General features: G+C 53.0%; 6 protein-coding genes and 1 long non-coding RNA gene across 17 annotated transcripts; 2 read left to right on the forward strand and 5 right to left on the reverse strand.

Annotated features, from left to right (window-relative positions):
* Nucleotides 1-12944: 12944 nt before the first annotated feature.
* Nucleotides 12945-31791, forward strand: SOX13 (SRY-box transcription factor 13). Of its 3 annotated transcripts, none has more exons than XM_065938200.1 (14): nucleotides 12945-13091; nucleotides 17947-18145; nucleotides 19293-19434; nucleotides 19520-19606; nucleotides 23047-23219; nucleotides 23833-23901; nucleotides 24282-24396; nucleotides 26806-26891; nucleotides 26992-27154; nucleotides 27491-27600; nucleotides 27722-27818; nucleotides 29087-29230; nucleotides 30041-30257; nucleotides 31370-31791. In XM_065938200.1, exons 1-14 carry the CDS (start codon nucleotides 13084-13086, stop codon nucleotides 31644-31646), a joined length of 1887 nt encoding a protein of 628 aa, XP_065794272.1. In that variant the 5' UTR covers nucleotides 12945-13083; the 3' UTR covers nucleotides 31647-31791. The 3 variants fall into 3 exon arrangements, with proteins under 3 accessions (XP_065794272.1, XP_065794273.1, XP_065794274.1); XM_065938201.1 differs by having other exon boundaries at nucleotides 24285-24396; XM_065938202.1 differs by having other exon boundaries at nucleotides 30041-30296; nucleotides 31370-31486.
* A 4460-nt stretch (nucleotides 31792-36251) lies between these two features.
* Nucleotides 36252-54386, reverse strand: ETNK2 (ethanolamine kinase 2). Its single transcript, XM_065936681.1, has 8 exons — nucleotides 54142-54386; nucleotides 52210-52469; nucleotides 49237-49359; nucleotides 44627-44769; nucleotides 43999-44082; nucleotides 41434-41579; nucleotides 39825-39898; nucleotides 36252-37945 (listed from the first exon to the last, which is right to left on the reverse strand). The coding sequence occupies exons 1-8, from the start codon at nucleotides 54307-54309 to the stop codon at nucleotides 37873-37875; spliced, it is 1071 nt and encodes a 356-aa protein (XP_065792753.1). The 5' UTR covers nucleotides 54310-54386; the 3' UTR covers nucleotides 36252-37872.
* A 1883-nt stretch (nucleotides 54387-56269) lies between these two features.
* Nucleotides 56270-67128, reverse strand: REN (renin). Of its 2 annotated transcripts, XM_065936740.1 has the most exons (10): nucleotides 67007-67128; nucleotides 62583-62733; nucleotides 61975-62098; nucleotides 61366-61484; nucleotides 60477-60673; nucleotides 58729-58737; nucleotides 58088-58207; nucleotides 57569-57713; nucleotides 57182-57280; nucleotides 56270-56591 (listed from the first exon to the last, which is right to left on the reverse strand). In XM_065936740.1, the coding sequence occupies exons 1-10, from the start codon at nucleotides 67084-67086 to the stop codon at nucleotides 56430-56432; spliced, it is 1206 nt and encodes a 401-aa protein (XP_065792812.1). In that variant the 5' UTR covers nucleotides 67087-67128; the 3' UTR covers nucleotides 56270-56429. The 2 variants fall into 2 exon arrangements, with proteins under 2 accessions (XP_065792812.1, XP_065792814.1); XM_065936742.1 differs by lacking the exon at nucleotides 58729-58737.
* An 11411-nt stretch (nucleotides 67129-78539) lies between these two features.
* On the reverse strand, nucleotides 78540-81153 carry KISS1 (KiSS-1 metastasis suppressor). The gene is made up of 2 exons (XM_065937427.1): nucleotides 81051-81153; nucleotides 78540-78844 (listed from the first exon to the last, which is right to left on the reverse strand). The coding sequence occupies exons 1-2, from the start codon at nucleotides 81151-81153 to the stop codon at nucleotides 78540-78542; spliced, it is 408 nt and encodes a 135-aa protein (XP_065793499.1).
* A 4199-nt stretch (nucleotides 81154-85352) lies between these two features.
* GOLT1A (golgi transport 1A) lies at nucleotides 85353-97191 on the reverse strand. The gene is made up of 5 exons (XM_065937001.1): nucleotides 97078-97191; nucleotides 88420-88511; nucleotides 87569-87747; nucleotides 86322-86385; nucleotides 85353-85735 (listed from the first exon to the last, which is right to left on the reverse strand). The coding sequence occupies exons 1-5, from the start codon at nucleotides 97100-97102 to the stop codon at nucleotides 85697-85699; spliced, it is 399 nt and encodes a 132-aa protein (XP_065793073.1). The 5' UTR covers nucleotides 97103-97191; the 3' UTR covers nucleotides 85353-85696.
* Nucleotides 97192-104841: 7650 nt separating this feature from the next.
* PLEKHA6 (pleckstrin homology domain containing A6) lies at nucleotides 104842-237959 on the reverse strand. Of its 7 annotated transcripts, XM_065938203.1 has the most exons (28): nucleotides 237515-237959; nucleotides 231886-231962; nucleotides 228560-228617; nucleotides 148618-148698; nucleotides 147847-147961; nucleotides 143204-143308; nucleotides 142463-142535; nucleotides 140020-140120; nucleotides 135974-136179; nucleotides 134138-134629; nucleotides 132095-132611; nucleotides 131546-131632; nucleotides 126496-126576; nucleotides 125649-125717; nucleotides 124359-124439; nucleotides 123927-124076; nucleotides 123076-123171; nucleotides 121463-121574; nucleotides 120190-120329; nucleotides 118914-119063; nucleotides 117627-117756; nucleotides 117250-117356; nucleotides 116216-116392; nucleotides 114631-114798; nucleotides 114406-114539; nucleotides 113768-113913; nucleotides 109287-109410; nucleotides 104842-108658 (listed from the first exon to the last, which is right to left on the reverse strand). In XM_065938203.1, the coding sequence occupies exons 1-27, from the start codon at nucleotides 237595-237597 to the stop codon at nucleotides 109295-109297; spliced, it is 3852 nt and encodes a 1283-aa protein (XP_065794275.1). In that variant the 5' UTR covers nucleotides 237598-237959; the 3' UTR covers nucleotides 104842-108658; nucleotides 109287-109294. The 7 variants fall into 7 exon arrangements, with proteins under 7 accessions (XP_065794275.1, XP_065794276.1, XP_065794277.1 ...); XM_065938204.1 differs by lacking the exon at nucleotides 126496-126576; XM_065938205.1 differs by lacking the exons at nucleotides 126496-126576; nucleotides 131546-131632.
* Nucleotides 237960-238137: 178 nt separating this feature from the next.
* LOC136169932 (uncharacterized) lies at nucleotides 238138-241200 on the forward strand. 2 transcript variants are annotated; one of them, XR_010663469.1, is made up of 4 exons: nucleotides 238138-238342; nucleotides 239441-239549; nucleotides 239855-240172; nucleotides 241001-241200. It is a non-coding gene; the product is annotated as an uncharacterized lncRNA (long non-coding RNA). The 2 variants fall into 2 exon arrangements; XR_010663470.1 differs by lacking the exon at nucleotides 239441-239549.
* Nucleotides 241201-243793: the final 2593 nt, after the last annotated feature.

Here is a 243793-nt window from a genome sequence, read left to right on the forward strand (position 1 = left end):
CAGACTCCTCGGGGCCCAGCTTTTGTGCCTGAAGACAGGTGGATGGGGAGAAGCGAGCCTGTGGGGAGCAGCTTTCTCCCCTGTGGCCAGAGGAGACATCTCTTTCTCTTCTTGGTCTTGCGGAAATAGTGGTGTGGATGCTGCTGCTGCTGCTAAGTCACTTCAGTCGTGTCCGACTCTGTGCGACCCCATAGACGGCAGCCCACCAGGCTCCGCCATCCCTGGGATTCTCTAGGCAAGAACACTGGAGTGGGTTGCCATTTCCTTCTCCAATGCATGAAAGTGAAAAGTGAAAGTGAAGTCGCTCAGTCATGTCTGACTCCTAGCGACCCCATGGACTGCAGCCCACCAGGCTCCTCCGTCCATGGGATTTTCCAGGCAAGAGTACTCGAGTGGGTTGCCATTGCCTTCTCCATGGTGTGGATGAGAGGAGCAGAAAAGAAGGACTAGGCCTTCTGTGATTTTGTTTTTCAGATTGAGAGTCTGTTATTAGCAATTTATGATGGCCAGGTCTGCAGCCAAGCACATTCTGTTCTCATTGTTGGGGGGAGACTTGCAGGGCCTTAGCAAGAGGCTTGACAGGAAAAACACCCAGGTCGCTAATTTCAGGACTGACCATGCAGGGCCTCAGCCTGTGCTGGCGGCAACTTTAGCGCGCAGCAAGTTTGAGCCCAGCCCTGTGTGGGGAGATGCCCTTCTGAATGGCACGGCCTCCCCATGGGACCCCAAATGGCTCCTGTAAGTGGAAGGAGCCCCCTCCCACGTCAGCCCACTGGGTCTCGGGTTGCTGATTGCTTTCTGTGAAATGGGGTCAGGACAGTGATTAGAGCAGAGTCACTGTAGTTTCTTGAGACGGCAGGGCCTGGGAACACTCCTACAGAGAAAGACGAGCGGCTGTGTGAGAGAAGACCCCGGAAGACGGGCAGCGGGCATGACCACCCTTGTGGAGAGAATGGTGCACAAGCAAAACAACCCCCTTTCTGCAAAAGAGCTGAGCTGGTGGAATCTAGCTCAGCGGCCGCGAGATCGGGGCAGCAGATAGAGCTCTGCGGGCGCCAGGGCCGTGTGTGTGCAGGTTGTTGTGTGGCGTCCCGGAAGACCATGGAGAGGGCAGGAGCAGCACCTGCAGCGCCCCCTCCTCCAGGCTGGCCTCCACGCTTCCCTGGATTCCTCACTGGTCCCCGTTCCTGGAAGCAAGCCCCCTTTCTCCATCCATTCCTCATGTAAGTCGGTTTCATTCTTTCTGTGATTTCCCTTCATTCTGTTCCCAACTGTTTGGCTTTGACTAGAAGTAGCCACATTAGCCATTCTTCAAGGGGTCTGCATCCCCCAGGAGGCCAAGGTGCCAAAGGACAGAGAGCTTTGGTCGGCGGGGGGCTTCTCAGGGTCAGGTACAGTGTTGCCTGATCCCCGGCCTCTGCTTCATGGCTGGGAGGAGCCCAGTCTGCTTCCGGAAAAGCAAATCTCTCAAGTAGCCATTTCTCACATCCCATGCATGTCTCCAAGCTTGCTGCCGTCGGATGGTTGTTGAAAAGGCAGACTCACTGGAAGGATAAGAAGCTTTTGTGGGACTCCGGAAAGTGCCACGGGTGAGAATATAATGCACTGGATAGTGGGGGAGAGAGATGCTGGGCAGTGAGAGAACCGGCCTGGTTTCCAGCTGTGAGGATTCACTGTTATCTTACTATTATCCTCACACAGCTGACGGCCACTCAGTCCTGAGGCGGATTCCCTGTCCTCTCTTCTGTGGGTTGACATCCTCTTCTCCTACTAGCTCAACGCTCTTGCCAGGGGTCCATGCCAGGGTGAACTCAGCTCTGATCCAGCATGGACAGGTTTGTTAGATGTGGAACACGCGCTCTGGGCCCGGCATGAGTCTCGGGGCCCACTAGCAGCCCCGTCGCCTGCTAAGACAGATGTTAGTAGGGCCCCTCTCTGCCGGGTGCCCTGGAACAACGGTCACTAAGCTACCAGCCAAGAGGCTGAGGAGCCCTGCTGCGGTAGAAACAGGGTGGGGGGTGTTAGCTTAGAGAGCATTTGGGAAGAGATCTTCAAGGTCAGAAGGAGTCTTGAACGCAGGCCAAGGAGCCGAGACTTGGTTGACAGTGAGGAACTAGACAATGTCTCAAAGAACTTTCAGAATGGGTGGCTCATTCATTGAAGCCGAAACTTCTCTCTGTTTTGCAGCAAAATTCCAGCAGAAGCCTGTACTTTTTCTTTCCATTCAAAGACATTTTTGCTGCCTTCAAATTGTGCTGAACCGTCTGGTAATAGAGACAACTTTCCTGCCTCCGCAGGGCTTTGGGCTTCCAGGATTGGGACCAAGCCTGGCAGCCTGCGAAGGGAATGTTCCTTTTCTTGGTCTGCCCTGACCACACTCACCCGGGCTTTAGTCTTATGGGAGCTCAAGTGAGTGAGTGTAGCCAACTTCTGAGATGTGCCATTTCTTGATAAATGAGCAAACTTATTTTGTTCAGGCTTGATGAACGTTAATCTCTAGATGTCTTTTTTAAAGGCAATGGTTTGATATACTTTTTAACAACTAAGATACTCAGAGAATGGATAAGTTTTCAATTCAGTTCAGTCGCTCAGTCATGTGGCTTCCCTGCCCATTACCAACTCCCAGAGCTTGCTCAAACTCATGTCCATCAAGTCAGTGATGCCATCCAACCATCTCATCCTCTGTCATCCGCTTCTCCTCTCACCTTCAACCTTTCCTAGCATCAGGGTCTTTTTAAATGAGTCAGTTCTTCATATCAGATGGCCAGAGTATTGGAGCTTCAGCTTCAGCATCAGTCCTTCCAATGAATATTCAGGACTGATTTCCTTTAGGATTGACTGGTTGGATCTCCTTGTCATCCAAGGGACTCTCAAGAGCCTTCTCCAACACCATAATTCAAAATTATCAATTCTTCAGGCTCTTAGCTTTCTTTATGGTCCAACTTTCACATCCATACATGACTACTGGAAAAACCGTAGCTTTGACTAGACGGACCTTTGTTGGCAAAGTAATGTCTCTGCTTTTTAATATGTTGTCTAGGTTGTCCATAGCTTTCCTTCCAAGGAACAAGCATCTTTTATTTTTTTTATTTTTTATTTTTTTTTACAAGCGTCTTTTAATTTCATGGCTGCAGTCACCATCTGCAGTGGTTTTGGAGCCCAAGAAAATAAAGTCTGTCACTGTTTCCATTGGTTCCTCATCTATTTGCCATGGGGACCTGATGCCATGATCTTAGTTTTTTGAATGTGAGTCTTAAGCCAGCTTTTTCACTCTCCTCTTTCACTTTCATCAAGCGGCTCTTTAGTTCCTCTTCGCTTTCTGCCATAAGGGTGGTGTCATCTGCATATCAGAGGTTATTGATATTCCTCCCGGCAATCTTGATTCCAGTTTGTGCTTCATCCAGTCTGGCATTTCACATGATGTACTCTGCGTATAAGTTAAATAAGCAAGGTGACAATATACAGCCTTGACATACTCCTTTCCCAATTTGGAGCCAGTCTGTTGTTCCATGTCCGGTTCTAACTCTTGCTTCTTGACCTGCATAAGCTTCACCCATACCTCATTATGTGAAGGCACTGGGTGGGGGTGGGGAGGAGACCAAACCCTGCCCGCAGGGAAGCAGTAATCTGTCTGAGAAGTTTTGACAGGATCATCGGAACCAGCTGCGTTGTGAGAACAGAGCCTTTTAGCTGAGTGGACCAGGGCACCAGAACTGGTTTTTTTTTTTTTCTTTTTTAATATTTGTTTTAAAATTTTATTTACTTATTTATTTATGTGGCTACTCTGGGTCTTAGTTGTGGCATGTGGGATCTAGTTTCCTGACCAATAATCGAACTTGGGCCCCCTGCATTGGGAGCTCGGAGTCTTAGCCACCGGATAACCAGAGAAGTCCCATGTCAGGACTTTTGAAGACATTTTTGTCTCCATGGGCTTGGTTTCAGAGGCTGGGTGCAAGGTGGAGCTAGACAGATCCCTCTTTGCATCCTAGCTCTGCTTCTTCTGAGCTGGGAGATATCTGGCAAATACTAGAACTTTCTTTGAGCTTAGTTTTTTCACCTACAAAGTGGGAAAAGAATAACACCTAACACCTACCTCCCAGGTTTAAACGGATTCAATGAAGTGATGTATATATTACAGTGTCTGGAGTATACTAGATTCCAGTTAGTGGGAGCTGATGTTAGTATCATGGCCGTGGTGGTGCTTGTGGGGACGATGGTGCAGCTCTCCTGGGGCCTGTCTGGATGTGGGGGCAGTTCCTCCCTTGAGTCGTGAGCACGGCTTGTATGGGATTTAGGAAAGGGAGTGCGGTGGGCAGACTCCATCAGCTGTAACACCTCTCTCAGCCTCCCATCAAATTCTTCCTTCAGATGTGTACAGATGTGCTGCGTGATCCTGGCCAGGCTACTTAGCCAATCTGTGCTTCAGCCTTGGGAATTATAAATTGCTGCTGACAATCATACCTGGTACTAAGAAGATTAAATAAAAAGGGTTACCTGGAAAATTCAGACAATGTCTGCCATGGGGGGCGGTGGGGGAAGTTCTTATCCAGGCATTTGCTGCTGTTACTATTGCTATGGATTGACCCATGCACTCAAAGAAACAAGGGCAAGAGCTGCTGCCCCAAGCGTTCCCGGAGCTTGGAGCAGGGGCAGGGTGTGGGGTGGAGGAGGGCTGGGGTGTGGACCCCAGTGTGTTGGACCTCACTGCTGGCGCTGGAGGGCAACCCAGAAAAGACGGTGAACTTTCTCACCCACCAGCTGCAGCCAGTGTGTCGCCAGGTGGAACATAAGCGGTAGTTTGCCTCAGAGTGTACTGCCTCTTGTCCTTTACACAGTGTTGTCCCTTAATCGGGTCACTAAGGGGGACAGTTCTATACCAAGTAGAATGGATTTTTGCAAAACTGGTGAAGCTCACTTGTAAGCTGGGATTGCTTGAAAGCATGAAACCACTGCATTCACCAAACCCAACTGCTGGTGAATTTTTATAATTCACAGTAACAGACAGCCTTTAACTAACCTTTGGACTCTGGGAGCTCCGGAGCTGCCTGCAGGAACCCAGCAGAAGTGGAGCCTGTTCTCCAGGGTCCTTGTGCTGTGGTTTTGGAATTGGAGGCAGGTGGACCTTCTGTGGGGTTTTGCTTCCGCCCTTTAGCTTCAGGTGCCTCAATTATAAAATGGGTTTTGTTGCTACCAAAAATGACTGTGAGGTGCTTAGCTGGTCGCGCTCACTCAGAACATGGCAGGTACTGTCACTGTCTTTCTGCTGATGTGGGCCGCGGCCTGACGGTGGAAACCAGGGCCTTAGCAGCACTTGTATTTCTGCAGCATCAAAGACCTTGGAGCCCTCCCTGACTTAAAATTTTATCTCTGAGAGAAGAAATAATAATATATCCCACGAGCAAATGGAAAAACTGAGACCCTGGTGTGTCCCAGGCCCCACAGTGAGTTCCAGGTGTCCAAACCCCTAACAGTTGTAGGGGGTTTTCTAAACCATCAAGCGTGTGAAGCATTTTGACATTTAGAAAATCACTAGGCTGAGGCTCCAAGCAATTTGGTGGTGGGTATTTTGACTCCCAATTTACAGATGGGAAAACTGAGGCTCGGAAAATTAGGACGTAATTACCTAGGATTGTACCTTGGTTTTGTGGCAGAGCTGGGGCTCCAACTTAGAGCCTTAGGCTGAAGCCTCCAAATCCAGGGTTCACTGCCACTGTGCACTCAGAGTTATCACGTGGGTCTGTGTGGTCCTCTCTGCAGTAACCTTTCCCCTCCAAGCAGGTTAGGGTGACTAGTCATGAGCCAGCAGGGAGACGGTTAAATTCCTTCCTGAGCGAGGGCAGGCTTTGAGCTGGGCGCAGGCTGTGGGGGAAGGGAAGGAGAGCGGCTCTAAGGGCCCCGGGAGGGGTGGGCGCCTGGAGCAGCAAGGAGGGGGGCGCTCATCTCCCTTCTTCCCTGGACAAAGACGGACAGAGGTGCCAGTGGCTTTTCAGTCTCCATAAACAGTTCCTAAGGTTCCCCTGTGGTGGACGGCCATCAGCAGGGCCTGCCCTCTCAATCTGGCCCTGGGACCCCGGCAGCGCTTAGAGACATTGGAAGCCCTGTGATGTGTTCTTGGGTAAGTGGGAGCTGGGCTAGTTTTTTACCAGTAAAGGCACCAGTAATAGAGAATGGAACTATCAAGTGACCCTTCTGGCTGGATGGGACTTTGGTCCCAGCCTGTCATTCATTGAAGAGGAGAAGGAAGATCTGGGTGACCCACAGAGGCCAGCATCTCTGAAATAAGGGGTGACTCTGAACACTGGGAAGGCTTCTCCATTCCCTCTCCCCAGGGGGCCCCCACCCCAGTCACCCCTTCTGTTAGCTCAGACCTACTTGAAAGCGTTTGTTTGGATTTTTGTCCCTGTGTCCTCCCTAGATGGACCTCAGGAGGTCCAGAGCTGTAGAGTGGACTGCCCAGGGCTGCTCAGCAAGTCGGGGATGGGGAGAGCCGTTCTGGAAGCCAGGTATCACCCAGCGCTTTCCTTGAGACTGCCACCCCAAGAAGGACAATTGAGGAAAGGATTTCCAGGAAAGCAAGAAGCTGACTTAAAGGAATTGAGCAAAATCTCTTCCTGCATCCCTGCCTTCCTGCCCCCAGACCCTCCCCCTCCCCACAGAGGAATCCTAAATACACCTGTCTCTGAGTGACAGGGAAAAGCCTTTAGTTGTACCTAGAGTTGAGGGAGGCACTGAAGGGAAAGCCTGCTAACCGGTGGGGCAGGTCTTGCTCTGTCTGGCTCTGGCCTTTTTAGACACTTCGATTAGCGATGTTAATGATGGCTCTGTGCACGGGGTGGGGGGGGGGGCGCGGTGAGGCTCGGCAAGGCAGCTGGTCTCCAGGCTGCACGCCCCCATACCTGGCCAGACCTGAGTCTCCAGCCTGTGAGTCTGTGTTTTCCCTGTCTGCAAGATTAAAGGTGCCATGAAACTGTAAATTATTAGCAGTTTCATGTTCTTCGTCTTTTTTGTGTGGTAACATACATAATAATGAAATTGATCGTTTTAATAATTTTTAATTGCATAGTTTGGAGCCGTTAAGTACATTTGTGTTGTGCAACTGCCCCTGCTGTCTATCTCCAGAAGCTTGCCTCACCCCAAACTAAAACTCTGTACTTGTTAAATAATAACTCCCCCTTAGCCCCTCTCCCCAGCCCCTAATAACCTCCATTTTACTTTCTGTCTCTATAAATTTAACTATTGTAAGTACCTCATACAAGCAGAATCAAGAAATATTAGTCTTTTTGTTATTTCACTTAGGCTTATTACATTTAACATTTTCAAGTTTCCTCCACATTGTACCATGTGTCAGATCTCCTTTTTAAGGGTGATGATATTCTGTTCATATCTGTGCCACGTTTTATTTTTTCCATTCACTCTTCCACAGACACATGGGTCATTTCCACCTTTTGGCTGTTGTGAATAGTGTTGTAAAAGCACGGGTGAGCAGCATCCCTTCATGGCCCTGCCTCACATGCTTTGGTTATACACCCAGGAGGAGAATTGCTGGATCACATGGTTATTCTGTGCTTCAGTTCGTGAGAAACCACCATATTGTTTCCCATAGCAGCTGTAAAATTTTACATTCCCACCAGCAACTGTCTGCATCCTTGCCCACACTTCTTTTTTCTTTTTTTAAAATAGTAGCCATCATAGTGGGTGTGATGTGGCATCTCACTGTGCTTGTCCATCTTTTTAAGGGGAAGCCAGGCCCCAGGAAGCACTGAGACATGTCCTCCGCATTGCAGAAGCAGCTAGGCCCCGGGCCCACGTTTCTGGTCTCTGTCACAGCCTCCATCCTCTACTTTTGCTGCATGCTTGTCCTGGCAAGAGGAGGCAGACAGGGGAGAGTTTATAGATTAGAAAGTTGGGATTAACGGATACATTCAACTGTATATAAAATAGATAGCCAGTAAGAACCACAGAGAACTCTTCTCAGAGAACCTATAAGTGAAAAGAATCTGAAAAAGAATATATATGTACATGTATAACTGGATCACGTCACTGAACACCGGGAACTGACACAACGTTCTAAATCAACTCTACTTCAGTACAAAAAAATTAAAGAAAAAGAGGAAGCAGGTGAGGCCCTTCTCCTACCTCGCTCTTTCTGCTGATTGCCAGGGCCTTTTCCTTGCCTCTGTCATAGGAGCAGAATGACCCTGGCCCATCAGAAGTGTCTGGAGGGTGAATGACCTTCAGGGGGAGAAGGGGGTTTCAGTAATATTGAGATTTAAAGAGTTGGATTGTTATAACCCTGGGCGTTGGGCAAATTATGGTACAGCCACTTTAGAGATGTGCAGCAATTACAAATGACTTCATAATGAATTTTCTTTCTTTTTTGCTATACCGCTTGTGGGATTTTAGTTCCCCAACCAGGGATCTAACCCAGGTCCTCGACAGTCAAAGTGCAGAGTCCTAAACACTGGACTGCCATGCAATTTCCTGAAGAATTTTAAATAATTTCCAGTTTTTAGTAACATGAAAACTTTTTCTGATATGCTATTACATGTATATGGAGGGGAATAATGTAAAACTTGTTTATGAGCTTAATGATGAAAAAGAAAACTAGGCATAGGAAAAAGATTTAATGGAAATATGCCAAAGTGTTATCAGTTGCCACCTCTAGATTAATGTGAAGTGGGTGACTTTAATTTTTTTGTCTTTATGTTATTCTAAATTTTTCAGATTATCTATTATACAATGAGTACATATTCCTTTTATAGTCAGAAAAAGATTGATAACAAGGTGACTGCCACTATTCATTTGGCACATGTGTTGAGAGGTCTGAAGTGTACAGCGCTGCTCAGGCTGATGGTGGGATGCTAAGGTGTGGAGCTGTGGGGACAGAGGGCAAGGAAGGATGCTCAGGACCCTGGCGAAGTGATAGCTGCCGGAGGTTGGGGGGTGGGCATCTCTGCGCCCTCCGATGCTGCCCTGAACTCACAACATTAGGACCCTGGTTTTGAATCATTTGATGTCTACATGTGGCATTTGCCTGTGACTTTTCTCACTTCAGCTGAGCTAGGACCTGCCTGGATCCCGTGACCCCTGTCATGAGAGCAGCAGTGACCCTGCAGAGGTTAAGATTGAGGGGCAGGTGATTCAGCCTCCAGTAGATGATTTTCCATGGCTCTTAGGACCTCAGACAAGTGGAAGAGAAACCAGGATAATCCAGTGCTTTAAAGAAAGTGCTCGACAGCCAGTCTCTGGGCCAGTGTTTTGCTCACCACTCATTGACCATGACCTTTGGCAGTTGTTTAGCCTCCTTAAGGCTTCGTGTCCTCAGTAGTAAAACAGAGATGATAGTAACTGTTTCACAGGGCTCAGGAAAGTATTAAAAGAGCTAATGCCTATTGATGGCCCTTAGCTTATTGTGTGCCTGATTCCTATTGTCTGGTTGAGAGGAAGATTCTGATGCTAGACCTCCTGGATGCAAATCACCTCTGTGCCTCAGTTTCTCCATCTGTAAAATGGAGATCGTAACAACTATCTCAGATGGTTATTGTGAAAATGAAATGCTGCTGCTGCTGCTAAGTCACTTCAGTCGTGTCCGACTCTGTGCGATCCCATAGACGGCAGCCCATCGGGCGCTCCTGTCCCTGGGATTCTCCAGGCAAGAACACTGGAGTGGGTTGCCATTTCCTTCTCCAATGCATGAAAGTGAAAGTGAAGTCGCTCAGTCGTGTCCGACTCCTAGCGACCCCATGGGCTGCAGCCTATCGGGCTCCTCCCTCCATGGGATTTTCCAGGCAAGAGTACTGGAGTGGGGTGCCATTGCCTTCTCCATGAAAATGAAATAAATTATTATAAATAAAAGTGATTCAAATAATACTCAGCACATAGTAAATACTTAGGAAATGTTAACTATGATCAGAGGCGTACACACCAGAGTGGCAACCAGTTGTGTGTGGTGGGGGGGCATCCGCCAACTCATCTGATTGTCCACCCCAACTCACAGGTTAGTACCCGCCATTCAGTTGTTAAATACTTTGAGTGTCACCATTGTTATTATTACCATTTTGGGCTCCGGATGTCAAGATCCCTATCTCATCCCACCCCTTTACCAGATTTCTCTCTTTTCTTAGTTGAAATGGTCCTGCTCAGTTTCCAAAGGGTGCGGGTGCTGGAAGTTGGGGTCTCAGGCAGACTGGGGTGCAGGCTGGCTGCTTTGGGGATTGCTTGATGAGCATTTTAGATGAAATCAGAGACTTGAAGCTGATCTCCTCCCCTTGCTCCCCTGCCCTTTTGAAAAGGAGCCAAAGCCAAGAAAAAGCAACGACTCACAAATATAAAGGGGACCATGAACATAACGGACAGGAGAAATCTTCCGCGGCAGTCTTGGCTGCCGGTGGGCCGATGGGGTAGATAATGGGAGAGGAAACACGGCCTTTGCAGAGAAATAGAACGGAACACTTTGTTCACTGGAAGAATGAACGCTGCTTGAGTAAGAGCCGCTCAGTCGGGGTTTCCGATGATGAGCTTGTCTTTGGGGAGATGATGGTGATTAGGTTTTCTCAAGGCGCAGGTGGCGTCCCACCCAGAAACCCTGGGGTGGGGGAAGTGAAGGTGCCGGGAAGCCGCAGCCCTGAGCAGGGCGCCCAAAGGTGCGGCCAATGCGTCCCAGGGCTGCTCGTGGGTCCTGGCCGCTGAGCGCAGGGCCGCCAGCCACCGTGTCTCTCCGCTGTCTGCCCACGCGGAGGAGCGGGGTGTGCAAACCCCTCTGGAAGCCGCCAAACCGTTTCTCAAAGTGTATGTTTTTATGGAGCCTTAGGGAGGCATAGAGGCTTCCCTGGGGGCTCAAATGGCAAAGACTCTGCCTGCACTGCAGGAGACTCCGGTTCGATCCCTGGGTTGGGAAGGTCCCCTGGAGTAGGAAATGGCACCCACTCTAGTACTTTTGCCTGGAGAATCCCATGGACAGAGGAGCTTGTTGGGCTCTATTGTCCACCGGTCTCAAAGAGACTGAGCGACTTTCAGTTTTTTCACAGGGAGGAGAGGATGAGGCCAGGTGTATTTTCTGATTATTTGCACACCAACTTTCTGGGTCAAGACGGTATCCTGTCAACACTTCCCTGGACATATATTCTGTACCAGATTCTCTAAGCTTGTGATTACCTTCTAATCACAACGTAGGTATTGGAATCTCTGTTTTATGTGTGAAGAAACTAAAGTTTTGAATCTTTCCCCCAAGTTTCCAAAGTGACTTTGGTTTTTTTAATTAATTCTTCCTTGGCATGACTCAAGTCAGAAATGAGTGGAATCCTGTACGGGGCAAAGACAGTGGCACCTCGATCTTTGCTGGACTGGATCCTGTTACCTGGGTTAGAGGGAGCCAGGGCACAGCCAGCAGATGAGAAAACGTGAATCCAGGTGTTAGTGATGGCTGAGTTCAGATGCCTCCGCTGGGCCTTGGGTGGGTCAGGAAAAGGAGAGGCGAGCCCCTGCCCAGCGCCCTCAGCCAGGTGGTGTTCCGGCACTGCTTGCTCCTTCTCCTCCTGTCCCATGGTGAACGCTCTGGGCTACCCCCAAAGGCAGGTCTCTGACAAGGCCGGTCAGCCCAGGCTGCGCCATTTCTGCCGCGCGGGCCCTGGGCGGGACCCGGCTTGTGCCAAGGAGCAGACGTGCCCTCATCCAGGCCGTGGGCCTGGGCCTGCTGCTGGGAGGGGAGGGCAGGACTGCAGCTGCCCCAGCCCTGTGGCCGGGCTGCTGACGGGGCTCAGCCTCAGGTCCTGAAGCAGGAGGGCCCTGGACGAGGGGCTCCAGGAAACGCTGTCTACCTCCTCGGCTTTACCCAGGCCGGTGGGGCAGGCCCCTTCCTCCTGGGAATCTCAGCAGCCCTTCCATGCTGCCTGTTCTGTCTCTACTGGATTCTCCAGGAAGAGGAGACTCAGACGAGGCTCTGGGTGGGAATGGCACAGCTCGTTTCTCCCAGCTTTTTAAGTCTTTTGAGGGTCAGCTGAATTTTGGCAGCTGCCAAAGCTCTGTCTGGAGCTGGGTTTCTGTGCCGGCGATGCAGGGGGCTGCGTCCTCTTACAGGCTAAGACAGGGGCTCCCGGGGGCTCAGCACGCCTCGGTCTAACTAGTCTTGGCCGTTGTGCTGGGTGATGTATTACCTTGGTCAACCCAGAAACAGCCCAGGGACAGGGCGTGTTGGCCATTGTCTCCACCTGAGCTGGGCTAGACGGGGCCACACCATGGAACTGTTCACCCCCAGGGCCCACAGAGGCCGAAGAGAGGGAGAGAGCCTCGCAGGAAAGCTTTGTTCCAAGCCTGTGGCCAGCCCAGCTCCCAGCTCTGAGTAAACAGCAGAGATAGGATCGGGCGTAGCCAGGAAGGGTGGCAGGGTGCGGCCTGGGAGAAGAATGGCAGGATGTGGCACCGGGCACCGTGCTGGGCACCCACGCCTCAGGCCATTGTTCAGGGCTGCCCGAGGTTCTCAACTCTCAGGGGCCCTGAAAGGAAGCGGTGTTCCCCTGGGACCCGTCCCCCTGGCCCTGCCCCTCCCGGCCACATGCTTCCTCCCTGGCAGTGCCCTCTGCACCACCCACGCAGAGCCAGCCCGGGGGCGGGGGTCTCAGTAGAGGGTCAGGTGTGTGCCCAGCGGGGAAGTGTCGTCACTGGCCCTCCTAGGAGGGTCTGCCTTCCTGTAGCCCTGGGTCTGAGTCACCCGTCATGCTCCGATGACTGGAATTTATCTCTATCTTTATCTGTATCTAGATTTTGGGGGGGAGGGCTGTTGTTATGGAGGGAGGAAGGTCTGAGAGTAAAAAGTCCTTTGATTCCAATCTGGCTGGGCTGGTTGTTTTCTGATTGGGAGAGGAAGTGGCTGGTGATTTGTTTAGGGGTAGAAAGGGGCTTAGTTTGTGTGCCCCTGGGATGGGAGGGGGGCAGAGGGGCTGGGAGAGGGTTGACTGTAGGCAGGAGAAAAAGGAGCTTAGCACCTGGAGTCTGCTTGGTTGCAGTCAGCTCGGAGACTCAAGACTGTGCGGCATCCAGGGTGGGGCTGGCCGGAGCCCTCTCCCCTAGGGGCCTTCACTTCTCGAGATGCTCAGGTGAGGTTAAACCCAGGAGAAGGCGGCGGAGGGCCTGTGGGGTGGGTCCCCCGGAAGGGAAGGGAAGGGAAGGCAGAGCAGGAACGCTGCTCCATGCCCCAGCTGGTTGAAGGTCCTCTGACTCTATTCCTAAATCAGTACGCCCAAACAAGCCAGGTGAACCTGAACTTTCTGGGCCTCAGTTTCTCTGTTTATAAAATATGAGTAAGACTGGGTGAGAGGGAGGAGACTGGGTACATGGAAGCACTTCTACCCAAGTGAGAGCCCCACCAGTGTGGCCTCTGACCAGGACCTGGGTGGGAACTGGGGGAGGCCCGTAATTCACATCTCCTGAGCACCAGAAGAGTCTGACTTCTGGGCATCTGGGGAGAGGGGAGGATGTGACTGCTGACCTTAAAACCTCCTGAAAAATCATGTATATATGATTGAAGCATGGAGCATGCTTTGTAGGGAAGGGGTAATAAGAGAATTTTTTTTTTTAAATCTCTGAAAAAGACTTAAGGGAAGACTCCACAGGGTCTTTATAAATTCATAACGTTTGGAAAATGTTTCTTACAGTCCCAAGGTAGGAACAAAAGGAAATGGATTTGCCTTGCTACTGGGCGATTTGGGTCATTCATAGGAAGAGCTTAGATGCAAGGAAGATGTGGCTGAGGATAACTGGGTGTCGGAGGTGGGGGTGTGGGAAATTAGCCCCAGAGAGCAACAGCCATCTGATGATGATTATTATAATAGTTGTCACTTAGGCATTCAGATCTGCCTTGTCCTGTGCTGCTGAACTATATTACAAATGTTTATTGAGCACCTATATGTACCAGGCACTGTGCTAGACTCTGGGGCTATAATGATGAGGAAAACTAAGCTTATTTTCACAGTGTGGGGTTGGATGGGTTCTCAGGCTACTGGGCCAGTCAGAAATAAAACATGTGAAAGTATCATTACCAATTGTGAAAAGTACTTTGAAGTCGCAAGTTCAGGGTACCAAGAGAATGTAAAACAGGCACATTTTATAGGGCCTGAAGTGTTAATGGAAGGCTAATGTCTTCATCTTTGGTCTTCCCTTGTGGCTCAGCTGGTAAAGAATCTGCCTGCAATGCGGGAGCCCTAGGTTCGATCCCTGGTTGGGAAGGTCCCCTGAAGAAGGGAAAGGCTGCCCACTCCAGTATTCTGGCCTGGAGAATTCCATGGACTACAGTCCATGGGGTTGCAGCGTGGAACAGCATTCCCGCTCTGCCTTCCCTTCCCGGTTGCAAAGTCACAACTGAGTGACTTTCACTTCAATCTCTGCATATTGGGAGTTTTATTCCCATTTCACTGAAGAGGAAATTGAGATTTAGAGAGGTTATGTCAGTTGCCCATGGTACACAGCAATCAATTAAGCAAAGTTAGGATTCAAATGGACTCAGATCTTCTGACCCAGAGACTTCTCTCTCAACCACCTGACTCTAGGAGCTTCCTGGGCTATATGGCAACCTAATGGATGCTCACCCTGTATTATTTAATTTCCAAGGACACCTGTGAGAGATGGATTATTATACCCATTATATGGGTTAGGAGGTGGAGGCTCAGAGTTCATTAGTTTCCCAAGGTAATAACATAAGTCAGTTGGTGGCAGGGCAGAGATTTGAATCCAGATTGTTAAACCCTGAAGGCTGCACTCTGCATCAACCCTGGGCTATTGCGTCTCCATAAACCAGTGAATCCAGGGAGGGGACCAGTGGAGAGCCAGGGTTTTGCCTGCAGTGGAGACAGACGCCTGTGGGAATGAAGGGCCCTTTTCTGGGCTGCTAGCAGGATCTGGCAGGTTATCTGGGGGAGTACCTCCCCCTGGTGAACAGACTGACACCTCCAAGCTAACTTGACTGGTCGCCAAGAGCCATTTGCTTTGTTACCAGGCGCTGTGTCAGAAGCTGGGATGCACTGTTGGGAGCCCCCCCAAATATAGCTAATCTCACTACCCAGTTGGGTGTACTCTTAGGAGTTAGGAGTGGGTAGAAAAGGCCATCGAGGTTAAAGGGAAGAGATGTCTTAGTGCCGCACGGTCCAACAGAAATATAATGTGAGCCACACTTACACACGTTTTTTCCTAGCTACAATAAGAAGTGCGAAAAGAAACAGGTGAAACAAATTTTAACGATATGTTTTATTTAACCCCAAAATGTCCAAACTGTTACAATTTCAAAGAGTAATCAATAGCCAATCATTAATGAGCTGTTTTATGTTTTCGTCCTAATGCTTCCAAAACGGGGGTGTAATTTGCACGTTTCCACTGGGACCAGACGCGATTCAGGTGCTCAGCAGGGGGGTGGCTGGGGTACCGGGCCGTGCGACCCTGGGGTTCTGTAGGACCGAGCATCACCTCCTCCGCCTCGGCCTTCAGCGGCGGGGCGCGGGGTGGGGGGCACAGCGGGACCGAGCTCTCGGGGGCGGCGGGCGCTGGGGGCCCCCCGGGTGCCGCCGGGGCGCTGGGCCGCGTGGGGAGCGCCCTGAGGGTGCCCGGAGGAGAAAGCCCCTGGACCTCGGCCCGGGCGGGGCGCGCGGGGCGCGGAGCCGGCCGGGGATCAGAAGCCCGCGGCCCTGCATTGTTCGCCCGTCACACTTCCTTTGGCTTTATTGCCTTTGTCCAACACCCTATTGTCTGATTTCCTTTTGTCCCCCTTTCAGCGCTGCTGTCTTTTATTTTCCAGCCAGCCTGGTTGTTTTCATTTCTTTTGTCTGAAGTTCCTGAGAGGAAGGTTTTATTTTCAGCGGTTTGATTAATTCACAGCTTGAGCCCCGGGTTGTTTGTTATGTAATTGCGGCCCTCGGCTGCAGGATCGCGCCCCTCCCCCGCGGCCCCCGCCCCCGCGCCCCTCCCCGCCCGGGTGGGCCGCGCGCCGGCTTCCTGGCCGCTGGCCCGCCCGCGCGGGGCGGGACCCGGGCGCACCCCAGAGCCGGGCTGGACCGCGCGGGGGTCTCTTCTCCTCTCCTCTCTCCTCACCCTGCAGTGCCCCTCCTGGACCCCACACCAAGCCCCCAGGGCACCTTGCTCTTTGAAAGTGGCAGGAGAGTCTGGTCTGGTCTGGTCTGGTCTGGTCTGCAGGACGGTATCAAACCGAGCAGATACACCTTATTCGACTGGAATGCTTTCAGTTATTTCATGTGAAATTCTGTGCATGTATACAGTTGTGTACATCTATCGTGTGTAGCACATCGCATCATTCCTTATAAGAAGTATTTTGTTATACAGAGGTGATGTAATATACAAATATACTTCACCTGCAGTTTAATTTGAAGGATGTTTTACTATATATAATTCTTGCCTTACATTCCCCTCCTAAAAATGTAATGCCCGTGTAAACAAAAATTTTTTAAAGTTTTATTTAACAAAGCTTTTCAAACTACCATGTATCAGAATCACCAGGAGGGCTTGTTAAAACAGATTCATGGCCTCACCCACAGAAATCCTGATTTGTGCCTGACCCATGACTTCACCTTTCAAACAAGCCCCCAGGCTATGCCGGCTGCGTCGCTGCGCTGCATTCCAACCGGCTGTGCTTTAACAAAGGCTCGGAGCACTCTTCTGAACACCTTGTAAATGTCAATTCATCACTTCATACTGTCCATTTTACAGATGAGAAAACAGTATGGGAAGGTTAAGTAACTTGCCCAAGATTACAAAGCAGCTCGTGGAGTAGCTGAGGCAAGACCCATGCCTTCTTGGAACCTGCTGTGTGTCCCAACTGGGCTTGTCTCTGTGACTTTGGAGGGGGAGCAGGACATCTGCTGCTCTGGCCTTGAGCCTGGCGTGACCACCAAAAACGACTCCCAGGACCCTGCTCAGCTACTTGGTGATCCCACACGGCATGGTGTCAGCAACAGAAGTAGGAGATTCGGTCTCTGCTTTCATTACACCGGGGATTGCAGAGACCCAGAGGGGGCCAGACTCTAATTGAGAGACTCTAACCAGATAGAATAAAATATTTCTCGGAAAGCTACTCATCTCTTAGGTCACTTCAACTCACCTCACTTTTGGTAGATAGATAGATGGATGCAAGGAATAGTTGGAAATAGTTCACTTTTATCTTGCCTCTACTATAAGGAAAACAAAGAATAAGTGTATAGGGTAGTCAATACTTGGTTTCTGTTTGGGGGAGTAGGAGGGATTGTGAAAGTGAAAGTCCCTCAGTCGTGTCCGACTCTCTGCGACCCCATGGACTTGTAGCTCTCCAGGCTCCTTTGTCCATGGGATTCTCCAGGCAAGAATACTGGAGTGGGTAGCCTTTCCCTTCTCCAGGGGAACTTCCCAACCCAGGGATTGAATGCAGGTCTCCTGCATTGCAGGTGGATTCTTTACCAGCTGAGCCACCGGGGCAGCCCTGGTGAGTGGTGGAGAGGGAAACAATCTGGCCTCTTCATAAAGAGTAACTGCTACTCAACCCCAGCCAGTTATTGCCACAGACTAGCTTCAGGAGAGTTCAAGCCCAGATTTTTATGTGCTATCTCTTGATTTTTAAATTTGGTAACTAATTACAAATATGTACTTACACATACACAGACACATACTGTATTATATGATCTTGGTTTTACTGGACTCAGAAAGAGCCACTTAAGTTTCTAGCCTTCTTGGTGGAACCCATCAGCCCACTAGTCCCAGCGCTGCAACAGGCAGGGTACGACAGAAGGCGGCCCAGTCTCCTCTAGACCTTTCTATTTAAAAAGGTGGGGGTGGGGGGGGAGACAAGAATCTTTTCCAGTCACAGTGAGTTCCAAGTGGAGCTTGTCTTTTGCATGAGTGTACCTGTTTGGGGCTGGAACAGCAATCACTGCCCGGGGGCTCAGAACCCCCTCCCTGACTCTGCCCTTCCTCCCCCAGGATGTCTATGAGGAGCCCCGGCTCTGCCCAGCTGGTCCTGGATGAAGTTGGCACCATGGTGAACTGTACTGTCAAGGCAGAGGGAAAGAAGGAGCCTTGTTACGAGGCCCCCCAAGGCTCAGCCTCTGCAGATGAACTGCAGCCTGGAGACCCAGCCCGCCCCCCCCAGGATGGTGCTGACCAGCAAGCTCCAGCCCAGGTGCCGAGCACTCTCTTGGGGCTCCTGAGTCAGGGTCCCCAGCCCACCTCTGCAGCTCCTGTGCATGTGCCCTTTCCCCCAGTGGGTGGAACGGGCACCCACCGGCCTAGCAGGGGAGAGGGGCAGGTAGACAGGTGGGTGGGTGGGTCAGGCTACCTGTTTGAGCAGGACATGGACTCACTCCTGCCCTCACTCACCTGATGTTAACTGTTTACCTATGTGTGACCAGTCCTTACCCTTGAGAATTAGTTGAGAAATAAGATACACACGTTTATAGTCTAGCTTAATCTACTAGCTTTGTCTAGTAGTAGAAATCTACTACTTTTGAATCTACTGCTGATTAGAGAAAATCAGTCTAATTACCCAAGCCAGAGTTTAAATCACTATTAAAGGCAATACAATTCCTCATCCTTAAAATGAAGGAGCTGAACTATATGAGCAGTGACGATTCTTTCAGCTCTTAAAAATTCCATGATTCCATTTAAGAGATGTAAAAGAAATATGTAATCAAAAGCCAAATGAGTGAAAATGAGGAGAGTTTTAGGGCTCTGAGGAGGGATCTAGCCAGGTGTAGGTGAAAGGGGGCTAGAAGTAGGCGTAGTGAATCAAGGAGGATTTCCTGGAGGAGTAAGACTTTAAGCTGAGCCTTAAAGAATGGAGAAGACTGAGATGAGAAGAGGAGAGAGGGAACAATGGCTGAAAGAGGGTAGGAATGGGGACCCTGAGAGTAATTGGCCAGGCTGGAGTGGTAGGTGCATGCAAGGGAGTAATAATTAATAGCTGACTTTTGGGCTTTGGCTCTGCAATGGCAAACCTCATTCACATGCATTAACTCCTTTGATCCCAGCTACAATCCTATGGCAAAAGGAGGTTTAAGTATTTCCATTTTCAGAAGAGGGAGGTCAGGTTCATAGAAGTTCAGGGACTCATATGGGATTAAGTACATTGTGAGTCAGTGAGCCCAGATCTCTTGTCTTAAAACCTTTTGTTCTTTTCACGAAATCTATTAAGCCAAGTCAGAGCAAAGGTCAGGAGGTGGGGAGAGAGGGCCCCCGTGAAGGCTGGGAGCTGGGTAGATTCTGGGGCTCCCCAGGGCAAGCATCCTTGGGGTGCTCAGCACCACCCCCACCTGTCCCTCTGCTCTTAGGGTGACAGGGACGTCCAGTCTGTCTTGCAGGACGGCAGCCCCCTGGAGAACAGTGAATCCCCAGAACCCAGGAGACCACGAGGTTCCGAGGCTGCTTCTGGAAGCCAGGAGAAGCTGGACTTCAACAGAAATTTAAAAGACGGTGAGACATCTGCCCTAGTTAGAGATGGGGGCCTGGGTGGGGCGGTGTTAGGATGGTTGCTTCTCAGTCTTCTGGTATCTTCCAGTTGTGCCGGCCATCGAGAAGCTGCTGTCCAGTGACTGGAAGGAGAAGTTCCTGGGAAGGAGCTCTGTGGAAACCAAAGATGTCAAAGGTGAAGGCCCATGTGGGTGGCAAGGGGGAGATACCTGAACCCCCTTCCCTTCTCCAGGCTTGGCCATGCAGTCTAGGCCTGCATGGCAGTTTCTGGGATTCTTGGCTCCCTCACACCTGACCTGTGCCTCTCTGGCTTCTGCCTGGCCCTAGGGGTCAGCACCATTCTTCACCCGGGGGACCCAAGTGCTGGGCTTATTCCCGTGCAACAGAGGCCTGGTGGGAATCAAGTCCCCTGGAACCCTTGTGACCTTGGGCATGTCATTGCCACTTCCCATATCTCACTATAAAATGAATGTTCCCTCTCACCGCTGGAAATTAATTCTAGGCCATCAGGATTCAGTCAGTACATTAAAGTGTGTTTGCTTAGGTTCACTCCCAGTGTGGTTATTTAATTTTCCGAGTTCAGTTCACTTCAGTTGCTCAGTCATGTCCGACTCTTTGCGACCCCATGAACTGCAGCACATCAGGCCTCCCTGTCCATCACCAACTCCCGGAGTTTACCCAAACTCGTGTCCATTGAGTCGGTAATGCCATCCAACCATCTCATCCTCTGTCATCCCCTTCTCCTCCTGCCTTCAGTCTTTCCCATCAGGGTCTTTTCAAAAGAGTCAGCTCTTCACATCAGGTGGCCAAAGTACTGGAGTTTCAGCTTCAGCATCACTCCTTCCAATGAACACCCAGGACTGGTCTCCTTTAGGATGGACTGGTTGGATCTCCTTGCAGTCCAAGGGACTCTCAAGAGTCTTCTCCAACACCACAGTTCAAAAAGCATCAGTTCTTCTGCACTCAACTTTCTTTATAGTCCAACACTCACATCCATACATGACCACTGGAAAAACCATAGCCTTCACTAGGTGGACCTTTTTTGGCAAAGTAATGTCTCTGCTTTTTAATATGCTGTCTAGGTTGGTCATAACTTTCCTTCCAAGGAGTAAGTGTCTTTTAATTTCATGGCTGCAATCACCATCTGCAGTGATTTTGGAGCCCAAAAAAATAGCCACTGTTTCCACTGTTTCCTCATCTATTTTCCATGAAGTGATGGGACCGGATGCCGTGATCTTAGTTTTCTGAATGTTGAGCTTTAAGCCAACTTTTTCACTCTCCTCTTTCACTTTCATCAAGAGGCTCTTTAGTTCTTCTTCACTTTCTGCCATCAGGGTGGTGTCATCTGCATATCTGAGGTTATTGATACTTCTCCCGGCAATCTTGATACCAGCTTGTGCTTCTTCCAGCCCAGCGTTCTCATGATGTACTCTGCATATAAGTTAAATAAGCAGGATGACATTATATAGCCTTGATGTACTCCTTTTCCTATCTGGAAACAGTCTGTTGTTCCACGTCCAGTTCTAACTGTTGCTTCCTGACCTGCATACAGGTTTCTCAAGAGGCAGGTCAGGTGGTCTGGTATCCCCATCTCTTTAAGAATTTTCCACAGTTTATTGTGATACACACAGTCAAAGGCTTTGGCATAGTCAGTAAAGCAGAAACAGATGTTTTTCTGGAACTCTCTTGCTTTTTCGATGATCCAACAGATGTTGGCAATTTGATCTCTGGTTCCTCTGCCTTTTCTAAAACCAGCTTGAACATCTGGAAGTTCACAGTCCACATTTTGCTGAAGCCTGGCTAGGAGAATTTTAAGCATTACTTTACTAGCGTGTGAGATGAGTGCAATTGTGCAGTAGTTTGAGCAGTCTTTGGCATTGCCTTTCTATGGGATTGGAATGAAAACTGACCTTTTCCAGTCCTGTGACCACTGCTGAGTTTTCCAAATTTGCTGGCATATTGAGTGCAGCACTTTCACAGCATCATCTTTCAGGATTTGAAATGGCTCACCTGAAATTCCATCACCTCCACTAGCTTTGTTTGTAGTGATGCTTCCTAAGGCCCACTTGACTTCACATTCCAGAATGTCTGGTTCTAGGTGAGTGATCACACCATCATGATTATCTGGGTTGTGAAGATCTTTTTTGTATAGTTCGTCTGTGTATTCTTGCCACCTCTTCTTGATATCTTCTGCTTCTCTTAGGTCCATACCATTTCTGTCCTTTATTGAGCCCATCCTTGCATGAAATGTTCCCTTGGTATCTCTAATTTTCTTGAAGAGATCTCTAGTCTTTCCTATTCTATTGTTTTCCTCTATTTCTTTGCATTGATCGCTGAGGAAGGCTTTCTTATCTCTCCTTGCTATTCTTTGGAACTCTGCATTCAAATGGGTATATCTTTCCTTTTCTCCTTTGCTTTTTGTGTCTCTTCTTTTCACAGCTTTTCCTAAGGCCTCCTCAGACAGCCATTTTGCTTTTTTGCATTTCTTAATTTTTGAGGGATGGTATTAATCCCTATCTCCTGTACAATGTCAGGAACCTCTGTCCATAGTTCATCAGGCACTCTGTCTATTAGATCTAGTCCCTTAAATCTGTTTCTCACTTCCACTGTATAATCATAGGGGATTTGATTTAGGTCATACCTGAATGGTCTGGTGGTTTTCCCCACTTTCTTCAATTTAAGTCTGAGTTTGGCAATAAGGAGTTCATGATCTGAGCCAGTCAGCTCCCCATGTTGTTTTTGCTGACTGTATAGAGCTTCTCCATCTTTGGCTACAAAGAATATAATCAATCTGATTTTTCTCAGAGGAAACTTTAAAATAACACAGATCCCCAGGTTCAACCCCCACCTACTGACTGAGACCCATAGAGGATAGGGGCCTAGACATCTGTATATTTCAGTGGCTCCCTGAGTAATTCTGATGCAAATGGTCTGTATCATGGCACTTAGGAGTAACTGCTGCACCTGATATGAGCTGCATTGGAGACAAGTTAGACATGGCTAGTTGAGGACCATGTACCAGATCCGCTAAGCTGGTACCATGATCCAGATCCGGACTAAGCTTTACATTCAGTTCCTGTTACCATCACAGCAGCACTCTGAGGTGACGATCACGGTGCTCATTTATAGATTCAAAAATTATAAAGTGCAGAGAAGTTGGTCGCTTGCCCAACAGCTCCCGGGAGGAATGTGTTAATAGGGGAATTTGAACTGAGATCTATCTTGCTGCAAAGCCTGCATGTGTCCCCCTGGACTCTCCCATGAGACAGTTATCCATCTAGCTCGGTGGCACTGGGCTCTTGAGGATACCCCAGGGGTGGGCAAGGCCTGAGACGTCCCACCATCAGCATTTCCAGGGCCTGGAAGAGCAGCTGATGGTGGGGAGCTTCCAGAGCGGCTAGTGGTCAGCTGACTGGATGAGGAGCCTGCTTCGGGGCAAGGATCATGCTCCAGCCTTCTCTGCAGTCCAGTCCCTGGATCATGCTCCAGTCTTCTCTGCGGTCCAGTCCATGGCAGGGGCCTGGGGGATAGCAATTGCTCAGTGTCCTACAGGTGAACTGGTGGACAGATGAACAGACAAAAATTGTCAACAGTGGCTGTTTCCCTGTGGAGCAGGGACCAAGGAGAGCCTGGCAGAGAAGGAGCTGCAGCTTCTGGTCATGATCCACCAGCTGTCCGCTCTGCGGGACCAGCTCCTGACTGCGCACTCGGAGCAGAAGAACATGGCTGCGATGCTCCTGGAGAAGCAGCAGCAGCAGATGGAGCTGGCCCGTCAGCAGCAGGAGCAGGTGGGCCCTGCTCCTCGGGGCAGGCACCTTCAGGCACAGCGGGGAGTGTGGGGGGCCCTGCTCCTTGGGGTAGGCACCTTCAGGCACAGCGGGGAGTTGTGGGGGGGGCCCTGCTCCCTGGGGCGGGCACCTTCAGGCACAGTGGGGAGTGTGGGGGGCCCTGCTCCTCGGGGCAGGTACCTTCAGAGTACAGCAGGGAGTGTAGGGCGCCCTGCTCCCTGGGGCGGGCACCATGGGGAGCATGGGGCAGGCCTGGCTGGCGCAGGCCGAGGCCACAGGTGGGTGGGGAGGGGGCCACAGGAAGGGGCTGGGATTCCCACCTCTGGGAGTGCATCAGTCCTTGCAAGAGGGCCAGGGTGGAGGGTGCTGGGGGGCTCTGAGTGAAAGCAACCAGCTGCTTCCTGGTCTCTAAGAGCAGGGCGAGCTCTCTGCAAAGGGAGAGTAAATCGGGAGAGCTGGCCGGCTGGCTGGCTTCTTATCCTGTCTAGCTATCCTGCCTATCCGTCCACTGGTGTGGAAGGCAGGCTGTGGATGGGGCTGCAAAGGCTTATGGGAAGTGGGATCCTGGGGCCTAATGTCCACGCTCCCATTGCCTACTCTTTCCTTCTGCCAGATTGCTAAGCAGCAGCAACAGCTGATTCAACAGCAGCATAAGATCAACCTCCTTCAGCAGCAGATCCAGGTAAAAGGGGGAAGGGCTGGGCTCTGGGAGAGCTGGAGGTTGCGGGGTGGACGCCAGTGTGCAGACGTGCTGTGAACGGGGAAAGACAGCGGCTGTGGATGAAGCAGAACCACTCAGGCATGGCCCCAAGCAGGGAGGCCCATGTCTGCTCTGCCCCTTCCCTTGTATCTGTCCCCGTGTCAAGGGCAGGGCCCAGAATACCTTCCTCCCAGCTGGGATCTGAGGGCGCAGACAGGGGCCCATGGAGCGGGTGCGGGGTCCGATGGAGCCTTTTGAAAACTGCCCTCTCTTCCCGGGCCCACCCTCTGTGTCCAGGGCTGACCACAGCTGGGTAACTGGTTGGGACCCCCAGGACTTTCCCAGTGTTTCTTTGCCCTCAGCAGGTCAACATGCCTTACGTCATGATTCCAGCCTTCCCCCCAAGCCACCAACCTCTGCCTGTTACCCCTGACTCCCAGCTGGCTCTGCCCATTCAGCCCATCCCCTGCAAGCCAGGTGAGTGTGGGAAGGAGCCCAGGAACCGCTGTCATCTGTCAATTTGCAGTGTCACCTTTCTGGGTCTCAGTTTGGGATCTGTCTAGTTGAAAAATAATCCCTTCTTTCTGAATTTCACTGGGGGAATGAAAAGAAACAGCACATAACCATAAAGTGCTTTACAGACTAAGAATGTTGCCAATCTAGGTCTAGTCTCCAGTTCTGGGACACTTCCTATACCAGAATATCAGTACTTGAACATTAACCGATTTACACATCTCCCGAATTCACACTCCTGCTCTGCTCTGCCCTGTCACGGGACTCGGTGACCGCAGAGCAGAGCGCCAGCCGTGTGTCCGGTGCTGACAAGTAGCTAGGCAGCCATGAGGTGATAAAATGTGGACTCTGAGCTGAGACAGCAGAGTACCAACAGCCAGGAAATCTGGGAGGGCTTCTTGCGGTGCTCACTTGGGTCCTGGGGGTGCGGACTTGTGAGGATGAAGCTGGGAACTGAGGGTGGAGGCCCGGGGCCTGGATCCTGGGGCCAGAAGCCCAGTGGGGTGTCGGAGTGGGCCGGCGGCAGGGCTGAGCGTGGACTCTGGAGTTTATCTGTAGGATGTGGGATGTGCCCGGACGTTTCAGTAGAGGCTGCGTTGTCACACTGGCTGTGGGTGGTGGGGAACAGGGCGGGTACCAGGTGGAGTTGAGACTGGGTCGGGGGCTGTTGGGGGGATGCTTGAGATGAGGGTGACAGCCCAAATGAAGCAGCAAGTGTGGGATGGAGGCAGCGAGGGAGCTGTGAGCACGGAGTCCTTGTGAGCGACCCTGGGGGCAGGCGGAGGCGCTGCCATCCCTGGTCCAGGAGGGGATCGGGTTTTAGTCAGCTGGAGAACAGCTCCCTTTGGTGATGTTCCCGTTCCACGTGAGAGACAGCAGAGGAAATCCAGCGTGGGTCCAGCAGCAAGGCCTCTGGGCTGTGGCCACAGTTCCTGGGTCAGCCCCCCTGACTCTGGGTGGAGGCAGGGAAAACATAAAGGCCTGGAAAGTTAGATCCTGCTTTGAGGGCAGCTTCCTGGGGTGAAGGCATGGGAACTGGGGGTGGTATGGGGTGAAGGGGAGGGCGGGTTGCACAAAACCACAGCACCTCCAGGTGTTCACGGGGCCGAGCTGCAGGGCTGAGGAGGGCAGACACCTGGGGATGGGTCCACAGCCTCGAGGGCAAGGGCGACAGGAAATAAGTTTTGGGAGACCTGTGCTGGTCAGGCTATCACCTGCTTTATCTGCTCCCAGATCCTAGTGGGCAGGGAGCCCTGTGGCCGCCAGCTGCGCCGCCAGGTTGCGAGCGTTAGTGGTGCCTACAGCCCATAGGACAGGGTCCAAACTCCCAGGCTCGGCCGTCACAGGCCGCGAGCCCCGCTGGTCCATGGCATGCCGCCCTCACTTCCCACCTTCTGCTTTGGCACCCGCCTGCATCCACTGCACCTGCCCACCCACTGACACCTCCCCTCCCCCTGGGAGGCCTGCTCCGGTCCCCCCAGCTGAGCAGAGTTCTCTGGCACGCCACACACAGCCCGTATCACCACCGATCTTGTCGGCAGTGGCTTATCTTCATGGCTCATCACTCCATCTCAATTGTCAAGTCAGTGAGGCTGGGCCTCCTTGGGGGAGAATGAGCCCAGCTACGTAGAAGAGAGCTCGAGCCTGTACAGGGGAAGGTCTGGGTGCAGATCTCAGTGCTCCCATTCATTAGCTGTATGGGCACCCGTGCCATTTCTCCCGGTCTCCTTATCTGTAAAATGGGATGATGTAAACTGAGTACCTATTCATATGCCACACACTAGGGATTATCTTGACAATGCACATAAGACAGACTACAAACCAGGTAGCTGCTTTTGTACCCTGCATGTGTATGCATGTATGCTAAATCACTTCAGTCGTGTCCAGCTCTGCGACCCTGTGGACTATAGCTCGCCAGGCTCCTCTCTCCATGGGATTCCAGGCAAGAACACTGGAGTGGGTTGCCATGCCCTTGTCCAGGGGATCTGCCCAATCCAGGGATTGTACCTGCCACTCTTAAGTCTCCTGCACTGGCAGGCAGGCTCTTTACCACTATCGCCACCTGGGAAACCCACCCTGCCTGTAATAGGTACAAAATCCGTAGAAGGAGTAGAGCTCATCTTGCCTTTGGGTGGGAGCTCTATAGTCAGTGGGTTGGGAAGGGCAAGAACAGGGTGAAGATACAGGGGGCGGGGTGGGGGTGGGTGGGGTGGCCAGGAGGCCTCAGCAGCACTCGGGCTGGGAGGCAGCAGTTGGAAGCCAGCTGGGCCGCTCTGAGCCTCCGCCCACTTTGCGCTGCTGGGGCCTCGTCAAGCAGGGTGTCTGCTGTTCTGTGCTCATCCAGGGCTTTTCTCCTTGCCGCCTTTTCCATAGTGGAGTATCCGCTGCAGCTACTGCACAGCCCCCCCGCCCCAGTGGTGAAGAGGCCTGGGGCCTTGTCAGCCCACCACCCCCTGCAGGTATCGCCCCCCACCGGCCGGCGCCTTGGCCCTCGGGGGGCTTCTGTGGCCCACGTGCCCCTGGCCCCTTGGTGTTGCTGACTCTCAGCGTCTCCCTCAGGAACCCTCCCAACCGCTGAACCTCACGGCCAAGCCCAAGGCTTCGGAGCTGCCTAATTCCTCCAGCTCCCCCAACCTGAAGCTGAGCAACTGTGTACCACGTCCCCCAAGCCACGGGGCCCCCACGCTGGACCTGCAGGCCAACCCCCCTAGCCTGCCTTTGGGTAAGCCCCCCACGCCTTTCCCTGCTAAGGGAGAGCAGGATCTGAACAGGTCCGTGAGAGCCTCTATGACCAGAGGTTAGACTCGCTCCTTTCAGCCCCTTTGAGTTTCAGCACTCGGCATCCCGGAGACCCTTCCTGCTCTGCCCGCCGGATCTGACTGGGCAGCAACCGCCCCACCATCAGGGATCTAGGCTTTTCTCCTGTCCGTCTGTGGGCACCAGGGCTCCCTGTCAGCACTGCCGGCCAGCAGAAAGGAGGAGGGTGCATCACCCCAGGGGTGGCAGGACACGACCTCACTCACGCACCCCTCTGTTCCTCTCCCCGCCATCTCCCCAGGCTTCCTCGGTGAAGGGGACGCTGTCACCAAAGCCATCCAGGATGCCCGGCAGCTGCTGCACAGCCACAGCGGAGCCTTAGACGCTTCGCCCAGCGCCCCGTTCCGCAAGGTACGGACCCTGCCCTGCAGCTGGGGTCCGGGGAGACACAGAGGCTGAGGCTACCGCAGGAAAGCAGGGCAGGGAGTCGGGTGAGCAGAGGGGGCTGATTACGAGTTCCCTGTCTCCGCAGGACCTCATTGGCGTGGACACATCGCCAGCCAAGGAGCGGCTGGAGGACAGCTGTGTGCACCCGCTGGAAGAAGCCATGCTGGGCTGTGACATGGACGGTGAGGATCTGTGGCCGCTCCTGCTCCCCGCCAGGGCCAGGGCGGGTCAGGGGAGTCTCTCTGCAACCCTTCTCCCCTAGGCGGTCTGTGGACTTCCCTTACGGGTCCCTCCCTTGCCTGCCTCCTCCCGGTGGCCCTGCTGGTCTTCCTTGCCTGCTGCAGGAGGCTCCAGTGACCCCTGGTGGTGATGGAAGGGAAGCCCTTCTGCCAGCCCTGGAGGACGCTCCTTACTCCAAACTGCCCTGGGGGATACTTCTTACCCCAGGCTGCCCTGGGGGACTCTCCTGACCCCTGGCTGCCCTTGGGGACTCTCCTGACCCCACGCTGGCTGCCCTGGGGGACTCTCCTGACCCCACGCTGGCTGCCCTGGGGGGCTCTCCTGACCCCACGCTAGCTGCCCTGGGGGACTCTCCTGACCCCACACTAGCTGCCCTGGGGGACTCTCCCGACCCCTGGCTGCCCTGGGGGACTCTCCCGACCCCACGCTGGCTGCCCTGGGGGGCTCTCCTGACCCCACGCTGGCTGCCCTGGGGGACTCTCCTGACCCCACGCTGGCTGCCCTGGGGGGCTCTCCTGACCCCACGCTGGCTGCCCTGGGGGGCTCTCCTGACCCCACGCTGGCTGCCCTGGGGGACTCTCCTGACCCCTGGCTGCCCTGGGGGGCTCTCCTGACCCCTGGCTGCCCTGGGGGACTCTCCTGACCCCTGGCTGCCCTGGGGGGCTCTCCTGACCCCACGCTAGCTGCCCTGGGGGACTCTCCTGACCCCTGGCTGCCCTGGGGGACTCTCCCGACCCCACGCTGGCTGCCCTGGGGGGCTCTCCCGACCCCACGCTGGCTGCCCTGGGGGACTCTCCTGACCCCACGCTGGCTGCCCTGGGGGGCTCTCCTGACCCCACGCTGGCTGCCCTGCGGGGCTCTCCTGACCCCACGCTGGCTGCCCTGGGGGGCTCTCCTGACCCCACGCTGGCTGCCCTGGGGGGCTCTCCTGACCCCACGCTGGCTGCCCTGGGGGGCTCTCCTGACCCCACGCTGGCTGCCCTGGGGGGCTCTCCTGACCCCACGCTGGCTGCCCTGGGGGGCTCTCCTGACCCCAGGCTGGCTGCCCTGGGGGGCTCTCCTGACCCCACTCTGGCTGCCCTGGGGGGCTCTCCTGACCCCACGCTGGCTGCCCTGGGGGACTCTCCTGACCCCATGCTGGCTGCCCTGGGGGACTCTCCTGACCCCAGGCTGGCTGCCCGCCCAGGCTGATTCCTCCCCTGCTCCCCAGGCTCCCGCCACTTCCCTGAGTCCCGGAACAGCAGTCACATCAAGCGACCCATGAATGCCTTCATGGTGTGGGCCAAGGATGAGAGAAGGAAGATCCTCCAAGCTTTCCCAGACATGCATAACTCCAGCATCAGCAAGATCCTTGGTGAGGGCCAGTGGGGTCTCGGGGCTGGGATGGAGAGGGTATGGGGCCTCTCGGAGCCGTAGTCCAGCAGGATCTGGCTGCAGAAGTCAGCTGGGTCTAACCAGGGCTTACTGGATGAGGGCCCAGGCCATGGTGAACTCCATGGAATCTGCCAGTGTTTGGGAATCAGGCAGGAAGCTAGCCCAGTGGGTCCTAGAGTCGTGTCACACAGTGGGGCTCTTCTGCACCCACGAACTTGGGGGGAGAGAGTGTGTGTGTGTGCACATTGTCTAGCTCCCCCTCTCCTATCTCTCCCTAGCCTATCCTTCTCTTTGCCCAGACCCTTGGAGCTGGCTCTGGCAGGAAACAAGAGAGACATATTCTTGAGTTGTCAGTAGAAAGGGTTTTGAAAGTATACCTCCTCATTGGGGGCCAAGGAGAAGTGGAGGGTTGCGCAGATGGGGCTAGAAAAAGCAGTTGTTTTCAAGCATCAGCTCCTCCAGTTTAGGCCTCTGGTCATTGTTGAGGGCCTGGGGGCCTACTCTTTTATTTATGCAAATCATGCAGACCAGAGGCTTCCCAGAGTTGCCAGGTAGTTTGGTATGTGGGTGGGTGCTGTCTTAAGCTAGCAGTTGGGTATCCTTCTACCTGTCAACCTCATTCATTTGCTCAGTATCCATGGAGCACCCACACTGGGCCAGGCCCTTGCTGTGTATATATGATTGCACATGAGTCTGGGACCCGAAACCTTGGTGGGGTCTCCAGCACCCACAGAGGGCGGGCTGTGTCAGCAGAGCCCAGCGCTGACCACCTGCCCTGGGGCTGGGCCAGGCTCCCGCTGGAAGTCCATGAGCAACCAGGAGAAGCAACCTTACTATGAGGAGCAGGCCAGACTGAGCAGGCAGCACCTGGAGAAGTACCCCGACTACAAGTACAAGCCACGGCCCAAGCGCACCTGCATCGTGGAGGGCAAGCGGCTGCGGGTGGGCGAGTACAAGGCTCTGATGAGGACCCGGCGCCAGGATGCCCGCCAGAGCTACGCGACCCCGTGAGCGGGCCTGCCTGGCGGCCGGGGCTGCGCGCGTGTGTGCGTGTGAGGGACAGGGCTTAGCGTGGGCTCCCAGGGGAGGGGTGTGTGTGTGTGTGTGTGTGTGTGTGTGTGTGTGAAGCTCCTGTGAGTGACGGGGCTTAGTGTGGGCTTCCAGGGGAGGGGTGTGTGTGTGTGTGTGTGTGTGTGTGTGTGTGTGTGTGTGTGTGAAGCTCCTGTGAGTGACGGGGCTTAGTGTGGGCTTCCAGGGGAGGGGTGTGTGTGTGTGTGTGTGTGTGTGTGTGTGTGTGTGTGTGTGTGAAGCTCCTGTGAGTGACGGGGCTTAGCGTGGGCTCCCAGGGGAGGGGTGTGTGTGTGTGTGTGTGTGTGTGTGTGTGTGTGTGTGTGTGTGTGTGTGAAGCTCCTGTGAGTGACGGGGCTTAGTGTGGGCTTCCAGGGGAGGGGTGTGTGTGTGTGTGTGTGTGTGTGTGTGTGTGTGTGTGTGTGAAGCTCCTGTGAGTGACGGGGCTTAGTGTGGGCTTCCAGGGCAGCTGTGTGTGTGTGTGTGTGTGTGTGTGTGTGTGTGAGAAGCTCCTGTGAGTGACAGGGCTTAGTGTGGGCTTCCAGGGCAGCTGTGTGTGGCTGTGTGCGTGTGGCCACAGGGATGACTGTGACTATGGTGAGTCCCTGGTGGTTCAGGATATAGATTTGTGACTGGGGACTAGCAGGTGTCTAGACAAGTGTGCCTGTGGATCCCCTTGTTGACAAACTCATATTCAGGGTTACTAAAGATCATACAGAGGATTCATGACTTGACCAAAGCAGGCATCCCAGTGGTTCCTTTAAATAGGAAACTCCCTGGCACTTACGAAATATACAACTTCCCCAAACTGAATTTACACACGATCCTCTAGGAATATCTGAACATGTGACCCTGGGGCTGCATGGGGCGGGCAGGGCAGGTCTGTAGCCCACAGTAAATTTGCCATCAGCAAAGCGCCAGGGAGCAGGTATGTGTGTCTTGGAGCCAGAAGGGTGGGGGTTGGAGGACGTGCCCCGCGGAGGCCCAGAGGACAGTGGGCCGGGGGTCGGAGTCGGGAACACCTGTAACCGCACCTGTCCCCTGCCCGCAGCCAGCAGACCGGCCAGGTGCAGACGAGCCCCTCAGAAGTCCTGTACCCGCGGGTGGCAGGCCTGCCCCTGGCACAGCCCCTGGTGGAGCACTACGTGCCCCGCGGCCTGGACCCAAACATGCCCGTCATCGTCAACACCTGCAGCCTCAGGGAGGAGGGCGAGGGCCCGGAGGACAGGCACTCGGTGGCTGATGGTGAGATGTTCCGGTTCAGCGAGGACGAGGACTCGGAGGGTGAGGAGAAGAGCGACGGCGAGCTGGTGGTGCTCACGGACTGATCCCGGCGGCCCGAGCCTGGCCCTCCTCCCCGCGGAGACCTGGGCACAGCCGCCCTGCCCACTGGTACTTGGACTCGGGCCTGCCGGAAGATGGGCACAGCTGTGCGTGTGTAGACGCACTCGCGATGGGAGGTGACCGCTCTGCACACCTCCTGTGGGCACACGCAGGCGCTGGTGGCCTCGGCGGCTCCTGCTCAGTGGCGATGGGCTGGGCTCGCCGGGCTCCTCTGGGGCTCTTGGGGCCCATGGCCAGGGGGCACTGTGTGACCCTCCCCCCCCCCCCGCAGGTCTGCCCGTCCTGGGGGTATGGCAGCTACAGACCTGTTCCTCTAGGGCCACAGTTTTGTTATTTCCATTCTTGTTCTGGCTGGACCAGCTGCCGCGGGACCAACATGCGCCCCGCCATCGCCACCACAGTGCCCCAGATGGCTGCTTTAACCAGCAGGCTCTTTGTGCACAGAGGTCTGGCTGTCTTTGCTGTCCCTCCCTTCCGCCAAGCCTCTCATGTCTCTGGCTGCTGTGTGCACCTGTGTTTTCGTCTGTTCTTGCATCGCATAAGGTATTTATTGAGTGCCAGGGGCCCTTGCTGAGCTCCCGCGGCTGTGTCTCCTGGCGCCATTCTTGCTTCTCTGGGGGGCTCTCTGCGCCTCTGTCTGTCCCCGAATTGCTACCTCTCCATGTCAGTCTGGGCGTCTCAGGTTCTGTGTGTCCGTAATGCATTTCTGTCCTTGCCTCTCTGCAGGGCCTGTTTGTGTCTCTCCCTTCCTCAATGCCTGCCCTTGCCCCTCTGACACCCACTGGGTTTCTGCAGGCCCCAATCTGCCCCGGGTCCCCGGGTATCCCGGCCACTCCTGCCCACTCCGTCACTGCCTCCCTGACTCCCCTGTAAGCTCCCCGGGAGTCACTTTCACTTCCAGCTCCCGCGGCCGGGGACGTGCTGGCCTCCAGAGGGCCCTGTGCTGGCGCCTCAGCCCCCTCCCGACCTGAGTGCCGGGAGCAGGGCAGAGCACTGGCAGTGCCCCTTCTGTAAGAGGCAGGAGCGTGGGAGGGCTTTCGAGGCCACGGGGCTCCACAGCCTCTGGAGCCGGAGGTGGGCAGGCTCCGTGTTCTGGGGGGCTTCATCCTCTCCCCCTGCCCCTGCCTGCCACTCCCCTCCCCTCCCCCACGCCACACCGGGAGCTTGCCCGGGTCCTGGTCCCTATCACTGAGTCTTTCCCCAAGAAAATCAAATCCTGCTGGCACCTGACTCCAAAGATCCGGAACAGCCCTGGGCAGGGTGGGACAGAGTGGAGTTTGTGTCTGTTCCCCCATCTTCCCCCTTCTCCTGCCCCACACCCAGCTTTTCTCCAGCTGTTTCTTTTTTTTATGACTGTAAACATAGATAGTGCTTTATTTTGTTAATAATAAGATAATGATTAGTAACTTAACCAGCACATTTCTCCTGTTTACACTTGGGGGGGATTTTTTGTTTTTGTTGATATAATAAAGACAGACCGTTTCAGAATCTGGCCCTCGCCGGGAGGGGTGGGGAGGCAGGCGGGCCTAAGGCCACAGTCCCTCAGTGCGCCCCAGCCCGGCACTGCTGCCCCTGGTGGCAGCCCCGTGGAGCCAAGGGGGAGACATCCCTGGCCAAGGAGGCCAGGTTAGACGGCCCCCAGGGCCCACATGCGACAGCCACCTGCTCCAAGGAGGGGAGCCCAGCCTCACCACAGCACCCCCTCAGGTCCGAAGAAGAGAACACAGTGTTAAGAGCACCATGGTAGTAAGAGTCAGGAACTCAGCAAGTTCTTCGCAGGACTGGCCGTGTGGTCCTGTGCGTGAGTTGGGGGGATGTCGTCTCCCCTTTGTGCCTCATTACCCTCATCTGAGAAACAAGGTATGTTATCCTCTCTCAGAGAAGGAGCCCTTTGAAAATCTAATGACTCTCATTCCACAAAAGGGCTCATGCAGACCCCATGAGCCCCCCAGGATACTGATGAATGAAGCAGGGTCGCTATTTCTGTATTTCAGGGCTCTGTGACCTTACACTTTGAAATGAGGATTTCAAATATCTGTGTATCACAGAAGGGAAGTAACAGTCCCTAAGAGCTGGATGACTGAAACTCTCAAAGTGCAAGAAGAGCTGATAAAAAGACCAGCTCTTGTAGCTGAAATAATCCCATGAATATGAAATTGGGGCAGCAGAGCTAACGGTGCTGTGTCAGTTAGACTTGGGGTGGATTAACAGAAGTGTGTGCTGACCAGGGAGGTGAGGAGCCAATGTGCGCCACACATTCCTAACCTCAGGTGCGTCATGCCAGCCCAACGCAGAAAAGGCCATTCTCACACTGGAGGGGCCCAGAGGCAGGCATCCTGTTCAGAGGGTTGCAGGGAGTCCGGTGGATGGACGTGACTTTCAAGGAGTGGTTGGGAGGGCCAGGGGTGTTTGGTCCAGAAAAGAGGAGGTTAGGGTAGGCAGGAAGAACAAGACTGTTTTGTTTAAAGCTGTCAAGTGGGCAACACAGGTATTTGATGTAGCTCATAAGGCAGCAGTAGCCTGGCCTTTTGATGAAAGTCTCAAGGGTCAACGTTTTTGACTTAACATAAACTTTATGACAAAGATGGCCAGAAGTGGTAGTGAGCTTCCCCAAACAGGAAGTATTTGAGGAGAAATTCTTGAATGCTGGAAAATGGATTTCTAAGTTAGAGATGGCTAGTGGTAAGAGAAGGTAGGTATGGTTGATTCCAGGGCCACAAACCCAAGAATTAGGGTCCCAGTCTTTTGATCTAGGGAGTGTCCTGGCTGCCAGCCTTCGCTGGTTTTGCCCAGCCCAGCCTCCCAGAGCTTGGAGCCTCCTCTCTCCTGCCTTCCCGCCCCAAGTCACCAGCAGGGCAGGGGCAGGCAGATCTTGGGGAAGGAAAACTCGGCTGACTGTGGCGCCCGCCCCCTAGTGGCCACACAGGAGAGTCGCTCATTTCCTTGTCACTGTCGGTCCCCACCGCTGCCCCCCACTGTTCCAACCCAAACTGGGCAGTCTGGTCGGCACACGCCTAGCAAGGCTCACCCTCACCCGCAGCCAATCCTGAGCTCCCCTCACTTCCCTACTCCCAGGCCCCCTGTAGTCTCCGGAGCCTGAGGCCAATACTACCCAGCTCCCACGCCAGCAACCCTTGTCCTTCCTCCCAATGCAGGGCAGTCGCATGCCCGCATCCTTTAAGGGCAGGAAAACTGCCCGGGAACCTGTGGTTGGGGCCCTGGAGCCCCACCTCCTGGCCCCAGGAGAGGCAACACAGGATCAGATGGGTGGAAAGGTCAGGTGGGTGGAGAGTGCCTGGACACCGCTAGGAAGCTGGGGCACGACCTTGTTCTTTGCGCCCTGGGTATCTCTCTGGAGGGTAAGGGGCAGGGCAGAGCAGAGCAGAGATGAACGTGTGCCCAGGAGTGCTTTGCCTAGAACACCTGCTCAGTGTCAGGAAGGGGCCTGAGGGAGCATCCCAGGCCACCCCAGAGTCTGGGAGGCCTGGTGCTAAGGCCTGTGGGCAGGGGTGCTGGTTAGTGCTGGGGGCAGTGGAAGGAGACACGGTGAGACTCCAGGTTTTGTTTGGGAGTGGCGTGCCCAAACCTCCCAGCACCCAACCCGCCCCTCCCTGCCCACCCCCTGGGGAACTGGAGGGATGAGAATCATTTCTCAAAGGCTGTAGTGGATGGAGACTCATGAACTCTGCTGCAGGTGGTGGCCAAGCCACGGGGACTCAGGAAACTGGGGCCCAATACCAGCTGCTGCCTGCTCACCACTGTGCCACCGTTTCAGTGCATCAGGGTGCGCTCACTCACTCACTCAGTTGTGCCCAACTCCTTGTGGACCCGTGGGCTGCAGGCTCCTCTGTCAAAGGGATTTCCCAGGCAAGAATACTGGAGTGGGTTGCCATTTCCTGCTGAGGATCTTCCCCACCCAGGGATCAAACCCACATTTCCTGCATCTCCTGCATTGGCAGGCGGATTCTTTACCGCTGAGCCACCTGGGAAGTGGACATCAAGGCCCCAGGCGTCTGGGAACAAAGCTGCCTTCACAGTGGCTCCCTCAGCTCCAGAGGTGGATGGTCTCTGGGGAATACTGCCTTACAGCCCCCAGGAAGGCAGTGCCCATGACCCCTGACCCCAGAGATGATCCCCAGGGGTCCGAGGTGCCCAGCCCTGGCACCCGCCCTACGCTGGGGCAGCCCTTTGCCCACGTCCTCCTGACATCCCTCCTAGGCGTGATACTGCTGCCTGCCAGGGGCCTGGCCACGCTGGGTCACCAGGACCTTGAACAAGGTCCCAGCTTCCAGCGCCAGCTCGACTGCAGAGGTTGCCGCGGCTCACAGGTACTTCTGCAAGCACAAGCCAAGCAGGGTTCACCTGGCAGGCGGCCACTGCTGCTGCGGGTTCTACTCCTAAGGGCACCGGGCACCTTCCTGGGGCCCCGAGGCTGACCCTCGGAGTGCAGCCGGGGCTGCTGGGAGGCGCCTGCCCAGCTCTGAGCTTCTCTTCTCTGGCCTACCGAGGCCACAGTGTGGGTCCAGAAATAATCACCCTGGCCTGCTCTCAGCCACTCCCCGCTCAACTCAACAGCTAGGGGTGAGCGAGCACCAAGGAAGTCCTGAGCATGTGCGTGTGGGTCTCCCTGGCCCATCACCTGGACAGGCATCCACGGCCTTGTTCCCTGTAGGCTCTGCCCTCTCAGGGTCAACTTCAAAAGCAGTAGAACTGTGAGACCATCAATTCTGCCCCAAGCCGGGACCCCAGAGAGGAGGGGCCACACCCCCTCCACACCACCACAGAGCATATCACAGGATCCAGGTCAAATCCTCACTAGTGGCTCTCAGGGGTGGTCCATACATGACCATTTTAATGCAGAAAATGATGATCATTTACAAATGAGTAATTTTATAGGCCAGAGCCAGGAGGACCCGAAAGGCGGTGTGGGCAGGAAGGAGGTGGAGGCCATTGAGTCGGGGAAGCACCATCACCGCCAATCCCACCCAGGACCCTGCACGCTGGGTGAGCCCTGGCCGTCTGTGGCCCCTGCCCTTCGACTCCCACTAGTTACTCCACAGGGGAAGACCGTGGGTCAACTTCAGGACAGAAGACTGTTCCTGGGATGTGGAGACACTGTTCCTGGGAAGTGAGGGCCGGGAGGGCAAGGAGGGAGGGGAGAGGATGCCGGCCTCCGTGCAGCTGCCAGCTCTGGGCTGCAGCCCCTCCAGCCAGGCAGCCTGAAGCCGAGCCAGCCTTCAGGCCCTTGCCCTCCCTTCCCTTCTGGCCGGCGGCAGAGGGACTGAGCACAGGCCCGGGGCAGAAGGGGCACTGAGGGATGGGAAGGGCTTATCTGGCTGGATCTGCTTTGGAGAAAGGGAGGGATCTCAGGAGGCGGCAGCTGGGGGAGCCATCAAACCTGACTCTAGATGCCTCCCCCAGCATCTATACATCCATCGGTCAGAGTTGCAGGATACTCGTCTGGACCCAGCACCTCCCACCTGGGGCACGCAGGGGTAGACAGGCTGGAGGCTCAGGGCCCTGGAGGTAGAAAGGAGCCCCCCTACCCTCCCCCTCTCCCAGGCCAGGAAGGTCAAAGACACGAAGTTAGCCCAGGCTCCAGGATGGCCCAGATGGGAAGGCTGGGCTTGCTAGGGTGGTTGAGATCTGAGCCCAGACTCAGGCTGGCCAGGATGGGAAGGCTGGGCCTCTCAGGGTGGTCGAGTCCCAGCCCAGACTCAGGATGGCGGGGGTGGGAATGCTGGGCCTCCCAGGGTGGTTGAGTCCCAGCCCAGACTCAGGATGGCCGGGATGGGAAGGGTGGGCCTCCCAGGGTGGTTGAGGTCTGAGCCCAGACTCAGGATGGCCGGGATGGGAAGGCTGGGCCTCCCAGGGTGGTTGAGGTATGAGCCCAGACTCAGGATGGCCAGGATGGGAAGGCTGGGCTTCCCAGGGCGGCTACGGTCCCAGTCCCACCTGGTTTCAGGCACTCCCCGTCACCAAGTCTGGCAAGGTGGAGAGGACCCCCAGAGCTGGGTCCTATCAGCCCCTCCAAACAAAAACAGTCACCAGAAGCATCTCTCAGGGCTGGGAACAGGGGCAGAGCGCTCTTCAGGGACGCCCCCCTGGCCCCTTGCCCACCTTGTCCAAGGTGCAGACCCCAGAGCAGAGCCGGGCCCTGGAGAACAAGCAGGTCTGGCCAGGCAGATGGGGGAGGGCTGGGAAGGGTGGTCACTTTGGCATCTCCAGGGCCGACACCTGAGGCTTCACCTTGAAATACTGGTTGAATCGGATCACCGCATACCTGCCAGAACGCAGGAAGGGAAACGGGGTGAGAAGGGAAGCCCGGTGAGCCCTGTTGGGGGCATTCACACCATGAGGAAAATTTCTCACCAGCTCAGCCCATCTAGATCTGGACAAATGAACCCCAGCCCAGGCTGGGGTTTTTTGTTCATTTTGTTTTGACTTCAACTATAGTTTTTACTTTTCTTCTTAGATCAGACTGGAGCGACTTCTCCCCAAACGTGTTTGTCTGTCGATTCTTACAGCTCAGTGATCAGTAAGTTCACCTTGTTGAGTAACAGATCTCCAGGACTTTCCGTTATGTAAACCTGGACTCTCCCGACACAGCAAGAGCCCAGCCCCCAGCACCCACCGTCCTACTTCCGTCCCCACGGATTTGACTACTTTAGCTCCGCCATCTAAGTGGGATCACACAGCATTCGTCTTCTTGTAACTGGCTTATTTCCCTTAGCACAATGTTCCTAAGGTTCATCTGTGTTGTATTATGTGACATAATTTCCTTCCTCTTTGGAGGTGGGATAACATTCCTTGTGTGCATAGACCACATTTTGTTTTATCCATTCACCCATCAGTGGACCCTTGGGGTTGCTTTCACTTCCTGGCTCTTGTGAATAATGCTACTATGAACATGTTTCTGCAAATATCTGTTTGAGACCCTGCTTTCAATTCTTTTGAGTATACAGACCCAGCAGTAAGACTGCTGGATCATACAGTAATTCTATGTTCACTCTTGGAGGAAGGACTGTATTCTTCCCCACAGACGTTATACCATTTCACTTTCCCAACAGCAGAGCCCAGGGTTCCCGTGCCTCCACATCCTCACCAACACATGTTGTTTTCTGTGTATTTAAAAGCAGCCATCCTAGTGGGTGTAAAGTGGGGGTAACTGAGGGTTTGACTTGCATTTTTCCAATTTTTGTGAACACTTTGAAGCCCGCATTGTGATTCCTTTTCAGCTGAGGGTGGGTAGGAGGATAAAGACAGAGAGTGGACCAGGATGGAAGGCAAAATGATTCCTGGTCCTTTGGGGCCACGTCTCACAGGACAGGGCCACCTGAGTGGTCAGTACTCATCTACACTCTTGGTACAGCCCCCGATGGGTCACTAGGGGCCCGTAAAGGAGCACTTGGGCCCGGGGCCCATGCACAGAGGCAGTGTGGTCAGCACCAGGCACTGAGCAGCTTCGCCAGCCATCCACCCTCTGGACAACTGTCCCTTCTGCCATCAAATGAGGGTTGCACTCATGATCTTTACACTGCTGCTGCTAAGTCGCTTCAGTCGTGTGCGACCCCACAGACGGAAGCCCACCAGACTCCTCCATCGCTGGGATTCTCCACGCAAGAATACTGGAGTGGGTTGCCATTTCCTTCTCCAATACATGAAAGTGAACAGTGAAAGGGAAGTCGCTCAGTCGTGTCCGACTCTTAGCAACCCCATGGACTGCCGCCCACCAGGCTCCTCCGTCCATAGGATTTTCCAGACAAGAGTACTGGAGTAGGGGATCTTTACACTAGTTTCCAGCAATTCCCATCAGCGCCAGGCTGTGTGGGTAAGAGCCAGCCAGTGGAGCAGACAGCAGGCTACAACAGAGGAGGAGGAAGCAGCTCGGCAGGAGGCGGGGTGAGAGGCTTCTGACCCCCTTAGAGAGGGGTCCTGGGCACTCGTACTCCGTACTCCGTAGGCGTCTGGGGAGCAGCAGCCCTCCTCGTGTGGGCTGGCAGGGACGTGGGCAGTGAACAGCACAGAGGCATGCATCCTGGCCGGCCTATTTGGGGTGTCCTTCACCCCCATGCCCTGGGCTCAAGGCTCTTCCTCCCCTTCACCCCGTTCTGCCCCCCACAACCCCCCCACATGACTCCCAGCTTGCTCCCTGCACTCACCTGAGGAAATCAAAGTCGATGGTGGAGAACTGGTTCTGGATGAGGGCCCAGAGTGCCCAGAGGAAGTGAGACGCCTGAAAACAGGTCAGAAAATCAGTGTGGTGAGCCTGACAGCTGGAAGGACACGGTCATTGTGAAAGACACACAGAACTAGGACGCTGGCAGAAACACACGGGTGGGGGTAGTGCAGGGGTCACTGCATGGCCTCCACTCCTGCTACGGAAGGCAAGCAGGGTAGGTTCTCTTTGCCCTCAGGCTTAAGCAGACCTTCAGCTTGTTCCCCAGCTTAAGCTGGACCTGAACTCCAGCCCTGGCCTCCCGGCTACCCAGGAAAACCCCTAGGAAGAGAAATCCTGCAGGCAGAGCTCAGGCCGGCCCGCCGGTGGGGGGCTGGCACCCCGTCCACAGCGCCCCAGCAACAAGGGCATCAGAGAGCGAGTCACGGGAAGGCCTCTAAACTGCCCTCGCTCCTGTCATGAGGTGGGCGAGGTGAGAAAACAAGCCCAGACAGGGGCCAGGCCACCGACCTGGGGCCCATCTGCCGCCCAGGCCGCCCCAGGCGCCAGAAGCCAGGGCGCGGGGTCCCTGCTGCCCGGCGACCCAGGCCGGGCCCCGCTCCCGCGGAGTTCCCTCTCCACCCCAAGGCCGGCCCGCTCTGCGGTCGGCTCTGCAGTACCTCTCCCATTTTCCTCCCTTGTCGTGACTTAGAAGGGGCAGAGATCAATTAGCAAGTAGGAATGGTTACTAAAAATTTAGCTAAAGGAAGGCATGGACGAAGAACCTTAAAAAGAACCACTTGGTTGTATAGCAGAAATTAACATAACACTGTAAATCAACTATGCGTCAATAAAATAAATATTTTTAAAGAGAAGGAAGAACCTGATGAGAATCAGTCTTATACCAATAAGGAAAATAGAATAGGCAATTCCAAATTACATGTGATTAAAGATTTTATTTAAGCTCTATAATGCATTGTGAAATTCACGTCAGCTGATTTGTCTTCTTGCTTATGCATGACTGACATCAGAAAGACTAGCTAGCAATCCCCTTGGCACATATCAGTGAAGACCTGGCATGAAGCATGTACCTTGGATAAACAGCGCTCAAAACTGAGAACTGACAGCATAGTAATTTCAGAAGAAAGAGCCTGATGGGAAAGGCTGACACACAGTTCTGAGTAAGTCAGTGGGAACAGTCAACAAGGAGGAGTTTTTAGAACTGACATTCTCTACTTTTTCCAAAGGCTAAAACAAAAAACAAAGGATGCATTTAACTGTAGCATGAAAGGCTAAGGTTAGACACTGGAAAGAACTTGTCCAAATGAGAATTGCTAAAACAGGAAGTGGGGATCTTCCTGGAAATAGTTCTCCAGGAAGGAGAGAGAACCTGAACTTGATGGAATGGGAGGAAAGCAGAGAAGAGGGCATCTTAGTATTAAGAAGTCCAAGATGGCTCTTCCCAGACTCCACCCCAAGGCTGGGACTCCCTGGACCTCAGCCCTGACCCTGGGCTCTGCTTCTGACCACAGGGCTGTGAGGGGACAGGAGCTGGGGGTGAGCCCTCCTGCCAGCTCCTCCCTCCCTGCCCCCTTCCAGCCCCCAGCACTCACCAGAGCAAACTTGTTGACTTGCACGTAGAGCCTCTCCACCTCTCTGGAGGTCACAGCCGTCCCCTTCTGCGCCTGCAGGTAGTAGCGCAGCCACTGCAGCTGGGTCTCCCGCGCCGGGTACTGCGAGTAATCGACCTCGTTCACACCTGAGGGGGATGCAGCCGCTCAGAAGCTGCTGGGAGCCGGGCCCACCTGGGGGGGTCTCCTCCAGCTCAGCAGGTGCTCCCTGATGCCCTCAAAACCACCATCTCCTTTGCCCTGGGGGGCTGTGCCAAAGAAACCAGCTTCTTTGACCACCAAGCTCTAACGTATGGAGAGCCGACCCCCATCCCAGCTGAGGGCACTGCTTTCAGCTGAGCTGGAGGAAACAACAGAGGGAGGCAGACTTGTTGAGAGGCAAGGCACTGTCCTGCAGGTGATGGGGGTTCCCCTAAGACAGCACCACTGCACCCCTGAACCCTACACAAAACCACAGCACGCAGGAGGCGCTGGGTCAAAGCCCCGAATCAGGAGTCTAGTTGTCTTAGATCTGACACTAGCCTCCAGTTAACTTTGAAAAAGCCCTTTCTTTTCAGCGGCCTGGATGCAATATATCAATATCTCAAACACTGCTTCCTTTTTAGGTAACCAGTGTTGAACTTACCTGAAAACATCACCTGGAGTGCTTGGCAAAGAAACAGACTGCCAGGCACCCCACCCTGTCCAACTCTCCAGATGATTTGGACACACAACCATGCTTGGAAGCCCTGAGCTAAGTGGCCTCAATGCCTTCTAGTCCTGCCCTTTCTTGAGTCCTCAAGCTGCCAGCCTGATACACACGAGCCACATCCCGGGCACGGTGGCAGACAGACTGGCTCAGAGCTGGCACAGGAAGAAGCGATTTGTTAGATGGGACCAGGCCTGGGCCTCCTTCCCTTGTCTCTTCCTCCCTCTCTTTTCTCTCTGTCTTTCCCAAGCTTCCCTATGTTCCTGGAGAAACACAAGAATGCGACTGGAAAAGAAGCTGTTGGCACGGAGCTACACTCGGAGGCCCAGAGAGAAGACAGTTGTTCAAGGTCACACAGCCAGTTAGAGACGGATTCTTAGCTCCCCTTCCTATCAGGGTCTCCCTGCTCCTGGGAACCCAGGAGGTGCCTCTCTCTTCCACTGCCCTTCCCATCCCCCCATCCTAGGTTCCTGGCCTTCATTCTCAACTTGGAAGCAGGATACGACCTTGGCCCCTTGGAGAAAGTCCAGCTGGACTCTGCTCTGTGTGGTGGGTGAGAAGGACTTAAGATGCTTCACAGTTACCCACTTCGGAAAGGCCGGTGCGTCTGGCAACCAAGCAATCCCAGCCCCAGTGCTCAGCAGTGCCAGCCTCTGCTCCAGGCCACACCCCATAGCTCAGCTGCTCTGCACAGCTGAGGCCCCACCACCCCGTGGGTTTCTGGGTGCCGCTGGTGGCCACCCCAGGGAGTCACACCCTCACGTACAGAGCTTGACAGCCCTGGTCACCTGGGATTCCAGAAGGGGAAGAGTTGGCCCGGCTGGCTGGGGTGTGCCCGAGGCTGGGGCGGGTGCCTTCCCTTTCCGAAGCCACGGGGACTGGTTACATCCCTCCCAGCACCCCACACTGCCGGCCTGGGGATGTCCCTCCCACCCCGGTGCCCACCTTCAACCACCAGTTGCCTCTTTAGCCCCATCACATTGTTTAACAATTAAGCCCTCAAGCTGGAAAAACCTGCCCTGCTTCCTCTACACAAATGATTCCATTGTACGTACCCGCCTTTATGGAAGGCCAGCCTATACCAGGACATACCCCTCATCCAACCCTTCCAAGGTGCTCCAGCCTCCCTTGAATGATCCCCTGAATGATGCCAGCAGGCTTGGGGCTTAGTGTGTGCCATGCTGGTGTGTGTATCACGTATCAAAACTATGAGGTAGGCGCTATCTTCTCCATCTTACAGAGGCCAGAAAATGTAAGGAACTTGCCCCAAGGATCATACAGCTAGTCAGCAACAAAGCCAAAAGGTGAACTTGGGGAGTCAAGTTGTGGGGCACACACTTTGAACTAGTTCCACCACAATTAAGCTCATCAGGCCACCAGGCCAATAGCTACTTGCTGCTTGTTCTGCCCTTTCTCTGCCTGCAGGGACCCCATTTACACGGGCTGTACTGGGCCAAAAGCAGCCCAGACGGGGGCGAGTGGCAGCTGACATCAAGCTACGCTGGAGCCGCGGGTGGGCCGTGTCTGCCCAGAGGAAGGGATCTCTTTCTACCTTACCTGTCAAGCTGAGTGTCCTCAGGGATCCCACAGAGGGCACGTTTTCTGAGTGTGTACCACATGGGCTGGCAGGGGCTCATGCTGTGTATATGGGTCCACCCGCTCCCCACCCCACCTTGAGACCTGAGGCTTCCTCAAGCAGGCTGTGCCCACCCCTCCGCTGAGCTGTGATATCTTGAGGACAGGTGTGTCCAGCCTCCCTTCCCCATAAACCGAACCCCCTCCCCCAGTTCCCCTGGACCTGGCCCCCCATCACAAGGAGGGTGTCTTGGACATAGGCCGAACAGTAACACCCTTCTCACCTGCAAACTCATTGAAATGGTTGCCAATGTCAAAAGCTTGGTAGTTGTAGCCAGCATATTCATAGTCGATGAACCGCACATGACCTGTGAGGCAGAGGAGAGGCAGGGAGGGTTGGCCCCAGAGTTGGACCCAGGGCTTGGTCAGGCTCTCACAGCCTCAGGAGTGCCCCCGCCGACTCTCGGGGGCTCTGCAGCAACCCAGCCTAACCCAGCGTCTCAGTGGCCATCTTCTAAGCTGCTTCCTTCCGTCTGTCCATTTGCCCAGCTCCAGCTCCCCACCTCACCCAGCTGGGCCCTTGGCTGAGGACCAGAAAATAAGGCTAAGGCCTCTGTTGGGGTGAAGCTGGTCAGGAACTCAGGGAGGTCGCTCTCTGTGAAGGCTCAGGGTTAGCTGGGACGTCCTCACTGTCAGGGAGAATGGCTCCACAAACCATAATTTTGAGTTCTTTTGTGGTAAAGGTTTTCTAACCAGGAATTTGTTTCTTTTTCACTTCTCTCCTACAGATCAACTTGAGACCTACACCAGACGGTCTCCCTTCGCTTGCCCAGCACCAGCCTGAGGAGTGACACCCCAAAGCCGCTGACAGAGCCGCCAGAGGCCTGCTCCCCCCAGGCCGGGCTGCGGTACCTTTGCTGCTGTCGTAGATGATGTTCTTGCAGAGCAGGTCGTTGTGACAAAACACCACCGGGGAATCCAGCGGAAGCAGGTGCTCCTTCAGCCAGGCCAGCTCCTGCTCCAGCACGCCGACCTCAGGGACGTCCGCGGACAAGCTGCGTGGCGGCAAGGCGGCCGGTGAGGGGCTGAGAGCGGGCGGGAGGCTCAGACGCCCCGGCCCCGGCCCCGTCACCGCCCTCACTGCACAGGGACCCTGGACAAACGGCCGGCCTTTCAAGCCCTCACTTTGGCTGCATGTAAAAGGACATTAATGTTTTCCTGTCCTTCTGACTTCCTGTGGTTACTCTGAGAAGCTGCTCAACACATGGGCACGGAAGCACTTTGCAAAGCATACAAGTCCCTGACTGATCAGCGTCCTGCTTCTTCATGAAAGGGAGCAGGAGATAGGATGGAGGCTCAAGAGGCGTCAGGGAGGAGAGAATGAGCATCCAAATTCGGTTATCCCAGAAAGGAGAAGGGCGGCAGGGGAGGGATGCAAATAGACCTTCTCAGAGCAGTTCTCAAGGGGAGATGTAGCTCTCTTTAAAGATGAACCCAGAACTCCTCCAGTGGGTGAGGGACAGAGCCCTGGAAGTGACTGAAGCACCGGGGCCCTCTTGAGTAGGCAGAGGGACGTCCGGGTGTGTCTCCCTCCTGCCCTGGCAGCTGGTGACATGGTCGGGAAGGATCTGAGACCATTTTGACTAGCTTCCCATTGCACAGAAAGACCACTCGGGTCCACACAAGAAAGCCAAAAAAAAAAAAAATTTAGCCCCACGTCTACAAGGCCAAGGGAATACCAGGGCCTTTCGATAGAAAAACACTTCTCTTGCATCTCAGTAACGCACCTCCCCCTTGAACTGTGGGTGTGTCTCCCCGCCCCGTGTGTGTGAGGACAAGTCCAGAGCAGGAGCGAAGATGCGTATCTATGGATGCACGCCCCAGCTGTCCCTCAGCCCACCCGACCCTGTGGCCCACGGGAGGCACTTCTGCTAAAGGCACATGTCCATGAATGAACGGACGGGCCAGTCAACGATGCTCTCAGAGGCCATGGGGAAGCTGATGAGGGTGTTCTGTGCGCCAGTGCCCTGAACTTTGGTCCTGCGAAGCGCACAGGTCTGTGTACACTGAAAAACCAAATAGCGGAGCCTTTAAACACCTAGCCTCCTCCCCTCCACCCACTGGTGGTTCTGGGGTTTTATCTCCATTCATGTGACTCCTATTTGCTTTCTTGTCCAGGGCAGCGGGGATACATGCAGGAGGCTGAGAAGGAGATGTGTCCTCGTTGACTCTCCTGAAGGATGCCCCATGGGCCCTCACCCAGTCCAGAAGCCAGAACGCAGGGTACAGGATTCAGCGGCTGAGGCAGCTTCACCGGCCCTGTAAGAGGACGAGCCGGAGGCTCCTCCCAGGCTTTGAGAGGGTCAAAGCTAAAGAGCATCTGAGGCCTCCAGTCCAGCTCCAGGGGGAAACAGAGGCTCAGGGCAGAGGCTTCCTCCCACCTCCAGAGCCTTACACACCTGGACACTCTACTCCCTCACCTAAGGAGAGCAGTCCTTGGCGGGTCCAAGAACCCAAACCCAAGCTGAGCCTCTGCTCTGCAGGGGTGTCAGTGCCCCTCGGAGGCTCTGCACCGCCCACCCTGAGCCTGCGGGTCTAAGGGGCCGGGTGGGGGAGGCTGCCCCTCACTCACAGGAATGTCTCTGTGTCCACATCTTGGCTTTTCTTAACAGGCTCCCTTTTCTTTCAAGATTCCTTCCCGCCTCCCCCCTTGAACTGACCATCCAAAGATAAGAATTAGGAGGCTTCCTTTGGTTTGCCCAGGTCTTAGCGTCTCTGCCATCCAAGATGCCAGGCGCCCAGGCCCTGACCCCTCTCTGACCCCTACACTAGCCACCCCAAGGCCATGCTGCTCGTTATACGTGGGAACAATCCAGACCTTCTGCCTCCTCCTTGGGCTGCCCTGCTTCCCACCCCTGAGCTCCAGAAACATTGCCAGTTTTGCTGCCTTCAGCCCTGACGTCTCTCAAGGCTGAGCGGATGGCAGAGCAGTAACCACTGCCGCATCACAGAAACTCCTGCAGCTCCTCGACTCCTCCGTCCCTCGGAGGCAGCGGGAGCGGGTGAAGCGGCTGGGGGCCCCCTCAGGGAAACCTGGGCGTGTCCACCTGGCTCTCAGATCCAGGTGCGCTGGTGGGGGGGGCACCGTCTCCCTGGACAAAGGACTTTCTAAGTGTTCACACGTACATAGAGTCAACCCGTGCACACCTCCCCCTGATGCCCCTGAGCAGTGATCAGCCCATGTCCCCGCTGTGCTGGGCCCCTCCAGGGCCCCACCCAGCATCAGACCACACGCCCATCCCGCCAGGCCTCCCTCATCCCCGTCCTCCATCTCCCCGGGAAGCTGCCACGGCAATGTTCCTCGGAATGCGGCTCCCTGATCCTGCACCCAGATCACCTGGGGAGCCTGTCAGCATGCAGATTCCTAGGGTCTCATGTAAGACCTCCCAATCGACCTCCAAGGTTAGGCTCGGAATCTGCCCATGGCAAGCACCCAGGGGGACCTCATACTCCAGTTTAGGGACCCTAGGCTTAGATGTTGCCCATCAGATTATAACACTCCCCCCACCCCCTCTGGCCTCCCTGCCTCAAAGTCCCCAGCTCCCACCCAAGTCTGCCCTTTACAATGAGCTCCTTACAAGGTGAAGGTGTCTAACACCTTCACAACGACTCTCCACTGCCTGCTAAATTAATCTGGGCTCCTTTACCTGCCATGAAGGCCCCTCACAATCTAGCTCCAACTCCCCTCTGCAGTCCCATCTCCCACAACCTGCCCTCCTAAGACTGGCTCCAGCCACCTCATCCACTCATCATCCATAAACAAGCCTCTCCTCCAGCCGGAGGCCTCCCTTCTCATCTCTGCCATCTGAGTCTGCCGAGAAGACGTTTCCTGGTGCCCCCTCTCATGCAAACACCGCATACCCTGCACAGGCGGGTCCTATTTACATGGATGCTTTCTAAGCTCCTTGAGGGCAGGGCCACTTCACCCTCAAGTATTTTTATTGTTTCAAAGTCCAATCAGTGTTTGTGAGATGAACCCTAAATCAGGGTTATTAGGCAATGACGGGAACTCAAGTGCTTCGTCTCATCCAAGTGATTGCTCATCGCTGTCCTGCTTGCTGCAGGTTAGACAGCTTAGGGCAGGATCCATCCCCTCAAGAGGCTCAACTTAAGCAGCTTGATTCGCCCAAGGTCAAAGGTGTGATGAGAGAAAAGGAAGTCAGCCAGCTCTTCTTCAAAGAGCATGCCCCTCTCAAAAACGTCACCCTCTTAAGATTACACAGTGACAGTACAGTCAAAAGAAGCTGCAGGAACAAGAGTGATGCCTGAGCATCGAGCCTAGACTCCAGTCCTTGGACTGCCATTGATCAGGTGGGCAAGCCCATCTCTCCTCTGGGCCTCGGTTTCATCGTCTGTCAAGTGAAACTGGGAGGCTGGCTGATCAGAGGGTCTTGCTCTCTGTGTGCTGTTCAAGTCTTAGAATAAGTCCTAGTCCTGGTTCCAGTCCTAGTCCCTTCCTGGGGGAAGGCAGTCCTTGTCGCAGACACATTGACATGGAAGGTCTCAACACCGGCCGTCTAAGACAAACAGTCCCTAAGTGGTGCTTCCCAATCAGTGGGAGGGAGGATCCCGATAAAGTCATGAGTGACGCGTGTGACAGGGACGCATCCTCGCGATGGTTAATTACTGTCTTATCCTAGAGGGGGACAAGACGCCCTTCCATCAGACCTCTCCTGTACCCTGCTCCCGTGAACATTTGGAAAAGAGTGACACTCAAGCCCAGTGGGGAACGTGGAGAGATCAGAGACACACTATGGCCTTTTGGGGGGGCAGGGGTAACTTCAGTCTTTTCTCCACCCTTTTCTCAGCACTCAAGTAGGCTGGGGAGTCAGGTATCTGAAGGCTAGAAGGATCTCAGGTTGCTGGCCAGAGAGCATAAGAAAAGGCCCAGGGAATTGCATCTTACCCGGGGAAAGGCAATGTCAGGAGGGCCAGAGCGCACCCTCCCTGGGGAGAGCAGTGAGGTAGCAGCAGCTGTCAGTTTGAACAAAGTGGGGGACCGGGGCCCCGGAGCCCTGTGGGGGCAAGAGGCATCCGGGCAAGTAGACATCCCCAGGGCTTGTCAGCTGGTGAGCTGAGCCCCACACTGCTCTCAAGAGGGCCAAACCATCCCTTCCCAGGGCTCAGAGCCAGCTCAGGGAGAAAGGGCCCTGCAGAAATAAGAGCCCTGGGACCCCAGGAAAAGCCTCATCTCTGAGCTCAGTATCCTGCAAGTGAAACGGGGAAATGTTGTCCTCAACCCTAGTACCTGCCCTAACCAAAAAAATGAAGGAGAAATAAGCACGTAAGGACAAAACTGCAGGAACAAGTTCCTGAGATTTCACAAACTGACCGAACTCTGCATGGAGAGAGAGGCCCGGGAATCGGTACTGAAGCTAAACCTTCTGTCGGGCAGGCTGGGCCAGGGGCCGTGCTAAGGCGTAGGGGCAGCGGAAGCCTCGGGCTCTCTGAGATCCTTGTACCTGGGGTTAATCTCGTTCTTCACGAGGGTGAAGTAATTGTGCATCTTGTGCCAGAGGGTGGGCTTAGGCAGGCTGCCGTTGGCGTGGATGGTGTGAATCTTGGCCATTTCTAAGGCGATCAGCCTGCAGCAGAAAACAGGGAGAGCAGAGTCTGAGACGGGGACCAGTGTGGGACTATCACAAGTCAGGAGCCCTCGGGCCCGCAGAAGGAAGGTCTCAGGACCTTCAGGACGTGGAAACGGTATGGCCTTCAGCCCAGCAGCTGCCCTTTCCGAACAGAGCTGGGAAAGCGCCAGGAAGCAAAAGGGCAAAGCAGTGGGCTGTTGCCACAGGTCAGGGACCTTGCCCCACCACAGGGTTGAGTAACCATGGCAAACCCTGAGCAGAGAGGGGTCACCTGGGCGTGGGGGCGGAACCCCTCCCACCGCCCCGCCCCATCTGGACTCAGACCCACGCCATCAGAGTGAGGTAGATGCCGGGCCCCAAGGAATCGGGGGTGGTGATGCCAGGCAGAGGAGCAATGCGCGTCTCTTATCAGCCTGGCCAAGGTGGGGAGGGAAGCAGGCTGGATCTGGGCAGCCCCTTCCTCTGTAGCAAGGAGGCGATGCTGGCGGCTGGGTGCCAAGGACGCAAAACAAACCAGCGTTCTATTTTCAAGTTCTCTCGTGGACATTATCCAAGGTCCCGGGAGGGAGGCAGGGGGTGGTGGGATGGGAGAAAGCAGAGCTGGGGAGGCTGCTGGGAGAGGGGGGGAGTGGGCAGAGGACGGGCGCTCAGAGAGGGAAGGCCCTGATAAGGAGCCCAGCGTCTGAGGCCCGCGCCCCCGCGGGCTCCCCCACCCCCTGCCAGCTCCCCTCCTGCAGCCCCACCCCCACCCAGCTGCGAGCCTCCAACATTCAAGCTTCCTTCACCCTTGCCTGCTGCTCAAATAATAATCACTGGGAAAGACAAGGGCATTGGCTGTTGAAACCTTGTTACTAGGTTGTTCTAGGGACAACCCCTCCACTCGGCAGGTCCTGGGAAGGAGCAGCCATCACCCACCAGGAGAGTCAGGCAGAATAGGGGCTCCCCCAGAAGCCCCCAAGGCTCTCACCTTTAAAGGGTGGAGGGGCAGGAGGCATCGTAGCAGCCAAGTGGGTGAGAGAGGAAGGCTGTCTTCTCGGGGTGAGAGGCCCTGGGGCAGGAGTGAGCCTGCCAGAGCTTGGGCAAGGCGGGGACAGACCTGAAACCCGGGGCTCCCCTACTCGAAGGAAGATTCCGAAGCAAAGAGCCTAAACAGAGTGTTTCCTTGAGTATCAACAGGGTTGTTGTCTGGAATAGCAGAGAAAGTAACCTCAACACAGCATCTTTATGCCGCAGAGCATGAAGGCATCACACGGAGGTTGGGAGGTGAGGTTCAGGGAACCTGGGGAGGTAGCTCCCGGGGCTCTCCCCTGCCTTTCCCCCAGAGACCCACCTCTGCCTAAAGGACAGTGGTCTGTCCTGGGAATCATCAAGGAAGCATCTGCCTCCTGCCTCTACCCCAAGTTCTGACTCTCCCCCAAGTGTAAAGTTCTTATCAAACTTAAATCCACCTGCAGTATTCCTGACAGTGATAACTGTTTCCATGGGAGGATGCTGGGCAGCATCCATGGGAGAGCGGGGGTGGGAAGGACCCGCTCATCTGTGAGCTTCTTGGCACAAGGCTGAGGGGGAGCTGGGGGGGACTGTGGGAGGAGTCGGGATGGGGTCCACCCCGCCTCAGCCCACTCTGACCTCACGTCTCCAGCTGGGTGCGTATGGACCTGTCACCCGCAGCCTGAGAAGACCCTCTCACAGGGGTGCAGATTCCATCCTCACCCCCACCCCCCCTCCCCCCGGCCACACACACAACTGCACGTGAATATCCTGGGGCCCAACCAGCCCAAAAGGCAGTGCTCTCAGAGTCCCTTCTTCCAAGTCCCCAGAGGGCCTGCTAGGGTTTCACTGCACATAGGTCAGGGGCACTAACCAACTTGGGGTTAGCTGGGTAGCAGATGACAGAGCAAAGATGCTTCTTGGTCTGCTCCCTAAGTGGGCTTTCCTGTTTCCCTCGAGAGCTGAAAAGCTTCTTCCCCTTAGGTGGGACAGGACAGGTCCCACAGATCTCAAGCAGACCCCTGTGCTGCTGTCGGGGGCATCTGGGTAAATTTTGGCCTGCCTCAAGCCTCACTGTGGTCTGAGCGCCCTGCCCGTGGGCATGGCAGGAAGGAGGATCCTGCCTGACCTCCCTGCTCAGCATGATAAGAAGAGAGCATCAGATGGCTCTTCTTTTATTCTCCTCCTTCCAGACCCCCAACAGAGGCATCCACAGCTTAAGTCTAGTTCCTGGGTCCTACACATCCAGGCATTTAATAGGAGGTGATCCCTAAGGGGTGTAGGTCCTTAGGAGTCTCTGGAAGGAAGCCTCAGCAGTCTCCCAAACCTGGGCTCCCACCTTGTTAGGAAGGATAGAAAGAGCTCGTATGGGGAGAGGGCTGGCACCAACTGGGCAGGTACAGCCATGCTCAGCCCGGGTAAGGCCCATTCTCCAGGAGTCCCTGGGCTCTTGGCAGGAGGGGAGAAGCAGGAAACCTTGAGTGCTCTGGGGATTTGGCTCAGATTTCACTTCCAAGGCTACGAGATGTTTCCAGGTCAGATGTGGGGTGGGCGGAGGGCTGAGGCATGGACCAGGAAGCAGATCCCCCTTTGGTTTCATGTTCAGCAAAATTCTCACTTGCCTCCCCAAGAACACATCCTTTTAGCAGACCTCACGAATATCGAGACAAAACGACAGCTGCTCTCCACAGAGCAAGGAATATAAGCACACACACACTTTCCATGCAATTTCAAGGATTTCAGAGATCTTAAGACTCTTTCATGGACTCCACTCCACCAGGGAAGCAGGCCAATGACTTCAAAGCCCAAGGCCTGTGGAATCCCGGAGCTAAACGGTACCCCGGGTGCCCTCCTTACCTGAAGAGCCGGGGTTCACGGATGTGCTCTGGCCCCAGGGCCACGCCCCTCATGTACTCATAGCACAGACCGTTCTGGAAGGTGCAGTAGAGTTTCGGGGCACAGCCGTGAGCCCGCAGCAGCTGGAAGTTCCGAACCTCACTCTCACGGTCCACCAGCAGCTCCGTCCGCTCCCCGTAGACTCGGACCAGCACACAGTCCCGCATGTCCTCCTCCACGTAGCACGCCACCAGCTTGTTGGTGATGCCGTCAGTGAAGCGCTGGCACAGGGGAGAGGGCGGCGCAGGGATGTGTGGGGTGGGCGAGGGGTCCTGTGCTGCCCCAGCTCCAGCACGTGTTGCTGGTTTGAATGCTGAGCACAATCACGCAGCACCTGCATCCTTCAGCCCTCTCATTGAGAGAAGAGCTCTCTAACCCTCCACCCTTTCCCAGTGCTTGAGACAGACCAGAGGTCAGGAAGCAGGAGCTTGGGCTCAGCCCAGGCTCACTTCTCCTGGTTCTGCCTCGGGGGAATGGGATTTGGCCGCTGAAAAATTCTCACACCACTTGGTGGGTAGAAGCCTGCCCCCCCCCACCCCCTATTCCCAGGTCCCACCAGGCCCTAAAAGAAACCTCCATGGACCAGAGTGCCACAGAGGGGGCGGGGGGTTGCCTAGGACGGGTACGGCCTGACCTAAGTGGCCTCTCATCTCTCTGCCTACCAGGCAGAGGGCCCCTTGCCATCCCTCTTACCCCACCCAGCGGCAGAGATACAGGAGGGTACTGAGATTGGCACCCACCCCAGGGCCAGGTGGTCACAGCTCCTTATGGCCAGGAGAGGCAGACAGAAGATCCTGCGCTGGGAGAGCAGGTTCTCCAAGCAGGGTGACAAGGAGGAGTGAACCATGGAGTTTATGGGATACAGAGTGAAAGGGCAGGAAGGGGCCTTAAGGGACAACCGAAGCAAGAAAAGGTGGGGGAACTGAGACGCAGAGAGTGGAGGGACTGGAAGGCAGCAGGTTAGGCCAGTGCTGGAATTAACCTCAGGCCTGCTTGATGGCCTGAAAGTTTTACACCAAGGCCCTCTTTTACTGTGAAAAGGTTACCCACTCCCCCTCTCCCGAAAGGGTCTGTAAGCCTTCCCAGGTCCTGAACCTCCCTCTCCCCACCAGCAGCCCCACCAGCGGGGAGCCCCTGCTGCTCCAGCACAAGCCGCAGGTGCCCACTCAAGGCAGCAGCCCCCACAGGCAGCTCCTGGAGGGACTGGGGCAGCTGAGGAGCCTCTACCGAGGTCTGCTGGGGAGTCAGCCTGAGGCTGCTCAGGGAGAGGCTCTGCTCGCGGCTGTGTCCCTGTGCCTGTGCCCAGGGGAGCAGGGAGGTGTCCTGTGCAGGGGGTGCTGAGCCAGAGTTCAAGGCAGGAGAGAGGCTCTCCACCCGGCGCGGGGCTGGGGGCTAGCTCGAGGTCCACAGGGTGGCTCCAGGACCAGCAGGAGAGGCTCAGAGCCCGGAGACTCTGCTCCCACCCTAGGCTGCAACGGGGGCACTGATGCGTGCGTGACAGTGTGGGGGGCGCCCTTAAAAGTTCCTGCCTCCGCAGCTTTCAGAGCCGGGTGGGCACCGGCTTCTGGGCAGCGGGGGGCACGCGCGCACAGCTCCCGGGGGTGGGGCCCGCACGCGCGGCGCGCTGACAGTGGGCAGGTGGCCCTCGCGGCGCGCCCGGGCCGGAGAGGAGGGGTGCGTGTGCAGGGCCGAGAAGAGAGCAGGGAGCCTGTCTGTGCTCAGGGACCGAGACAGAGAAAGAAGGACCGAGGCACGCCGCCGGCGCACCCCCTCGCGTGCAGCAGCGGCGCGCACCCCTGAGACCCACACCCGGAGGGATGCCCAGCCAGACGCGCGCAGCCCAGCTGCAGCCCCGCGGGGCCGCCTCCCCGGCCGTCCGCCCGCTCGGCTTACCTTGGTCAGGACTCGTTCGGGCTTCCAGCGCGGCCGCAGCTCCCGGATGAGGCGCAGGGCGCCCGGGAGGATGTCGTCCTGGTCCACCGATATGCCGAAGCACGGGACGGCGGCGGCTCTCGGGGGCCCAGGGAGCGCCCCGCGGCCCACGCCGGCCGCCGCCTCCATGCCCCATGCGCGCCGCGGGGGTGGCCCCGGCCCTCAGGTAGGAGGGCGGGCCGGGCAGCCGGGGCACAGCCGGCCCCTGCAGCCCCGCCCCCGGAGCACGGCGCGGACGGGGGCGCGGCGGGGGCGGGGCCGGGGCGCGGCGCGGGCGGGATCGGAGCGCGGCGCGGGCGGGGGCGCTGCGGGGGCGGGGCCGGGCCTGCCGCGACGTCACGGGCTGCCCGCCGGGGCGGCGCATACGCCTGCAGCTTCTGCGGCCACCGCCGGGGATCCGCGCGCGGGGCTGCCCGCGGGAGCCGGGGCGCGGGGCCGGGACGGGGAGGGGGCAGCCCCGGTTCGCTCCCCGGCTTCCGAGGCCGCGAGGGGCCTCCTCCCTCCCGCGCCGCCAGAGGCCGCGACCCTGGGTAACCGGGGCGGGGCCGGGGGAAAGCTCCCCGCGCTCCCGGAGTCCGCCCTGAGGTGTGGAGGTTCCGCCGCCCCCAGGTGGTCAGCTTGGGCGGCACCACCTGAGCCCGCAGTCCCTGGATTCCTGCAAGAGGCTCTGCGGGAGTAGGCCTTTGGGGATGACGAGGGGACTGGGGAGATGCATTTTGGGGGCGGGCTTGCCGGTGGGGACCTCAGTCACCAGCCGGCTTGGGAGAGAGCTCGCGGCGCCACCCAGGAAAGTGCCTGTTTCCCACGTTGCCCCTTTCACCTCTTCGGGAACCTCCCAACCTCAAGGCCCCTGTCCTCATCACTGCCCAGAATCCCGCTCTGCCCCTCAAAACATCTGGGCTGATGAGTGTTCTGTTTATGTGTTGTCCAGGGCTGTGGCCATCAGCCTCGTGTAACTGTCCAGCGACTGAAATGGGGCTAGTGCGACATTTAATTCAATTTTATGTTTAATGTAAGCAGTCTATATGACTGTCTTATAGAATAGGATAGAAGATGTTGGGGGTGGGGGCTGCTTAAGGTCACGGAGCCCAGGATGTTGGGAAAGGACTCTGACTCCAAACCTTCCTGCAGCGAGGAAATACAGCTAAGCAGGCAAGAAGACTCAGAGAGTCATGCTCCTGGCTCTGCACAGGGGTGTCACAGATGTGGGAATGCTGCCCAGGAGAGGTCCTGGGGCTCCATACAATCCCAACAGGCGGTAATTCTTGAGTATGAGGTTTGCTGGGGCCTGGGTGAGCCCCTCAGTGCCTCACTTCTTTCAGTCAGAAGAGGGGTGAGCAGCTGTCATGAACAGGGACAGTGTCAGTGGCTTCATTCGGGCAGATACGGTCTCTTACTCCCCAAGCTACACGGCTCCCACAGACCGTCCAAGGCGTCAGAGTGGGAGAAGACCTCGGCCTGAGCCCCAGGTCTTGTGATATGGAAGAGCTCAGTGCATAGATCTATGTGCTCGTACACCTGGGCCCGTACCTGAAGCTCTGAACCTGTGACGGTTCACCTATATGTGGGAAGGTGGGAAGATCCCAAGGTCTGAGTCAGATGGGCAGCCTTCTAGTTGTGTTTTCACTGAGCAATCCTGGCCGAATGCTTTCACTCTCTGAGGCTCAGTTTCTCCTTATGTACAAAGGGAATATCAGACAGACCTCTGGGGTTCTATGCGTTTAGGTGTTAGTGCCTTAGATGGCATGTTAAAGGGCTACGTGGGGAGGCACGGAGCCTGAGCTAGCGGCTGACCTCCATGAGCTTGGAGCATCTTTCTGTCTACAGTCCACTGCCACAGCGTTAGCTTTGGTTCTCCAGGGGCTGGCTCTCTGCAAACTTCCCGCCCAGGGTATTGTAAACAGCTCCATCTGAACCCTGCTGACGTTGAACGTGTGGCATCAGCCCTGCATGCAGGAACGTGTGCTTGTGAGCGATTGTATAGTTTGTCTTTCTGTCACGTTCCTGTCAGCACAAGATCACACACTGTACTTCCCTGTTTCAAATCCTTGAGAACCCAGGTGCAGTGGGGTTGGGAACATGAAGTCTTTATTCTGTGATTCTCAAAGAAGGGAAGAGCCAGTGCTGGGGGCAGGGCACATGTCCAGGAGGAGCTCCACCCCCTGAGTGAGGGTGCAGGCGGGGGTTGGGGGGTGGTCCCAGAGAGTACTCTAGGTCTGGGCCAGGCCAGGCCAGGGCAGCAGAGGGCCTCAGCGGGCAAGGGCAAAGCCGATGCGATTGTTACGCCGATCAAACTCCGTGTAGAACTTGCGGATGAAGGTGGCACCCAGGACCCAGACTGGTCCAGTGGGTGGTGGGATGTCCATACCGTGCAGGGCCAGTGTGCACAGATCATCACTATTGTAGGGGTCCTGGCAGGAAGCAAAAGGGTTTCTCCACCACCTGGCACGTAACCACTGTGCCAGACTCCTCAGCAGCATCTGCCCACCTGTGCCCCATCCACACTGGGCCTCCATCACATCCTGGCCCTTTCAACTATCATGGACCACACCCCTCCTAGAGGCAGGCACTAAGCAGATGCTGCTAACAACGCATCCGACACAGTGCTGCCTTCAGGAGCTCACAGTCTGGGAGAGCTTCTGGTCCTAGACAAGTTATTAATACCTCTAAACGTACTGAGTATAAAAAGCAGATAGCATTAATGGGGACATATGATCAGGATGGAGATCAGGAGATGAGCACAGTGATTTTCAAATTTGGCTGCACGCTGCAATTACCTGGGGAGTTTTGTAAACATTGTTGTCCAGTTACCCCCGGAGGTATCAGTCGGTATGGGATGTGGCTTGTTACTGGGATTTGTAAAAGCTCCCAGGTAACCCTAGTGTGCAGCCAAGTTTGAGAACTGCTGGTCTAGCAGGTAATCTGTGCATAATGACATGTCTGTTTTGGGGCCCCTGCCCCCCCTTCCTCCCTGTCACCGAGGAGCAGACTGGAGCCTCACCCGTAACACATAGTCCGCGCTGGTGAGTGTGTAGGCTTTGCCTCCAAGGTGGAAGGAGATGTCGGGGAGTGTGGGCATCTGGTTACAGTTCACGACATACTGCAGTGGGTAGGGTCACAGGAGCCCCTTTGAGCGTGGGAGATCCCCCAGGAGACGCAGCCCTGTGCTTGTGGCCTGGCCCCTCTGCCGGAGAGGGGTGGACACAGCTCCCAGCTTCCCAATCCCCCCTCCCAGGGCCCAGGCCACATGTGGGAGAGTGTGAGAGGCAGGAGAGGAAGGCCGGAGATGGTCCCCTTCAGAACCAAAGCATTCTGGGGTGATCTGGGGGCCTGGGCTGGGTGGTGCACCCTCCTCCCTGGTGCCCGCCACCACCCTCCCGCTCCTTACTTCATCCGTGCTCAGCTCCTTGGCCCCCAAGGCCTCCATGAGCAGTCTCAGGGAGCTGGTGGGGCCCGAGATGTAAGATGCACCAGTATCCACTACGACCATGCAGCCCTCCTCACAGAGTAAGGTGGTCGACCGCACAGACACCCTGGGGGAGGCCACAGCGTCAGACAGACAGACAGCTGGACAGGAGGCTGCGGGGCGCCACCAAGCGGCACAGTTCTCCCGAGCGTGGGCAGGTGACGGAGGCCATGCCGGGGGTCCGGGGACGCGGTGAGGGAGGCGTGACACGCGAGCTGGAAGGGGAGGGTGCTTCCCACCCAGCACGTGGCTCAGTGACCCTCCGCCTCTTCTCGTCGCCCCCTCCCCCCGACCCATCATCTCTGTGTCCCCTCCCCGGACCAGGCAGGCAGAGAGCAAGGGCTGCACTCGGAGAGAGGGCGGGACGGCAGCCCGGCCCTCTCCCAGGCCCACCCCAGCAGCAGCAGCACTTTCAGAGGGAAGAGGGTTGAGGGTCCCGACCCTTTCATTCTGATCTGCCAGGAGCCAGGCTTGCTGATGCTCACGTAGTGGAAGTTCTCTTGGTAATACTGGGGGTCACTGCCTCCCAGCACGATCTCGCCCCCTAGCAAGTGGGAATTCCTAAAGGGAAGATTAGAGTGTTGTGGACACCGACGGCCTCCAGGACTCAGTAACCCCAGCAACCAGGGAGGCTGGGCCCAGGCTCAGGGTCGGCAGAGGCAGCAGGGTCGGGCAGCAAGGCTGAGACGTGGCATGGCAGGCCATTTCTCCACCTCTGCCTGTCCCCAAAGCTCAGTCAGAGGGTTCCAGGGTGGTCCAGCGGCACCCCAGTAAAGCCTCCCCAGAGAGGTCACGGGAGGAGCAGACTCAGGACAGGGCAGAATGCGTGCAAGACGCAGATCGCCCCCACCTCATTGGGGCCTGAGCAGGTGCGTGGGGCCTGAGCAGGTGCTTGGCACCTGGGACGGGCCCCGGGGAGCTGCTGGGGTGGTGGGCAGGGTGAGGAGGGCGGGGGTGGGCAGAGGGCTTGGGCATCAGTGGGGCCTGGCCCGCTGCAGTGAGTCTGTGGCGGGTGACATGTGTGATTCTGGGCCAGGCGCTCTGGAGGGTCAGGGCCAAGTGGGGGCTTTCCGTCTCCTTACTTGGAATCTCTGCAGAGAAAGAGACAGCAGAAAGGGCGCTTTTGTTTCAGGTGAGCCCCACCAGCCCGTTGTTTAGCAGGGTGGCATCACACACTCTTTTTACCCTACAGGCAGTGGAGTCACCAGGAGGTAAGTCGCTGAAGTCACCCCGGCAGTGAGTGGGGGACTGGAGCCAGGGCCTCTGGTGCCCCATCCGAAGCTGATGCCCCTTGGTTTCCTCTCCTCCAGGTGGCATGATGCCTCCCACAGGTCAGGGTCTGCCTTCGGGATGGTTTCCTATGTGTGTGTATGTGTGTGTGTGTGTGTGTGTGTGTGTGTGTGTAAGAGAGAGAGATGGGGTTTTCCAGCACTCTTAGTAGGAGGCAAGTGTGTGTGCACGTGGAAGCGCGTGGGTCACACATGTTATTGGTGCAAGTGCATTAATTGCATCATCATAAATCCAGTACATGTGCACCTGTGCTAGACAAGTTCCCCTTACCCCTCTCCCAGCATTTCACCATCTCTCTGGACATTTCTTCCTTCTCATCCCAAAGCAAAGGAAGAGGCAAGGCCTCTTCTCAACAAGGCCTCTTTGCTGGGATTCTCCATCCCGTGGCCTCTCAGCTCCTCCCCTCAATTATCTCCTCTTTTCTCATCTTTTCAGTTTCTCACCTTCTGCTGGCTGCTTCTCCCACCTGCAGGCCTACTCAGGCATCCTCCAGCATTTATAGACACCCACACGTCTCTCCCTGCCTCTCTGCACAGCTGTGTCTGCGCCCCTTCCCGGGCAGACTTCTCAGGACAGGCCTTTCCCTCCCTGAGACCCGCACCTGCCTCTGCACAGCCTGCCCGCCTGCTCTTGCCTGGCCTCGGAAGCAGCTCCTCCTGAGATTGCACCTGACCGCCAGTTGGTGGCCTTTTCTCAGTCACTGTCTTTCTCTCGCCAAACCAGACACTCCTTTCCATTTTGTCCTTGTGATGTTTCTGGGTGCTGGCCTTCCCCTCTATCCTCACTGCTACTGGCCTGCAGTTCTCACACCTATGATCCCTTGTCTCCAGCTCGTACCCAGCAGCTCAGGGCAGATCACAGCTCTGCTCCACAGCTGGTGGTAGCTTCCCCAAGCCTGGCTGTGCTGCACGTACGCTTGACCTGGGTTTCAACCTCATGTGCCCTGTTTTGCTCATCATATTGTAATGTTTCTTGTCTTCCCTGCTGGACTATGAGCTCTGTGAGGGCAGGGACTCTGTCTTATACACTGTGTTCATGGCTGTACCCCCTTGAGCCTTGCACAGTGCTTGTCAAATCAGTGTCCAATGTTGTGGAGTCAAGGACTGAGCAGACAAGTGAAGGGACTCATGAATGAAGTCAGCAGTGCACATGAGGAGCCAGGCCCTCACGGGGAGGCCCAGCGGTCATGGCAATGCCCCACTCTGCATTCTTCTCTTGCTCTAGAGCAGTGCTGAACTAAACTGTAAGTAAAAGGATCTTCTGCCAAGATGGAAATGTGCTGTACTTGTATAGTCCGATGTGGTAGCTGGTAGTCCCTGCGGCTACTGAGTAGTTGAAAGGTACAGTATGACTGAGGATTTGAATGCCTGATTTTATTTCCTTTTCATTTAAGCATCTGCTTCCACATTGGATCGTATAGCTCTGGATATGGAGTGAGCACCACCTGATCCTGAACACGGCACAGTCCTGGCTCAGACACTCTGCCTATCCCCCGGCTCTGCCCTGTCCCTGCCTCCCCGGCCCCGCGGGCCCAGCCTACCTGCTGTAGTAGACAGAGAAGACGTCCTCCGTCAGCACCCGCTGGGCGAGGATGTGGTCAAAGACAGGGGTGACGCCGCCGACGGCCTGGGCGGGGAAGCCCATGCCCAGGACGCCGTCAAATTTGGCCAGCATGAAGGGCATCAGGGGCAGCTCCGTGACCTCGCCAAAGGTCTGTGTGACTGTGATCCCACCCACCTGTGGGAGGAAGCACCAGGGGAGACCAAGCTCGCGGGCCACCCCTGGCCAGAACCCGGTCCAGGCCTGCCCATGTGGGGCCCCAGGGTGTGACCACTTCATCAGCCCCACGTACACAGCAGCCCTCCTAACACGCATCTGGGCTGGGGCGTCCAGAGGGACTAGGAGGGCAGAGGCTGAGAAGGCGGCACCACAGTCAGGCCTGCCCTTCACGCTCCTGGAATGGAGAATCCTAGAGATGGAGGCGGGTCAGACACAGACCAAGCGACCGTGAGAACCAGGACTGACCCTAACTCCACACTCTGAATTCAGCCATGACCTTACAACCTATGCCTAACTCCAAAAGTGCTCCTGGCCACAAGGCTGACAGTACCCTTGACCCTGACCCTGACTCGGGATCTCAGTCTAGGGGCTGGCTAAGAGCCCAGTCAGAGCCAGATGACCCCAAGCAGCTTCCTCGATTGGAGACTGGACTCAGGACAAGCTCCACGAATGCCTTAGCTGCAGAGGCCCTCACAGGTCGTGCCCAGAATTCAGGTCTGTCTGCTCTGCCCCGGGTGCTAGCAGCTCCAGGGAGCAGTGGCAGAGGAGGGTGCTCCTCCAAGGTGGGCTGGACTGCACCGTCCCCAACCGCGGGCGCTAGGAAGATCTGGGGACAAGGAGGGCAGATGAGCTGAGACAGCCTCACTCACAGTCACCAGGTCCTGGCTCAGGAAACCTTTGACCTTCCCGGATCCGTAGTGGATGGTGAACTCCGTCCCATTCTCCACATAGCTGGAGGATTCCAGGGAGTTGTAGAGGCTGTGGATCTCTGGTGGGGAGACATAGGCTCAGGGCCAAGAGGCCCAGGGAAGGGTTTGAAGGCAGGCGCTGGGTGGGGCCCGTGTGTTGAGGCCTGAGTGCAAAGACGGGGTGGCCCTGAGCTGGGAGGGTTGAAACATGTGCTTAATCAATCAATGACTGTATTTCTTGGGCCCCTGTAATGTGCTCGTGTCTCTGAGAATTTTGTCTCAGATGAAGTATTTTAAAGTAGTTGCTAACCCCAGGATGGCGAGAGGACTCTGGTTCCCGGAAGCACTCGCTAGCTCCCTGAGGTTAAGGAGTCAGAGCCCACTCTCTGAATAGGTCTGAGAACTCAGTCCTTCTGGAGCCCGCTTTTTACTCGGTGGTCATGTCAGAACAGTGGGAGACATTCTCTTCCCTCCTCTCAGGGGCAGGGGGCCCAGAGGCAGGCAGGAGGTGCCCAGCTGGGCCCAAGGCCCGGCGGGCGCGGCGGGGGAGGCACCGGGCCCTGGTCTCACCACAGGCTGTGTACAGGGGGCTGCACTTGGTGGAAGGCACCCAGAGGTTGGCGGAGCCCGTGTCAAAGATGACTTTGAAGGTCTGTGGTGGGGTGCCGATGCCGATCTCACCGTAGTACTGGGCCTGCAGGGCGAAGGAGAGAGGTGGCCTGAGGGGCTTGGGGGGCCTTGGGGTCTTCCTGATACGCTCTTTGGAACTTGGGGTGAGATGAGGCAGACCATGTAGCCTCCCTGTGCTTCCATTTTCAGCAGGGATGGAGTTGGAGGCTTAGCAGTATCTCATGACCTGCCAGGAAGTGGGAGGCTCAGTAAGACAGGAGGGCAAATTAAATGTACTGCCGGTGAAGCAGGGAGATGCCCCATGCCCCATGGAAACCCTGATGCTTCACTGAGCCCCTGCCACCCCAACACCTGTACTTGGGGGCCCAGGGCCTGGATTCCTGGATTCCAAACGTGAGCCCACCTCTGGGCTCCTTCCAGTCCTCTGTGCCTCAGTCTTTTCAGCTGTGAAATGGGAATTTTGTGAGGTGCTCAAAAAGGGCAAAGAAAGCCTTAGGCCCGAAAGAAGGAGAGAGTGAAGCAGGCAAGGGACCGAGCTGGGCACTCACGTCCAGGTAGTTGGTGAGGACCACAGGGGAGGTGCGGTTGCCAAAGGAGAGAGTCTTGCTGAGCTGGCTCCACTCAGCACCCAGCCGGGCCATGTCCACGCCTCGCTCCTTCAGGCTTTCCCAGACCGAGGGCATCTTCTTGAGGAAGATCCTGGCCCATGATGGAGTAAGGAAAAGTAGAAGAGCTCTGTCCCCTCCCATAGTAATGGTAGAGTTCTAGAAGTTTCTAACAAAACTACCCCAACCTTAGCCCAGGCACCTAGGTATCACTCTTGAGTCCTTAAGTCTCTGAAGGAGATTTTATAGACCTCCGTGGTTACCTGCGCTGGTATTAAATGACCCTCAATTAACTCGCTCCTGTTGTTTAAATTTACTCCTTATAATTTTAAGGTCATTTGTTCATTCATTCACTCCACAATCACAGGTTGGACACCTATTCTGTGCTTGCACCATGCTGGATACTAGAGATACAAAGATCATCACCACCTTCGACAGGCTCCAGCGGGCGGGAAGAGGGAGGAGGAAACAGCACTGACTTCCCCTCTAGACTGGTTCCAAATAGGACAAGGAATACGTCAAGGTTGTATGTTGTCACCCTGCTTATTTAACTTATATGCAGAGTACATAATGAGAAACACTGGGCTGGAGGAAGCACAGGCTGGAATCAAGATTGCTGGGAGAAATATCAATAACCTCAGATATGCAGATGACACCACCCTGATGGCAGAAAGTGAAGAAGAACTAAAAAGCTTCTTGATGAAGGTGAAAGAGGAAAGTGAAAAAGTTGGCTTAAAGCTCAACAATCAGAAAACTAAGATCATGGCATCCAGTCCCATCACTTCATGGCAAATAGATGGGGAAACAGTGGCTGACTTTATGTTTTGGGCTCCAAAATCACTGCAGATGGTGATTGCAGCCATGAAATTAAAAGACGCTTACTCCTTGGAAGGAAAGTTATGACGAACCTAGACAGCATATTGAAAAGCAGAGACATTACTTTGTCAACAAAGGTCCATCTAGTCAAGGCTATGGATTTTCCAGTGGTCTTGTATGGATGTGAGAGTTGGACTATGAAGAAAGCTGAGCACCGAAGAGTTGATGCTTTTGAACTGTGGTGTTGGAGAAGACTCTTAAGAGTCCCTTGAACTACAAGGAGATTCAACCAGTCAATCCTAAAGGAAATCAGTCCTGAATATTCATTGGAAGGACTGATGCTGAAGCTGAAACTCCAATACTCTGGCCACCTGATGCGAAGAGCTGACTCATCTGAAAAGACCCTGATGCTGGGAGAGATTGAGGGCAGGAGGAGAAGGGGACGACAGAGGATGAGACGGTTGGATGGCATCACCAACTCGATGGACATGGCTTTGGGTGAACTCCGGGAGTTGGTGATGGACAGAGAGGCCTGGCGTGCTGCAGTTCATGGGGTCGCAAAGAGTCGGACACGACTGAGCGGCTGAACTGAACTGGAGGAGGTGAAGGCTGGGTGTGCCGCCTCACGGCTGGATGGGTGAGGCAGTGCCATGCAGGACCTGCAGGTGGCAGCACATGCCCATGCGGCCGGCGCCCGGGCTCCAGGAAGCAGCAGGCCGCACCCGGCCAGGGCCCTGGGGCTGGACTGGGTGGGATGGGGAGAGGCAGGCGTCTCCAGAGTGCCTGTGCAGCCTATCCTCCGGAAGAAGCGCTTTCCTGAGCCTGGGTCCCAGGCCCCCCGCTTCTTTTCCTGACGGCTTCCTGTCTCCTTTAGGAGGCAGAGTTAAAGAGAACTGGGAAAGTCACGTCGCCCTGAGCTGCCACCATACGGGTGCCCAGCACTGTGCAGGCCACCCTCACCATGTGACCTCGTTCCCATTCTGCAGGCTGGCTGTCCTCACTCTGGGGTGAGGGATGAGTGACTCAGGAGTAGGTGCAGCAGGGATTCAAGGTGCCCTGACTGGCCCATCTCCCAAGAGGGGTCCCCGGACTCCAACGTGAAGGCTGTATGCCACAACCTGAGCTGTTGTTGAGGGTCCCGGGTTTGCAGCCCAGTGTTTGGAGGGTCCCTGTTTCTTCTTCTGTACTTGCACTAGCCTTTCCTTCTCAGGCCCCATGCATTTTGCCCACAAACATGAATGCAACTTTCATGCCTGTTGGTTTTAATATTGTAACAGAAATGACTTGCCACATTCATAACATGGTCTGTTCTTCCACAAAGTATTTTCACGACTTTGATCTATTTGATTCTCAGCCATCACCTGAGGTGTGTACCTTTAGTATTCTCATTTTACAGATGGGAAATGGAGGAACAGAGAAGGCTTGGCCCCAGAGAGGGCTCCTTTCCCACTGTTTACTCTGGACCTCTTTTACCCTCTCCTTTTAGAGAATCCCTTCCTTCTCCCCTTTCTCTCCCCCTCTCCCCCAGGCCAGCACTTTGCAGCATTTTCCAGCCCTCGAGGCTAGCGTGTGCCCCCACGCTGGCCTCCCCTTTGCCTGGGCGCCCGTCCCATTTTCCCGGGTGTCCATAACCAGCACTCCACAGCCTCATGCCGTCTGTGATGAGGGTGTAGTCGTCGTGGGAATGTGCTCGAATCCCCTCCTACCTGCCTGATTCTGAGCAACTTACCTGACCTCTCTGGGTCTCTGTAACACTGGACTTAACGGTAGTACCTACCACTGAGAGTAAGCACTTTGCAGACTGAGTTGCCCAGTGCTCAGTACATGTAAAAGGCCTCTATGTATAAAAGGCAGTGATAGCACCTTGAGAATGGGATCTGCCGTTCGGAACGCCAAAGAGCCTTGCATGGGAAGTTCATGTCAGCTAGCAAAACTCCTCTAAGTACATTTGGAAAGCCTGATTCCCTCTTCACCGTGGTCCAGTTCCATTCTTCTTCTCATTCTGAAGAGACGAGGGAGAATGCTTTTTTCCTTTCCCTGCCTTTATCCTGGGGGTGGGGGCCACTGGGAAACGCCCCGTCTCGCACACCGCCCCCCAGCCCAGCAGCTACTCTCCCTGGAGCAGAGGAAAGAGGCTTTGGAAACACGTGGCGCAGTGCGTGCCCAGGCTGAGCCTCCTGCATCTGACCTCCCTGAACCTCAGTGTCCCCAGCTATAAAATGGGACTGGTGGAGGATGATTTGAGCTGAGACACAGGAAGACAGGAGACACTATGAAGTCCTCAGCACTTTACAGGCCTAGCAACTACCACTGTTATGAAAGCCTGCCCCTTAACTTCACGTCTTCTGGTCCCATCTGCTTCCCCAGCGTGAAACCCTTTCTCTGGGAGGCTCTCTCCCACCTGCCTCTGAGCTCCTGCAGCCTTGAAGAATTGCTTGTTCCCTCAGGGAACAGTGAAAGTGAAAGTCGTCAGTCATGTCCGACTCTTTGCGACCCCATGGACTATACAGTCCATGGAATTCTCTAGGCCAGAATACTGGAGTGGGTAGCCCTTCCTTCTCCAGAGGATCTTCCTAACCCAGGGATCGAACCCAGGTCTCCTGCACTGTGGGCGGATTCTTTACCAGCTGAGCCGTCAGGGTCCCCTCAGGGCCTGTCACCAAACATGGATGTTAGGTCTTTATCTTCCTCCTTTGTGGGCAGCCTTAAACCTCTCTTTTAATATTCGTGATAATCCCCCTGGAGATGGTAACAGCTGGGTTTTTACAGCATGCCTGCGCCAGGCTGAGGCATTTACAGGCAATATCTCATTCAGTCTTCAGAGCAGCTCTGTAAAATAGGTATTTTATTATCCCTGTTTTAAAAATGGTAAACTGGAATTTCCCTGGTGGTCCAGTGGCCAAGACTCCATGCTCCCAATGCCGGGGGCCTGGGTTCAGTCCCCAGTCAGGGAACTAAACCCCATATACTGCAACTAAGAGTTCTCACACCACAACTAAAAGATCCTGCCTGCTGCCATGAAGATCCAAGCAGGCAGTGTAGCTAAATAAATGAATATTAAAAAAATTAAAGTGGCAAACTTGGACCCGGCCAGGTTCAGGGTCTTGCCCCTGGTTCCAGAGTTAGTTGGCACTGCTAGTGGAACAGAATTTAAGCCAGGACTATTTGGCTCTGGAAGCCTTGAATCTAACCACTGTGTTGCCCTGCTTCCCTGGTAGATTTAACCATACCACACCCTTCTTAGCAAGTAGTCTGTGAGCTCCCGCAGGGCAGAGAACATGTCTCAGTCATCTCCGAGTCCCCTCAAAGTGCCTAGAGTGGTAATCTGTGCAGAAACTGAAAACTCTGGGCCAGGATCAAAAGGCCCAGCTAGTGCCTCTGCTGGCTGTGTGACATCGGGCAAGTCACCTGACCTCTCTGAATGGGATGAAACTCTCCCTGCCCGGCTGCTTGTGAGGACAGGGTGACGGGGGTGGCATCACTTGTTTGAACCCCCACCCCCATGTCAGGAAAGTGACGACCCCTCCTCCCCGACCCTTTCTCCCAGTTACCGTCTGAAGGCAGCAGTGTCTGCAGGGAGACTGAAGGTGTAGGAGCCCCAGAGCACCAGCAGGAGTCCCCAGAGAGGCATCTTGCTGCGCTGGTCCACGCTTCGCCTGGGTGACAAGCTCGCTCTGGGGTCCCCTGAAGCACCCTCTCCTTTTATACACTGCACACTCGGGATGGCTGCAATTCTGCTCTGCCCTGATTTATTACCACGGGGCAGATGGCGGGGCAGCCAGTAATAAATCCCTCCATGGGACTGAGCTAAGTGGGTGAAGGGTGACCAGGTTTCTGACGTGGAGCAGGGGTCTAGAAGGAGGGCTGTGGGAAAGGAAGGCTGCACCGTGACGCCAGCAGCCCGGTCTCAGCCTGGCCCTGTGACCCCTCGGGGAAGACAGAGGCCGGTGAGGAACAGCACTGCCTGGGAACCAGGACAGGGCTGGGACCAGCACAGGACCCCGGTTTCCAGCCCCCAAGCCCGTCTCCCCGACCCCTTGCCTCTGTGTTAACCTTGGCTGTGCCCCTGACTGGCGTCTCCCAGGCTGCATCTCAGTGTTGCCATCTGGAACGTGGGTGATCCCTCCAGCTCACTCCCTGACAGAGCCAGACCCAGGGAGCCCCAACGCGGCCTCCCCCCAGGTCTCTGTTAGCAGCGGCTGTTTATGGGGAAGTGCAGCACAGACCTCCTCTGAAGTAAGGAGCTGGGGCGGGGACGTGTGTCCATCCTCAGACAACCTGTGTTGGTGGAAGGGAAAGGAAGGCCCCAGGACTGGGGGAGGCTGCTTTCTGCCCAAGAGCGAGGTGGAGCAGCTGGCCTTTGCACTCCTCTCCCTCTCTCTGCTTCTCCCTGACTCCTCTCTGGGGCACGTCTCTGCCTCCTTCCCTTGCCCTTGTGGCTTACCAGCGGTCTGGAGCCGCTCACACACATCCACCTGGCCCCTGAATCCCAGGGTGGAGGCTGTTTATGCAGCCTAGGACCGCCTCTCCTGGCTCCTCCCTGCTCACTCTTTGGGGCCCACTTCCAGGATCTCTGTCTCCTCTAGGAAGCAGGCATGGATCCAGCCTGGAACTGACTATCTCGGCTGGGGCTCCCACAGTGCAGACGCGCGCCTTCTGTGAGTGCATAGGCCTTGACTGTCCTCTCGGAATCATTTCCATGTGTGTGCCTCTGCCTCTCACCCAGAGTGGTGCTAACCACTCATCAGATGGGCGTCCAGTGAACCGTGATGGGCAGGGCCAGGGGCCTGGCGTCCAGTTCTGACCATACTCCCAACTTGCTGTGTGACGTGGGGGCGTCCTCCCCTCTCTGGGCCGTAGTCCCCAGGGGGTGTGAGGAAGCAGGCGCTGGGTGACCCCAGGCTGCCCGCCTGTGTAGACACTCTAGTAGCCAAGTCCTGTGTCTTCAGGGTGCTGCTCTCTGCACCTGTGGGCAGAAAGAACTTAACCAGAGGAGCTAAACTCTGTTGCCAGTGTGCAGACTACTTAATGCGCCGGGATCTCTGAAATTATAACACCCTTGCCGAGGGATGGGAGAAGCTGGTGCTTCTTGGTACAAACTCTCACTGGAGAATTTTCAAGCGTTGTGGTTGGCACTGGGGAAAGCATTTGAGGGCCCAGGAGAACCTTTTAGTGGGAACTTCTGTCTTATCAGACTGAATAAATATTTATTAAACATCCCTGTAGGTCTCAGTGCTTTCATTCATTAGCAAATATCACTGAGCATTTCTTATGTATCAGACACTTTTCCAGATGCGAGAGTTACAAAGACAGAAGCACTCTTCTTTGTCTGCAGCCCTGTAAGGGGGACCCTCAGCCCCCCTGCTCAGACGGGAGGCTGAGGCCTCAGAGGACTCAGGGAAGGGCAACCTGAGCAGTGTGCCCGGGACTCCAGGCTCCTCTCTGGGGCTGTGTGCCCGCCCAAGCCCACAGGATGCAGTGGAGAGGGTGGTCGGCTGGGGCTGAGTCTGCCAGCCCGCAGAGCTCTCTGTGGGCAGAGCTCTTCAGAGGCGTGGCCTTGCTGCAGCGTGGACGCCCGGCGCAGCGTGACCCGCAGCTGTGTCCTCCATCCGGACTCTGGACTCTTCTACGGCAAAGGCAGGGCTGGGGTCCCCCCAGCCGGTCAGGCGTCTGTGGCCCCAGGCGCTGTCCCGCCCACCTCCCTGTGTCTGGCCGGTGTGCGCAGCTCCTGAGTGCTGGCCCTGTGAAGCAGGGTCAACAGAAGAGGGAGTGACCTCCAGGAGAGACACGTTTGTCAGACTGCAGACCAGGGTCGCAGGCCCAGCGGGGAGGCAGGGAGCCAGCTTCCGAGGGGTGACGCGGCCCGGACACCATCGGCTCTAGTTTCTCCGGACCCTGGCCGCGGCTGGAGTGGCAGCCTTTCTCACCAGCTCCTCTCAGCCCACCCGCCTCACCCTTGTGGGACCCGGATCCTGAGGCCAGACACTGGGTCCCACATCCCAGCGAGACTGTGGTCCGGAGTCAGAACCAGCAGGAATCCAGGAACCAAGACCTAGAGGTCCATGGACGGCTCGGCAGAAGCTTCACTGGGAGCAAGAGGCCTCAGGGGTCACAGAGCCCTTCTCCCGCAGGTTCTTCCACAGAAACTGGAACTAGAGCTGTTTGTGCAGCCTCATTGCACAGAGCCGAGGTCTGTGATGGCAGGGAGAAAGAATCTGGTTTCAGCTCCACTCTAAGGAGGAGTGCCGAGCAGTCAGTGCCATCCAGTGACCACAAATGCCCTGCCTGGGGTCGCCCCAGACCCTGGGACAGGCAGTCGGTGTTTTAGGATTCTGTGGTCCTGCCTGCCTGCCCAGTGGCCAGCCTATTACCCTCCTGTCTCCAGTGTTGAGTGGGGACGGTCATGATGGCGGGTGGGTCTCCCTCCGAGCTGGGGCCCACCAGTGCCCCGGGCTGTGGGAGGGAAGGAGCGTGGGTTGGTAGGGACCTTTCTCAGGTTATCGCGCGGCCCCATCAGCCCGGGTCCAGGGTTTCCCACGGAAGCCCCTGCGGAGTCCCCGGCGAGGCTCCAGGCTGCGTCACCTGGAGGTCGGGAAGCGGCCGGGGCAGAGGCAGGGGCTGGGCGGCACCTGCCCTCTCCCCTGGGGCAGGCCTGTGACGCCAGTGGCCTCCGGAAAAGCGTAAATCCCTCCAGCCTCTCTGCTCTCTCATCAGATCCGCCAGGCGTGCAGGCTGGGGGAAGGGACTTTTGCAGGGGACTGGGGTGCTGCAAATCTCTCAGGAAACAGTGGGACTCACGGTTTCTCTAAAAGTGGTCCCAAATCCCCTTTGCTCTAGTACAGTGATTCCGAGGAGATTCAGGATTGTGAACAAGGATGGAGGGGCTAGCAGGGGTGAAGGGTAGAGGGGGAGAAGGCTGACTGGCACAGGGAACCTGGTTTTTACTGCTTTGAAAGGTTCATGGATTTATTTCCACCAGTATTAATTTAGTGGAAAGCTCTTGCCAAATCTATAGCCCTGGGGAAGGTGGAAAGAGGAGGAATTCACTGAGGCTTGGAATCGGGGAGTTAAATATCTCTGGACTGGTCCTGCTTCTGTGCGTAGAAAGCAAATGGGGAAGCAGGAGCAAAGATAAAAATGGACACATCTTTTCTTTACCTGTCTTCCTCCCCACGTCACACTTAACCCCCATCCCCAGATGGCCCAGCTGCCTCCTCGGAGGAATTTTTCAATCAGATGGGAGCACTGAGCTTGCAGAGATGAGCAGCTGGGGCCTTGAATGAGAAAAAAAGACCCAGAGTGGAGTTTAATAGCCAGCCAGGGCTGCTTGTGTGGGTAGGCCCTCCGGAGGGGTGACTGCTGGGGAGGCGTTGGGGCTGGGGCCAGGAGTGCCTTGAAGTGGGGGCGGGGATGCAGAGAACCACGAGTCCTCAACCAGTTGTTCTGCGGACCTTGAAGGAACAGAAACCCAGTCACAGGGTTGGGGTGATCCCAACTCGAGGCCTGCTCAAGTGATGACCCAGGAAATTGAAGGCAGGTCACCCAGGCCTCGGGAGGAGCAGGGGCCTGAGGGGGATGATAGGATCTGCAGGGAGGCTGAGGGCTTTGTGGGAGAGCCTGGTCAAAGGAGAATTTCTGAAATGAGACGCACCAGTGTAGTGGGACCAGACCCCATATCCTGAGGCATGGAAGCTGGAAGCATAATACACTGCTTCCCCAGATGGCACTGGGGGTCGGGTCCATTATCAGAGAAAGCTTAAACCAGAAGATTCCTTTTCTGAAAGAGGGGTACCAGTGGAGCAGCTCGGTGAAGGGCGTGTGTGTGCATGCATGTGTGCGTGTGCATGTGTGTGCGTGTGTGCGGGTGCGGGTGTGTGCATGCGTGTGTGTGTGCGTGTGTGTGTGTGTGTGCTGGGCGGGGGTGGTGACTCGGGGCAGTGGTTCTGATGGGAAGGTGCTCGGCTTTGTGTGCTAGTCTCACCAGGGAAGTAGAGGGAAGTGGTTGTATCCCAAGAACATTTCCTAGAAAATGGAGCCTTTCCTCTGTTTCTTCTCTCTTTCCTTTCTTTATCAGGGAAATAAAAGCTCTAGTTTTAAAACCCAATAGAACCCAAAGGCTTTTAAGGGTAACCAGTACCTCCAGCCCTGCGTCCAATCCACCTGACAAGTCCTGCTCTACCGTGATAAAACCCTTCATCTCTCTCGGCTATTTTGCTATTGTTGGTCATACATATCCCTAAAGGTTATGTTTAAACTGCCACTTCTAGATTTTTCAGTTTTATTCATTATTATTTCTTTTATGACAATTGAGGGTTTCTCTTATACTGTGTCCCTCTTGATTTGGCAAAATCAAAAGTCAGTACTTAGATTATTATAATTAAACTAACATTCACGTGTATTAAAATTACATTTCTTTGTGTAATTTTCTGCTCTTCATTAAGTTCGTCATCTCCCCCCTCCTTTCCCACTCCTTGTTTTTCTGTGCCCAGCTGTTCCAGACCACCCTCCACCTGGAGGGATGCCCAGCTAACGCACCAGTGGGGTTTTCTCCTGGGGGCTCAGGAGAGCACGTCCTTGTCCGGGGGACCTCTTTGCTGCTCCCCTCTGTGGCTTCCTGTGTTCAGGCTCTGGGGCTTTCTTCTTTCTCAGCTGTCACGTGTTTAAGTGGAAGATGTATTCCAAAGTTTGCAGAGAAAAAGTACAGGAGAAGTAAACACTTCCAGTACTGGCATGTCTAAAAATGTTTCCATTACTCCTTACTCTTTAAAGTGTGAGCAGAATTCTAGGTTGAAGCTTATTTCCCATCTGAAATTGGAAGTTATTTTCCAGTATCTTCTGGTGTTAACAAATCTGGTACAACTCTGATTCCAGACTCTTCTATGGTTTGATCTTTAGGGGGTCTCACCACCTTCCCCACCCCTGGCATGAATGTTTTCCCATTCGTGTGCTGAGCACTCAGTGGATGCCCTCAACCTGGACATTCTTGTCCTTCCCTTCTGGAAATCATCCTGCATTAATTCTTTGGTCATTTCTTTCTTTCCATTTCCTCCTTTCTGACTTCTGGAACTCACATTATTAGGATATTGCAACTTCTGTTTGATTCCTAAGTTTCTTATATTTTATCTCCTGATTTCTTTTTGTTCTACCTTCTATGAGATTTTTTTAAACTTGATGTTCCTTGTGTCCTTTAATTTTAACTTCTGAAAGATCTTTCTGATTCTTCTTTATTCCTACTTTATTGCATTCATTATTTGTTTTATAGGTGCAAAATTTTCTCTTATACCCTCTGAGGACATTAATTACAGACTAATTTTTTCACGATGTTTCTGGTTTCTCTGTGTTTGTCTGTTTTGGCCTTCTCTTCCAAGCAGAGGTTTTACTCAAGCTCCTGGACAACTTGGTTCTTCACTCATGGTTAACACAGACAGGTGGAAGCGTCTAGAAACTTGGTGTGCCCGGGCAAGTTTCACAGCTGGTGTACCCCACTCTAGATGAGGGCTTTCAGCAGACATTTCCCTGGAGCACCGCTATAGATGAGTGTTTGTGTCCCCCCAAATCATATGTTGAAATCTTAACTGTCAGTGTGATGATGTTAGGAGGTGGGGTCTTCATGGGTGACTAGGTCATGAGGATAGAGCCCCTATGAAAGGGATTAGTGCCCTTATATAAGAGACCCCCCAAGAGCTCCCTGCTCCTTTCTGCCATGTGAGGACACAACAAAAGCACAGTCATCTATGAACGGGAAAGTGGGCCCTCACCAGGCAAAATCAGGGGTCCCTTGATTTTGAACTTCCCAGCCTCCAGAACTGTGAAAAATAAACTTCTGTTGTTTATTAGCCACTCGATTTGTGGTAGGTAGTTAAAACAGCCCAAGTGGACTAACGTGCATACCCTTCAGTGTCAGAATCTTTCGGTCTTTCCTCTGGGGCTTTCTCTCTCCCGTTTGGGGGGTGGTCTTTGCTGCCGACTTTCTAAGAAGAGGCTGCAAAAGGGCTGGGGACTCCGCAGGAAGATTTTCACACAGTCCACTCTCTTTTTTCCCCTTTTCAGCCACTCTCTTTATCCCCATCCTCACTGCACTTGTGACCCCCTGACTAGAGTCTACAGAATCCTTGAGAGAAAGCCTCTAGCTTCTTCCCGTTGGGGAAGCAGGGGACATAGCTGTGCTGGCTGGATCGAGGGGATTCAGTCTGACCTCTCCACATAGAGATTTCCAGCCAGCGCCCTGTTTTCAGTCTAGAATTTGTCCCAAGTGCCTCCAAGCACCAAGAGCTGGCTCTGGGAGTCAGTCAGTTAGGGCCCTTCAGGCCCCTTTTGCTGGCTTTGAGGTTGTAGCTTCCTTCATTCTGCCGAGTCCTTCATCTAATTTCCACCTTTAACATTTGCTGTCATTTCTCACCTGCTGTGGTTTCCCATCCCTTCTCTTTGTCCTTGGGGGTTTGTTCCTTTCTTGTTCCTTTAATATCTTTTAACGGGATTAAGGAGTGAACAGACATGAACGAGTCAAAAGTGGTACTGTGAAACGTTTTGTGAAGGTAACGTGTGGACAAGATAGTTGTTAAGACTATATTGTGACCAGCAGCCCCACTACTGGGCATATGCCCCTGTGTGTGCTTGTCTGTGCTCAGTTGCTCAGTCGCGTCCGACTCTCGGCAATCCCACGGACTGTAGCCCGCCAGGCTCCTCCTGAGAAAACCACAATTCTAAAAGACGCATATAACCCTGTGTTCATTGCAGCAGTATTTTCGATAACCAGGACATGGAAGCAACCTAGATGTCCATCAACAGATGAATGGATAAAGAAGTTGTACTACCTATATACTGTGGAATATTACTCAGCCATAAAAAGGAACAAATTTGAGTCAGTTCTAGTGAGGTGGATGAACCTAGAGCTTCTAATACAGAGTGAAGAAGTCAGAAAGAGAAAAACAAATGTATATTAATGCACTTATATGGAATCTAGAAAAATTGTACTGATAAACCTATTTTGGGGGCAGGAATAGAGACACCTTGGACATGGGGTGGGGAAGAAGCGGGTGGGACGAGTTGAGAGAGTAGCATTGACACATATGCATACCACATGTGAGACAGATGGCCAGTGGGAATTTGCTGTCTGATGCAAGCAGCTCAACCCGGTGCTCTGTGACCACCTACAGGGGTGGGATGGGGTGGGAGGTGGGAGTGAGGTTCAAGAGGAAGGGGACGTATGTATGCCTGTGGCCAATTCATACTGATGTATGCCAGAGACCAACACAACGTTGTAAAGCAATTAGCCTTCAATTGAAAATAAATAAAATTTTTGAAAAGGCTATATTGGACAGATAATGAATAAAATATAGGTAAACAAAATCCAAGAAGAGGATTAAATTGGCAGCTCTTTGTTATAATCTGGCTCTCTCCCGATGACCAAAATCAGCACTGCTAGCCTCCAGGCTCCCTGCTCCGAGCTGGTTGGGCTCTGATGTTTAAAATGGAAGGATGCACCAAAGGTAAGGAAGGGCACACTAGCTCCCCTGGGACTTGACATCTTCGCCTCCCTATGACCAAGTCTGGACCTGAGGAAGCTGCTTCCAGAGAAAGGAGAAGACAGACGGGGCAAAATCAGTTGCCTGACCCCTAATAGGAGGTTTGAAGGGAGGAGGCTTGCTCTGGGGATTGGTGACCTCACCTGTGTTGTTATTAAAGAAGTCAAAGAGGGATTAGGATACAGTTACATTGACTGCCAGAGACCTGCTACCCAAAACAAACCGTTCAGGAAGAAGGCTGACTCTGCCACACAGCAGTGCAGAGAAAGGAAAGTTTGTAGTGTGTAGGAAGATGATGATACTTGGAATTAGAATATCAGAGTCTCACTCTGGCTGTCTAACTTGCCAGCTATGTGACCTTGGGCACATCACTTAAGCTTTCTGAGAATACTGTCCATTTCATGAAGTTGTGAGGTTGAAGTGGGGTAGCCCTGTGCTTGGCACAGTGTAGTTTCTGAAAAAATTGCTTGTTAATATATTAAGAGTGATACTAGAGGCAGAAATTCCCCTGGATCCCTCCACTCCTACCCCCATATGCTTTGGGCCATGAGACCAACTCTCCTAGTGCAGCAGACCTACCAAAAGGGGAGGAACACGGAAAGAGGTCCTCCCATTTCCCCTTCCCCAGGGAAAGACGCCAGGCTGCCTGGGTTCTTGGCCCCTGGGGACTGTCCGGAGTCCTAAGGAAGGAGTGTGTTTGAGAGCCTCTAGGCAGCCCTGCCCCCAAGTCTCTGGGCTCTGTGGCCCTAGCTCCCTGAGCCCACCCAGAGGTCTTGGGAGTCCCTGGGAGTCCCTGGGGCACCTCACTGCCTGCAGTGTGCTCCGTACATTCCCTCAATCTGTTCAGAGTCAGTCTGGGACCCTCATGAAACCAAAGACCCCTTCATCCCATGGAGACCAACATTCCTACACAGTACATGGGGCCAAGAACTGCAAGACTTGGAGTCTCATAGGCACAGTCCTGGGAGAGAAGATAGGATTGGCAGACCAAGTTCTCCTCCTGCTGCCCACTGAAGCAGCTAGAGCAGAGATCCTGGAGAGCATCTGGGTGGCAGAGGGAGCTAACAAGGCCTGAAATGCAGTTAGAGGGGCCATACCACAGACAGAGTCACACAAACACGTGTGTGCTTCTCACATTTACCCCTCTCTTACACATACCTTCTCACACACAGACCTGCTTCTTATACTAGAGAACACATTTCACAGTTTCACCCCTGAAGTCACACACACACACACACACACACACACACACACACACACACACACCTGTCTCCTATCTGCTTAAACTTAAGGTCATGAGGAGAGTTAGAGGGGATCACAGGAAATTTTGTAAAAGCAGGCTGGTTAAGAGCAGATTTCAGAGACTCGTTAACTTCTCCCTACCCATAGACTTCATCAGAGAAAGGACTAGTCCTGGAATAGGAGAAAAACTCACCTAACAGAATAGGTGTTGAGTTTATGATTGCTCTCCTAGAAGTACAGAGACACACTCCAGGCTGTTTGGGAGATGATATTTCAGCAGCATAAGCCTGTCACACCACACTAGGACCTGAGCTCACAGCAGTTTCGAAAATATGAGAGATCCTTGAGGACAGTTTCAGGGTAGAGATGAGGGTGGGGCAGGTTGTCATGTTTCCATGGCAGCCTATCTCATTGCCATAGCAACAAGATTCTGCCTCTAATCTGCAGAGCCCGGTTTCTGTAATGGGTGGAACACTGGTGTTTCATGGAATGGTGGTGAACCCCACAACCCTTCCAAGAAAGAGCATTTCCATTCTAGACCAAGCAGAGTAGTGGTAGCCTGAGGCTGTCAAATAGGGCTGGGTTTCTCTGTGGGCAGAAGCCTCGATTTCTGAGAGTTTCCTAACTACTCTCTCCTTCCTACAGCAATTTAAACTCCCCAGCCATTGGGGACCCCCAGGAATGTCCCCACAAGGCAGATTGAGCTTTTCTGATGTCCACCACAGCTTACTCTAATGTCATGTTATGTCAGAGAAGTGTGACATTGCAATGGGGAAGCCAGGCTCTGGAGTCAGGAGCCTGAAATGGCTTGCCACTCATTGGCTGTGTGCCTTGAGTGAGTTATTTTTCTTTTTAAACCTTAGGGTATTCACTGTGAAAATGGGGTCAATACATGCTAAGCCCCCTGGGTGCCTCCAAGGATGTAGAGAAATGATGCACATAAATCCATCCAGGGTTTCCAGGGGGTGTGGTGGTGGATGCATGGCCCAGTCCCTGCTGACACTCCTTGCAGATGCAGTGGGGCTTTGGGGTCTGCGGCCAAGCACCCCCGTGGAGGTCTGACTGTGGAATTCGGGTGATATTTATACCTCAGTGGATGGGGCAGTGGTCAGTATCATCTCCCAGATCAGGCTGTTCTGAAGAAGGAATTCATAGGGCCTGGACTCCATCTCAGGCCTGTACGTGCTGATCGTGCGCCTCTGAACTCTGTGCTTAGCGCCTGTGGGAATGACAATGGAAGGATAAGACCCCCCTCTGGGCAGGGGAATCTTGAAGAAGAGAAAACAGACACTAATCACCCCTGGACAGTATCTATCGAAATGTAATCACAGGCTTATCGGTTATTAACTGGTTGGAATGTAACTGCGGGCTTATTGATTATTGACTGTTTGAACACATAACACGTGAATGATGGGGTTATTGTAGTTGTATTTACCCTACCTTTGTTTATGTAAGTCTCAAGGGAATTGAAGTGGTGGGTTTGGACACGTACACATGGGGTAGGTGGTGGGTTTGGACACGTATACATGGGGTATAAAAGATTTTCACAAATGCTGGACGGGGTCCTTGGCTAAGAGGAGACTCTGCCTTGGGCCTGCCGGTGTAATAAACTGCACTCCACTATCTGCATTGTCCTTCTGAGTGAGTTTGTTTCCCAGAAAGCATGGCTCTAACAGTTCCACTGGCTGAAAACTTCCCTGGGAAAAGGGGAAGTACTTAAGCCAGCTGCCTTCCCCGTCCTAGATCAGAGCTACTCAAAGTGTGGGCGCCTGGCTCAGTGCCCTCTGCAAAACGCTTGCTACCCGTCTGCACTGACATAAGTCTAGGAACTGAGAGAACATCTTCAGAAATTTTTATAGTAATTTGATGTTGCCGTAATACCACCCAAGCAGCATCCAACTGGGGCTTCTTTCTGGTTGTTTTTTAAAGTCTTAGAGAGATTGTGTGTATGTGCGCGCGCGCGCGCGCGCGTGTGTGTGTGTGTGTGTGTGTGTGTGTGTGTGTGTGTGTGTGTAGAAGTACTGATCTGCCCCACTGAGGGGAAAACAAGCTGGTCCTTCACCATCTCTAGTCTGAAAAGCACTGACCTTGGTAAGATAATAAAGCCTCCACCTTAAAACCAGCCAGAGATGCAGTTAGGAGACAAGGGGAACAATCTCATCCGGGCCACCTGCAAAAATGAGCCCCAGGTCACACGCAGGTGAGTCGGCAGTATTTCCTTTATTGCTTCGGGACACAAACTGCAGGTCGACAGCCCTGCCCTGCCCGCCCGGCTCCGGCCCGGGTGGGCCTGGAGGTGAAGGCCCCAACTCCGCGCTCAGCCCCGCGCGGCGCCGCGGCCCCCGGGCAGCGCCGCCTGCCGCCTGCCGTAGCGCAGGCCGAAGGAGTTCCAGTTGTAGGCGGACACGTCCTTCTCCCGCTGCACCAGCACCGCGCCCCTCGGGGCCTGGATCAGGCGGCTGCGGGGGGCGCACGGGCCCGGCCGCTGGGGGCCAGCGGAGCTCTCAGGAGGGCACAGCGCGGCCCCCCGAGGCCGAGGCCCGGCTGCTGCGGGCTTCTCCGCCGCGCACCGCGGGCTCTGCTCCCAGGGTGCCCGGAGCGTCGCGGGTCCGAGCTGCAAGCCTAGATAGAGCCACAGGGAGAGGCTGAGTGAGGCGGGGGCCCGGAGAGAGGCTTTGGACCACCTCCACATCCGCATCTTCGGCTTCCCTTTTGTCCCTTGACCCCCAGGAAGCTCAGCGCTCCACGCTGGGCACCAGCAGCATCTTAGCTTGGGTGGCTCGTCCATTTGCTCTCTCTCCTTCAACATAGCTATGGTTTCAGATATTTCACAGGATTTTCTTGAGCGTCTTTTACATTGAATTCATTTTTTTTTTTTTTTAAGGAAGCAAGCAGGATAGAGCTTCGAAATAATCAGCTTCACTTCTCTTCGCGGGTGGCTGGCTGGCCCTCTACCCCTGCTTTTCATCAGTCTGCTACTAGACCAAGCTCCTTGGGGTGGTCGGGGCCATGTCCACTCATCTGAGTCTCAGAGTCTTGAAAACAGTGCCTTGCTCATAGCAGGGCCTCAAAACGTCTTGTTAAATGTATAAAAGCTAATGAAAGGCTTGCAGTTAAACAAATGAAGAAAGTGAAGCAAAGACCACTATGCTCCCACACTTTCAACAAATGTGACCCCTAATAAGCTATATCAGGACTTCAGCAAAGAAGGGAAATTGGGTCGCCTCAACCAGCACGCCTCCCCTACGCCACATGTAATCTCTCCCCTTCATACTGAGGGCTAATGAGGCTAACTTGGAAGGCTCTTCACATGCAAGGCTCATTAAGTTCATTAAATTTTTAGCAGTAAGATAGTGCAGCTAGCTCCCGGGAGACAATGGCCCAGCCAGTTGTAGCAAGGGAGAGGTGGAAATGCGGTCTGGGGTGAGTGGGTGTGTGTTGGGTGGAGGGGGAGAGTTGACTCTGAGTCCTGCTCTTCAGTGCCCTGGCACGCTCTGGAGAAGAGGAGCGTGGGTGAGTCTGGCCCAGGGTGAGTGAGAATCTTTCCAGGAGGGCCCTGGGCCTGGCTGGGATGGGAGGGACGCTGACCTCTTTTCCAGCTGCAGCCATCATCCCAGCAGGTGGATCACTGCTTAGGCATCACTGTTTTTAGCATCACCTAAAAGCTTTTGCCAGAAAGAGCCAAGAGCTCAGTGTCCCCAGGGCGGTGATGACCTTGTTCTCTGGGGGATCCTCCCTCACCCAGAAAGAGCACCTGATCCCAGGAGAGACGTTCTTGGCAAAGGATACCCGGGTCCATGACCTCTTTGCACTGGGATATCTTTTTTTAAAATTTATTTTATTTTTGGCAGCACAGGATCTTCTGCACGTGGGTTTTCTCTTGTTCCAGCGAGCAGGGGCCACTCTCTAGTTGTGGTAGGGGGGCTACTCATAGCAGTGGCTTCTCTTGTGAAGTCCAGGCTCTCAAGTGTGTGGGTTTCGGTAGTTGTGGTTCTTGGGCTCTAAAGCGCAGGCTCAATAGCTGTGGTGCTTGGGCTTAGTTGCTCCTTCCCAAGTCAGGAATCAAACCCGTGTCTCCTGCACTGGCAGGCAGATTCTTGACCACTGAGTCACCAGGGAAGCCCACTTTGGGGTATCTTATGGGCACAATGACATCTTGTGTGTGGAAAGAATGCTGCAAGTTCCATAGCTGGAGAGGAACAGAGGTCCTAAGAGGCCAGGCTGACCACCCAGCAGTGTTAAACCTTGATTCCTGACTTGGGGACGAGCACTGTCCTAGCTCACGCTCTGTAGAGGGCACTCTTGGGGGAGATCAGCACCTGCTGGGTTTCTGCAGCCTTGGATTGAGTGACTTTGGAAAGGTTTCTTTACCTCTTTGGGCCTCAGTTTCTCCAGGTCTTCAATTCCACAATGAACTCATAAGATTGAGAGGTATTAAGGATCTATCCTTTTGTGTAGGTTTTTTATTTTTTCAAATTCCCCATAAAGGAACTGATGTGACTGATAAGATGGACTTGCATAGTAAATGCCTTCCCAGCAGATCTGCACAGAAGTGGTTGGCACAGAGCAGAGAAGACCATGAAGGCGCTCGGTGGTTAGCAAGCACATGAGCTTGGATGAGCCTCCTGATGTCTACAACAGCAGAAATCCCTCTCTTGCTTGCAAGGTTAGTGGGGCCCCTATCTGTGCTGCATGGGCCAGTCTTAGGTTTCCATTGTGCAGCTTTAAATTCACATCAATGGATTAGCCATATCTGAAAAATATGGCAACTCTCATTTTGCATCAACTCACCTCCTCCCTCCCAACCTTCTTCCCAGACAACTCATACCTGTGGTTCTAGGATTCTCCATGGGCACCACCTTTTCTAATGTCTCCATGAAGGAGGTGGCACAAAGGAGAAGCATCAGCTGCCAGGAAAGCAGCAGGTTCATCCTGGTGAGAAGATGCAGGCCCTGGAAGTGCCCTGAGGCCAAGACAGAGAGAGGGAGGAGGAACAGGGTTAGGCTTGCTGTCTGGGCTAGGCACTGGGGTAGGGCCCCGCGCGAAGCAGGCGCCTGGAAGGGAGGGGACGACCCTGCCCTCGGAAGCCCCCCGTGCAGGGATGAGCCTGAACCGACACAGCATGGAAATAGGACTGAGACCCCTTGCGCCATATAGTTCAAGCTAAACTCATGCTAGGTGAGGATCGTCAGGAAGGGCTTCCTGCCGGGTGAGGCCAGTAGAGTTAGGAAGGAAAGAAGGGAGGGAGGATCCATACTGGAGGAAGGGGCAGGACTGCTCAGGTTGGGAGATGGCCAGGGTTCTGAACTTCAGGTTTGCTTGAGAGGAATGCTGGGAAACGAGGAGTGAGATGCAGGTGACAGTGAGCAGGGAGGGGCTGAGTGAAGTGGGGCACGGAGTTGCCCTGAGTGGGGGATGCTGAGGCCCCAGCCGTGTCCCTGAAGCCTGGGAGCAGGCGCTTCTGCCTGCATGCTAGGCTCTGCGTAAATCACAGCTCTCTGTGCTCCGCTCTCCCAGCTAGAACGTGCCTTTCTGAACCCGGCCCAGTCCCTCTTGCTGTCATAGGGGCTTCTTTTTTTTTCCATTTTCAAGATAAAAGGAAGAGGTAATCATCTTGCTTGCTCTCATAACCCTTCATAGCCTTGAAAACCATCATTAAATTGTCTTATTGCCTATAATTCAGGAAAGAGAAAAAGGCTTTCCCTGATGTATCAGGTCAATTGTCTCCATATTCTCTTCTCCGTGGGCCCTGAGAGGGTATGGATTTAATTGACTGTATGATCTTGGCTATTGAGGTGGGAGCTGTAGATTCTGACCCCCTTTTCACCCCCTTCCCTTCTCATCCTCCACCACCCCCCTCCAGCTCTTCCAGCTCCCAAGGCTGATTTCTTTTTGAAAAAGTCATCAGGCACTTTGAGATTGTCCAACAAACATAATGAAGACAAATTGGTGGAGAGCCAGGCAGCACTGCAGGCTGAGCAGAACGGGTGTTGGTGCCAGATCTAAGGCCGGAACCTCCCTCTGCGGCCAAGGGGCAAGTGGGTGGGGGGGACTCCCGTTTGTGCCCGTCAGCTGCCAATGGTTGCTCAGCCCACCTGTCCCTCTGTTCTTGCTCCTACGCCCTGGTCCCCTCCTGCTCCCTCTGAGATGCAAGCATGGGGTAGAATACAAATGGTATCAGAAGGACTCAAATCTGGCTGCAGCTCCTCCCTCCCTCCTGTGAGATTAGAGCAAGTCCACCCCCCCCCAACTCTGGATCTTATTGTTACATGTGAAAAATAAGAGCATTGGATCAGACTGGCCACCAACTGTCCCCTCAGATGGTCACTTTCCTTGTACACTTTAACTCTGTTATACCCTGAAACCCAGATCATGGCTTTCTGCACCGGCCTTAAGGCCTGGGGCAGGGCGTGGAGTGGAGACAGGTTCAGTCCACTAGAGAGAACAGTGTAAAGCTGTTTCTTTTGTGGCTTTAGACGCCGGGTGCACAGGGTCCAGGTCAGCTCAGAAATCATTCTTGATAACAACATCCAGGTGGTGCACACCTTCCCCTGGGCCTCCCCCTGAGGTCTAGCACAAGAAATTGAGTCATAAGCAGACCGTCTCAAGGTAACATGGCCAGTGATAGACCGGAGGCTTGTGAGTACATGGGTGGGGTGGGGGAGACTCTCACCCCCTTTTCACCCCCTTCCCTTCTCATCCTCCACTGCGCCCCTCTAGCTCTTCCAGCTCCCAAGTCTGATTTCTCTTTGAAAAAGTCATCAGGCACTTTGAGGTTGTCCAACAAACATAAGGAAAGACACGTTGGTGGTGAGCCAGGCAGCACCACAGACTTCCCCGGGGGTGTTTCAGAGCCCTTGGGAACCTGACCTGGAGAGGTCAGGCAGGTTTTCTGCAGGGGTGGCACCTGAGCTGTCTCTGAGCACAGATCAGCCTGGTGAGTAAAGGTTCATCGACGGCAGTCCCAGCAAGGAGGCCGAAGCCAGGTGTAGAGGGAGGTGCCGCCCTCCAGCCTGCCAGGGGGTGGGCCTTTGCTGGGGAGAGATGCGGCTGGGAAAGGGGCCGCCAGGGGCTTCATCCCGGAGCAGTGTGAGCCAGACTGGAGTGGGTGTAGATGAGCGTTTTGGATGGAGAATTCAGGCTGCTCTCCAGAAGCAGGATGGTGCGTGAGGAAGGGGGCAGTGGGCAAGCTGTGTGGTTAGAAGGTGGTGATCCTCCTTCGTGCTCCTCTCACTTGTATTGCTTCCTCCCCATCCCAGCAGAGGTAGCGCCTGCCATGGGCGCCATGTGAGAACCTTGGTTTTTCCCTACTGCCTGTCCCCAACACACACACACACACACACACACACACACACACACACACCTCTTGGTTCCTGCCCAGCACAGGGGCTTTTAACATGTGGTAGGACTGAATTGTTTGGAAAAGCACCATCAGCTTCCAACGGCCACAAGTGGCAATTTTGTGGTCCCTCTGTCCCAGGAGTTTTGTACCTAGAGAGTAACAGAAATTCCAGGCTTGCTTAGAAAGCTCTGGGGGGCGGGGGGGCTCCCTTCTGAGGTGACCCCATCTCCTAGTGCCGGGGCCGGCAGGGCACTCAGGAGCTGTTTACGTCTGTGTTTGCCATCTATGCAACGGGGAACTGCCCAGAGGAGCCCCCGGTGTTCCCCAGGTCCCTCCAGATGCCTCTCTGACCCCTCATCCCAGCCATGGGGAGCTCATTCACTGCATTCACTTCCCAGAAAGTAACCCCAAGGTCCTGGTTTCATAAAGTGCAAGTCAGTGTATTTACCCTGACATTCCAGTCAAGAGGAAGGACCACCACCCCTTTTGCCTGCCTGGACACATGCCTGCTCCCACGTTGGGAGCCTCCCTGGGTCCAGCCAGACCCCTCCACTGGTGTGGGGGCTGCAGGCCACCTACCTTGCCTTGGCTGTGTCCTGACGGGTCTCCGAGTGATGGCTCCGCTTGGGCAGTAAGCCACCTGGAGGGAGGCGAGCTGGGCTCCTGGGCTCGCGCTCACCGGCGCCCTGATCACAGCCCTTTTAAAGCCCAGGGTGACGTCTCCAGGCACACACCCACCTCTGCACCCCCCCATCCCCTCGGAGAGTGCAGCCCTCCCGCTCCCTGCTGCTGGCTCCTGCCTCCTGGTGCCTGTGGCTAAAATCAGCCTTTCCCTCCCTCTCCAGGAGTCTTCCAGGGCTGGCTTTCTGATTCCTAACAGTTCTTTCCAGCCTCCTCACCTGCTTCTCCCGAGGCCCACTCACAGATCCACTCTGCCCCCAAACAACATGGAAAGGGACTGTTTGAGGGCTGGGGGAGGCTCAGCACACCTTGTCCCCCGTGTCCCCCAGCCCTGGCAGCTCAGCTGGGGTCTCTGACCAGACGGCGGCTCCTGGGTTGGGGGCTGGGGTCCGGGGCTTGGTAGGGGGATTGTCTCTTTTCTTCTCTGCTCCCTTCTTTCCCCAAGCAATTCCTGAGCTCAGGCCAGTGTTTGGAGACGAACGTGCCGTGGTCAGATTGTCGAGACAGGCATGTGAGCAGCCAGCTAGGAAGGCAGCACGAAACGGCAGTTCTAGAAGGCGGGTGTCCCTGGGAAGTGCTGGGGGAACTGAGGAGAGCCCTCCAGGTGAGTGTGGTGTGTGTGAGATGCGGCTCCTGCAGCCCCTCGGTCCCATCCTGTGACGCCACAGTCTCGCCATTCTGAAATCACCGTGAACCTCTCTTTGAAGTGGGGGGAGGTCTGCTTTCCTTTGCACCCTCATCACCTGCTCCCTTGTTCTGCACAGACATAGGGGCCCTCACAGAAACGCATTAAATGTACTCGTTGCAGGGGATTCCTGACTCTTTCTTGAGAAAGAGTGTGCTTTACCCTTAGACGGGGGCTTCCCAGGACGGACTGGGGCTCTTGGAAGTAGGGGCGGAGCACTCTACCCCAGCACAGAAGCTACCTGGTGAGTGTGCCGTGCAGACATCCACCTAGTCAATAGTTGGGAAGCACTTCCCACCATCCTGGGGATTAATGCTCATTTCTTGTTTAACAGCTGCCGCTAACAGGGGCCTGCAAACATCTTATCTCCCTCATTAGGGCTGGTAAACAGGGTTTAATGATGAGCCGTAAGGGCTGGCCTGACCCTCCTCAGGTAGAATGATGTCTGTGGGCCCACCCTGAGTCAGAGAGTGGGCTTAATGGGCTAGAGACACTGAGTCTCAGGCACATTCACAGCTTGGGGATTTAATCTTTGCTTTTCCTCTCGTGGGCCCTGGGTCTCTGTTCCCAGCAGTCCTGATGGCTTCCTGCATTGACTTGGGGATCAAGGTCAGTCCCTCGGCTCTGTCCGTCCTTCTGGACCTGGAGAAGTCCGGATGCGTCAGGGGGGTGAGTCAGTGCTGGGTGGGCGCCTGTGAGATGTCTCCCATTTCCTTTCCAGCCCCCTCGCCCAGTGATCCAAATTCAAGGAGTGCATCTCTGCTGTTCAGACCATTGAACTGGTGCCTTGAAGCCTCTGGAACAGCTGTGGGAGGCAAGAATCATTACTGCAGACAAAGAGTGGGGAGCAGACTCAATATCCAGGTTATTATGAAGCTGGCCTTGAGAGCCAGGAGCACCAGGTGCAGGTATGGAGGAGGGCCATGGGGGCGTGCCGGGGCAGGCGTGCCGAGGGGTGGCCCAGGGCCTTCCTGGGCTTCTAGGGGGCTTGTGTTCTACCAGGTGCCTCAGAGAGGGGAGGGCCGGGGGCCAGGGACCCCCGCCCCAAGAAGAGGACAGAGGCACCACCGATTCTGTTCTCACGGGATGTCACACATCCTCTCTACCTGGAGCCCAGAGTCAGCCAGTTCTCCAGGGGTCATCAAGACCCCCAAGGCTCCTTTTCTTTGACTCTAACAGGGAGCTGTTGACCAACGCCCACACCTTTGGCACAACTGCTCACAGAGCCCTCATCCGCCCTTGTCGGGAAGAGGGGCTGAGACGGGCCAGCCGGGGAGGGGTTTGGGGGGAGATGGGAAAGGATGCTTTGCACTTGGGGAGCAGCTTCACCAAGTCCGTGTGCTTGCCCCTCCCCAAGGACCACCACCAAGCCATGCACATGATTCACTTACCGCACTCAGGAAGGGGATGTTGTAGGTACTCCCCAAGAAGCCAAAGGCGACAGGGAAAAAGCTCCTAGGAGCAGAGAGGCAGAGAGGGGATCAGGGATGCACCGGAGGGGAAGTTGAGGTCCCGATACAGGCTCCAGCTTTGGCTCCGGGGAGAGCAGGGCCTTGGACCCTGGGCAGGCATGGCTCTGCACCACTGCTTTTCAAGAGGCAGTAGGTGGACTAGTTACGAATGTCCCATCTGCGCTCCACCTCTCACTGGCCCTGTGCAAACTTGGGCAAATTCCTTAACATCCCTGAATCTGTTTCCAGTTGTAAAATGGGGTTAATAATAATAGCACCCACATCTCCACAAAGAAATGCTTGGAAAGTGTTTATTTTGTTAGTCGTCTCTCCCTAGACCGGCTGTGAACCGCCTGCCGCAGGTTTCCCGGCCCCGGGCACGGATCACCATTGGAGGCTGTGCTGTTTATTCTCCCCGACACCTGGCACCCCTCCCCTACCATACCCTCCCCTGGCAAGAATGGTGACCCTCCAAAGGAGTTGGGGGCACAGAGGCTGGTGTGGGGAGGGAACAGAGATCTGAATTCTGGCTGACTACTTCCTCTCCTTGAACCTCTGTTCCCTGAGGTCCCCTTGCATTTCTGAGGTCTCTGATAGCTGTGATTTTCTTCCCCCTTCAATGCTGCTGCAAGCTGTCTTTGTCTAGGTTTACTTTTGGCTAGAATTACTGCGTCTGCAGAGGCCCCACTCGCACTTTTGATCCACACCTGGATCAAGTTCAGATCCTCTGCATGCTCCTTGTGAGAGTTCAGGCAGGGGCAGGCTCTCTGGGCCTTGGTTTTCTCATCTACAAGAGGACAGCCCTACAGTGGGCGGTGGAGATGCCAGAATGAGAGGGAACTGCGAGCTGCTTGGTGCGTGTGAGGGCTTCGCGGATGCGCGTTCACCGTCCCCGCCCCCTGTCTGGCTGCTCGGCTTGCGCAGCCCTGGGCCGCCGGCTGGTGCCGGGCAGGGCGCCGGGCGCAGGCAGGCGCTCCGTGTTTGCCGGTGGGTGTGCCGGCCCCTCCAGCTCGCAGTGTCCACCAGGTGCCGCCCCCGTCTCCAGCCCTTCTGAGTCTCCCGCCTCTCTCGGGATAAAGTCCGGCAACGTATGCACTGCCCACACGTTGCCCACGCCCGCTGGAGCCTGAGCTCAGCTGCTCAGAGGCCCTGGAGTGCCGATCGCGAGGCCCGGGGCCTGTTCTCACCTGAAGAGGCTGAAGAAGCCATAGGTTTCCAGGATCATGCCCAGGAGAGGCCAGCGCAGCAGGACGACGGCCACGCCCCCCAGGAAGAAGCTGGTGCCCTTGAGTTTGTGCCTCTGGAAGAAGAAGGAGAACGTCCTCCTCAGGCCGATGATGAGGGAGAGGCCAGTCAGGAACAGCAGCTGTGGGGGGCGAGAGCGGTGGGCCGGTGAGAGCGAGCACGCTGGCTCCGCAGGAGCCGCATCGGCCGCGGGGCGGGACCTGCTCCTTCTTCACAGGCCGACGGTATCTGCGAGGCCGAGCCGGCGGGAGCCCCGAGTGGCTGGCGCTCGTGAGGGGCAGAAGGGCCCAGAGGCAGGTGGCCAGGGGCGTTGCAGGCCTCTAGCTTGTCACCCAGCTCAGCCTGGTTTCTTGGGTCCCAAGCACTTCCTCACGTATGATATTTTTCGTCATACCTCCCAAGTAACGGAAAAGACTCTCCATCTTACAGAGGCTGAAAGCCAGGCCTCAGTAGGTTGGGCAGCCACACCCGAGTCCCAGGGAGCTGGCGGAGCCCCAGGCCTCCACTCCGAGGCCCTGTGAGTGCCTCGGGCTCCTGTCAGACTGGGTCTCCAATCATCTGAGTTCCCACCCCCCACCCCCAACCCAGGGCCTCGCCTGGAGCTTAGCATGAGAATCCAGGTCCTCAGGTTCTCTGTGCCCAGGAGGCCTTATTGTCCATCCCCAGCCTCCACCCCTTGCCTGCCCAACACAGGTGGCACACGATGCCTGGCTGGACCCGATCTGAGTAAACTCGGGGCTGACCCTCCTGGCAGTGGAGACCTCAGGTTGGTTCACAGGGCTGGAAGACTCACATTTCCGAAGGCCAGGAGCACCGAATCAAAGTACAGGAGTGTTCCAAAGAGGATGAAGAAGATGCCGAAGCCAGCAGTGCCCACGCCAATCTCTGCAATGGGCAAGGAAGTTGTGGTGGGATGGGTTTGGGGAGCAAGCTGGGATGCTGCAGCTCCCCCATCGCCCCTGGACAGGTGCCCTCTGGGGGTGGGAGGTGGGGTGGCTCTGTTGTCATCCGGGAGTCTTGGCTTCCATGCTCTTAGAGAAGGATGGGAAGGAAGGGGAGGGTGGGCACAAACCTCCGTTTGTGCCTGGAAACTGCTGTTCGGTTCTACCCACATCCTGCCCTCACCACCGCTCCACAGGTAGCTAGTGCTGCCCTCACTACTTTTTCTATTTTCAGTTTCCTCTTCAAGATCTTCAAGATTTCTTTTTGTCTGCTAGATCATTATCAGGGCTGTGACCCTGGCTGAACAAAACCCATCGCCTGCTCTGTTCCTGTTTCCTTATAACTGGAAGCCACTTGATGCCAACTCACACCTGCGTCAAAGAGTACCACCAAAGACTCATAGCCACAGCGCCATAGTATCTCAGACCTGCCCAGCTGGCCTGCCCTATTTCTCAGGAGGCCTGTCCTCCTGATAATTCTCACAGCCTCTCCTTTCTTCTCTAAACTGCTCTGGTCCCCGGCTTTCCAGTGACGACCCATCACACTTGAAAGGGAAAGAGAAGTCATGGACCAGAAACGCGCTCGTCACCTGGAAGTCTGTGCCGCAGCCAGCAAAGCGATTGCCCCACCACACAGCTCCCAGGCCCTAACTTCATGCCCTAACGGTGGCCAGGCTGTTTGCGCCAGGTGGGCCCCAGTAGCGGTGTGTCTTTTACTTTGCTTTCCTTGTTCTTTGAACTGTAGCAGTTGGCTTAGGGCCAACACAGGGAGCCCAACACAGTTGTGCAGGATGTTTAGGATACGAAGTTTATTTTCTCTTAAACCTTCATTTTACTTTATCTGTGCCTCTCTGGTAGTCAACAAATGATAATTCATTGTGTTGCTTCATTTTGAAATTGAATCAAGTTGAAAATTTCACGTTAAATTACAACAAAATACACATAAAGTTTCCACCTTAACATCTTTAGGTGTTCAGTTCAGGGGTATTAAGTACATTCACCTTGGTACACTCTCACCACCACCCACATCTAGAACTCTTTTCATCTCACAACACCGAGACTCTCCCCACTGGAAGACTCTTTGGCTGCACCTGACCCCGCCCCCGCCTTTGGCAACCACCACTGTGTACACTTTCTGTTTCTGTGATTCTGAGGCTAGGTGCCTCATATGATTGCAGTCATACAGTACTTGCCTTTGTGTGACTGGTGTATTTCACTCAGCACAATGTCTTCACTGTTGATCCATTTTATGGCATGTGTCAGAAATCCTTCCTTTTTAAGGCTGAATAATATTCTATTGTGTGCATACTACATTTCATTTATCCATCTGTGGATGGACTTGGGATGCTTCTACCTTTTGGCTATTATACATAATGCTGCTGTGAGCAATGGTGAACAAATCCCTCTCTGAGACTCTACTTTCACTTTTGGGTTTATATCCACAGGTGGAATTGCTGGGTCATATGGTAGTTCTATTTTTAATTTTTTGAGAGACCACCATACTATTTCCCACGGAAGTTATGCCATTTTACGTTCCTAGTAGTGATGCACAAGGGATTCCAACTTCTCTGCAACCTCACCAACACTTGTTATTCTGCTTTTTGCTTTGTTTTGTTTCTGATAGCATCTGCCCCGAAGGGTGTGAAGTGGCATCTCACTGAAGCTGCGGTTGGCATCTCTTTGATGGTTACTAATGTTGAGAATCTTTCATGCCCTTATTGGTCATTTGTATATCTGTTTTGGACAAGTGTCTATTTAAGGCCTTTGCTCATTTTTAAAATAGGTTGTTTGGATGTTTTTGTTCAGTTATAGGAGTACTTTGTATATTTTGAATAGTAACCCCTTATCAGATATATGATCTGCTAATATTTTCTCCTATTCTATAGGTTGCCTTTTCACTCTCTTGTATCTTTTGATGCATAGGAGTTTTAAATTTTTATATAGTCCAATGTTTCTATTTTCTCTGTAGTTGCCTGAGCTTTTGGTATCACACCCAAGAAATAATTGCCAATTCTAGCATTGTGAAGCTTTTCTGTTTTCTTCTAAGAACTGTTTTAGATCTTACTTAGAGCTAAAATGAACTTTAATTTTTACATGTGGTGTAAGATAAGGGTCCAGCTTCATTCTTTTGCCTGTGAATATCCAGTTTTCCCAATATCATTTGTTGAAAAGACTGTCCTCTCTCCACTGTATGGTCTTGGTACCCTTGTTGAAAACCATGTGCCCATATATGCCAGGGTTTATTTCTGGGCTCTCTCTTATATTCCATTGGTCTCTATGTTTGTCTTCATGCCAGTCTCACTGTTTTGATTACTGTAGCTTTGTAATAAGTTTTGAAATCAAGAAGTTTGAAACCTCCAACTTTGTTCTTTTTCAAGATTGCTTTGGCTATTCAAGATTCCTTGAGTTTCCATGTGAATTTAAGAATGAATTTTTCTATTTCTACAAAAAATGTCATTGGGATTTTGCTAGATTGCATTGAATCTGTAGACTGCTTTGGGTAGTATTGATAGCTTAACAATATTGTCTGCCAATCCACAAATATGGGTCTTTCTACACATTAGTGTCTTTTAAAATTTCTTTTAGCAACATTTTTTAGTTTTCAGGGTACAAGACTTTTGCCTCTTTAGTTAAGTTTATTCCTAAGGATTTTATTCTTTTTGATGCTATGGTAAATGGAATCACGTTGCTTCCTTTTTAAAAATCACTGATGAGGTACAACTTAAAGTTTATATTTTATTGTTTATATTGTTTTGCAACTTGCTTTATTTACTTAATATAGCTAAAATGCCTTATTTTCTTTTTGTTGTAAATTATGATGACTAGAGAAAGGGCAAGAGTGTCTTTTTCAACTACAACGTGTATAACTTTGTTAAAAATAGCTTAATTTTAAAAAAGAAAACACATAGGTAAATTTTAAAGAGAAAGTTTTTACTGGATTTGTTAGCTAACATCTTAGAATTGATCCTTAGCATCTCTGTGAAATTGGTATTATTGGCATGTTTCTACGCGTGTGTGTGCTCAGTCAGTCCGTCGCGTCCGACTCTTTGTGACCCCATGAACTGAAGCTCACCAGACTCCTCTGTACATGGAGTTTTCCAGGCAAGAATACCATAGTGGGTTGCCATTTTCTACTCCAGGGGATCTTCCTGACCCAGGGATTGAACCTGCCATGTCTCCACAGAGAGTTGTAAAAAGTTGCTGAAAGCTTGGTTGTTAAGGGGCAAAACTAAGAAAACAAAACAGAAACAGAATTATGAAGACAAGGCAACTGAAAGAGAAGGAAACACGATTGTCTTTCAGGTAATTAATCTTTCCTAATCTGTGCCTGTGGCTCAGTGGGTAAAGAATCTGCTTGAAATGCAGGAGATACAGGTTTAATCCCTGGGTTGAAAAGACCCCTGGAGAAGGAAATAACAACCTACCCCAGTATTCTTGCCTGGAAGTCCCATGGACAGAGGAGCCTGGTGGGCTACAGTCCATGGGGTCATAAAAGAGTTGGACACGACTTAGTGACTAAACAGAAACAACTTGTTATCATACAGATCTTAGGAGGAGAATAATACAAGTTCCAGTATAGAAATAAGGCGAAAGGCTTTCCTTAAAAGAATCATTAAAAATACAGAAATGAGATTTGGACTGAAACCTCATTCAACTCATATTAAAAAAAGAAAAAAAAAAAAAAACTAGCCTAATTAGTTCTCCCTTTTGGCAGAGTTGGATTTGCTAGGAACCAGCACAGCATCATTTCTCTCAACATATTGCCCCACCACCAGAATCCATCTGCAACTAAGGGCAATTCCTCCTGTTTCTGACAAATCTCCTTAATCTATTCAGGCTTCCTATTTCTACCTTCTAGAATGCCTGCCTGAATTAAATCTCTTAGAGTCCAAGACACTGAAAAATACAACCTCTTTGGTCACTATGAAGGTTGTGTTCTTTCCATGTTGCATGATCTTTCTGCCCTCAGAGACAATAAGGGCTTCCCCAATGGCTCAACAGTAAAGAATCTGCCTACAATGCAGGAGACACAGGAGAGGTGGGTTTGATCCCTGGAACAGAAAGATCCCCTGGAGGAGGGCATGGCAACCCACTCCAATATTCTTGCCAGGAAAATCCCACAGAGAGAGGGGCCTGGCAGGCTACGGTCCATGGGTTTGCGAAGAGTTGGACATGACTGAAGTGACTGAGCGTGCATGCATGAAGAGACAATAAATTGAGGATCAAGAAGTATTTCTACCTTGTTGTGATTATTTTACATGGGCCAGGATATTGTGGAGGAAGACCACAATCTGAATGACAAAAATATTTTAAGTTTTTATGACGGCTATCAAAACCTCTTACGAGAGGTCAGGAGATCACCACTGATACATGACTACCATCCGGCGCTCAGGCCCCATTCACGTTTCCTCAGTTGCCCCTGTGATGTCATTCAGAGCAAAAAGGTCCAGTTCAGAGTCACATGTGGTGTGTGCTTGCCATGTCTCTTCAGACTGCCATGTCTAGAACAGTTCTTCAGTCTCTCCTTGACATGACCTTGACACTTGGAAGATCTGAGCCGGTCTTCCAGTAGCAGGCCCTCTATTTAGGTCTGTCTGATGTCTCCGCATGACTGTATTCGGGTTATGCAGATATATCCACAAGAGGTGATGCGTGTTCTCCTCCTGCCACTGTTAGGTGACGCACGATTCCAGTTTGACTGTTACTGAGGACGTTTCTTCAAGTCAGAGTCTACAGGACCTTCCACATAAAGTGACTCTCCAGCCCCCACCCCGACCCTGCCAGATGCCCCCCTCCTCCTGGCCAGCTGAACCCCACCCAGCATGAACCCTCCAACCTGGGGCGCACTCTGACACCCGCCCTGGGCACTGCCCCCCTTCCGCAGTACGGTTTTAGGACTGAATTGTTCAGGAAGGAGGGAAAGGGGAAAAGAAAGAGCCCGTTTCTCTTTACAGAATTAACAGCGGTGACTGACAGTAGTCATTGTTAACACTGGTGAGCACACGGTGTCAGGCAGTTTAAGCACTCTGTATTAACTCATTTTGTCTTCATACCTGCCTATGCAGTAGGTATGTTTTCAGCCCATTTCACAGACAAAACTGGAACATGAATGGTCATAACGTGTGCCCAAGGGTGCACAGCCAGCAGAACCAGGATGTGAACCCAGTAGACCGACTCTAGAGAAATGACTTTAACCAGCCCTGTCCAACCCACTCCTGCCCCCACCCCCTCTGCAGGAACTGCTCTGGCCCAGAGCTCCCGACATCCCAAACGCAAAGCACGGGGTCGGGCCTCCTCTGTCAGCAGCTGGCCACCCCCTTCTTGCAGCATCCTCTAGTGAGCTCCGTGACACCATATTCTCGATTTCTTCCTGCTCTTCTGGCCACTCCTTCCAGGCTGCTTTGCCAGCTCCCTCTTCTCTCTCTCCCTCTTGGGGTCTGAATTACTCAGGGCTCCAGTTCCAGCTCATTTCTCTTCTCATTCTAGTTGCACATGGACTCCCACTTCTTTAAGTATCTCCTGTGTACTGACGATGTTGATATTTATCTTTCTAGTTCGTGCCGCCTCTGAGCTTCCAAACTCCCATCCAGCTGCCTACTTGGCATATCTGCACGTTTTTCTCTCTTCAGGATATCTTGAACTCAACAGGTCCAAACTGAACTATTGGTTTCCTTCCTTAAAGCTGTACTTGGCTCAGTTTTACCCAAATGAATAAAATGTCATCACCATCCACCCAGCAGCTTGAGGCAGAAGCCCAGTGGCCCCATGGCTCCGCCACCCGCTCTGCATTCGATCCACAGGTGAGTGTTATTGCTTCTTCCTCCCAAATGCATCTTGAAAGCTGTCCATTTCTCTCCACACTTACTACTTAGTTCTAAACCACCATTTTCTCTTTCCCGTACTCTGCGACATTCCCCAGTTAGTCTCCGGCTGTGTTCCTGCCCCCGTTATGCCTTCTCCATACGGTCGTCAGGGCTCTTGGAAAACATACAGTCTACTCGTGTTAGTGCAGCGGACAATCTGTCATGGCTTCCCGTGGGCTTAGAAGGAAAGAGTCCTCCCAGCCTGCCTTGGCTCCCAGGCCCGTCAAGGGGCCTTGGCCTGCTTGCCCGACTGCATCTCCTGGAGCAGGGCAGGCGAGAGTAGATCCTTGCCCGCACACTCCAAGCACATCCTTGCTCCCAGGACGGACCTTCCCGCCTTAGGGTCTCTGTACAAACGGTTTCTTCCCGCTTGTCGTCTGGCTGACACACACACGCCGCCTCCAGGTCTCACCGTGAATGGCAGTTTTCCCCGGGGAAGTCTGGTCCACTCTCCATTCCTGACTTAATCTGGTTGCCTCATTTTTCTCTCTTGCAGGACTGACTTAGCACATTCTTCTTAGAACTTAGCACATTTTGGTTTAATAAAATGTAGGCTTGTCCATGGGCTCAGGCCTGAGCCCTCTTCTCTCTATTTTTCCCCCAGGTCAGTGTTTCTCACCTTGGCAAGTAGGGGGAGGGCTGATAGGTGGTGGGTTGGCAATTCCGTTCCCCGGGGGACGTTTGGGGATGTATAGACCGGCTGGCTGATGGTCACAGTTGGTAGTGAGAGTGTGCTCCTGCCATCTAGTGGGGAGAGGCCAGGGATGCTGCTAAAATCCTGTAATAGAAAGGACAGACCTCCTAAAGCAAAGAACTGTAAGTCACATCTGACTCTGTGTGACCCCACGGACTAGTCCATGTAGTTCTCCAGGCCAGAATACTGGAGTGGGTAGCAGTTCCCTTCTCCAGGGGATCTTCCTAACCCAGGGGTGGAACCCGGGTTCTTTACCAGCTGAGCTACCAGGGGAGCCCACGAGGGAAGAGTACTCAAGTGGGCAATCTATCTCTTTTCCAGGGGAACTTCCCCACCCAGGAAGCAAACCGGGGTCTCCTGCCTTGCAAAGAACTACCCTGCCCACAAATGTCAGTAGTGGGGAGGCTGAGAAATTGTGCGCCAATCTCATGGTTTTAAATACTATCTGTATGCTGGCAATTCCCAAATTTCTCTCCATTCCAGACTCATGTACCTGACTACCTGCTTGACCACAAACTCAACATGTCTAAAACCCAACTCCTGCTTTCCTTCTCAACCCTTCTAATTGCTCAGGCTGGAAATATTGGAGGCATTCCAGGGTTCTTTCTCTCACACCCCACGTCCAATCCACCAGCAAACCCTTTCAGCAGTTTGCTCAGCGCACATCTAGCACTATTTCCCCCCAGTACAATGCTACCACCCTGGTCTCCCCATCTCTCACCTCAGAACTGGTCTTCCCCTCACCATCTCCTGCCTCTTAACCAGTCTCTCTGTTGCTGTCCTTCCAGTCTGTCTACCCTCAATCCAGTACTCAGAATGATCTTTTAGAAACATAAGCAGATCACATCACTCCTCTGCACAACATCTCCTAACGGTTTCCCACCTTCTGCAGATAAAGCCAGAGTCCGGATGCAGCCTGGCTGCTGGGCGATCTCCTGACCAGCCTGCTGCCGCTCTCCCCCACCCTCAGTAGGCTTCGGCCACACCAGCCTCCTCGTGTCCCTACGTAACGCCTCAGGGCCTTGGCACTGGTGGTCCTCTCTCCCGAGATTTCTCCTTCCAGACAGCTACATGGCTTTGCCCCCTCAATTCCCATGCACCGCTGTAAGAAGCACTTTCCCCGGGTAGCTTAGTGGCCACTGTACACAGAGCAGTAACCCCTCCCACTCGGCACTCCCACGCCTCTTTACCCTGTTTTATTTTTGTCCAGAGGGTGTTCAGTATGTCCAGAGGACATACTACGTACTGACCTCTTCATCTGCTAGTTACCTGTTTCCTCATCCTGGAGTATAAGCAGGGTATATATCTGTTTCATCCATTGGTGCATACTGTGCCCACCTCAGTGCTTGGCACATAGAGGAGACAGTGAATGGATGGATACTATCTCCAGTTTACAGATGAGACACTGGCTTAAAGTAACTCACCCAAGCGAAACTCATAGAGCCACAGTTCTCATCACTTTTCCCAGCCCTGGGGACTACCTCCCTGCCCTCTCTCAGGAAGAAATGAGCAAGATATTTAGGAGTGAAGACAGGGTGATTTAGGGAGAGGATTTGAGTTTAGTTTCTGATCAGAGCATGCCAGGGCTACAGGAGACTTTAAGAGTTTGTGGGGGGAAGAGTCTGAATAGGCAGAGGCCTTCCAGGTTCACCCTGGCAGTACCCCCGGTTTCAGAACCCTGAATGGGGACGGGATCAAAGTGGTGAGCCTGCCAGTTCCTCCAGGCAGCAGCCTCTGGCTACCTGGGAGCCCTGAGCAGCCCCGGCTCGGACAGCAGGGATCCCAGCTGGCCCCAGCCCTGAGGCCTGGGGGAGGCCAACGTGGCAGCTCCCAGCCACTGGCTCCGGAGGTCACCTTGCAGGTTACCCAGGGCCAGCCAGGCTGAGAGGGGCCGCACCTCCCCCGCCCCAGCCCACCGCCCTCAGCAGCGCAGCCCAGCCCCCGGCACTCACTCTGCCATTCGGTGATGGAGATCATGTCGAGGGCTGCCTGGGGGACACTCCAGGAGGAAGCTGGCCAGGGGCAAGGAGCCCTGAGGACCGAACCTGTACATGCTCAAGGGAAGCTGACCCTTGGTAAGTTGTGAAATGAGCCTCTGGCAAATCATTAACTCCCCAACAGATCCACACACCTACACGCACACGTACACACGCAGTCACCCACATACACTCACATACAGGGCTGCTTAAAGTCACAGTCTCTCTCCTGGTTTCTCCCAGAGGGCACTGCTCCCTCCCGCGGGGAAGTCCACGCCTGTCTGACTCTTGTAATTCCCCCCAACCCATCCCCTGAGCAGAGAAGGCAATGGCACTACACTCCAGTACTCATGCCTGGAAAATCCCATGGGTGGAGGAGCCTGGTGGGCTGCAGTCCATGGGGTCTCGAAGAGTCAGACACGACTGAGCGACTTCACTTTCACTTTTCACTTTAATGCACTGAAGAAGGAAATGGCAACCCACTCCAGTGTTCTTGCCTGGAGAATTCCAGGGACGGGGGAGCCTGGTGGGCTGCCGTCTATGGGGTTGCACAAAGTCAGACACGACTGAAGCGACTTAGCAGCAGCAGCAGCCCCTGAGGCTGAGTTCAACTGTCACCATCTCTTTGGCAAATCTTGGACTGTTTAGGGAAGAACTGAGAGTAGCAGTATCTGGGTTCCTTACATGGTTTGGTGGACGGTGTGGGAAGAGTTGGGATCTGTTTCTCTTCACAAAAGTATTATTAATAAATTCATTTATTGATTAAATTCATTAATAAATTCAGTATGAAGTCAGCAGTGAAGTTAGAAGCAGTATTACCGTAGTACTTCCAGCCAGTATTAAGGGATGCATAACACCACCCTTTGGAGAAGGAAATGGCAAGTATTCTTGCCTGGAAAATCCCATGGATGGAGGAGCCTGGTAGGCTATAGTCAGTCCGTGGGGTCACAAAGAGTTGGACACGACTGAGCAACTTCATTTTCAACACCACCCTTATGGCAGAAAGTGAAGGGGAACTAAAAAGCCTCTTGATGAAAGTGAAGGAGGAGAGTGAAAAAGTTGGCTTAAAGCTTAACATTTGAAAACTAAGATCATGGCATCTGGTCCCATCACCTCATGGGAAATAGATGGGGAGACAGTGGAAACAGTGTCAGACTTTATTTTTTTGCGCTCCAAAATCACTGCAGATGGTGACTGCAGCCATGAAATTAAAAGATGCTTACTCCTTGGAAGGAAAGTTATGACCAACTTAGATAGCATATTAAAAAGCAGAGACATTACTTTGTCAACAAAGGTCCGTCTAGTCAAGGCTATGGTTTTTCCAGTGGTCATGTATGGATGTGAGAGTTGGACTGTGAAGAAAGCTGAGCACCAAAAAATTGATGCTTTTGAAGTGTGGTGTTGGAGAAGACTCTTGAGAGTCCCTTGGACTGCAAGGAGATCCAACCAGTCCATCCTAAAGGAGATCAGTCCTGGGTGTTCATTGGAAGGACTGATGCTGAAGCTGAAACTCCAGTACTCTGGCCACCTCATGCGAAGAGTTGACTCATTGGAAAAAACCCTGATGCTGGGAGAGATTGAGGGCAGGAGGAGAAGGGGACAACAGAGGAGGAGATGGCTGGATGGCATCACCGACTCGATGGGCATGAGTCTGAGTAAACTCCGGGAGTTGGTGATGGACAGGGAGGCCTGGCGTGCTGCGATTCATGGGGTTGCAAAGAGTCGGACACGACTGAGCGACTTAACTGAACTGAATGCAAATTCAAGTTGGAACCCACCAAAAGAGATAGCCCACAACCAAAGGCAAAGGAGAAGCCACAACACGATGGTAAGAGGGGTGCAATCATGTTTAAGATCAAACCTCATACCCGCCAGAGGTGCTTGGAGGGCACAGACAAAACCTTGCGTGCATGAGGACCGAGGGAGAGGAGCAGTGACCCCACGAGGGGCGGGCAGGCCTGCCGTGGTGTCCAAGGGCCCTGCAGCAGCCTGCAGGGACAGGGGCTCCGGCAGCAGCAGTCCTGGGAGGGGTGGCCTGTGGCCCAAGTCCTCTGGGAGGAGGTTGCCATGAGCCCCACTGTCGGGCCACCAGGCGAGCAACTCACAAGCTGGAGGACAATTATACCAAAGAAGTTCCCACTGCTCTGAAGGTTCCAGGCCCCACCAGACTACCCAAGCAAAGGGACTCAGTATCCGCAGGGAACCTGACTTTGAAGAGAAGTGAGATTTGATAGCAGAGCTTCCACAGTGGTGGTGAAACAGAGGCTCTTGGCGGGCAGAAACAAAACCTTGTGCACACCAGGACCCAGGAGAAAGGAGCAGAGACCCCACAAGAGACTGAGCCAGACTGGCCTGTGTGTGGGGGAGTCTCTGGTGGGGCGTGGGGCTACAATGCGGGTCGGGGCACTGGCTCCAGCAGTCCTGGGAGGCTCAGCGTGCTGGCGCAAGCCCTGTTGAAGGAGGTTGCCATTACAGCCATCAGCCACCACAGTTTGGCCTCAGGCCAAACTACAGGGAGGGAACACAGCCCCACCCATTAGCAGAAATTTGGATTAGAGATTTACTGAGCATGGCCCTGCCCACCAGAGCAAGACCTACTTTTCCCCATAGCCAGTCCCTCTCATCAGGAAAGGTCCACAAGCCTCTTATCCTCATCCATCAGAGAGCAGACAGAATGAAAACCACAATCACAGGAAACTAACCAAATTGATCACATGGATCACAGCCTCACCTAACTCAATGAAACTATGAGCCATGCCCTGTAGGGCCACCCAAGACAGACGGGTCATGGTGGAGAGTTCTGACAAAATGTGGTCCACGGGAGAAGGGAATGGCAAACCACTTCAGCATCCTTGCCTTGAGAACCTCATGGACAGGATGAGCTGGTTGGATGGCATCACTGACTCGATGGACATGAGTTTGAGCAGACTCCAGGAAATAGTGAAGGACACGGAAGCCTGGCATGCTGCAGTCTATGGGGTTGCCAAGAGTCAGACATGATTGAGAGACTGAACAACATTAATAGATTCATCTTGGAAGCAGTGTGATTGCTTTGTGCTGGTACCCATGCTAGATGCTAGGCGGCAACAAGCAACTTACTGAGGCCTGCTGCTGACCGTCTAGGAGAGCACCAGATTCAGTTGACTCTAGGGCAGAAATGTCCCAAGGGCGTTAGACACACAGCTTCCCCCCTTTCCCCCCGCGTTGTCCAGCTCTGGACTGTGAGACTGAGCTGTGGAAACAAGAATCCAGGCTTGGGGTAGGACTGGACGAGTCAGGACGCTTGGTTCTAGCCCACCCACCTGCTGTGTACACGCGGCTGCATCCCTCCTCCCTCTGTGGGCCTGGAAAAGGAGAAGCTGGCTGGTTCCTATCCTCCTCTCTCTCGTTGGAGATCAGTGGTTCTCAATTCCATTAGAGTCAGCATCCCCTTTGCAACATCCCCGCTATCCTGCAGTGCAGTTTCATAGATGATATGACCAGTCTACAGCCACCATTTAAACACCTCAAAGGTAATTATAACAAAGAAGAAAATATTATGATAGGACACAATATCTCAGTATATAAGTGTTAGACAAGACTTAAAGAAGGCATAATGTAGGCAGATTGCTTGCACCTAATTGTAATAAGTTTGAATTTAAGAGAAATAGAAGACTTGGGCCACACTTCCAAAAAAACCAAATAAGCCCTCTCTCTATACAAAAAAATCAAAAAGCATTACGGAGTGAACACTAGAATAAAAACTGTTAGGTAGGTAAAAACAGACTAGAGGTCTTTGCATATATATATATTAAAAAAAAGAGGGAAATAACCTTCATTGAAGTAGAGATAACACAGCAAAGCAAGTTAAAGATGACACAGTGAGAAAATGAGGAAATACAATGTGAGAGCAAACAGACTGAGTCTGAGGGAGTTCCCTGGAGGTCTGGTGGTTAGGATTTGGCTCTTTCACTGCTGTGGCCCATGTTCCCTGGTCAGGCAACTGAAATCCCGCAAGCCACACTGTGCAGTCAAAACCCCCCCAAAACCACAAACCAAAAACTGGATTTGATGTGTGCTGTTAAAAATAGCTCCCTGTGTTACCATATGGGATGGGGTAATGGAAACATGTCACAGGCACATAGATCTGTGTTTTACTTTTCTTTTTCTAAGATTTTTTTTTTTTGATGTGGACTATTTTTAGTCTTTATTGAATTTGTTACAATATGCTTCTTCTTCTTTTTTTAAAATATTTTTTGGCATTTTGGGTGCGGGGCATGTGGGATCTCAGCTCCCGAACAGGGATTAAACTCACACCCCCTGCATTGGAAGGTGAAGCCGTAACCACTGGACCACCAGGGAAGTCCCCACAGATCTGTGTTTTGAAATACCATCTTGTGTTCAGGCAAACTTCAGTCTGGGGGATCTTAAGAGGCCTTGGAGATCATATATTTCCGATGGGCAATATAAGATGGATTGGAAAGAGAAGTGGTGATACAAGTTGTTTAAAGCAATTGAATGTGCACCCTCAGAAAAACAGCAGGCAATTCCCTCAAACATTTCCATGTGCAATTGTTACAACATAGATGTTCATCTCTGGGCTGTAAAAACTTAAAAAATATGAAGGAGGCAATACTGTAATATGAAATAATTTCTAAAAACAGGTATTAAGGAGATCCAAGGAGACCTTGCATCTCAAGAATCTTTGCTTTAATGATATTTGGTTCTCTCAGAGCGTCTCTGTTAACTGTTTGCAATCAGCCTCTTTGCTTTTTCAGTAAGACTACTGCATTTGAACTAAATATACAGTAGTTGCAGTGTTAGAATCCGTTGTGTAGACAATGATTGGAGTAGATTATTCAGTAATTCTGAGACAATGTATTTTTTCCATTTAAGTGCCTTCTCCGTAATAAGCATCTCTTAACTTACTGAGCTATTCAGAAAACTAATTTTTTAAAAAATTAAAAGTATACAAAAACTTTTTAGAACTATTATGAATTGTAATATGACTGACTTACACTGGTAGTGGATTTAGTCTATTTGTACATTTTAAAGTTATACAGGACAGAAGGCAATTAATTATTTTGGAAAACTCTCCTGTGCATTGGAGCCACTAAACTCCAGTAAGAGTTTTGCCTCCTTAACACTGAGACAACTTAAGACCTCCTGAAAATTTTCAAAATCACCGTTAGGGGGCCATATAATTCCCATTGAAACTGGTAGGTAAAGAGCTCAGGCTATGAAATCAGAGTGCCCTGGGCTTCACTCTAGCTTCATAAGACCTTTAGATATTCTATTCACTTTTTTTTTCTATTCACTCTTTTTGTGCCTCAGTTTCTTGGATAATAATCACATAAAGATAAGAATTAGTGAGTAAATGCATGTGAAGTGCATAGAACTGGGTACCTGGCTCATAGTAAATACTTAATGAGTCACTGTTATTACTATTATCATATAGTTATAATAATTACACTGTTATTAATATTACTATTATTAGTCTACTGTCCAGTGCTGCTATATGAAAGACTTGGATTTCAGTTATGGTTTCAAACTGCTCCCATAGGAGTGAAAGTGAAAGTTGCTCAGTTGTGTCTGAATCTTTGCGACCCATGGACTATACAGTCCATGTAATTCTCTAGGCCAGAATACTGGAGTAGGTAGCCATTCCTTCTCCAGGGGATCTTCCTAACCCAGGGATTGAACCCAGGTCTCCCTTATTGCAGGCGAATTCTTTACCGTCTGAGTCACTAGGAGTAACAGCTAGGAATACATTATCTCTCAGCCATGGAGCCCACCTGTAAGCTAGGAACTGAACTCTCCTGAAACTGGACCATCTTCAGCTGATCCTCGATGACAGCACTGGGTACCAGAGTTGGGCCCGAGGGGTTTGTCTACAGCCCACCATCCTGAAGAGGGGCCCCTTCATGGGGGCAACCCCAGAGAGGAGGACGCAGACCCTGGGATGCCTGTTCTGGTCCTGTGGGGAAGGGCTGGGAGAGTGCTCCCCAGGGCTGCAGGGATGGAAGCGGGCAGGGGGAGGACCCCCGATGGCTGAAGGGCAGGGGTCCTTCCGAAGTCCTCCAGCGAAGACCGTGGGGTCAGCCAAGGATCTCTGAGGAAACAGTCTCCTGCGTCCTTCATCCTGACCCTAAAAACACTCAAAGGGCCAACACAGGGTCACTCCCGGCCCCTCACATTTGTGAATGAATTTGCATTTTCAAAGTGTTTTCTATCCTTTTTTCTTTCATTTTATTTTCTCGAGAGCTCCTTGTGGATGATAGTTAATATCCCCATTTCACAGATAAGAAAACTGAGACTCAAGAATTTTAGTGACTTGTCCAAATCTTTATGCAGCTAGCAAGGAGCGGGGCGAGGAATTGAGCACAACGTCTCCTTTCCTGCACCAGGCTCGCAGTGGGTGAGCCAGTTCTGCACTGCAGGCTTGGGGGTGAGGGGGCGCACGGCATGGCCCCCCTTCCCTGCAGCAGCAGGTCTGAAGTCTGGCTGCTTGCCGGCCCCCAAGAGTGAAGACAGAGCCATGCAGTGACAGCCTGCTTCTTAAAGGGCCTTCTCCGAGCTGCTTTTCAATATGTGGTTCCTGACTGCCGACCCCTTTTGCACCCCCAGCCTGGCTTGATGGAAGGACTGATCTGGGCCAGAGGGTGGAGCAGTCAGGGCCTGTGAGCATCCTGCCTAGAGGGAACCTGGGCCATCACATCCCACCTCCTCTCCTTGCCCCTGGCTCTGGCCTGGATGGGGAGCTGCGGACAGATGAGTAGTTCCGGCAAGTGGACAATTTCTCCAGTATACCTCCTCCAGCTCTACAGGCTTCTGCGTGAGCCTGTATCTGGTCCCAGTTCTCCTTGATTCACAAAGGACATCAAGGTTTATAACTCTCTTGGATGTTACAAAATCCAAAATCCAGTCATTTCACTTATTTTACAAAGTGTAAAATAATATTATATATATATATATATATATATATATATATGTAAAAATAAATAATACACATGCTACTAGCCCTTTAGGGATGAGAAGAGGTGTCCAGAATTCAAAACCAGCCATTAGAACCAAGCTAATCAAGCTTGCTTTCCTGTATCCTTTCTTGAAACATGAATGCTGCCTTCTCTCCCCAGACGCCTTGCGGAAGCCCAGCAAATTCTGCTGCTGTCCTGGGTTCATGTTCACTCTCCAGCCGCTTCCCTATAGAATTCTTACTCTTAATTCTCACTCCTCACAAACAGATTTCAAATTGAGCAGCTCTGCTGAAGTCCTTCACACTGAGTGTCAATAAAGGATAACCACTGAATACCTGCCAAGAGATGTGGCCCCAAATCTCTGAAGCTAGATGAAAAGAATTCAGGCAGCCTTTCTGATACCACCCCCAACCCTCACGTCAGCAGAAGGTTCCAGGGCCTAAAGCATCTGATACTTCCATTGTTCAGGTTCTTGGGACTAGTCTTGATCTGGGATCACATGGGTCAAAAAGATGACAGTGGTGTTGACAACAAACCATCATCCCCAGTTTGTAGGGAGGTCCCATGCTTCTGAGAATTCTGAGATTCCTGCCTGGGAGGGAGGCCAAGGTGGGCAGCCCACAGCTTAGGGGGAACGGGTGGTATGTGCTTCCCAGGTTGCTTAGGGAAGGTCTGGTCCCAGGCCTCCTCCCCCTTTTTCTGCCAAGCGCGTAAACTGCCATGGACCCCAAGGCCAGGCACCGGCAGACATGGACACAGTGCCAGAGACACGCCACTTGTACGAACCATTTATTTCCCGTGTTGGGTTTATACAAACTTGCAAGATACAAATGCAGGGTTCACTGAGTGCTTCAGTACCTGTATCTACAGAAAGAATGCTGCTGAGAAGGACGTAAGCTCTCACCTGTCATCACGATGGCCCCTCCCTGGGGAGGGCCTTGTTGGCTAGAAAGATGCTAAGGGGCTGCTACAGAGCCCTGGCAGGCACTCACTGTTTATCTAACCTTAACTCTTCTCCTAAGGTCACTTTTATACTAAATAAAGACACCAAGATCATAAATTTCCTTGTATAGTTTATTGTCTAATACTAGCAAATCAAATTGGCCCCAATATGTGCATAAATAGATATATGTATATATACGTATATTTCTTATTTTCCTTAGTTTTAAGAGCTGCCAGGTGAGGGGCTGCCTAAAGGGAAGGGAATTACTTCTGTCTTGCTATAGTCAGCCCTGCTCCAAGAGCATCCCTCTCACCAATGCAGGTGAGCAAGCACGCACAGCCTTCAACCTCAGAAAATCTCTAAAGTGACAACATTAGTACTTGATTACAGCCTCCTGGTTATTGTTGAGGGAGGTAATGTGTTCATTGGGAAGGCCCTAGATTAGTAACCAGGACTTTCCCCAGGTGGGTAACTTAGCTCTGGGCCCCCACCCAGGCCCCCTTCATTCCTAGCAAGATGCTTTAGGCTGGGAATAGGGTGCCAGCAAAGGTCAAAGGGGCAGGCCAGGCTTCAAATGCTGGCCAGGAGCCCTGTGCTAGGTTCCAAAACCTTTGATTCCAGATCTGGACAAAAGACTTCCATTCTGCCCAAATCCTTGCAAAGCAAGAGCCCCTTGCCCACTTCAGTAGCAATAAGCAGTTTGGAAGGCTGAGCTGGCTTAGTTCAGGGCCCCAGCAGCAGGAAAGTCCTGGGCAAGGCTGAGACGCACCTTGTCCTTCGGACCCTCAGGGCTGATTTCACAGTCTGGATGCCAGACTGGGGTACCATCCCCTTAACAACGGGCCCCAGAAGAAAGGTCACAGAGGGAGGCAGGTGCCGTAGGTGTCACCCAGACCAGAGAGGGACCAAGTGAAGAGGAATGTGAGAAGTCCAAGGAACTTGAATGTGTCTGCCGCGAAGGACCAGAGACGTCAAACTGCTTCCACTGGCCGTTGCACCGTGTCCTGGGTCCATCAAACAACAGACCGACATTCTCAGTGCTGTTTGGCATATTCCAGCAGGGTGATAAAGGTGGTGGTCCAGGAGCACATCTGGGGTGTGTATGCCTGCAAGGGTCTGCTTTTGTGCACACAACTGTAAACATTTCCTCAAAAAGGTTCACATTCAATAACCCTAGAGAGTCATCAAAAGTTGACAGTGTAATCAAATCCTTAGACCAGGACTGCAAGAGAATGTCCCACCCTGGAAAGATCCTCTCCGGCTGAGTCCTGGAGACCAGCCCTTGGCAGACTGGGAATGGGAAGAAGGAAGCTGCTGAGGAGGAGGGAAGGGTGAAGGCCTGGACCTACAGGCAGCCCCCCAGTCCCTCACATCGTCTGCCAATTCCATTCAGACATTGCACATTTTGAAAATAGATTTGCTTTTATAACAAAAACATAAAATAGATCGTCTTAAAATAACTCCTCTCCCCTTCTTTGGATCAAAAGGCATGGGGTATGGCCGCAGTATGCTTGGAATGATGTGGAAAGGAAAAGAAGGAAAACAGGCCTGGGCAGGAGTTCCAGGAAAGGATCAGATGTCCAAACAAATATATATGTATATATATATATTACATATACATCTATAATATGATAATCTTCACAAAACATATATTAAGGCATGTAAAGCAACATAAAGAGCCAGCTTTATGAAAAAGAGGTGAAAGAGAGGTCGCAGAGGGGCAGACATTAATCCTTGGTATTTCACATGTATTTCTAAAAATATCACTTAAAAAAAAGAGACACAAAGAAAGGGGAAGGCATGGAAGGACCCTGGTAATCTGCTTTTTATGGATGGACAAGGTGTGGGAGAAGATGGAGAAGGGGAGGAGGGTTACCTGGGAGCTGATCCCACCTGTCAGTCTATGGGGCAGAAAGGACAAGTTTGGGGTGCTTGAGCTTTGCTGAAGATGGGAGATGCAGCCAAGGGTCACGTTTACAAAAACCTGCTAGACGTGAGGGTAAGTGGAAGCCTCCTGTCTGTAAACCCTCAGATACACGAGAATATCCTAAGCACCTAGAACAGTGCCTGGCACATAAAAGGTGCTCAATAAATATTTGTTGAATGAATTGTCAGTTTTACTTGCATATGAACCATAACTGTCCCAGCCATGAAGGAGTGGAGAGGAATTGCTAGAAGATGAAGTAGTGGAGAGGAATTGCTAGAAGATGAAGTAATCATTCTCAGGGTTGCTGGAGGTCAGGTTGAAGTCTCATGGAAGCAACCCTGGCAAAGGGGCCAAGGGTTTTCCCTCTATCTCCTCCCTCCTCTCTGGCTACATTCATCTGAAGGTGGTAGAGCAGAGGGACAACAGGCTTTGCTCCTGTCTCTCCACTACTGGCCCCCTGGCAAGGTAGGGTGTGAATGAGCCACGCGAGAAGGGAGACCCTCCAACAGCTTCAACCTGTCCCACTGTGGGACACCTGGGATTCCGAGTAGGGCTCCAGAATCTGTCCTACCAGGTTCAGGCCACATCTGCTCTCCCGGGGCACACACTCAGCTGGCCCACAGCACATTCCAGGGGGAAAGAGATAAGATGGTGTCACAGAAATGTTTAGGGATGGCCCCCTGGCTGACCACACGCTCCACACTCTGACCACCCCACACCTTCTGGTCTTCCAGAAGGACCAAGACAGGTCCTCGTCTCTGCTCCTGACACCAGGACGTGGAGGTTGACATCAGGCCCAGACTCAGCCTAGCGCTCCCTGGGCCCTCAGCTCACATCTCCACCCCCCAGCAGCGTGCTCCATGGCGGGTCCTTGAGCTGGCAGCCCCTGACCCCAGCACAAGGTGGGGAGAGTGGAGCTGACACCTGGCACTGTGCCTGGCACTAACCTAAGGCTCCACCCCGGGGAAACCGACCCCATTCCCTTCTCATCTCTGTCCTCCCCCTCCTCCTCGCGCATGAGCCCTGCCGTTCCCTTTCCTCCTGCCCTCCCGAGACCTCTCCCCTTCTCTCCTCTACCGCTTCTCAACCTGCCCTCAGACGCTGCACACACCTGCCGCTTCCCACCCACGGCCAGCGCTTCCCTCTGGGAGCCGAGGAGCCTCTCCCATCTCTCGTCAGCTTGTCTTTGGCTCAGGCAGGGTGGTCAGTCTCCACTGGACCCCAAAGGAGCACCCAATAAACAGGGATGTGCCAAGACCCTGGGCACCGCTGGACAGCAGGGCGGGGCTGATGGAAGGGGATGATGGCTGGTCTTGCTCTTGGCATCGAGAGACGAGTGCTAACCTAAGAGGGCCCAGGGTGCATTCCCCACCAGGGCATCTTCTCCACCAAGGAATGTTCCAGTAGGGCTGTCACAACCCCAGCCAGGGCCAAAGCGAGGCTCCCTCTGCCGAGGGTGGCAGACAGGATGGCGCTCCTCACCCCGCGGCCTGACACCCTGGCCTAGGGTGACTGTCTGAGTAGCGAGGATCTCGGGGCCGGAGTCCCAGGGATGTGGACACCGCTGTGTCCGCGCTGCTGTCGGCGGCGACCCCAGCCCCTGGCCTGGCTCCCCACAGCATTCCTGCGGGAACGCAGAGGCGGGGGGCCAGGGTGGGCAGCTGGGCAGAGGCGGGCTTCAGAACGTGGCTCTCTGGAGCTTCACGGCGTTGGCTTCAGCCAGGGCTTGCACTGGAGGAGAGAGACACGGGTGAGAAGGTGCTGCACGGGGGCGGACTCTCCAGCCCAGCCGCCCAGAAAGAAGTCTCTCCTGCAAAAAACCACCCCTCGACCCTGAGAGAGGGGGACAGAGGAACAGAAGTCAGTTCTTGTTCAGCTGCCTGATACTGAGGGGCTATGTGTTAGGGGGAAGGGACACAGCCTTTGCCTAGAGCTGTCTGGGGCCACTTTAATTTACAGAAGACCTGGGCCCGATCTGGGAGAGATAAGATCTGGGAGAAGCAGCTTCTAGAGGCTTCTGAGGCAGGGAGGCTGTGAATCTCAGCAGGTGGCAGGCTCGCGGGCTGACAGGAGGTGCAGGGGTGGGCAGCTGGGGCGGCCCTCTGACAGCGGACAGGAGCGGCCTCTGTCCCCTCTGCTCCTGGAGATGCAAAGCCACTGGCACTGCAGCTTCCCAGGAGCAGCCCTGCCAGCCGGCTCCAGCCCAGCACCGCGCGGGACGGGCAGAGGGGAAGAGCGGCAAGGCGCGCGGGCGCGGGGAGAAGCGATGGCGGGCGGGATGGAGGGTGCAGGCGGCTCGCGGGGGAGGGCAGGGGTCCCGCTCCCGGGGCTAGATGAAATACGGTAGAAAGGTGCTTACGTCAGAGCTCAGACCCGCATGACATGGCTGCTGTCGGTGCCCCGCGGGGGTTCAGACGGTAGGGGGTTGGCTGGTGGAGTCGGGGAGGCAGGGGAGGTGGGAGGGCTTGGGGTGGCACATTGCACTGGAAACAGAAATGAACAGGGCAGTGAATAGGGGCTGCGGGGGGAGGAAGGCAGAGGCGGGAGGCCGGATGCCCAGAGCAAGCGAGGCCCTCCTCCACGCAGGGAGCAAGGCAGGAGGCAAGCAGAGAGGAGCGCTGAGCTTGGGCATCTGTTCAAGCTGAGCAGAGCTGGTTCCAGGGTTGCCATGAAGGAGAACATGGGGCCCCAGAGGAGACCTGGCCCAATCCAAGCTCTGCTGAGAACCAGGGTGACTGGGGGTGAGGCCGGCCCCTCTGAGCCTAAGGCTCCCCTTCCATTTGTGCAGCGGGGAGACGCTCACACCTCCCCACGACTGTGGACAGGGTGAGGGGTGCACCTCAGAGGCAGTGATATCACTGATGACCATGATTAATAGTGCAGTAAAATCACACTAATCCAAATCACCAGGCCCTCATTAAATGACTCAAAGGGATCCCAGTGTTTATCAGTTCCATAAGGATGGAGGCTCCTGATGGGCTTCAAACCAGTTTGTTAACTTCGACTGGAGGGTTCAAAAGAGATTTCTCACTGTCACTTGAGATCTCTTTTCATCCATCCAAGAAAGGCCAACTTCAATCCACCTCTAAACAGATCATTTAAGCCCCAAAGTGGTGACATTTGAATTAATGAGATTTTACTCTATTATCATTCTCTTCCATGCTGAGAACAGCAAACTGAAGGACAAGGAAGGAGGAGTCGTAGTGTTAGGAACAAGCTCTGCAAGTCTCTAGACCCTGGTGCAGCTGTGGGAGAACGGCCTCACTCAGGCTCAGAGAAGAACCAGACCTGGGCCAGGGTCACACTGTTCCCCCAGGAGGGGGACCCTGGCACCGGACTTCCCAGACCCTTGCTCCCGCCCTACTTGGGCCCTCGTCACCTTCCCTGGCCTCTGCACAGGAGAAGGCCCATGCAGCCCCGCGGCACATCTGTACACGCCACACAGATACAGAAGACACAGCGCCCTCCCTGACAGGAAGTGACCCAGTCTGCACAGGTCCAGCATCCCCACACCTTTCTACTCAGCGCATACAACTCATGTGTGTGTGGGCATGACTGAACCTGCGCCTGTACACAACCCAACACGGTTGTCACTTTTAATACAAATACATCCGCAAACACCTTTGGAACACACATTCATGTGCACACCCGTATCACACATCCAACAGTTAGTTGTGTGGTAACTTCAATCCCTAAGAGTCAAGAAACCAAAACCTAAGCAAGGAAGGGATCAAGGATGTCAAATAGACGTTACAATGTACATGCAATAAAGCTCTTACAATTTATTCATTGAAGAGCTCCTTGAAGTCAAGATACTCTTATTTAAACACAATTATGGTAGGTGTTGACTTGCTGGGTTTCTAGCCCACGAGAGATTAGAAACAGGAAAATTAGGAGAGGGAGAGAGAAAGAGGAATTGAGAGGCCCACTGAGGTGCAACTGAAAGAGAGAAAAGTAGACATATTAACTTTAAAACCGTCACAGTCTGGGAGCATTCAGCAGGGCCACAAACAGATATGTACGGATTAGAGACCCCAAGGGCATCTCTTCCACAGAGGTCAGCAAAATAGGGACATTTATAATGATACTCTGGTGGTAAAGAACCCGCCTGCCAATACGGGAGATGTCGGTTTGATCCCAGGTCGGGAACATCCTCTGGAGGAGGGCATGGCAACCCACTCCAGTATTCTTGCCTGGGGAATCCCCATGGACAGAGGAGCCTGGTGGGCTGCAGTCTGTGGGGGCGCAAAGGGTTGGACACGACTGAAGTGACTTAGCACACGTACATGCATAATGATACTAAATGAGCTAGAACAAGAAAGATTAATTATATTAAATACAACCTCTTAAAGAAATCAGAAAAATACTAAACACAGATTATGAATATGTCCATCAAAATAAGTTCACATACGTAGCAGATAGGCCTTGTACAATGTGCGCCTTCAGTTGTGTGTTCACAAGTACTACCACACCTGCACATGTAGGTAATCAGTCACACGCATTCCATCCATGAGGCTGTGTTCTCTCCATCCTGCACACCTCGGCGTGCCTTCACAGAGTTCCCACACACACTGCGCACAACATACACACAAACAGCCCTGATCATCCATCACACTGCAAAGAAAGCCCATCGCATGTAAACGTGTGCATTTTTAAGCACCACCTATATACTATACTCTCATAGCAAGTTTCCCAAACACCACCTGAACTGCTGCTGTCTCTGCACAACACCCATAGAAATTTTACACACACAGACACTCTCCTATATTTGCAAACACTCCCTCCACCCATACATCACATATGTGAATACACACACATACATATGCACCTACAGCCATTACCTAGTACAGACACTGATGACATCATGCCACACAGACAAACTTAAGGTCGCCACATCTTCCGTGTACTGCACACCAGGAACACCGACCGCGGCTACAAGCTCGCCGCCCACCCTAGCACCCACGTCACATGCTGCACCCAGGCCCTAACTGCACCCCCTGCCCACTGCACCAGCCCACGGGCACCCTCCCCACACAGCGTCTGCCGTGCCTGGCAGAGCCGGGCTCTGGGAACGTGGGCCACAGGCCAGGGCAGTGGGGACGGGGTAAGTCTGAGGTCTGGCCGGGCCGCGGCCATGTTTTAAATAGTTGGGGTTTTGGCAAAAGCAGGGTGACCACTGGCTTTCCGCACACAGACTCTGGAATGTAAGCCCGTGTGTATCAAGGGAGAATCTGAAAAGCCAGAGTAAGCTTTGTTGTCACGACGCCTTCAGCAGGGGAGCTGTAGCAGGGAGAGCCAGGGGCTGGGGAGGGGCAGAGGGAAGTTAGAATAGCACCGTATGTTCTAACTCCTGAAACAGGAAGTTGCCTTTTGCCCAGAGCATGCGGAATTTGATCTTTGGAAGGTCTGGGTTCATTTTGTAGCTAAACTACAGGGCGGCTGACAGAAGCTTCCTTGTAGCCAAACTGGTTCTGCTGCCTTTTGGCTGCAGGATGGGGCTCTCTGAAGCCTATCACTTCTCTTGCTCTCCACTCCTGCCACCTGAAAGCTTGTTTCTGAAAGATCTCCAAAGACTTTCCCGGCCACCCATTCTAAAGTCCACTTACACCCCCACTGCTAGTAGGTTTTTCCTTAAAGCTTACCTAGATCCCCTTTGCTGTATCTCAAAACCCTTTGGTTTCTGAAAATATCCACATTTAAAATAGCTAGAAAAACCACAAACGGCTCCTGTTTCTACTTTAGCTGCTGCTATTTCAACTAATACGACCACCAGCGCTGGGACTACTGCTCCTACAGGGGAGCCTTTACTGAGCAGTTACTGAGTGCCGGGCACGGTGCTAGGTGCTGAGCACACCCTGCTTCCACCCTCACAGCCCTAGGCAGGTATCTTGATTTAAACTTTACAGATGCAGAAAAGAGCCAGAACTGAAACCCTCCTGTGTCACTCACATGAAAAGCCTTTCCTTCCTCTGTGCGTCTAGCCACGATCCTAATCTGACACTCACCCAGGGCATTAGAACTGTGGCCAGCACAGCTAAAGTCATCACAAGCCTGGCATCTCTCTAGGGCATTCATCTTGACTGGCCTTTGGAGCCTTCCCCCTCTCCATCCGAAGCACCTTTCGTGCTGAGGAAGAGGGAATATTCTGTCTCCAAGGCTTCGTGACTTGACCACTTCCTCCATCACAAAGCCTCCCATTCACAGAGTCTTTTCCATTCTTCCCAATTACATTCTCCTCTTTTCCAGGTGCTTCCTTTCTGGCTGAAGAGAAGTTAATTCTACTGACTACAACCCCATAGTGTCCACTAAGACCCACTAGCCTTTGTATCAGTGTGAAGTCAGCTCCTTACACGCACCTTTTCTTAGCAAGAAAGTGGGTTTGGGTCAACAGCCAAGGTGGTGACTGCACTGGCTACTGGTACCATCGCCCCTTTTCATTCCTGCTATTTGCCTGCAGCACGAATGGGAAGCCGGACAATGCCCAGGAACACTGGCCCTCACTCCGCCACCGGCACACCCTTGCATATCTCCCTATCAAGCTCAGTCATCACCCCACCTCTGGGCCTTTCCTGGACCTGCGCAGCTCCCTGCATTCCCCACACGGCCTCTGGCCATTCCTCCAACCAGCAGTCAGGCGGGTCATCATGACTCCGAGCTCCCAGATGTCAGCGACTCTGGTCCCTTCTCACCCCGGGAGCCTAGCACAGTCCCTGGTGCTCAATAAGTGCTCATCCTGGCCTCAAGGAACACCACCCTGCTCTACGCTCGCCCCTGCCACACTGCCTCCCCTACTCCTGGGCAGCCGGTCTCCCTGGCAGAGCGAGGCCCAGCCCCTCTCACCAGACAGCATGCGGCCTCTGCGGGAGGCCTCGGTCGCCAGGGCACAGGAGATTTCAATCCGCTTCTCCTGCTCCTGCAGCTGGCTCTCTGAGTCCTGGGGCACGTCCACAAAGTCCCCCTCGCCGACGGGCACCACGTTCTGCATACTGAAGAGGCACAGACACACAGACATGGAGGGGGCAGGATGGTCCAGCTGGCTTGGGGGACCTGTGGGCTGAGGGTGGTGGGGGTCCAGGGGCCTGTGAGTGTCCAAGTCTGTCCCCTGGGGTGAGTAGGACCCTGGCAAAATGCATGTCGGGACCCCTGCCCGCAACATTTGAAGATGAACTAGAAGGTTTAAGAGAACATTCAGGGCAGCCTTGATGGGGAAGTGAAGTCAGCAGAAGGCAACTCATCCATTTGTCTTGATGAGAGCACGTGCATGAACCCAGGAGGTCTTTGTGGCACCAAGGGCTGTGTCACTGACCCGGCCACGTGTCTCGGCCCAGTCTGCCGCCTCGAACCACTTCTTCCACGGTGGGAGGCGTGGGAGACCCAACCACATATGTCCGGGCACTGGATTCAGTAGCACTAGTGCCCTCGAAGTCGTGGGTGCCAAGGTGGGCGGAGGAAGTAGAGGTTCACCCGAGGCCTGTTACCTGGACTTGGCAATGAGCGTCTTGATCCTCTCCACCTTCTTCTGCTTCTCCTTCAGCTCCTCTGGGCTCAGGGGCATGTCGGGCTCCAGGTCAATGTACCGCTCAGGGATGAGGACTTTGTCCGGGGTGGAGAGCTGTGGAGAAACACGGTCACTGCCTGCACTCCCTTCTGCGGTTCCCCCCCGCCCCCCGCCCCCGGCATTGCCCTTGCTGGACTCCAGGCACCTCCTTGTTGATATCCACGTCATAATGCTGGGGCTCCAGCTCCATCTTGCGCAGCCGGGCGATCTCCTCCCGCGGCGTCTCGTAGGCCTGTCCGCCGGGCTCCTCGGCTCGCAGCGCTGCCTCCAGGTTGGAGATGTCTACCTCGTGGATGCTGCGGTGGCGGCGCACCTGGGGGAGGCAGAGTCAGGACCACGCGGGGCCTGTGTCCCGCTGCCTCCTGGCGGCCCCGCCCAGCACACCTGACCTGGCCACCACCCCACCGCGCGCACTGCAAAGCTACCCTCCTTCCGTGGTACTTGTCCAGAGCCTGCTCACCTACAAGGGTGCAGAGGAGACACCTCATCACTGCCACCTGTCAGGACTTGTCTCTTTCCACCCGTCTCACCTGTGCTCACATCCTGGGCCATATATTTTGAGTAACGGAATCAGTGTGTCTTACATGGATCTCTAGCCTTATCACATGAAAGAAGGGCAGGATTTATGGGTTATAATTTTCTGTATTTTTGAAATTTAGTGGAAAGAGAAGTTAGGCCCATAGTTTGGGCTACTCTTAGCTCTGCACTTAGGAACTGTGTGGCCCAGAGCTCCTTAATTTCTCATGACTTCTTTCCCTGTCTCTAAAATGGGGACAAAAGCCCGTCTAGTCAAAGCTATGGTTTCTCCAGTGGTCATGCATGGACGTGAAAGTGGGGCCATAAAGAAGGTTGAGTGCCAAAGAATTCATGCTTTTGAATTGTGGTGCTGAAGACTCTTGAGAGTCCCTTGAACTACAAGGAGATCAAACCAGTCAATTCTCAAGGAAATCAATCCTGAATATTCATTGGAAGGACTGATGCTGAAGCTCTAATACTCTGGCCACCTCATTTGAAGAGCCAACTCATTGGAAATGATCCTGGTGATGGGAAAGACTATAGGCAAAAGGAGAAGGGGATGACAGAGGATGAGACAGTTAGATAGCATCAGCAACTCAATGGACATACATTTGAGCAAGCTCCAGGAGACAGCGAAGGATGGGGAAGCCTGGAGTGCTGCAGTCCATGGGGTCGTAAAGAGTCTGACACAACTTAGTAACTGAACCACAACAATAGGGGTAATACTTCCTAGTCCAGTATCCTTGAAACGACTAAATGAGACGGAAGGGGTTGTGACTTGTATCGCACCATGTGTTGGTGAACTATGATGATTACCTTCAGTCACCCCCAGCCCAATGTTAAGCACATAGGAAATGCTCCAGAAACATGGACAAGTGATGGCTACTTCTAGGTTGTGGGTTCTGTGCTATTCTCTATTCAATGAATTTTGTATAATTCACTTCAACTAAAATAATCAAGGCATTTCTTTTTGTGAGTGATTTTTCTTAAAACACAATAGAGGCAAACACTAGTTGCAATATGTCTTCTGTCCAGTGTGGGAGACGCTTCCCCCAGGTCTCCCAGTTGTCCAGCTTGGGTCCGTCTTGGCCCCTCCCTGCTGAAACTTCCTCCTCCCCTGGGCCCCCCCCATCCCCGGCTCAGGGTGACCACGCCTGGTGGTGGGCAGTGCTGGCAGACGCCAGGCCGTGTTTGTGGGGCCGGGAGGACATTACCACTTTGTAGGCAGGCCGGGCGGCGGGGTCGGGGGCGGGGCTGGCTGGGAGCTGCAGGCTCCTCCGCTTGTCCCTTGCGGAGCTGCTCTGGCGCCGCCGCATGCGGTCCATCTGCTCCTCCACACTCATTTTGGCCTTGCCTTCGCCAGGGAACACAGCGCTCTTGGGGCGCTCCTGCTGCGGGCGGAGGACAGGGCTCGGACTGGTGCCCTCCTCTGCCCCCGGAATTTTTATCTGCCCAAATCCCTTAAAATTTCCCTTCTCTGGGAAGCCTGCCTGTAATGGGTTACATAGTGAACCCCAAAGGGTACATCTAAGTCCTAACCGCAGTATCTGTGCATGTGACCTTATTTGGAAATGGAGTTTTTGCAGGTGTAATTAAGCTACGGAGCCCAAGATGAGATCACTTTCAATTGCGGTGAGTTCTAAATTGAATAATGGATGCCTTTATAAGCAACAGGAACAAGGAGACATACAGAGTAGAAGGTGATGTGAAGGTGGGGCAGAGTTGGGGTGGCGTGTCTACAAGCCAAAGAATGTGTCTACAAGCCAAATGTTGCCAGCAACAGCCAGAAGGCAGAAGGGAGGCAAGGAATGGGTGCTCCCTCAGCCTGCACACACAGTCCACCTGCGGACACCTTGATTCTGGACGTTGGCCTCTGTAATGGTGAGGGAATAACTTCTCTTGTTTTCAGTCACCACATTCCTGGCATTTTGCTAACTTCCTGGGAAACTAACACGGTGCCTCTGGCCAGCACATGTGACTCTGACCACTGACTTTTGCATTTGTGTTTCATCAGTGGCACATTATAATAATGTTGTTCAATATAAAATCTCTATTATGCACAGCTTCCTCGTCTCATGACGTGTCTTCTTGAAGAACTCCCCCGCTTCCCTTCTTCCTTCTTGTTCTACTTTCCTCCTCTAGCCCCGGGCTTCCTGAACTGTGACAGTCAGGTGGGCACACGGAGGCTGTGGACTCCCAGCCTAGCTCGGGCCTGCCAAACTCTTGGGGCCCGCGGGCGTGCACTCACCCGGGAGGAGAGGCCATTGGTGAGCCCGTTGGCACTCCTCCTCACCACCCTCGATGGGGTCACTTCTTCATCGGTGGGTGACTTGGTCCGCGGGGGTACGATGCCCACTGCAGGGAGACAAAGTGGCCAGTGGGTCCCACAAAAAGGGACACAGGGCAGCCCGTTGCTCGCAGAGGTTCGCCCCTTCTCAGAGGGGCTCGGCCCCGCCCCTTCCCAGGGAGGCTCGGCCCCGCCCCTTCTCGAGGAGGCTTGGCTCCGCCCGCTGCAGAGGTGGAGGCCCAGGTGGGGAAGCGCTTCCTTGGGTGTGGGCGAGCACCTCTCTGGGCTCCCCTCCAGTGCGAAGCCTCGCTTCTAGGGGACAGCGGGGCAGGGGGTACCTTTGTTGAGAGCCGCCTGCTTCTCTGCCTCAACCTCTTGCCTGGTGGACACAAGGCTAATGTCTCTAGAGGTGTCCAGGGGGGATGTCTGCTGGGGGTCTCTCTTGCTTTGCTCGTAGTTTGCCTTGGGCTAGGGAGAAAGGATGAGAAGATGGATGGATGGATGGTGCTAGAGTAACCACCGAGAACTTGGCCCCTGGTGGTGATTCTTTGTTTTGTAATGGTTGGAGTGCCAACCTTTGATAGAAACATGGAGCCTGGAAAGTGTGCACTCGCTGGCAAGTGGGCAAGGATGCACTTGAGCCTCCCACCCATGCCAATGTGGGCCTTCTTGTGGAATGAGGGCTCAGGGTCTCCAGAAGGCCCCCAGTTGAGGCTCATCAGAGAAATTCCCTTCTGGCAAACAGGAAAGGTACAGACTTGCTGTGAGCCAGAGGAGGAACGACTGGAAGAGGGGGCCAGAAAGCCAAAGATCTCTGAGGAGTCTATCGGGTTTTTCAACAAGAAAACCTGATGAGTTTTGTGGGAAGGAAAAAGGCATGGGGTTGTGGACCCCCAGAACCATGAGACTAGACCAGAGGTCAGAAACTAGCTCTGGCCCAACTGGAGAGCTTGGGGGAGTCCTACCACCTGTTTTTGTGTGTAAAACTGAGGTAATGATGCCTGTTCTGCCCACCTCACCGGGCAGACCCTCGAGGGTTGTGCATATTACCAGTAAATGGCTGTTTTACGACTTCCTACTCACCACGCAACCTCTTCCCAGCCTAACTGCACATTTCTCCTGAACCTTGGCTAGCAATTCAGGTGAGAGAAGGACCAGAACAGGGGAGAAAGTGTATGTATCCTTACATTCCGGGTGCTGGTGAGGCCCAGAGGACACAGACAAGGCAGAGACACAGGCAAGGGGAGAGGGAGAGCGTGGGAGGCCGGGGGCTGAGGTGGACCAAGGCAGGAGGAGACGGAAGGGCGCTGGTGGGGATGGGGCGTCACGGGGTCTCCATCGTCAGGCACGCTGGCAGGGAGCGGGGCCCAACCCACCGCCCACAGCCATGGGCTGCCACGGGGCAGGGCAGCAATGCAGTTTTCCATTGTCCACAGGAAGCAAAAGGGGAAAGAGGGCCGGCACGAGGGCCTCAGCCATCCCTTTGCTCATCCCAGAGTCTGACTAGACAGAGGCCAGGAACGCTGAGCCGTGGGAAAGTCAACCCTGGAATGGGGTCAGTGACTCGGTCTCCTGCGGGCCCATTCCCTCCATCCCTGCCCTAGGGGCCCGAGGGCGCTGGGTACCTGACCCCTGGCTGTCTCACCACCGCGGTGCCAGGAAGGGGAGTTGGGGTGTGGCCAGAAGCGGCTCTCGCTAGGGAGTGGAGGCACAGTGGGAGGAGACTCCAGGGGGACGTAGGCTTTGGGGAGGGGGGGCCGCGGCGGGCCGGGCTCCTGAGGCAGAGAGAAGCCAGAGCGTTAGGAGGAAAGAGAGCAGCCGCTGTGAGAGCAGAAGAGGAAAACGTTAGCAGAGGCAGACGTGAGCTGCGGGAACCCTGGGCGGCTGGACTCCTCACCCCCACCCAAGCCGAGGCGGGCTGGGACACCCTCACCCCCACCCGAGCCGGGGCAGGCTGGACCGCCTCACCCCCACCCAAGCCGGGGCGGACCGGGACCCCCTCGTCCCCACCCAAGCCGGGGCGGGCCGGGGCCCCCTCACTCCCACCCGAGCCGGGGCGGGCCGGGGCCCCCTCACTCCCACCCGAGCCGGGGCGGGCTGGACCGCCACACCCCCACCCGAGCCTGGGCGGGCCGGACCGCCTCACCCCCACCTGAGCTGGGGTGGACTCCACCTGCAGAGTGAGCCCTGCCTGCCGGCGAGGCCCTCCTGTACAGACGAGGCCCCAGCATGTTCTTCAGAGCTGTCTCCTCATCACTGCCCCCATCACTCTGGGCACACCCTCCCTTCTACCCCTGTTCTGCCATCTCTCCTAACTAATGCCTTCTGCCTGTTCCTCTACCTGCCCCAATGCTTCATGGCCCAGTTTAGATTCCACCTTCTCTTTGGAACATTGGAGCTTCTGCAGTCTGAACCGTGTGACTCTATATTGAGACATACTCCACCATGTTCCAGAGGAGGGTTGTTCACTGTGAATGGGGTAAAGCCCCGCAGGCATCTCTCTGAGAGGGCCTCATACCATCCCTTGCCCAGTCTCAGAAAAGACTTGCTGATTTACTGACAGAAAATGCTCCCCACACTGACCCTCAGCTCTCCCGTCCCTGAAACAATCCCAGATTTAAATTTCTATTAAGTGTTTGGTATCTCTGCTAACCATCATGGCGCTCTCAGGAAGACTGTCCTAAAAGGCAGCTAAAAATGACAGCTGGGGATAAGAACAGGTAAGGAAGAAATCTGGAGGGAAGTTCACAAACTGGGTGTGAGAATGACTATCTTAGAGAGACGGAGCCCCAGAGAGGGGCCTATGGGGAAGAGATAAGCACAGAATTTGTACCGTTTCAAGCAAATGAGGACTGGGTCCTCCCTCCCCCACCTACCTTCTACCCCACAACCTCAGCTTACCTCACTGAAGCCAGGTTTGGTGGGGGACCCCTGAGAGCCAGACACCAGAGAGAAGGGGCTCAGCGGGCTGGTGAGGCTGGCGGAGCTCAGAGGGCTGGCGGGGCTGTTGGAGCTGTAGGTGCCCGAGGGGCCAAGTGCTCCTTGGGGAAACAGAAGAGGAGAGAGGTGAGGCCAGGGGCAGGGGTATGGCCTGGAGTGTGGCTGGGCTCTGTAGGTGGAGAAGGCAGGGGTGGTTTAGGGCGCCAGGGCCACCTGGCCTGCTGAAGGGACTGAGGCTGGGTCGCAGGCTGGCTGTCAAGCAGGCAAGAGGCAAGCTGGGCAGGAAAAGATAAGGGATGGAAATGACACCACTGCCTCCAAGAGTCACAGAAAGCCAGACCAAAGTCCCTGGGCTGAAGGAAGACACTAAGCTAGTGGTTTCAGATCGCCAGTTAGCCCATGGCTCCAAAATCACTGCAGATGGTGATTGCACCCATGAAATTAAAAGACACTTACTCCTTGGAAGGAAGGTTATGGCCAACCTAGATAGCATACTGAAAAGCAGAGACATTACTTTGCCTCCAAAGGTCTTTCTAGTCAAGGCTATGGTTCTTCCAGTTGTCATGTATGGATGCGAGAGTTAGACTATAAAGAAAGCTGAGCACCAAAGAATTGATGTTTTTGAACTGTGGAGTTGGAGAAGACTCTTGAGAGTCCCTTGGACTACGAGGAGATCCAGCCAGTCCATCCTAAAGGAGATCAGTCCTGGGTGTTCATTGGAAGGACTGATGTTGAAGATGAAACTCCAATACTTTGACCACCTGATGTGAAGAGCTGACTCATTGGAAAAGACCCTGATGCTGGGAAAGATTGAGAGCGGGAGGAGGAGACAATAGAGGAAGAGATGGTTGGATGGCATCACTGACTCAATGGACATGAGTTTGGGTAAACTCTGGGAGTTGGTGATAGACAGGGAGGCCTGGCAGCTGCGGTTCATGGGGTCACAAAGAGTTGGACACAACTGAGCGACTGAACTGAACTGAGGGCCAGGAAAACACAGGTGCTCTTTGCCCTGTTCCAGGGAGGAATCAAGAGGATTAAGGCAACAGCCTCATTGGTGTATCTGGTCTGTTCTGGTGGGGGGATGTTTCTGGAGCCTGAGAAGGCCCGGGCTGGCTCTGAGCACAGTGTGAAGGCCTGGAGAGGTACGAGTTGGCAGCTATGGGATGGAGACCAGAGACATGCTTTTTCCGCTGAGGCCAGGAGCCAGGAGGCTGCTGGAGAGAGCACCCACCTCTGTGCTTGGCTGTGTCTGTGCCCCGGGATGGGTTATTCTTCCTCAGCCCCTCCATTACATCCTGGATCCTCCAGATCTCCTTCTGGATTTGCCGGTTGAGCACCTCATTCTGAAACAAAGAGCAGGTCAAAGGAAGTCGCTACCAAGGAGTGTCCCGGCGGGAGCATTCCCACACTCACGCGTGCACACACACATCCCTCCAGCACACGCTTCCTCACGGGCAGCCTCTGTCTCTTCAGCTTCCCAAACTGTGGGAGACGAGGGCTCTGTCGTCACAGCAAAGAGCCCTCTTAAGTAAACGTGTGACTTCAGAACCAAGAGCAAGGACCTGTCCCTCTGATCCCGCCCCCGCCCAGGGGCGCTCAGGATGCTCTTGGAGTGACCGCCCCTTTAGGTGGACACATGGTGGTGGCCTGTTTTCCCAGGGCAAGAGCTTCAGGTTTACTGTCTTGTTTCACAGCCAAATAGCCCTTCTGTAATGTTCGTACCCAACTTACGCCTAATTACCACGAATTCCACTCAATTACAGTGTCCACTCTTTGAAAAACAATAGCTCCCTTTTATTTAGCATTCCCTGCGCCCCCTACCCCTACCAGGTGCTGTGCTGAGTGCTTTGCACACGCGAACTCGCTGAGGCTGCCCAGCACCTCTCTGAGGCAAGGACAGCAGTTGTCCCCACTTCAGAGGTGGAGAGGCTCACGCCCAAGACCATCTGCCTGTAAGCAGCGTGGCCACCATTTGAATCTGGGTCTACTTGTCTCAAGAGCCGGCGCCTTCACCATGATGCTCTCCTGTCTCCCAAAATGTGCATGTTGAACTGAGGCCTTGCCTCTGGCCCTCACCTCACCCACCTAAACAGCTGTGAGGCTGGGTGGTAAGCTTTGTTACCAGGGGGAAAAAGGGGGGAAGCAGGGCATTAACTGCCTCAGAGAGACAGGGCGTACAAAGCAAGCTAAAGAAGGAGTGGAGCTCGGGGAGAGAGGAGACAAGAGGGAGGAAAAGAGAATGCTCCAAGAGCATCCATCCTCCTGCCTCCAAGCAGGCGCTCCTGACCCACCCCAGCAAGGAAGGCCTCTTTCCCATCTAAAAACTCGCCATTGTTTACATCTGTATGTCTGTTAAAGTCTCCCACACTTCAGCTTCTCTTTGTCCCCCATGATTTGACAGAACTAAAGAATGTTCCCACATTATCTTCACCCTGAAACTCAGAATCTGTTTTAAGAGGCCCTGAATTCCAATACTTTGGCCACCTGATGCAAAGAACTGACTCATTTGAAAAGACACTGATGCTGGGAAAGATTGAGGGCAGGAGGAGAAGGGGACAACAGAGGATGAGATGGTTGGATGGCATCACCGACTCAATGGACATGAGTTTAGGTAAGCTCCGGGAGTTGGTGATGGACAGGGAGGCCTGGTGTGCTGTAGTCCATGGGGTCGGAAAGAGTAGGACATGACTGAGCGACTGAACTGAACTGAACTGAACCTTGTCTTTCATTCCAGGACCAACTCCCGGTTTTAAATCTCTGAAATCTCTAAAGCATGAAAGGAAGATACTGTGGTCTCTCTTGGACCAAAGGACAGGGGCCCCGCCTGCCCGGAAGCCCCTTCACCTGGAGGTCCAAGCTGAGCTGCTCCCAGAGCTCGTCGTGCAGGGCAGAGACCTCTGCCTCCAGGCTCTCATACTCCAGAGTGCTGTTCGCCAGGGCCTGCAAGGGGAGGGCTCACTGAGAAGTCGCAAGTGCCAAATCTCCCCTCCTCGTCCTGCCTCAGGGCCAGGGCACCTGGTGTCTGGCAGGTCGGGGAGGAGGACCCGGAGGGATGGGAGAAGGCACAGGGCTGAGACAGTGATGACAACCAAACCTGGGCCTTAGAGGAGGTGCAACCGCCCAGCCTGCCGCACGCCCAAATAGAGAGAAAACAGCATCCCCTCCAGATGGGCTGAAAGCAGCTGATCTCACTCCTATGCCCCTTGTGTTCTCCCCAGGTTGGGTGACAGAGACTAAAGGAGGGCCAGAGGCATCCACTCTCTGGAGGCTAGACACCTTCCTCCCTTCGAGCTTCAGTTTTCCGGGGCTTTTGCTGCTGCTGTCTGCGTTGGAGGGCCCACCTGGTGTCTACTAGGAAGTAACCAGGGTGGCATGTTGCCAATGTCCTGGTTCTCCGGAGAGGGGAGAGAAGGGGTGTGCAGCAAAGCTGTTAAAGCAGCCGAGGAAGTAAGTGGCCCTCGACTTCACTTTGTCGTGAACAAATCCTGGCGCAGATGTGACTTGTGGGAAAGAAGCCAAGCTCCTGGGTGGAGACTTGATGGGATGAGGAGGCTTGCTGCCATTTTGCAAGACAGCATTAAGGGCTTCGTTTACAGCCCCCCAGACAGCTTGCTCTTGCCCTCTGGGAGAGTGGGACTAGGGAAGCCCAGGCTGGGAGGGGCGGTTCTTCTGAGCAGGTAGGAGCACAGGGTTACCGTGGTTGCCTGAGACAGCTCCACCCGGATGTTGATGAGCTGGTTCTGCAGTGACTCCTTCTTGTGCAGCAGCTTCTCTGGGTAGGCGGGCTGGCTTCCAAACATCTCCAGTTCCTGGTGGGTCCCCATCAAGGCACTTTCCAGGCTCTCCTGAAGAAAGGCAGGGGAATGCTATGAGGAGCCCTCATAGCTCCTCTCTGGGGCTCTCAGCAGCAAGGGCTGGAGCCACAGGAGTTCAGACAGGCAGCTTAGCGGAGGTTCCCTCACACTGGCCAAGGTCCCCAGAGGAGCTTCAGCAGGGCTAAGTAAGGGCAGGACAGAGGTTTGGGGAGGGACGAAACTTCACCAGCTGAGTGAGGATGGAGGAGCCACCTGCCCCTTCTCTGGGTCAGCCCCCCGTGTGCCCACTCAGGACCACCCCACGGCTCTCACCTTCTCAGCTCGCAGCTGCTGCACCAGCCGCTCCTGCTCGCGCACCGCCTTGTTCTGCTCACACAACTTGCCCAGCAGCTTCTAGGGTCCCCAGGAGGAAGGGAGGGAGAGGGAAGGAAGTCAAGGACACAGCCTGATGGGGGCCTGGGAACTGGATGAGCAGGACCGGGCTTCTGGATACCACCTCCTTTCCCCTGCCTAGGAACCCTGGACCTTCACCTTCACCTTGGAGGCTCCTGGGAACAGGAAGTTGTCTTCACCCTGGGTGACTCCCCAAAGACCCACTGAGGGAGGAGATGGGCTTATTCTCTGAGGAAGCGAGTCAGCTTGAGAGGGGAGCGGGCTGAGAGCTAAACGTCAAGTTCCTGCTTGCCCCTCCTCTTGGGGGTCCCAGTTCACAAGGGGCTGAGGAGATCGCACGGCCTCGCCTCCCAGGCCTCCAGGTATGTATGGATTGGAGGGGTATGCCAGTTTCCAAACAAGTCTTAGCAAAACCAGTGAACAACAGAAACTGGTCCTGAGTCCCACAGGACCCCGAACTCCCCTCCTCCTTCCAGAGTCTCAGGACGGCTGACGCTGGGGTCTCTCTGAGGTCTGGCCCTGGCCCGCACGGAGCCTGTGCCCCGCCTGCTGGGCAGATCCACCACCCACGCAAGGCCAGTGGGAAGAGGCAGGAGAAGCCACACTTGTTCCCTGGGAAGATGTGTGCTTTCCCGTGTCCACACCTGTGTTCACGCCACTCCTCAAACACCCCCTTGGCTCCTTTCTATGGACCAAGAATCTTGTCCAATCTATCTTGTCCCCTAGGTCCTTTACTTCAAGACTGGCTCATATGCCACCTCCTCATGTTCCAGGCCCACCAGCTCACATGGCGCCCAGCCCTGCCCTCCTGCAGGCCCTGGGACAGGTCTGCTGAGACCCAGGCCTCCCGCTGCCCAGAAGCTTCCTGAGGAGGGTCAGGGCCGTGCTCTTCTTTCCAGGCACCCGGGGCTACTTCCTACCAGAGTCTGTGTGCCTGAAATAAGCACGGGCCATTGCTATAGACGAGGGCCTCGCACTCAGTGGAGAAACACGCAGCCATGAGGCCAGGTAGGGTGAGCGGTGAGGGTGAGAAGGGGATGGGGAGGCTCGGGCAGAGCACGCTGTCTCTGCAGGGAGACGGGACAGGGACCAGATGTGTGAGGGGCCACAGCGGATGAGAGGGGCACAGGAAAAGCCCCCACAGGGCGAGTGGGAATGAGGGGCGGCGGCAGGGCCGGAGGGGCAGAGGAAGCAGTCAGCTGCTCTTACGTCTGTGCCTTGCTCGTTCAGCTTGTAGGTGTGGAGGCTGTCCTGGAACACTTCTGGGTATGGAGGGACCTGCAGGAACAGGAGACTGGTTACCACGGCAGAGGGCAGGGCGTGGGGGCACAGGAGAGTGGACGGCCCCACCCTGATCCTGCCATCGGCCACAGCCTTCCAGCTCAGGCAGCATCCACTCCAGAACCCGAGCTGAGTCGGCGCTCTGCCTGCTGGAGAGCAGGGGGTGGCCTGGCCGAAGCCCGTCCCAGTGGTTCTGGGTCGGTTCTGGAGGGGCTCCGGCGCCAGGTAGCTCCCAAAGAGCTCACGCGTAACAACCATGCAAACAACAGTTAAGTCTTGGCTGGTTTTGAGGATAAGATCTGGGAGAAGGAATGAGCATCAGAAGCATCTGAAAACGACTGCCCTAGTAGATGACGTGCCAGTCCCAGGGACTGGGCCTAAACCGGAGGCATCTCTTGGTCCGGCAAAGGTGCCTCCCACTGGTGACACATGCAGCAGCCACAGCCATTCCATACAACAACTTACCAGAAGGCTCCACATCACACCCCCATGCTCTCCACCCCAGCGACTGGCAAGCAGATACCGAACACAAGAAAGAAGTCCTGGACACTCTGTGATCCCTGGCACGGCACGAGATGTCAGGGCTGGCTATGCTGATGGTTTGGGGAATGAGCCTGGTTCACCCATGAACATGAAGAATGGAGGCGACCCCGGGAATGAAAGGAGGAAGGCCGGGCTGAGCCCAGGGCTAAGGCCTGGCAGAGGAGCGGGCTCGACCATGCACGAGCGGCGGGAATGACGCTGACGGGAGCGTGCTGCCAGGCAGAGGCCTTACTTGCATGAAGAGCTGGGCGCTGGGGGAGGAGCTCTCCACCATGCGGTTCACCACACTGATCAGAGCCTCGCTCTCACTCATCTGCGGCAGAGGGAGGAACGGGCGGCTCAGGTGCAGCCCTCGCGGGGTCTTCCCCATGCCCCCTGGGCTCCAGGAGCAGTGGAGGGCGGATCCTCCTGGGGCCTCCAGCACCCTCTCTGCTCTCGCCCGTCACTCACCCGCTGTGAACTCTGGTTTGGGACCCGCACTGAAACTGCCCACGAGGAACGGCCATGGCAGGGAGGCGGGAGGTCGCCGTGGCCTCGCCCGGGCCCAGGGACACCTCCCCGGGCACCTGAGCGTTGCGGGCCTCGCCCCCCGGGCCCAGCCCTCGTTTCTCACTCTGGTTTGGTCAAGGACCACACAAGCAGTGGGAAAGGTCGAGCTCCCCAAACGGGAACTAAGAAAACCTTAAAGAAAGTGCGGCCTGCTCTGTGGATGGGTCAGGCACAGGCCTCTCTCCCCAAGCCCTGCCCACCTCTGCTCTAGAGTAGAGAGGATTGTAAAATTTGGTTTCCAGAGCTGGGCTGATAGCATCCATGCTGACCTGGGATGATGCCAGGGAGCAAATAAGGAGGTCAAAGCAAGCAAGCCATGTCAGAGAGACGCCAGAGATTGGGACACCGCTCCCCCAACATGTCATCTTTATGCGTCAGAGATCTTCAGGAACATGGAGGGGGAAAGACTATGTGCCAAATGAAAGAGAAAGAGTGGGAGGAAGGGTGAGGGAGAATGGGGGTGGGAGGGAGGACTGGGCAAGCAAACCAACCAGGAAGGCTGTCACCCCCGGCTCCAGGGTGGCAGCGTCAAGTGTAAACACAGGAGGGAGTGTCTGCGGGAGAAGGTGGCAGAACACAGCGGGGTTGTGCAGAAAAAGCTTCTTGGGGAGGGGAAGTGAGTGAGGGAAGAGGCAGAGCCACCTTAGGGCAGATCTCCTGGGGTCACAATTCAGGGGACCCCCACATTTTTTACCCTTGTCTTCCCAGTCTATGCTGGACCCACACGTATTTCCCTCCTAGCTGGTTTAGGCGGTCGCCCAAAGGCAACCTTGCTTCTGCACTCTGCAGGCAGGGCAAGGGACACCCTTCCAACTCCATCCACAGGCTCTAGAGTGTGTTAAAGCGCTTTCCTAGGATCTGATTCTTCTACTTTTTTAGCCCACTTGGGAGTTTTTTTTCTATGATATAAAGTGTGATTTAAAAGGCTTCTAAAAGAACAACTATAATATGAGGTTGAGTGTTTGTTAATGGTTTAAAATCAACAGGACATAAACCACATTTTCTGAAGGGCCTAAGCTCAATTCCTGTCTTCTCAGAGCCTGTGCACGTGTGAGCATGCGTGTTGTGTGTGTGAATACGGCTGTTCGCTGTGTTTAGGGTGTGCCCGTGTGGTCCACGTGTGACTGTACATGGCGTCTGTATGTTTACGCTTGCTGCCTGTGCGCCGGGCCTGTGTCCCATGTGTCGGGCACACGCTCATGCGTGCAGAACAAGGCACACCCACCAGCACATCAGGCTCTGCGAGGGCAGGGGAGGCCCAGGCTCTTCCTGGCCCCCCAGCGGTCTCACTCCTCCCCAACCCGGGATCTAAAACAACAGGGAAGCAGCAGGACTCTCACGCTGCCCCACCCCGCCCGTGCTGTGACTTCTGGGGTGGTTCAGCCGTGTGGATCTTGCCTCTAGGGGATTTCTTTCTGCCACCTTCTGTCTCTCCAAAACGTGAGAGAAATGTGGTGAGAAGACACCTAACCCAGTACCTTATATTAATACACAGCGCTGGGGTCACGGGTGGCCAACTTAGTATTTTTCACTTTTGGAAGAAAACGAAAAACTGATCATCTTAGCAATCACTACCTGCATCGGTGTCTGCCAGAGGGTTCTCATACACCTTCTCACCTGGCTCTCCCAATAACTCTGAGGTAGAAAGGGCAGATCCTACAAAGTCCATCTCACGACTAAAAAACAAAGACCCAGAGAGACAAGTGACATTTCCAAGGTTTAAAGAAAGTCCTTGTAAACGGCACACTTGGAACCAGAGTCCAGGGTCTGACTATATTCTGGACTCTTCTCATCACACAAAACTATCTTTTAAGAATAGCATCCTTTATCTTGGAAGAGTTCCTCTGAAACGTCACTCCTGAAGTCCCCAGCCTTCTGTGAGGGCGGAGACTCCCGGAAAGGGTCCTGACACCTGCGCTGAATGGCACAGCCCACCGTGTGGATGGGCTGCAGGGAGGAGGCCCAACCTGGACCCCGCCACTCGCCACCCCACACCCTGCAGACCCTGCTTCCTGCCAGTGCTCCGCAGCCCTGAGCTCGGGCGGGCATCCTGGGACTAACCCGCACACCGCCTAGAATGCTCACAGTGCCAACACCACGAGCTCCTTCTGGACTAAAATGCCACGCTCCCGGGGACCGGGAGCCACTGCTGCTGATTAAGGTGGGTGTATCGTGTTTCCCAGTGCCCAGGTCTCCTAGGAGGCCGGGCTCACTGAGGCACCACCGCCCAGGAGATAAAGTCATGTGGCTTGTGACTAGAACCACCAGCAGTTACAGCCCCGTCCTCTGATACCATGTCTGTGGTCCTCTCTGCCACATTAAGAGCACAAAATCAGCCTGATGAGGTCTGACCCCAGCTTCTTCGCATGTTAGATGTTTCCTCAGCTGTGAACTGAGTCAAAGCTCAGAGTCATACCGGACCTCTGTTGTTCATTTGCCGTGTGTCCTTGGCATGTTATTTGATCTCTTTGGACTTTAGTTTCCCCATTATTGTTGTTTAGTTGCCAAGTTGTGTCCAACTCTTTTGTGACCCTATGAACCGTGGCCCACCAAGCTCCTCTGTCCATGGGATTTCCCAGGCAGGAATACTGGAGTGGGTTGCCACTTCCTTCTCCAGGAGGTCCTCCTGACTCAGGGATCAAACCTGCATCTCCTGCATTGGCAGGTGGATTCTTTACCGCTGAGCCAGCAGGGAAGTCCTTAGTTTCATCGTATCCTGTACAAAATGGGGATAATCACAACACCCACCTTGCAGGGTTGTTATAAAGATTAAATGGGTTAGGATCTGTAACGTCTTAAAACAGTATGGGGCACAGAGGAAGCATCCAGTTACGGCAAGTCTGCCATTATTATTATTATTACTGTCATTAATCTTTCCACCACCGTAGGCTACCTCCACCCGGACCTGGTGCACATTCAGGTCCCCCATGATTTGGGGGTTCAGATCTGAACATGAGTACGTCCTCATATAAATGCCCAGCATACTGACCCCTAACCTATCTAACCCCAGTATCACAGCCTCATTAGCCTGAAAAGGCATGGCAGCAAAGGCAGGAGCCCAGGTAGTGGATTCCTTCCATCACACAGGGACACTCAACTGCCTCTTCAGGATGCTCATCTGTGACACTGGGTTGGTAATATTCCCTGTCTACAGCACTGAATTCTCTGGAAAACATAAGCTGTGTATACAAAAGAACTTTGCAGAGGAACTAACAAATATGCTGAATTAACATAAACTAAAAAATCATGAGAGGGCAGGTCTGTGGTCCTTCGTTTGCAAATTATGGAATTTAACCACAATCTGGAATTATGGAAAAGGATAGGCTAATTTCCCAGGTTCAAGCTGAACTAAATCCTTAGCTTTAGAATTTAGTTTAGCTTTAGCTAAAACTCCTGTTTCAGAGCTCCTCCCTATCTCTGCAACTCTCTCCAGCAAAAATGCAAATTGTTGCCTGCTCCCTAGGGGCATCTGGGAACAAATAGATGGTACGTTAATTATTCATGTGGTCATTTACTATTCTCCTTTCCCCAGGAAACTCCCAGCTGTCCTAAGGGCTTTGCAGAGAAGGGGTGTGAAGCTGCAAACCAAAATATAAGCCACTTTGTTGTGTCCTGGTTGTGCCAACAAAGGTTGTCGGATGAATGGAGGATGAGAAGGCGAGGAGAAGCAGGCAGACGTGATGGGAGGGCAGGGGGTGGCAAGGGGCACCAGCTCTGCCTACCTGCTGATCCAAATACTCTAGGTTTCTTTGCAACTGAAGGTCTAAAAGTTCATCCTACCCGGAGCCCGAGGCCCAACAGCAACACAAACAAACAGGAACACAACAAAAGAAGACAATAAAAAGGAAGCAAAGCAGTTAAGAGTTAGCTGGGCAGTGACAAAGAGAGGCCTGCCTGGCCCTGAGGGGTCTAGGGAAGGGAGAGGGGCAGAGGAGGGGCACACTCCTTGGCTCCGGTCGGCCTGGCCCTCTCCTGGGAGATGGAGGCACGAGAAGCCACCCAGGCGGCACTACCCATCAGCTCTGCGTTTTCTGGGGACATCCATTGTTTCTGGGTGGGTGCGTTTGCTCTGTGTCAAGACCACAGACTTTGGACACGGGCAGAGGAGACTCGTCGAGGGGGGTCAGTCACAGGCCCTTGGGGACAAGGACTCTGCCTGCTGCTTCCAGAGGCTCTCCCAGCTCTCCAAGTGGAACATCTGTATCGAGTTCTCCAGGGAAGACGAAATTCTCAGGAGAACAAATTCCAGGAAGAGACACGAGTGGAAAGGTGAGAGAAGGTACGAGAAGACACAATATGGACTCTACCTCAATCCTACCTCTCGTCTCTTTCCCCCGAAGTAACACTCCAGGCGAGGGCAAGCTCGAAGCAAGTATGCTTAGGGGGAAGAAACCTAGAAGCTCACGCCTGTTTGGGGAGTACAGCTTAATTTTTCTTTCCAGCCCACAGCCTCAACCAGGCCCCTCTGCATACTGGACAGGGGCTGTCCTGAGATGCCGAGGACGGGGACATCTCACCATTCCAGGGTCTGTCCCTGCTCCTCTGCCCTGTGTCACTGAGGAGAAGGGTAATTAGCACCACACTCTGTATTGATGTTAGAGTCCAGGAGGGAGGGAGGAGGTATCCAGAGGCTCCCCAAGACCACACACGGTCCAGGCACCGGGCACAGAGCAACCGTCCTCCCCTGGGAGGAGAGGGCCTGAGGGGAAGCGGAGCGGGAGGAGAGGACGTACCATCTTATCGTGGACCGTGGGGGATGGCGGGTAGTTGTAGGGGAACAGTCCTGCAGGGACTGGCCGCCTGTCTCCCAGGTAATCATACTGGAAGAGAAAGGGGATCGGAGAGGTGAGGCTTCAGCTGGGACATAAGCTTCCCCACCAACTGAAGCTCAAGGTCAGGGATGCTGTATCCTGTCCTGGAGCAGATTTCAAACGAAAATGGACAACACTGATCCACTGCAATATGCTTGCAATGATCTGGCCAGGTCCTTAAGGTCTGAAAAAAACAGAACGTCTGTGTCCTCTTATATAGCATTAGAGCTCCTGGCACAGCGTGGGGAGGGGCACAGAGCTCAGAGTTCCTACCCAGAGGCAAGGCGACTCCTCCAAGGAGAACTGCAGGGCCAGGGGCCCCGCCCCAGGAGGCATCTTTGGTCCTGCAGAACCAGCCAAGGGACCCAAAGTCCCCAGATGCCCCCAACTCTCTATGTCTTCTAGACAGATGGCCTCAGGTTTCCGGGGGACCTCAGGGGCTGAGGAAGGTGGGGAAGGCGGGGGGCTCACCTTGGGGGAGCTGATGGATCGTCTCATCACGTAGGCGGCAGGGTCAGTGTAGATGTCCTCACTGCGAGGCGGCAGCCGCTCAAAATGGGCCCTGGGCGAGCGGGCGGGGGAGTACACGCGGCCGCGGCCATAGGAGCCCTGGCCGGGTGAGCGGGGCACCGAGTGGGAGCGGGGCTGCAGGGACAGGCGGCGCAGGGAGCCGGAGGCGGCCTCCAGCTCGTCGTAGTAGACGGGCTGCCGGGAGGGGCTGGGGATCCAGACGGTGCCATCCGGCCGCCCATAGCCAGCAGGCTCCTTCCACTCGCGCAGCTGGAAGGCAGGGCCGCCTCCATTCCGGAAGGAGTGCCGCTTGTCCTCCAGGGCCCAGGGCGGGCTAATCCGATCGTAGGCCGGCATCGAGCAGATGCTGTCTGGCCGCACCCCTGGGGGGTAGTACTGGTAATCGTCAGGGTACTGGGAGGAGTAGGGGCTGTAATATTCAGGGACCCTACGGGACACAGGGTAGAACCTAGAAGGACTGAGAGACAGAGAGGACTCTGTAAGGAAGCCAGACAAGACTGCCCCAGCTGCCCCTCCCTGTCCTCCAGCCTAGGGTGGGTTCTGACTAGGTGGATGTGCCCTAGGCTGACCTTGCGTGCACACAGGGGCGTCCACTGCCCGTGCACCGAGGCTTGTTCCAGAGGTGCAAGAAGGACCAGTCCTCAAACTCCCTCCCTCAACCAGCTCCCTGAGGCCAGAAACTCCACTGATCAGAGCTTCCATCCTTGTCTCTTTAAAATGAAGTACCCCAGAGAGAAACTTTAAGCCCTTCAGCCATCTCCATCTCAGCATGAACCAATTTCTCAGATCCTTCCCAGGGAGGCTAACAGCAGAAAGAAGTGGAATGTACCAGGCCCCTGGAGGTGGGCAAGAGGACAGCAAGGGGGCGCCTTCCCTGATCTTAGGGTCCTGTCAAGGGCTCAACCAGTCGGTTCCTAGGACTCAACCCAAGCGAGGTGCTCTCTCCAGGGCAGGGCAGATCACCACAGTGAGCTGTCACCTGCAGCCCCTGGAGCTGCCCAGAGCCCCAGGGAAGGAGCAGTAACCCCACCTGCCTGATGAACATAGTCAGGTCCAATAAAGGTCTTCAAGTATCAAATATCCAAAAAATGTCTTCTATCCAAAAGACATTTAAAGATATCCAAAAGAAAAATAAATGCCTTCTATCCAATGTCAAATATCCAAAAAATTCAAATATCCAATAAATGTCTTCAAATGAAAGCCAGTCACTATTATCTAGTAATAGATAACAAACTTGACAGTAAATAGATAGTAATAGAAGTAAATGTGTCTAGAGGGCAGAACTAGGGCCAATGAGCAGCAACATCTTTCTTTTTCAAAAAGTGCTTATAAATAATGGCTTTCAAACAGTTAGAGCCGTTCAAACACAAAGCCAGCGGCCTTGGCGGTTAGTGAGTCTTGCATTGATAGAAACACTGGATGTACAGGGTGGGAAGCAGGGATGGACGCCTAGCTGGAACAGCTTTAAAGGCCCCTTGCTGTGACTGCCTACAGATTCAGTCCACCCAGTGTCCTGTGGGGTTTCCCTGGAGGCTCAGATGGTAAAGAGTCTGCCTGCGATGCGGGAGAACTGGGTTCAGCCCCTGGGTCAGGAAGATCCCTGGGAGAAGGAAGTGGCAAGCCACCCCTGTACTCTTGCCTGGAAATCCCCACGGACAGAGGAGCCTGGTGGGCTACAGCCCACGGGGTCGCAAAGAGTGGGACACGACTGAGCGACTTCACTTTCCTTTCCTTTCCTTTCCTTTCTTCAGTGTTCTGAGACAGGCACTGAAGGAGGCAGGCAGAGGGCAAGCCTCAGGGGTAGGGGGCAAATTCTACCTGCGGGACCGTGCGGCAGGGAGGACTTGGGCAAGGGGGAAAGGGGGTTTCCTTGGCTTCCCCATCCAGCCTGGCTTCCGGAAGGTTCCCAGCGGAGGCTGCCTGCATGTCACGCCCCAGCCCCAGCCGGAACAGCACCCCCACCCTCCCGGTCCCAGGCCGCACCTCCGAAGGTCTTCAGGAGGGGGTATCCCTCGGCGCAGGTTCACCCACTGCTGAAGCTGGTTCATGGAGCTCTTGCGCTGGGCGATTTTGTCGGGGTTGGCGCGTGGCGGGAAGCTCCGCCGGTGACCCCCGCTCTCGGAGTCCTGAGGTGGGAAGGCCGTACTCCCCGGCCGGCTCGGGGAGCTATACTGCCAGCCATTGGGCTGGGCGGGCCGCTCCCCACCTCCCGGGACCCTCGGGCCTTCTGGGAAAGGGCTGCCCGGCTCTGAGGCGGGTTCCGGCCCGGCGTGGACACCGTTGGCTTTCGCCAGCGGCTCGCTCTTGGCGTCTGGCCTGTCTGGCCTCTCGGGTCTCCGCTCCACCTTCTCACAGCCTCGGCCGTCACCCTCGCCGCGAGTCTTGGCCTCCGGCTCAGGCTTGGGAACGCTGTTATGGGGGAGCTGATGATGGTGTTTGCCGGGTGGGATGTTCTCAGAGTCTGGCTTCTCGTGGCTGGGGGACGCCAAGGGCGGTGTTGTAGGTGACCCCAGCCCGGCGTGGAGTTCGGGTGGGGGAAAGTGAGAAGGAGAAAAGGAATGGAAAGGATGGGCAAGAAAGCAGCGATGGAAACAGGAGTCAATGCATTCCATTCTGCTTCCTAAATCCCACCTACCACTTTCTTTCCCTGCTCCAGCCCGGGCAATTGTAAAGCATGATCCAAGGTCACCTGTGCGTGTCTCCTTGTCTTGCCCAAGGGCCACCCTCCACTCCCTTCTGCCGACCCGCCTGGAGTCAGCCTTCAAGCGATAGCCAAGACCAACCCCGCCTAGACTAGGTCTCGTCTGGGACCCAGCCGCCTCACTTGCTGGCAACTGTACGCTACACAGAATAGAAACTGCTGATGTCCCAGCTACAGAGGCTTGTGACAGGCAAGCCTCCTCTCCTAGAGAAAGTTATTTAATGTCCATGAGTCTTGGGCTCCTCGCTGGCAGGGTGGGTAAGGACTGTGTGAGGTCAAACGTGGCAGGCACCATCAGGGGCCAGAGTGGCTGCCTCAGACCTCACAGTCATAGAAACAGGCTAGTTCCTTTTCCAAGCAAGCTTCTCACAGGACTTTCCATGAGAATATAAGCTTCATGAGGTTTGAGCTTGTCAGACTTTTCCTACCTTGTTTTCCTAGCAGCCTGTATACATTTGTATTTACAGTAAACATTTGTGAAAAGAATAAGTGAACTCGGGAAGTTCACTCCTTGTGTAGGCAAGGACGTAAAACCTCTTTCTGCTGGGTCCCTATTAAAATCTAACTTCAGACTCGAAGTTCAAGCAGAGCCAGGGGCTGAGACTCCGGGTAAGGATGGGATAAAGTGACTCACACACTGAGCGCTTGCTGCACTCAAGCACTTTACATATACCGTATTATCCTCACAATTCAGAGGCAGGATTATAAAGGCTGTCTCTGAGGGTCAGAGGCTAAGTAACTTACACTCAGGTCACACAGCAGGCAAGTAGCCGAGCTGGGCTTCGTAGCCGAGCTGGGCTTCGAACCCGAGTCCCACAAAGGTGGTATGCTGAACAAAACAAGCCAATGACCCTATCCGGCTCCTGGCCAGGCCCTGATGGAACTGGCTTTTCTCTTGGCCTCCACTGGCTCAGAGAGAAGAGGGGGAGATGCCCCAGGGAAAAGCGACCACAGCTCTGAAGCCACTTAGTCAGGCAAGCTCCTGGGACGCAAGAAGCTTGTTCGCCTTTTCTCGGGGCTCAAGCCCATGTGCTGGGCTCAGCGATGGTGTGGGGGGCCTTTTCACCCACTCTCTCTCTGATGGCACCGCCCACACCCCGCTCCAGCCCCGCACTCACTTGTGACGCGAAGCCTGGGGCAGCGCGGACTTCTGGGCGGGGGGGATCTGTACACGGGCGGCCTCCCCCATGGCCTGGATCCAGGCCTCCTGCTCCTCGGGGCTCTCGGCGCTGAAGAAGTAGGTGCGGACCCCAGCGTGCTCAGCCTGTGGGGAGAGGCAGTGCGTGGAACTGGCCCCAGCCTCATCCACCCAGCACACAGTCACCTGTGGGGAGAAGACACCCAGCCCGCAGGACGGGTGGTCAGGCCGATCACCGCCCTGACCGGCAGCTCTTGGCTCCATCTGGAGCTCAGGGCAAGCTGAAGAGGCAGGCCACAGCTGTCCCAGGGGCTCCAGCTGGCCTCCGGTTGTCTGCCTGTGACGAGCCCCTGGGACACCAACAGACAGCCCAGTAAGAGCCAGGCAGGCTTACCTGCCCTGTCTGAGTTGGTTACAAGCAGACGGGACAGTTACCTCACCCGCTTCTCCCATCAAATTCCATCTCTGATGTGAAGGTCAGTCACCCCCATGCCTGGGAGAGACGCCTCCCACCCCCAAGCACGACCCATCCCGGCTCCAGCTCAGCCTCCGGGAAGCTGGCACCCTCCTCTGCAGAGGAACAGCACGGGCACACGGGGGCATGCAGAGACAGTCAGAGCACGCTACCTAGTTGGCGGCCGCAAGCAGGTGTGGCAGGCGGACACCCCGAAGAGAGCTCCTGTCCAGAGGAGGGGTCCTCACGTGGCCAGAAGGAGGAGAAGCAGAGAACAGGTCAATCGAACACCAGAGGCAGAGATAGGAGATGGCGTGGCAGGAATGTTGAGGAGTGGGGGGACATGGGGAGCAACTCGGGCTAGCCCTCCTATTCAGCGGCACCACCGGGACCACAGCACCTAGCGAGGCCCAATCCACCACCGGGAGCTCGTACCCGGAGAACCTCGGCAGGTGGAGGGGAGAAAGCAGGGTGGCCCTGGGCTAATCCTAGCTCTGTTCCTGACCAGCTCGGCAACTGCAAACACCGTGCCATGTGGCTCTGGGCCTTAACTGACGCACCTGTTCCATGGGTATGTCCATGAGGAGAAGACGCTCCAGAGCTCGATTCTGAGAGCTGAGAACACTCCCCAGGTGAGAGCCACCATCTCTCAGAAAAAGCAGCTGGCTCTGTGCATCCCACTCATCACGAGAGATCCCAGAGTGATTAAGGGTCTCAGATGTGAACTGCTCATTGGCCTCTGACCTCTTGGGAGCAAATTCTGGGTCTCTGGGGTTTGGGAGCAGAGAAGGCAGGGCTGTTCTGGCAAGCCCCAGGGCTCTCCTAAACAGCAACACGGGCCCACACCCTCCAGGAGCTCCCCCAGCCAGGCTCCACTCGCCCTCGGCAGCTTCCCCGGGACAGGGTTTCCTTCCTAGGAGCCGCTGCCCAGTGAGGGAGCGTCCTGCTTCTCTCAGCACAGAGAGGGGGCTCCTTCCTCCAGATCCTGCCAGTCCCCACCGTCTCGCGGGGCTGCCCAGCAGGCAGGAAGAGGCAGGGGGTGCTGACGAAAGTCAGTGTGGCTGTGAGGAGGTATCCGGGGGTTGAAACTACAGCAGGGCCCCAAGTAAGGCCCCTGGGGTGGAAGACACAGGGATCCCGTAGAGGAGAAAGACACAGGGGACAAGGGCGTGTGCCCTGGGCTGGTGGGAGCGGCAGCAACCAATTCACCCGTTGAGCATCCAGCAAGCGTCCTGTGTGTGCAGAGCTCTGCCCTGGGCGCCAGTCACAGGGAGGGCAAAGACACGCTCTGCACTTGAAGAGCCGGCAGTCAAGCTGGAGGACAAAACACGACCGTGGGGAAGCAAGCAGAGAGTGAAGGCGGAGGAGCAACAGCCTGTGACGGGGAAGCAGAGGGCCTGGGGAAAGACGGGGCAACTGACGCGGAGCCGCAGCAGCCTGGAAACACGAGAGGGGGCCAGAGAGGAGGGGGAGGTGCCCATGGGGAGCCCACCAAGCCCTCAGGGGCACTGAGGCGAGGGCAAGGCATTTGGCTGCAGGATGGGCGGGACGGTCCCTCACTCCTGGCCATCTGAGGGTGTTGCCTGCGGATCTCGTCGCCCCTCCCTTCCCCGGGGAGGTCACTGAATGACCACAACCAGGACCTTCTGTGGGCCTCCAAGCATGGGTTTAAAGAGGCAGCGCGCTCCTCGAGGAAAGGAGGAGAGGGCTGACGGGTGCGGAGGCCCGGGTTTGCGGAACAGGTGTGCCAGTCACTAGGGACGTTTCTCTGAGGCGACTGCCAGCAAGGCTCCGGGCTGGAGCGTGTCTGTGTGCACAGGTCTGCAGGGGAGGGTGAGACGGCTGTCTGACTGTGGGTGTGTGTACCATGCATCTGTGTCTTATTGTTGGTTAAACAGCCTGTTCCCATTTCCCCAGCTAAAATCTGGTGCCCTGGAGCCAGCCTCTTATTGATTATCCATTCTGCAGATAGGACCCTTGGAAACTGGAAACTAATTATGTGCCTAAGCAGTCCGTCCTTATTCCCTGGAGTGGCACCTGTGTATCTGCCCACCTCTCTGGGGCCAGGTGACCAGAGTCTCTGGGGCCCCAGGAACTCGGACGCTGCCCTCGAGGAACCTGTGGGTTTTCAGGGTCTTGGACAGTATTTATCAACTGGGGGAGAGAGGGCTTTGTATGAAGAAAATGCATGGTTGATATCATTATTTTATATTTGGAAAATGAAAAAGAACCTATGACCTTTCCATCATAAAGTCCAAAAAAGGCATGGAATTTTTTTTATCACTTCAAACAGGCCATGAATTTTTAAATGTGGAAAAACACTGGTCCAGGAAGAGACAGCTGCAGGACTGTCTTTGATGAGTGGATCCCCCATGGGTTCCAAGCGGCGACGCTTGCTGCTCAGAGCAGGCAGGTGGGGCCCGTCTCCCTGGGCCCTCACTCCTCAAATTGTGTCTCCATGAGGTTAGCGGCTTTTAATTACTGTGTCCATTATATGCTTGCACCCAGTTAGTTGCTCAGTCGTATCTGACTCTTTGAGACTCCATGGACTGTAACCTACCAGGCTCCTGTCCATGGGATTATCTGGGTAAGAATACTGGAGTGTGACGCCATTCTCTTCTCCAGGGCATCTCCCTGATCCAGAGATTGAACCTAGATCTCCTGCATTGCAGGCAGATTCTTTACCGTCGAAGCCACCATGAAACTCATAAATTTTCTCCAAAGGTTTTTCAGGTAGAAGTGAAGTGAAGTGAAGTCGGACACAGTTGTGTCCAACTCTTTGGACTGTAGCCTACCAGGCTACTCCGTCCATGGGATTCTCCAGGCAAGAATACTGGAGTGGGTTGCCATTTCCTTCTCCAGGGGATCTTCCCGACCCAAGGATCGAACCCGGGTCTCCCGCATTGGAGGCAGACGCTTTAACCTCTGAGCCAGCAGGGAAGCCCCAGTAGAGTACATTGTTTATGGAATCTCAAACACACAGGCCTACAAAAGCCATTTTCAAGGTTACAAATATAGCAGGGCGCTGGGCCATGACAGGGCTGGAGAAGGACAGGGCGCGGGCAGCAGGGCTGAAGGGCAAAGGGAACAGGGAAGTGAGGGCAAGTGACAAATCGAGGGCCTTACACGGGCTGGGAGCGTGCTGGGCGCTAAACAGGAGCGGACAACTGACATCTGAGACCCTTTAGCTAAGCTAGCCTGGGGGCCTAGTTCCCTGGGCTAAAGGTGGCGAGGAAGACTTTCCAGAACGGATCTTAAAAACCCACGGGCCCACAGCTTCCGCCTCTTCGGATAAGGATTTCCTCGGTGCCAGGACGCTGGGCAAAGGGTCCGCACATTCAGCACATAATGAAATCTCCCCCAGGAAAGACTGTGGCATCACCAAAGCTCATCTGTACAGGCCCACTCTGGGCGCGAAGACGAGGGGCCAGGCTTGGGGGAGCCTTGCAACACCCTGGACTGAGTCCTGGGGCCACTGCCTGCTCCCCCCAGTACCACCACCTGCAAGTCCCGTGTGCTGGGGGAGAAGTGCCTCCAGCCCCACCAGGCCTGGGAGGGGAAGGCCCACTGACCTTAAAGGTGTGCTTCCGGCTGATGTTGTCCGAGGGCTGCACCGCGGCCACCCGGAAGCTCAGGAGGGGCACGCTGCCCAGGACGCTCTCCTCCTTCTCATCTGCCGAGGAAACCAGCACTGAGCCGCGTGCGTGCCCGCGGGGCGGGCGGGGAGTGCAGCGCCTCAGCCTTTCAGTGATAAACGCCAGTGAACCCCTGCTCCCCACCGCCTGTCTGTCAGGTACTGGGGCCATCACACAGCCACAGGAGAGACGCACCCCCTGGAGCCGGGGTGCTGGGGAGCGTGGCGGCCCTGCAGACACTGTGTTAGACTCGGGGAGCTCACATTCCTAGGAGCCACAGACAAGCACATAAGAGCCGACATTTGGGAGTACTTGCAGTGTTCTAAGTTAAAGCCTTAGACTTAACTCGCCCAATAATCCTACGAATGGTGCTGCATGACCTCCATTTTTATGTAGACAAGCAGGCTGAGGCACAGGAAGGTTACGTAATTTGTCCAAGGTTATTTGAGTAGAAAGTGGTAGACTGGTCCTTAGCCCAAGAAGTCTGACTGTCAAGCTAGCATTCGTAACCTCCCTCCAGCCCCCAGTGCCCCTCCAGAGAAGACAATCCCAGCAGTGACGACTGGAACACATCATAATGGGGGGGTAGACTGGACACTCGCATCTTCGCCTCCTCTGGGTGGCTGTCTCTAAGGTTCTCCCAGGCTCCTGGCAGCTTGCTCTGTTCTCCCCCGACTAGACTTCCCCCACTACAGTCCTGGAGTCTGCCCAGAAGACACACCCCTGCGTGGCCTCTGGCCCTCGGGCCGGGAGCAGGTGAACAAACAGGCTGTGGCATGACTCATCCCGGATCTCCGCAGGAGCCTGCTGGATCAGCTAGCTGGATCCCAGGTATCAGTGGGAGACTCACGGGGCAGGGGTGCTCTGTGGGGACCATGAGGTGGGGACTCACTGAGGCCAAGCAAGAGCCTCCCCACTTCCCCGGGAGAGCACTTTATTACTGGGGCTGGAGACTCTGTGAAGCCCCAGGAGGGTTCAGAGGAGCTCTCAGAGGGGTTACAGAATCCACAAGCCCCCCTCTCCCACTTACTCATCCCTACAAGACGCTCAGCCCCAGGTCCAGCCTCCTGCGCTGACCCCGCACGGTGCCGAGCAAGGGCTGGGTGGTCGCGCAAGAGGGCTGGGGACCCGGAGCGTCTTCAGGAGGCCGAGGCTGTCTCCCCGGACAGGGTGGACCCCGCTGAGCTGAGTCCAGACCAGTGTTTAGGGGTCTCCTGAGAGCATGTGTTAGTGGAGAGCACCCCCCGTCTCTGCACGCCTGGAGCTCAGGGCTTTCCAAGGCTCCCCCTCACACCAGGCCCAGAGCGTCTCCCCCGCAGAGACCCCGGCTTCCCTCCCACCTGGAGTTGCTGTCACTCTCTGGCTCCGGGGGGCCCTGCGTCCTGGGGCCCGAGCAGATTCCCTGCTCTCAGCCTCGGGGTTTCCTCTGTGACTGGACCTCACGTGCAGCCCCTTCCTGCTCTCTCCGCGGGACTCAGGAGCCTCGGGGCACAGCGGCAGCAGGGAGGGGTCCCTGGGTACTACCTTTGTGCACCAGAGTTAATGATTCACTGAAGTGCCCCCAGGAGACCCGGAGAAATCGGATCCCTGCTGTTCCAGGGGCACGCAGGAGGAGACAGCCACCCCGTCTCCCTCTCTCCTCAGCGCCCAGGCGTCAGCGAGACAGGACTGTCGCTGTCATCAACCCTCACCAGTTCCTCCACGCCCTCCGTGACATACTGCTGCCGTGCATGCTTTAAAAATAACCTCCTAGAGGCCGCTGCACCCAAGTTACAAGAGTCTTACCCTCCTTTCTGAGGGGAGGGAAGGGAGAGTATCGGGGCAGGCAGAGAGGGCAGAAGCTGGGGGATATTCATTTATTCCACATCGACAGAGCGCCCACTACGTGCCAACTGCTGTTTTTGGTGCTGTGGATACAACAGTGAACAAAACTGACCAAAAAATCCTGCCCGCACCGATCGGATCGTGCATTCCAGTGGGACAGGAAGGAGCTCAACATACAAGGTCCAAGTAGCAGCTGACCTAGTGTGACCAGGCACCCTCCTCTTCTCCCTCCTTTTCCTCTCCTGCCCTCCTCACCCAGACTTCACCCTCTGTGATCTGACTGTCTTGTTCATACACCACACTACCCGTGAGAACTGCCTGAAGCGCAGCAGGCACTCGGTAAATACTGTTGAGCGTGAAATGAGCGAGTGAAAGTGTAAGCAAGCGAGCTGTCTTGTCTCACGGTCATGCCCCACTGGTGCCAGAGACCACAGAGGGGATGTGTGCACCCCTTTGCACCAACATCCATCAGGTTGAGAGCCCCGTGACAGGGCAGAATAATGAAGAGGGGACACTGGCCCTCGGCATCCCCTGCCAGCACCAGGGACAAGCTCACCTTTGTAGTAGAAGAGGCAGCGATCCACCAGGACGAACCAGCGCTTGTTCCATTGCTTAACTCCAGAGCTGGCCTGCAGGACACACGAGGGAAGAGACAGGAGGCTCTGTGAGCTGGGTGTGGCGAGGAGGGGCTTGCAGTGGAAAGAGGGCTGCGCTCAGTATAAGGACACCCTGCTTCTGGTTGAGGCTCTGTCACTAAGAAGGGCCGGCAACCCCCAAGAGCCCTCAGAGGCGGGGACTGACATTATAGGACTGCCTGGGATCTTCCACTTCTGTGGTTCTGGGCCTCAGCGTCTCCCCCAGGGAAGACAAATGCGGCAGCAGAGTCAGAAGGACTGAGCAGAAGGGCGGGCAGTGGTAGTGGCAGGGTCAGCAGGGAGAACTGGACCCCTCAGCTCGGAGGAGACAGCCTTCCCTTCGTAACAAGCGGGCCTGCCGCCCGAGCTGTAGGCTGTTCTCATAGGGTAGGGGGCCTAGTATATTTCAAAGTCATCGCGTCTGCCCATCAGGAGACCTGGCTGGACTCCCAAACACGATGCTAATTTCTCTTTGTGATTTTAGGAAGATACCCGACCTCCCAGAGCAATTATAAAATCAGGAGATTCGTTCACAGAAATACACCAAAATGGAACCTGGGAAAGACATAGCAAAGTATACATGGGCTCTTCTAAGTACAGAGAAATGACAGTATAAGGAGAAGGTGGCGTTGGGAGGGGCAGGATGGCGGAGGAGGCCTCACCTGCTTGAAGAGCCAGCCTGCCTTGGTGACCGGAGCACTGGGGTTCCGCTTCATGGAGTGGGAGCGCTTGCCGAAAGCGATGGCCTTCCGGGATGGCCGCGCGGCCTAGGGAGACATATGCAGCCCGGCTTCACTCTCTGCCTCCTTCCCGCCCCGCCCGCACGCAGGGCCGCCCTTGGCCGGAGAGGTCCCTCTCCAGAGCCACCCCAGGGACCCTTGGGTTAAGCAGCTCAGGTGAGAACCATGGATCTGTTACTAAGTCAAGGGCACAGGCTTTCAATTTTTTGACTCTTTTTTTAATCTCTAATGTGGGGCTCAAAAGAATAGTCCTACCTCTCTTACTGTGATGTGGTTTTTCTTAAGGAGAAAATAAGATTTTTTTCCCCCATTTCACTTCCGGCCTATCCTTCTCCTACTGGCCTTACTCCTTACCTCTTTCACAGTGCTGTCTTGGACCCACTCAGTTGGAAGTAGATTCCCTACATTTCCATCCTCTCTGAGTCCTATTCGTTGTGGAACGTCCAGCATACCACAGCGGCTGTTCTCCTGGCTCCTTATTGCCACACTGACACTGCCATTCTTTCCCACATTCTGGCAGCAATCTCTCCCTTAAAGTACCACTGATCTTTCACTGCCCAGCCTTCCTTACCATAGTCAGCTCCTAGAGCACTCCTTCAGAGATGAAGGATTTGGATATCAGTCATCTGCTTTGTTCTAAGTCTTGTGTCACAGTGACAATTTCATGGCTCCAATGGCCCATCCAGTGGCCTGGCTTTAAACTACCCTGATTCCTCAAGTTCAGAATCCTTCACTTCCACCCCAGCAACTCACCCCCAGGCAACACCTTAGACCTGGCCCGCTCCCAAGACTCCGTAACCAACATCATCAACTCTCATACTCCCATCTTTCAACCTCAGCGTCCCATCCTCTGGGCTGTCTCACTCCATCACTCATCTAGACCAGTTTCTCTTTTCCACTGTGACCCCCAGCTCCTGAATGTCTCCCTTTTTTTGTGATTCATCAGCTACCTCCTGGCATTGGTTGTCTTCCTGTAAAGCCTAGGTTCCCTGGCAGGGTAGATCAACTGCACTCTCCAACACCCCATCCAGCGCCTTTCCTTGATCTTCTCTGCAACTCTAAATCACAGATTAATCAAATCAAGACAGGGCCCCGCGCGCCGGCCCGCGGCTCCAGCACACCCTCAAGGCTCCCCCGAGCCCTCTGCCACCCCACCCTCCACTCGGCCTGATCCTCACCGAGAAAATGAAGGCTTCCTCAATTTCACACACTTTTACTCAGAAAGTGATGCCCTCACCACTCTCCTTGCCTCTTTCCCTACAATGTCAAAGAAGAGGCATCTTCCTTCTTTCCAAGGCCATTGAGTCCAGCCAGCTGTCTCCTCTGAGACTTGCTTCATCTATAATCGCTCAACTCTGTCTTCATCTCTTCCTCCTCCACTGGCTTCTTCTCCTCGGCAAAGATGCTCAGGTCTCTCCATCTCGAATCATCCATCTGTCTGTCTGTCTGTCCTGCCTCGCACACACGCACACACCCTGCCTGCCCCTCCACCCACAGCCCACTGTCAGGGAACACCTGTCCTCCCTCCCGTCTCTTTCTCCTCAGAGACAGGGTGACTCCCCTCCTCCCTTTCCTCCTCAGCCTCCTCCGCCTCTTCTGAAATGGTCCCTGCGACATCGCTGAACTCGGGCCACGCGGTCCCGGATATTCTAGAATGCCGGCACTGAGCCTTGCTGCCCCCCACAACTCTCCTCCTGGTTTCTGCAACGCCGCTCCTCACTCTTCATTGCTGCTGTCCACGCCGTCCTTCCCGAGCTCCACCTCCAGTAAGTGCCGTAGACTTCAAACTCACTCCTCTCCTCTCACCAAACACTGTCTGCATCACCTCGTCCACACCCATCGCCTCAGCTGCCAGCAAAGTGCTAAAAGCTCCCTAATCCTATCTAAGGCCCAGTCCCTTCGCTCACTAGTCGTCCAGTCAGGGTTGAATAAGCGCAAAACCAAAGCCACCCCCTTTGTAACCAACCTTGCTCTTCTCTATTTCTGCATTTCTCCTCCAGGGACTGGACCACAGTCCACTCGGGCCTAAAGCTGCTCTCTGCGCCAGCTCTCAGCATCCCTCCACCCTCCACACGGGGCTGGAGGCTTTATCTGCTGAATGGTTTTCAAGCCTACTCTTTCCCCTCAAATGACGCTGCTGCTGTCGCCTCATGGCTTGTCATCTCTTCTTGCAATCTACCCTCTGCAATGAACTAACACTTTATTAATTACCCTACTCTTTCACTTAAAACTTCTCGCTTGCTCCATCATTTAGAAGAGAATTTCAGTCTTCAGCACAGAACACAAGGACAGGTCTACAAGATCTGGCTGGGCTGTCGCCCACTCTCAGCAACTCTACCACACAGTCATTGGTCACGCCAGACTCCGAGTGGTTCTCTCCCACCCGCCGAGGCCTTTCCTGGAAGGCCCCGCTTCTGTTACCATCCTTCAGAGCCTAGGGCAGCACCCCAAGTCCACGGAACCTCCCTGCTCTCCCAGGGTGGCGCCGCTCCCTCTTCTTTCCATCCTCCCAGTCTAGACTCTCTCACACTACAGCGGGACCGAACGCGTCCCATCTCCCTCACTAGACGGTGAGCTCTCCATACAGAAAAACTTCTGTTCATCTCATCATCACCAGAGCCTACCAAGGTGTCCAGGTATCAATTAAGCACTTAGTAAACACTTGTAGAAGGAAGGAAAGAAGAAACCGGGGTTTATCATAAAGTACCTCCCAAACTGGGAAGCGAAATTATTTTCTCTACTTTACTTGTAAAGACTCACACATAGGAGAGATTAGCTATCTGAACAAGTTATCCATCACCCTCAAAATATGAAAATCCTTAAGTCTCTCCCTTTTCTCTCAGTCCAACATCTGGCATAGTTTCACGGACTCTCTGAAGCCTAAAAGCTGCTCCCAGTAGCAGACACTTCAGCCATTTCCCTGCCAACCCCTCAGTAATAACCTGGCCTTCTTATCTCTGCCACTGCTTGCCAGCAACCCTCAACCTTCAGTCAACGCAACTATCTGCCAGGCCGTAGTACTGCTGAAGAAAAACCACACACACCCGTGAATCAGACTCACAGGTTCGGTCTACGACCTCAGGTGACCCTTCAGTATTATCAGGCAATATTCCAAGTGTCCCTTGGTGACCGCTGATCCTTGGATTTATTCTGAAGCCTTGCCCCCAATTCCCCTCTACCCACCCCACTCTTAGCAGAAAACCCGACCTCCTACTTTCCTGCAAAAACTGAAAACATCTGGTGGTGATGTCTTTAACATCCTAGCCCCACCCCCGAACTTCACACATCTCTCTATGCAGCCTCAGGAAGAGGCCCCCCCCCCCACCGGCTAACACCGCCTCTGCAGAAACACGACACATTGGCCACGCCCTTTCTCCTGAAACTATCTACTGGGCCATTTCCCTCCGGCCCTTAACATCGTGAAACAAAACAAAATGAACAAAGAAAACCTCCCTCCATCTTGCGTATCCGCCACCCTCTGCCCCTCATTTCCCTTCATAGTTAAGTTTCTTTAAAAATATTTTTTTGAAATATTTCAACCATTAGAAAAGTAGGGACTAAATCACCACTACATGTTGTCTTCTTTCCTAATAAAGTCTGACAAATAGAGCTGAAACTCCCTTCGAGCCCCCTCCCTGACCTCACTGCCTTTTCTTCCTCCATGGCTATATGTTTGTACTGCAAGCTTATCTATAAAAATGCTGAATTATTTACATGTTTGTACAGTTTACACAAATAACACTATAGTTTTCATATTTTCCAACTTGCTTTTTTTTTTTTTTTCTTTTTTTTCCAACTTGCTTTTTAACTTGACATTGTTTTTAAGATTTACCCTTGTTCTACACCTAGCCCCAGTCCCTGGACTAGAGAGTCCTCCTCTCTATGGCTGTGCCACCACTGCCGGTCTAGATTCTAACAAGAGCAGCTTGCACTCCTCAGCGCCCTGTGCCCGCCTTCCCATCTCCTCGTAAGCCCTCTCCACGTGTTTCTGTCTTCTGCTCTCATCACACCACGGCGACTACTCTTGTCAGAGCCCCCAGCTGCCAGTGTCACTAAACCCCATGGATACTTCAGCCCTTCTCTAACCAGACCTCTCTGCAACATTCTTCTCTGATTGCTCCTTTCTCCTGACACTCTCTTCCTTCCTGCCCCGTTTCTGAGCACGCAGTTGCCATGTCCTTCATTAGTTATTCCCCTGCTGTCCCCCTAAGTCGGTGGTTTTCAGTGAGGCTGGGGCAGTTTTGTCCCATGGGGTACATCTGACAATGTCAAGAGACATTTTTTGTCATCACGGGATGGGTGATGGGCATCTTGGGCGGAGGCCAGGGACGCTGCTCTGCATCCCACAGGGAAAGGGCGGCCCCACACTGCAAAGAATGACCCAGACCCAGTGCTAGCAGTGCTGAGGCTGAGACCCGCGGTTTAGATGTGGGTCTTCCATATGGTTCTGGTCTGAGCCCTCTTCCCTTCCTGCTCCCCGCCGCCTGCATCCCATCGCCTGCTCTTTGGAACCTGCAGGGACAAGCGAGCAGCCTGATACATTTCCCAGGGTTGGCTAGGCTTACCCGGACACTGGGCCGCTCTGGAGGGACCTCAGACACCATGGTGTGGTTGGTTAGGTCACTGTTGGTGGTAGTTGAGCGTTTCCCACCTGCTTTATTGGACATGTCCAAAGCTGATCTGATTTCAAGTTGACCAGAAAAAAAGAAAGAGGCCGGTGAGAACCAGGAAACAACGGGTGCTGCCCACCCCTTTCCCCACCCTGCCATTCACCATTCCAGTGTTCAGCACCAATCAGGGCCCCTTAGCAACCCAAAGGGTCCCCTCAGCTGCTTCCACTCCCCTTCCGAGATTATACACCATGAGCTCTGCACATTCTCCTCTTCCTTTCCTGAAAAGTTACCTTAAAAACCTAGACCCATGACTCTGGGACCTCGTCTCCTTCTAATTTAAAAGACATGGTAGCCCAGTGGACATGAGAGACATTTAATTATCTTTTTTTTTGCTTTCACTGACTGAGCCAAGGTTCTCGTGGTCACAGCACGCTCTCACTATCTCCTCAGAGGCCCAGGTGAATGACATGCCAGCCTCAGACCTGTCTCACTCCTTGAGCTCAGCCCATGGGATGCCTCAACCTGGGCCCTGCAAGGTTCTGAGAAAAGGGGTAAGAGTGTCAAGCCAGCTGGGCCTCAGAAGTTTCCGGGCCTCAGAACTTAGGTGAGTGACCCTAAAGTCTCCGCTCCCCTTTCTGCCCCTCATTCCTTCTGCTTCCCAGCTGCACAGATCATGGTGGTCAAGGATGCAAAGGCCAAATAGTAGGCAGGGAGTTAACATACATTTTCAAGTCAAACTTTTTGTTTTCCTCTGGAGCCTGGCCGGTCAGTGGGTGTAGAAATGTGTTCCGTCTTTCATTATGGCTGTAGAGGCAAGAGAGAGGAGCTGTGGTCAAGATGGAGAAGGCAGACACAGAGGCCCGAGCGTAGACGGGCCCTGGGCAGAGACGGGCACTCTGCCCTCCGGCAGGACTGAAAGTGCCAAGCGAGGGCTGGGCTGCAGGAGCGGCAGCAGGTCCGTCAGGAGGGGAAGCTGTCTTTCCGACAGTGTTAACTACTTACTAGAGATCCCTAGGCTGGAACGAAGCCCACTTAACCCTTTCAGCGGCCGTTCAGGGCATGTCTGTGGGGGGCGGGGAGGGGCTCTAGCGGGCAAGACTTGGCGTTCGGCGGGCACCCTCAGCAAGACAGCTCCTGCCAGGGCTCCGCATAAAGCTGCTCACTCATCATTTGCTGAAAGAATTCTCTTGTGACCTTGGACCTCTTCCCCCCCTGTTCTATCGCTTTCTTCAAATGAAAGAAGAGATCCAGGGGTTCCACTCTTGAGCTCGGGCTGGGCCCCGCTCACTCCGAGTCCAGGACTACCTGATGTAGCTGAGCCCTCAGGAGTCCAGCGCTGGAGGTGACCGCTGGCTCAGCAGCCACGTCTGACTAGCGGACGCTGTGAAGACGGCCCACGGAAGCAGAGGGAGACCTGGGGCGGGGCGCGCTCTGTGCCCAGGCGGGTGGGGCTGTATGGGGAGGCCCTGCTGTGGCTCTTCTGGCTGACTGTCAGGAAAGTTCCCTGGGGGTTCGGCAGAGACAGGGGAGGAAGGGCAGCCGATGGAACTTAGGGAGGGGCTGGTGCAGAGCGTCTAAGCCAGAGTAGCACTCATTTGAGAGGATTCTGGTAAGAAAATGGTAGCAGATTCAAGCCTGCAGCCAGTGGGGGTGCTGGGAGAATTTTAAGGTCTTCTTTACCTTCCCCTCTTGAGAGAGACTGTGAGAGCCCAGACATGCCCAGTCCACCCCCAGAAGCTGGTGTCTGCATGGAGCCCGCGGAGGCTGCACTGGGGCTTGTGGGCCTGAATACCAGGCCACCAAGCCCTCCCACGGGGAAGGGCCCATGCTCTGCTTGGCAAGCGGCAGGTCAGCTAGCAGGGGGAAGAGACCTCAGCACGTCCCTTCAGCTGCATGAGAGAAGTACAGTAACCTTTCGGAGAGCTGCTTTCCATAGTCTGGGACACTTCCCAGCCCTTAAGCTGTCTGCTGAAGCTAAAGGTAATATCAGCCGGTGTTTTCTTCAGCTTCCAAACCAGTCATGTTCAGATCAAACCCAAAGACCCGTGGTAAATAGAAGCCTAGTGGGCAGTAGCTACAGCCTATGTGGAAATCTGGGCTTTGCAGCCTGGGCTTACCAGACGGGACCCTGAGTCTGGCCAGTGTCAGTTAGCCTGGGTTCTAACTCTAGCACATTGATAACCCGCTTTCTGATTCTCAAACTCTATTCCTCACTTTGTCCCAGGTCTGGTAAGGATGCTCTCCTCAACTTAACCACAGGGGATCTCGGCAAGGGACAGCAGTTGTTTCCAGTCACCCACATGCCTGGCTCTGCCCCGTGGAGGGGGTGGGGGGCAGGCAGGCTGCAACAGCTGAGATCCTTGAGGCACCAAGGCCTCTGCTATTCCCCAGCTCAGATCACCAACCCCCCCGACACTCTCCCCCAATCATTGCCTTCAGCCCACTCTACTGTACACATTCCCTGTGATAACTCTGCTGGAATCTTTCCTGCAGGCACTGGTACCGACGAACAGACAGACAAAGACACACACACATCCCGAAGCCACATGGTGTTTGCTGTCAGCCAGCACAAGTCTTTCAGAGGACACTGAATTCTTTCTGCCCTAGACTCTCCTACCCAGCAACCCCGACAGATGACGTCCTCACCCCACCCCGGCACTACCAACTTCAAAACAGCGTCCCCTTCACAAGCACTGCAATGCAGCAACCACTGACCTAACTACTCTGATCTCCAGGTCACACGGGGCGGGCCCCTCACTGTGACGCCCCCAGAGCCAGTGACCTGCCAATTCAGCCCTCACTTCACCTGGCTCACAGTCCACTGCAGAAACCCTACCTGACCCGTCGATCAGCTCGAAACTTCAGCATCTTTTTGGCAGCTCTGGCCCCTGTGCAGCAGCCTCAGAGGACCCGGCAGCCAGCCTGCTCGTAGCATCCCTCTGAGAAGTGCGTCCTCCAGTCCCGCTCGCAGTGCCGGCCGGGCTCCAGCGTGTGGTGGCAGCAGGCACTGCTGGTTCCCTCCTCTGACTCCGGCACCGGTGAGGGGGAGGGCCTCTCGCTGGGGTGGCAGGGGTGCCCGGCTGCCCTAGGGAGCCTGTGGCTTCCCAGCATTCAACCAGAATGCTGCTGGGCAAAACGCTGGGGGCAGGATGATTGAGTGGGGGACGATAGCCTCAGCTTAGGTCCCCAAGGAGAAACGGCGAAGGCAGGGAGATGGAGCGGGCACACAGCGCAGGTGTACCACTCCTAGGCAGTCTGACCTCGTGGCGCTAAGCACACGGAGTCGCTGGGGGGTGGAGGAATCCGGGCTGCATCCCCATCTGCACGGCAGAAACCCGCGCCAGCCTGCCCTGCCGCCCCGCCTCCTGGCCCAGAACACAGGCCCTCGGGTGAAATCCACTCGCTTCAGAGAGACCCTTCTGAGCCCGTGGGCACAGGGCTAAACGAAGCTCCGGATTCACGCGCGGCTGTTGTGCCATGCTGATGCCGGAAGCGGAGACGGACGGGGTCTCCTCTCTCTGCTCTCAGTCCTCTTCAGTGCAGACAGGAGCACAGTGAACGAGGCTTTTCTGCAGCATCCCCCTACACGACCCCTCCAGACGCCACCCCAGGCTGTTGCCCAGGTCACTCACCCTCTGCCTGGGGCGGCCCAGCAGATGAGCAAGTGAAGCATGTGGCGTGGGTGTCATGCAGCCAGAGCGGGTGGTGATGACTTACTTCTTTGCTCGGGTGAAGTGGCAGAAAAGCTTCTTCCCAAATCTTATTAGAAAGAGGGTAGTAAATGGGGCTCAAGGCAGGGGGTGGGGGTCGTCATGTGTTAATTTTTGTAAATCTGCCCAGATGCAATATGATAAATCCCAGCTGCAGACTGTCAGATCTGCTTGGGGCAAGGAGGTTTGCATCATTGTTAGCTACTCTATGAACTCTCCAGAGATTGAAGGCGGTCACATCTCCTCTTTTCCTGATGTCCTCCATGTCTTAAAATGCAAGGGCCCTCCATGCAAGGGGCTTCTGACAGTCATCTCTTCCAAGCCCCTGCCACCAGCAGGCTTGCTCTGCAATCTGTCTCAGTAAGTGCCTTGGCTGTTTGTGAAGGGTTTCAATAAAGGATGCTCCAGACCCACCATTATGTTACACTGTTTGAGATGTTTTCTTTTTTTTAGAGATGTTCTTTTTTGATATCAAATTTTAGTTTCTCTAGCTTTGGCTATTGTTCCATTTTTGTCTTCAGATGACAGAATCCTTTCTGACCAATGTGGTTTCTTTCAGCAGCACCAGGCATTCTGTTGACATCACAGTCTGTTGTTGCAGCAATTTTGTGATGTCAACAGACACTGAAAGGGAGGAGCTAATCTAACTGTTTTGTTTGAAGACAGAACCCAGTCAGAGAACAATGCAATCAGTGAGTAGAAAAGACAACATTATTACTTAACCCGTGATGAGACAAGCTGGTCCGATATAGCTGGGGCTGATATTTAAGCAACTAATCCTAAATCCAAAAGGTCAATATATTCAGCCATTTAGTGGTGCTTCTGCAAATGCTTTATCCTGATGACAAGTGGCTTCACATTGCAAATCCACCTCTCCCTGTCCCTAAGCCAGTTCCTGAAGCCCCGCTGTGGTCATGGCGAGCTGGGCCCTCTCCCGAAGCCTGCTTGGGATCTCTGCCTGTGCACAGTAGGTCCCAATAAATATTTGTTGAATGAATGAATGAACAAAAGGAACTCCCTACGCTCTGATTTCATTTTTAGCCAGCTGCATCTGGAGTCTGACACTCTATTACCAAGGGCTCCCTCATCTTTGCTCTCTCTTAAAGTTAATTACTTCCTCTCCGTGAGAACAGCTCTGTCTCTGCCCCTCATCCCCTCACTCAGCTTCCCTGCCGGGCTCCCCCTTGACTATACAGCTTGGCTTTGATCCATCTTCATTAGGAAGGGAAGAAAATTAAGCTCACATGCACAGGAGGAGGTGTTGAGCTGCACTGAGAAATGAGGTTTCTTCCCCTAGAAGGCAAAAATGTCCCTTTCCCCTTCAAGTTGAGCTCAGGGGCCTCCCATAGCCTTTGCTTAACTTTGCAAGTTAAATGACTTCTCCTGCCTAGTGAAGATACTGCAGGCAGAGGGACAGAGAGGCTCAAGGGTTTCCCCTGTCTATTGAGAGCTCTGCAACCCTCAGGATTACGTGAGCACACAGAATACCTGACTGCAGTTTTTCTTTTTCCTTTGCTACTAAACTACACAGATGACAGGTTTTCATTAGGTTAGACACCAGGAGGAACTTACCAAGTACTGAACATTATTAAAAAACGGAAGGAAAGACAGGTCATCAATTTTTTTCTTCTCTCCTCTTTCCTTTCTTTTAGGACGTCAAAGGCCTCCATTTCTCAAGGACAAATGGTTATGACTCTACCTCCAAATGGACTGCTCAAATTCCTCCCAAGGGAAGGGGGACTCTCAAGCAGTAAAGGGGGCAGGAGCATCCCTAAACTGCTGAGTTGCCCACTAGGTGGTCCCCTCACCCCCAAGGGCCATCAGTGAAAAGAGAACTGGAAGGACTGATCTTTCAGTCTAAGGTCCAACACGAGAGGGGCTTCCCTGGCCCGTGTTCTCTCATGTGCAAAGGAGGTACTTTCTATTTCTATGAAATAATAACTAGAAACTTTCAAAATGTGAAACATTTAATATATAAGACATAATGACTATATTATTCTGCTTAAAAACAAATCAAGATATATGCTGAGTACTGGAGCTAGAAAATGAAAACCACAGTCTTGGGCTTAAGATGGCTGTGAACGTAGCAGGGGCTGGCATTCCAGAAGTGCCAAAACCAGTAAATTACAAAGAAAAGAGACAGAGCCTCTCCCTTTTCTAAGCATTGTCCCTTCATCTAGTTTGGGCTTTTCCACAGTTCAAGAGACACCTGCAGCCTCTAAGTGCAGACGCTAGTGACAGCATCACTACGGAGTTAACTGTGTGCTGACCGATCTCCAAACAAACTCCCTAAGAATCAATATCTCTCCAGAATGATACCTGGCACTATGCAGTCAAAAGCAGCAAAAGCAACCCAGATGTTCAGGACCCTTTGCAGACATGCATGTTCACAGACGTGTACACACACATGCACACACACACGCACTCAGAATGGACAGCTCCCACCGTGATAAATACTGAACAACGAGAGAGATACATTCAACTCCTTCCACCTTGGGCTCCTCTTGGTTACTTGCAAAATACCAAGCTGCTGCAACCCCAGAGCTCCTGAGAATGAGTGCCAACCAGGTTTTTCCATCCCAACAAAACTCTGGCTTTTGGCCTTACAGCTCATTCGATGGAGAGAGGACTGCGAAGTGAGGTGAGTGGGGAGGAGGGCTGCCACAGCCCACCCCTCCCACTTCCTTCTTCCCCCAGCTCACAAATTCCAAGCTGAGGCTGTCCACTCACAGGAAAATTTCTGCAGCCTGCAAAGGAAGTGAAGGTCAGGCTCCCGCTCTTCACCTCCCCTCTGGATGTCATCATCATTTCAAGGAGCTTTATGTGCTCCACTTTTCTGTCCCAATTAAAAACCAACTTGGTTCACATTCCCAACAATCCTGATGTGCCTGATTCCTGAGGTTCCCCCCTCCCACCCACCCCCGTCATTCCTACGAAAAAATACACTTCCCTAGCCAAGCTCTCCCCACCCAAACCCCTCTGGCTCTCCCGCCTACTGCAGCCATACAAAGAGGAGGCCTAAGGGGGTCAGACCTGGCGGCGCCTGTAGGTACTGCAGGGGGAAAGGCACCTTCCCGAGACACTGGGTCTTTTCCAAATGCTGCCAATGGATCAAAACAGCGGTCCTGCAGTCTCAGGGGACACAGCTGTCAACCCGGTACTTGCACTTGCTCCCTTCTGTCCTCCCTGCCTTTGCTCCAGCCTTCCTCCTGTGCAAGGTCATTTCCAGAACGGCAAGATGAGAGTGTCTTCCCCAAGTAAGCTCGGAACACGAGAAAAGCTGGCTACTGGGCTGCAGGAAGTAGAGAGGACGCAAGAACCGGGCCTGCTCTCTCCCGCTTACCTCTGCCTATCCTCACGGCCCCGTCACTGTCCCAGAGTCAGAACGCCTTTCCTCCCCTGTCCTGATCACACATGGAACACTGGGGCGATTCTGACCTGAGCTTGGCCCCTGGCTCAGTAGCCAGGGGATCAAAGTCACAAATCAGGGCTCCAGATCCAGGCTTCCTCCCTGCCATCCCATGTGGATGTCCTTCCCTGGTGTCTCCTGTATAATCACCTGGGCCTGGACATCCCTTTTACTTCCAGAACAGGAGGTAGGAAAGCCTACAAGTGCAGGTAAGGCAGGATAGTCAGGGCAGTGCTTCACTAAGGGTATGTGAGCGCGTGTGTGTCTCCCCTGAAGGAGGATATGGCAGCCTGCTCCAGGATTCTGGCTGAGATAACCCCACAGTCAGAGCAGCCTGATGGGCTACCGCCCACGGGGTCACAAAGACTCAGACACGACTGGGCACACGACACTTTACTGTGTGTGTGAGTGCACGTGTGTCTCAGAGGGGTGTGCGTCTGGCAGCGGGGAGTACTCGGGAAATTCATGGGGAATCTTCATGCTGATCTTCTGTCTCAACTTGCATCATCTTATCTTCAAACATTATTTTACTTTACAGACCTCCATTTGTCTTCTGAAGAATAAACAGGGTGGCTATTCAGCCTAACCATGCCTCTTCCATATTAGTTGGTAAAGGGCTACTCTTCCAATGAGGAAGAATTTCAGTACTTTTATAACTGGCCCTCCCCTCCTCTGTGTGATCCAGAAATATCTTAGGGCCATCCAGGACTCCAGGCCAGTGTCCTTTCTGGTTGATAAATTATTAAATGTCATTCCTGGGATGACCGCTGCTTCACTGTGAACACCGACAGCCCTTTCAGGTGTTAAGATGATGATTCTGGTCTCAGAAGTTATCTCAGCACAACACTGTAACAGCCCTTCAGTTAAAAAAAAAAAATCCTATGATAAACCATAATAGAAAAGAATATTAAAAAAAAAGAATGTGTGTATAACCAAATCACTCTGCCATATAACAGGAGTGAACATTACAAATCAGCTATACTTCAACAAAAATAAATTTAAAAAAAAACAACAAAATAGAAGACTAAAATAAAAAAGAAGCTGTCTTAAGCAGGTTGGGAGGCATTCTCCCTCCATACACCGTGACCCAACTTGGAGAACTGGGGCAACCTGGCTCCCCGGCTCCTCACGCTCCTTGTCCCCGTCCTTCTGGCCGTCCCCGCTGAGGGGAGAAGAAATGAAGGCGAACCAGGGGTGTCCGTGGTCCAGGTCCACGTTTTCCCTCTCTCAACCTCCCCCGGGAACCCCTCCCGCCCCCCCCCCCACCCCCGCCCGCTAATCCAGATAGAACAGAGGGAAAGGGCTCCAGTCCCCTCCCCTCAGCCTCCAAGCTGCTTCCCCCGACGGTCAGCAACGGGAAAGAGTCCCCAGAGGAAAGAGCAGGGCAGTAATTAATTACCTCCCCTTGCCCGACAAGCGCTGAGCCAAACCCCAAAGCCCTACTCTCCAGACATGAGGCAGCCCAGCTGCCGCTTCCAGGCCTCCAGAAGGTCGCTGGAACCAGCCCTCCCTCTTCCTAGCTCGGCAGCTTTGGTCCTGGCGTCCCGCAGACAGCAGTCACCCAACCCACCCCAAGGGAAGGAACTGTACCAAGTGAGTGAGTGGAGAGTAATGCAGCTGGGCTGGCCCCCTCCTTCCATACCCTGAAAAGCTGCAAATGCCTCCTTGGCGCTCAATCCAGCAATCTGCAAGGGCCAAGCTGTTTCGTGCCTCAGTTTTCTCATTTTAAGAATGAGTGGCGGCCTGTTTAGTGGCCCACTGTGCTGTGCTTAAATATCCTACCAGACTAGACAGCAGAGGAATAAAGGCGATGATGCTCTGAGGAGGTGAACACAAGGAAAACAAACTCACAAGGTCCCTGGCCCTTGGCCTGGGAGCAAGGCAAGGCCCATGCAAGTCAGGGGAGCTGAGATTCATTGTCTCAGCTGTAGTAACAAGGGACATCCCTTGTGGTTTAGCTGGTAAAGAATCCACCTACAATGCAGGAGACCTGGGTTCGATCCCTGGGTTGGGAAGATCCCCTGGAGAAGGGAACGGCTGCCCACTCGGGTATTCTGGCCTGGAGAATTCCAGGGACTGTATCGTCTGTGGGGTCGCAAAGAGTCGGATACGACTGAGTGACTTTCACTCACTCACTCACTCATAGTAACAAGAGACACAAGACAAAGTTCGCATCTCCTTGGTTGTCCCCAGTCCCCGGCGTGTCTCCAGCCTGAGCTCCTCACCTCCAAGAGAGAAGAGGGAGACAGCCTCGTGATTCGGGAGGAGGACTTCGGCTCCGCAAGGCCCGCTGCAAGAAGGCAGCGAGGAAACTCACACCCCCCCCCACCCCCGCTGCAAACCACTGAGGGCCACAGGTCCGGGGACTGTGTGTGACGTGGGGTGGGAGGGGCCCCAAAACGTCTGCCTAGTGCAGAGGCGTGCACACAAACCGCTCACAGCCTGGGCCTTCGCTGTCCCTGTGCCCTGGCCGGCACCTCACACCCGGGGAGTGGACGGCCGTCTGGTGGGGTGGCTGCGATCTGTCTGCCCAGACCCGTGGCCAGCGGTCTGCCCACGGTGGAGGACGGGGCGTGCTGCTTTGCTCCAGGAGGCTGAGCTGGGAGTGAGGTAGGAGAGCTCAGCTGTGCACCGGGGGGTCCGACAGCCAGGCTCTGCCCACTCCCGGGCCTCTCCCTTCCGACCAGCCAGCCAGGCTCTGCTAAGAGTCTACTGAGCAGAGCTTTGTCTGCTGGAGAAGAGAGCAGGAAATCAGTGGGAGGGCAGGGCCCAGGCAACTGCTCTGGGAGGAAGGAGGTCCCCACCTCACAGGGCTGCATGTGCAGATGCAAAGGCAGGTGGGCCGGAAGTAAAGCCCCAGTATGAGCAGCGCCCCTCACTCGCCGGCCGGGAGCGCTCAGCTGCTTGGTTCTCCTGAACCAGGACAGCAGGGACACAGATGGAATGTGAGAAACTCTGAAGACCTCCTCCTGACAGAAGCGAGGAGTCTGGAACTTCCCATGGACTCGGGGAGCTCACGAAGGGCTTGGAAGACAGAGAGCTCTCCCAGATTGCTGTCTGCTGCAGAAAAGATACAAGAGGAGCTTGGGGACCAGGGCCACCAGGAGAACCAGTCAGAAAATGGCTGTGCCTAGAGACAGTCACTGCTGTCTCCACCTCTGTGTGATGAGAAAAATCACCATGAGCTCCCCGACATCCCAGAAAGAGAAAATGAAACCTGGAAGGGAAAGAACTTAGAGAACTTTTGAAGACAGTTGTCACTTAAAAACAAAGAATGGCCAGCACATGGCTGTAGCTGACCAGTACTGACATCTCAGCTTTTCTGGGTCTCAGTTTCCTTATCTGGGACATGGAATGATATCAAATTGCTCAGAGAATTAAAGTGAAAGTATTAGTCATTCAGTCGTGTCCGACTCTTTGCAACCCCATGGACTGTAGCCCACCAGGTTCCTCTGTCCATGGGATTCTCCAGGCAAGAATACTGGAGGGGGCAGCCATTCCCTTCTCCAGGGATCAAACCCGGGTCTCCTGCATTGCCAGCAGATTCTTTATTGCCTGAGCCACTTGGGAAGCCCTGGGAGGATTAAACAAGGTCACATATTTAAAGCACCTAGGATAACGTTCGGCACAGAACAGTTGCTCGGTCACTGGCCGATGTTATAAACATTAAAAAGATAAAAGAATAAAATAAGACAAGGAGCACAATCCCATCCATTTCAGTGGCCACTAGTCATATGCAGCTATTTACATTCTCATTAATTAAAATTAAATAAAATTAAAATTTCAGTTCCTCAGGCTAGCCACAATCTGCTGGGGCTTGAGAGCCGCCACAGCTAGAGGCCACCACATTGGACAGGAAAGCTGGAGCATGTTCTCCCCCGGTGGGTATTCCGCTGGACAGCACTGGGCTAGATGTTCTTTAAGCCATCTTCCAGTTCTAATAATTATCTAATAATTCTATAAAACACATAACTCCAACCAGCCTGTCCTTCCACCAGCTGACCTGGGGTCAGTGACCTCAGGGGAAGGCAAATTCTCTTACAGCCCTAAGCTAAGGAAAAAAGGAAAAGGAAAAGGAAATCTGTTGCCGACAACAGTAACAAAAAGTTAAACATCTAAAATCAAAGGATACGTCTGAAAGTCCAATCAAAATTAATGTGGATATCTATCATTTTAAATTAGATGCACTAAGACTCCTCCAGGGTTTGAGAATATTGTTACTAACAGCCCTAGTGGGCGCAGGCCCTGGGAGAGGCAACTGAGAAAGGTTACAGAGAGGATCACGGACACTGGCAAGGGGGAAAGAGCAAGGAGCGGCCCCTCCTCTTGCCTCCTTCTCCTTCTCGGATTGGCCAGCTGCTAGTGAGGCTGGAGGGGGGAAGACCAGACAGCTTGCCTGCAGGGTCTGCCTGGTCCTGCCTCCCCAGTGCCAGGAGCCGCCGGCACAGGGCGGAAGAGAAGGAGAGGAACTGCAGGGAAGACAGCAGGCTCAGGGTCTTCCTTCCCTTGCACCCTCTGTCCCCACCCAGCCTGGAACCTGTGCTGATCCCAGGGGTACAGTCTGCTCTTAAACAAACAGCATCCAAAGCAGGTGCCAGAGCTGTCCATTGATAACTGGCTTAGAGCGGGGAGGGGAGAAGACCTCAGAGGAATGGGAGAGGTGTTCCCAGGCTAGACCCTGCCTGGAGCCCAGACAAGGGACAGAGGAGCTTGGGAAGACAAGGGAAGTGGACGGGGGCACCCGGGGAGGGACACTGCGGGCCCCTGGCCTGTCCCCCTGCCATGCAGTAGCCTTGAAGGAGGCCTAGGTGGGGATGCTGAGACAAGAAGACACATGTGCTTTGGAGAGGACAAAAGGGACGCTGGGCTTGGTCCTGGTCAGGACGGAAGCCAGTCTTGGTAAGGAACACCTGAGTAACAGGTGCGTCTACCTGTGCCTTTTGGAGCACCTGAACACCATCCCGATGCTGCTCCCTGTGGCTGGCCTGGGAATAGTGCAGCTACATAATTTGCAGGCCCCAGAGCAAAATAAAACACAGAGCTCCTTGCTCAAAAATCATGATGCTCAGGACGGTGACAGGAGAGCATTAAACCAAGCCCTTCTGAGGATGCAGGGCCACGACAAAGGCTGTGTGCCCGTGAAGACTGCCCTGCCTGGGAACACAGACCACTCTGTGGTGCTTCTCCTGGAAGTTTGAGGATGGAGAGCAGCTCGTCATCCTTGCGGCTAACTCTTAGCACGAGGCAGAACCCCAGAAGGGGCAGCTCCTCTCTCAGTTCCTGCCTTCCCCTCTCTCTTGACTTACATGCCCAGAAACACGGCTGCTGTCGCTCCTGCCCCGCTGGGTCTGGTAGCTGGCACCGCCCCCTTCTCGTGCCTGGTTTCTGTTTGCCTGTGGGCAGCTTAGCTGGAGGAAGCACCACAGCTGAAAGCCACAGGGTTGGACTTGCCTTATCTTTCAAACCTGCCTTCACGACCGGCACAGGGAGCCCTCTGTTCCTACCCAACAGACCCCTCCAGGGCCGCCTACCATTACCATTATGTCATCGAACCTTTTTCCTCCCAAGAAAGAGGCAGGGGACAAAAGCGCTCCTGGCTAAGAGGGGGGTAAAGTCAACATTTCTGCTTTGGAGACAAATCAGGCTTTCATTTTTTGTGCACGCCTGAGTACACACACACACACACACACACACAACATCAGCTGAGACAAGTCCGTCTTAGCACCTCCACCAACAAAGCCAAGAAACTCTTGTCCACATTCCCTGCACAAGTCTGACCTGACATGAGAACGTTCCTCAGTCAAAGAGCCCCAATATGTAGAAGGAATGAGGGCTCTGAGTTGGCAGTTTGGGGAAATGGGACAACAGATATCTAAACCCAGAAGACTGGCTCTCTCTCTTCCTGGATTTCTGTTGCTCCCAAATGACAAACTTTGTCTTCTAATGAGCTGAGTGCCACGCTAACACTCTACTCCGCACCCCCTCGTGCATCCTGCCCCCACCTGTCCACACTTGACGTGCAGTACAGGGGATAAAATGCAGGGCACAGCTATGCCAGCCTCCTCTGGCTGAGCCCGCACTGCTGTCCTTCAGTGCTGGGCCAGGAAATGGCTGTGAGGAGGCCGACAGCACTTCTGCCCAGAGCTCCCGAGTCCCCTGCTCTGGAGACAATGGCTCAGGGAGCAGGGGGGAGCCGGGCTCCAGCTCTGCGTGCAGGGGGGCACACAAAACCATTGTCTCTGCAGCAGGGCAGACAATGACTTGTATTTCTGGCATCTGTGCCAAGTGGTTTACCCCCTTGGACTAAGAGAACTCTGAAGATTTCCTTCTAATAAATAGGAGTGATACTGAAACCTGGCCCCACGCTGAGAATTTGTGTCCAGTTGTAACAAAGCCCACTCCAGCTGATGTATGGGAATACTGGTGCTCCCTTACTTGCTCCAGAGCCACCCAGACAGACAGATAGCGAGACAGAGGACCACTCACTCACCGGCTCTTCTCTGCGATGCCCTCTGCTCTCTCTGACTCCGTTCACACTCAGGAATAGGGAAAAGGCTCTCCTTTAACACTCATCAGGCCCCTGGTGGGTAGCAATCATTAACAGCCACACATGCGGACTGGCTTTAACCCCTTCGGTGCTGGCTGCCTCTAGCTGGTGGATGGCCAGCCCCGACCCCTCTTCCCAGCTCCGAGAAAGCAGGAACTCCTGCCTTGGTGCCTCCACCTGAGTAATGCCGCTGCCTCCCATGTGCAGAGTAGGAGCCCTCCAGTCCCACCCAGGCTGCCCTGCCTGATTGGAGCACGCGGGCAACCTGAGGCGCTTGGTTCTGGCATGATGCCCAATTGGATGAGGCCACATTATGAAATATTTGCCTAGCAGGCCAATAGAGGAGCCAGGATCAGGGGGAGGGGATGATATTTTTATTTATTCCTGGAGGAGAGCGAGCAGACAAAGGTAGTCACAGCATGCCTAGCCCTGGGCCAGGAAACAGTGGGAAGGCAGGCTTCAGGTCAGTGTAAGCACCTCTAGCCTCCCTGTCCAGGTACAGGGCGGAATCCCAGAAGGCTTCTAAGCAACTGCAGTTCCTGACTGTTTAGCTAGAGGGTTTCTTGGCCTTAATGATTCCCTGACTCACCCAGGAGTTTGGAGCTAGGAACTGTAACAGAAATGAAAAAGGAAAATAACTTGACAGGCAAAGGATTGCTTGTATCTACACAAACTCTGGGGCACAGGTAATCTTTATATTTCAGAGTTGCAGAAATCATTTTTGCATCTTTGGTGGATGCAAAAGAAAGGTGGGCAGGATGAGCAAAGACAAATCACCTCTTTTTCCCTTTAAAAACAGGCAACTGATTTGGGAAAATCTAAATCCAGCATAAAAGTATCTACATGTAGGATGTATGCAAATCTATGCAGATATGTGCAAATGAGCAGCTCCAAGCTTTTCAGAGTAAGTCCTTGCCAGGATTTTTCTAGTTTGAGCAAGAAATCAGGTAGTCTCCAAAGCCTGTAACAGAGGATCTCACTGTAGGCTGTAGCATAAAGATATCAGTAGAGGAAGTATAGCATATAGGGCTCAATCAACATATTTATTGAGCATTTACCACATATAAAGCCTTGAAGGAGTCTTGTAGGGTTTTTAAACCACAATCATAAACATGATAGGCTATGCTGCAGAAGGTCAGTGCCCTCTCTGCACGCCACAGTTAATACCCCCTTTTCCTTCCCGGCCCCAGTGGGCGGTGCTGCTCCAGCTGGTACCAGCCCGGGTCTAGTGGCTGCATCTCCTCTCACCACCCCTTGTTCTTGTCTGTCAGTAGTCCAGTCACTGTGGCTCAACACCCTGGCTTAAGTCTACCCTTTCTTATCTCCTGGACTGCCTTCCCAGCTGCCTGATGGTGGGTTGGGCCTGAGCTCTTAAAGGGGCTGCGTGCATTCCCAGCCTGCCCGTTCACCCTCAGGAACACCCCCGGAAGCCTGGTGCTGCGCTGAGTCAGGTTCATCATGCCACTCCCTCCTCTCACGTCCTTGAGAGTCACAGCTGGCTGCAGGACCGCCAGAGTGCGAGAGTGTGATTAACTTAAAACGGGAAAGGACGCTGATGTTTTGGCCTGCTGTTGTAAATGCTTATCATATCATGTAAAAGCCCTGCATCTCAGTATTTAAAGGTTCCCACTCCGTGAAGCTGAGTTTTAAAGGTGGGGGGGCTCACAATATAAAGTCAACACAGAAAAATCAGTTCTATCTCTATATACTAGTAGCAAATGGTGAAAAATTGAAATTTTAAAAATACTACATACAATGGGGTAAAAAATATGAAATATTTTTGAATAAATTTGACAACAGATGTGCAAGACCTATATACCAAAACTGTAAAATACTACTGAGAAAAATTAAATAAAATCTAAATAAAAGGCAGATAAACTGTTTGTATGGAAAAGGAAATTAAATATTGTTAGAATATCAATTCTCCACTAATTTTCTTATTAGAGTCAATACAATCCCAATAGGTTATTTGTAAAAATTGATACTGGTACTCTGAAATTCATATAGAAATTAAAAGGACCTATAATAACCCCCCAAAATTTCAAAACGAAGAATAAAGTTAGAAGTCTTAGATTATCTGACTCCAAGATTAGAATCCACAGTAGTCAAGACCAGGTGGTATCTGCATAAAGATACATGTACAGATAAGCTGAACAGAATAGAGTCTAGGAATAAACCCATTCATATATGGTCAGTTGGTTTTCCACAGAAGTATAAGGGCAATTCAAAGGGGAAATGACAGTCTTTTCAGTACATGGTGCTAGAAAAACTAGAGGTCCATATACCAAAAACAAAAACAAAATGCCTTGACTTTACCATTAAAAATTAACTTAAAATGGGCCAACACCTTAAATGAAAAGCTTAAACTATAAGATTTCTAGAAGAAAACAGGAAAAAAATCTTAAGTGGCTTTTGGTTTGGCAAATTTCTTAAATAAGACATAAGATGCACTAGTGTTAAACAAAATATCAAGAAATCAAACTTCATTGAAACAAAAACCCTAACTTTTCAAAACATGTTGTTACAAAAATAAAAAGGTAAGCCATAAACTAGAGAAATATTTGCAAAGCATGTGTCCTAAGACTTTCATCTAGAATATATAAAGAACTCTTACAACTAAATATCAAGACAGCAAAGTTAAAGTGAAAGTCACTCAGTTCTGTCCCACTCTTCACGACCCCATGGGAATTCTCCAGGCCAGAATACTGGAGTGGGTAGCCTATCCCTTCTCCACGGGATTTTCCCAACCTGGGAATCAAACCAGGGTCTCCTGCATTGCAGGTAGATTCTTTACCAGCTGAGCTACCAGGGAAGTCCATTAATGTGCAAAAGATTTAAACAAACACTACACCAAAGAGGATGCTGCTGCTGCTGCTAAGTCGCTTCAGTCGTGTCCGACTCTGTACGACCCCATAGATGGCAGCCCACCAGGCTCTGCCGCCCCTGGGATTCTCCAGGCAAGAACACTGGAGTGGGTTGCCATTTCCTTCTCCAGTGCATGAAAGTGAAAAGTGAAAGTGAAGTCACTCAGACATGTCTGACTCTTGGCGACCCCATGGACTACAGCCTATCAGGCTCCTCCGTCCATGGGATTTTCCAGGCAAGAGTACTGGAGTGGGTTGCCACTGTCTTCTCCAACCAAAGAGGATACACTATGTCAAATAAAGTACAGGAAAACATGTTCAACATCATTAATCATTAGGGAAATGCAAATTGAATCCACAATGAGCTAAGACTACATACACCCACCAAAACTGCTAAAATTAAGACTAACCATACCAAATGTTGACAAAAATGTAAATGAACTGAAAGTCATACCCTGCTGATAAGGCTGTAAATGGTACTTCCACTTTGTTTACCTTTTTAAGAAACGGCTGAACTTTTCCATGCAGTTTAACATACATTGATTCCTAGGTATTTATCCAAAAGAAATGAAAATATATGTCCACACAAATAATTGAACACAAATGTTCATAGAAGTTTGCTTGTAAGAGCCTCAAACTCCAAGAAACTCAAATGTCCATGAACAGGAGAATACAATATGTATACCATCCATACAACAGAATATGACTCAACAATAAAAAGAAATGAATTATTGATATCCATAACAACATAGATGCATCTGAAAATAATTGTGCTGAGTGAGAGAAGCCAAGCTCCCTCTCCCCAAATAAAAAATGTACACTTTATGATTCCATCATACAAAACCCTTACAAAGGTCAACTAATTTATAGTGGCAGAAAGCAAATCAGCAGTTGTATGGGGATGGGGTAGACCGAAGGATTTCAAAAAGGCAAGAAGAAACTTTGAGGAGTGATAGATACAGGTGTACTATCTTAATTATATGTTATAGCTTCAAAAAAATGCATCAAATTTTACCCCTTCAATAGTTATCATAAATCAACTGTACTTCTATAGTGAAGTGAAGTTGCTTAGACATGTCTGACTCTTTGCAACCCTGTGGACTGTAGCCCACCAGGCTCCTCCATCCACGGGATTCTCCAGGCCAATATACTGGAGTGGATTGCCATTTCCTTCTCCAGAGGATCTTCCTGACCCGGGAATCAAGCCCAGGTCTCCCACATTGCAGGCAGACGCTTTAACCTCTGAGCCGCCAGGGAAACCCTATAAAGCTATAAGAAAGAAAAGTCTTCAGATGAGACATTAAAAAAAAAACCACCTACCCCCTAGGCCTCATCCACTATGTTTTATGCTGTGATGGATCTGGGCAGGTAGGGGTGTGGCTGGGTGGGTCGGGGTGGGGATTCCAGCTTCCCCAAGGACCTGCTTTAGACAGCTGGTTAAAGACAGGCATGGACGTGGCCTTCAATCAGCCTGGACCTCTCTCCTGGATTTAGGTCAAATAATGTAGGAGACCTGAAGATCGTCTTTATAAAAATAATTGTTTGTTTTATGACAGAAGGGAAAATAAAAATAAAACCCTGTTCATAAAGTCCTCTCCTCATCATCTCACTTGATTCTTTTATGGTTCTATAAGGTAGGCAGAAAAATATTAACACTGTCATTTTATAAAAAAACACAAAAAGAAACCCTGAGGCTCACAGAGGTAAAGGTCTTGACTAAGATCACCCTACAGAGTCCCTCACCCTCAGTGTGGTTACCTTCCTGCTAACCGAGGTCTGCCTGCAGTCTGGGGGCACCCTGCCCATCCCTCAGCCCGGGCTCGGCTCCCAGGACCATGGGACGCAGACCAGCATCGGAGTGCTCACCCCACGCTGAGTAGACGCTCTCGCAGAGCACAAGTGGCAGACCGGAAGGGACCCTAGGATGGAGGAAAACAGGGCAGGTCTCGGGTCATAATCGGCTCAACTAAGGGGAACCACGGAGTACTAAGACAGGCTAGACTGGGAGAGAGAGGGGATCTGAGGAGCTAATCAGATCACGTGTCTGATGAGAGAGGAGGGGAGACCAACCAAACACCACTCCCAAGGCAGGGAGTCTGCTGGATGCCGAAGCAGCTGGAAGCTGTCAGAGGGCTCCAGGCCCTGCTCTGCCAGGGCTGGGAGACCCCTCCTCTCTCCCTTGTTCTGAGTTCAGGGTGACGGGAGGGCGGAAATCCACACTGCACGGTGTAAAACCTAAGAGGCATCTAAAACCTCAATGATCAAGTTTGATAAAAATTTTATGCAATATTTTGGAATTAAAAATTAGTGCAAAAAATTCAAAATGCGTGAAATATTTTAAATAAAGACCAGATTAGTATTACCAATTTCCAATTCACCTGAGGCTCCAACATGGCTTAGAGTGGCACCGATTCTGTTGTTACTGAAAATGTTGATATTTTGTCCTTTGTGAAATTTTCACACTGATTTTAATTTCTTTTACTATTGCAATAAATGCTATTTATCTTGATTACTGAGTTTTCTGGCATCTTCTTAAATGCTGTGCCTTAGGAGACTGCCTCAACCACCTTACCTGACTCAGCCCTGCTCAGGGGTGAGACTGGAGGGACTGGGAGAGAGAAGGGGAGACGGGACAAGGCCTAGGAGGGGCCAGGGAGAGGCCGGCACTCTTCAAAAAACCTCAGTGCACGAGAAGCAAAGAAAGACTGAGGAATTATTTCAGATTAAAGAGGAGCAGAGACATGCTCCTGGATTAGATTCCAATGACATTATTAGGGCAATGGATGAAACTGAATATGGACTGTCTACTAGATAATAGTAATGTATTAATGTTGTTTCCTGAATTTGTTCGTTGTACCGGGTTTATGTAAGAGAATGTCCTTGTTTTTAAAAGGAAAAAATATAATAAAGTGATAAGGGTCAGAGGGTGATGGCTGCCTGAGAGCTACATTAAGCCAAACACTCCTCTCTGTCCAGCCTGTCTTTCCTCCAACTCCAGGCAGTCCCAGCAGGGACCAGTAGGAAATGGTAATGGCAGGAAGTCTTGTCCGGAAGATCAGGTCTTGGAGGGCTGGTTAGGCATTTGTTTCCCAAAAAGAGAATTAACCTTGAATTCTCAAATCACTCCTCACTCACTCCAGGAAGACTTGACAACTGGCACCGAAAAGAAAGGAAATTAACACTGACCCAGGCCATGAAACTAGCACATTCTCTGCTCAGCCTCCTGAGGCAGGTACCACTGCCGGGCACTTGCAGAGGAGGAAGCTGAGGGGTCAGGGAAGCAGCTCTAGGCGATGCAGCTTGGAAACGGGAAAGCCAGGGTGAGAGCCCAGGACACGGCCCAAAGCCAGCTCTTTTCCCACTTCCAGTTTGTTGTGCAACTTGAAATTCCCTTCTCATGCATCATCCTACAAACTAACCCTTTAGTTTATTTTTGCTGAGTTGAACCTGCATTGGCCTTGGGATTTTTGGCTCTGAAGTCAGACCGCCCCAATTCCAATCTGACGGCACCGGTTATTACCTAAGGGGCTCTGAGTGAGTGACAATCTTTTTGTGCTTTCATTTCCCCATCTGCAAACAGGGATAGTATAAACTGCTACCTCAAGGGTTTGTCATAGGATTAAACGAGATTATACAAGCAGAGAATTTGAGAGACCTGGACCTTGCAATGCTCAATAAATGGCAGAAATTATTACTATCTGCCCCTGCCTCAGATCATTCGCGTGATGGCCTAATTTCTGACTATAAAACCCCTCGGCACTTTGACACATGAAGACAAATGCTTAACAATTGCTCTTAAAGAAGTTAATCACCAGGATAGTATTTTGGATATTCTCAATCTAGTTAAGAATGCCTTTAAGCCCCCACCCACATCAGATCACTCGTAATCATCTGAGACAGACCCCTTATCCTCAGGAGCCAGCATAATCGACACCTAAGAATCTCAGAGAGGACGGAGGTCTGTCCTACCATACTCTGAACGAGGACAGGGTTTTGTTTTTCTATGTCATGTCACACTTGGAAGTTAAAAAGCAAGTCAATCTAGGGGCCACATCCCTGGGCTGGAGGGAGTTGTCTGGGAAGACTCAAGCTCTGGTGCTGGTAGTCACCCATGCAGCTGTATAAGGTGGGCAAGTGCTTGCCCCTTGGGGCCCACTGGGCCTGAGCAGGGAGCCACCTTGCCTGCAGAGTTAATGAGAGCATACAAGAGGCCACTGAGGCCTGAGCACTTCAGGAAAAAGCTGGACAAAGGAGGTGTGAAAGGTTAATGGTGCAGGAAAGCCTAAGCCCCTCTGGAGCACACTCCCAGTCTCAGGGTCCTCCGGCTGAGGAGCCCTACAGCAGGAGAAGGCAGACAAGCCAGGAGACGATGCAGCAGGGGGCTGAAAGGGGGGCAGAACAAGGGCAGGGCGCCCAAGGGTCACATGACGGTCAAATTCAGCCAGGAAGATGGTTCTTCTGCGACAAAGGCAGAGCTGGAGCAGGGTAATTTTCTAACTATAAACGGAAACCCCAGAAGCCCCAAACCACACAAAAGCACGTGTGAGGGTGAGAGCACAGCGTGTAGGATAGCGGGCACCGTATGCAGGAGGAAGGGCACGTGCAGCAGCAGGCAGACGGGAGGACGGTGCGCCTGCTGGTGACCAGGACACAGGGCGGAGCCAGGTGAGTGGGGCCTGAAACGCATCCAACATGGGCAGCTCTTACGAAGGAGAGGACTACAAACACAAGTGAAGGGGGGCCTTGGACAGGGCCGGTGTGGGTGGGAGGCTGACACTGCTTCTCGTAAGCTGACCCCACACCTGTCTGTCCGGATCTCTAAACATAGGCACAACTCACACACCTGCTTGTCTGAGCCTCCTGGTCCCAGCCTCAGCACTGTTTCTCTTTCCCCTCACACAGGGGTTTGCCTGACCTGATCTTTTCATGGCAGAGAGCATGAAAGACTCCCCACACCCTGGAATTAAATTCCTCCCCACCCCAGTGCAATGGGTGCTTGGACTTTGTGCCACTCCCCAAACCCCCTCCAAAGCACTGCACCATCATCACTGCCACCGTCCCCCCCCACGCCACGCTCTTTGCTCTGGGTACCGCACCTTCCCCAGGGAGCAATGCAGGGGCTGGCTGAGCTGCCAGGAGGGGTGAAACCGCAGCTCCCCACTGCTGCCTGGCCCCTGCATTCCAGCCCTGCGCCCAGAGTTTGACCTTCTCTGTGGCTGCGGCATGTGTGTTCTGGGTTACAGAAATAGCTCAGCCCCTGGGACCCTCAGGCCCTCCCTCTCCTCCACCCAGAGACACTCCCAGCTCACAGGCTCCAGGGGCGTCAGGCGGGAGCAGGGGAGGGCTCAGTTCCCCACTGCCCTCCCGCACACCTCTCCCAGAGCAGAGCCAGGTAGGGCCGCCTCCCCACACGCCCACCCCTTCCAACCCCGCATTTGTGGGCTGTCTACCATCACTGTGGATGGAGGTGAGGCTTTTGGCAGAGGAAGCCATGAAGGACGGACAGCGCCACGAAAAACTTAGACAAACCTGACCCCTTGTTGTGTTTTTTCTGGAGTTCATTCGGATGAAGGCCAACAGCCAGCCCAAATGGTTCCCAATCCCATACACTCTGGCCTCGCCACCCCATCGTCTCATGCAAGGTGATGATGTCATGGTCCCTGGTTCAATACTAACCCAAACAAGATGGCATCGGTCCTCCTACAAGCCCATGATGGAATGGGGGATAGCGGACTCAATGACAACATGAAAGATTGAATTTGGAAAGAGTGATGAGCTTTTGATGTGTGGCTTTTTGATCTTGACTCCCTAGTGTCTGATGAAACAATAAAATCTTTCATGAAGGACTTTACTAAAAGGATAGAGGGTTACCTCTGGGGAGGGTGGGGCCCTGAATGGCCTCCCACACTTTGTCCACCCATGGGGAACAGAAAGGACTCCGCAGCCACGCCTCGGCCTCTTCAGCCACACTGCCGTTACTACCTACTGGGCCTCGGCAGCCTTGCAGACAGGTGGAGAAAGAGCTGGACAAAGGATATCGGGGTGTATAAAGTCTCCAAATCAAATACCTCTGGGCTTAGAGGTCCAGGAAAGGCTAACAGTGATAGAAAGTACCCATCCCTTTCTAAAAATTGCCCCTCCACCCCTATAACACAGAGTTTCAGTGGGAATAGCCATGTTCCTGCAACCTCATGCCACTCTCTTGGTTACAGGTAGCCACCCAACCCTAGTTCAGCCAAAACACCTTTCCAGGGATAGGAATTGAGAACAAAAAAAAGACCAGTCCTTCTTCAGGTGACATGTACACAAGGGAGCTGCAAGAAGCCATCTCTTTAGACTGACACGGAGCCAGGACAGCTCTGCAGGGAGAAGAGAGTGAAGCCAGCCCATGAAGAGGAACCATGGGCAAGACCACACTTGCACCATTCAGCTTCTTGATTCTAGTTGGTTCCTGCAGTCCAGCCATTCCTCTGAACTTTACAATAAAATCCCCTTTGGGGCTTAAAGTTCTTTGAGCAGTTCCAGTAACATACTCATAAGTTATAACTAATATCAGGAAGAGAGACAAGATGAATTCTGGAGGATCCAACCTCTAAACTCTGTAGCATGAGGAAGAAAAGGAAGGAAGAGGAAGGAAAAGGACCAAGGAGTTGCCCAAGGGTAGCAGAACACGGTGCTGTGAAGGCCTCAGCTGGCCTAGAAGGCCATCTAAGAAGACAGGGTGGAGGTAAGGGTCAGAGAGACCAGGTGCTTTTGCTACCTCCCAGTTTAGGAAAAGCTCCTGGGATGTTTAGAGAGCTGGCAACAGGAGAAGTGAGGGCCATATGGGTGAACTAAGTCCCTACTGAAGGTGGCAGACCACCTCTGCTGATGGAGGGGCCAGGCGTCTGGGAGCCCACAAGCTAATGAGCCTGTTCCCAGAGGACACTGATTATTCAGGAGAGAAGAAACTTTTATATCCTTTCTCCTGCCCTTTCCAAAGCAAACGAGGGTCCTTTGCCACCTTAGAGCCTCACAGTTCTCTCAGACTAAGGGATCTGCTCTCTCCTTCAGGTCTTCTTTAGAAAAACTTACTAACCTGGCACCAAACCCGTGAGGTAACGGTCCCTTTAAGAATGTCTTCCTCCTCTGTTCTCTAGTTGGCTGGAGCAGATGTTCCTTGTTACTATGGCAACGAACCTACCACTCTTCCTAACGGGTAGCTTCCTAGGGAAGGACACACACAGCACAGGCCACTCCCAGACCGAGCGGCTGACCTGTGTGCTGCTTAGAATTCACGGGCGGGAGGCTCCTGTGAGCCTGCAGAGTAAGAGTTCAGATCTGACCTGTCCTAGAGATGACACAGGAATAGCAGGCTGCCCGACAGCAGTTAGGAGGTGGGGGAAGGAGGTCACGTATGTCGCTGCCCAGATCATCTTCCCAATGAAGTGTTAAAAAGCATGTGGTCTATCTTCAATAATTGCATTAGCTCTTCCTTTGACCTTTTTTCCACATCGCTAATGAAGACCAGGGAGACCCTCCTAATTGAATTCTCCTTATTTCAAGCTGCATGCCACTCTCACCCTCATCTGGAGTTCGTTATCCTTCCAGACAGTCCTTTCAAATGGGTCCCTCCTCAAGGCAAGCCTTCTGCAGCAGGTGGTGGGTGGGGAGGCAGAAAGCACTGTATCCGCTGGGTCTGTACAGGCTGTTTCCACTGAAGTGATGCTTCTCACACTAAACCCGACTTGACCCCATCTGTTCTTGGCTCTCACAGCCCCGATGAAGCCAGCTGGATTCTTCTTGTAAGCCACAAAGCTGACTGAACTTTAGCTTCTTCTCTGCTGAGACTTTAGCTTACTGGGATCCCAGAAGCCAAAGTATAAATAAGAACAAGTCAGTAAATGATCCCTATCAGATGTGCAGGAAAAGCATTCCTAATCAGGGAAGATGCCAAAGTCAGCGCTCCCCCTGCCCTCACTCCCAGCTCTCTTTCAGTCACTCCTGAAGGTAAAGTGCGCCCTACTCAGAGGAAACAGCTTGTCTCTGGAGGTGAAGAGGGCTGGTTTGCAATCACAGGTCAGCTCTGATTGGAATCCACTTATCCACCAGATGGCATTAGACAAGCTACTGATGCTCTCTGAGCCTTAGTTTCCTTATCTGTAAAATGGGAATGCTAATTCCACCTGATGTGGTTATATGAGGCAGTATAGAACTGCAATGCTTTAATTACATTCCCAAATCCACAAATATCTGAAAAATTAAAGTTTTTTCTTAACGAGATTGATGGCAGAACCCAACCCGACTCAAACCTAGTTGGTAGCATCACTTGAACTGGCACGAGACTCATTTTAGCCTTTTAAAAAAATCCCACTTGTGTGATTCTTTAGACACATCCTGCTGCAGAAATATTAATATGTGTGATTTTGGAGCTGTTCCTGACTCTGCCGGAGGTTTTTATGTAATACATAGTGTGTGCATCATGTTGTCATTCTGAAATCCACAGGCCCCAGGCATTTCAGATGATGAGTTTTGGAGCTATCTGAGCTCCTCCTCCAGCCCCTGAAGTCAGGTGGCTCAGGAAAGCCATCAGGGTTATTTAAGCTAAAGATGTTAACAAGTACTGAAAGCATTTGCCTTGCCACAATCTGAATCTCTTCTGGGTCCCTGGGTTCCTGCAGCCTGGAGCCAGCTTCTTGGAATACAAGTTGGCACCGGGAGGGGAGAGGATCCAAAGACCAGCCCATCAGCACGTAAGAATCTGCTCCTTTCCACCCTAACAGAGCTGGCAGAGGCAGTGTGCTGTTATTCGATTGGCTTCAGGTATAGACATGCCTGAATATTCCAAATATGCCTCCAACTCCCCACCTCATTGGGATTCTAGCACTTTCTCCACTACCACTGCCCCGCAGTTTCACCTCTGCTACCTCCTCCCTAGAGGCATTCACAGGGGAAGGAGTGACACAGTCTCGGGGAATGCTAAGGGGTAGAGAGAGCCAAAGAGTGTGGGGAATTGGGTTAAAGGAAGGAAAGATGCTGAGTGTGACAGAAATGATGAAGATGGACACTCAATGAGAAACAAATATCTGACACACAGTGGAACAGGTTTGGCATGTTTCTCTAATGCTGTTTCATGACCCCAGGAGGCTTTTAAAATAGTAGAGAACCCTGGCCCATAACTGTGAGCAATATTGGGCAACTGTTATTCTCAGGTCCCTTGGCTCTAGCCGTACATTTTAGGGACTTACTAATGACTGTGAAGGACTTAACCTATCCTGATGCACAATCATCCAAGTAGGTATCTCAGTTCTGACCCTGGGTCTGTTGTCTCGAAAATAACTCATCTTATCCTGCCACCTCAAGCTACCTTTCCAACAGACCTGCAACTGCTAGAGAGCAGACCTGCATCTCAGAGAAAAACAGAAGACTCTCGGAGTGATAAGATCTGTTGGTCAAATGGAGAATTAATGCATACAGAGCTAAGTAGGATGGTGGCAATCAGATTCAACCCTCTTGCTTCACAGACGAGAAATCTCAGGCCCAGAGAGGGACTGAATTGCCCAAGATCATGCAGTCAATGGAAAAGAAAGGTGGTCTGGAGCCTGGACAGTGCTTCCTGTCACTCACTGTGACGAGGACAGGACCTCTGTGAAGCCCCAATCACGCTCTTGCTGACCTTTGCGGTCAGGAAAAGGATAGCGCTTCCTGCCACTTCACTGTGACAAGGACGGGGACATCTGTGAAGCCCCAGTCACACTTCTGCTGACCTTTGCAGTCAGAAAAAGGCATGCTGAATGGCTCTTGCCTTTGGCTTGAACGTCTCAGAAGAGATCCTAATCTCCAAGAACTTCGCTGGGCTCCTGGACTCTGTGTCCTGATCTACCCAAAGTTAGGACAAAATCCTCACGAAAGCTCTCTTGGGGAAAGCCAAAATTGCTGGTGATCAGGGATGAGCTAAGAGAACCACGGCCCCAAACCTTGGGGGAGCCATCAGAGGGGCTGTGGAGAGGTCTCCTGCGCAGGAGCTCCGCGGGTGGCAGAGATCTCCCATCTGCACTTCTTGGATCCTTCTCACTTTGTCTTTCCCTCTCCATTGGTTTGAATAAGGCTGTGGTGTCCACCATCCGTCACAGGTGTAGGCTTTTCCGTAGCGCTGTTCCTAGGTGGTTGTACTACTGCCCCACCACCATCCAGAAACTTTTGGGAGGATTTCACCCCTAAGCTTGGTCTTCCAGCTCAGAGCCTGCGGCTCTCCTGTTGCCTTTAGTGGTTTGTCCCACTTCTCCCTCCTCCCCATGGAAGCTTGGGGTGAGTCTAATACCCGAGCTCCCAAACTCAACTACCTAAGTCCAAACACTACTTTCCTAGGTTAGGAGGGTTCTGTTTCAGAACATAAAATTAGGGTGGAAAATCAGAAAATTCTATCCTACAAAAAGGTTCCTGGGCTTTCAGGAAAAAAAGGTCCTAGAACAAATTTCAAAAAGAGCATCTAGTTCAATTTCCAGGGTGATTTCAAACTGATTATCCTCTAAACGCCTTCTTTCCTACAAGTCTGCACACATGTGCACACCCAACCACAAGTCTCAGTCTGGCAGCTGGGGCTGCCTGGGAATTCCCACATATTTGTTGCTATTTCAGGCCTGACTATACAGAAGGTAAAAGACTCAAACACTAAGGCCTCCAGGAGCCTCCAGATTTAGAAAAGCTCCAGTTGATATCCACCATTTCAAAAACTGAGGGCAAGACCTTTTTTAATACACTTGCCTCTTGGCCACCTAGTTAAAAAGTTTCCAAGTGATCAACACTGGACGCCAAGACTTCAAATGTAAAATATACCTCATGCTGCTCCCATATTTCAAACTACAAACCCTCTCCATCTTTTTATAATTTCTGAAAAATGACTAAGGAATAGGAACCAGCAAGGCCTGATCCCAGAACCCCTCTGAGAAGTGAGTCTCAGACTCTCGGACAACGGGGATGAGGAAGTGAGAACACATTCCTCTGCCAGTGACCTTGTCCTGGAGGCAGAAACCTCCCACAAGGGAAAAATGAAGAAACCGAGACTCTATGTGAGTTTATCATGGCCCAAGAACCCAGAGGGAAAGAACAGGGATGACAAGATCAGAAGCCAAGTTTTCAGAAATCTGCCCCAAAGAACCCTTATCAGGGAGGTAGAGTCTCATCTGTTTGAAGAAGATTGTGCCTGGAAGCAAGATTCTTTGATTTCATGGACTAGTTAAATTTCAAAAAATTAAATTTAAGGAACCACTATAAAGTTGCCAACTTTTCAATTTGCCAAATAAGGATATTTAAAAAGCCTAGCTACCATCTACTCTCATCACCAGTTTTTGAAAAGAATAAGCAAGCCATAGCCTCAGAATAAATATTTGAGTACATCTCCTGCCCCCAAAAGAAATCCTTTAAACTGAATACATTTTTGCTTCCCTGCCAAAAAGTTCAATATGTTTTCCCTTTCTTTTCTCATTTCATTTCAGACTGGTGAAAACTCTTGTCACAGACCAAAATTTGATAATCACTGAGACAGATGACCTCTCTATGTCCTTTTTAGCTTAAGCCTAAAAATGAAAAGAACAATCCTAAGCGTCGGTGATTCAGACCTTTCCAGGAAGACAGAGCTGGCAAACATGAAAGGGAGGGGGAATCGACAAGCGTCTTTGCTCATGTGAACACACTCTGTCAACTACAAAGAACTAAGCAATGTTGATTATTTTATAAATCCGGTGTTCCGTGAGCATCTACCTCCTTGTGGAGTCTCCAAGTTTCCGTGAGCCCCTGGATTTTACTGTCCCCTTGTCTGTTCAGACAATCCAGGAAAAAAGAGGGAGGAAGATAATCTGCCCAAAGTCAAGAACGACCTGAGAGAGAACTTCCCTGGTGGAAGAGTGGGTCAGAGGCTGCCTGCCAGGGCAGGGGTCACAAGTCGGCGCCTGGTCCTGGAGGATTCCACGTGCTGAGGAGCAACTCGGCCTGTCAGCCACGACGACTGAAGCCTGAGTGCCTGCAGCCTGTGCTCACAGCAAGAGAAGCCACTGCCTGGAGATGCTCGTGTACCCCAATGAAGAATAGCCCCTGCGCACCACAGCCAGAGAAAGCCCACAGCAGCGAAGATGCGGGGCACCCAAAAGAAAAAGAAAAGAATAAAGAGCTAAAGGAGGCTACTGGGGAGTGGTACAGAGGATCAGGTCAGCAGCTCACGTATATGCAGACCCACTGATGCCATTTCAGTTGTACAAATAGGACCCAAGAGAGGACCGACTCCATTCCAGGAAGCAGTTTTTCCATGCTGCCTGCCACAGACGATTGCTACTTGCTCGTTACTCTGCTGGAGACAAGGTGGGGGACAAAGTGGAGGGAAGTTGAGACCGTACTGTGGTGCAGAGGAAAACACAAAACAGCACTGGATTAGGAGCTGAATCTTGATCCTAATCCTTGTCCTTTTGCTGACTAACCATGAGTCCGTTAGCACTTTTTAGCTCCCTCTCCTCATCTATGTTATAGGAATGATATTCTGTCTTCCTGATAGGGTGATAGTGACTGTGAGATCCTTGAGGGCGGAACCAGGTCTTATCTGTAGATAGGTCTTAGAAACTGTACACCCAGTCTCTAGCAAAGCACCTAGGAGAGAACAGGGCTTGGTAAACAGCTGCTAAACTGAGCCAGAGAATGTTTCCAAGCTGGAAAACCATACACAAGTGAATGAAATGAAAGGTTATTATTATCTGTTGGCCAAACTGATGCATTGCACCGTCTACCAAATGTACAAAGACACTAAAATTCTATTTAGAAGTAGCTGGTGATGTAAATAAAAAACAGTTTTTTTAAATGCCCATAGTTTCAAAAATAACCAGGCTATACCACCTATTAATTATACTGCCTAATAAATAACTGTGTGATTGCCTCCCAGACTCAACTGCAGTATATAATTTCTCAAGTTGAAAATGTGTTTTGCTTAGCCCTCGTCACCTCTCATCCATTTCATTATAGTCAGAAGTCAGCAGGCAAACTCTGGTCCTCTCACCCATTTCAGGTTACATACATGTTGAGAGTGAGGTCTCTGGCTGGCTACGGCCTTCAACTGTATCAGAACCTAAAATTCCCTAGTCCCCTCTCCTGGATCCTTTCCAGAACTCCATGTTCTGCCTCTAGCAGACTCCACCACACCCCTCTTCCAATGCTTATCTCACTACCCCAAATCTGCTTTTCAAAAGTCACATCTGGCCTGGCGCATCCACCACCCACCACTCCTGTGGACCCTGCCGCCCAGCATGTGCTGCCCAGGGGACATCACTGCACAGACAGGTCCTGGCACCTTGGCCCGGCTGCCCGCCCACCAGCTCCCGTAGGTCTCTGATCTCTGCTCCTGGCCATTGAGAAACACCACGCAAACCCTGGGAAGACAGAGCCACATTCAGCCAGTCTGACTCACCAATCACCACCCCATCCAAACTTGTGTTTCAGGAAGAGTGCCAAGCCCCTACCCCACCTCCACCCCAGGCATTGGCCTCCATCCTGCTTGATTCTGAGGCTCTGCGAAGAAAGTACTCCTGGCACTTGCCTCTCATAGCTTTGATCTCATTCAGTTGGATCACCCTAATACCACATGGAGACCATGCTGAAATTTATACCAGTGAGACTGTCCCACCATACAGACTTACAAGTTAGCTTTACCAGGAGTGTTTCCAAGTGCCTGCAACACCCAGGACTGACTCCAGGGACAAGAGTCCTTTGGACACATACCTCCATGTCCCTAAATTCCCTTTGCAATCCCACAAATGAAAAAATATTCACAATCTAAGAAGTCAGAAATTTTCTCTAACTTTTTAATTGGAGACCCTCAAGGAAGATGGATATTCACGGGACACTCTTATTTGTTAGGAGATAAAGAGACGATAATAAAGAGAAAGTGTAAAAGATGATTTGCTTTCCAAAAACAATAGAAGTGCTTCACACACACACACACACACACACACACACTGCCTCCCTCCCTTCCCTGCTTCCCCACAACAGACACTCCTCTCTCTCTCTTATGTCTCTTATTGTGAACCACTCCTCTTTGCCCAACATGTGTATCCTCCTCCCCCTGAAGATTTGGATAGCCCCATTTCTTCCCAGTCCGGTGCCCGGGACCCCAGATGTTACCTTCCATGCTGGCAGCCAGGACCCAGCTGGAAGACGCAGGCTGTTGATTGGGAAAGAATCCTAACAACACTCCTGATCCGAGAGTGGCTCCTCCCTTGAGAAGGAAGGAGACGAGGGCCCGGGAATCCAGAATCTCCCCAGCCTTCCAGGAAGGCTCTGGTGTCGGCTTTCTCTCTGCTACAGCATTGACTGAAAACCAGGGGAAATTCTCCAATAAAGCAGAGTCTGAAATCTGAAACTGCAGGTTGGCTCAGTCCTATATAAATACACTCACACCCCCGGCTCCTCGGGTCTGATGGCTTACCCGCCCTCGCGCTCCCCTCCTCCCCACCCAGCCTGCAGCTCAGTAAGATCATACAGCCCTCTAGCTGCAGCTCCTCTGGCGCCCAAGAGCAGAGCGGAGCCATGTGGGCCCAGACCTGCCAGGCGCTGTCCACAGGCTCTCCCAGCCCGGCCCCTGCAGCTGTTCAAGTCCACGTGCTTAAGTGACGCTCGGGGTCATGGCAGCGAGGGGGGTGGGAAGTTTCCAGTTTAGGAGCAGAGATTTCCAGAGACTTTCTCATGTCAAGGAATAATACTCTCCCAAGGATCAGCTTCCAGATAACTGGTCTAGCATATACTAACTGCTAACCACACCTTCCTCTCCTCCTCCAAGTTTCTGCATCTGGCTCTTACAGAGTCACCCCTTTCCTTTATGTTTCAGCCACAACAGAATCAGGCCAGGTGAGAGTGGGAAGGGAAATCTGGTGACAACTGGCTCATTTTGCAGATTAGAGAGCTGAGGCCAGGAAGATGAAATGGCTTGTCAAAGCTAGGCAATGACTTCCAGCCAGATTTGGCATCTTCGGTAGCAGAATAGAAAGAGGCTTTAAAAGTCAAATGCTTTAACACAACTAGACAATCACTTGAACCAACTAATTGTGAGAAAAATCACTTAACCTCTTTCAGCCTTATCCTCATTTGTAAAATGAGGCAAAAAAATCCTACCTGAGAGAGTAACGATTACATATATAACATGTATAAGGCAGCCGGCATACGACAGGCATTCGGTACGGATCCCCTGCGCACCCTTCCGTCCGTGACTGCACACTAGCTTGTACTGGCTGGCTTGTAGTACTCACTGGCCTTTAGTACTCACTGTTCCTCCCGGGGTTGGCTTAATGTTTCCAGTTCATTGTCTTTATGTCAACCTATTAGCATTCAGTTTACTTTCAACAGTGCTCAGCATGTAATGCTTCATTTCTATAAAGGAAAATCTTTGATCTACAGGGCAAGGTCACAGATCCGTGTTGAAGTCCTCCCAGCAGATGTCACTCACATCTCCACCTCCAGGCTTCAAACTTCAGCCCAACTGGACATGGAGCATTTCCCCAAGGGTCTTGGCCTTAGACTCACATATCTAAAATCCAATTAAGATTCACCACCCACTGACTATATTATTGTATTGATATGAACAGGCTACAAGATACAGTAAAGGAAGATAGTAAGGGGCAGAACATTTAGCTTCATATGCTACCGTTTGGGTTAAGAAATGACTTGTAACTATCTATATATGTTTGCCTAGAGCAGAGGTTAACAAATTTTTTATGTAAAGGCTTAGATGGCAGCTTCGTGGGCCTTATAGTCTCTGTTGCAAATACTTAATTCCACTTTTGTAGCACGAAAGCAGCCATAGACAATGTGTAAACAAATAAGCATAAACAAACGAGCACGGCTGTGTTACAATAAAACTGCACTTGTGGACACAAACACTTAAATTTCATACAACTTTCATGCGTCACAAACCACTGTTCTTATTCTTTTAGCCATTTAAGTGTAACCATCATTGCTGGGTCTTTCTCATACAAAATTTGGTGGGGGGCTAGATTTGACCCACGGGTCATAGCCTAGACTGGCTTAGGGCATCTCAGGAAGGGCAGAGCAGACACTGGTAACAATGAACACCTCCAAGGAGGGAGTTGAGGCTAAATCTGAGACGAGGTGGGAGAAGCTCTTCACGGAATACTATTCTGTAATTTTGAAAAGTGTAACCTACGCATGGTAAAAACAATTTAAATAAAACCAGTGAATTATTAATGGACTCCCCATATAAGTTGTCTTACTTCTGTAAATGTCCACATTAACTGTCCCAGGAAACCAGGCTTATAACCACAGCTTTGAGTGTCTCCCGTCCCAGTCTCTCACTCCAATGGGGATCAGCGTCCAAAACCCAGTGGCCTGGTTCACCAGGCGCCTCAGCCCAGTACTAGCTAATCTACAACTCTCCACCCACCCCACCATCGTCTTTACCACTCAGCTGTCATCTCATGGAGCCTTGTACCCCAACTGACTTTTTACTTGTGTAAAGCTCATTTCCCAAAGAGAGACTGGAGCTTTTTAAGGACTGGGACAATATCTTGCCTTCCCAGGTCTCCTACACCACTGCCTTGCACCTAGTAGGAATGCCATAAATGGTTGCTTGATTGCTAATCTCCCATTCTGCTAGCGAAGGTTTGGAATACAGACAACAGATCTACCCAGAACAGAAGCTGGTTCTGAGACATGCAGCAAGGCAAGAGTGTACACAAGCTCCAAGTCTTTGATGGTAATAAACATTTAGGGCGAGGAAAGAGTCAAGGTTTGATACAAATGAAAGGGACTGTGCTTTGGAGAAGGCAGGAAGCCCCAGGGGAAATTCCCTCTATTTCCAATCTCTCGTGCATTTGCCTGGTAGTGAAGGGAAAACTCCCTATCCTCACCTGGGGAATTTTGGTGATGCCAGAATCAGAGCCTTCCACGTTAGGAGCAATCTCAGCACAAAGCAGTCTTCTCTCCCACCCAAAGGCAGAAAAGCTGCCTCCAGCACTTGGGAAAGACCAACGTGGCCAAGTACAAGGCACTGCCTTTGCAGACGGCCTACCCTGCTGCTAAAGAGTGCGGTCAGCCTGCTTTCTGCCTCCACCCATTACTTCCAGCTCTGAACTAAACAAAGGTTTCCTGAGTAGGTTAAAAGATAAAGAAATAAAACTGATGATAATTGCCAAATATAATAGAATTTTTGAACATTTCTTCCTTCCAAGATACTTTTTTCAAAAACATAAAATCATTGACTCTTTGGAACTAGAAATATCTTTGCTAAAAGATGTTTATGGAGAGACTTCCGTGGTCCAGGGGTTAAGAATCTGCCATGCAATGCAGGCGGGCGCAGGTTTGATCCCTGGTTGGAAATTGAGATGCCATATGCCGAGGAGCAGCTAAGCCTGAGCACTGCAACTGCTGAGCCCACGAGACACAACTAGAGAGCCCGCATCACGGTGAAAATCCCAAGTAAACATGAGCCAAACACGCGAATATTTTCTAAATGTTTATGAAATGAAATTGATTATAGTCCCTGTTTCCCAACATGAAAGCATTCAGGGTTATGCTGTAGAATAGACTGCTTTATTTCCTCATGGGAGGAATCATCACAAACACCCATAGCAATGTGGGTTCTGAAATCCCATGTTAGGCCACAGGGAACACAGCTAGTAAGTAGTAAAGCCAAAATTCAAAGCTTGGTCTGCCCAGCTTCAAAACTCAGCCTTCCCTACAGTCCAAAGTTTCCATGACACTAGATCATCTCTGCCAGTCCCACCCTGTCTTTGAAATGAGCAGAAATGATAACTTCCATCAGAAGCATACAGCTGTCCTGCAGTCCACCAGATTCCATCCTCCTGAAGTAGTCAGGCCTCCTTGGGATGGAGGAAAGGAGACCAAAGACAAGCCAAAGCCAGGATGCAGTGCCCCAGATACCCAGAGGCAGAATGGGAGAAGCGTCTCTCTGGCTCATGCATGGAGTGGCACGGGTGGGAGGGGTGCGACTGAGCCCCTCACACTGCCCACCTCCGCTCTGCCATCTTACTACCCAACTGCTCAAAGGCCCCTTGCTTCACTGGCCTCTAAAGCCACCCTCTCCTTTATCTGTCACCTCTCTGGGACTTCCCCATAGTCAGCCCTCACAGTGGCCTGGCTCAGGCCTCCCAGCAGGGCTATAGCACTTGGGAGCCCATGAAGTATGGCGTTATTTGGACAGCACAAACACAACATTTACCTGGATCCTGGCACCTTTCCTCTGCAGCCCTGCTTTTGGTAAATATTTGGTTGGCTCATGCAGGACAGGGCTGGGGCCTCTTTGCCCCATATCCCCAAAACTGTCGTTTTAGGAAGGTGTGCTAGAGAAGGCTGGGGATAGGCAAGAAGAGTCACAAACACTTGTACCCAATCAGTCCCCCAGTTCCACAGGGAACACAGCTAGTAAGTAGGGAAGCCAAAATTCAAAGCTCGGTCTGCCCAGCCTAAAAATTCAGCCTTCCCTACAATCCAAAGTTTCCATGACACTAGATCACCTCTGCCAACCCCAGCAGAAAATTACCAGCATCACTTTGCCTCTAGCACACCCTCTGAGCAGCTCTGAAACATCTGTGGCTAGGCTCTTAGCCCATTATCGAAACTGAGCTTCAGATCCCAGAAGAGTTCTTGATTGTCCAGTTGGAGTTCACAATGCTGAGCAATGCCCTCCTCCAGGCAATTGTCAGAGCTGCTCACCCAGCTCTCTTTCCAACCTAACATGCAGGTGCCTGGAAAATAAAACCTAGCTGCCCTGCAGAGGAGAGCACTTACCTCCAGAAACACGCACATGCCTGGGCTCCTCTGGCCTCGGTGGCCACCTGGACACAGGGAACGGCCCTGCCCATTTCTGAAGAGGGCAAACCACAGCCAGGAGCTTGGATGTTAAGACTGGAGGCAGGATGGGCCCCACGCCCTGCTTCCCTCCTCAGACCCTGGAGAGAGAGCACCCACTCTCTCTGATGGTCCAGAGTCTGTACTGGCCCAAGGAAGCGCCAAGAGGCTCCGTCTCCCTTGCCCCCACTCTCAGGTGGCTGGCCTCTGAAGCCACCCACCCCTTTATCTGTCATCTCCTGGGAGACACGGTCATTAGCAGAGAGCACCATGTCGGTGTCTAATTAAGCAATCGGCGGCAAATGCAAAAACCTGCTTAAAGCACGTCACAGCATCCACACGGGGATCCTCTTACAGGCAACTCCCTCTCCCGGGCGTCCTGGGAGCTCCCCACTGTTTGCCTGGGATACAGAAGTGTCTGATTCTGCCCTCCCCTTATCTGCCGGCGCTGACTTCCCGCCCCAGCACACCCCGGGGGTGCCGTGGAGCTGGGTGTGTGTGACCCTAGAGCTGTGGGGCGCGACAGCCCCGGGTGGCGGGAAAGTACGGGTGCCCGGTGCGCAGGGCAGGGTCTCCTGAGAGGGCGTCTGCCTACCTGGCCTCTGTAGAGCCCCAGGGCCACGGCCTGGCTTGGGGTCTGGGCTCAGGAAGCAAGGCGCCCTCCAGCGGGTGGGGAGGGAGTGCCGGGGGGTGTGGGCAGCACGGGCGGCTCGGCCGCACGCCTCCCACTGGTGGCTCTGAGTCCTCGCTCCTGGCTGCACTGTAGCTCACCTGGGCCTGGTTCAGCCTTTAAATGGAACGTTCCATTCGCCCTGGGAGCCCGGGGGGAGCGGGGCGGGAGTCCCTGCTCAGGAACAGCCTTCTTTTCTAGAGACGGGCGTGCAGTCTGGGATCCCATCAGACACTGCTGCAGGGGGCAGGTGGAGGGAGGCGGCGAGAGCCACCGCAGAGGACGGAGGAGGACCAGACAGACGTACACTCGAGCCCCCGCCCCCGAGCCCGGGGCTGGCTCGAGCCGGAGACCGGCAGGGAACGGACACCGCAGGCTGCCCCTCCTGGCACAGCCTCCTTCGGGCGTCGGACGGGCACCCTGACAAGCAGGGCTGAGAGCCCCCTGCCACCGCTCACCTCTGCTCCTTCGCCCCTCGCTGTTCTTCCTCCCTGGCCTCCTCTCCCCGCTTGGAGACCTTTATCAGCCTCTCTCTCTTACCTTCACAACGGAGGAGGGTCGAGGGCCTGTCTCTACGCCCGCAAGCTTTTCCAAGGGGCAGTGCGTGTGCCCGTTCCGGGAGTGGGGAGCGGGAAGGGCACCCAAGAGACAAGTCCAGGGCTCCTAAACCCCTGGGGGCCCCGAGGACCCCAGCCCCTACCCCGAGAGGTGGGCCCATATCCATGTTGGCCACAGTGCCCTCCTGAGCCCCAGGGCTCTGCCAACTTGGCCCAGAACCCTGGCACACATGCTTGTTCCACCGAGATATGTGGGTTCTCGCTGACAGAAATGGGAGAATGACTTTTCTGTCCAGGTGTTTTCCAATTCCTAGGAGACAAACTGTACTTTGGTTGCAGCCAGAAAGATTTAGGTTAGACACCAAGAAGCACTTGGAATGAGTAATAATAGGAAGTTTAGGACTCTGTGCTTTAAAAATATAGCCAATTTCCCCTCTGCAGGGTATGGTTTAATGCCTTAATGTTATCTTCTTGCTCAGAAATTTCCACTGGCCGGCTCCATGAAGGCCTAACACCTTATCTTACCATCCAAAGTCCCCCACAGTGCATCCCCCTTCATCTTTCAAACATCCTATTCCACTGCTCCATATAAAAAAAATTCTAGTCCAGCCAGAGCTTCCCAATATTTCCCCCCAAAGCATTAAGGATCTCTGCTTTGGCCATGCCCACCCCCCAACCAAGACACCCCACTCCTCTCAGTTACCAGAGCAAGCCAGCCTTTAAGGCTGCAGATCTTAACCAAACTGATTGTTTGATAGCCTGAGGGACTTCTCTAAGAAAATGATTTCCAGATTCCATCCTAGATGCCTGTTAAAGCCAGGTCTCCAAAAGCAGGCGGACACTGCTATAAGGGTGAGCTCCAACACCACCGTTCCCAGAAAGCCTGTAACAAACACCCCCGGCCCACAGAAAGCCTCCCCCCGTGTGCAGATACGGGCACATATTGCCCACACATTCCATGGACATTCTGTGCATCCATGGGGCTAAAGACTTCTCTGTCTTTAGACCTTAAGAGAGGATCCCTGCACTCGGAAAAACTTCAATCTAGTCCTGGACACAGACAAACCAAACCTACCAAACTGCCCTCGTCTCAAAGGCAGCCCACGATGACGGAAGAATGAAGGCAGAGTCAGGAGACGGTCAGGGAGGCAGCCCCATTGAGACAGCAGCTTCTGGGAGACCCAGGGCGGCCTCCCAGAAAGACAGCCACAGAACAGAGGCGGCAGAAAACCGGCCCCTGGCCTGGATCAGGAGTCACGCCAAGAGGTGAGAATAACACAGGGACGAACGCATGTCTACTACTGTGTTTACCACTCCATACTTACCACCCCGCTGATCCCTCAGAAGTGATTGGAGTTGGGGAGTGCTGGGGGGCTGGCTGTGGGGCCCACCAGCCACAAAGTGGCTCCTGCTCAGTAAACACACTCTCACTGATCAACGGATGAAACGATCTTTGAAGCCTCACTCCCAGCAGCAGGAGGCATTCAGGAGCAACCACAGCTCTGAGAAATATTTTCCTAACTTTTAAAACTACTAAAAGCAGCCCCGGGACAGATAAAGGGAGGTGAGGCGCTGGCTGGGAGAGAGCCTGGCTTTCCTGACACAGGATGTGGGAGTGGGTGTGAGAGCCGATCCCCCAGAAAGCTGGGCAAGGCCTGCGGGGACAGCTGCCCTGAAAGACAGCTGCAGGGCACTCAGGGCAAGGACCCGCCCAGGAGGCAGGTTCCCCGCAGGCTGCCTAGTGGGCCCGGCCTCCCCCAGCCCCTGCCCCTCATACAGCGCTGGACTTGAGGGGCAGGGCTCCCCAGAGCTGGCGGGGTCTCGTGAGCTGAGCTTGCCTCTCCTGCTGCAGGGGCAGTGGCTCCGCTGACCCGCCCCAGGGAGACAGAGGTCCTTCTGAAAGGTCACAGCTTCCCCCGGCTTCCACCTTCTCCGTCCTTCCAGTCTTTGGGTTGACCTTGATCTGGCTGGCTGGAATTTAAGCCATCCTCCACTAGGGAAGTCAACTGAGATATCAGACTCACCCCGATAAGAGTGACAGCACAGGTTGACAGAAGCCGCGCACAGCCTGTTCCCAGTGCCTCTGGCCTCTGTGTGAGGACACCCTGGGGTGCGGGTGCTCTCTGCATTTCACCTGGAGGCCACTGCGACTGAAGCGCAGGTAACGAACCCCAGACAGGCGAGGTGGCCTCTGTGCATCCGCTTCCTTCACCATCTGCGTGGTTGATACGCAGTCACACCACCGCCTGTGTAATCTGCAGCTAAAATCAGCAGAACCAGAGGCCAGGAGCTGCATTCGAGCTTTCCCTGCGCCCTGGCTGAACCACTGAATGTCTCTGTGCCTCTCTTCGTTTACCCGTGGAGCGGAATGGCACCTACATTCACTATATTTTGCTCTTGTGAGTATAAAGTAAGTTAATAAATACAGCAGTGTTCTAAAAGCAAAACCCAGGGCACTATTGACAGAACACCAGACGAAGCCCAGCTGCCTCAAGCCTTCAGCAATCGGACCCTCATCCCAGGCTGCAGGCAGCAGCTCCAGGCTGGAGAGCCTTTCTCTGATCTTTCTGGGAAGGGATAAATAACAGGAGTGATATCCCGAGCCCCACCCAGCCCCCTCCCAGGGTTTGAGTACAACGCTCTTGAGAGCCCCCATCTGGGAGCTGTGGGGTCCCTTCCCAGTCTCAGAACCCCAGCTTTCCCAGCAAGAGCTCCATCATTTCTAGAACAAGGCCACGTGAAGCCACCATGCCTTTGTCCTTCTTCCGCTCAGACATTTCCCCTGATTACCCTCCTGGCTTTCTGAGGAGACTCTATAGGACTTCTGTGATGTAATTTTTGATTCATCGGCGGGTTGTGAAATCAATTGAGCAAGTCAAGATTAGCACTTTTAAAATTTAATGGAATAGAATAGAAAATATCAGTGTGCACTTGGTAAGAGTAAGTGTTATTTTGTGAGACTTTTCAAACCCATCACACACACACGCAGGCACACACAGAGTCACAGTCTCGACTCAGTCCCTTGTCTTTCTGGGTTTCTGTGTCTCCATCTTTAAAACGAGGACTCGGACAGCACCCACCTCATAAGGCTGTTGTGAGAATTACATTAGTCAGTTACAGAAGGTGTTTGGAAAGGTGCTGGTATAAGTGCTACATTATACATACACGTGTATGTGTGTGTGCTTATTTATATCTTTTTGTAGTATGGAGAGAAAGACTGAAATCCTTGCTGTGGGAGAAGCTAAGAAGTCTCTCTCCAAAGACAAGATTCCCAAGTCTCAGCGGTTTCATGAGTGTTCATATACACAGCTTTAGGGAAAGAGGCTTAGGTAATTTGAAGTTGGGCTTCCCTGGAGGCTCAGTGGTAAAGAATCCGCCTGCCAGTAAGAAGACATGGGTTCAATCCCTGGATTGGGAAGATCCCCTGGAGAAGGAACAGCAACCCACTCCAGTATTCTTGCCTGGGAAATCCCATGGACGGAGGAGCCTGGTGGGCTACAGTCCATGGGGTCGCAAAGAGTCGGACACGACCTAGTGACTAAACAACAACAGTTTGAGGAACACAAGCCTGAGCAGGGTGAGTGCCAGCATCTGAGGGCACCATGCCGAGCACTTTCCAAATTAACTCATTTAACTCAATACACGCCATGTGGGAGGTATTACTGGCCCCATCTTCCAAGTAAGGAAACAGCACAGAGGCGAACTCGCCACACGGCTTATCAGCAGTGGAGCCCGAATCTGAAGTCTGACGCCCATCTGGGCTATTACCCACTGCACACACCACACTGTCTGCTTCCTTTGACGCCACCTTCTCACATGTGAAAGGGAAGCCGACCAAAGAAGCTTGTGCCACAGAGGAGACGGCTGTTTGTGAGAGGGGGGCTTCTTCTGCACTCACCTCAAAGCCAGGCAATTTAATTTTCTAATGCTTGAGTTCAGCAAACAGCACCCCCAGGGTTCCATCACAGAGTCCAGAGAGTTCTACTACAACAGTTGGAGGTGATGAAGCTGGTTAACAGGGCTCATAACCATATGTGTTAAGCACTCAATCTGAGCAGTGTAAACTTGGCTAGAAGATATTAAACTCTCTCACACCCTTTATTCTAGAGGACTCAGGTTCTTTCTAGTCATACATCATTTTATCTTCTCTACAGTCCAGAGATGCCGGGAACAGCAAGATCCTTCCGTCTCCCACCCTTGCCCAAGGTCACTTGAGTGAACACTCAGCAGAGAATGGGAAGGTTTCTGGCAGACAAGAAGAGGGGGAGTCAGGTCCCCCCCACAGCCCATCACAAAGTGTCTAAGCACCTGGCTCTCAGTCTGCCCTTGTTTGCTTCCCACCTGGATATCGATGCCAACTCCCCTAACACAGGACACTCAGTTTGTCTCTGAAACCAACCATGGGCTTCATCAAACCCAGTTGATACTTCTGGTGGGAAGGAAGAGGACAGATGGAAAAGGACCACATGACTTTAACTGTGAACAAAGCCTCTCCTTTCCCTGGGTCTGCCCACAGTCCTGCACCTGCCACAGAAAAAGCCAGAGCAAGAGGTGGGGCAGTCACTCGTCTCCCACCAGCTCAATGGACCACTTCCTCTGAAGTTCGCAGCATCCTTGTTCACTGTCCTCTCCAAGGAGAGCTGGCTAACATCGCCTTGTACAAGGCAAAACCCATAATTTTGTTTGTATATTTTCATTCTGTAGTAAGCCTCAAACAACTCTTTTTAAAAAATAAATAGGAAAAGTGAGATCCAGGGAGATTAAGGACTTGCTCCTGGTCACAGACTTTGTGAATGTAAGTGAGCGCAGGTCCCAGCAAGGCCAGGCTCCTACTGGAGGTGGTAAGAACGTCTCTTCCCCACCACCCCACCGCCATTCCCACTCCAATGAAAAGGACCACTCCTTCTCCTGCACAGGTATTTCTGAGCCATGCTATCATCCCGTGTTGTGATGGTCTGCTTAGGGATCTGTCTCCCACACAGTACTCTGAGTTCCTTGAGAGCAGTGACCATGTCTTACTAAGCTTTGCATTCCTGGTATCTAGCAGCTAGTAATTTCCTAACTAATGTCTGGGGAAGAAAGGGTGGGAAGGCAGGAAGGTGGGGTGGATAAAGAGGGTGGGGAGAGAAGAGAGAAGAAACCACATCCCTCCTCCTGGACTCCCCACAAAAGGCCACCCCACCTCCCTGAGGCGGGACGAAGGGGCAGCCCCTGTGGGAAGGGGCTCCTGCAGCACTCAGGAAACCACTGGAAACCGTAACTCAGCAAGCTGGCCTCTCTCCGGAATTTCCTCAGGGCGAGGAGATAAGGAGGCGTCTTGCTCAGCCTGAGCCCCTGTGAGCACCACCCCCCCCTCCTCCCGCTTTTCTAGAAAGTACCAAGTACCCAAGCCCTTCCCACACGGGCCACTGCTCACTCCACATGCGCTTGTGAAGACCACCGGTATATAAGGCACACGGGCCCTGAGGGCGGCAGCGGGGACGGGAGAGGGCCCCCAAGAGGGGCTTCTTGGCTTTCTACGAAAAGTCCAAAATGACCCCATCACACTCGGTGGCTTTCTCTGAAAAGTCCAGAATGATACCATCGCACTCTGCAAATCCTGCCCAACCTCTTTGGAAAAACAAGCCCTCAAGCCAAATCTGACACACGCCAGGCAGCCAGACACCATGAAGCAGGAAGTTACTCCAGCAGATCTTGTGGCTTCTCCTTTGCACCAAAGAGCTGGGTGGGGGAGTGGCGTCCAGGTTCAGTCACACTGGGCTCTCTGCACGGACGGGGCGGTTGTTGCAAGGCAGAATGTGGGATCGTGTCAGCCGGAGGCCACGGGACACCCACAAGGACAACCCACTACATGAAGCATCGGTCAGGAGAAACCAAGGGTGCTGAGTCGTCATTCGGACCCTACAGCTCATGTGTGGTGTTCTCTCAGGCAGGCCACAGGCCTCTCTGATCCTTGGGGAGGATCTCATCTATGCAGGGCCCTAAGGACAGCGAAGGCAAGGAGAAAGAGGAAGCAAACTGCCCCAGCCTGCTCAGACCCTGAAAGGATTAAACCCACCCTACTGGTAGAGCCACAGGTCTTCACAAGCCACACCCACCCCAGCCTCCTACTCCAGGATCCGGGAAGTGGTCTCTGCATTTCAGCGTGCTGAGGAATTTCCAGTTCCCCTCCAAGCATGCTGTTCCTTCTGCCTGAGCTGCACCCCTTCCACTCCCTGACCCACACTTTAAGGGTGAACCCAAACCTGCCCCCTGCAGCTGCTCTTGACTTCCACTCAGGGGGTCTTCCTTCCTCCAAGTTTGCCAAGCACTCAGTGCATCTAATCTTATTTTTCTCAATTCTTTGTTTACAAGTCTGTCTCTGCTAGACTGTGAACTTTAAAGGGCCATGTTAAATTCATCTTCTGCTCAGCAGACATTCAGTACACGTCTGCTCTATGCCAGGCCCTGTGAGGTACCAGGATACAGAGGAGGGAAAGGCGGTCTCATGACTGGTGTCGCCAGTGTCCAGTCGGGAAAAGCAGCGGCCAGGACCAGCTCCGTGGGCTCCACAGGGCCCGCTCTCTCCACTTTGTCTTAGCATGAGAAGCTGAGAGCGTAGACGATGACCACTTCTGAGAACTTCACTACGTACTGTGTAGGCACTGGTCTCCCTACAATTTTTTTTAATCCTCAATTTTTAAAAAATCCTACAATTTTTTAAAATTAACTCTCTGATGATGGCCTTTGTAGATGAGTCAGGTAATGCTCAGAGAGGATGAGAAACCTGCTCAAGGTCACATAGTAGGCAGCAGAGCTTAGCTAGGCCCTCAGATCAGTCTGACCACCCCTTGCCCTTAGTCTCATGCTGCCCAGTTTAAATATGCAAACAAATGAGCACCTATGTGTGCCCAGACTTCTTTTTTCAAAGGAGGAAATGATCATGTATTAACTCAAGGCTGTAAACTGTATGACTTCAGTCCTAGCTACCCAGGTGGCCCACTGGTAATTCTACATTCCCATCCTTTCCACTGCAACAGAAGCTTCCAAAACGATAAGCCAGGCCCGCTCCCTACCCTGACTGGGGAAGCCAGTGGGACTGCAGGGTAGAGTGCCACCATCCAGCTTTTACCACCTTCAAAGTGTCACTAGCCACTGCTGGGCAGGTGGCCCAGGTCCCTGCAGCCTCAACCACTGTCCCTATTGTCCAGAGCTATCAACCACTGAGATTCTTCTGCTAACAGGGAAACAGCAGAGAACAGGCCGCCCCATCTCATGCTGTCCAGCTCAAATATTCAAACAAATGAGCACCTGTGTGCACCCAGACCTCTTTTCTTTAAAGAAGGAAATAATGATGTATTATTAATAACTCAAGGCTCTAAACTGTGTGACTTTAGCTCTGTCACGGTCCTAACAGACCATGTCCAACACCAGTCTTGCCTTTGCTTTGTATTTCCTCAGAACTTAATATCCTCCTCCCTGCAGCTATGTTGGAGGGAACTATTTGTTACAGTCATTCATTTGACAAACATTTACTGAGGCCCCTCAACTCTGTGCCCCTCAACTAGGCCCCTCAAAAATGTGCCACACAGGCATTTACTGTGTGTCTCCCGTGTGCCAAGCGCTCTGCTGAGCACTGGGCATTCAGTGCCCTCAAGGAGCTTCTTGCACTGCTGTTAATCCCCTCCAGGCCCTTCCCTGGACGAGGCATTTAGATCGGGCGCTCTCTGAAAACTGTCTCCTCTTTGTCATCCTCACACCTGTCATTAACAAAGAACTTTTCCTTTTTCAAGGTGCTTTTGCATCCATTATCTCATTTTATCCACAGAGCATCCATACAAGGTCAAGTTGAAAGAGATTGTTGTTGTATTTGAAAGAGGGGGACACCGCAGCCCAGAAGATTAAGTGATCTGTTCAGGGTCACCTGGTTGCTATGACCTGGTTAGCAGCCAGGTCATCAACAGTATTCAGGTCCTTTGACACCAGGCAAGTGACCTATGCATGAAACCCTGCCCCACAACATGCAAACGGGGTCATCAAGATGGGACCTGAGTGATGACACACTTCTCAAACTCTGTTGCTGCCAATGGATCTTGAGGAAGAAAGAGACTAAAGCAAAAATAGAGGGCCTTAGAAAATGCTTGTGTAACTGGAAACTTTGAAGAAGTTTATCTGTGTATTCCTGGTACATAATGGGCACTCAGTACATATCTGTCAAATGAATGAACAACTTGCTAGACAGGCAAACGGCAGAGGGTATGAGCCAGCTAATAACAACGGCTATTTGAGTGCATACTTTGTGTCAGGCATATCCTAAATGCAACTCACTTCATCTTCACAACAATCTTTTGAGATGGCTCTTACCATCTCCCTGGTATAGATGAGACAAAATGAGGTAAATACCCAGAGTGGTAGGCCCTGGTCGGAACCTGGTCAGGCCAACCCCAGAGCTGTGCTCTTGACCACATCAGTCAAGTGCGGGTCATACGCTCCTGCCATCCATGATAACCACTCAATTCCCATTACAAGCACACTGAATGAGTGTTCTGATGAGTGCTGAGTGAAGGCTGAAGTCACACTTCTGCCCTGGGCCCCAAGTTTCTGCATGAGTCACCCCGGCTGTAATGAAGTGCAATAAAAATCCAGCCCAGGGCGGGGGTGGGGAGGGTGTGTCAGCTGCACAAGGACTTCACACGTCCTCTCCAGGGTCTGCACCCCAGAGTCCAGCTGTGACCCATGGGCCTGTCCCCCAAAGAGCAGCTCTCCACTCTGATTGCAAAACAGGCCTGGTAAGAATCAGGGCTATGAACAGTGAAGACCAGAGTATCCAGGAAGGAAATTTCTAGCATCTCAACCAAGGCTTAAGTAGAGGGCAGTGTTAAGGAGGGTAGAGTAGTGTTTGTCACTGGGACAAAGACATGCTGGAAAGATTTATAAATAGGCTAAAGAGAGGGGCCTCCGTGAATAACTCTTTATGGGAGGGGACAGGAAGGACGGGGCTAGGCAACTCCAGCTCTGACTATTTTCGGCCTCCATCAGACGAGGAGGAGGGCCACTTAGGAAAAGCCTCGCCACGAACAAGACAGGGACGGGGGCCAAAGAAAGAGCCGGCGGAAATAATCCTCTCTGAGGCGGCTGTCTCGAACAAAATCTTAAGTGGGAGGGATAAGATTCAGAAGAAATGATTTGAAGCAGGAGAGGCTATTCCAGAAATCACAAATGCTGAAGATTTGTGCCTAAAGGTTGCTGAATTATAAGTTGATTCTGATATTAGTGCTTTTGTGTGATCTTGGACCAAAAGCTTACTGAACATTCCTAGACTTCAGCTCCTCTAGTTATTAAGAGGCTGTGTGTCACCTGTACATGTCTTCATCCTCTGGCATAGGACCATGCCAGGGTCCAGGAGACCAGAGACCAGAGGATGCTTGGAGTTACTCAGAGGAGAAGAGATGCAGAAACGTGAGATCTGGTTGGAGCTCTCGGCGACCGACAGGCAGGAGCCATCTCCAGGCAGCGCTTCAGGTCCTCCAACTGCAGAGAGGAGCAACTATTCTGACTGTATTAGAGCTCCTGAGAGACGGGGAAGATGTGCCTCACTCACCCTGGGTAGTTGACATCTCTGCCCAGTTATCTGGGACTTTAGATCTCTAGGGTCAGCCCACAGAAGCTGAATGGTGGGGGGAAAACGTTTCCTGTGATTTAAGCAACATGGAGAAAAGCAGACCAGGGTTAGAGAGCTGACAGAGAGAGAATCCCCAGGGATGGGTGGCCAGCTGTTCCAGTTTGCCCAGCAATGAAGGGTTCCCAGAACGCTGGACTCTCAGTTCTAAAACAGAGACAAATCGGGACAAATGGGCCACCCTAATGAAGGGCTCACATGTTAAAGAAGTCTCTGGCTTGGCAGAGAACCCACGAGCACCATGTGGAATCCTGATGCTCAGAAATATTGAGAGGTCAGGTCCCAGGGTTGGGAGGTCAAGTGCCCTGATGCCTCCCAGTGAGCCTTTGGGCACAAACTGGCCTTGCTGGGCCTTAGTTCCTCCAGAACACCTGGATAAGTTTGCCTTCTCGGCTTGAAAATCTGCTAGAAAATGACTGAAGTTGCTTAGGACCCTGTGCCCTGAAAAAGTTCCTTCTTGGAAATTTCTTAGAGTAGCCTGCAAGCACACCCAGGAGGAGGCCATAAGGCAGGACTCTGCTCCCTGACTTTCCCCAGAGGCCACTGCATCCTACCAAGACCTCAGGGCTCAGAGTAGGCAAGGGACTGAAAGATGGACATGGGGAGAGGTAACAACAGCCATTTCCAGGCGGCCGGTGCCAAGTACAGCCAAGCAAGCAACTACTAACTTCTAGACTGGACAGAGCTCAAAAAGGGGCAATGCCCACCCCCATTCTTCACCCTGCCCAGCGTCCTCCCTAAGGAGTCCAGTGCCACGGACTGAGCTTCCCCTGGCTTGAATCCATTTAATTTCCCCAAGCTGGTTTGTAGGGCAGGCTGCTGAGCACTCAACATGCCCAGTCCTGCTGTGGCCACCTTTCTCTACGGCCGAGGGCAGGCTCCAGTTCCATACCCCTTCTGCCAGCTGAAACAGAGCCCTGCTCAAACTGGGCCCCTGAGTTCACGGAGACCAGAGCGCATGACTGGATACTCAGCTCCTCTGTCCCTTAAAGGAGTCTGCCTCATTCTAAGGCCTGGAAGAAGGAACAGGCGCAAAGAAGTGAGGATGGAGAAAGCGTCTCCCACCTGCCTCTGCCGGCTTAGTCATTTCTTAACTCAGCAAATGCCTTATAGCACCCACTCCGTGCGAAGCACAGGGCAAGAAATGACACTGAGACGCAGACTCAGAACCCGGGGTGCAGGACTCAGGGAGCTGAGACTTTCCCAGCTCTCACTCTAAGCTTCTAAGTATGACTGCCCGCCTCTGGTCCCCGCGCACCCACCCAAGTGAGCACACAGAGACGGGGAGATAAAAGGCAAAGAAGAGAAGCCCCAAATCCTGCTTAATTCATGAAGCAGAGCTCTGTGGGATAGGTAATCAAGCTTTGCCTCAACTTACAACACATTCTTAACAGACAACCATTTTGAGACCCAAGTCCAAACCCCAAGGATCAAGCTAAAGAATTTTTAAAGAATTTAAGGAGAAATGTAGTCACACCCCGTTTCTTTCTCCTTGACTGATTCATCTGTCCAGCCAGCCATCCAGCCATCCACTCAGTTTGTATTTCACGAGTGCTTTTGGTGTGCCAGCACGGAGCTAGGCATTAGCACTCTGGGAGGAAGTTTAATCCAGCCTCACTTCGGCTATATCATCTAAATGTTCATGGCTCTGTGCCCTTGAACTCTGCTCACTGCCCAAACCCTGGGGTCCTCTGCTTAGAATAGGCCCAGGCAGAAGCCAGCTCCAGACAGTAGCCTCTGTAGTCTGGAGTTACGGACAAAGCGGTTACTTGGGTTTCTGCCTCACCCTAGTCTCTCCCCTCCCACTTTCTCCTCTGCCTGGGATGGAAACTTTGCCTCTGTCTGCTCACATGTTTCAGTCACAAGGCTGAGCTCCCAGCAAAAGAAGTAGCTCAAGGATAAAACAGGCCGGCGCCAGCAAACAGAAATGCAACCATTTATTTTGTTCATTCAGTACCAGTCTTCCTATCTTGATGCCTAAGAAGGCAGTGCAACGCTCACTGCTTGCCCGGCCTTCCTACCTGTCCTTCCCGTTGAGGGCACACTCCCTGCTCCTCTCAGCCCTTTCTGTGTCTCTCATAAGGCCCACAAACGGCGTCCTGTTGTCTACACAGCTCAGCACTTGAGAGTTGGAGGAACCAGCCAGCGATCAGCGCTCACACAGAGCACACAAGTTTGGTGCCTGCTCGTCTTCTCTTTCCCTGAGCCCCACTGCAGAGCCCTGCTCCGCCCGGCGTCCCTGGCCCACTGAGGCCGAGCCCCATGCCCGACCGGCACCTTGGAGGTAGGCTTCCGCCTCTGCCCAGGCGGTTGCTGCGTGTCGCTGCCTAGCTGCAGACTTCGATCTCTGATCTGCATGGGCAGATGGGCAAGCAGCTGTGCCAGGCCCCAGGGGACTGCAAGCTCCCGGGCAGGAGGAGTGTCCACCTGGCTCACTAGGCCCGCGGCCTCAGGGGGCCTCCTCAAGGGTAAGAAACACAGGCCTCCAAAAGGGAAAAATACAAGAGCGAGTCTCAGCCAACCCCTGTGGCCTCCCACTCCCTCCCGCTTGCCCCCATTCCTAAGGAAGGGACAGAGCAGGCATCAGGGAGCCAGGGAGGCCAGACTGCTTTTCCCATTTTATGCACATCTTCTGTCTTGCTGTTTCTGAGAGCGAGTTCCCTGGCTTCTCTGGATACAACCTCATCATCCTTAAAATTTGGGCCAAAGCCCTAGGCTGCTTTCTGATGACTCTGGCTAAGCCGGAACGAAATGAAATTGCTAGCAAATACTGCTTGACCTCCTTACTGGTGGCTCCTGGAACAGCTAGCCTACAATCCTGTATCTGTGACATACAGTTAGCTTTCAATTGTCTGCCGCGGCTCTGTCCTTGTAGGGTCTGCAGAGCTCACAGCTAGACACTGGCTTGCTCATCCCAACAGCCAACATTTATTGAGCACCTACTATGTGTCAGGCATGGGCTAAGCCCTTTGTTTATATTATTTCATTTCATATCCCTGTAAGGTAGGTGGAGACACTGATTCACAGAAAAGTTAGCTCACTTGCTCAAGGCTAGAAAGTTGGATCAAAATCTACACTCAAGCAAGCCGATCTGAATGCTTCACTCTTAACCTCTCATGCATATGTGTGTGTGCATCCGTGCATGTGAGTGCATGCACTTTGCAAACTACAAACTACTGTACAAATATAAAGAATTATTATCAGGTCAAGCATAGTACTATGAGCCAGGCTGGTGGATACAGGAGATAATGAAGGTTTGTGTTTGAGCATTAATCTGATTCAAGATGAACTGTATTTCAGAGGTAACTGGAAGTTACCTGGAGTATCCCGGGCTTTGACGCCCTCCATCAACACAAAGACTTGAAATTTGACTGAACACTGTAGAGGTGTAAAAGACTCTTTCTAAGACTCCCAACCCAGCATTTGTAAGACACCTGTCTTACCATTCACAGAGAAACCAGAATAGATGGGAGGGGGCTACCCTGTTGCCATGTGGGGTCAGCCTCCATAGCAACACCTCCCAGAGAAGAAGGCTTCTTTCCAAAGTAAGAGATCACTTACTGTGGGATGAAAGAAGCAATGTCTAATTACAAACAGTCATTTATAGGCCATTAGCCTGTAATGAATGGATGGATCTAGGCAATGATCATCAAGGAGGCTAACACAAAAAGAAAGACAACCAGACATTGTGTGTCTCCTGATAGATGTACACACCACAACCAAGAGATTCTTGACCCTCTAATGAATAAATTAAAGGAAACTGAGTTTGACCAAGCCCTAAATCTTAAGGAGATACAGGGACAGTGCATACATGTGTTCTAAGTCGCTTCAGTCATGTCTGACTCTTTGCAAACCTAAGAACTGTGGCCCACCAGGCTCCAGGGACAGTGGAACATGTTAAATGACATGATGAGGATGCAGTCAGCCAAATTCAGAATGTAAAGAACTCTGTAAGACAAATGACCCAGTTTCTTCGGCAAAACATTGCAAGAGAAAGAAAAGCAATACCTGTAGTGAAGAGTGACTCTTGGCTATAGCAACCAACCACAATGCATGGGCTTATTTGGAGCCAAATTTTTAAAAAACTAGGAAATAAATTTCTGATAAGCAGTGAAATAAGAATACCAGCTGGATATTTGATTATATTAAGGAAGTATTCATTTTGTTTAAGTGTGACAATGATTTTTTTTCAGAGTTTCTATCTTTAGAGATGAAGTGATAAGCTGTCTAGAATTCACTTCCAAATAATCAGAGGGTAGAAAGGCCTGGGAGTGTACCTAAAACAACCTGGGCCGTGAGAGGACTTAAAACCTCTGAGTCTATGAGGGCTATTACACTATTCTCTCTACTTCAGTGTATGTCTGCAGCTTTCTATGACAAAAAAGTGTTTTTAAGTGAAAATCAGACTCTCCATGATCATCACTGTGGTAGTGCAATAATGTGTGCGTGTTAGTTGCTCAGTCGTGTCTGACTCTTTGCAATCCATGGACTGTAGCCCACCAGGCTCCTCTGTCCATGGAATTCTCCTGGCAAGAGTACTGGAGTGGGTAGCCCTTTCCCTTCTCCAGAGGATCTTTCTGACCCAGGGACCAAATCCAGGTCTCCTGCATTGCAGGTGAATCCTTTACCGTCTGAGCCACCAGGGAAGCCCAGCGCAATAATCAACTCCTCCAAATTGGCCAGGGCACCGGCTCTGGCCTCTGTTCCCCCTTGAGAATGACGGAGAGGACCCGCAGACTGCTTCTCCCTTCCCAGTGCTACCACTGCAGCACTTAGCCCTTTCTGCAACAGATCCCCTCGGGCCTCTGACAGAGGCAGAGCCAGAACTGGGAAGAGACAGCAACTGAGCCGTAGTGCAGCTCTGGAGGTGGGACGCCACACTCCAGCCTTCCCTCAGGCCATCCGAGCTCAGAGCCGAAGACGAATAGCTCTCCCAGCCCCATCCTGAATTTAGCCTCTCACTGCACCGAAAAAGAGCTGGCATTCCCGCAAAGCAGCACCCACAGTGACTGCCTTTCCGCCTCCACTGGGAGGAAGCAGAGGAGGAAGGTAGAGGGAGGAGTGGGGAGCACGGGCCACCCCGGAGCCCCAGGGCCCCCCAGCCCAGCCCGGGGCCCCAGGCTGAGGCCAACCTCACCCTGGGCAAACAGCTGGCACCACCCAGGCGGGTCCTCCCCTGGCGCTTCCTGGAGCCACGGCTCTCAGAGCTCCCAGGAGGGGAGACAAGGCTGGGGAGAGGGCGCAGAGAAGTCAGGAGGGAAGGGCGAGCAGGTCTGGGGTGCCTACGGACGCGTCCAGAAGGGAGGACGAGGAGCGGTGAGCGCCGGACCTGGGCCATTCCAGAGCTCAGAGCTGCTGAGGAAGTAACTGAATCAAAGGGAGAGAAGAGAAGAGAGCAAAAGAGCGAGGAAACAGTGGTAAGGAGGGAGGCCAGAGAGACAGGGTGGGGCCTGGCCGGGCCCAGGGGCCCACAACCAGAATCAGGGCTCAGTCACTGGCCCAGCCGCCCTGCAGCCCCAGCCTCAGCCGAGCGGCCGTGCCCAGCCGTGTGCTCAGACAGGGCCCTGCCTCGCTGGCCCACACGGGCGTGCAGGCGCCCGCTCCGAGGAACCTGGCCCCTCAGCCCTCGCCTACCTCCCGGCAGCTGCTCCGGAGAGAAGCACGATCCACCTGCCTCCTGAGCGGGGAGAGCCAGGGCAGGCTCCACCCCAGGCCGAGGGGCCGATCCAGGCAGCCTGCCGGAGCCCGCCCTTTCAGGGCACACTGCTCAAAGGGACACGGGGTTAACCGAGGGCTCCTCCAAGGTGCCTGCTCCATATTCATGCCCACGCTGGGCGGTCACAGGATGACCGCCACACACCTCTCATGCTCACTGACCTTCAGGGGCCACAAGACCCAAAGTTACCTTGGAGCCACCCCTCAGGTCCTGAAGAAGTGGACCATGAGTCTCCCACTGAGCGTCAAGGGCCCTCACAAGTAACCCCAGAGGGAGTGCCAACTCTGAAGCTCAAATCCTGGCTCTGCCACTTGCTGGCTGAGACCTAAGGCAAGTTCCTGAACAGCTCCAAGTCTTCATTATCAAGTTATATGACCCTGGGGCTCAGTCTGCACCTGCAGAGAGATGGGAGCATGCACAGAAGGACAAGAGCTGAGGGTGCAAAGAGGAAGTGACGCTCTATAAATGCTAGGTATCACTACCATAAACAACGTTCTGGCCACACCTAGGAAGGAGGAGGCAGGTTTCTGTCAGGCTCTGCAATGCCGTCCCAAGAAAGCATAAGGCAAACAACGCACCAAGCCAGAGAGTACTGAGGCTGGGTCCCAGCACCCTGCGCAGGGGAGCAGAGCACCCCCTTCCCCGCCGCCACAAGCCCCATCAGAGGGAAAATGCAGGCACAGGACAGTCAAGAAGGAAGGCAAGCAAGGGATGGCCCACGGGAGCGTGATCTGGGGTTTCTCTAGCCATCAGGCTTCAGCACTGAATGCAGGGTGGCCTGGAAGAGCAGGCAGTTCATACCCCAAGGGTGGCTTCTCCTTTACTCCTCCAGGGAGGAAGCTGTGGGCTGCAGGGATTTCCACGAGCAACTGGGGCTCCAAAGTTTTCTGCCTCTCCTAAGAATAATACTGTAAATAATAACCTCTGACACTGGCACATTGCTTTTTATACACGTGGACTGCTCCCCAGGTGCAGCTTCACAGAACCCAAAGGAAGAAGCGTTACATGATCAGCCCTACAGCGCCACTGATTAAACAGCTGGGGCTCAGAGGGGACAGTGAGTGATCCGAAGCTGCACATCTTACCGGGCTGCCAAAGGCAGGACAGGAAACCCACCTCTGCTGCTCAGAGTCCATTTCTTCCCCGCGGGCAGTCCAGGGCCTGGCCCTCAGGGGAAGGACAGACACTAAACACAGAGGCCAGGTCCTACTCTGTGGACGGGCCCCCCCAGTCCTCATCTACAGCCTCTCTGGGGAGAGCTCCCATGACGGGCTACCTCAGCCAACGTTAGCAACCTAAAAATTCAGATCAGGCAAGTTCAGGGGCCTCAGGGGATAAAGGCAGATCAGGCAAGTTCAGGGTTTCGCTGGCAATAAATTCCTTTAAAAATTTAAGAAAGGTCCATTCATCTTGCTCCTGATTGACAACAAATTCTTGCTCAGCTTATTCAAAATCACAAAGTCCCTCCCAAGGTTGTGAGTTCTGAGAGGTCCAGCCTTGGACCATTTCTCCCCAGGTTCTGAGTACAAATAGGCAAGAGTAATAGGATACTGATTGTGCCCCACACAGAGGAAAATGAGAATCCCCTGCCTCCAGAACCTTCCGTGGGAGCAGGCCTCGGACGGGGTGGAGCAGGCAGTATGGACCAGACATGCTTCAGCCCAGGTGCCAGAAAAAGGTCCCATGAGGCAATCATGCATCTAGTCAGGGGAGTAAGACAGAGAGCATAGCTCCCCCATCTCAGAGAGAGAAGCCAAGTAGGGGAGGCAATAAGGTGAGTTGGAAGGGAAGTCCCCTGTGCATCCTGTTCAACAAAATCTTAAATCTTTGAGCTAAAGGAAAGAGTCGATAAGACCCCGAGCCTCCAAACTTTTCTAATTATTCATAAAACATGTTTGCACTTCCTATAAAGTCACCGTTGGATGACTCTGGGCCTGCCATGCTAGATTTGGTCTGATGAGACCACCTGGAAAAAGAGACGCTTTCTTCCCAAGGGACTCTTTCATCCCCTTGGCCTCCCAAGGGTTAACCAACAGACCCACCCCCCAACCCCCACCCCCTTCCCAGCCAGGCTGGGACAGCAGGATGGCTGGGGCAGCTGGCGTGTGTTGGGGGGGAGTCGGGGTGGGGGGGATGTTTAGTTTGGCCTCAGCCCAACTCTGCAGACAACTTTACTCAATGTATAGACACCCGGGCTGGGCCCCTTGGACCAAGCTCCTCCCTGCCTTCCCCACCGGAGAAAGGCTCAAGAGAAGGCCCCTCTTGGGGGAGGAAGTAGAGGGGCGGCTGTGTTTCAGGATTCTGGATCTCAAATGCATCTTGGAGGCGGCAGTGGGCAGAGCAACAAGACTAAGGCAAGAAGACACTCAGGAAACGCTGGGCATCCTCAGCTCTAGGGCTAGTGGTGCCAGAAAGATGGTGCCACTGTTGACAGAGACAAAGGTGACCTTGGAAGAAAGCTGGCAGGCAAGGTGACGGGCCGCGCCCCGCCTTCCCCTTCCCTGTGTGGGCGGGAAGGGGCACAGAAGGGCCAGGCGAGGCGCCTGACGGCAGCCTGCACAGGTGCACACACCTCCTCCTCAGTCTCCCAGCCCCGCCACTGCTCTGCCCCAGCCCTGTCACCTCACCGCAGTTACTCTCATGGCCAGGAAGCAACCCTGCCGGGTCCCTGTAAGAGGGGCCTCTAAGCTGTTCCAGGGGCACTCAGCCCTCCCCTGAGAGCTCACCTTTCCCGCGTCCTCCTGTTCTAATAAATGACTAGAACCAGAGCACAGGGCAAAATCTCCTACGTGTGAGCGTGTCCAGTGAAAACTTCTCTAGTATCAGAGGCGCCTTCCAAGGGCTCCTGAACCTCATCTCCCAGTCGGGTCCCACATGCCCCAACTCTAACCATAACCCTGACCTTCCCGCCTCCACTCACCAATTCAGATTTTTCCTAAGACTTGGATTTCCAACCTCACCCCCTAAGTCCCTGAAATAACTCTCAGTTCATCATCAGAAACCCCCATCACCAACCAATCTCCCCCATCCATGATGCGGTCTTTATACTACAGACCTATAAAGACTGGTCTTTAAAGTATCGGACTGTTTAGGAAGCCTTCATGGATAGGGGAGTAGTTGATGGCACTACACAGAATCACAGAAGCTAGCAACTGCCGGTGATGAGCCTCCTGCAAGTGCTGGATCGGACTGATAAAGAGAGCAGGGTCGGTCTGGAGAGGTCTCCTCTGCGGCTCCTGCGGGCGGTTTGCTAGCAGGGCTTCCATTTCCCCTAAGCCCTGTGGCCCCACCAAATACCCAGCATTGGGAGGGAAGAAGAACCTGAGGCAGGGAGGAAAGAATTTTAAGTAACTCCCTTCTCTCTGGACTTTCAGCCTTTTCAGTTTGAACCTCTGGAGAGAAGGGGATGAAAAGAGTTAAGAAAAAATAATCCAACTTCTGCCATCTGTGATTCTGGCAACTCAGTGCTATATATCAGTGGCCAGGCAGGGGAGTGGGAGATGAAGCTGAGCTGGGAATCAAGCGACAGAAGAGCAGACCAGACCAGCGGACGCCTGGACGAGCCAGCTCCCCTCTTCCCAGGCAGGATCTCCAGCCAGAGAAGGCTGAGGCCAGAGCCAAAGCAGTAAGAGGGAAGGGCATCAGGGAAGGAAATTATCCCTGTCCCCAGCTCCACCAAGGACCCCCTTCACTGTACTGAAATCTCCTTTCACGTTCATCTCATAATTCACCCTGTGAAACACCGCCACTGTGTAACCATCGGAACGGTGTACTCGTATGTGACGAGACAGAGAGGGACCAAAAACTGGAACTGGGGTAGAGAGGCGAAGAGAACATGTGAGCATGAGGATGAAGAGAAAGAAAGAAAACGAACGAGCTCTTGTTGGAATTAATTTTCAAAGACCAAATAAAAGCAGTTACGGTGGGGGATCTGCAGGCTCGGTGCTCTAGGGGAAGCTGTGTTTACAAAGAAGGTGGGAGGGTGCACACCGGGACAAAGTCCGGGGGAACGGCTCCCAAGTGCTTCAGGGCGAGGGGAGGAGTCATCGGGAAGCGTGTTCCAGAGCTGTCATGTACGTGCTGGTGAACAGTGCAGGCACCCAAAGACATTAGCACGGCAGAGCTATCAGCTGCTCCAAGAGCCACAGGGGCGTCCCCAGCGCACAGAGTGCCTGTCAAGCCCTCGCAAACAGGAAGTCAGGTCCAACAGGCAACAGGGAGTGAATGTCAACTCTATAACAAGCACCGGATGTGTGGCACGTCTATTTCATCCAATACAACCCTATGAGGTAAGAGCTATCCTCCCCATTTTATAGATAAATAAGATTCTAAGAGGTTAAATGTACAGGAGAGAAGATTTACCCCAAGTTCCCAAAGACCTAGGCGCTACGATTTTCTGACTCGATGACCCTATGACTGTCACCTGCACATATTATTTAACATTTCTGAACCTCAGCTTTACCATCTGTAAAACAGAGATATCACTACCTACTTTCCAGGTTTTTAAAAAATTAAATAACATAGTTTATATAAAGCTCCATATAGCAAGTGTTCAATAGATCTTTCTCCTCTTCCCCCACCACCCTCCCATTAAGATAACTTACTCATTCATTCAACACACAGTGGAGTGTCCAGTGTCTGAAGTGGGGGGGGGGGGGGAATGGAATTTTGGAAGCTCTTTTTTCATTCCAGGCATTTAGAGTAGGGTGTGGAGGTTAACAAGAAGAAAGGGACAGAGTCCCTGGCTTTGAGCAGGTTTACAACCTAACAAGCCAAGCCCATAAATAACTAAATGCTATGATGTGTGATAAGAACCGTGTGAGACCAGGGCAGGCGAAGATACAGAGTTAGGAAAGGGAAGAGGCGGGACCAGGAAGAGAGACCTGATGGCTTTAGGGCCCCGGGGAGGCTCTGAGGGCAGATCACAGGACTCCCAAGACTGAAAAGAGGCAGGATTCAGAGTAGAAGCCAAGGGGCTCCATCTCTCACGTGGCCTCTCTGAAGGCAGAAGCTAGCAGGAATCCATACACGCTTTCCATCTTTAAGAACAGACATCAGAGATGGCTGCAAATTGGGGGACAGAGTCTGCTCCCCTCCCCTTGCATCGGGGGGAACCGAGATTTGGTTTGACCAACGGAATGTAACAGAAGTGATGCTGTATGATATCTGAGGTTACAGCGTAAGGAGCCTTAAAGTTTCTGCTTGGGTCTCTTGAAATACTGTCTGGAGACACTCCCTCTGGGAACCAACTGCCACACCGAGGGATCTCAGGCCACGTGGAGGGGCCATGTGCAGGTGCTCCAGTGGCCGGCTCCCGCCGAGCTCCCAGAGGACACTCATGGGCGGCGTCACCTCGGCTGTCTGGCTCGGTGCAGCCTTCAGATGACCATAAGAAAGCCCAAGCAAGCACCCAGCTGAGCCCAGGAAACCCAGGGAAGCTGATGCACAGAGTCACTGCGTTTTGGAGATGATCTACCCTGCAGCAATGCTTGTCAGAGGACCAAGTCTTGTCTTCACTAGCCTGCGCTGTGACTAGGGGATTTGGAGCAAGAATCTTACTAGAAATGGATGGGAAAAGAGGTGAGAAGACAGTATTGGGAGATGGAAGTGAGGGAACTGGTTAAACTCTCCAGTAGCCTCCAGCTCCCCTCTCCCCTCAACTTTTCCCAGCACAATGCTAGATCAGTATAACTCATAATTCAATTTACCCACTGGGAAATAACCGGGAGAAAAAAAATCAGTAACACACAAATGAATAGCAGAGCTATTCATAACAGCAATAAACTGGAAACAACCCAGATTCCCAGTAATAAGAGAAAAGCAATACATGACAGAATTATTGATAGCTATCTAAAATGAAAAAATTATGGACCATCATCATACCTGAAAGTGTTCGGATAAAATAACATTAAGCAAAAAAATGCAGGGCATAGGCCAAGAGCTGTACACTAACTGTAACTATGTAAAAATATTAACAAAGATCAGAAGGGCCCATGGAATAAAGCATGTAGTTCAGTGTTTACTCACCCTTGTTTTAGGAAGAGTTAATTTACTACTTTCTAAAAGGCATCAGTTCAACCTTACAAATCCTAAAAATAGGGTCATGACTGCATGGGAATTAGCAGATGATATTTTGGACCATGTCACCAGGGGATGTGGGTAAAACCCTGGGGGGTGGGGGGATGGATGACAGGAACCGGGGGAGTGGGAAGGGGCTGCGGCATCTCCTCAGCAGGGGAGCCGAATGTTAGAAAACAAACCCTCCATGTTTGCTGACACAGTGCAAGAAGAAGGCCTCCCACAAAAGCCACCCATTATCCCATAATTATTGTCTCTCTTGTGCCTGCAATTAACGGCTGTCTGAGAGGCGGCTGCCGGGGTAAATAAATGTTCGCCTGCATTACAGTCAATCAGCCAGCTGAAGCGCCAATTACCAAGCCCACTGCAGAGACACTCCCCGTAGCCAGCAGTGGTACCCAGCAGCGACCATGGGGAGGAAGGGGATGGGGCAAGATGACACAGATCTTGAGCACACTCATACCCCAGAAACAGGGAAGGGATGCTCAAAGGGACATCCTGAGCCCCAGGGCTGAGGCCAGTCTAGTCCCAAATGAGCGAGGCTAGGCAAGGAGGTGCTCTGACACCCCACCTCAGTGCCAAGTCAGAGGAGTGTGCCTGCATCCACGTGTTGCCAGCAAAGTCCCTGGGGGCTGCCACAGGGGTGGCTTTTGGCCTATGGGAGCCCATGGAGGGAAAGGTTTCTAAGAGGAGGCCTCAGAGGGGCTGTCACCTTCTGAGTCACAGGGGCACAGAATCAGAGAACAAAGAGAGGAATCAGACAGGGAGCCATCTTGTCTGGAGCCATCATGCTGAAACTGACCTCCACTGGCCTTTGGCTATTGTTCTTAAGCAGCAAGCTCTGAAACACAGAAAGAAGCTAACATCAGAGAAGTCAAAATGATTCTATTGTCCAGAGAAGGGCAGGAGGGCAGGTGCCTAATAGGAGGCACCCCAAGCCCTCTCCCAGGGAGCTGGGGAAGACAAGGGTACCCTGCAGTTCTGCATGACCTGCCCAGCACCAGCACCCTCTCTCCTACCACAGACCCAGCTGGTACTGCTCAGGCTGCAGGACCAGAGGCCCCAGAAGATGGCTGTCAGGCTGCCAGGGAGCCTCTGAGTTCAGAGCAGCAGATTGCGCAGGGGTTCTCAATCCAGGTTCACATGAGAATTACCTAGAGAGCTTCTAAAAGTACTAATACCTGGGTACCACCACAGACTAACTGAATCAGGTCTCCGAGTGGGAGGGGAGGAGGCCTTCTTTAGTGCACTGGGGGATCCCGCTGACCCCTCCAGCTTCCTCAGTGGCAGATGAAGAAGCAGGGAGTCTGTGGTGGTAATACCTTGCTAACGGTGACAAAAGCAGCAGGGAGCAGAAGCAGAGCTCAAACCAGCTCATCTGAGTGCAGAGGCGCAGCTCCTGTGCTCAGCAAGGCTGGCGGAACGAATGAATGAGCTCCATCGGGGTCTGGCCAGGATCCCGCTGTGTTCCACTGGTTCATCCACAATTTGCATAAAGACCCAGAAGGGCAGGCTATCAGATTTGCTCCTGATAAGGCCGAGAGGGAGGGCTAACACACATAGGGCAGAATCAAGATTCCACATACTGAAACAGTGGCCTACCACTGACAAAATGAAATATATCATAAACGTAAAACCCTACACTTATTTAAAAGATTCCCATTGTACATATAATTCAAAACTTTGAAATATGCTCAAGAGTTTATTACTAATAAAATGGGAAAACTCAAATACAACCTAGTTTTTTTTTTTTTTTCAATGCATGAGAGTTTTATAAAAACCCTATTATTAGCAGTCCAAGAAACAAACAGGGCATGCGGACAGTTAGTGAGCAAATATCCTAGAAATACTTTTATGTTTGTCCCTAGGAGCCTTGTCAGTAAGACTGATTTTAGTAAATCAGCAAAGATCTTGGAAGACAGAATTCTCCCCGCCTCACCCTCATTCCTACCCCAAGTTGGATAATGCAGAGCTGTACCTCTCAAATTTTAAGGTGAAACTGTAGGGGACATTGTTAAATTTGGATTCTGATTCTGTAGGTCAGGAGTGAAGCCTGAGACTCTGTATCTCTAACACGCTCCCAGACTATGCAGAGGCTGCCTATGAAGAACAAGGATTTAGAGGGTCTCAAAGCCTACCGATGAAACCAGGCGCTCTGAATACATCAGGGGCATTGGTGTCCCTTCCCCTATAGCTTGGGGACTCTGAGAAGCGCAGGAGCTGAATCTGGAGGTTAGATAAGTCCAATAGTGCATGCTCAGCTCACCTGGTAAGCAAGTGTGCATCAGATGAACAGAGAAGAGTGAAAGAAACCCCTTGAGAGAGGAAAGACCCTTTGGGATGGGGGCTTTTATTTCAGACCAGTGGGTCAAGGTATTTTCCAAGTAGAACACCAGATGTAGAGTAGTATTACAAAAACAACCAGGCAGCACCAGTGAGGGTTCATGTGCATGTCAAACCAATGTGAAGGGATGCTCTGGTCTCCCCTTGACACTGGCCTTACCTCTAAAGCAGAGCACAGCTTTGATGTAGAAGAGGGGAGTTCTAAACCTAGCAACTATCCACGGGAAAATAACCTGAAGATTTCAACACAATGAGCACAACTTAAACACCAGTGATTTTCAAACTGAGTCTGACCTAATAGAAAGAGATGGTCAAGCAGAGGGCGTCGGAGTCCCTCTGAACAGAGCACATCTGGAATGCTGTGTTCAATTCTAGACAATAGAAGAGAAGATAAAAAGCTTGCACTTGCACAGAGTAGCTTGCAGTTGCCAGGCCCTGTTCTAAGCCTTTTACATATGTTAATACAGTTAGGCCTCTCAACAACCCTATGAGATAAATTACCATCATTATCCACATTTTACAGATGGATGAACTGAGGTTTGCAGAGGTTGGGATTATAACCAGGTCACACAGCTGATGAGTAGGAAGGTGCAAACTCAGGTAGGTGAACCCTGCAGCCTATGCTTCCCCACCATGTCATACTCTCTTAACACTGACTCTTGAAGACAAACGAGTGATCGCAGGAAAGAATGTCAGAATGGCCAGGATGCTGAACTAGAACAAAAGAATGGGTGGTAGAGGAAGGAAAGTTTGAGTTCAGCATCAAGGAAGCATGTGAGTTGAAGCTGTCCAACAACCGAAAAAGCTGCTTCACAGAGCAGTGCTCCTAGTCACTGGGGGCTCAAGAGTGCTGGCTGATCACACGTCTAGGGTTGCTGCTATTTGGGAGGAAGGTTGCTTCCAAGGCTGAGATTCTAGGTCCCTCTCCTGTGTTGGTCTCTCCATCTGGAAAAACAGTCTCTGACATCGGAGTGCAGTGTCTATAATGAGCTACATGTAGCCCAGACTTGCCCACAGATCCTGGCAGATGTGATAGACAGAAAGTGACAGCTATGCCCACACCACAACTTGCCCAGGACGTCTGCAAACTGAGCCCAAGGAAAGACTGGGGGAAACGTGCAAATGAGCTTCCGCTGACACCTCCCTCCTCTGACCTGTTCACTCAGGAGGTTCTTGTGGGAGTGATAAACTCTTCTAAACTGGCTAAAAATAGCTTGCTGCTTCTCAAGGAGACATTAAGAATACAGACAGTCATCATTAAAAGTATAAAGGGGGTTCTGTGTTTCTTACCCAAGGTATGCTGTGGCCAGCACTTTATCTACATTGTCCGAGTCCCCAAGAAGTGAGTGACAAAGCCACACCTCCAAGAAGAAAGGCAGAGAAAGAAGGACAAAATACAATCAAACTGCACCCTGCGAATCCTTCAGCCAACAACTGGCTCTAAACCAGAAGGAGGACAAGTCATCTGAAATCTCAGCCCACGAAAAGACTTGGGTGGAGAGCAGCTGCATAGCTTACTCTCTTGCACATCGCCTCAACCCAAGCGCAGAGCGCCAAGGGGAAGTGGGGGAAGCTATGCATCCTGCGCCAACTATTTCAAGACAATGCTGATTACTGCGAGGAGTCACAAATTCATCAAAAAGACATATGTAAAAGAAAATGTTTCAGAGCAACTTCTATTTCCAACTGGCTGCTTCAGCCAATGAAAGGACACTTTTAAAAATATAACTTACTAAGTACAAGTGTTGATGGCTTGGCCTTGGACAACACCAGATTTGAAGATGCTGGGCCCAATCAGGATGTTTTCTGTTTAGATTCAAGAGAGTCCTTTCTAGGGTCTAGATGCTAAGTTGCCACGCTCTGCCACTCTTGTCTCCAGAACAGCTGACCAGGTAGCCCATCAGAAGGACTCTGAGCCTGGTCCTGTCCACGCCAATCCAGGCTTCTCAGACCTCAGCCCCAAGCCCTTCAAGGCTTCCCTCCACTGACAACCCTCTCCTCACTCCCCATCACCACTGTGCCAAGGCCTCAGTTTCTCCCTCTTCTTCCTCTTTCTTCACGTGTGGGATCTCCATCTCGGTCCCCCTGAGAACCCATGTGCACGCTGCCCTGATACAACCTCGCCCACAGCACAAGTCCTAGCAGGCTGACAGACATGGCTGGCTTGACAAGCACGACTCTGAACCAGACGGCAGATCAACCACGACCCATCCTCGTCCCCCTTCTCCCTGCTCTGCTCCCTGCGCCTGTGGTAGGGTCCCCGCACAAACCGTCCTTTCTACGCTGACTCACTTGACCTTGAGAGTGGGATGAAAGTCAGTGTGCATTCTGCCTGTGTGTTCTGCCTGCGCCCAGCTTGCTCTGCACTGTCTTCCCTTCAGCTTGTCCAGGTGAACTGATCACCCCTCTTTACCTGGGAAGAAGCTAGCATTTCTGAAATGATGGACCACTCATCTGAGACCACGTTGACAAGTGGGGGAGATTGATGGTTTTCTGCCTCTCATGTGGCCCAAGTTTGAATGCGTGCTTATTAGCCAGAGAAGAGGAGATGATGGAGGAGGAGAGACATGACTGTCTGCCTCCCTTTTGCTATGACACCCCCGACAGTCACAGCTCAGGTCAGCCTCACAGGGCTGCCCCACTGGCCTCTCCCCAGGTGTCCAGACCCTACGTCCTTGGGGAAGGCAGGTGGCAGATGCTGCCTCCTCTGGAGGAGTGAAGGTGTGTGCGTGTGTTGGTTGCACGTTCACGTGTAAGTGCAGCTGCAGGGGCCCTTCAGAGCACGTAGAGGGAAAGTCACAGAGACGCTGAGGCGAAACCTTGGAGGCAGAGCTGAGCTGCAGCGGGGATCAGGGACCATATGCAGTGTTGGTCCTTACAGCTCCCTTGGCACACGCAGTGCTGGAGGAAGGCACTGTCCAAGCAGGCAGGGCTCCTTCAGGAGACACAGCCTCCTTCGGCAGTGCAGCCTACTCTGAATCCAGAAACCAGCGTCCTCATTAAACCAACTTAGCCCTCTGGTGGCATCTGGCAGGGCAGGCGTAAGTCATTCCCTTCTTTCCCCTGCACTCCACTCCCATGTGTTTCTGCCCTTCCCCAGCATCCCTATCACTGCAGTTACTGTGTGTGTGTAGATGTGAGTGTGGGGAGAGATGCAAGAGATGTCTCCCCTCCTCACCCCCACCTCCATCATCTCCTCTTCTCCGGCTAATAAGCACACATTCAAGCTTGGGCTACATGAGAGGCAGAAAACCATCAATCTCCCCCACTTGTCAACGTGGTCCCCGGTGAGTGGCCCATCCTCTTAGAAATGCTAGCTTCTTCCCAAGTAAAGAGGGGTGATCAGTTCGCCTGGACAAGCTGAAGGGAAGACAGTGCAGAGCAAGCTGGGCGCAGGCAGAACACACAGGCAGAGAGAAAGGGTCTCTACAAGACAGACGTCCTTCCAGCTCCCATGTGAATCGGGTCCTCTTCAAGCACTGAACACCATCTCCTCATTTGACCGCAAAGCACCGACTCTCCTCACCGGAAACCCACCGGCTCTCAGCCTCGGAAGGACACACGCCCCGCCCGAGCCCCAGCAGAACTCCCAGGCACCGCCCACCGCCCTGGCCCAAAGCCCTGGGCAGGGTCCCGGCCGCGAGCAGCTGGGACAGGACACTCCTCACACTGGCTGCGGGGTCGCGGGCCGGAGGCCTGAGGACCAGGGCAGGGGCCCGAGGCCGGGGCGCCCTCACAGCCGCAGCCCCCCAGCCGCCCCTGGCAGGCGGAGACGCCGAGGAGGGAACGCACCCAAGGGCCTGGCGGGCAGCGCCTCGCGCCGCTGTTTGCAAAGGGCGAGGTCCACCTGAGGACGAGGGCCCGCGCCCCTGTGAGCCGCGGGCGGAGACGCAGGCCCTGAGAGGAGACAGGCTGCGCTCGGAAGCTCCTCCACTCGGACCTGCCACAGGCACTCCCAGGGGTCCGTCCTCTGGCCTCGGACCTGCCACAGGCACTCCCAGGGGTCCGTCCTCTGGGGCCGTCGCTGCTCACCTCCGGGGGCCCAGCGGGGCCTACTCTGCGGCTACGACCCGCCTGGCTGCCCTGGATTGACTTTCACGTCCTTCATCACGCTGGGAATGGACGGTTAAAAACTGGCTTTCCCGGCCTGGCTTAAGGCTTTCCAGTCAGAAAATCTCCCAGGAGCCTGTGCTGGGAGGCAGCCCCAGGACCCTGACAGGCTCAGACCCAGGAGAGCTTGCTGGGGGCGGCTTCAGTGCAGCCAGGCCCAGCCCCCGTCTCTCCTCCCACTTCTCCTCACAGATGCATAGGGAGCACCCAGACGGCTTCAGGCTCAGCCTCACAGACACAAGGGAGCACCCAGACGGCTTCAGGCTCAGCCTCACAGTTGCACAGGGAGCACCCAGGCGGCTTCAGACTCAGCCTCACAGACAGAGGGGGAGCACCCAGACGGCTTTAGACTCAGCCTCACAGACGCAGGGGAGCACCCAGACCGCTTCCGGCTCAGCCTCACAGATGCACAGGGAGCACCCAGACCGCTTCAGACTCAGCCTCACAGATACACAGGGAGCACCCAGACGGCTTCCGACTCAGCCTCACAGATGCACAGGGAGCACCCAGATGGCTTCAGACTCAGCCTCACAGACGCAGGGGAGCACCCAGACGGCTTCAGGCTCAGCCTCACATACGTAAGGGAGCACCCAGACCACTTCAGGCTCAGCCTCACAGCCGCAGAGGGAGTACCCAGACCGCTTCAGACTCAGCCTCACAGACGCAGGGGAGCACCGGACAGTTTTAGGCTCAGCCTCATCTTTCACAGCCCCCTCGGCCCCCAGCAGACATGAGGGACTGAGGCCTGGGCTCGGCCCCAGGCCCTCATTTGGGATCCTTAGAGCCTAGCCTCTGTTTATAAGAGAAATCCTCTTGTAGCAAGAATGAAAATAGGCAATAAATTCAGCACACACAGGGATACTATGAACCTGAGCCACACAGACCCCGTTTTAAGCCTTGGCTCTGTGACCCTGCGCCAACCATATGCCCTTTAATCTGTGACCCCAGGCAAGTCATGTGACCTCTGAGCCTCTGTTACCTCACACACTTCAATCATGAAGATCCAACCAGACACCGTCACACATGAAGGAGCGTCTCTCCCAGTGTTTCTCAAACCACAGGTGGGTATGAAATCAAGCTGAAGGGTCAAAATATCTTTTCTTTTTTAAACAAAATAGACCAGACTAGATTCAAATATGACATGAAGTGTGCATGACACAATTAGGGTATCACACACATTTGCTGGGTTGTAATTGAAAATGTGTTTTTGCTGGCGGCAAAAATTTCAGTTAGATTCTAGTTTGAAGACTTTCTCGCAGATGTTCCCTGCTGTATACCTTTGCTTCCTGCCCTTGGGAGACTGGGATGGTAAACTCCCTGAGGCTGAGAGACAGGTCTCAAGTTCCCAAGAATTCCAAACCTCCCATCTCCTTCCCCCATCGTGCTGGGCCCAGACCAGGGTGGGCCTCCAATACAGGCTGTTCACAGGTTGGAAAGCATCCACTGAACAGAAAATCAGCGAGAAAGATGAGGCGGGAACCATCGCCGATAGCACCGGGCACTGTCCCGATGTCCCTGAAGGTCTGCGCTAACATTTTAATGATGAGGAAACTGGAGTTTAAAGAGGATGACGTTGTCTAGGTGGTGCGACCGGAATGGAGACATGGACCCCCTCCCTGGACCTCGCTGCTTTTTCATGGCCTGAGAGAGCTCCTGCACTGCCCGACCAAACCTTCGAGGATCCTGCATTGCTCAAGATGACTCACGCCAGAACACACACACACAGGGCAGGAAACAACACAACATCCGTTCCTACCTGCCTTTCTCTGGATTTCCCCGTCCCACGAGGGAGAGAGACGTGGGCTATGCTGGGGGCATCTGGGATGTGTCTTCTCTTGGTCCCACCCTTGTCCTTCTCTGCCTCTTTTGAGGCTGATTTCCCCCAGCTCACCATCCCCCTCCCCTAATACCAGCTAACTGGTTACCAGGGCAACCCAGCTGGGAGGCTGCCAGTTACCACGGCAACCCAGCATGGCCGCCCGGCTGCTTTGCTTAGGAAGGTCAGGGGACCAGCCGGGCGACAGAGCCACTGGGATGTTGCCGGCAGGAACGGCCCCTACGTGCCTGAGGGAATTAAGTTCCTGCTGTCAGGGGGTTACCTCTCAGATTCCCATGAAGCAGGCTCTCCCAGCTGGGGACAGGAGCTATAATAAACCTCACCAATTCACTCAAGCCTGGTAGCCTCCAAACTTTTCAACAGAATTCTGATCACCTCACCTTGAGGAAAGTTTCTCAGAATGTGCTGGCTATCACCCAGTCTTACCCTAGACCCCACCCCTCGCATCCTCCCTTTCATTCTGGGCATATTTGGGAGTCACCATGCATGCAACATGTGTGTCAGCATGCAGATGTAGTCTCTCCGTGAAATACACTGGTAATAATAACAGGGAAGAGCTACTATTTTCCTGTACTTACTGTGCATGTTCTAGGTACCTTGCCTGAAGTCTCTCTGTTGATCCAGATAACAAATTAGTTATCCGAACTGTGTAGACACAGCAACTGAGACTTAGAGAAGGAACAGGTTCAAGGTCACACAGGTATGAACTAGCAGAGCTAAAATGAAGCTGTATAAATCAGTTTCTGAAATTCCTTGAGACCTTGGCTAGTGCCTCTCCTCCACGAACCACATATGTGGCCTGGCTTTAAGAAAACATGTTTAACACTTATTAAAAGATTATTTTGTGCCAGACATTTTGTTCATATTATTTTACTTCACTTCATCCTCACCTCCATGAAGGATGGTTTAGTCTTCCCACACAATAACTTAGGACACTGAGCCCCAGGGATGTTAAGCGACTTCCCCAAACTGAGGAGACCAGGCTCAGGTCCTTCCTCAGGAGTCCTTTCCTGACTCCCCAGGGAGACTCTCTTTCTTGGCCACCAACAAACACAACATATGTCTCTATTATATACAGGTATCATATCATATACATGTATCTCTAACATATATCTCTATCATATCATATATCATTGCATACATCTGCTCCCTTCCTAGACCACGAATTTTAAAATTCATTTTCACAGCCTAATATCTGGTCCATAATAAACATACAGTAAATATTTGCCAAAAGAAAGCAGGGGGACCAAGATTCCAATCGCGTTCATTGACCCATTTCCACACTCCCTCTACCACATCACCCTGTCTCACTCATTCAGTCATGAAGCAAGTGTCAAACAACTGCTTTGTACCTGACTCTGTGCAGAACATCACAAAAACAAGCAAGACCAGTCCCAGCCGTCAAGCAGCCCAGTGGAGTGGAGTGGGGGGCATGGCTGAAGAGAACAGGAAGTAAACGTCCCCTGTCAGCTGCCATCAAAGGCTTTCTCATAACTCTTTCCCTATGCTATCCCTTGGGCCACACTTCTTCCCATCCAAATCTTTATATATCCAACCAAGAGTTGGACCATAAGGAAGTCTGAGCACCGAAGAATTGATGCTTTTGAACTGCAGTGTTGGAGAAGACTCTTGAGAGCCCCTTGGACTGCAAGATCTAACCAGTCCATCCTAAAGGAGATCAGTCCTGGGTGTTCATTGGAAGGACTGGTGCTGAAGCTGAAGTTACAATGCTCTGGCCACCTGATACGAAGAGCCAACTCATTAGAAAAGACCCTGATGCTGGGAAGGATTGAAGGCAGGAGGAGAAGGGGATGACAGAGGACCAGATGGTTGAATAGCATCACTGACTCAATGGACATGAATTTGAGCAAGCTCCAGAAGATGGTGAAGGACAGGGAAGCCGGGCGTGCTGCAGTCCATGGGGTCACAAAGAGTCAGACACAAAGAGTCAGAACAACAAAAATATGTATGGAGCATTTGTTATATGTCAATGCCTTTAAATCACCCATGGTTTGGAGGGAGTGAACAAGATACAAAGACAATGAAATAAAGAATTAACAAAACAGCATGAGAAGCGACAGATAGGTCCAGGAACTAGTGTCCAGGGATGCTGGGATCATTTGTTTTATTCTAAAAAACTTTCACATTTGATGTGATAAAGTAATTTCATATTGCTTTACATTCACACTCATTTCCTACATTAACTCATTTGAACCTCAGCGATTGCAAGCAGGGCAAATAATTATTACTCCCATTTTAGAGATGGGGAAACTGAGGTTCAGAAGGGGAAGAACATTGAATTAGAAGGAAGGAACCTGGGTTCTAGACCTCACTTGTGATTCCAACAAATCTAACTATGTTTCCATCAGAACACTCCCACCCCACCATCCCACCTCACCTAAAGCAGATTTTCCTTCCCTGCTGTGACCCCTTCAGTTCCCCAGCTAGCAGCTGCAGTTTCAGGAGAGACAAGCAGACTGGCCTGAAATCTGTGGCGAGCCCATTGATACTAATGAGGACCTAGGAACCAAGTAAAACCAGGAAAAATGACCTCACCACTAGAGGTTAGGTGGAATTTAACAAGCTAATTGCAAGCATTAGGCTAATTAAAAGCGAACTGGCACCTGCAATTATAGACTCAAGTTCTCAGATGATGATGAGCCAAACTGAGTGGACATGTTGATGGCAGAGCTAGGGCGGGGCCTTGCCTTCCCTATGGAGAAGGGGGTGGTCCCAGGCCCTGCAGGAGGGGAGTCTCAGCATCCATCCATATTTGTCAGATCAGTGTTGACTTGCCCATCCCTGAATCCTGTGTTCACACAATAAGGACCAAGCCTTTACAGAGATTAAGTGACCTGGAAGGATCTGATGTCACCCTGGATACCATCTGCCTTGCAGTGTGTGAGGGGCTGGGCATGGGGATGGAGCAGCTGGAGGAGGGACTCCAGCGGAATGTCCTGCTAGCCAGAAGACACAAGTGGAGCCGATCTCTTGTCTAGGCACCTGCTAGAAGGAGTCATAGGAGGGTGACATCCCAGGGGATGGCCCTGGGTGTGGGGAGCAGCCGCCTCCCTCTGCACTGTGCTGGTGAGACCGAACCTGGGGAGAGGCACCAGGAGAATCTGAGGAAGTGGCTGGTGTCACCGGAGGCATCTACTCTCAAACGCCTAGGAGACTTGGGGGATTCGGGAGGAGTGAAATCACGACACCAGCTTCTGTGTTTCTCATGCAAATCAACACTAGTAAGATAATAAAAAGACACTGTCACTTACTCTGCTTAGCATGATTCTATGTGCTTTACACATGTGACCTCATTTATCTTCACAAAAACGTCTGTGAGATAAGGTACATTATTATTATCTTCACTTTACAGATGGAGAAACTAAGGAACAGAGAGATTAAGTCACAGTCAAGCTCATGTCCCTGGTAAGTGGCAGAACCCAGAGTTGGCCTTAGTTTGGCCCTGTAACTGCAATCTTGACAATTGCACTAAATTATCTTTTAAGAAAAGCCAAAGACTTGAACAAACAGATGACAACAGATGACCTCTTCACACCTTAAATTTTTAGAATTTTAAATTTTAAAGCTCACTAATAGACAAACATTCATCCAGAAACAATGAATTGAAACAGTGAAAAAAGTTAGGATAGTCAATGCTGATGCTCATGCCACAAAATACATCTTTATACAGAGCTGCTGGGAATGTAAATTAGTACTTTCTAACAATGAATTGGCAAGATATGTCAAAATATTTTAAAACATAGGATTTCTACTTCTAGAAATGCAACCTAAGGGAATAAGTCATTGATATGTGTAAAGATTCAGATATTTATATGTTCACTGTAGCATTATTTATGAAAGTGAAAAGCTGGAAACACATAGTTTAACATGGGGGCCAATTAAACAAACAAATAAATGGAATAGGTATATAATGAAATACCAGTCACTTAAAATGATATGGTAAAAGAATACCTAATGATATGGAGAAATGCTTTTTATTTAAGTGATAAAAATATATACTTGGTCAATTTGTAACAGTATATGTGTGTATTTTGGTAATAAACATAGTCATATGTCTGTGCATGAATTCACAAAAATATATATATATGCCAAAATATTCAAATTATATACTGAATTTCTGAGAGAATTACAATTAACTTTAATCTTTTCTTTATGGGTTACCCTACATTCTTAATGACTATGTATTAGTTTTATACTCACAGAATAGTAATTTTTTTTAATGTATAGCCCCTATCACATTAACTCTATTGTCTTAGCATTCATCCTAAGAAAATAATCCAAAGTACAGAAAAAGCCTTACACACAAAAATGATCATGCTGTGTTATTTGTAAAAAGAAAATAAGGGTAACCACCTAAGTGTCCAATACAAATATGATTACATAAACTACATCATGTCCAAAGGCTATTATGCACTATTTTAATATGAAGAATATCTTTGTCACTTTTGGAAAGAGAGCTGACTTGTTCTGTGCTGCTTGAAGAATCAAAACCAAAGGGCGGAACTTAGAAGTGGGCAGGTTTTGATTCAGTACAGAAGAATGTTCTAACCTTGGAGCAGGCTGCCTGGTGAGGTAATGAGCCCCCTGTCACAGGTACTATCCAGGTGAGGGTAGGACCCAGGTGCACCCCTCAAGGAGGCCGCAGAGGGTTCGTCTGGGTTTGGAAGGTGTCTGGAGCTGTGGATACAGAGCAGGAGCCCACCTGGACTGTGACTGCTGAGAAGAGGGTCCCACTCAGCCTGCCCTCAGCGCGCTTCCTCTCTGCTCACCATTTATTCTGAACGTTTCTCAAATGTGCTCTTTCCTCTCTAAATATGTATGGCTTTTTTTAACTGTTGGAGACTGGCCTGCCAGTCATCTCACTGACGGGCTGATGTGCACGCCGCCGCCTCCCCAAGCAGGACTTTGCCACAGCAGAGCCGCCTCTCAGCGAGCTCTCCCCCGAAGCAAGCCTCCCCCTCTTGACACCCCCGAGGGTCCAGGCTCAGTGCGTGGGCCTCAGGGGACCCACGGCAGGCCTGGAAGGAAGACGCAGGACCTGGGCTCAGGCTGTCAGGCTAGGTGTCAGCCTGGCTCCAGGGCTGCCTGCTCACTGACTTCCTCGGTAATTATGTCATTTACACCGCGCAGGAAGAACCCAACTGAATAATCCAGGCAGACACGTTAAAAGTAATTATCTGTGTAATGCGTCCTGCACCGTCACCTTCCTGTGAAGAAGGAAAAGAACCCGAAACTGGGGAAAAAAAGGCCCCCATTGTCTCGAGCCTGTGCAGCGCCCCCAGGATTAATTACACAGCCGTGCTAACACGTTTAGCACCTCGCCTCTGATTGGAAAACCAAGGACTCTTAATAATTCATATCTGCAGCCCAGCACTCTGCGCCCTGCTGAGGATACAGGGAGCCCTTGTTTTCTGCCAGGCAAGCCCCGGGGCAGTGCCAGGCTCACCTCCTAGCCGCCCCACCTGGCGATGGCTCCGGCCCCCGCCACGGTCTGCTCCACCAGGGAGGCAGCGCCGGTGGGCAGAGAGGCAGGCCTTGGCAGTGGGAACCCACAAGAGCCCCCAGCTCCCGGGTCCCCCCAGAGGGGCCTGGAATCCAGATCTGGGAGAGTCGTAGGCAGGTGCCTGCCATGCACCCAAGGCTGTCTGGACAGCAGACTCAGGCAGAGCCATTCCACCAGGGCTCCCAGCCCTACATGCAGGAGACCCTCAGGGAAGCCAGACCAAGGGTAAAGGCCCTACAGTGACTGGGGAGGAACAGCCAGGCTCTGAAGGCCGGGACCCCCTCTGACTCTGCACCCGTCCTCCTCCCACCACCTTCCCCTCAGCTCAGCGCTGACCCAGCCCTGCATCCCAGGGCTGGCTCTCTCCTGGCTCTCCCACCTCTGGCCTTCCAAGGCTCCAGGCTCCAGGCCCTGCTCCTTCCCCTGCGTGCTTGCGGTTAAAGGAGAATCTCCCAGAGCCGCTCTTCCTTTCCCGTCCAACTCTCCCCCGGCCCCTGCCGTTTCGCCAACTTGTGCCCAGAACCCCACACAAGATGCCCGAGGCTCTGGGGGCTGCAGCCTGGCCCCCATGACAGACCCATGCCCCGATGCCCACACAGCAGGCTCCAGCTCTCTCAGGGGCTCCCCACTGAATCTGAGAATCCAGAGGTCAGATACCACTGAGGAATTCAAGAGCTCAGCAGCCATAAGCCCCAACCTCTAACCCATAAAACATACACCCCGACCCCCCTACACTGAGGGAGATGGGTGCCTGGGGCTGACCTGAGCCTAACCTCCCAAACCCCACCTCTCCTTCCTGCTGGTCTTGAACCCACTCCTCTGGCAAGATTAGAGGCAGGGTGGGGCTGCCCTCTTTGCTCGAGCCAGACTGGGGCCCCGGCTGGACCCCAGGAAGCTGGCAGCCCCAAGGCTGGCCTCACGCAGGCAATCTGGTTCAAATGTAATAAATTCAGACAACATGAGCCTTCACCAGGGATTCTGGAGGTGGCGGTGGGGGCACAGACAGGGATAAAATTAGCATTCTCAGCATCCACGATCCTGAAGCATCACTGCCAAGAACGAGGGATGGGGAAGGCGGTGGCACCGCAGTGCCAGCAGCCCAGACTCACACGGCGGGCAGGCGGCTGCCAGCCCCGACCAGAGCCCAAGCTCCCTCCTCCCCACTTGCCCACATGATGCATCAAAACAGACTCACCCGCGGCTGAGATGCGAGCCCCACGCTGAAAAGCTATACCTCTCCGAGCCCCCAGGCAGCCCTCCCCCCAGCTCAGGCCAGCTGGGGTCCTCCTCCCTGCCCCCGGGCCCCCTTCCGAGGCGCAGGGCTCGGGTCTGGTCTGGTCTAATCAGTCATCTCTCCGGCTGACAGGTCCCTGGCGCGGGGAGAGGATGCTGCTGCGGGGACTGCAGGATCCAGCATCTTTCCCAGGCAGAAGCAGCTGGGCATGCTCCATCGGCTCCCAGGGGATTTCAGGGCCACGTGACACTCCCTCCCCAAGCTGTCACTTAGGATCAGGAGTAAATAGTCCCTGGAAAGGTTTAACTCCATCCAGCCCAGTGACGAGCTGTTAAGCACCCGTGCTGCCCGCCTGGGTGAGAACAGAGCCCCTCAGCACAGGCTTCCCGGCTGTCTGCCGCAGGGGCGAGGCCGCCCCCCAAAGGGCAACTGGGCCGCCATCCGTGTAAGCTGCGTTCTGCGGTCCTCCCACCAGAGTGCAGGGAGCCAGAAGCTGCCCAGGGTCTGGCATCTAGGGCCTCCCAGGCCTGCCTGTGGTTGCTTGTGTCTCCATGGCTGTCCACCCAAGAGACCGGCATGCCTCTGGGTGTCAGGAGGCTGTGGTCAGAGCCCTAGTGCCTTCCCGTCCCCCAAGTCCACCCAGTGAATTTAAAGAAATCATGTTTAGAGTGGACTGGAGTCCATTACAAGATGCCAGGACCTTCTAGGTCCCCCAGCCCAACTGGTCTCCAATGACCTTGGGCAAGGATGCTAGCTGAGCTGGAGGTACCTGTGTTTTGCATTATTGAGGGTCAGAGGCAAAAATGAAAGCTTCAATCAATAGGATTTCAGTCCTGTTTCTGCTGTAGAAAAGCCCATACAACTCAGAGTGCTCTCTCTCTCCCGACCCCCAGCAGCCTCGGTCTCATCTCTTGGCCTTTCTGTGGATGCCAGGAAAAGATTCTCTGTGATGATAACTGAGTGCAGAAGAGACGCTGAGTGTCCTGGCCACAACCAGGAAGACGGGAAGAAAAGGGAGTGCTCCCCCTGAACTTCCAGGCAGGCTCACCAGATCTGAGTCCCATCTGCCTCTGAGACCCAGGAGTTGGGAGACCCCAGATGAGTTCCTGGGGTCCCTTCTGAGTAAAGAAGTATTGCAATAAGCAAGGGCTAGACAAGGGTGCTTCCCTGGGGGCACTAGTGGTAAAGTGCCAGTGCAGGAGAGTAAGAGACACCGGTTCAACCCCTGGGTCGGGAAGACCCCTGGAAGCGGAAATGGTGACCCACTCCAGTATTCCTGCCTGGAGAATCCCACAGACAGAGGAGCCTGGCGCACTACAGCCCACAGGGTTGCAAAGAGCCAAGCATGACTGAAGTGACAGCATGGCACAGACAAAGGCGGCCGCCAGCATCCACCCACATGATTACCACCTCTCTTCCGAATGTTTGTCTGAATCACCTCAATTTTTAAAAAATTAAGCCTCTCTTCACTTAAACACGGGCTTCCCTTATAGCTCAGTTGGTAAAGAATCTGCCTGCAGTGCAGGAGACCCGGGTTCGACTCCTGGGTCGGGAAGATCCCTTGGAGAAGGAAATGGCAACCCACTCCAGTATTCTTGGCTGGAGAATCCCATGGACAGAGGAGCCTGGCAGGCTACAGTCCATGGGGTCATAAGAGTTGGACGAGGCTCTCCCTTCCCCTTCCCTTCCTTTCACTTAACTACAACCATTTCCCTTCTCCATGGGTCTCTTTTAATATGATATGAGTATAAGCATCACTTTTACAACTTTATTGTTAAAAAGAATCTACTATGAAAAGTGCAAACACACAGACTTCCTCCCAGAGTCCAGGAGGAGCAGCAGGAGGGGAGTGTTAAGGGGAGTTGATCCACCACCCACTCCCACATCCCCAGAGGAAGCCACTGGAAAGACTGTCCTTCCCACCCCAGAGCAGACCAGGCTGGAGCTGGGGATCCCGGGTTTGAGTAGCATGTACCTGCCTGCAGCTGTAATGGAGAAGGGGGTCCTGAGGTCACCCCCCACCCCCCCCAAAGGCTGAAACGCTGTGTCCACTGGCTGTCAGGGAGCCACTCGGCGGAAGGGACAGAGAAGTCCTGGACGCACGCCCCGTGCAGGCAGCACCGGTTTAGCCCAGCCCACCTGTCCCACTCTGCAGGACGTGGCGAGACTGCCCGTGAGGGACAGACTGGGGGAGAACCTACCCCAGGCAGCCCGAGATGTGGGGCTCTGGGGGGTCTCGGGCCTCCAGGAGCCAATGGAGCAAAGTGAGGCTGGAACCGGAGATTACAGCATCCGGGGGGACAGACAGAGTGGGAAAGGGGACAAGGACCCCAGCCTCTATTCCATGAACTCCTCAGACAACTGGAAAGGGCCTGCTGAGAGTTTTCTCTCTGGCAGACGGAGGGCGAGGGCAGCAGACAAGTCCCTCGATCCTCGGAGAGGCCTGAGCTAGAGCCTCAGTGCCTCCCGGGGACCTGGAGGGCTTCAGGGCTGGAGAGGCACATGAGGGCGGCTGCGGGAGCACGGACTGTGCTTCGGGGTTCAAGGGGCGGGGCATCTCTAAGGCCCAACAAGGAGGGGTGAGGTCGAGCCAGAAAGAGTCCACCTGCGCCACCGCCGAATCTGAATTCCCTCTGTTAACCCAGCAGAGGGAGAGCAAGACTCATCTGAAAGGCTTAGGCTGGGAGGGAGGGAGGGAGGAGGCGGTATTAGGGAGAGTATTCCAAAGGACCTGTCTCTGTGACTCCATCCATCCTCCACTTTGGAATCCATGGCCCCCAGCGCTTAGAAGAAAAAGTCCAAAACTCTCAGTCATGGATTCACAGCCTCTAAACACTCGCATCCTCCCGGCCTTTCGAGGGTCAATACCGACCCCCACCACACAGTATTGGGGACCACTAAACTGGGTGATCCATTGCCCCTCAAATGTGTCTGCCCTTTCCTCATCCAGCCACGCCTGGATGGGTGTCTCCTGCCAGAAGCTAGGAAGCAGGGAGTGGATAATGGAGCCATGTGTTAAGTTCTCTTTCAGGACCTGAGGGTGAGCCCTGGCTCTGTTCCCTCCCAGCTGAGGGACTCTGAACGAGAGACCTGCCTGCTGAGCCTCAGTTTTCCTCATCTGCGAATGGGGCTTGTCTGTTCCGAGCCCCACACCACGCCTCACTGCTCTCATCCATCTCATGCTTTACTGTTCCCGGGTGTTATCTGCCTTTCGGAGGGCAGAGCTAGTCAGGCGAAGAACTCGCAGATTTGCTGCCCTGGGACTTCTCTCCTTTGCCCTGTGAGGCTCCATCGTACTTCCTGGGACACCACATCCTCAGGGGTCCCCAAGGTTGGGCTCTCTACTGATCATTCCTGTGAGCCAGCCCTGGGCTCCTGCGTGCTTGGCCCCCGCAGCCCCTGGCATGGCGCTGAGCCACCCTGACCGAACCAGAGGCACAGGTGCAGAGAGCCCGTCCTGGCCCCGTCTTGGAGAAAGCATTCAGGCCAGAACAAGGAGGTGACAGCAGCTGGGTGGGGCTCCCCGAGGGCGGAGGTGCCCCTGCAGCCTGGCGGGGGAGGGGCAGCGGGGCCCAGGCTGGGAGCGAGGGTGACAGGGCGTGTGTCCGCAGAAGGCACCCCCATCCTATCGCCCTCTTTGCAAACCGCAGAGAGACGCACTCTTGGAGACTGAACTGGCAAGCTCCACAGACGGCTGCTTTAGCAGGAAGGTGGGAAGGAGCCAGGGGCCAGAGAAATCAGGGATAAGTGTTACCCAGCCAGGTCTCTAAGCATCAGAGGAGCCCACCAGAGCCACAGTGATTGAGAGGCGGCAGAGGACGGTCAGGACGCCTGTCAGCTCGGGGAGGACCCACGCTCTGAGTAAACAGGGAGCCAGCCCTTTCTCGGCCTCGGGGCCGGTCACGCGTGCTTTGGTGCCCTCCAGTGGATTTATATGTACATGTGCACAGGCTGGCAATGGGTTTACCCACAGTTTAACCCTGTGCTTTTTCTCCTCCCTGCACACCCTTTCTGTTCAATGACACTTTAAAACCGTACACACGCTTGAGCAATGCCATCAGTTGTGCAATACCAAAGAATGACCTCCTAAGAACCATGAAGGAAAGGATCTATTGACACACAATTATCAGATTTATCTGAAGCTGGCCAGATAGCAGTATTTGCTTTTTGAAATTTGACTCAACCACACTAAAAGAAGAAAAAATGAAGCCCAGATTCCAAAGTTATGTGTATATCTGACTTTTATTATTACCTCTTGGCATCCATGTCTGGGATACTCAGTCTAACTCACCCACCAACCCAGTGTCATAAACCTTTGTAGGGAATTGATTGTGCAGGGAACTATGAAAATAAGAAGAGTAGGCCAGAGTCATTCATTCAGTCACTCACTCCCTCATTCAGCCCAGGTTTATTGATGCCTCCCTTGCCAAGAGAGGCACAGAGGATGCTGGAGACAGCTGTGGCATGATGCCAACAGGCCAGACTATGACATCAGGCAGACATGGGGCTGAATCCCAGCTTTGCTTTCTACAAGCTTCAGGCATTGAACAAGTTATTTACGAAGTTCTGGTTTGTCTTTCTCTTACTTTCTCAAATCGTTAGAAATGACAGAACCTCCCTCATAAAGCTGTTGGAGGACTGAATGAGCTGAAAATATAGTAAAGCACTCAGCTCTAAGAGTGGTCACAGCTGTTCCTGGTGTTCCAAGTGGCCACCAAGTCTGGGAATGACACAGATGTATAATAGAAGGGTAGCTGACATTTCATCACAAAACATAATGAAATTATACTGCCTCTGTTTCCAGATTTTATGGCCACATTGTGCCACCCCTGCCCTTAATGAGCTTTCAGTTCAGATCAGTAGTTTTCCAAGTGTGGTCCCCAGAGCAGCAGTATAACCTGGGAGCCTGTTAGAAACACAGACTCTGAATCAGAAACTCTATGGCTGGGCCAAGCAATCTGTTCTGACGAGCCCTCCAGGTGATTCTGTTGCACACTTGAGTTTGTGAACCACTGATCTAGGGGAAGTGACACCCGTACAAACAAACAATTGCAATACAGGTGTGCTCTCCTGAAGAAGTGACATCGCGAACAGAGTCTTGAAGGAAAAGGAAGTGTTTACAGGTGAACGCAAGCCCTATTAGAGGAGGGATTACACTCAGAAAGGTTGGGGGCATGAAAGGGAGGTGTGCGTTGAGGGAAACATGAGAGATTGAGTCTGGCAAAACGGGGTGTGGGAGAGGCTGGAGAAGGGGGCAGGAGCCAGATTACAAAGCCCGTTCAAGTGCCTGAGTAAGGAATTTAGATTTTATCCTATAACTGACGGGAAGCAGGAAAGGTTTCTAATGGAGAACGACATGACCAAGTTTGCATTGTAGAAAAAAATTACTCTTGCAGCAGTATGGGTTGGAGGCAGGAACATGAATGGGAAAGCTGCTAGAATGCTTCCAGGTAAGAGTTAGGGTCCAGGTGGGCACAAACTTGGGTGGTGGCCACCGGGGTGATGAGAAGTGGAGGTGCTGAGGGATATTTAAGGGGAAAATTGACAGCACCTCTGGAGGAGGAGCTCAAGGGTTCTGCGTTGGTGGCACTTCTGGCAAAGATGAAACATACTGGTGGTAGGAGGGCAATGAATTCAGGACTGAACACCTGAAGGAGGCGCTCAGGAGACGCTCTGAGCGGGCGGTCAAAGCAGGAGTTAATTACACCTCTATCTCCCAACATTTTTCAGTCATTCGTTCATTCATTTCACCAAATATTGGGTTCCTATCAAGTGCCAGAAAGGATCCAGGACAGAGTGGAACACAAAATAGCCAGAATCTGCTCTCAGGGCTGATACGGCAGTGGGGGACACCAACAAGAAAATAGGAAAACAAATATGTAAACAAAAACCTTTCTGGTAGTGTTAGTACTATAAAGAAAAGTAAGGGGAGGCTAAGGAGGAAACTTCAGACAAGGTCATCAGGAAAGCCCTGCCGAGAAGATGTCACTTGAGCCAAATGTTGAGTAGAAGCCAGATGTACAAAAATAGGAGGAAAGAGTGCCCAGGCAGAATGAACAGCAAGTGCAAGGGTCCTGAGGCAGAAATTAGTTTGGCCTGATGGAGAAGAAAAAGAATCAGCACAGCTGCCCAGATGCGGGAGCTGAGGGCAGGGAGGGGCCAGGCTGGACCACAGGAGGCAGGGAGCTTTCAAAGGCCGACAAGGTAGTACATGCAGAAGTGCCAGGCTTCCCAGGCCATTCAGTGGTTATTACCACTTTGCACATTCACTGCAGGGGCCACGAGTTCCATCCCTAGTCAGGGAACTAAGAGCCCGCATGACATGCAGTAAAAAAAAAAATGTTTTTAATACATGTGAAAGTGCTTCAGAAATGACTTCAAGAACCAGGTATGCATAAGGGAAGGCTATGGTGCTGTCACCAAGGAGAGAAAAAGGAGCAAGTCTTAACTGAAGCAAGGAGTTCAATTTCAGGAAAAGCTCAGGCTATGAGAGCCATGTCATATCAGAAAAATTTCCAAAACAGATCAGTTGTCCATTTTTTTCCTACTGCTTTTGTTTAGGAATGGCTACCTACTCCAGTATTCTTGCCCATCATCTCATAGACAGAGGAGCCTGGAGGGCTACAGTCTATGGGACCACAAAGAGTCGGACATGACTGAGCAACTAAGCAAGAATATGGTTAACAGGCAAACTGATGCAAGTGCTGGCTGGTCTTGAGGCGGGAGATGGAAAGAGGACCTCTCACAGCACAGACCAGGAAGGGGAGAGAGTAGGGGGAGAGGAAAGGAGATAAGGAAAAGGCTCTCCTTGTAGGCTGGGCGGCGGCTCCCTCTGCCTGTGCCTGAGCCCCAGCTGTTTGCAGCCACGGCCCAGCCCTGCCGGCCTGAGAGCGAAGCCGGGACCCAGGCCAGCAGAGAGGCGGAGGGACCCAGGTCAGGGCAGAGTGAGAGGCATCCAGCGGGGCAGACGCGGGCACCCCGGCCCCCAGGGCTGCCTGTTGCGCCCAAGAACACGAGCCACCCAGTCGACAGAGGGCCCTGACCACCCCTGAGGGGACACAGGCTACCAGACACACACCTGCCACCCCCAGGAGGCTGTTCACGCACCCAGCTCACCTCTTCCCTCCCGCTGCCCTCCACCTCCCACCTCTCATGACACACGTGCTCCCTCTCCTTCCTCCAAACCTTTGATCTGAGTGTCTGGAATGGCTTCTGTCCTCTGCTCTGTTGAGCCATATCCGTCCCACCCTCACAGCCCAGCCCAGCACTCCATTCACACCACCCAGCCCCACCCCACCACCCCAGAGAACTTCCTGTGACTGACACGAGCTCTCCTGGGCCAACACATGCACACACGCATGCGAACACGCGCACACACCCTGGGCTTTATCTGGAGGGCTTCACACACACGCCCTGGGCTTTAACTTGGAACCCACGACATCTCCTGGCCATTCACAGACCCCAGCAAGGCCTCCAAGAAGACCCTTTAACTGTCTCCCCGCCCAAGGAGGTATCAGGTACAAGGACAAAAGTAGAACAGCAAGACTGGAAAGAAGCTCCATCTTACTCACTTGATGAAATACACAGCTCCTTCCTGGGTAGAATCCATTTCCCAGCCCTTGGGCAAACCTGTGAGGAAGCAAAATCACAAAATCACCCTCTCTTCCACAAGCCCAATCTGCACTCAGGTGGGATGGAGACTAGGAGAACCAGGGCAATTCACAGATAAGCCAGCAGTGGTCAAATCAACAATCTCATCCTTTTCTGTCCAGTCGCTGTATCAGTGCTTCCAGTAAACAGTGAGAGAGGGGGCAGTGGAGGGGATGCCCCCATCCGTGAGCAGGGAAGCGACAAAATAGATCATTGCTCTGCAGGCTTCGCTCATTCATTCAACACATTTACTGCGCATCTGTTCTGTGCCAGGCCCTGTGCCAGCCCTCAGGGATGTAGCGGCGAAGGCACAGATGACTGCCCAGGAAGGTCCTCAGGATCATCCCTGATTATATCACAGGAGCAGAAGCTGGAGCCACGGCGGGTCACTGGCCCCAAATCTCATGGATAATTAGCACTTAAGACCAGGACTCAAGTCTCCAAGGGCTTCCCAGATGGTGCTAGTGGTAAAGAACCTGCCTGCCAATGCAAGAGATGCAGGTTCAATCCCTGGGTCAGGAAGAGCCCCTGCAGGAGGAAATGGCAACCCACTCCAGTATTCTTGCTGGGAAATCCCACGGACAGAGGAGCCCCGCGGATGGCAGGCTACAGTCTATGTGGTCGCAAGGAGCTGGACACAACAGAAGTACGCATGTGCAAGTCTTCAACTCCCAGGCCACTGTCATTAGCTCTGCTTCTGAACAAGACATCACAGACCTAGGAAATCAGCTCCAGAAAAAATGAGGCTTTTTTTTTCTAATTTTAACAGCACCTCTGAAAACAATTTATCCATGAAAATGCTTAGAATGGAGAATCACTGACTTGCAAAATGAAAGAGGACTGAGTAGCCAAGGAAGCTGATCTTGGCTCCGAGGCATCTAGGCAGTCCTCCAGGCTGCAGCCCCTGCTGCAAAGTGCCAGAGACGCCGCGTCTCCTTCTCCACAGGGTGCTCCGGGAGCCTCTGGCTCTGCCGCCCCCCAAAAGAGTCACCCTGGCCGAGTCCTGCCTCTCAAACAGTCCACCTCCAACTGCGGCAGAGGAGAACGAGCTTTCCGGGAACCCAAGGGAATCCAGCATGAGGTGGAGACAGGCCGGGCAGCGGTGCAAGAGCCCTGTGGCTGACACATTAGCAAACGGGCGCAGATTCTCTCAACAGTCAAACACCTGCCTGTGTAAGAGGTTTTACAAACTACGGCTACTCCGTGCTGGTCTGCACCTCTCCTGCATGTCACCAGCTGCCCTCGGACACAAGCTGCCGGACAGTGGGGCCTGGGCTGGACGGAGTGCTGGCCTCAGTCACTGACCTTCTCTTCAGTCACTGCCGGGTGCTGGCCTCAGTCACTGACCTTCTTTTCACTCACTGTTGGGTGCTGGCCTCAGTCACTGACCCTTCTCTTCACTCACTGCCGGGTGTCAGGGCTCTGCATTTCCACAGCTGCTGCTGATGGAAAGGCTGATGCTTCAGTGCAGCGGGCAGCCCCCCTCCCTCTCAGGGCGTGGTCCACAGAACTCACACCACCAGCCACCGCCTACCTGAGAGCCTCTTCCCTCTAAGGTACACAGTTTACCCCTACGAGCATATTCAGTCTGCACAGCAACGTTACACAACAGGCAGCAGTCCGAGCATTTTTACAGATGAGGAAACTGAGGCCCAGAGAGCTCAATCAACTTGCCAGAGGTCACACAGGAAGCGTCTGGGACAGGACAGGAGTCTGGTCGCCTATCTTCAGAGCTCACATTCTTTCCTCTGTGTTGCCCCATAAACGCTACTTGTTCCCCTCGGTCCCTGTGCGAGGATGCTCCCATTCAGAAGGGCGTGGGTTGGCAGCCTCCCCGTGTAGAAGGATCCCCATTGGGTCAGAATCATAAATAATCCTGCCACTGTGATGTGCCTGGGAAAGAGGCCAGCGTGGATTATGTCCGCTGCCTTTTCCAGCAACTTCCCTGCACACTGCCCTCTCTGCCCAGGCAACACCAAGAGAGCTTATATTCCTGTCCAGGCGGAGTGCCCACTAAGGCAGCTGCCCTTCCAGCAAGCTTCAGGGGCATCTTAACCCCTTCCCAACCTTGGACAACCAGTTGGCTGCAGCCAAAAATGACAGGATTGGCTCACAGGCTTGTATTCATCCTCCAGACTTACCTAGGGCTACGGCAAGATGGACGGACTCTAGCTGCAAACAGCCAAAACATGGAAGGTGGCAACACCAACCCAGAAGGAGATAGCTGCAGCCTTGGGATCCTGAGGCTTTGCTTCAAGTTGAAAATACAATAGTGACAAAAACAGTAGAAGTCACTTCTGTTGATGGTGACTCTTTTGCATAATCGGTGCTACAACCTTTTGAGGTTCATAATCCTATCCCCATTTTACAGACAAAGAAGCTAAGTCCCAGAAGAACTAACCACTTGCTCAAAGCCACACTAATAAAACTTCAAGCCAAGATTTGAGCTCAGGTCTCTCTGTCTCCAGAACTTGTGCATTTGACTCTGATGCTGCTTTGCTTATTGGCTGAGTGACCTTGAGCCAGGCCCTCTCTCTCTGCTCTTCCATTTCCCTACTTTAAAATGAAGGAGTCAGACTCCATGATCCCTGAAGTCCTTCTTGGCCCTAGAACCAAAATGAGTCCAGTTCCAAACTGAAAAGAAAGTGGGCTCTGGGCAAGTCAGCACCTTGACCTGCATGTCCAGCAGCGCTGCTGTGCCCCAAGAATGACCGGCATCCTGTGTGGCTGGGTGAAGGGCTGGGAGGCCAGCAAGGGGTGGGGGTGAGAGGGGGGTGTCCAATAATGTCACTCCCGCCCCTCCCCTTATGGTCCACGGTGGCATCCTGAAGAAGGTGATGAGCTGTTCACTTGAAATACCCCAGGCCTTATGACCCTTGGTGTCTCCATCTCTTCAACTTAGAATGAAACCATCTTGGCTCAGATGGGGCCCATCTTTCCCGCTAGCCTGGGAGGGCGCTCTCAGGGTGCAGAGGATTTCCGACTGGACAGAGGTATAAGAGAGGAGCAAGCTCTTTGCCCTCAGAGGTCAGTCCCAGTCACAGAGCACAGGGCTGGGAGCTTGAAAAGACCTCAATGTGAGCATCAACCCTCCTGCCCATATCCGCCCAGTGGTGGGTCAATGCTTAGCTGAGTCCATCCATAAAGGAAAAAGTCAGAAGCACAGTCAGGGTAGCGGGTTCCTACAGCCACCACAGGGCATCCCCTCCTCATGGCCTGCAAAGGCAGGGACGGACGAGATCCTTACCTGGACAGGAGGAGTGTCCACTCTGGATGGGTGATGCCGTTCCAGGGTGCACCCAGCTGGTTGACTTCTCCTCATCACTAGAGAAGACCAAAACGAACATGTCAGAGGTAAAAGAGGCTTCCCTGAGCAGGACACCCATCACCACCGTCACATCAGTACCGACTGTCCACTCCCGGACGCCAGCCTGCCTCTGTTCACTGACCGAGCATCTACTGAGCAGACTCTGAGGATGCAGAGATGAGGAATTCCAGATCCCTGACCTCAGAGAATGCACCGCTTTTCTATAACCCAGAGACAGACGTGTAAAAAGATAACTGGAATATGATGTGATAGGAGCTACACTCCTGACTACGCAGAGAGAGCATTACAAGTCAGAGAGGGAAGCACTCCCTGCATGGGGTCAGGGAAGGGGAACGGTGTGAAGGCTTCACGAAAGAGGTGACATTCGAGGTGACTCGTGAAGCCACAGGGGAAGCACAGAGAAGGTTCTTCACTGGCAGCTTATCGATGGATAAGAGAAGAGGAGGCTGGGTGGGTCAACAGTCCTCGAGGGTCTGCAGTGCTGTAACCGTCATCCACAACATTCCCTCACACTAGGAACTGCACAGATTACGCATCTGAGGTTCCCCGATGTTAATTTCTCCTAAGTCACAATCAGTAAGTGATGAAGCCAGGATCCAGGCCTAGATATGCCCCTTGTTACCCAGGCTTTTTCGAACACCTCACTCCCAGCAAGGTAGGCTCCCCATGCAGATCCTGTGGTCCCTAGATGCCACGGCAGGTGAATCCACCGACCTCTCTCAGCTCCCTGCCAACCAAGGACACCAATATTTCCTGAGCCCAAGGTATGCGCAGGACGTGACCCCCGAACCACCCTGCCTCCCAGGCTTTAGGCTGGGGTCTCAGAGCCCAGAACAGGACTCCACTCAGTAACTAATACCTTAATATATAATGTAGTTATATAAGATAATGAAATCCACCAAGAAAGTGCCACTAAGTTTCTACTAAAAAAAGATACAATAAACTGCACATAGTTAAAGTGTACAATGTAATGCTTTGACACACGTGTACACCTGTGAAACTACCCTGAAATCAAGATGTGAACCCCCAGATCTTCTCTGCGCCCCTTTGTAATTCCCGTCTCCTACCCACTGGTTCTCACTGTCCTCCCCCGTCCCCAGCAGCAACTGACACGTCTCCTGTTACCATAGGTTCACTTGCACTTCCTAGAGTTCCTGGGGTATCACACGCGTGGAATCACACAGACAAGCCTTCTCTGTCGGCCTCCTCTGCTGGTCTCTCTCCCACGTGCTGGCCCGTGGCGGTAGCTCATCCCACCGCAGGACACGCAGGTGTGCTCACCCTCCCCTGCTGATGAACACTGGGGGTGTTTCCAGGCCGGGCCGTTACAACTAAAGCTGCTTGGCACACGCGTGTGCAAGTCTTCACGTGGACTGCTGCTGCCTTTCCCTCCACTCCACTACTGTTCCTCTGCGTTTCTTTAACACCGGCTGCAGCAAGAGCATTCCCGGACGGCTGGGGGGCCGAGTCACGGGGCCTGGAGCCATGTGCACCATGGGAGAGCCTGGGCTCTGGTCCTGGGACGGGGCGAGGGAGAAGAACAAGGGACACTCAGCCCTTGCCCTCCCCTCCTGCCCTCACGCCTTCCTGGTCTCGTGTGATCCGCTCCCCCGCCCGCACGTGTCTCCACCCCTCAGACGATCACAGGACCACGGAGGGCACACCCACCACTCCCCCCACATCCTCTCCCACTTCCCCCCTGCCCCCCGCCCCTGTCAGCTCCCGGCCAAGAACGGTGCAGCCTCAGGTGGTTTCCACTCTGACTCTGGGCCGGTGGGGAAACTGTAGAAGCAGAAGGAGTGGGCTCATTGCAAATCTACCAGCTAGAATCTTCTTCAGGGGCCCCAGTCCGCCGACCCTTAGGTCCCAGGTTGCTGGGAAGGCCCAGGCTCACCTTCCTCCCATCCCTCTCCCCCACTCTCAATGGATAATCTCACCTCTCAACTCAACAGAAATAGAAGCCACGAAGGCAGGAGCAACCTCCCCCCAACACTTACACATATTTCCTCCCATCTTATAGTACTTGTCTCTACATTGGACAAAAGGTGGCCCTATCCCACTAAGAAGGGTTCGCGTGGGTCACAATCCGCATCATCTCCCATCTTTTCTAGACCCTTACTCTGTTGCGCATGGCAGGCTTTACATTCAACTTCTCTCCCCCTCTCACGTCCATCGCTTCAGCCCCATTCCTGTCTGTGTCTTCCGCTGGACCTGACAGTCTGTGTCTGTCTCGCTCTCAAATCTGCCTCCCCTTCCAGCTCCCTTCTCGGGCTCCTCTGCTTCCTGGTCGGACACCCCTGTTAGAAACGAGTTCCTTCTAACAGTCCCCATTTTCTGGCCTGCCATTCACCAACCTCTGCAGTCTGGTTTCTGTCCCCAGCCCTCCCCGAAACCACTTTCCTAGAGGTCATTACTGATGCCCCAGTTCCTCAATCCAGTAAACGCTCTCCAGTCTTAACCTCATGTGGCTTTTCCACAGCTGACCATCACTTCCTACTTAGCATCCCTCTTCCTCGCCATCTGGGTGCCATGCCACTCTGACCCTGGGGCTACCCACCTCCACGCCAGGTCTCCTCCATCTGGCCTCTCCTCCTCTGTCCTCTCCTTAAACGTGGTGCTTCCCAGAGACCCTCCCGTCTTGCCCTTCACACACTCCTGGGTGGTCCCAGCTGTGTGTGATGATGCTCCAGCCCAGGGCCTCTCTCTTCAGCCTCTAGCCTATGCACCTAGCTGCCTCTAGGACAGCACTTCCTGACGGTCCCATGGGAACTTCAAATTCAGGATTTCCTTGCTAAACCTGCACCTTCCCTAAAACCTGTTCCTCTTCCCATACTCCTGATTTCTGTCAAATTCAAGTTAAAAATTCTAAGATTTAGTATTTCCCTGGTGGTCCAGTGGTTAAGAATCAGCCTACCAGTGTAGGGGACACAAGCTTGATGCCCCAGGAAGATCCCACACGCCGAGGGGCAGCTAAGCCCAAGCCCCACAGTTACTGAAGCCCGAACTCTGGAACCGTGCTCCCCAAGCAGAGAAGCCACCAGTGAGAAGCCCGTGCAGCACAGCAGAGGGTAGCCCCCTCACCACAACTGGGGAAAGCCAGCGCAGCCAAAAACAAATGAATGCATTCTTTTTTAAGTCTGAGATTTATCTGGGGCTCTTCCCCCTCTCTCCCCTCATTCCTCAACATTCAGGAAGTAAATGGAAACTCTCAATTTTACGCCTAAAGATTCTCCCCGCCTTTAGGGAGAAAAATCTTTAATTCAAATCTCCTGGACTCTCCTGGACTTTGGTGGGGCTTCCCAGGTGGCTCAGTGGTAAGGAACCCGCCTGCCAAAGGAGGAGACAAAGAGATGTGGGCTCAATCCTCGGGTCAGGAAGATCCCCTGGAGGAGGAAATGGCAACCCACTCCAGCGTTTTGCTTAGAAGATCCCGTAGACAGAGGAGCCTGCTGGGTTCCAGGCCACTGGGTCGCACAGAGTCTGACATGACTGAGCACAGCTCAGACTTTGGTGACTGCCTCCTACCTGCCCTCCACACCTCCAGTGTCTCCCACGATGCCCCACGCAGCCCCCAAACCATCATTTCTGCAACTGCCAGTGAGAGCCTTCCAGAGCACACGTCTAACTGCGTCACTGCTCCGTTAGAAACCGCATTTGGTTTTCTTTCACCGACAGGATCGTGTTCAAACCCCTTAGCCTGACAAACGAGCCCCTCTGGAGAGGCCCTCTCCTACCCGTTTTGCCTCGGCTTCTGCGGCACCCCAGCTGGCCCATCCCATCTCTCCTGAGCCCCTCAGAGTGTTCCCGACAACCTGGGCTCCAGCAGCCATAGGTGCCCTCCGACCCACAGGCCTCCGCCTCAGGGCCCCTTTCATGCTAGTCTCTCTCCTCCAGAATGAGGTGAAATGTCTCCTCCTCCAGGAAGCCCTCCCTCAACTCTTCAGACCATTAGCTCTTTCTTCCTTGTATTCCTATAACATCATGCAATTACCTCTGGAATGTATCTTATTATTTCATAAGTATTTGCGTTTTCTCTCTACCACCTTTAAAGAAAAACCTGTGTCTTATTGTTTTCTTTATCTCAATGCCTAACACTGCAGCAGACAAATAGTGGATATTCAATAAATATCTATAGAATGAACAACAAAAAGAAGTTGGAAGGCAAGTAAGAAACTGAGAAGAAAGATGGGAAAAGCCAAATTAACCACTTTATCAGAATCCCTGAGGAGCTTGTGGAAATGCAGATTCCAAGGCCCACCCCAGATCCTCTGACTAAGACAGAATCCTTGGAGGCAGGGCTTGGGAACTGGCCTTTTAAACTAATTTTCTTGGGTGATTCTTATGGATTCTAAAGTCTCAAACCACTGACCAAAGGGACTCTTGTTTTAATATTGGAGAAGTTCTGTTATTTCAGAATCCGACCCAGGGTCAAGAACTTTAGTGGAGTTAATGTCTAAGATAGTATAATTATAACATCAACTTTGATCACAGTAATAACTATGGAAGAAAAGCCTATAGCAAACGTGGAAACAGTAACACCAACAAGAAAACCACTGGCTGCCTGCACTCCTGCAAAGGCACTTTGGAACACAGGGAAGGCAACGCACTCTGGGCTTGGTGGGAGCTCTGATTAACAAGTGGTTTCATCTCAGCCAACCACTCTCCACCTCTGCAGAGCTCACCTCCCATCTGAAACAGGAGGGGTTTGCATCCAAGCTTCCCATTCAGCTCTAATGTTCTGTGAGCAGCTATCTTGAGAAAGTGAAAACCCATCATGGGTTGGTAACAGTTCAAATGCTGTGCTTCTAGGCTTGCTATATTATCAGGAGATTTCTATCCTGGCAAAAGATACCTGTAGGAGAAGCAGGCCAAAACAGCGTCAGCAGAGTCACTCTGTTATAATGAGATTATGCCAGAGCCATTTTGGTTGATGAAATTAATATAACAGTGCTAATATATTACTGAGAGCAGCAGCGCCTCCCTCTCTAAAGAATGCCAGGTGTACTGTGGGCACCTTCTTCCCCTTGACCACAGCCCTGTAAAGGTGTGGGAGGAGAGGGGCTACCATCTGGGGAGCCCCGAGTCCCCGGGGTGAGGGAATGCGGGGCTGCAGGAGGGGGCTCCTGGGATGTTGTCACTTAGCCCACGTCTTCCGGTAGGAAAGGTGGGGGGGTGGGCACAAGGAAGAAAGGACCCTCTGCAGGCCCTGTCAGTGACCAGAGCTGGAAGGGAAGACCTGCGCGCTGGGCACCAGGTCCAGCATTCTCCTCGGGGACCCGTTCTGCCGGGGAGAGGGCAAAGCCAGCACCTGGCCTGCCTCTCTAGGGCGGGGAGTGCTCAACCTCTGCTGGACCTTGACCCACTGGGGAAAAGGCGGGAGCCACATTCAAACAGGCACAGTGATAAACTTATTAGTCATGCGGGTTGTTCCAGACACCGCTCCCCTCACCCAGCCTCTCCGGCTGGTCCCCAGCCCTGCTGCCTTTCAAGTTGGACAACTTGGAAAGGAAAGAGAGAGAGGGAGAGAAAATGACAGAGGCTCACATACTTGATGAAGAAGACTCTCCCACCGCGGTCAACTCCGTAGGTCCACCGGCCGGGCAAGTCCAGCCAGTCAATCTCATCGGCCATCTCGGAGTCCCGCAGCCCCTCCGGCTCTCTGCGCACCGGGGCGCCGGGCCGGGGGGCGGGCGGGGGGCCTACGGCGAGCCCCCCACGCCTGCTCCTCCTCGAGGCGGCGACGGGGGCGGGGGTCCAGGCGGTCCTCCGGCTCCCTGGCCCGGGGCTCCGGCCTCTCGCTGGAGGCAGTTGGCCGCCAGCCGGGCGGCAGCGAGCGGAAGACTTAACCCCGGCGGGGCCGAGCGAGCCCGGCCGCAGACGCGCGCCGCCCGCGGAGTCGGCGCTCGGCTCCCGCCGTCTCCTTAACTTAATGACGGGCAATTAGCGCCGAGGGGCTCCGCCGCCCCGCTCGCCCGAGCGGCCCGCGGGCAGCGCCGAGGGCTCGGGCCCGTCTGCTCGCCGCGGCCGGGCAGCCGGCGGGGCCGAGCGGGCGAGCGCGCGAGCCGGAGGACGCTCCCCGGAGGGCGCGGGGCGCCGAGCGCGAGCGAGGGCGCTGCCGCCCGGCTCCCGGCCCGCACGCGGCCGCCCGCTCGGTGAGCGGAGGGCGGGGCCCCGCGCCGCCCAGAGGGCCGCTCCCGGCCGACGGGGTCCGCCGCGGCCCGCGGGCCCCCGAGTCCTGACTCCTGGCGCGGGGGCCACCCGTTTGGAGGACAGAGCTGGGAACCCCGAACCGCAGGGACAAGTCTAGCCTCTGACTCGAAAGGGGGAAGTGATCAGACCTGGTTCTGCTCGGCGGGAGGTTAGCAGAGGAACAAAGGTCAGATGCTGGGAAGGCTGGCACGGCTGTGAGTAGCAAGGGGCCCCTTCTGGCTAGAATGTCAACCTCATGAGTCAAGCTAGTCCTTACTTACCTGTTTTTCTGAGCACTTCCTCTAAGAAGCCTGCCATGACTAAGGAAGAATCAGAGTGAGCCCTTCAGATGCACTCAGAAAGCAACAGCTTTTACATACCTAATTTGTGCAGAAAAGGGAAGGAAAGAAAAAAAAAAAAGAAAGGAGGGAATGTGTTCCATGTACGGAACATAGATTGCAGGCATTCAGTACTAGCATATCAAAATGGTATTGCTGGAGCCCACAATTCTGTGGTCCGTGGGGTCGCAAAGAGTCGGACACGGCTGAGCGACTGAACTGACAGTTCTGCTGTCTCTGGTCTGCATCAAAGTTGGACTCCAGTCAGCTTTCCCAGCTTACACAGGACCTGCCCCTGAGGCTCCCATTAGGTAAACACTGTCCTAATCCATGTGTCAGACCCAAGAGAATAATTAGATACCTCTCTTTAGAGGAAGCAATGTGTCACTTGGCAGTTGGCAAGTATCTGTTGAATGAGTAAGCTTATTGTAAGCATTCTAAGGGACATGCTGCCTATTCTACCCAGGTGATTCCTACTCATCCCTTTGGTACCAACCCGTGTGTTGCCTACTCCAGAAAGCCATTCTTGATTCCACTTCAGGCAGATTTATATGTCTATCCTCTATGTGTCATGTAACTTTATTAATAACCCTGTAGTGGAGCTTATCTGGAGAACGAAATGGCAACCCACTCCAGTATTCTTGCCTGGAGAATTCCACAGATAGAGGAGCCTGGCAGGTTACAGTCCATTGGGTCTCAAAGACCCAGACCTGACTGGGCATACATACAGTGGAGCTTACCACCCTGTAATGCAATCCTTGGTTTACTTATCTGTCTCCTTCAGTGGTCTGTGTGCCCCTCAGAGCAGGAGCTCCATTTAGTTCATTTTTATAGCCCCAGCACCTACCTAGGACACACAATTTATATTTGATGGATGACTGATCCTATCCTACCTAGAAATGGCTCTTAACTCTAACCGCAATCCTGTACTTTTGGACCCTATCTAGGGGCCAGATAAATATAACCACCAGCAACATCCGGGTGTGTGTGGGGAGAGCTTTCTGGAAAAAAGAACAACCAGTAAGCCTTCTCAGGAATCCTAAAGGCTGAACCTAGGTATGATGTGTGTACATTTGATAGATACTGAAGCCACAAGATGCCTCAAAGAACATCTCATCGTAGCCTCTTGACTTAAATGTAGGAAACAGAAAAGCAAAGAAGTGAAGGGAGAGTTCATGTCACTGAGCAAGGCTCTGCCCAGTGTCCAGGCCAGAACTCTTTCCATTACATGATTCTACCTCCAACACTGGAAATTCACTCTGCCAACATACAGGCTCATTCTTGGTGCCAGTTTGGGTCCATTGTCCAGATGCAAAAAGGAGCAAAAACCCATAATACCCAACTCTTTTCTCCCTTTTCAGATCCTACATGTTTTTAGTAAAGAAAGCTGCATTTGACAGTAAAGGAGAGCTGCATCTGAGAATCACAGGTGAGGAGGCACGCCCCTTTGTAGTTCCTGAATTGAGGGGTCTGGGAGTGTCAAGTGGCAGACTCCTCACCGGTCCCCTATCCCCAACCTTGTGAAACACCTGTTAAGGCCCATCCTGCTGATAAAGCCCAGAGCCACCTGCCCACCCCTATGATATCAGAGGATCTGAACCACCAGGACTGCTGCCAAGATGCCTCCAGGGAAAATACCAGCAAGCATTGCACTCCCTGTCCAACCTGAGCAACCAGAAGTGCGGCTTCTTGGGCTGAAGGTGGGTGGAAATACGGAACTGTATGACATATTTTTGAAAACATGTATTACACCACTGTCTTCTTGGAGGAGCAGGGGCTCCTGAGGATTTCTTCAAAAGATTTTTGTCTTGTTTATCTCTAATCTAGCCTGGGGTTCCTTGGGACATTTACCTAGACCAAAAAAAAAAAACAGCAAGTGGTTGAGATTTTGAATGTTTTTTACTCGCTTGGAATAAGAAATCAGGTTTGAAAATACTTTCTAACTGTGGTGTATTCTCGCCAGTGACTCTTTACATTCCAGTTCTTGTTTATTAATTATGATCTGGATTGATACTGCTAAGCAAAGATACTTTCTTTAGCAAAGAAACTAAAGACAATTCAGAAAGAGTAGAAAACTCAAATAAAAATAGCTATTGCTTCAATAATTACCTGGAAGAAGGCAGGAGAGTGATATGTTGAAATGAAAACCTTACCTGCTTTGCAATTAAGTCAGAAATTTAGTTTTTGTTTTTTTCCTTACAGCAAATTTTATCTCTTTAAAAGCAACAAAGCATGTGGATAAAATATATCAGCAATATTTAGAAATGATTCTGATTCTCTCATATATTTTGAAAGCTTAAGTCAGTTACTTGAATGTTATCGTGCTTCTGGCTTGGTCCAGCGGTAGGCTGAAAAACAGCTCCCCAGAAACTGTCCATGTCAAATCCCTGGAGCCCATGAATGTGACCTTACTTGGATGCAATTAAGATAAGGATCTGGAGATGAGGAGATTATCCCAGATTATTAGGGGTGGGCCCTAAATTCAGTGACACCTGTCCTTATAGGAGAAAAGCAAGGGGAGACCTGAAACAGACAGAAAGCAGGAAGCAGTGTGACCACAGAGGCAGAGGCGGAAGTGAAGCCACCACAGAGCAAGGGATGGTGACAGTCACCAGAACCTGGAAGAGGTGAGGAAGGACTTCTCCCCCAGAGCCTACAGAGGGGTGTGGCCCTCACACTTCAATTGCAGTCTTCTGCAATCCAGAACTGTGAGAAAATAAATTCTTTTTGTTTTAAGCCAGCTAGTTTGAGGTAATTTGTTATAGCATCTTGGTAAATTCACACAGTACCTATAAGAAAATCATAAGTTATTGAGGACTGAGATAAATGTCTGTTATTTTTACTTGTCCAATATCCAACCTCCTTTCTTCTGTTAATAGCCCCTGGAACTTCCTTTTGACGTCTAGCTTTTTGCCACAGTCAGTCCATATGGGTTGGATGGGCTGTCCCCACACTCACGCCAGCTCCATTGGTTCAGGAAAGGACACATGACTCAGGCCAGACCAGTGAGATTCAGTTTTAAGACGATCCTGGAGTTCCTGGGAAGAAGCCCTTTCTCTTTTGGATTCCAAGCGGGCAGGTGTCACTTTGGTGCTGCTGGGGTCTTTATGAGGGGGAAGCTTGCTGAGAGCAAAACGGGTCCAGCAGAAAGTGGAATCAGAGGGTGCAGACACACTGTGTCCTCGTATCCTAGAGCCCCAGGACCAGCTTACCAGAAGAGGCTCTATCTCTGGAATTTCAACTTGTAGATGCCAAGAAACACCCTTATTTGCTTCAGCCAGTTTCTGTCCCTAACAAGTGAAAAAGTCCTAGCCTGGACAAAGGTCAAAGTGTCTTGTGGCCGTGTTGCTTTGTTGTAACCAATGTTTCTTTGGGAAAGTCAATGAGATAACCACCTGCACTTCTAGTGACTTGAGAATGTGAACTCTTCCAATATAACTGAAATTTTAGATCAAGGAAAGGTCATTTGTGACCATCTGGCCAAAGTCTATAATTTCCCTCTAAAGGGTACTAGAGAACTCAGGAGAAGTACCCAGAGTTGTGGTAATTCCTCAGGAGAGTTGGGACCACAACTCAGGTCTCCTGAGAACCCAATCAGTAGAAAGCTATATTTAAAGGCATTTGCTTTATCATTTAAACATATTTGACCAAGAGACTCACAGTTAAGATGATTATAACTGATTCCTCTGCTCTGCTAAAGAATAACCACAACAGTAATTTTTGTTGAGTGCTGGTATTTAATAGCTATGCAGCAGGCTAGGTAACTAGCCACTGTTAATTATTTTACAGGAACTAGGAAGCAGAGGAAAAGAAATCAAGGGCCTCTCTGCTGGGATTATTAATAGAGATACGATTATGTAAACATGCAAAAGCCCAAACTGGTAGAAGTTGTGATTTGATAAAGGTTTTAGAGAGGTGGGGTTTTTTATTACTTATTTATTTTGTCTGTTCGTTTGCCTGTGTCAGATCTCAGACCACGTGACTCTCAGTGACTGTGGTATGCAGGCCAGTAGCTGTAGCACGCAGACGTGCGGGCCCTGCCACTCCCGGGCACATGGAATTCATGTTCCCCAACCAGGGATCACACCCTTGTCCCTGGCATTGTGAGGCAGATTCTTAACTACTAGGCCACCAGGGAGATCTTGAGAGTGGCACATTTTGTTATAAAAAACTGTTGAACTGATGCTGGTAACCAGAGGATTGTGGAATCCTGAAATTTCTCTACAGCCAGTTGAACTGAATTACATTTGTTCCACAGATATTTGCTGAGTACGTTCTGTGACCCAAATATTCTAGGTACAGAGGATCCAAAAATGAATAAAACGGAAAGTCCTTGCTCACATAGAATTTACATTTAATGAATACATAGTCTTGGAGGACAATGAGTCTATGGAGAAAAATGGAAAGAGTAAAGGATAGGAGTGTAGTGGATGCTGCTATCTTATATTCCACAGATTTCATATAGGCTTGGCAGCAAAGGCCTCGTTAAGCAGAAGGACATTTGAACAAAGACTTGAAGGAAGTGAGAGAACAAACCATGTGACATTGGGGAAACATGTTCCAAGTAGAGGAAAAAATAAGTGCAAAGGCCCTGAGGCAGGAATATCCTTGGAATGTTTGTGAAATAATGAGCCCAGCATGACTGAAGCGGAATAAAGGAGATGAGGACCAGTGGGGTGGGGACCAGTGGGAGAAGCTAGATCATTCCAGGATACGGGAAGATCAGCTGTTATTCTACATGAGACGGGGAACTACTGGAGGTTTGAGTGTCAGAGACATGATCGTTATGATTTAATGACTCTCTTAGAGGATCATTCTAGCTGCTATTTGAAATAGAGAAGAAACAGATTCCAGTTATGAGGCTACTGCAATAATCCAAGCAAGACACAATGATGGTTTAGTTCATTGTGTTGGTGGATAGAAGCAGTGAGTAACCATCAGATTCTGGGTATCTTTTAAAGGTGGAACTGCTAGAAATTGCTTATAGATTGTAATTGGACTGTGAGAGAACGAGAATGCAAGCATGATTTGCCCTTTCCTTTTCTTTGTGAGTGATGAGAATGCTCTCAAGGCTCACTTCCAAGGGTTCCTGCTACCTGACTAAGAGGGATTTGGCCTGAGCACCAGAAGGGACAGAGTTGCCACTGCCTGAGATGGGAGTTGGCTGCAGAAAGAGCAGGCATGGCAGGGAGAGTGGGGAAACCACTTCAGCTCTGAGCATGTCATGCTGGAGATGCCTATGAGATACCCAGACAGAGATGCCAAGGAGATGACAGTGTGTATGAGATTAGCGTCTGTGC

Source organism: Muntiacus reevesi, chromosome 5, assembly GCF_963930625.1.
Source record: "Muntiacus reevesi chromosome 5, mMunRee1.1, whole genome shotgun sequence".
Classification (NCBI taxonomy): domain Eukaryota; kingdom Metazoa; phylum Chordata; class Mammalia; order Artiodactyla; family Cervidae; genus Muntiacus; species Muntiacus reevesi.

What these genes read in the sequence shown, in the direction of transcription:
- SOX13 (XM_065938200.1), top strand. An exon ending in GGAAACCAAAGATGTCAAAG is followed by an intron (nt 19,607 to 23,046) that starts GTGAAGGCCCAT and finishes CCTGTGGAGCAG; the next exon opens with GGACCAAGGAGAGCCTGGCA. An exon ending in CCCCCCTAGCCTGCCTTTGG is followed by an intron (nt 27,155 to 27,490) that starts GTAAGCCCCCCA and finishes CCATCTCCCCAG; the next exon opens with GCTTCCTCGGTGAAGGGGAC.
- ETNK2 (XM_065936681.1), bottom strand. Translation starts at nt 54,309, where the DNA reads ATGGAGGCGGCGGCCGGCGTGGGCCGCGGGGCGCTCCCTGGGCCCCCG. An exon ending in CCGAACGAGTCCTGACCAAG is followed by an intron (nt 52,470 to 54,141) that starts GTAAGCCGAGCG and finishes CCCCTGTGCCAG; the next exon opens with CGCTTCACTGACGGCATCAC. An exon ending in AAGTCAACAAGTTTGCTCTG is followed by an intron (nt 39,899 to 41,433) that starts GTGAGTGCTGGG and finishes ACCTGTTTTCAG; the next exon opens with GCGTCTCACTTCCTCTGGGC.
- REN (XM_065936740.1), bottom strand. Translation starts at nt 67,086, where the DNA reads ATGCCTCTCTGGGGACTCCTGCTGGTGCTCTGGGGCTCCTACACCTTC. An exon ending in TGGCAGATCAGAATGAAAGG is followed by an intron (nt 57,714 to 58,087) that starts GTCGGGACCCTC and finishes GGCCTCCCCCAG; the next exon opens with GGTGTCTGTGCGGTCGACCA. An exon ending in GCGCGGACTATGTGTTACGG is followed by an intron (nt 56,592 to 57,181) that starts GTGAGGCTCCAG and finishes GCTTCCTGCCAG; the next exon opens with GACCCCTACAATAGTGATGA.
- KISS1 (XM_065937427.1), bottom strand. Translation starts at nt 81,153, where the DNA reads ATGAACCTGCTGCTTTCCTGGCAGCTGATGCTTCTCCTTTGTGCCACC. An exon ending in GGAGAATCCTAGAACCACAG is followed by an intron (nt 78,845 to 81,050) that starts GTATGAGTTGTC and finishes GGCTCTATCTAG; the next exon opens with GCTTGCAGCTCGGACCCGCG.
- GOLT1A (XM_065937001.1), bottom strand. Translation starts at nt 97,102, where the DNA reads ATGATCTCCATCACCGAATGGCAGA. An exon ending in CTCCATCACCGAATGGCAGA is followed by an intron (nt 88,512 to 97,077) that starts GTGAGTGCCGGG and finishes TGCCCATTGCAG; the next exon opens with AGATTGGCGTGGGCACTGCT. An exon ending in TGCTCCTGGCCTTCGGAAAT is followed by an intron (nt 87,748 to 88,419) that starts GTGAGTCTTCCA and finishes CGCCCCCCACAG; the next exon opens with CTGCTGTTCCTGACTGGCCT.
- PLEKHA6 (XM_065938203.1), bottom strand. Translation starts at nt 237,597, where the DNA reads ATGGCCGATGAGATTGACTGGCTGGACTTGCCCGGCCGGTGGACCTAC. An exon ending in TGAACGAGCAAGGCACAGAC is followed by an intron (nt 124,440 to 125,648) that starts GTAAGAGCAGCT and finishes TGGGGACCCTAG; the next exon opens with AAGCTGCTGGGCAAGTTGTG. An exon ending in CAGAGGCCGCATGCTGTCTG is followed by an intron (nt 109,411 to 113,767) that starts GTGAGAGGGGCT and finishes TTCTGTTTCCAG; the next exon opens with TGCAATGTGCCACCCCAAGC.